The sequence below is a fragment of the Adiantum capillus-veneris genome, chromosome 8, assembly GCF_014529385.1.
Source record: "Adiantum capillus-veneris isolate H3 chromosome 8, ASM1452938v2, whole genome shotgun sequence".
Taxonomy (NCBI): Eukaryota; Viridiplantae; Streptophyta; class Polypodiopsida; order Polypodiales; family Pteridaceae; genus Adiantum; species Adiantum capillus-veneris.
Window position 1 is genome coordinate 77026559 of NC_140938.1, and position 288358 is coordinate 77314916.

Below are 288358 nucleotides of genomic sequence, written 5' to 3' on the forward strand. Positions count from 1 at the left end.
TAATAAACGCAGTACTAATAGCAAAACCAGTCACGTAATATTTTAAACAAAAAAAAACCCCACCCTCCTCTCTCTTGTTTCTCTACTTGAATTTTCACCTTCTCTCTACAAAACGCAGTAAGACAGCATGGTAAACACTTGGCTCTTTTCATAGTGGCGGGAGCACTCTCGCAGTATGCACAACGCAAAATACTGGCTCCACTTGCATCATATATTATATAAGGCTTTACACAGCAGTGGTGGTGACGAGCTCTCTTGCTGTGAAGAGATGTTGAGCAAGCAGTACAACAAAGGAGCTCTTGTTTTATTGAAACACTCTACAATAGGGGGAGAACTCTTGCACTATGCACAACACAAAATACTGACTCCACTTGCAGCCATAACTCTTCGAATAGGGTGAAAGCATGTATTGGTGGTACCACTATTTCACTTTTTGGTGGTTGGCTTAACAAAAAGTAGGACACAGTAAATTTTTTGCAATCTTATCAAAATTTTGTGGACATTGCAATTTTGGATTCTCCTTGTCAAAAGCTTTCCAATGATGTACAACATGGTTGGTATGTTTATACGGGACACATGAAATTGGGATCCTTAAGTTGCTATCAAGTAGTGTCCAAGACACCACTTTTTGGACCAGCAACACATGCTTTAACCCAATAACCACAAAAGAGAATGTGTGAAGGTGGATGTGTGTGTGCATGGGAGGAGAGGTTATAACAGTTGTCATATACCGCTAGCATTATTGTGCAATGCTTTGGATCAAAAATAACAAAATTTGAGTACTTGTTTCTATTTTATCAAAAAATATATAAAAGCATTTGATATTTCTCATTAAAAAATTGGACAAAAATATGATAGATATTTGTTCATTAGATTAATCGCACCCATTTGATTAACATTAGTTTTCATGCTTGATAAAAGTAAAGAGAGAGAGAGAGGGGGGTGATACGGAAGAAACTTTTCAAAGAATAAAATATACAAAATATATATGAGTCATCTTCAGAAAGATCTCTACAAGTAGCTTCATCTAAATCTAAACCCATGGCCACTAAATCAACAAAGAGTGAAACTAAATTGTCATGTGTAGACGTGTTGGCTTCATCGTCTTTGAATTAATCATCTTCCATCTCATCATCATCATCATGACAATCGTCCTCTTTGCTAAGATTGGCGATGATAGGACTTGATTCATCAATGTCTCTCTCCTCGATCTCCTCCTATCAAAAGTAGTAGGTGGAAGAGGGTCGAAGATGGTCTCCACTTCATTAGTAGCAAAAATAGTTCTTCCTCGACGTGCTACTAGAACTACGAGCCAAAGTTTTGGTTGGTGGATTGATGGAATATAGATGACCTCTAGAATAGAATTTCAAAATGAGTGACATTGGTATTAAGGTACAAACAAATAAAGATAAATTTGGTAATCATTCCTCTGCTCCCAATTGCGTAGCAAAACTAAGTTATCATACCTCCCCATGTGATGCATAATAGAGTCCACCATGTAGATTCCATTCTCATACCGTCTAGACACATTTGCAAACCGCTTGCACTTGAAGATGAAGATATGAAAGGTTCAAAAATCGACCTTTAGTATCCTTTCAATAGTCCCACAATACCTGACCTCATTGTTTATGTCAAAGTTGCCCATAATGCCACAATCCATGGTGACTCGACGCTCGTCAATGTGACGTGTAGAAAAGTGTCAGCCCTTTGACTACATAAAAATTAAGGAAAAGACACTATCAAATAGAAAACAATATACAATCAATTACAATAATAAAATCAAGTAAAAACTATACAATATGGTTTAGGCATATGAGTACTCTACCTTTGGCACGCAACCTCGTCCATGCTCCTATTCTTTGTCGGTGATGTCCTCTCTGCGTGCCTTTGCTTTGGTCATTCTCTCATGGATCCACTTGAGACTAATGAGATCTAGAAAATGTGCTATGTGTTAAGAAATCGGGGGTGCTCTCCTGCCTCCATGATCTTGCTTCCATTCTTCCCTCTCTTGCAAAAATTGCTACCTTAGCCATTGTCCACAACTCCACCACTTGGTCATACCTTTGCATTGAGGATACAAAAATTATTGACCACTTGACATATATCCATGTCCTTGTTAATTAATTTTCCCTTTCTACCTAACAAGTGTGAAGTCTTCTTTGCATCCTCTTCATCCAACCACATGTGAGGCATAGAGGGATCAGTAGAATCCAAATACTCTAAAATATATTCAAATGCCTCTTGCACGATCTATCCTTCGGCCATGCATGCCTCTGGTTGGGCCCATAGTCACACGAAATCTTTGAGAGTCTTTAAAAACTCTCGAAAAAAAACATCCATTGTGCATGCACTACTCTACATATGGTTATCTCCTCAACCACATGAATGAGAAGATGGACTTGACTAACAAGAACGGATTGAGAGAATGCATCTTTAATGACACACACTATTCCAGAAAAAACATTTGAGTAGTAGAGATGGCATCTATGTCAATTTATTTGGAGCTTACAAATCTACAAGAGTACACTAAGTGTATGTTGATGATTTAGTGTATATAGAGAAGTTTAGTGGAATAGAGATATGATGTACCTTACTAAGTCACCAAGTTTGAAAATAGCTCTCTCACTTTATTGTCCCCGGATGTGCACATACTGATGGAAAGGATGAACTACAATGTCAAAAGATTAAGAGAAAGATATTGCTTTAGTCATACATAAAATTCAACATCTAAAATAAATGAGGGACAACATAAAATATGAAAAATTATTTGTAACATATTGTGCCAATCATGAGATTTCCACCCATACAATTGAACACTCCCATCTTTCTTTTCCTTTGTTAAAGCTCCCTTCAATGATTCCATGTATCCTATGAGTGTGCAAATAGAGATAATGTAACCCTTTACTCGATCTAGCTCATATTTGGTTAAAATCCAGCTTTAGGAAGCACAATCTTTCCATTGAGACCTCAATGTAGAGTGGTAGATGCAAATAGATATTTTAAGGCCCTCAAATCCTCCCCCACTCCCAATGAGTTCCTTTTGCTTGTAGTGGGGTCCCAAAGGGTGTGAGCAATATTCTTGAATATATGCATTGGGATCCAAGAGGTGTTATATTTTTAAGTCCTTCCAACATGGAAGCCTTAAAAATATGGAGTATCCTGACATACCTTTTGGTGGAATAGATGAGGGTGGATCATTATTTTAGTGCTCTTCCCAAATGCATGCCCAAACTTCCATTGTTCTCTTTAGAGGTGTCTTCCCATTTGTTGGAGCCTTGTATTTTCTCTCGGGGGGGTCCACCTCAAAATATGTATGTGTAGCATGTGAGCTCACCTGAAGGGGTTTTGAATATATTAAAGATCTACAAGATTACATGTACAAGAGGGGTTTAAAATAAAAAAAGTGAAAAAAAATAATAGGTTTATGAAGCAAGAGGGGTCTTTTGATTCAAGTGACGTATGTGTGTGTAGAGGGGTTTTATAAATACCTCTTGAATGCACGTCATATACATATTTTTGAAAGGTGGACCTCCAAATATTGCTATGAGAGACAAGAAACGATGGTTTTTTGGGTAATGGTTTTTTGGGTAGAATACGTTGTGCAAGGCAACTGGCCTCTCCATTACCAATGATGGCCCACAAGTAGGGCACACATTCTGGCCCGATGTGGATAACCAGGCACTCGTATTGTTAGAGAAAAGCTTGAGACTTCAAATGTTAAAGAGTAGGAAGAATGAACACAACATACAAAAAATCTCTCCTAGGCCAGGATACTCGTGCATAGTCCACATAAGGTACCCCTCATAATGGCCTCTCTTTTTTCCTTTGGAATTGAAACATCGACAACGGAGATGCCCTTCCATAACTCCTTGATGAGGGGCTCAAGGTAGACATCAATATTTGTCACTTTGTACTTACCTAGTACAAGTAGAAAAAGAAATATATTGCCCTTCTTGGGTGTCTCCCATGGTGGAATACTATAGTTGATGATTATCACTAGTCAAGCACCCATGATGTAGACTTGGTGCCAAAGAGATTGAGATCGTCACTTGCCAACCCAAGCCTCAAGTGTCAAGGCTCTAGCCAAAACATTGACCACTGAGTCTTGATGTACCTACATACATGTGAATGAGCAGGGACATATATCATTGCATCATTGGAGCGATGGTTGGCATGCCATGTGAGAAGATCAATCATAGACCTACCTTTAAACATGTGTTCAATTTGAGGGATAAGTGAAAAATGCTTAAATACCTTATGGGATAAATGATCCCCGGTCATGTTGATCTTGTAGTGCACTTCTCCACACTCAAGACAAAAGGTGGCATGTGCATATTCATTGTGTAAAATTATTCAATCATTGACACAAGCATGGATGTGCTCATACTCCATGCCAAGTGCAATGACATACAATCTTGCCCATCAAAGATCCAAAGGCATGTGGTGATCTCTAGGAAGCATTTTGTCCATCAATCTATAAATCAACAAATAATCAATACAAATCCACATAAAGACCTTGGAAGACATTGAAAAAAACAAAAAAGTGGAAATAGAACTTACTTGAGGAGTGCATCTACATTGACATTGCTCCAACCAGATCTTGCTTGCAAGTTGAGGACTTCCAACGATGTTGAGGGCACCAAGTATTGTGCACCATTGTAAAGAGGTGTTTGGGTACTTGATAGCAACCTATCTTCTATTGATTCTTTCCATTTATGCATGGATTAAAATACTCTTTGTACATGTTGGCTTCATGTGCCAACAACTCATCAACCATGTCGAACATGTTTTCATCCTCAAACTTAAAGCGTCCTTGAGAGGCCTGTGGGAGGTCTGTGAATTAGAGCTAGTGCCAAAATCACTAGGTGTTGCACCTTTGCTCATACTCTCTTGCTATTTTCTTTCATTCTTGCCTGCTCTCCCACCTCCATCAATAATAGACCAATGGGGAGAATCCTCAAGCGAGGGAAGAATGGTGCCCCTATCCAAATGCACTGGAAGTGAGGAATTACACCTTTTCACTTGGCAAAAGGACAACAGAGTTTGTTCTTGAGCCATTGCTCGCACTCGGGGCCTTTTGGAGGGCCACAATCATCCAATCATCGTATGCATGCATGTATGATAGTTATATTAATTTAGAAATCTCATTCAAGGCTGAAAGTCTTCCCTCTCCTTCTCTCTCCATCAAATTGGAAAATAAATCTCCAAGGGTTATCAAACAAGGTGTGTTTTGATTTGTGATTTTGTTGGTTTCTTGATGTTTCATTTGTAGCCCCACCCTAACCTCTATCTCTATGTTCAAATCTATTCCGTAACCTAGCTATTATCCACTTCTAATTATACACCCACCCTTACCTCTATCTCTACATCTATCTATATCCCTATCTCCATCTCTCTTGTGTCCTAATTACTGAAGGCATTCAAGCTACAACACTCCGCCAAAGCTATGATCAACCTTCTTGGAGAGCTATGCTAATGCACAAGGTGAGTAGCTATATATTTACACTCTCACAAATGTCTCTCACTCTTAGAATCTCATTCTCTCTAAAAACTCTAGGTTCTCCTTGCTACAGGTACATCTCTCCCCGCGGTATCCTTATTGTTTACGGGCAAGAATAGGGTTTGGGAGGCAAATTTCTCTTCTCTTCACTTCTCTCACATCTACATTTTGCACATACTAGAATTATCCTAGATGAATAATCCACATGATGTGAATTTCTATCGCTTTCATTTTGTGTAATCTATTACAATCAACGTATGGATTAGCCATAAAATACACTTCCAACAACGTATAGTGTTTCTCTTTGGCCCAGAAAGGGTGAATGAAATACTTCTTTCACTGGATCCCATCATACTACCCCTTCTAGACTATAACTTTTCTTTTGATATAAGTGTAGTTATTTTTCTATGAACCAAGAGGATTTGTACACACAATTAATCCTAATCACTAAGAAAAACATATATATCATAGTAAGCACAAAACTACAGTTCCAAAGAACAATTTGTAGCATGTTCGGTCGGAAAGGTTTGAATGCCATTAAGTCATCTATTAACCCTTTATTCCTACCCATGATAAGATATAACCAAAGTCTTGAAGTTTTCATTTTTGTGTTGTTTTGATTTTCTTTTTTCTGTTCTTTCTTTGTGTGTGTGAGTGCGAGAGAGAGAGAGAGAGAGAGAGAGAGAGAGAGAGAGTGGGGCTTCTTTGATTGCACTTCATGGCATCTATGACGCATAGCTTCTTCATATAGTTTTTGGAGTTACCTCAAAAATTCTCACAACAAGAAGCCCAGTGCTTTCTTGTGGCAAGACCAAAAACTTCTCGACAACGCATAACATTATCTATGGTAATATCCGTGGTAAAACTTGGCACCCTTATAAAAGAAACCGAGCAAGATATTTGAAATTTTTGGGCATACCTTCCTCTCTTCATCTCCCAGTCATTGCGTCTAGTAGCCAAAACCTCTACCATATCTCTCTCTCTCTCTCTCTCTCTCTCTCTCTCTCTCTCTCTCTCTCTCTCTCTCTCTCTCTCTCTCTCTCTCTCTCTCTCTCCTCTTCACACACCCACACACACACACAAAATTTCTTTGGAGGGAAACTCAATACCCGCGTTCATATGAGCTTAACTGCAAAGAAGCAAGGACTCTACCATAGTGGAAGCTCAATTGCAAGGAAGTTCAAGTGAGAAGAAGCAAAGAGGTAAGTCCCCCCCCCCCCCCCCCCCCGGCCCCACCCACCCTATTGTTTTAAACACATGCACACACACACAAAGTAAAATTAAATCTCACCTCTTGCATGATCCTTCTCTTGGTTGGTTGCGGTTTGTTTGTTCTCTTTGGTTGTGGTTTGTTCGCTTGATTTTCTTGTGGTCCGTGTGTGATTATTATAGATTAGTGTGTGATTAGAGAGAGAGGGGGGGGGGGTGAGATTGCTTGATTTATGTAGGTTAATGTTAAATTGAATGAAAATTTATGTACATTCAAAAATAGCTAGAAGAGTAGAGAAATTAACTAAATGAGTCTAACGAAAAAAATCAAACATTAAAAAGAAACAAATGAAAAATAGATATAATTTAAAGAAAGTTTGAATAAAATAATTGGGGTTTTTAGTAGATTAAAGGAAGAAATGAGAGTAAATGTATAAAAATAGTAGAGAAGGGTAAAGAGAGAATATATATATGTGTGTGTGTGTGTGTGTGTGTGTGTGTGTGTGTGTGTGTGTGTGTAGATATGTATGTATATATATATGTGTATGTATATATATATCTATGTATATATATATATCTATGTATATATATATGTATATATATATATGTGTGTGTGTGTATATATATATATATATATATATATATATGTATGTATATATATATATATATATATATATATATATGTATGTATATATATATATATATATCTGTATATATATGTATGTGTGTGTGTGTGTGTGTGTGTATATATATATATATATATATATATAGAGAGAGAGAGAGAGAGAGAGAGAGAGAGATTAGACAGAAAAATAGAGAGATTAGTGTGATTAGAGAGAGAAGAAGAGACCTCCTTTATTTGGTCCAAAAAGAGGGACGGAGATGTTTCAAGGTAGGGTAGGAAAGACCAAAACCCTCAAGGCTGCAGACTCGTTGGGCAAGAAGGCCCTTGCCATCTCATTCACTTGCCCCTCTATGATGCTTGGCAATGGCGCTCATCTTCCTTTGACCATGCTTTATTTAACGCACTTTATTTAACACATTCTGTTATGTTATGCAAGAGATTGTTTTTAGCTTTGCATTGCGTTAAATATAGTTCGCTACATTTATCAACCTTTCTCACTAGATCTGCTACTATTTTTGTTACTTATCTTGGGCATGAACCGAGTGACTACAACATCTTGCTATAGTGCCTTGCGATTGTAGGACATTTTTTTCTTGTAGATTCTATTGATACTTTGTACACAATTGACCACACCCAGCTTGAGAAGGTATCAAGCACGGCTTGTTGCAGGGTGCATCGTGACGATTTTACCACCCCAAACCGGCAACACGTTGATGTGCTATTTTTACTTTGTCTGTTGTAGTTTAGAATGCTTCTCGTGCTGTTTTCAAAAAATAATTCATGTTATTTTATTTTATTGAGCCCTAAAATCCTAGCTCTTAAAAAGGCGCCACATTCTCGATCTCTTAATGCAATTGAGTACACACCAAGATTTTTGCATCATCAAGACAAATCACCCACCTTTCCAAATCCAGATTGGGAAGTGCCATGTTTTGGTGAGGCATTCTTTCAACTCGTAATGGCTACCACCTCTTCCTACACAATTGTAGGACATGTTTTTCTTGTAGATTCTGTTGATACTTGCCTATATAATTCCCATATGTTGTATTTAGATTTTAGTGGTCAGTTCATAAATTTGATCAAAAGCATCTATAATCTTGCAATGTTGGGTTGAGTTTGATGGCCCAAAGGCGTTGCACATGTTGACAAACTGGACACTTCATCCATGGCCATTGAAATTGACTGTTATAGACTCAATCTTGATTATTTTTTTGTCACTTCTATGTCAACTAATCCTATAATTATCAGTGATTACAGGTCTTTATTTGCTATCAATTATGACCATGGTTCCTAATGATAGTGACGACCTATAGTGATAAAGCTGATGCAAGGTACTTTGAGCTTGCATGGTTACAACATGGATCTATGGTACCTTGAGATGCAATATGGTAACGAAGTGGATCCATATTATCATGGTATGAGTCCATCTTATATTTTTTTTCCAAAAATTTTCTTTTCATTCATTGAGAGCGTCTCTGATGCCATGGTATGTAAAGCCATGATGATGATTACTATTTTATAGTTTTGTTATTTGATTTGAAGAACGCATCTGTGATACCATGGTACATAAAGCCATGGTGATTTCTATTTCAAAGTTTTTCTAAGCATTTCTAATGCCATGGTGAATATCGTGATGCCATGGTACAAAAAACCATGATGATGATAGCTGCCAGTTGAGATCTTGGGGGGGGCGATATGTTCATTACATGTTGGCTTTGTATATATGTGTGCACATGTGATTAGATTGATGTTACATTTTTTTCCGTGTCGTTTTCACATGTGATTACATTGGCATTATTTTTGTTTCTATGTCGCCTCTAGAGTGATGTCCCAAACCGTCTCTAAGGACAATGTGATGTGGTCATTTCTAACCTTCACGTTTTGATATGTTTCTTGAGTTGATGTTGTGTACAGGATTAAAATCACATCAAGAAACATGTACAGGGACTCAAATATGTTGAAGCTACTCTAACAAAGCATTTACAGTAGCTCAATTGTATATATATAGGGTTGTTCAAGACCCTTGAAAGGGCACATTGTAAAACAGGAGTGATGTAGCTCCTTTGAACATCGTAAATGTACATTTAAAATATTTTAATATAGCGGTGGTGGATATAGAACTGTGGGTTTTTCCCTTGAGACCCCAAGGGTTTTTTCATCCACAGGTAGGGACCTTCATTTGAGTGGGGGTGTTTAGCTATATATAGTATCTCTATATATAGCACCTTGGTCCCCTCTATATAAACTCATCTCGTGTGATCACTTGACATACTTTGGGTTTTGCAGACCTGGAGTCGTACTGCTCTCTCTCTTCCTCTCTCATCTCAGTCTTCCTTGTCTCCATTCTTCTCAACAATATAGTCCCTTTTTAATAGTGGTGTTGTGGTCCTTGATCCACTCATGTATGGATTACTGCAATGTACCCTTGGTTCTACCCTAATTGAGCTTGTGATGATATCTAAAGAGGTGCCACTAGATTTTTGTTACTTCAAGCCCCTACTTGTTGAGAAGAGAGAGGAAGATAAGATAAGAGAGACAATACGCAGAGAATGCAATCCCAAGGTGTGTAGAATACGCAGATAGTATGGTATATATCTAGAGGGGACCCAAGCCTATATTAGAGTAGCTTTACTATAAGCTCAACATATTTTGCAAAAATTATTTATAAGGAGCTACATCACTCCTATTGTATACAAAGATAGCCTCAAAGGCTCAATGAAATGATATGATTAACTCTCCAAATGCTTCATAATTTGAATCATCTTTAGCTTTGATGAATGTAAACCATCTCTGAGATACTTCATTTTGTCTCTGAGTTGGTATAATCTGGCAATATCACAAAATCAAAAAGCATAAGATACACATCATATCAATGACGTTAGAGAAATACATGGTATCTTTGTTTAGACAAAATTGATGCACATAAAATATATTTAATCAAGATTAAACCCCATGTATATATCATATACTATCTTCTTAACATAATATACATATAATATGTGCATATATATACAAAGTTTGCACACAAAGTCACCATGCGGATATCTTATTTGTTTGAACTCTATCCAATGTAAAATAAAATAACAAATAATAAATCATCATGACACAATAATCATGTGAAGGATAACAAATAATCATGGAACAACACAAAGGAGTAATAGTCATGTTAGTCATAGTAAATGATAACAAATCATCATGGAATAACATCACAACATCATGGAGCATATCTATCAATGATGAATATCTCAAACACAATATATCATAAAACATGCGATGATATCATGTCGCAAACATTTAAATATTTATGAATCAATATGAAACAGTGTCAAATCATAACAAAGAAACTCCGTAGGATAATAAATCTTTTAATTACAAAAAATCATCATGGAACAATACCATGACATCATAAAATAGCTACATAGAGTAGAGCCCATGACATCACGATAAATAACAAATCACCAAGGAAAAACACCATGAATTCATGAGATAACTCCATAAAATATTAATCTCAATTATGAAGAATTATCATGGAAAAACTCCATGGAATAAAAATAATTTTGATCATAACAAATCATCATGGAACAACACTATGCAACAAAAAACTGTCTCAATCCATAGAACAACTCCATTCAACAAAAATAATTTTAATTACAATAAATTATCATGAAACGAACCCGGGGAGTCCACTATGTAAAAATTTCATATAGCACGTGCAAACAAGAGGTATTTAAATAATCCCTTACCTGTAAATTTTCAAGTATGATATGTACCCCTTATGTATGCATTTTTGTAAAAAATTATCCCTTATGTATGAATATTTTCACTTTCTCAAAATTAAAAAACCCTTTATGTAAGTACATTTTTCTATAAATGTACCTGATTATAAATTCCTTATTTTGTTCTCAAACATAGCACAACACCATATACATTAATCATTTAAATTGTAAGAGATCATAATGAAATTACTATATGGAATAAAACAAGCCATCTGCATCATAACAAATCATCATGGAATAACTTCATGGCATCATAGAATAAATCCATAGAATAATGAATATCTAAAACATAACAAAATATCATGAAATAATATCATGACATTATAAAATAATCATCTCAATCATTACAAATCAGTATGAGCTATATCTAACATAATATACAATATTTACCATGTAACAAAACAATTAAACAAAAACCGTCTTGGTCATAAATGCATCATTATAGAATAATTTCATATCATGAAATAAAGAGTTTTACCAAGCACTAAGTAAACGTTACCGAGCGAACACAAAAACCAAGAGAGAGAGAGAGAGAGAGAGAGGGAGAACCCCATGGAAATAATCTCATGGTTTTAAATTTATAATCCATGCGCTTGTCAACCCGTCTCCCCAAATCCCATATTATATTACCAAGGGTATTTAATTCTCTTTTCCTTAAAAGTGGTCATTATTAACCATGGCAGGCAATTGAGGGACTTACAACACACAATAGTGGTAGGTTGTCCAACTTTGTATTTACTGGCATTGCTGCTAGCAGGGAGTGATATAGGCATGGTGCCTATCAAATGTTGTAAACAATTTTTAGACTTTTTAAAGCTATTTAAAGATGCTGCTTTGTAGTGTTCCTTTGGAGCCATGCCTTTAATAAAAATAGCACGCACATAAAAAAGCTAATTTGTCAAGCACAAAGAGGCAAGAGCAAGGAGTCCAAGGTATGTTGCTACATCTCTCTCTCTCTCTCTCTCTCTCTCTCTCTCTCTCTCTCTCTCTCTCTCTCTCTCTCTCTCTCAATTTATATATAAAAACTGATTTTATTTTTATTAATCAAGGCCAAGTCTTTATTTCCAATTGCATTGAGCGACCACTGCCAAGGGCTGCATAGAAATTTATAGATTAAGCTAGTTGTGTGCAATGGCTGGAGTCCACGTTTCCAAATGATGGAAGACTTGCCAAGGCAGCTTATGAGAATGTATTCTTCACAGGAGAGTTTTCTTAAGCAGAGATCAGTGATCCTCTCTCTCTCTCTCTCTCTCTCTCTCTCTCTCTCTCTCTCTCTCACACACACACACACACACACACACACACACACACAATTTATATATAAAATTGATTTTATTTTTATTAATCAAGGCCAAGTCTTTATTTCGAGCTACATTGTGCGACCACTGCCGCTCTTGACCTTTTCTTACAAGCTCTCTATTTTTTAACTTATTATTGAAAAGAAGGAAGGGAAACTATGTTGATAGGCTGGCTTGTGTCTACGTTGGAAAGCCCACCACCAAAGCCAAGTAACCTCTTTCTCTTCTTCTAAATCTCTATTGCTGCAATCTTGAGGGTAAAGATCACATTGTTGAAGAAGGTCCCCACCATAGAATTCTTGTATATCATGGCATATATCATTGAGGTGGATCCGCTGCAAATTCTGGCAACATCATGCCATTGGCTGTGTTTTTGACCTCTCTCTCTCACTCTCTCTTGGAAGCACAAAAAAACTCCAGACAAAGTAGATGAGAGGGCCCTTTAAGTCTCATTTGGGCTTACTCACCCCCTAGCTGTGGATATGGATACTGATGTGATTTTTTCTCTTGTTTATCAATTAAATTCCACTTTCTTACAAAAACCATAAGTCTCATTACAAAGGGATCAAATATTGCAACGTTTCCCCGCAGAGGGTGGCACAAGCCAAGCGGAATGCACTCTTTCTAGTATGAGAGAAGAGGGACGGAAGAACGGCTCAATGAACCTAGGAGAACTTTTGAGACAAGTGGAAGGCATGCTTTGATCCACAAATGGAAGCAAGCTTGCCAAAAACATTGGTTGTCTTTTGAAGACAGGTGTAGATTTACCAACAGATGTGTTGGGTGGCGGCTATGTCTTCAATTTTCTTCATTCTTGTACAACACACAAATGTGTGAGCCAATGATGTTACCTATAATTTGATTACAAATGGATAGCTCCCTCCTCCTGCCCCTATCCTCTACTATCATTAGCAACCCTACAAGCAACACTCCAACACCTTGTAATCCTCCTTGAGGCTTCTCTCTCTCTCTCTCTCTCTCTCTCTCTCTCTCTCTCTCTCTCTCTCTCTCTCTCTCTCTCTCTCTCTCTCTCTCTCTCTCTCTCTCTCTCTCTCTCTCTCTCTCTCTCTCTCTCTCTCTCTCTCTCTCTCTCTCTCCGCACACGCGTGCACGCACACTCAAATTACCCATAAAAAACCATTCTCAAATAGTTCGTGCCGGTGCAGAGTGTTTTAGATAGATTCTATTGGGTCTAGTTCTACTAGGTCCAATAGGATTGTGAGCCAAGCCAAACATAAAAAATCCTTCACAATCTCCACTCTTGTTGCTTGTGTCTGTCATTCCTCCATGTGCTACATTATCGCTCCCAAGAGAGGCTCAACCAAGACGCGGATGACAATATGTCACCTCAAGCTTACAATCCAACGCAGCTAAAAGACATGACCACATCAAACCACAGTAAGCCTAGAAAGCACCAAAAATGAACAAAGTTCAATATATAGCCATTCAAAAAAAATTATTGATATCTCTCCCAACAGAAGCTCAACCTAGACACAAATGAAAATATGTCAGCTTTGAAAATCTCCAAAACTTGGAACAATCTCCAATTTGGCCCTAGCAACGTGCAAGTCAAATTTGAGCCATGAAATCATAGCTCATGAGCTCTACCTTTACAAATGATGGGATTTTGTTAGCATATATTCAGCAACTTGCATGCCAATATAGCCGCACCACTTACCATCACCATCAACATGAGAACTTGAACCAGGTGGCAAATAACTAATCTTCTCGTGGTGTGTGCGAACAATGATAATAGAGGTAACATGAATTTTCTCTTTGTGAGAGGGAAATTTATATAGTCACACGGGAAAATTGATAAGGCAGGAGAGAGAGAGAGAGAGAGAGAGAGAGAGAGAGAGAGAGAGAGAGAGAGAGAGAGAGAGAGAGAGAGAGAGAGGAGAAGAAGAAGAAGAGGAGAAGTTTCCAACTCGTAGGACATGTCGTCCCAAGAGACCTCAAAGACATTAGGAGAAATATGGACCTTGCATGGGCCTTGTAAGGAATCCTATTTTTTAGGAATTAAGGCTAATGGTGTGTAGGGTTAAGGAGACAAGGACATTCAAGAAGCTAGTTTTGAGTAGGCTTTTCTAGCCTTTTTTTAGACACATGTAGGATGTGGACTTAGGAGGTCACCTTCTCTCTATACCTTTTTGAAAGTGAAGGGAGTAAAGAGGTGTGGCCACATCATCAAAAACGTGGATCACTAAGAGCCAAAATTTGATTTTTTTTTTAGAAAGGTTATTTTTACTTATTTTTGACTTAAAACTCCCCCCCAACATATATCCATATCAAAAAAGTATTTTTGTACCTTTTCTTAAACTTACAAGCACTAAAAGTCCAATTTTTCAAAAAAAAAAACTCCCCCCCAAAAAAAAACCTTTAACTGTCTTCCTGCTCCCTCCTTTCTCCCTCTCCTCTCCCTCCGTGCCCCCTTCTCTCCTCCTCCTCCCCTCTCTCTCCCTCTCCCCCACTGTCCCCTTCTCTCCTTCCATGTTCCTCCGTCTCCCTCCGTGCCTCCTTCTCTCCTTCTTCTCCACTCTCTCTCTCTCTCTCTCTCCCCCACTACCCCCTTGTCTCCTCCCATGTTCCTCTCTCTCCCTCCCCCCTCTCTCTTTTCATCCTTTTCTTCCTCATGCAATAGCTACCATGGTGCTCAAGGACATCACAAATCATATGCATACATATTTGCTTGTTCGCAATGTTTGTACCTAAGGCCGCACGTGAGGGTGAGCAGAGGTCATCCCAGGAACGTGGTACCATCGGTGAGATGAATGTTGATGGTTCTTCAATATCTTGCCAATACCATCACATATTTGAATAAAACACCCCTTTATGCAAGGTAACAATATACTTCTTACTTTTGATTGTGTTCTTCTTATCATAGACTTTGAAGTCCAAGGTGTTGCCTCTACTTGTTTTGTAGTTCTTGGCACAAAGGTTGCTTTTATGCACAAATAGTGAAAGGCCACAGGTTAGAGAGGCCAAGTGTCACCACTTTTCCTCTAAAACAGTCTTCTTTGTTACATCTTGTAGGTAGGTGCTTCAAATCCATGCTTATTAGGGATGGTAATCTCATCCTATAAATGTATATTTCAGGATTGTTTATTTCCAGTTAGATAGAAATACTTGCAAATTTGTACAACATATACTTAACAAGTGTCTTTATTATATAGCTTGCAGATGTTGAATTCATACATGTTTTTGTTACAAGGTGACCTATTGCTATGCTAGTTGAGTGGCGTTGTTTGCAAGAATGGCTCAAGGAACTGGCATAATATGAAGCTTTTACGGTCAAAGCTCTCCTCAGCGGCAATGTGGCTCCCACTACACCAAAAATCATTATACTAACATGGAGAGATCTCTAGTAGGACAATGCAAAAACTTTTCATCAGCAACAACACACCCTTTCCTAACATGAGGGCACTCCTACCAAAGATATTATTATGTGATATGTCACCCCATGAGCATACCATGTCATGGAATGGATGTAAGAACTATGACCGCACTACTCCTTGGAAGTTGTTCACATATGTATGTTTATCAGAGTTAATGAGAAGAAATTTGGACTTTTTTGTTTGTTGATGTGTAAGAGCACTCTAGGTCTACCATATTTTAGATTGTTTGATAAGTTAAATAAGATTTGTAGTCATTTAAAGTGTAAGTTTGTTTTTGTTTGGTAAGATTGTACATGAGAAGACATGATAAAGTATAAGAGATCTTGACGGAATAAACCTCGATTAGATTCCTATCATGCACTTGTGACACCAGACCTCTCCTTGAACCCTTTGATTTCTATTGTTGTGGGAAGTCCAAGGATAGTCTATTTTTAAATTTTTAGCAATAACTTTTTTTAAAAGAAAATTTTGGTTATTTTAAAGTTTGTACACAGTGTAGGAGTTCATTCTGATTGTTTTCCTTCAATTTCAATTTTTGATCAAGGGCACTCCTTGGAAGCCACTTTTGAAGGTGTTAGGGTGAGATTTTGAGAAAGTTTTGTATGTAGGAAATACAGTCCTAAACACAATAAAAAACATTGGCTCTTTGAGTATTTTCAGATTCCATGGTTTTAATGCTCGTTTGAACCCGTAGATTAAGGAAAAAGTAAGAAATGTTTGTTTTACATCATTTTTTAAGAAATTGCCAACTTACACGTTGATTTTTGGAGAATCCGAGTAGGATATGATTTTTTTGCATCACACGATGGTCGACAGCGCGACAAGATGAACAAATTTATGTGAGACAAGAACAGACAAATTCGGAGCCAATTGAACACTAGAAGCTCTTGAAAACAACCTAAAAGTTCAACACTTAAATAATAATAATTAAAAAAAAAAACTAACCACTTGAATTATGGCCATGCATCAAAAAAACTCTTGTACTTGTCATTTTAGGGGCCCAGGGTATAGGCTTTTTTTTATGCATGGCCATGAGATAGAATTGGGCAGTTTAATGTATTCATAGCAAACTACCCCCCCCCCCCCCCAAAGGCAAATAGGTAAACCTTGTATCATGCCATGCATTAACAAAAAGCTTATACTTGCCATTTTAAGGCCTCAGGGACCCTCAGCAAGAGCATGATACCTAAACCTTGTATCATGCTTATCAACCATTTTTTACTTCCTTGTGTCGATCTCCTGTTCTTGGAAATATCTTAGCCCCTATTTGTCCCTGGATGGCCATTCTGCGCGCCGTTGTGGTCCCTCTTGTTGAGGGTCCTTAGGGCTTCAAAATGACAAATAGGGGCTTTGTTTTAATGTATGGCCATGAGATAGAGGTGTAGTGTTTGATGTCCGGAGTATTCACTATGTAAAATTTTCCTATATCATGTGCATTCACCACAATGGATTGAAAGTAGCCCTTATAGGCCTTACCTACACATGTTTCTGTAACTTTACAAGAATATAAATTCCCTTCTGTTGAACACATGTGTTATGTTACATATACTTTAGTGAACTCCCAAGGTCAAAGGCCTCACAAATTTTGTGCACTCAGAACATTTAGCACTAGAAATCAACCAAACAAGGAGCCAATGTTTACTTCCTTGTGTTCACCTCGTGTTCTTGGGAATGTTTTGGTTAAGCCATTTCTTTGGTATTTGAAACCACATGTGACCCCTATTGTTATAGTATCCAACCAAAGGTTTCTTGATTAGCAATTATATAGGTTCAAGTGATACATATCTTCTATGTTAACGATGCATGTATCTATAATTTATGTTTACACTTTCTCTATCCAAATGAGCTACATAGTAAAAATCAAATCCGCAATTCAACAATTAAGTTCACAAGGTGATAGCTATTGGTATGATCTTTAGCAATACCAAATAAATAGCTACCAATAGCGAATGAATAGGGATATTTAAGAAGGTTTGATACCAAAAACTTGTCAACACTACTCAAAAAGGTGGAAACTCAAAGACTTTATAATATATATGATGAAACAAGAATCAATAATAAGTCACCCCTATATATCTACACCTCCATCTCAAGTTGTCATTTCTCTAAGTCAAGCTTGGCATAGGCATAGTATGGAAACAATAACATTTTGGAAAGCAAGAATTTAGCTTTCTCAACTTTTGAAATGTTGCTATTGATATATATTCAACATCCCCAAACGAGGACATCTTGACAAAGATTATGATCCTCTTTAATAAGAATAACCATTAGTGATTAAACTTTCAAATCAGAATATTGCATGAATTTCTTCATGGTGGAATGATTAAGACTTGAGGCTCCAAACATCTTACAGGAAAATCAGAACATCCATAAAAATCAACAATATTTCTCAAATCTGTATGAAACTCCAGTAATCTAAATAAATACTCTCACTCAGTGCGACACCATTTAACAAAAAGAAATATTTATATTGCATTTATAGAGGAATCCAGCCTCATAAAAATAATTACAAACGGAGACAATGTTGTTGCTGTTAGGCTTCTCTTACAAGTATTTGTCTTTCTCATCTAGAGATTCATATACACGAGTATTTGTGTGTCTATGACACTAGGGAAGATAGTAGTACTATAGGGATGGCTTTTCTAAGAGCTCCTAGAGAGTACCTATTGATTCAAGATTCTACAAAAATCCTACTATTCTCACGGAACAAAAATAGAGTGATTTCCATCTCTGCACATGGTTGCTTGCTCATGTCCTCTCAAAACAAGTTGACTCTGTAAGTAAACAACAGATTATGTGAGCACAAAGTTATAAAGTACAAAATTATATCATTCTAATAATCTAATGACAACTATACAAAGAATAAATTATAAGAAAAATCTTTGATGACTCTCCATAGATAACACAACTTACTTACATTGTGAGACGCAATCACATGCTACAAAACTATAGATGGCGCACCAAAGCCATCAACAAAATAGCACCACCCAATGTTATGAGGTGTGAAGCCTAAACATTGAAAGCCATAAAGAGGTTAATTCCCTCCTGCATGATAAACTTAAAGATGGAGATGATCTTAAACTCTAAATGTAAGCTACAAGGGTAGTTTTCTCACCATTCTATCTTTATGTTGGAGATGAATCCTTGCAATGCCCATGCACTATTCACACATCCTGTTCTTGTGGTATGCAAGTCATGTGAGTTGATGCTTTTTCCACCTTCGGGAGTAGAGGTTTTCATGTAGTGCGAGTGAATGAAAGTAGAAGGAGTAGAATCTTGTTTCATGGTGTAATGGAGGTGAGAGAAGGGAGAGGAGCTAGCTTGGTGTGGAACTATGTGGTGGACAAGGGGAAGCTGAGATGGGGGAGAAGCTTGCTTGGTGCTACAATGGAGATGGGAGAAATCTTGTAGAGAGATAATGCTGGACTATAGGGGGTGCATGTGGTTGTTGCAGCCATGGAGAGCTTGGAAGGGTTTGTAGAGAAAGAAAATCACTTTTTAGCTATAGAATAGATTTGGAAAGACTTTGGAGGGTGGAAAATGATGTTTTGAATTTTTTTTGAAAAAATTTAATTTTTTGGAATTTTTTAGTGCACGTTTTTTACTTTTGGAGGTCAAAAATACTTTTTTGACCATGAAATAAGTTAGGGGACCTTTTAAGAAGGGAAAACTTGAAATTTGAAATTTTGAAATTTTTAGTGTATTTTTAAATCCGGGCCAAAAAGTGGGAGAAAAGAGGTCAAAGTGGTCCCCCCCCCCCCCCCCCCCCCCCCCCCCTCCTCCCCCCCTCCCCCTTTCCCCTAGCCACCTCCCTTACCTTCTCACTAGGTAAGAGGCCATTAAGAGGTGTAAGGCTACCTTGTCCCCCTACTTTTTTGAGGGTATAGAGTGTGTCCACCACCCTCTTCCTATTGGCTGGCCTCTAATTAACCTTAATCCCAAAGGGCCCCTAAAGGGTTCATATTTTTCCTAATGGAGCTATCCAACAAACTATGTTGAACTCAAGACCTATTATTAAGGTGGGAATCGATTGATTGAGAGAAGGAGAGAAAGAGACAAAAGGGAGAAAGAAGACAAGCATGAGACTAGATAGAAGATACGTAGTATGTGGTCAGTTAGGTAGCCTACTAGCACATCAACCAACACCACCATCGCATCCTTAAGATCCCCATGAGCCTACACCAATGCTCTAAGCATCTTGCAACCTCCAACCTCTCAATCTTATCCAACATGGGGTGCTTGCACCAAGGCATGATACTAGCCATTAAGTGCACATTCATGCTAAAGTTTCACAATACCAAGGTATGCTTTTTGGCTGGTTGGGTGAGAGAGAGAGAGAGAGAGAGAACCAATATATATGCAATTAAAACTCTATTGTTATTTTGGATGGAAGATCAGTCCATATGAAGTGGATTGAGGTAGGATTGAGGTTGTGTGTGTGTGTGTGTGTGTGTGTGTGTGTGTGTGTGTGAGAGAGAGAGAGAGAGAGAGAGAGAGAACCAATATATGAAGTTAAAATTCTATTGTTATCTTGGATGGAAGATCAGTCCACATGAAGTGGATTGAGGTAGGATTCAAGTTGGTGTGGCCATACCACAATGATATTCTCTACTAGTATGTGTACACGTAGGCCATCAGGGATCGAGGCAATGACAATACCGCCATGATAATCTCCAATCATATGTCATGCATTCTGGTAGGAGAGACATGGGTTGTCAATTGTCTTGCAACAAGGCAAAGGGGACAAGGACTTCATTCCGCATGCCAAAGTGCATGGGACTGGTGTGGCTGGCCGAGGGGGCAATGTATGCCATCTCTAGTGCTAGAATGCATCTAAGGGTCTGGCTTACAAATCACAATAACATGAGGCACTAACGGCATAATAACAAAAGATATGGCAAAGTAATGCATATATATGCATAGAATCCTGAGAACGTTGTCCATGTACATGCAAACATTTCACGCTACAAAAAACTACATCATCTAGGGTGAAGGGGCCGGTACAAGGCCAGCTAAGCCATAGCGCGAACGATATAGCACGCAGGTCGAACGATGCTACACAAAATTTTGTGTGTAACAAAAGAGGCCGCCAGTAGGAAGCCAACGAGCGGGATTACTAGAGCACTCTTGCCAACAAGGCTCGAACCCCAAATCTGACGGTCACGACTCACGCAACCCACGATTCCGGAGCAGCACTCGGGGGATGATGTCTTAAATTTGGAGCTCCCAGGACAGGGACCCGGTTTTTAACCTGTCGCAGGCCACTCCCCTCTGCTCTTTGGCCGGCCTCCTGCCACCCTCTGCTCGATGTAATCTTCTTGACACCATCTCAACTCCACTTTCCTCTCTCTCCCCTTGCTTCCTATTATCTTCCTCAATATATCTCATCCTCCCTCGCCAATCAACAGCTAATAGACTCTGAAGGCGACTGTCATCCCATGATTGAGTGTGTGTCTGTGTGTGTGTGTGTGTGTGTGAGAGAGAGAGAGAGAGAGACAGAGAGAGAGAGAGAGAGAACCCTACGTAATGAGACCCTCACATGATGAGCAGGTGAGAGAGAGAGAGAGAGAGAGAGAGAGCTTGGCAATCTTGAAAGTGAAGACGCAATGATCTGACCTTAACCAAAAACAGCCCAATGAGCCACGTCTCTATTTGACACCCTCAACTTTTAGAGGGGATCTAGGGTCCGGAGAAAAAAAGAAGGGTGTGGTGGGATTCGACCTCACAACCTTCCCCTCCCATTGCCACTACTCTACCACTACACTATTGCAGTTTTGAAAGCCATGAGAATGATAGCATTAAATTGTGTAGTCCTAGCTGCCCGTCACGATCTTAGTTTATGCTAAGTTTACTTCGAGTTTACATGCAAGAGTTTACATCAAGTTCACATCCGAGATGGACGGCTATGATCTTCACCGAAAAGCGACGTTGATTTTCAGCCGTAAATCCCCGAGGGTGCCAATTAGTGACGAGGCCCAATGAGCTCAGGCACTTGCGCAACAACCCACTGACGAGCAACCTACTCATTAAATAGATAAGGTGCGTGGTGCTACTATTAAACCCTACTGCATATCAACTCAATGTCCTGTAAACACCTGAAACTCAATGCCAAGCACAGCCCACTGTCGACATCCAAAACACTTCCAAGGAGAGCAAAGAGCTGCTATCCTAGTGCTATCATGAACATTGTACTAGTATTCATGATTGAGTGGCAATATGATAATTTGTTTGTCTTAGTAATAAGTACCTTCCATATCTTCGCACCAATCAAAAAGCAAACATTTTTAAGTAATAATAAACCTTCCCTTTTCATTGGCAACAAGTGATAAATCACAGGCCTGCAAAAAGTTTTACATATTTGCTCGAAAATACACACAAAGTTTCACATCAAATAAACCAATAATACAATGCTTCTTCAAGACTATGCAAGGAAATAAAGTACATTTAAATTGGACTAGGTAATCAATTAAGGGTGGCAATAATACTCCCCAAAATTAAAACAAAGAGACAAGTCCCACCTTGGATTAGTACTACCATCAACAATGTTTTTCAAGAGTCACTACGGTGTCTTTTGACATTTTGAGGTTACAAGGACATATTCTACATATCTATCAATATCCTTGCGCCCATATCTTGACTCTTCTGTAAGGTGTAAAGAGCGAGAAATAACTTTCTAGACGCAAAAAAAAACTCCAATCTCTTCCTTTGAAAAAGAGCTTACTTCCTGGAAATAAGTATGGTTGTAGTGATGATTACAATTAGAGCATCAAACAAAATGCACAGGGGTGCCTTCTCTCATCAAATCAAATTAAGACTTGGCCCTACGAGCATTAAAAATTAGCAATGTGTTCCTCCAAGTTGTTTAGAATAATAAACATTTACTAGCCCCACCCAAAGCATAGTGAGCATATAATAGTTTCACCAAAATAGAGTGGGGCTATATGCCTTTAAACCCTCAATTTTTTGAAGGTAAGATCTTTAGCATTTTAAAGAGGTAAAATGGACATAAACTTTAGTATGAAATGAGCCATGTAGAAGCTTGATCAATTGGTACAACGAAAACTGGAGACAACATGATCCAAGGACGAGAGCAATACAAAAACATACATTCAAACAAAATGTCCCCTTAGAAAAATGCGAGCCAGTGCAAAAACACAAATTATAGGGATATGAAGCACAAGTCCTTAAAGCTCTCCTTCAAGAAATGGAAATACGTTTGCTTTGCCTTGGCAATCCTTGTACCAATAGCAAGCACAACCACCGTTCTTTGCCTCGGACTTGAAGCATGAGGACCATCTGCACATACGCACATGACCCTAGCATCCACCACTTATATAGTTGAAGGAAGAGGAGCAAGTCGACAACACTCAAAGGCAACTGAATAGCACAACAAGGAAAAAGAGGACACACTTTTATGAGCCTTCTCTTTGTCTCTACTCTTGATTGACCTCTCCAGATGGATCTCACCATTGTCATCGATACTCGAGTGCCATTCTCAAAGTTGTTGTTGATGTGACCACGGATGCCAAGAGTCGGTACACAACTCGCGTTGCAAGATAGCACGCAGAAGATGGCCTTAGTCCAACCATCACAAAAGAGAGCAAAAGCATTCAAGAATCTCGATGCTCCTTGTGGACTTGGGGGACTGGTGGTTGATGCTGAAATCTCCATCCAAACCTTGATGTATAGATCCTCGTTTTGCAGAGCTCATTTTGCAAAACCCCATGGAAGCATAGGTAGTCATGCTTAGTCATCTAGAGACTAGCACTCCTAAACCCTGCCTACTTTATATTGTTTACTTGCTCGGTCCCTTGATTCTACCTCAACATTCCCTCAACTTAGCTTGCATAAAACGTTTTTAAGTTCCTTGCTCCCTATTCTCACGCACAAACAACTCCCTTTCACTTGTACAAACTTGCACACAAAGCAAAGATAGAGAGTGACTGAGAGACAAAATGCGGCTTGCACCCGTGCATCCTCAGCTCTTCGCCGTTCTCTGCAACCTTGGCTACAGTCACCAACACTCACATCCTCATGAACTCAAGTCGTCACCCTACTCAACCTGGGATGGAATGCATGAGGAGACAAATATCTGCCCAGAAATGCATAGAAAGAGAATTTCTTTTTTATTCACCAAAAGGAGATTGTGCCTTCCCCTCTACTTCTTCTACCTCTATCGGATGGCGTGCTATGCAAACTACACCTTCATCATCGTCCTCCCCTGTAACTTACTTAAAGACTCTCATCATCACGTTCAAGCACATCACAACCCTACAGATGACTTTGATCACTTATCACATATTTCTTCTCCCATTTAGATAACTCAATGAACTTCATGTATGAAATTGAACCTTCATATGTTAATTCCAAAAATCCCGAAGGAAAAATCTTTTTTTGCGAGACCTTCCTCTTCTTTGCACCACCATAGTCTCGCCCTATAGGGGCACCCCCAAAAAGTCATGAGAAAACTTGTATATTTTAAACTCTTTATGGATCTTTGGCAATGGTTGATCCCGTACACTATTTTTATTTCTAGGATGATCAACACATACAGTCAAAAAATTTTAGGATGATCAACACATACAGTAAAAAATTGAACATCTCTTTTATCATCTCTGCTTCGAATTCTTGTAGATGCTAAACTATCATCCCTCACCTTTGTTTCCATACCAACATGATCCAATACAAAATGCCCCATTTGGTACAAGCTTTCCTCTCTAGTACAACACTTTTCTCTCTGGTACAAGCTATTTTTCATTAGATTAATCTTTGAACCATGATCCACAAGCACTAGAATAGGCTCATCAACATCACCAAGCTTAATGATAGTCTCCGTTGTAGCTCTCGCCCAATGAGTTCTAGAAAAATTGACTCTTAGACATAATTCTTCACCACCATCTTCATTAAAATGAACATGTCTTACCTCGGATGTGACTTGATTTGAGACCACCGTAGATTGCAAGATTTCTTCAATCTCTGCTTCATAAGCATCCCAGAATTGATTCACTATGTTGAATCGTTTGTCACTTGACCGAACCAGGTTCCTGCTCAATTGATACTTTTTGCTTCCACTTTATAATGTCAATAATTTCTTCACGAAACTCACGCTTCAACATGAGTTTCTTCACCTTGCTACTAGAGATGTTCTCCTCAAAAACCTTCTTTAAATTTGCAGCCAATTCAATGTTGGATTTGAACTTATAAGAAGGTCCTTTAGGCTTATTTTGTTTCTTGTCCTTGGTTCGGCACCTAGATTCATTCCACGAGAAAGACGATGATGATGATAATGATGTTCCTCATCAAAGAGGATCACCCAGTAATAATAAGAAAATTCCAAATCAGCCTAAGGAGCAACCACAACAAGCTTCGAATGACCAAGCAAATCCACAATATCATACTCAAAAGCAAAGCAGAACTAGTTGGAGTTAGCATAGATGGACAATGGTAAAGTTGTTCAAATTGAAAAAGACTCGGATACCCATCCCAAATCATTGAGTTCAGATCAACTTTTGAATTGGAATGCTCAACTGGGGAAGGAAAAATAGCTCTAGACTTGAGCTTATGTGAACAACAATGATTCTTATACTAACCTAGAGAGATTTGTGATGTTATATGTGGGAGCTACGAGGATGGTAGCACAATTGAAGGCTCAAAACTTTCATGATGAGCAAGAATGTCAACTCCTTCCTCATCCCAATGCCATACAAGTTTTGAGTAGAGTGCCAAAATATGTACAGCCCAAAGCAGATGTGGATGGTAGTCTCTAGATCAAAAACTGACCACAAAGATATGCAAAGCCTAGGACTATGCTAGAATTGCTACTAGGGAATAGAGCATCTTACAAATGTATGAGGGTAGTCAAAGGTCAAATGAAGACTACTCTTCAACAAGTGCAGATTGCCATGCAAATTCTTGAGATCCTAAGCCCGCGGATAAAATGATTTACATTACCATTGTTGACCAATTCTACAACACGCATGGATACACAAATGCCTTGTGGGTGGTTTGGAATAGTGTGATCGACACGATTGAGAAGGACAATATTGTTGAATGAAAAGAAGATCTCCCAAACTTCAAAGATTTGATGGACCATTGGAAGGAACAACGGGAAAAGCTAGTACAATACACCAATGATCTTCTTTGTCCATTCAAGCCTCCAAAATCACAAAGAAAGATTTACCATATAAAGCCAATCATGAGCTGTAATTCAAAGAAATTATTAAAATCTTGTTTGAGTCTAGGCTAAAAGTAAATCAACCAAACTCAACTGAATGAATCACCATTGTCTCCATGTGTCACAAGTTGATCAGAGCCAAATTGGCCAAAGGCAAGAAGACTATCTGCGATCAAGACACGAAAAAATACTATCAGCTAACACCCTACGAACAATAGATGCTTACCTCCAAAAAAGAGGAGCTGGAGCAAAAGGCAATCTATAAATTGATCACGAAGGACAATGCAATGGCAAGGCCTCCTCGGAATCACATGGTGGTATGGAACTCTAGATCCACTCAACAAACCTATGAACCACCATCCCTATTTCTTCAAAAACAAGCCCGTGTGGTTCAAAAGGCTGAAGTCAAGAAGGCACCAAGGTACCTAACAAGAAGAGGCAAACAAAAAAGATGGTGCCTTTTCCACTCGAAAGTTTTCCAAAATTTTGAATATACCAAAATTTAACGCAAGGGGAGGAGGAATGTAAATGGTGGGAACAATCTTCTTGTCAACCTCAATTATGTCTATCTCGATAACACTCTTCTTAGGAGCAAAATCCATACACCAACAACAAGAGCCTCCTACTTAACTCCCAACAGACGTCCTATATTTAGGTGTTGCAGTAAATCCAAAGGAGTGGGGTGTTACAGCAATTTTGTGATGTACACCACGTGGAACAATGGAAACCCCATAGGGGACATCTATAAATAGGGACCATTAATCTCATTTTGCGGACTATTGTTGCCAATTATATCACTTTGAGCTAGAGCTTGACCCTAAGCTACTAGTAACTACCATTAGGAGTCTTTTAACCATTGTATTATATTGACCACTCCTCTAGAGAGAGACTTATAAGAGTCTAAGCCAACAGGTGTTCAGATGTTATCAGGTATCATCATGGTTGTATTCTGAATCCTAGTTCTAAGTTACGTTTTCATTCAGCTTCTTTATAATCTAGTTTCTTCATAATCTGAATTCATTCAGTTAGTCTGTTTTAGTATTCCATGTTTCTGATCACGAGTTTCACTAGTCTGATGTCTGACTTACCTGACTCTGCTTACCCAGTAGTTGAATCTATGCCTCATATAATTTCATATAATCTGACCATCTCATAGTTGAGGGTCTCAACCACTATCGGATCTTGCCAGTTCACTAAGTGATTGGATTTCCTGTCCTCTAGACAATTTGTTAAGCTCCAGCTCTTTCCACCACCCGAGAGAGAGAGAGAGAGAGAGAGAGAGAGAGAGAGAGAGAAGAAGAGAATTTTAATGTCGTAGGAAACTATCCCGAGAGAGAGAGAGAGAGAGAGAGAGAGAGAGAGAGAGAGAGCACTACATGTCTCACCAATTTCTTGATATTGACGACCAGCCTGTTTTTCTTTCTATACTTTTCCATTTCCCCACAAGTTATTTACAATTTCCCCAAAGGGGTCGTAAAAGGGCAAGTGTAGCAAGCACAGAGATGGATCATTCCAAGTGAAATAGGGCTCTTGACTCTTGATAAAACTAAAGCCACGTGCCCGGACATGTACGGCCTTGTAAAATTGTACATGACCTGGATTGAGTATCACCATCCTTCATAATTTGCATCATGTACTGCTTGGTATTTGCTCATAATCGGTATCGTCCTCCTCATCTGTCTCATCATGATCCAGGTGATTGGGATTCCGTTCCAAGGGTGGTAAACCATCATCATCATCAACCTCGTCCTCGTCCTCATCTTTGCCTGTGAGATCTACACCAAGAAATCACTTAAAAGAAGATTAAAACATGATAAAAAGCTAAAGCAGATGCTTGTAAAACTTATCCTAACATTATCATGTACGTTTAGTCAAAGGAGGGAATTTGAGGACCTGGCTGAGAGGGCCAAGATGGTCCAGGAAAATATTAGAAGGTTAAATAATGTGAGGACCTGGCCGAGAGGGTCAAGGCCATTATCTGGCCTTGAATAATTTTAAAATTCCTTGCCGGCACATGCTGGATCCTGGACCATCTTGACCCTCTCCTTGAATATATGTTTAAAATTCCTTGCCAGCACATGCCTGCTCCTGGACCATCCGGACCTTCTCAGCCGGGTCCTCACATTATTTAACCTTCTAAAATTTTCCAGGACCATCTTCTTGGCCCTCTCAGCCAATTCCCCAAATTCTCCACCTTCTGACAAAAACTAGGTGAATCCACTATGCCCACCTTCGCTTATATGCATCTTCTTCATTTTGGCAGGTACAAGGTTGTCGTTAAGCAAACCAGTCACACCTGCACAAAGTCACATGAGAGAATTTTGGGCTGCTTATACAGCATTCTATACCTCATCCATGTGGGCAAATGGAAAAGGAGAACAATATATATACCTTCATAAGTTCAAAATAGTCTAAACTCGTGAATTATAAGATGGAATAAAGCACTCGTAAAACTAAAAAAGCAAGGGACACAAGAAAAAGAAGAAAAGAAAAAAAAAAACTAAATCACTTTATTTGCTACGAAACAAAACTAGATAAAACAAAACATTCATAACTTAAAAATGCTTTAGAAAAGGCATGCGCAAAATAAGTTGACGCAACTTACTTGGCTAAAACTTAAAACAAATACTCAACTTTAAACAAAAAAGGATACAACATCTTAAAAAATTAATTCTAGAAATCAAACTTCACACAACTACTTCTAAAGAAACAAATTCTGAAGTCCTAACGTAAGCTAAATACGAAATCGAAAAATGAATACTACTACAAACCTACAAAGAAGAGGCTGCAAATAACCAAAGAAGTACAAAGATCCAAACTTGACAATATGTGACCTCAACTTGCTGCTTGTCCAAACAGGAAGAACAAGTTGACAGTCACAACAATAAGACATGGAGATAGTATGCTTACCAGGAGATTCTAGTGAAACGTGTCTCAAGTTATTTTGCCTTGACAACCAAGTGTTCTGCGCTTCGACCACTTCAGCACCCGTTCTGCACTCTTTGTATGCTTCCAGAAGTTCTCTACAGTGCATGTCCAGAAATTTGTTATTAACACTAACATTATAGCCTTTTCCATATAGTCAATGCTAGGTCATGTTCTCAAGATCAACCAGATAAAAAAACATAGAAGTGTCAATCGTTTTCAAACAAAAGCTATTTGGGTTAAGGGTTTACGGTTTAGGGCCAGCAAAGGGTGTTTTAACCTATGTCAATCCAAAACCATTGAAAAAGACCTTGTCTACCTCTTTCTTGCTGCTTATACAATGCTTGCAGCATCAGAGAATGTATATCATATCATTCTTGATGGTAGACAGCCAAGTAAGAGACCACACTCATAAATGTTAACAAAACTGCAAGAAAGTGCAAGAAGAAAATTTCAGTATGTGTACTTCACTTATACCTTTCCACTTTTGGTACCTATTTCAGATTAGAAGCCACATTGGCCCTAAGGACGCTCTGACAATGTGTAAAGCCAATATACCCTACCTTGCGTAAGAGCAAGGTTGCTAGGTATTAAATATAGGGAAAATTACCAAAATACCCCTCTTATTTGTGGAAATTCCCAAAATACCCCTCAAATTTCAAAAATTCCCAAAATACCCTTGTATCTATTTTGGTTGAATTATTCAAGCTTATCATTCCTTTATTCTTTTCTGACAATCAAGATCCGTTTTTGAGTGCTTAGCATTCACAAATTACCTCGCAAAAAAGGGCAATTATATCTAAAAATAATGAAGCAATTCATCTCCAAAGCCTACATAACCCACTCAAATTCTAGTTTTAGTATCTCGTATTGATAGACAATTAGTCTTCTTATGAAAGTACAAATTTTTTTAATCTTTGGAAAAATTTAATCTCACAACCAGGGTATTTTGGGAATTTTTGAAATTTGAGGGGTATTTTGGGAATTTCCACAAATTAGAGGGGTATTTTGGTAATTTTCCCTTAAATATATTGTACGAGAGACTTGCAAGGGGGCGGTGGGGGTGACTTCAGTATGGTTCGTTTTACCAGTACAAAATTTCAACCGGTGATGACAACCCTCTCCCGAAATGGAGGTGGCCACTGACCTTATATGTGTGGCGGTAGTTGTCGCTCACAACATGCCTGTATCTGTAAACTGAACCTCTCGGCAGAGAGAGACTCCTACACTCTATGATCTCCACCTACAAGGAAGCAAACAGCACATAGAAAGAAAGAAAGAAAGAAAGAAAGATTTTTAACGTCTATGTCAGGCCGAAATCGGCCTATGAGACAAATCAAATGTACATGGCGTGTATGTCATCCGTCTATCGGAAAGACAAATGAAACAAAACTGATACAAAACTGAACTGAATGTAGGTAATGGAGTATCTGAGGAGGGATGGGGCTCTATCTCTAGGGGTATATGCATGTCTATATGCTCAAGGTAGTACAATCATGAGAATGCATCAAGCTCTCTAGCTCCATCCTGTACAAATGGGGGGATGTAAGATGTGGTACATGGGCGGGGCTGGTGCCAAGGCTACCCGGATGAAATCTGTCGGGTCGGCCCTCATCTGAGCTACTCGCTCCTCAGTGGCACGGCGCTCCCGGGCTCGGATCTCCTCGATCTGTCGGTGGTGGGAGCTCACGCCCCTGTAGCCTGTGACTCGTGGTCGTCGTCTAGCTCGGTTCACCTCCGCCTGTGTGAGTGTCACTCCTCTCTGAGTATCTGGTGAGGTAGGGGTGGCAATCCTCTGAAAGAAGTCTGTGAGCTGCGACTGTCTCCCCTCTGTCTGTGTAGCTGTGCGTGGCTGTAGTAGTGTGTCCCGATGGCTCTGTATCTCTAGTAAGAAACGTCCGAGCTGTCTCTGATCTCGAGAGTCCATGATCTCTCGGAGAGTGGGCTGTCCTCTGAATAAGGCCTCATACCTGCCTCTGATCTCAGTGTATGCTCTGCATCTACATACAAAGTGCTCCTCACTCTCCACCTCCTCTGTGCAGGCTCTGCAGACTCGCTCCTCCCTGGGAACCCCCGTATGTCTCCCGATCTCAATCTCTAACCTGTGTGAAGCCACTCTCAGCTGACCAATCGCCACCCGTGAGCTGTGTGGCATATATGTGTCCATATAGCGTGGTCTCTGTATGAACCCCCCAGACAATATGGTGAGAAACTGGTCTCTGTAATCTGACATCCTCGTCCCCAAGCCAGGTGACTCCCAGACTCTCCTAGTGTATAGCTGCCACAGATCCTGTCTCAATACCAAGTTTCTCTCACTGCGAGAGAGGTGAACAGATGGTGAGTGGGGGTCGTACTGGAATGGTGGTAGGCTCTCCATGTCAAGACCGTGTCCCTCAAACCATGCTCTGACCTGTGAGTACCAAGCTCTCGCATGCCCACTCTCTGATAGCTGTATAGCTGCCTCAAATGCTCTACGAGTAAGTCTGTCAGGGGGTAGCTCTCTCATCCTCTGGATGAAGCAGACTGTCTGGAATAATGCCTCTACAACCATAGGTGGTGTGGCGAGCTCGGCTCTAATAATGTCATGTGGCACTGTCTTCTTGCTGCGGAGCAAGCGTGAGATCATACATACCTGTGGCCTCTCAAGCTGTGTCCACTGGTCATCTGTCAATCCTGGTGCCCATACTGCCGTCGAGTACATCAGGGCCGGGGTGACTAAGGTGTCAAAAAGCCAGCCCTTCGTGCGGGGCTCCTGAAAGTGTGCCTGGTGGCATCTCCGCTCTAGCATGGTCAGAGCTGCATAACCTCGGGTGAGCCTGTCAGCAGCAGCCTGCCTCATAGTGAAGGGTCCTGGTAGGCTAGTGAATGTGATGCCAAGATAGACATAGGAGGTGACTACATCAACCTGTCCTCCTGCTGCTGTGAAGGTGGCAGCGCTCCTCACTGCACTGGATGTGTGAAAGATCATGACCTTGGTTTTGCCAAGGTTCACAGTCAACCCCTTGTGTGTGCTGAATTCGTCCAAGGCCTCAAGATGGCGTTGCAAGCCCTCGGGTGACTCTGAAATCAACACAATATCATCAGCATATAACATGATGTGGACCGGAGTACCTGCCAAGTCGCTCCCCTCTCCCCCTGCTCGTAGTATGTAGTCGGAGATCTCGTCGATGTAGAGCCCAAAGAGTGTCGGGGAGAGTGGGCATCCTTGCTTAACACCAATGGTGCTAGCAATGGTCTCTGAAAAGCCGCCTGGGCAACGAACCCGACCCGTCACCCTCTCGTAGAGAGTATATATGGCCCAAATCATCTCTGTCGGTACCCCAATGCTGTGAAGGCGCTGGAAGAGTCTCTCGCGTGGGACTGTGTCAAAGGCCTTGCGGAAATCCACAAAGCAGCAGTAAAGCCTCTTCTTCCGCGCCTTTGCCCCATCAATGAGGCAGCGCAGAACGAAGATGTGGTCAGTGGTGGAGAAAGCTCGTCTGAAACCTGCCTGGCCTGGAGCTCGTAAACCCTCGGTCTCTGCGTAGCAGCTAAGCTGTGCCTCAAGTACTGCTCCATATAGCTTGGCCATCGTGTGGCCAATCATGATAGTCCTGTAGTTCCCTGGGTCCAGGGTGTCGCCAGATTTGTGGATAGGCACTATGGTGTGCTGTGTCCACTCCTCTGGGAAGCCCTCCCCTATAGCCCGGTTGAAGACATGTGCAATCAACGGGGCTATAGTGGAGGCCGCATAAATGATGTGCTCACTCTGTAATCCAGTGTGGTCAGCTGATCGTCTGTGCTGCATGCGGCGTATGGCCCTCTCTACCATCTCTGCTGTAAAGAAGGAGGAGCACGTGGGGCGTGGCTCATGTGGCTGTGGGATAGGAGGCTGCCCTGGCACCTCATAGAGGCGCTCTGCATAATCATGCCATATCTGTGGATCCTCAATAGCTGTGGTCGGACGTGGCTCGCGCAGGGTGCGCCATGCCGTCGCGCTATCTATGCTCATGAATAGGCGGTATAGCTCAAGCTCCTGTGCCTCTTCGAATGCTCGCCGCTTTTGGCGTGTCAGCGTCTTCATATCTCGTCTGGCCTCTCTCTCTGTGATCTCTCCTAAGGCTCGCCGTGCACGGAGGCGTCGGTATAACTCTCTGCACTCATCATCATACCAGCGGTTCTGAGGCATAGTCCCGGGGGGGGGGGGTGCGTCCAGTGTGAGTGGTGTGTGGAAAAGAGCTAATAGCTGAAGTGTGGAGAACGGAAGAGATATGTGATGTGAGAACTGAGAGTGGTGTGGATGGGTGGAGGAGGCATAGGCCATGCTCGACCTCGGCTGAGTAAAGAGAGGCTAGCTCATGTGTGAAATGGATGGTGGTGTGTGGAGTGTGTGCTGTGGAGCTATGTGGGATGGTATCTCCGGTGATGGAGAAAGAGAGGTATGTGTGGTCGGCTCCGATGGGTATGGGTGGAATGGTGAAGGATGTGATAAGGTGTGTAGCCTCCCTGGGTCCCAGAATATAGTCGACTGTACTCCCCCCTCCCTCTGTAACTCCATGTGGCATACAAGTCAGGCCCCCTGAGGTGGGCCACTGGGCCATCCCGTTATAAATAACGAGACGGTGCTGGGAGCCAAGTCGAAGTAGGTGTCGTCCGTAGGCTGTGACTGGAGCTCTGTCTGCTGTGTCTCTCATAGTAGCCTCCTCATCTAGAGTGTGTAGTGCCTCTGGGTCCTCGTGGTCATATGTCTCACACTGCTCACTGCGCGTACGAGCATTGAAGTCTCCCATAAGGAAGACTTCACCCAGTGTGGAGTACTCCATAATCTCCTCCGTGAGGCATGCGTACGGTGACTCCTGCTCAATAGGGGCGAATCTGGAGCCTGTGGGAGCAAAGTAGCAAAGGGCAATGTAGACGATCCTGTCTCGTGAGAGCTCGAGGCGAATCCACATGTATCGGGCCTGTGGGTCCCGGGCAACAATCTGTAGTCTGCTGTGAAGCCCCTGTCTAAAAAGTATAGCCACTCCTCCTGAACCGCGAGTGGTGTGCTGGCGCATACATCCCCGATGTAGAGACTCCCATTGGAAACCATGTATCCGTGGTAACCCTCTCTCTGGGCTCTCGTGTGTCTCTGTAAGTAGAATGATGTCTCGACCTCTCATCACCTCCTCAAGTCTCTCTGGGTGTGTCCATAGGTCTCCATTGCAATTCCAAACCGTGACATGAATCTCCTCGTGTGTCCCACAGGCCGCGAGTCCCTATGCGATGGTCTTGCCATCAATGATAACCCTACCATCTCGATATACTGCCTTCTTCCCTTCTTTGCGGGCCTGGTGGACTCTAGGCATGCACGTGCGGCGGTGATCTTGTTGCATCTTTGTGAGGTCATCATCAAGATAAATCGGGGGGCCTTCTAGCCCTCTCAAGATGACCCTCTTTCGGAGGAAAGAAGTTCGAGACTCCTCGGAGGCGAATTGGAGGATGAGAGCTCTCTTCTTTGGATCTTTGCCGGCTCTCCAAACTTTGGAGAAAGGGATCTCTTCTTCCTTGTATCCCACTTTCTTGCATAAGGCTTTCCCATCGCTCTCGGGTGTGGACCCTTCTTCTTCTTTGATGCCGGTCACTCGCACATTGAGACGGCGAGCTTGTCGCATTTTCTCCTCCTCGATGGTTGTGTGTACGATGAGTACCTCATCTTTTTGGGCTTCCTCTCTTGCTACCTTCTTGATATTCTTTTTGACCACTTCGACCCATCCTTCTTTGGTGGCTTCTAATTTGTCCTCAATGCTTGCGGTGAGGGCTTTGGTGATCTCCTCCTTGAGGGCTTCCTTAGCCTCCTCTTTAATCTCTCCTTCCTCGGGGGTGAGGGATGTGATGGAAGCATGAAGGAGGTCGATTTGTGCCTTCATCTCTTCTTTCTCTTTCCTCCATCTCGCCCTCTCCTTCTCGTTCTCCCGTGCCCTTCTCTCCTTCTCCTCTTTGAGGTTTTGGATTTCCGCTCTCATGTCCTCTTTTTCTTCGTTCCATAGCTTGATGAAGGTGGCTTTCTCCTCCCTCCATATCTCTCTCTCCATCCACCATTCTTTCATGTCCTTCTCCAATTGTGCAAGCCTCTTGTTCGTGAGCATGAAGGTTGTCTTCATTGTCGATTTCGGCGTCTTGATGATGGGGGAAGACATAGTTGTATTCGGAGCTACCCTCTCTTCATATTGTGAAGAAGAGGGGAGAAGGGGAGTACGTGTATGTATGCGTGTATGTGTGTAGGGTGTGTGTGGGTATGTATCCGTGTGTGTGTGTGTGTGTGTGTGTGTGTGAGAGAGAGAGAGAGAGAGAGAGAGAGAGAGAGAGATGGCTGTGTGATCGGGAGAGAGGAGGGGCTGCGTGAAGGGGGAGGCTGGGGGGGGCAGTTCAGCAGCAGGCGGCAACAGCAGGCGGGGGCAATGGCGGGAGCGACGCAACAGGGGGAGTCGGCAGCGAATGGCAGCGGCGGCAGGGGCGGCAGTGGCAGGTGGGGCTGCAGCAGCGGCTGTGCCGCGAACTGCTACAGCTGGGGGTGGGCAGCGCGCGGACACGCAGGGCAGCAAGGGGGGAGAGAGAGAGAGAGAGAGAGAGAGAGAGAGAGAGAGAGAGATGGCTGTGTGATCGGGAGAGAGGAGGGGCTGCGTGAAGGGGGAGGCTGGGGGGGGGCAGTTCAGCAGCAGGCGGCAACAGCAGGCGGGGGCAATGGCGGGAGCGACGCAACAGGGGGAGTCGGCAGCGAATGGCAGCGGCGGCAGGGGCGGCAGTGGCAGGTGGGGCTGCAGCAGCGGCTGTGCCGCGAACTGCTACAGCTGGGGGTGGGCAGCGCGCGGACACGCAGGGCAGCAAGGGGCGGCAGTGGCAGAGAGAGAGAGGGAATGAGAGATTTGGGCACGTAGCCATGAAGAAGTCAGTGATCGTGCTGTGCCTGGAAGGGCCTGGCTAGTATCATCTTGGAGCTCCAAAAGAAAGAACCCCAAACATATCTGGTCCTTAAATTGAATGACCTGCTGTAGTGGCCCAAAACCCTCTCCAAAAAGCAATGATATCTGCTATAGTATACATCTGCAAAAAAATTGCTCACCTCTGTCTCGGTAACTCTCACATAGCTAGCATATCCCATCCTCTTTCTCAATACCCTCTCATCTGCCTATTACTATCCTTAACTGACGTGATGAATTCAATAGCTGTGTGTAGTCCATGTGATAGCTGGGTATCCAGGTAGCTAGGTCGGATGATGACACCAGCTGAATACAGTGCCTCAGTTCAACCCTAATCGTCTGAGCCCGAGTGTACGGCAATCTGAACTATACTCAAAAGGGGGCAATCTATCAATCTGCATTATATGTATGCTCATCCAAGAGAGAATCCTGACCTCAAAATTGACAAATCTCTAATAAATCAGTGATAAAAACACATGTACATACCTATTTAGCGAGAGAAATCCATGGCCCCACTTGAATTTGCTCAATAAAGCTTCAGAAGCCTGCTCTTCACCACTGAATTATCAAACTGGAAAAGCATCAGTATCGCATGCCTAGAATATATAAAATTTGGATATGCTGGAATACCAAGCTATAAATACCATATGTACAAAGCTCCAGCTAACGCTTCCACACAAGATAATTCACAAGGGCGACCATAATTGACGGGATTCGCTGCAACCAACCAAGGCACTGCAAAATTTTGATAATAACAAACTTCATCAATACTTTCCAATTAACACCATCCATTTCTAAGCTTGCACATCAAGATAAACCAATAAAGGTGGAGAAATTACTCAAACGAGGTGCTCCACATTTAAGAGTTGAGAAAGGAACATCGTCTAGCCGAGCCCAAGAGCAGTCTATGACCGCCAAACCTCTCTCCTTCACTAGAGGTTGATCCTCCTTAGAAATGCACTTTTTTCCCATGGGACTGTCACATGTAAGCATAATCATAAAACTCAGATCTACATTTGTTAAAAGATCGGCGGTAATCAAGCACCCTCTTTGAGTCTAATAAATTTACAAATTCAGGAAAAATATATATATATATGAGGAAAGTATTTCGTGATAACCCCTCTTCTTCCAGTTTATTAGCTGGAATCTGCCCAGATTCCATCAAGTGCAGCTTTTGCCTTGCAAGTGTTTCAAATAACCATACTAAATAAGAATTGTGAAGATGAAAAACCATGTCTCAAAAGAAAAGTTGAGAGTTTTAGAGAAATGTTAAAAAACCCAAAAAGAGATTGTGCAAGAGAAAAAGACAAGGAGAAAAAAAGTACAACATACAGAAGAACAAATCTGAACCACGGAAGTCGGTATGTGCGTGCATCTCTGAGAGAGAGAGAGAGAGAGAGAGAGAGAGAGAGAGAGAGAGATTGAATTATTGTCCACGGACGTCAGATATGACCCATGGGACCAAAAACAAAACATTACAATGGCTTCTTCTAAGTGAGTGCATCATATACATATCAGTTTAGGACTGAGAGCTTGATGATTGCTTCTTCTAAACTGTCCTCGTAATTGGTTGAAGAATGTTGTTAAGCTTGATGATTGCTTCTTCTAAACTGTCCTCGTTGGTGCACCATGGTGGGTCAAGCCCCCCAATCCTTACTTTGAGCCCAAAAGACTCTTGAAGTCGGCATTCTTGTATGGCTGCTTGTATCTCAGTGTTAATCTGCTTATGTGCTACCTCGTGGGCTCCTTTCTCGATGGCCATGACAGTCTCGGTGAGGGAAACCTTGGCTTTATCTACTTCAACAAGCATAGCCTGGCTCTCCAATTCCTTCCTATCTTCAAGTTTGCACAAGTGCTCTTTTAGTTTTTCATTCTCCTCGACGAGCTCTTGAACCTTGGCCTCCAAATCTGTAATCCTTGCTTCTTGTCGAGTGCTGGGGTCTTTCCTTGGCACAGCTGCCACCGCAAGAAAACTCTTGCAGGTGTTGGAAGCCGGAGTACCAAAGGAGGACATTGCCCTGTTTTGTAAGGTGTCACGTGACACATCCAACCCTATGTGTCCGTGGACAAGCTACACCATAACAAGGTTCCCGTCAATCCAGTCAGGCTAGATTAGAAGTGATCTAGCACTTTTGTGAGTCTATTCGTAGACCGTGCATGCCCAGTCACTTAGTGTAGATGCATATCCTCTAGTTGCTGTTGGGATTAAAGCCCAAGTGGCCTCTTATGCGGATATGGCCGGCCGCCCGCCTAACTCACTTACCTCTAACTCTTTGTATATACTAACTTATACTTTGTGAATACTAAGATTAATTGGGAGATAACCCTTCTAACAGTTCTCTGCGTACTGTGTACTGTGTAAGCTCACTGTGTATCACTGTGTGTGTGTGAGAGAGTCGACCCACGCTCCGCTCCGCGACTTCAATTGGTATCAGAGCCTTGGTTCAGTGCGGATTTGCGCAATCGCGCGCGCGCACTTTTCCGGCAGATTCTGGATCCGGAGTTCGAAAATTCACACTCGGCGTTCCGAGAGCGTTTCCACCAGGCGACCTAAAGTTTTACCCCCCTTTCGAAGCCGTTTTTGCCCTCAGAATTTCGTTCTGAGCACTACAGCAGAAGATAGATTTCAGCCGCAAAGAAATCCGTCTTGTGTAGATTGGCAAGCAGGAGGTGGTCGACATCAATATCGGCATCGACATAGATCACTCATTAGTCTTCAGAGCATCATCTATAAACCAGGTACACATATATATCATCAGATATATATATTGCAGTCTGCATTGTTAGTTCTTGTGCTTGCCAGGTTCCAGGGGAGGTGTGGCCATACGACGGCTTGACACCATTGGCATGTATTGCAGATTGATGTACTGTGATTGTGGGTCTGCTAGTTGTGAGTCACGCTAGCAGACAGACCGCCGCAGCGGTCATAGGACAGTGATTGGTCTATTATAGGATGTATGCTAGTTCTGGGCAGTTTGCTGAGCCATCTGAGAGGGTCGTGTGTGAGGTTTTTTGAAGCCAAGCACTGGGGGCTGGGTTACCCAGTGTGAGGTGGATTAGGTTGCTGGAGTTCCCCTCTACACGCATCCTCTTCGGCGACTTTTATCCCTTAGGATGTATGACTTTGTGCTTTGTGTGGACACTGGATTGCATCTTATGCGTCAGGCCGTTGAGGCATTGCTCAGGGTTCAGTCTTGAGACAGATACAGGTTCTGTCATCGCCCAGAGAGGAGACAGTGTATGCTTACAGGATTTGTCACTGGTCAGCTATTTATGATTGTTTTTTGAACTATCTTTTGGTTCCCAGAGCTCAGTTTACAGGGGAGACTCTGTCAAAAATTTTCAAAATACTGATAGTTCCTGAGGAGAGGTGTTCAGCTTGTTGATTACAGCTTGTTTACTGTGTACAGAGGCCAGTTTACAGGGGAAACTCTGCCGGATTTTTCTCAGGAGTAAACACTTTGGCAGATATGGCATCTTCTCAAAGTGAGACTCTTTACAACATAAAGAAGCTGGATGGCACAAACTTTCCATTCTGGAAGAAGCAGATTTGGCAGGTTTTGGTGCAGAAAAAACAAGTGAATCCACTGAAGCTCAAAGGGGAGAGACCAGAAGGTATGGCTGAAGATGAGTGGGAAGAGCTTGACGAGTTAGCTTGTTCCACAATCATGCTGACACTGGCAGAAAATGTTTACTTCAACGTAGCAGAAGAGACTACAGCGTATGGCGTATGGCAAAAGCTATGTGGTATGTACGAGAAACAAAGTGCTGCTTCTCAGATTTACTGGCTCAAGAAATTGGTGGATTTGAAGATGAAGGAAGGGACAGCCATGTCAAATCATCTGAATGAATTTCACACAATTTTCAGCCAGTTAACAGCACAGGAGATAGTCTTTCCAGAATCAGTGAAGGCTATGTTTCTCTTAATCACTTTGCCAGACAGTTGGGATACTTTTCGTACAGCGTTAAGTAATTCTGTCGCGCCAGAAGGTCTTATAAGTGCCATTGTAGAAGGCAGCTTGCTCACAGAGGAAGTGAACAGGAAGAACATTGACAAAGGCAAAGGCAATAGTGCTTTGGTCGTTCGAGGGAGACAACAGTTTAAAGAGAAGAAGGGTAAGAAGGCACAAAACCGAAGTAAGTCTCGTGATTCGAAGTCAAAGGATGACATAGAATGCTACCATTGTGGCAAGAAGGGTCACATGAAGCGAGACTGTACGAAGTGGAAACAAGAAAAAGAAAAAACAAAGAGTTCTGAGCAAGATGAAAAGAAGAGTTCAGTGAAGATTGAAGAGGTGAATGTCACAGGATCTGATTCAGACAGTGATTCTGGTATAGCAGCTGGTGACATCTTCCTTACAAGCAATCTTGATTCTGTTTTCTTGACTGCAAAGGATGGACATGCTATGAGTGATTGGATTATCGACTCAGGGGCATCTTTACATGTTTCTCCGCACAAAGAGTGGTTTACATCATATGTGGCTACTAAAGATTATGTCAGACTTGGCAATGAGCAGGTTTGTGACATACTTGGAGTGGGAGATGTGCAGTTGAAGTTTCAGAATGGCTCTTCTTTATGGCTCAAGAATGTCAGACATGTTCCAGCAATACGAAAGAGCTTGATTAGTACAGGAAAGTTGGATGATGCGGGTTATGTGACAGTTTTTGGGAACAGCGCTTGGAAGATCTCCAAAGGTTCGATGACTGTAGCACATGGCAGCAAGTCAGGAACTCTGTACACTTTACATGTTTCAGAGGTTAAAAACCATGTAATTAATGTGATTGAGCAGCCAAGTGTGTCACTGTGGCATCGTAGGTTGGGACATATGTCAAAAAGAGGAATGGAAATACTTTCTCATTATGGTTATTTGCCTGGCTTTTCATTTCAAGATTTCGAGTTTTGTGAGCATTGTGTTTATGGTAAGCAAACACAGGAACCGCACAGATCAAAGAGGAATCGTAGGGACGAACGGTTAGCTCTTGTACACAGTGATCTATGCGGACCAATGCCTAGTTTGTCACTAGGGGGAGCAACGTACTTTTGTACATTCATAGATGACTATTCTCGCAAAGTATGGGTTTACTTCTTGAAGCACAAGGATGAGGTGCTCAAGGTCTTTAAGACATTCTTGCAGCTGGTGGAGAATCAGAGTGGTCAGAAGCTGAAGTGCTTGAGAACTGACAATGGTGGAGAGTACGTTTCCAAAGCTTTTCAAGACTTTTGTGAAGCAAAAGGGATTAAGCGGGAACTTACTGCACCATATAATCCTTCACAGAATGGGGTTGCAGAACGTATGAATAGGACCATACAAGAGAAGGTCAGAAGCATGTTGTCAAATGCTGAGTTGCCTGATGGATTTTGGGCGGAAGCAGTGGCTACAGCAGTCCATTTGATCAACAGGTCTCCTAGTAGGGTTCTGGATAAGAGTGCAGTGGCCGAGATGCTATGGACAGGCAAGGCACCTTCATATAAGCATCTCAGAGTCTTTGGTTGTGAAGCTTATAGCCATATTCCTAAGGAGTTCAAAAATAAGTTAGAACCAAAGAGCAAGAAGTGTATATTTCTTGGCTACGGAGAATCGGGCGAGATGGGTTACCGGCTTTGGGATCCTGAGTCCAGAAAGCTTATTCGTAGCAATGATGTGCATTTCAATGAAGCCAAGTTTCACGCTAAGCCAGAAAAGACAGAGGAGATCAGAAGAGTTGTCTTCAGGGAAGATGGACCTAGTGCTAGCACATCAAGACAGCATGGTCAGGCTCAGGAACAGCCTATAGTGGCTAGAGAGGCAGAATCAGTTGTGGTGAGACGTTCTGAGCGTGTCTCCAAACCACCTGATCGTTATGTGCCATCTCTAAATTATGTCATGCTCACAGATTGCGGAGAACCATCTTGTTACAAGGAAGCATTACAAGTGGTTGACTCGAAAAAATGGCAGTTGGCCATGCAGTCAGAGATGACAGCTCTGCATAAAAACCAGACATGGAAGTTGGTTAAATTACCACAGGGCAAAAAGGCTCTACCTTGTAAATGGGTTTACAGGTATAAGATCACCGCTCATGATAGTCAACCAAAGTACAAAGCAAGGCTTGTTGCCAAGGGCTTTAAGCAAGAACAAGGCATTGACTTTGATGAAGTCTTCTCTCCAGTGGTCAAGATGACTACATTGAGATGCTTTCTTGCATTGGTTGCTATATTGGATTTGGTGTTGCACCAAATGGATGTCAAGACAGCGTTCTTGCATGGTGATTTAGATGTGGAAATTTACATGCAGCAGCCAGAAGGGTTTGTTGAGAAAGGCATGGAACATTTGGTATGCCAGTTGTTAAAGAGTCTTTATGGCTTAAAACAATCACCGAGGACATGGTACCATAAGTTCCACCAGTTTATGCTTTCTCAAGGCTACAAACGTAGTGAGTTCGATCACTGTCTATATACAAAGAAGGCTAAGGATGGCAGTTGGCTGATCCTTATTTTGTATGTGGATGACATGTTGATTGCTGGCAAACACTTGGAAGAAATTTCAGCTTTGAAGTCAAAGATGGCAAAATCGTTTGACATGAAAGACATGGGTGAGGCAAGTCATATACTTGGTATGCGCATTGAGAGAGACAGATCAAAGAAGTTGATTTGGTTATCTCAAACAGAGTATATTGACAAGGTTTTGCAACGTTTCAATATGGAGAAGGGAAAGGCATTGAGTGTTCCATTGCCACCATATGTGAAACTTAGCAAACAAGATTGCCCTGTGTCTGAAGAAGAAAAGGCTGAAATGGATAAGATTCCATATGCGTCTACAGTGGGTAGTTTGATGTATGCAATGATTGCTACACGTCCAGATATTGCATTTGCAGTGGGAGTGGTTAGCAGATATATGTCAAATCCCGACAAGAAACATTGGGAGGCAGTGAAAGGTATCATGAGATACTTAAAACATACAAAGAGTATGCGCATATGCTATGGTAGTCAGGATTTGAGTGTCAGAGGATACACTGACTCAGATTATGCAGGAGACTTGGATAAGAGGAGATCTACATCAGGCTATGTCTTTACATTGGCTGGAGGTGCCATATCATGGCGATCTCGATTACAAGATTGTGTTACGCAGTCTACTACAGAAGCTGAGTATGTTGCAGCAAATGAGGCATGCAAAGAAGCTATTTGGCTTGGTAGATTGGTTGCAGACTTGGGAATCAATGCAGATATGCCAGAGTTATATTGTGATAGTCAAAGTGCTATACAATTGGCAAAGAATCCAGTGTTCCATTCGAAGACTAAGCATATTGATGTGAAGTATCACTTCATTAGGGAAGTACTTGAAGACAAGCAGATACAACTGCTGAAGATCCACACCAAGGACAATCCTGCTGATCTACTCACAAAGGGACTTCCAGGAGAGGGCTTTGTGCATTGTCGTGAGTTATTGGGCATTGGATAGATGGCAGCCATGTAAATCTTTGTACATTTATGTTCATAGATTTACAGTTACTTAAAGTGCCACATTGGACTTTAAGTGGGAGGTTGTTGGGATTAAAGCCCAAGTGGCCTCTTATGCGGATATGGCCGCCCGCCCGCCTAACTCACTTACCTCTAACTCTTTGTATATACTAACTTATACTTTGTGAATACTAAGATTAATTGGGAGATAACCCTTCTAACAGTTCTCTGCGTACTGTGTACTGTGTAAGCTCACTGTGTATCACTGTGTGTGTGTGAGAGAGTCGACCCACGCTCCGCTCCGCGACTTCAGTTGCACACCGCATAAGCATAAGCATTTCCATCAGAGTCAGTTTGGGGATTTTTCAAGTGACTTTATCCTATTTTTCTCTATTTTTAACATTTTTCACTTATTTATTAAGTGACTTAGTTTGGGGATTTTTCAAGTGACTTTATCCTATTTTTCTCTATTTTTAACATTTTTCACTTATTTATTAAGTGACTTTTGTTGGGAACTAAGTAGGGCTAATTGGGTAAGTTAAAATATAAGCAAACCCAAGTTAGCACAATTGGGAAGATGAGCAAGGAGCACAGCAGGCTTTCCAAGCAACAGGTACTCCCTCCCTCTCTCAACAAGAACCTCGTCAAGCATGCCTTGATGAGACCACCACCATCAGCCCCAGTGTTTTGGGATCGCCAGCAAGCCTCCGTCCTTGGCGTTTTTCCCTTCAACAGCCATCGCCAGCAAGTGCTCCCCTCTTGGCGTTTTCCTCCACTACCGGCAGCCCAATTTCAGCGTTTTGCTAACGCTAGCAACACCTGCAAGAGGTAGCGTTTTTCAGCCATAAAACGCAGCCTAAGACCTGCAGCAAGACAGTGTTTTCAGCCCTCGACATCAGCCATAAAAACGCAGCTTGATAGTGCCAGAACCTCAGCGTTTTTCATCACCGTATGAGCCTCGACAAATCAGGGATTTTCAGCCATAAAAACAGCAGCAAACCAGTCATTTTCAGCCCCCCAAAGTGGTCCAGATTCTCAACCATTACCCCGTTTGCAGTCCATGCATCATCATTGTACACCAAATCTGTAATCCTTGCTTCTTGTCGAGTGCTGGGGTCTTTCCTTGGCACAGCTGCCACCGCAAGAAAACTCTTGTGGGTGTTGGAAGCCGGAGTACCAAAGGAGGACATTGCCCTGTTTTGTAAGGTGCAATGGAAGTGAATGTTGAACTTTGCTCAAGATGAGTGCTATGAACTGTGCTGAAGAATCCTTTTACTTATGGAAGGGAGAGCCTTCCGTTCTTTAATGAGAGAGTGCAATGGACACAAACAAAGTGAATGGACTCTGTGCGTGTAGGTGCATGAGACTAAGAGATAGAGAGAGAAGAGAATACGACACCAGAATGTTGTCAAACCCTCCTCCAAAGGCCCCACTCTCTATGGCGAGAGCGGTCTACTATTGATTGCACAAATCTCTACAATGCTTGGACTTGCCAACGATGTCGACGACGATGAGGACGACGACGAGACGGGCTGAAATCTGAAAACGCTAACGGCTGAAATCTGTAAATCTTTCTCTGCTAAATTCTGACTCTATATCAGTGACGATGTCGATGGCGACGATGTGACGACGACACGCTGAAAACTAAAAACGCTAATGCTTCTTGGAGTTCTGTCGCAGTGAAACTGCAAAACGCTATGCTGATGCAAAAATGCTAGGGCTGAAAATGGTCTTGCTACTGCCGGTTGTCCTGCAAATGCAAAACGCTAGGCTTCTTGGTCGGTCTTGCTGCTGCCGGGGCTGATCTGCTATGCACAAAATGCCAGGCTGCCTGTGGATGAAATCGCTAGGTCCTTGCAGATGCAAAATGCTAGGGCTGAAAATGGTCCTGCTGCTGCCGGTTGTCCTGCAAATGCAAAACGCTAGGCTTCTTGGTTGGTCTTACTGCTGCCGGGGCTGATCTGTTGTGCACAAAACACCAGGCTGCCTGTGGATGAAATCGTTAGGTCCTTGCAGATGCAAAAACGGTAGCCTTGCTGGTGTGGGGGGTCTTGCTGAGAAGTTGCTTGTTGAGCAAGGTGCTACTGCTGCCTCTTCTTCCAGAAAGTACTAGCGCTAGGTTTCTATTTATACTAACTTAGCAAAATTGCCCCACCTACTTTCCAACAAAAGTCACTTAAAAATAATAAGTGAAAAATGTCAAAAATAGGGAAAATAGGTCTATGCAATGTGAAAACGCTACTAATGGGATCTGACTGGAATCTGATGGTCATGTTGTGTGCAACCAGAGGATATGCATCTAATCTAAGTGTTTGGACATGCACGGTTTGCGAACAAACTCACAGAAGTGCCAGATCACTTCCTAGAATTCTTGGGACCTAGGCTCGAAAGCCAAGATCGGTTCTTCCTGAGGGGGTTCTTTGGACCTAGGCTCGAGAGCCAAAATCGGTTCTTTCTGAGGGGGTTCTTCGGACCTCGACTCCAAAGCCAAGATCGGTTCTTCGTGATTGATCGAATCTGCAATGAGGTTAGCTTCACTAGAGAAAGTATCAACTAACACATCATCCTTGCGAACAATCACATCATCTTCATGCAAATCATCATGCTTATGAGAAATCACATCTTGATCATCATGCAAATCATCATGCTTGTCAGTGTCATCCAAATCATCATGCTCATCATTATCATGCTTATCATCATGCAAATCCTGTGTGTCATGCTTGGGAGAAGAAGAGACTAAGAGAGTCTCCTTTTCTTGATTCTGTGCAAACTGCACCTGCACAATAGAAAAAAGTCGCCACAACTCTTTCATGTGTTGGTCGCCCTTCTCTTGTCTTGCTTTGTTCTCGCGATCAAATTCTGCTTGTCTTACTTGGCTTCCAAGCGTGCTTGCTCGCGCTCACGCGCTATGGCTGCCATTTTGTCTTGCTACTGACAATCAATTTCTGCCATTCTTTCTGTTGTTCGTGCTTCACATTGTAACTTCCTTTCCATAAACATCTGGTCTAAAGCCTCCATAGGAGTTAGTGCAATCCTTGACGTAGATGGGGAAGGGTCGGAAAAACCTCCTAGTGGGGAAAATTCTTCTTCGCCTCTCTCATGCTCATCACCTCTAAGCGAAGTATCCAATCCGCTTCGAGTGATGACCATCCACTGAAGTCGTGGGTTCTTGTTGGTTCTTGTGGTCTTGGGTTCTTAAGTTCACGAGGAACTTGGGTTCTTGCGGGTCTTTGGTCTTGGGGTTCTTGAGGGTCTTGAGGTTCTTGAGGTTCTTCTTTCGCTTGCAATCTGTGTTAGAGAAGGATCTTCTCTTCACCCGAGTTCTTCTCTTTCCCGAGGGAGCACCCCTTGGCGGCCTTGCGCTCACACCAAGGTTGCCTTTTCCCACGTCGATTGGCCTGCCGCTAAGTACACGGTCCGCTCTCAATGTGTAAGGTGCAACAGAATGAATGTTGTATTTTCTCAAGATTAGTGATCTTTATTGCTCAAGGTTCCTTTTAGTTGATGAGCACGCGGCGATGTGCGCAAGTGATAGAGCACGCGAAGATGTGCAAGCCTTGAGGCTTGAAGCGGAGACACTGTGTTGCAGAAGGGAAGCGCTAGCAGAACGAAGAGGGAGAGAGAGAGAGAGCTCACGTTTTTGGGGATAACTCAATAAGTGAGTTTTGGGTTTTCCCACTTTTATTATAAGTGACCTTTAAAAAATGTGTCCAGGTTCAATATGAACCTGGACATATTGAACCTGGACAAAGTATAAAAATATACAAAAAGGGGTTATTTAGGCCTTTAACCCAACAACTTCCCACTTAAAGGCATAAATGACGCCTTTAAGTTAACCAACTCCCACCAGCTGTATGCAATGCTCATGTTGAGCCTTAGCAAGACTCTTGGTGAGAACATCTACAGGGTTATCCTATGTGTAAATCTTAGTCAAGGTGACTAGACCATCCTCCAATACTTGTTGTATGAAGTGGTATCGCACATCAATGTGCTTTGTCCGTGCATGAAACATGGCATTCTTGGCCAAATAGACAGCACTTTCGCTATCACATCCCAAGACAGGAGTACTAGCAGGCATACCAAGCTCTTTGACAAGTCTGCCCAACCATATGGCCTCTTTAGAAGCCTCAATGGCTGAAATATATTCAGCCTCAGTAGTACTCAATGCCACAATTTTCTGCAGTCGCTCGTGAACACCAAGAGACTGCACCACCAGCAATAGCAAACACATAGCCACTAGTGGACTTCCTGGTATCCAAGTCACCTGCCATATCTGCATCACAATAGCCCTGCAACTTCAAGTCACTTTCGCCATAGCATATACACCTAGATTGTGTACCTGACAAGTATCTCAGAATGCATTTCACAGCTTCCCAATGTGCTTTGCCGGGATTGGACATGTATCTACTAACAACTCCCACCGCATGGGCAATGTCAAGACGAGTGGCAACCATAGCATACATAAGAGAACCACAAGCTGATGCATAAGGGATTCCCTTCATAGCATTCACTGCCACGTCATCCTTTGGGCAATCGGCTTTGCTAAGTTTTGTGTGTGGAGGTAAAGGTACTCCAAGTGACTTAGCTTCAGCCATGTTAAACCTGTCAAGTACTTTAGCAATGTACTTTTCTTGAGATAAGAAGAGCAATTTCAGCTTTCTATCTCTCTTGATTCTCATGCCCAAGATGTGCTCAGCATCACCTAAATCCTTCATTGCAAAAGCAGAATTCAGCTGACGTTTAAGAGCATTAATGGTAGACTTATGCTTCCCAGCAATAAACATATCATCTACATATAGCATAAGGATTATAGGACTTCCATCATTATCCTTCTTTGTATACAAACAATGGTCTGAATGGCTGCGTTTAAAGCCTTGAGACAGCATAAAAGTATCAAACTTTTTGTACCACTGACGTGATGACTGCTTCAAACCATACAGTGCCCTTCTTAGTTTGCATACAAGTTCCTTTCTATCAGGAACTACAAAACCCTTAGGTTGCTTCATGTAGATATCTTCATCAATGTCACCGTGAAGAAAAGCTGTTTTTACATCCATTTGATTCAATTCTAAGTCAAGCACTGCAACGAGAGCAAAAAGGACACGCAATGTCGTAAGCTTTACAACAGGAGAAAAGATCTCTTGAAAGTCAATCCCCTCTTTCTGTGCATACCCTTTGGCAACTAACCTTGCTTTATACTTGGGCTTTCCATCAACACATTTGACCTTGTAAACCCATTTGTTAGGAAGAGCCTTTCTCCCTTTAGGCAATGGCACAAGATCCCAAGTATTGTTTGCATGCAAAGATTTGATTTCCTCTTGCATCGCAGGCTCCCACTTACTGCTTAACTCACATGATTTTGCCTCTTTATATGTAAGAGGCTCCCCCTCATCTGTCAACATAACATGATGCAAAGAGGGATCAAAGCGCTGTATCAACCTTCTGAACCGACTAGACCTGCGTACCCAATGATCTACATTCTCAGGCACAGGTTCTACATCAGGAGGCAACTCATTTTCAGCATGCTCACGCTGCTGAAAATCATTTTCAGCCATGACAGGTGGCTGTCCATCCTCATTTGGAGCATCTAAATCATGTCCTACCTCTTCTGGCTCAAGGTTAACCGGCTGATAATCAATTTCAGCTTGCGGTAATGCATCCTGAGGCTCTTTTTCAACATCAATAGGTGGCAAGAGAGGCTGAAATTTGACCGATTTCTTGTCAATTTCAGAAGATGTAGCATTTTTCAGCAATTTAGCCTCATTGAACACTACATCTCGGCTGTGTACTACCCTCTTAAACTGAGGCAACCATATCCTGTAGCCCATTTCACCCTCTTCCCCATAACCTAAGAAGAGTCCTTGGATGGACTTGGCATCTAGCTTTGTCCTCAAGTCATTACGAACACGGACAAAAGCCTCGCAGCCAAACACTCTCAAATGATCATAAGAGGCAGGTTTGCCAGACCAAACCTCCTCTGGAATGTCATTTTTTAGCATATTGTTAGGAGAGCGATTGCATACATGAACTGCAGTTTTCAAAGCCTCTCCCCAAAACCCATGAGGGAGATTAGCCGTGGACAACATACAACGCACTCTCTCACATAAAGTACGGTTATACCTCTCAGCCACACCATTAGAAGATGGATTATAAGGGGTTGTCAACTCCCTTTTAATCCAATATTCTTCGCAATAACGCTGAAATTCAGCAGACGTGTACTCCCCCCCATTGTCAGATCTCAGACATTTAAGCTTACTACCCTTTTGCGTGGTCACAAAAGCATGAAACCTCTTAAATGCATTAAATGTCTCACTCTTATTCTTTAACAAATATGCCCAGCCTTTCCTAGTGCAATCATCAATGAATGTAACAAAGTATGATGCACCACCAAAAGACTTAACAGGCATTGAACATACATCGGAGTGAATTAAATCAAGAGCATTAGCTTTGCGCGAGACACCAGAATAATAAGAAGACTTCTTTTGTTTACCATACAAACAGTCATTACAAAAATCTAACTTGGTGCCCTTTACATCAACCCTCTTCAAAGAGGAGAGCACATCAAGTCCCTTCTAGCTCATATGGCCAAGTCTTTTGTGCCACAACTCCAAATGAGAAGCATCTTCGGCCACTGCAAGAAACTTGCCAGGCAAAGCTTTGCCATGTAAATAGTACAATGTACCACTCTTGCATCCCTTGACAATGAGCATTGATCCCTTAAGCAACTTCCATGAACCCCCAGCAAAAATGGTCGTATAACCCTGTGCATCCATCTGGCCAACAGACAATAGACTCTTCTTGATGCCTGGTACATACCTTACATCTTTAAGCATAAACTCTTGGCCATTGTTTAATGCCAAGCGCACAGTGCCCATTCCTTCAATGTCACAAGCATGGTTATCCCGAAGGTAAACCTTGCCATACTTGCCTGCATGATAAGAAGCAAAGCACTCCACAGATGGAGTCACATGAAATGAGGCACCCGAGTCTACTATCCAAGACTGTGTAAAGCCATCATTTGCACTTAGCAATGCATCAATGACATCTCTACGTGAGATAAGCATGTCTTCTGCATTTGCTACAACAAAATCTGAGGGGCATGAAGCTGCAACCAAGATCTCCTCACTGTCGGATAACTCTGTGATAACCACACTAGAGGATACATTGACAGTCTCCGAATCCTTGGAGGAGGTACCTGCTGATTTTTCCCCTTTCTTATCCTCTGTCTTCTTCTTCTCCTGTGATTCCTTCTTTCTTTCCTGCTCTTTCTTGAAATACCTGCAATCTGGCTTCTTATGGCCTTTTCTGCCACACTGATAACAAGTCACATCCTTATCCCTAGACTTGCTTTTGCTCTTGTTTTGAGTCTTGGTACCTGTATTTTGCTTCTGACTTCTGTCTCTCGCATTGTAAGCAGAACTGCCACCTTCCCCACCACTAGACTTGCGTCTAATTTCCTCATTTAAGATGGAGCCTCGCACTCCATCATATGTGAGGTTAGGGCTATTACTCAAAGAAACCACAAGCGTTTCCCAAGAGTCTGGCAAAGTCATCAACAAAAATATGGCTTTCAACTTGTCATCAAAAGGTTGAAGCCCAGTATCCTGTAGTAGCTGACTCATAACACTGGTGAAAGCACTTAAGTGCTCAAAAGGTTGAAGCCCAATATCCTGTAGTAGCTGACTCATAACACTGGTGAAAGCACTTAAGTGCTCAGAAGCCGACTTGGCTTTGTCAAGCATCATGTTCACCAGTTTGCACATCAAATGCACCTGATTCACAGGGGTGGCATTCTCATAAGTGGCCTTCAACTTATGCCAAATTGCATGTGCACTGTCCAAGCCCTTTATGTCCACCAGAATGTCATCGGTCACAGCCATTTTGCTGTAGGCCTTTGCCCTCTTGTTGAGCTTGGCCCAATCCTCATCTGGCATATCCTCACGCTTTACAGCCAAAAGGGCGTCCTCACAATCCTTGAGGAACAAATCCCTTGCATCCTGTCCTGCCATAGGTCGAAACCTGTACCGTCAAATCGCTTGATTTTCATCAAGCTCTTGGCATCAGACGACGAGGAAGTAGAGGCCATTCGCGATAAAAATGCAGTAGAAAGTGTCTACACCAAATCTGAAAATTTTCAGTGATCACAATGTACCGCACGTTGCATACAATGTGCTGAAAATTTCAGCAATTAACAAGTATCCCCAATGCGTACTTGCATAAACCCACAAAAGGCGTACATAAACCTCAATTTGTGTACATAAAACAGTCCAATGCTGAATTTTCTGCAAATTTACTCTTTTGGCGCATCAATTTGCATCAAATGGACCTGTTTTGAGTGGGAAAAGCAAGGGGCATTCACGGGAATCGATTTAGAACACCTGCGTTTTGCTGTTTTGACCTGTAATTTTCTGGTTTTTACCTGTTTTGACTTAATTTCAGCCTGTTTTAGGCTGTTTTGGGAACCCTAATCACCCTAGGTGACACCGGAAGCAAGGGGCTTCGCGATGAAAGCGAAAATTTGACGCGAGAGAAGCCTTTTGCCTGTTGTCCAGCCACCTACGCAAAGCTTCTGAAACCCTAATCTAGCTCTGATACCAGTTGATGAGCGCGCGGCGGTGTGCGCAAGTGATAGAGCACGCGAAGATGTGCAGGCCTTGAGGCTTGAAGCAGAGGCACTGTGCTGCAGAAGGGAAGCGCTAGAGAACGAAGAGGGAGAGAGAGAGAGAGAGCTCACGTTTTTGGGAAAAACTCAATAAGTGAGTTTTGGGTTTTCCCACTTTTATTATAAGTGACCTTTAAAAAATGTGTCCAGGTTCAATATGAACCTGGACAAAGTATAAAAATGTACAAAAAGAGGTTATTTAGGCCTTTAACCCAACATTAGTTCTTAGGGAAAGAGAGAGCTTTCCGTCTTATGGAGAGTGTTGTGGTCACGAACAAAGTGAATGGATATTGTGCGTGCAAGTGAATGAGACTGAGAGAAGGAGAGAGAAGAGATACGACACCGAGAGGTTGTAAAACCCTCCTCCGAAGGCCCCACTCTCGTCGGCGAGAGTGGTCTACTTTGATTGCACAAAGGTGTACAATGTGCATGCAATGGACTGATATGGCTGAAATCTGTGAGCTTTTATCTGCTGATTTTCATGGTCTTATTGGTGGCTGAAAATGACTGTTTTGATTGCGTTTTGATGGCTGAAAATGGGGGATCATCTCCAACCAACTTGGGGACTGATTTGCTACTGTGTCTAGGCTGAAACCTGCGTGGATCTGATGTGGTCTAGGGCTGAAAGTCAAAACGCTGGCTGAATCGACATCTGCAATAAAAAGACTCACAAAAGTGCAATATCATTGCTAATCTAAACTTGACTGAACCCTGCTGTGGTGTAGCTTGTCCACGGACACATAGGGTTGGGATGTGTCACGTGACACAATGAGTGAAAAGAGGCACAATGGGAAGCTGGACAAGCCCTTCTTTCTTGGGATTCCTGTCACTCTTCAAAAAAAACGATTAGGAATCAACACGCCCAAGTGAACTTGGGTTCCTGCGACCTCAACAAGCAAAACAAAATTGTGGTTCTTGTGGTTCTTTCCTTGAGTGATACAGAACACTGTCAAAGCTCTAATACCAATGTAAGGTGCAGCGGAAGTGAATGTTGAACTTTGCTCAAGATGAGTGCTCTGAACTGTGCTCAAGGTTCCTTTTACTTATGGAAGGGAGAGCCTTCCGTTCTTTAATGAGAGAATGCAATGGATACAAACAAAGTGAATGGACTCTGTGCGTGTAGGTGCATGTGACTAAGAGATAGAGAGAGAAGAGAATACGACACCAGAATGTTGTCAAGCCCTCCTCTGAAGGCCCCACTCTATATGGCGAGAGCGGTCTACTATTGATTGCACAAATCTCTACAATGCTTGGACTTGTCAACGATGTCGACGACGATGAGGACGACGACGAGACGGGCTGAAATCTGAAAACGCTAACGGCTGAAATCTGCAAATCTTTATCTGCTGAATTCTGACTCTATGTTAGTGACGATGTCGATGGCGACGATGCGACGATGACGCGCTGAAAACTGAAAACGCTGATGCTTCTTGGAGTTCCGTCGCGGTGAAACTGCAAAACGCTATGCTGATGCAAAAACGCTAGGGCTGAAATGGGTCTTGCTACTGCCGGTTGTCCTACAAATGCAAAACGCTAGGCTTCTTGGTTGGTCTTGCTGCTGTCGGGGCTGATCTGCTATGCACAAAACGCCAGGCTGCCTGTGGGTGAAATCGCTAGGTCCTTGCAGATGCAAAACGGTAGGGCTGAAAATGGTCCTCCTGTTGCCGATTGTCCTGCAAATGCAAAACGCTAGGCTTCTTGAGTGGTCTTGCTGCTGTCTGGGCTGATCTGTTGTGCACAAAACGCCAGGCTACCTGTGGATGAAATCGCTAGGTCCTTGCAGATGTAAAAACGCTAGCCTTGCTGATGTGAGGAGTCTTGCTGAGAAGTTGCCTGTTGAGCAAGGTGCTCCTGCTGCCTCTTCTGCCAGAAAGTGCTAGCGCTAGGTTTCTATTTATACAAACTTAGCAAAATTGCCCTACCTACTTTCCAACAAAAGTCACTTAAAAATAATAAGTGAAAAATGTCAAAAATAGAGAAAATAGGTCTATGCAATGTAAAAATGCTGCTAATAGGATCTGACAGGAATCTGATGGTCATGTTGTGTGCAACCAGAGGATATGCATCTAATCTAAGTGTTTGGACATGCACGGTCTGCGAACAGACTCACAAAAGTGCCAGAACACTTGCTATTCTAGACTGACTTGATTGAACTGAACCCTGGTCATGCTGTAGCTTGTCCACGGACACATAGGGTTGGATGTGTCACGTGACATGTTTAGACACGTCCATTGTCGGGGCGTGAACCAGTTGTTAAGCTGGTTGTTAGGCTTAAGGTGAAATTAATGTAAAGATTAAGGTACAGAAGATAAACTGTTGATGATGGGCGACGAGCAAATGAAGCAAACGCGGGGCTCCGGATGATGCCGAGCGTGCTGGCTGCGTATCTGCTCTGCTGTACCTGTCTATGGCTGCTGTGTATCTTTGTACCCGTAGGGCTTCAGATTATGCAGAGCAACGCATGGGCTTTGTGAGAGAGGGGCGAGGCTATGAGGCTTAACGCCCCCCACAAGGCTGCCCTCGCCCAAGGGGGACTGTTGGGGGGGGGGGGGGGGAGAGAGAGAGAGAGAGATAAAATGAAATGAAATGTTATATTAACGTCTACAAAAGGCCAAATTGACCTATGAGACCAACAAGTTACAAACTGGTGAATCTAATACAAAGTTTGTGAGCTAAAAAAAGATTGACATCCTAAACGAAGATGTTGTAATGAAAGTGAAAGTGGGGGAAAGACTAGAGACTCTCTAGTCTATACAAAGGTACAAAATAATGAGGCGTGCAAGAAACTTAAGCTACCAAGAAGGGGATAATCCTTGAGCTTAGAGTAAATCCACCATCGGTCCATGTCGGATCTCTTCGATGTCCTCCATGGTCAAAAACTTGACTAGGCATCGTGCGTGGCGCCAAAATAATCCAAATCCTGCTCTGTAATCTCCGTCTATGCTGGAATGCCCTCCTTTGTAATCGTGGGCGCCGAGATCTCCCTAGGTCTATCGCACGGTCAATTGGTGTGCCTCTAGTGAAGGTGGGATCCGAACTCTGCTGCATAACCTGTCTGTCTGTCTAATGGTAATGGCTGGCCTGAAATAGTCTGTAACCTGCCGCTAAGTCTGTCTCTCTGGTCACCTCAACAAGCACTCTCTATGTCTCCTCAACTTAAGCAAGAACAGACCCAAGCATCTCTCATCCCGATATCCCATAACTCTGGAAAGTGGTCCAAATGGCAAAACACTCTCTGAATAAGCAATGGAATCACCGTGAATCTCATAGTATGCGGAGCAATGACATATGTAATGCAACTCAATCTCTGGCTCCCTATGGCATACACGACATACCCTAGCCTCAGCCGGAACTCCTCTATATCTGACAGTCTCAATCTCAAGCTGGTGTGAGAGTCTCAATCTCAAGCTGGTGTGAGAATGTGCATATCTCGCCAATAGCACACTGCAACCCATATGATAAATGTGTATCTGTATAGCTGGGCCTGACTACAAAGACATCTGCTATGGTTGGAAAAAATGTTCTCTGTAAAAAGCCATCTTCGTGCCCCAACTCCTAAGTAGGCTTTATCCAAGTCCTGGTGTCCATCTAAATCTAGTCCTGGCGGATAAGTCTAGTAATCTCTATCCGTGTCATAGTGAGGGAGGGAGGCTCCAAGAGTACTTGAAGGGAGGCAGTCTATCCATGCTAAAACCATGCATTTTTTGGAACCAAGAAGACATGTCACAAACTACTGACGTGTCAAGCCACTGAAGAAAGGAACCAACCTGCAGATCACGGCCGAGAGGCCTAAACCCTAAGAAGAAATAGCTGAAGAAGTAGAAGCGGCACAAGAAGATTTACCAACTTGCAAAGACTTGCCGAGAGGCCTATTTTGAAAAACGAGTTCCCACCGACTTAAGGGACCCCCTCCAATGGGGCCCAGGGAACCTAAAGCCATTAAACTCAAGCGGGACCTGGCACGGTTGTACACATCCATCCTTGAGAAGCAATCGAGTGGATGAGCACAGAGAGAGGGTGTATGGGCAGTAGGACAGGCAGGTTTCAGGAGAGGTTTCTCTACTCTTGATCATATTCTGACACTCAAAGCCATTATTGAGGAAGGGAGATCAAGTGGGAGATAGCTCTATTGTTGCTTTGTGAATTTCCGCAAAGCCTTCGATACAGTGCCCAGAGCTAGAGTGATGTGCAGACTACATGAGATGGGGGTACCCAAAGAGTTGATTTGGGGGATCATGGCTCTATACAAGTCAGTAGTGGGGCATGTACACACTCTAGAGGGGATTTTTGATTTGGTTCACTCCACTATTGGGGTGAAACAGGGCTGCGTGCTATCTCCTACACTATTTGGCATGTATGTGGATGAGGTTGCTAACTACATTGAGAGGGATGGTGATAGAGGAGCACAGTTGGCAGGGACATGGATCCCACTATTGTTATATGGTGATAAGATTGTGTTGTATTCTGACTCCCCGAAGGGGATGCAGCGTCATTTAGATGCTTTGTACACATTTTCCTACGATAGTGGATTATCGGTTAACCTGGGGAAAACCAAGGTTATGGTGTTTAACACCACACCACAGTGGGTCAGGAGGTCAGCACCCACTTTTACATATGACCAGGAGACCATGTAGTATACACATGCATACACCTATCTTGGGGTAGTCTTCAGTGGACCGGTGTTTTCATTTAGGAGAGCACCAAAGACTAGATTGACGAGGGCTCATGCAGCCTTGGGTGGATTGGAGCAGATGTGTTCGCACGTTCAGTTTCTAGAACCTTAAACAAAGCTGTGGATTTTTGACACTCTCGTGGCTTCAGCTATGCTTTATGGGGTTCAGATTTGGGGACCCTCAGTGGACCACAGTAGACCACTGTCACAAATTGATGACATGGCAGAACCATACAGACAGCAGACTGTACAGATAGGCCTGTAAAAAGAGTTGACATGCTAACCTGGACTGCCGTACGGATTTTCGTAAAAAGCGGTGACATGCTAACGTGGCAAGCTGTACGGATTTCCACGATTCACGATGGCTGCTTTTTGAGGCCCAAAGCTTTTGAGTTTAAATCTTTTCATGTAACTGCTTTTCAATGGCCAAGGGCCTTTAGATAAGAACCCAAGGCCACTTCTCCCCTCTATGAGCTGACGAGCTACTGAGCAGAGATGGCCCGGGGGGGTTGTACTTTGCTCAAACATTACTATAAAAACAAATACTGAAAGGGGCGCTAGACTTTGGGACCAATACCTCTGTGATAAAGTTGTAAAGTATTTTGGGTGACTCTCTCCTGTGTCGTGCCAGATTTCTGACTTGGGGAGTCCAAGTCTGTAACATTGGTATCAAAGCTCAGCCGATTTTCCTTCCATCGGAAAATCCAATCCTTTTACCGTGACACACATGAATTCAAACGACGAATCCTACAACAATCAGACAAACTCACCCGACAATTCCGGATTGGGTGAAAGTACAGGAAATTCAAACAAGAGTACGGGCCTCCACGGCCTATAGAGTATGAACGAAGGGAGATGCAACGTCAACAGCAGGTTGATGCCTGTGCCAAGCAGATGCTACAATATTCGAAGGATCAACAGTACGCGAAATTTTTGACCCAGCAGCCGATTGCTGAGGTGCATTCCTGATGGCGTACGGCCATCGATTCACCATTGAAGTCCGCATTGAAGAAACCACCTGCCCCGCGAATGTATAAGGAAGATGAACTTGATGATGTGATCGAACAACGAGTCAACCAAACATTGAAGACCACAAAGCGTTCGAAAAGACGCAACAAGGGAACAAATTACCCTGTAATTTGGGTCAACGATCTTCGTTTGCAAATACACGAAAAGGCAAGAAGTGTGTACGCTTCGAGGGTGTGTCCGGTTCATCCTCATCCTCTTCTGACAGTTCCGACAGCTCTTTCTCTGCTGATTCCAGTGATGAGGACAGAAAGGGCAAGAAACGACAAAAGAACCAAAGATATGGGAAGAACAAGAAGAAGGCCAAGAAAAGCAGATCCCATCGCAAATCTCAGAAATTTTCTGACAGTTCTGAGGAGGATTCATCCTCTTCTAAGAGTTCGGACTTTGATAACCAGATGTTTTATTTTAAGAGAAAGCACTTTATAAAGCCAATCAATACAATTTTCTCGAAAATCAGAGCAAGAAGACCAAAGAATTCAAGTAGGGTGGACAAGCAATAAAATTTGATACCTTTTCGGGTTTTCGAGATGCACACAAGGACCTCGCTTTTATTCAACAATTTGACATAGTCTTTTTCTGGAGGGTGCTATTCAGAGCATTCCAAGATAAGAAGGGGAGCATCCTACTTGAAAGGAAATGCACGGACATGGTGGTCCACTCTTCTGTTACGAAAAGAAGCACCGACAAAGTGGCTAAAGTTCAAAAGACTTTTTATTTCCTCGTGGCTCACTCGAGTACGAACGTGATGTAATTACCACATGGAATCATCTTAGGATGGTCGAGGCCAGATACTTATTGCGAGAGATTTTGGGATGTTTTTCTCTCTTTTAAAAAGATCAATTTTAAGTAGCAAATTGAACGATTCTGTAGTGGACTTCCCAAAGAGATACGAGATTACTGCCTATTACAGAAATCTGAATCCATATAGCAACTGATGGGACATGCTAAGCAAGGGTTTGCTATGCATTCAGAAAACTTGACTTATCCAACATAACTACTTTCGATGAATGAAGACAGAAAAAGAGTAAAGAAAGATGCACGTCCCCGATTAACACAGGTACAGAAAGATGAATACCTCAAAACCGAGGAGTGTTTTGATTGTGGGAAACAGGGACATATATCTGCAGAGTGCCCAAGAAAGGCACAAGAATGAGAACGGCTGACATACTAAAATAGAACTAGGCGAGGAGATTCTCGCTCCACAACAAATACTGGATAGGAAATTGAAAAAGATATTGATGTGCTAACGGTATTTTCTTTATGAATTTATGAATGAACAATTTTGAAATAGGAATTTATGATGATGACTCTGATTTATGTATGAAATTAACATGTTTGAAAAATCTGGTTATTTCTGAACAAATAACAGGTGAAATACAGAATGAGATCATGATGAATTTGCATATGAATGCAATCGGGAGCAATGATAGCTCCAAATGAACCCGATCAAGATTCAAGATGAGAATCATGAATTTTGAATGATGATGATGACTAATGATGAATGATATGACTGGATACTGTGGTGAGTGCATCAAGAACTCCTAAGGGATGAGATGGCTACACAACGATAAGATGACTAGACTGAAAGATTGGAACACTCTGTTCGATATGAACTCAATGTGTTATTGATGAACTAGAATTCCCATAAATGTACCTGATTTTTTGAAAACTCACTCACGTGATTATTATTGAGTGCAAGATTGAAAGACAATATGACTGCAGCATTTTGATCTTGAGAAATCTATGGACATGAGCGCAATAAGAATTAGTTAAATGTGATGTGAATGTTCAATGACTAATTTATGGGACCTGCCCGGAGATAGATATGCTCGGCTAGCTCTGAGTTATTCCGACAGCTAGCGCTACAGGGGGACACAGCATGCTAGTACGGGCAGATGGCATCATGGTTTCAATCACATGACTTCAGCATGGATAGATTGCCCCCATTCCAGTACTCCTTGGATACACCCTCCCTTTCTCTCACACGGACAGAGATCACTCGACTTATACGTAAGGATTAGATTCAACTAGATACCATAAGCACATGGATACAGCCGGTACAAGAGTTAGGCATGATGATGGCTTTCTACAAAGAGCATCTTCTCCAACTAACAGAGGATGGATATGTGATCAGACCGGCATATATGGACACTCATTGCTATGGGATACAATGTGCTATTGGTCAGATCCGCACATCATCTCATCAGCTAGAGATTGAGCCTGGCACATTTAGGAGAGTACCAGCAGAGGGCAAGATATGCCATTTGTGTCATATAGAGCCAGAGACATAGTTACATCACATTTGTCATTGTCCGGTATACTATGAGATACGAGGCCGCTTTCACTGTCTATTCAGAGAAGGTTTTGGACCGTTGACTAGAGTAATGAGATATCAAGATCAGAGATGCATCAGGTTGTTTTTGCTAGAGCTGTGCAGACACAAGGAGAGTCTCTTGAGGAGACCAGGGAGTGGGAGATATTCACAAAGGGAGATCACTAACTTCTTTAGAGCAGGGACTCAGCAGCCAGATGAGCATGCTTCACAACAAACTTCAGAGCCCACTTATATTAGAGGTATATTAGTGGACAGAGCCACTAAGCTCGGGAGAGCTAGACGCCCACGTCTACGAGGGCGACCACGACATTGACGGAGGCTCCATTAGAGGATCATGACTATTCTAGCACGATAGTGAAAAAACTTTAGAGCCAAAGTTTAATACCTGAGCACAATGCCACCAAAACGTTGATGAACACGCAACTCCTGCAAAGCAAAGAAACTGCTAAGACAAAGTAATTTGAATAATGCTTGATTGTAAATTTTAATTGTAAACATATTGCAGACCTTTAAAAATCCAAGCCGACACAGCTTACGACCAGTACATCGCTTTATGTCACAATGGCCAAAATCCTGCATATGTGTTGCATTAAGATGAGCCTTACATAATAAAATGAAGGGTTGCTTTTACTTCACAAAAAGCTGCATAAATTAGAGAGAGAAGAATCAACTTTCCACAATCGACAAGTTTTCCTCCAATAAATTGCTCATTGATAGGCAAAAACCAAAGTCATTGATTGGAATACATACACCTTAATTTCTAGAACCTTTGAAAATTCTTACTCAACATGGAGCTTATGAACCAACAAGACCGTCTTCTGGAGTTCCCGTGTATCTTGATTCGTGCCAGCACTCGCAGCTAGCATAGAAGAAACTTATTGCAAGCCCACATGTACATGTACTACTAGCATTTATAGCAACCATGACAACTACATGCGGCTTGCATGAAATGTCCTTCTTAGATAAAAGACGTGAAACCAAGCCCAACAATGTTGGATATCCTATATAGCTGTAAGGCCGCAGCACCCAATCAAGTCGAGACATCACTTTGACGTGAGTTTACTATCTGAAATCTGATAAGAACTCGGTAGAGATGTTCAAACAAAAAGTTCTTGCTTACAAAAATACTACACCTGCATTTTACAATTTCTTATATTGTATGCAGCATCTTGATGGAGAGTTGTGCCCGACCAAACATGCCAAGCCCGGTAATTATATTTTTCTGCTATTGCCAAGCCAAGCATAGAACCAGCAATGAACCCCTCTTTGTGTGGGATCCCCATATACTGCTTATAACAATGGTTGGATAGTAAAAGCCTACCACTATTGAAGATGAAAAAATTCGCTATTTCTTCATATATTTTTCTGCTATTGCCAAGCCAAGCATAGAACCAGCAATGAACCCCTCTTTGTGTGGGATCCCCATATACTGGTTATAACAATGGTTGGATAGTAAAAGCCTACCACTATTGAAGATGAAAAAATTCGCATGAAGCACTACCCAGGAAAAGCGCTTAAACGGCAGACTGAGAGGTACCTTAAATTACAAACACTTGATATTCTGAGATCCATTCTGTTGACTAAAACAAAAATGGGAATTCCAGAGGGAGGAAAAAAGTACCCACCCACATTGCCAGTTTGAAGCCCAAATTCTCGGTCGCAGTTTCAACCTTCTCTTCTGAAAACATTTATTTAAGGACAAAATATTATTTGAATGCAAACAGTCTAGTCTGATCACGTTTTGATTATAAATAGCATCAACGGTCTTAGGATTCAAATTTTGAACAAGTCTCCATGCTTTGGGAATGTACCTTCTGTTGTTGATGACGTTAATTCTGAAGGCTCGTTCTGGTCAGAATTCCTGTTGTTGCATGCCAAAAGTAGAGGTAATAAGGACTCCTATGACACTTCCATTAGATTGACAAGAAAATTATGACGAACGTAGCCACAAAGAAAACCATACACATTTTTCCAAGGTTTATCCCTGGCATAGACTTTAAAATCAAGGCCGGTCTCTCCAGCTCATCCACCCATCTCGAACCTGGCGACAAACCTCTCTGTGTATCCAGCCGAATACGCACAAAAGAACGCATCAAAGAGGATGCATGAACATTACATAAAGGAGCATCACCAAAGATAAACTAGAATGCCTCCTCCATGGAGTTTGGACCCTCGGTGTTGAGAGAGCCAGCTCTTGACCACATACCTTAAATGTATGGGATTGGAAATGCTTCCAAGGCTCAGCCCTAGGGATAAGACTCCAAATTTGAGCTTGGAAATCACTACGCTACTCTACATCTCAGGATCAACGATGCTCAATCTTCCATCCTCCCACAGTATAATGATAGAAGGACGGAAGATGATCTCTAGCATGCATTACACCATACAATCACACAATCACATTTCTATTAGCAGATCACGCTGATCTCTCAGAGGCTTCTTCATGCACTAAGACCACATACCCAATTGAAACTATTGAGGCACTAGAATCATATGCTACTATGCAAAAGACATTGATGCACATATGCAATCACAAAACACTAAGGCATAAACTTAGCCCATCTGGACAGAACTCAGACCGCAATTAAATTTCAAATACAACCAAACGATCCCCAGACCGCAGCTTGCACCGTTTAGACGGTTCCATCTACGATGCCGACATCGCAACCTGCCCCGTCTAGAGGTTCCAAGTACAACTAAACGATACCCAGACCGTACTCTGCGTCGCTTATAGGTTCATCAAACAGTATTGAAACCAGCATTGCAACCAAACTCAAACAAGTTCAATCGACACTGTTAGAAGCAAGAAATCAATAGCAACACATGAATCAGAAATTGCAAATAGCTTAACTAAAATTGAATAGAGAGAGAGAGAGAGAGAAGAGGAGAGTCGACATGGACCGCGGAGTTCCAGTCCTAGATGCATGAGCCCCAGAGATTAGCGCACCTTTCCGTATTTCTTTATTGATTGCCAATCACAAAGGTACAACTCCCAAGGATCCAACTCTCCGAGACTCTGCGTCCAAATGATCTTCCAGAGTGGCCCCCAAGAAACTCTTATAAAAGCACAAGGGATGCCCAAAAAGCAGAGCCCCAAAAGCACTTGCTCTGAGAGCTACTAGTTCCAAAAGCATAGCCAGAACTGGCGCCCTCATCCTTGTTGTTCGTACATTACCACATCAGCACGATCCGCCTTTTGCGGACTAGTGTGCCACGTAAGTATCGTCCGAAAAATCCGAAAATCTGTAATTGTCTGTATGCTTTGTCTTTTTACGTTTTAGGCCCTCGCGGCCGATCCTCATCTTTATTGCATAGAAACATGGAATGGCGAACAGAAACAGGGAACGCGGTCAGGGTCGGGATGGCCAAAAGTAAGGGAGCGAGGTCAGGGCCCGCAACAGCAAAAGAAAATCTTTTTTCTCATTTTTTGGAGCTACACGTATGTACTATAGTGCTAAGAACCTTTTGAGCATTAAAATGCACCAAAAAAGACAAGAACCGTGACTTATAATGGCAAAATACGCCAATAAAAGATCGATGGCGTGATGGCAAATACAAGCAGATAAGTACATGTCTCAAGGGCTTAATGTCACGTGACACATCCAACCCTATGTGTCCGTGGACAAGCTACAGCATGACCAAGGTTCAATCAGTCAAGTCAGTCTAGAATAGGAAGTGATCTGGCACTTTTGTGAGTCTGTTTGCAGACCGCGCATGACCAGTCACTTAGATTAGATGCATATCCTCCGGTTGCACACAGTATGATCATAAGTATTCCCATCAGAATCCATCAGGGGAATTTTCCAGTGCATTAAACCTATTTCCCCTATTTTTGACATTTTTCACTTATCTATTAAGTGACTTTTGTTGGGAACTAGGTAGGGCAATTTTGCTAAGATAATATATAAGCAAACTAGAGTTAGCACTTTCTGGCAAAAGAGGCAGCAGGAGCATTGCTCAACAAGCACCTTCTCAAGCAAGACCAACCGCAAGAACCCCTAGCATTTCCAACCTTGAACCTTGGCAGATTTCCCAAGCTATATCAGCCCTGCCCTTGGGCGATTTCAGCCAGCAAGGGGATAGCACTTCCAGCATATTGGAGCCAATTCAAGCTGGTGTTTTTCAGAGCTAGATCATAGCGATTTTCAGCCAGCATATAGAGCGTTTTTCAGCAGTGCAGGGCAGCGTTTTTGCACATGTTGTCCAACGTTTCCAGGCCACAGAAAACAGCCAGTCACTTCAACGTTTTACCAACTTGCATCAGCGTTCTGTACTACCCAACCAGCATTTTCAGCAAGGCAAAGCTCAGCAGATAAAGGAGCAGCACATCCGTGTTTTGCAATAGCATTTTCAGTCAAAGGACCATCGGGCTTAGCGGATAAAGGACAACCCGACCGGAAGCATCCAAAGCATTCAGTTTTCAGCCATAGTCTCGTCCTCGTCGTCACCATCGTTGACCTCGACATAGCAAGCATTAGACATGCATCAACATATTGTACCAGATTGTGCAATCAATAGTAGACCACTCTCGCCATCGAGAGTGAGGCCCTTGGAGGAGAGTTTACAACGTCTCTGGTGTCGTATTCTCTTCTCTCTCTTTCTCTCAGTCTCATGCACTTCCATTCACAGTGTCCATTCACTTTGTTTGTGTCCATTGCACTTTCTCATAAAGGAACGGAAGGCTCACCCTTCCGTAAGTAAAAGGAACCCTTGAGCACAGTTCGGAGCACTCATCTTGAGCAAAGTTCAACATTCACTTCCGCTCCACCTTACATTGGTATTAGAGCTTTGGCAATGTTCTGTATCACTCAAGGAAAGAACCACAAAATTTTTTTGTTTCCTTGTTGCGGTCGCACGTAACCCAAGTCCTCTTGGGCGTGTCGATTCCTAATCGTGTTTTTGAAGAGTGACAGGAAACCCAAGAAAGAAGGGCTTGTCCAACCTCCCCTTGTGCCTCTTTTCACTCATTGAGAGCGGACCGTGCACTTAGTGGCCGGCCAATCGACGTGAGGTGGGGAAAAGCAACCTTGGTGTGAGCGCAAGGCCGCCAAGGGGTGCGCCCGCGGAAAAGAGCAAAACTCGGGTGAAGAGAAGATCCTTCTCTAACACAGATTACAAGCGAAAGAAGAACCTCAAGAACCCAAGAATGAAGACTCCCAAGAACCCAAGTTCCTCGTGACCTTAAGAACCCAAGACCACAAGAACCCACGACTTCAGTGGATGGTCATCACTCGAAGCGGAATGGATACTTCGCTTGGAGGTGATGAGCATGAGAGAGACGAAGAAGAATTTTCCCCACCAGGAGGTTTTTCCGACCCTCCCCCTTCCCCATCTACGCCAAGGATTGCACTAACTCCTATGGAGGAGTTGGAGCCGATGTTTATGGATAACAAGTTAGAACGCGAAGCAAGAAAAGCAGAAATTGATCGTAAGTACGAAGAAAGAATGGCAACCATAGCGCGTGAGCGCAAGCAAGCACGCTTGGAAGCCAAAGTAAGACAAGTCGAATTTGATAGCGAGAACAAAGCAAGAAAAGCAATGAACGACTGACACATGAAAGAGATGTTGCGACTCTTTTCTCAAGTTCAGGCATGATAATGATGAGCATGATGATTTGGATGACAATGATAAGCATAATGATTTGTATGATGATGTGATTTCTCACAAGCATAATGATTTGCATGAAGATGATGTGATTGTTCACATGGATGATGTGTTAGTTGATACTTTCTCTAGTGAAGCTAACCTCATTGCAGATTCGATCAATCACGAAGAACCGACCTTGCATCTCGAGTCGAGGTCCACAAAACCCCCACAGGAAGATTCGATCAAACACGAAGAACCGATCTTGGCTCTTGAGCCTAGGTCCAAAGAACTCTCACATGAAGTACTATGTGTTTGAATGATTCGTCAGCACGCATTGTTTGAGTGTTTCATTCGTGTGATCGTTTCCTGTATTTTAGTCAACGTCTTTATGTGATCCCTTTTCGTAGGCATGACATATTGTACGTTGAGCACGTTTCACTCATGAACGAGCACGGATGTATGCGGATTATTCATGAAAAGCTGAAAAGTATATATTCAAGGAAGTCACATTCCATGTCTCTTCCTTGGCACGACACGGTCGTAGAAAGAGCACAAGAAAGATTGAGCATCAAGCATGGGCATGTCCATTGTGATTTGCCACAATTGATTGATTAAAATCAGAAACACAATATTCCATCTCATTGTTTGCGTGTGTGTGGTGAACGGGTTGGCACTCCATCTACTTGTTCATCTACATTGTATGCAGTCTTTAGAGAAGACGAAATTTTTTCCAGTCACTTTACATGGAATAGGTATGTTCATGTTTTTGTGTTGAAAGTGGTTTCAGGAATTTTCAGCCATGGAGATTCTTGAAGAAGATGACCTACATCCATAGACAAAGTTGAAGCATTGAAGGAGACTCATAGAAGACTTTGTGTCGCTTTCGGCGCGGCCCAAAGAAGCACGCGTTGCAGACCTTTATGAAGTTAAAGTATCGCACGACCCACACCTCAGAGTGGGCTAGCGAAGAGTCCTTTCGAGGATTCCGGATGTTGTTGGCAATCTCCCTCGACGCCATACAGTTCGGTACCAGTACCTCGCTTTGAAAAGGAGGGGATGTCACATGACACATCCAACCCTATGTGTTCGTGGACAAGCTACAGCATGACCAGGGTTCAGTCAGTCAAGTCAGTCTAGAATAGGAAGTGATCTGGCACTTTTGTGAGTCTATTCGCAGACCGTGCATGACCAGTCACTTAGATTAGATGCATATCCTCCAGTTGCACACAGTATAATCATAAGCATTCCCATCAGAATCCATCAGAGGAATTTTCCAGTGCATTAAACCTATTTTTCCTATTTTTTACATTCTTCACTTATTTATTAAGTGACTTTTGTTGGGAACTAGGTAGGGCAATTTTGCTAAGATAATATATAAGCAAAACAGAGTTAGCACTTTCTGGCAGAAGAGGCAACAGGAGCATTGCTCAACAAGCACCTTCTCAAGCAAGACCAACCGCAAGAACCCCTAGCGTTTCCAGCCTTGAACCTTGGTGGATTTCCCAAGCTATATCAGCCCTGCCCTTGGGCAATTTCAGCCAGCAAGGGGATAGCACTTCCAACATATTGGAGCCAATTCAAGCTGGCGTTTTTCAACCCTAGATCATAGCGATTTTCAGCCAGCATACAGAGCGTTTTTCAGCAGTGCAGGGCAGCGTTTTTGCACATGCTGTCCAGGGTTTTCAGGCCACTGAAAACAGCCAGCCACTTCAGCGTTTTAACTTGCATCAGTGTTTTTGTACTGCCCAACCAGCGTTTTCAGCAAGGCAAAATTCAGCAGGTAAAGGAGCAACACATCCGTGTTTTGCAATAGCATTTTCAGTCAAAGGACCATCGGGCTTAGCAGATAAAGGACAACCCGACCGGAAGCATCCAAAGCATTCAGTTTTCAGCCATAGTCTCGTCCTCGTCGTCACCATCGTCGACCTCGACATAGCAAGCATTAGATTTGCATCAGCATCTTGTACCAGATTGTGCAATCAATAGTAGACCACTCTCGCCATCGAGAGTGGGGCCCTTGGAGGAGGGTTTACAACGTCTCTGGTGTCGTATTCTCTTCTCTCTCTTTCTCTCAGTCTCATGCACTTCCATTCACAGTGTCCATTCACTTTGTTTGTGTCCATTGCACTTTCTCATAAAGGAACGGAAGGCTCTCCCTTCCGTAAGTAAAAGGAACCCTTGAGCACAGTTTGGAGCACTCATCTTGAGCAAAGTTCAACATTCATTCCGCTACACCTTACACTTGAATTGGCAAGTGATAAAGAGGCAAAAAAATTCTAAAGCCTAAATAGAGAGGAGGTGAGCCCACAGTGGCACATCAAACCCCAAAAGTGCTCGCCTCATGAGAGTAGATAGACGCTTGCCACTTGATAGGGAGTAGATTGAGGCTTGCTACTTGGGGAAGCTTGAGAGAGATAGAGGCTTGATTATTTACAGAGAGTCCAGACTCGAGAGACTAGAGTAGATAGAACCTAGACTATAGAGGGAGCCTGAGAGAGAGTAGAGGGGGCTTGAGCCTTGAACCTTGGGTGCTTGATGCTTGAGAGAGAAGAGGGAGCTTGCGAGCTTGGCACCAAGGCCCAAGTGAGCTTCCAAGTGAGGCTTGCGCTAAATAGAGCTGGAGGCTTTGAGCATTGCATTGCATTGAGGAGGCCTCCTTTTAAAGGCCTCCAAAACACCTAATAGAGCCCCTAAACAAGGTGTCAAAGGGGTCCCCCCGCCCCCCTTCCCCCCCCCCCCTTTTCCCTTTCTTCCGGAATGCCATTCCGAACAGCCAACCTTCGGGCTGGCCAAGAAGAAGCCATCCCCGTCCGTCCCCATCTTCATCCCTCCATTCCTTGGCCCTAGGGGTCCGTTCCCCATTCCCCTATTTCTATACTTCATTGGGTATGCCACGTCACAAACTTGTGGCATATTCCCCCCTTGAAAGAATTGTAATCACACCCCCAAAACAGACACAAGACAAAAACTACCTTAGTAGACACCGACTCTATGTACCCAAGGTGAAAAGGTACGTAGTGTACGGTATGGTTTAGGTACGTACGGAACGTACTTCCGTACTGAACCAACCTTTAGGTACGTGATAGGTACGTACCATTTGTAAAAAAAGACAATTACACTAAATTTAAGTTCACAGACCTTTCAAAATTCAGCCTCATTAACAATGCAATGCTTAAAATGAACATATTGATCATAAAACTTAATGACTCAAGACTCAATACTCAATGAGAAAACCAATGACCATAAATCATAAAACCAAATAACAACTACAAACATCATGTCCATGGCATCAGCCAGAAGTCCGCATATACTATACAAACTGAATCAAGATCCAAAACAAAGTACTGTGAAATACTACAATGCCATAATAACAATAAAAGTCTGCTCTGCAGCCTGTCCTCCAAAGCATGCAGTCACCAGTGTGCACTAAGACGTGCGGCCTCAAAAGTCTGTGTCAGATGTGGAAGATGAATCGTCGGTAGAGAGCAAGCCCCCATCATCAAGGACATTGCCCTCCTCATCAAACTCAGGGTCAAGCTCAGCATATGTCAACTCTGGTACAAGCACCTCTGCACCACAAGCCTCCTCAGGCATATCAGCAATCTCTGCATGGATGAGCCGGACAGCTTCATTCGCTCGCCTGCGAATGGAGCGAATAGGAAGCTTCCCCCTGCGAATACTCTCTCGTCTCACAGTATCTGGATCTCCTCCCACCGTGCGTAGAGGAAGGCTAAGAGCTCGTGCACGTGATCTAGTCACACGACGATCCACGCTCTCGAGCTCTTTATGCAGCTCTCTGAGAATCTGCTCCTGCTCGTCTCTAATCTGTTGGTCCACCTCCTCTGGTCTAGGATCATCTACCATTTTCAGCTCTGTCGCATCAACCTGTTGAAGAGTAAAATAAAGTTAAAATGACTTATTTATGGCATATGCTTGCAGGTTGAGTTTACAGTGGCCAACATCAAGATAATTACCTGTTGGAATTGCCCCAAAGAATGGTAACTCCGCACGAGCCTCATGTTCGCTCTGCAATACACCAACTTCTCCAACTGAGAAGTGCTAAGGCAATTTCGAATCTTCGTGTGTATGAGAGAGTAAGCACTCCAATTGCGCTCACATGCTCCAACCGAGCAATCCTGCTCAGTGCTCAAGCAAGAGCGCAATCATCAGCAAGAGAGTGACAAGTGTCAAGTAATATAAAGATGAAGTTAAAAGTTTAAAATGATATATACAATGTAATCATGGATGGCAGTTTCCTAACCTGAGAAAGGATACGAAGAGCAATGCGTGAGAGGTTGGGAAGACCAACTCTCCCATACGAGTGCCACCACGTCAAAGGATACTTTGTGGCTTCCTTCCTCAAAGAAACCGCTCTCGTGAAAGAAGCGCCAATGCCATTCATGTAGTTGGTGAATTCCTTGTCTATCCCAAGCTGATCATCCTCTGAAAACATGAGCCCAACATACTCTGATTGTTTTGTGTTGAGCAAGGTATCACTCCATAGCTCTGGCGACCTGTAGAGAGGATGAAGCATGACAGCCATCGCATGTATGGGACGGCTCATGAAAGTCCAGCGGCTCTCAACACATCCCAATAAATCTGATCGGCAGAAATATCAAAACAACTTGTCAATACAAGTTATAACTTAGACTTGATGATTAAAACAGACAACCATTAGAACATGAGAAACCCTTACCGATCAATAGTCAACAGATCGCATTTGGAAACATGGTCTTTCATCTGCATAAACAGATGATAGACTAGTCCCAAGGTCGATCCCTCCATATCCGTCAATCGAAGGAGGACGTAGACTGGCTTGAGTGCCACTGAAAGAGCGTGCACTTCCTGCCAAAAGCTCTCATCAAGGATCTGCCTCTGCAAGTATTTTGTAGATTCATCCTGCGATCTTGACATGCCTCGCCATTTTGGATCCACCACTGTCTGTAGTAGTGGATCTCTAAGTTTGTAGAGCCTCTGTAAAACCAAGTAAATGTAGGCAAACCTGGTTTTTGAAGGTCGAACCATATCCAAAGTGCTATGGCTGCGGAAGATAGCAAGAGCCTGATGTTTCTTGCGAAAGAATGTGGTGACCTTGACTACATCTGCAACTATGGGCTGCACCCATGAAAGTTTGCCAATATCCTCCATGAGCAAATCCAAACAATGTGCAGCACATGGAGTCCACACTATGCCAGGAAACTGTTGCTCCACCATAAATCCCATTGCCTTGCAATTAGCTGCATTATCTGTCACCACCTGCACAACATTCTCCTTGCCAACCTCCTCTATGGCTGTTTTGATGTGACCAAAAATAAACTCAGCTGTGATCTTTTCCCCTGCTTTTCCTGCATCCACAGCACGCAAGAAATAGGTGCCCAAAGCAAAAGACACAAGGATATTGATTATGTGTCGTTTGCGTATGTCTGCCCAACCATCTGAGATAATGGTGCATCCAAACTCCTTCCATCCAGCTTTCACAGGCGTAAGTGCCTTGTCAATTAAGGCCTTCTGTTCATCTAACATAGTGGTGCGCATCTTGGTGTAATCAAGACTTGTCCATGTCTCAGTAGGCCCCACCTGTGCAATGGCTTTTACCATTCTTTTCAACTGATCTGTGCGCAAAACATTGAAAGATATGTTGCACTCAATAAGAGTGCGACATATCTCCATCTCTGCCACCCTCTGGCGCTCTTTCACCCAAGCCTGAGAAGAGATGCGACTAGGCAAAGTGGTTTGCGTTGGTGTTTCAGATGTACCTTTTTCACGTGGCAAGGAATCCTCACCTTCACCACCAACACGTGCTCTCTTCCTGGAAGTAGGGGGTTGCATGGAGGCCGAACCTCCTCCAACCTCTGTCTCCGCACCTAAAGACTCCAGCTCTCCAACAAAAGCATCATGTAAAGCATCCTGTGTGCTAGAAGCACCTCTCAAACCAAAAGCACCAACAAGAAAATACTCTTGAATAAGCTGCTCCCTCAAAGGTGGTGGTATTTTCTCACATGCACCAATCTGATCAGTGCACCCAATGCCCATCAAGTGCTTTTTGACTCGCGTAATAGTGCTGGTGTACTGGTCCCCACAATACTTGCATTGCCATAAGCGTGTGCCGGAACCTTGCTGAGAAGTGGTCGTGATGATGCTCAAAACATTGGTGTGGAGCGACCAGTTGGGGTTGGTTTTACGCGGCATAATGAATCCTGCACATTGCAAATGCAAAAGAGTGCACACACATGAGGAGTACGGAGTGCGAGAAGAGTACGGAGTGCATGGTGGCAGAAGCAGTACCTTTTCACGCGCGTAGCTCGGCTCTGCAAGACTCTGTTCACTGCTCTGCAGACTTTTCTGTAACAGAACAGAGACTCTTTTGCTACAGTGGTCGATTAAAAAGCCTAAGGCTTTCCCCCCTTCACACTAATAAGCCCATCCCCCTAGCGGAATTCGTCCGAGCAGAAAACGCCCAAAAAAAAAAATTATGTCGTACTGTACCGTACCGTACGGTTGTACCATACGGAATGCTACCGTACGTACGTACGGATTCTACCCTGTATGTACCCATGCACCAAACTGCACAGACCCAGCACTTTGAACAAAAATAACATCCACTAAACATTCACATTTATGTTGAGGATCCCAAACACAAATCATGATCATTGTAAAATATTTAGTAATCACATCCAGATCGTGCTAATCTTTTCACGAAGGTCTTGATCCATTAAATCCTGTCACTATTAGATTCATATCCTTTCACATATTTCAAGCAAAACATGCCCCTGACCATCCCCGCAAGATAGTTGATTCACAAAGCATGCATATCACAAATTTAACACTTAGTTCACACTAACACCGAGGTGCAGACTTTCAATCTAGTCATCTCCTCTAGTCTAGAACTCTTGATATACCTAAATTTTTGTGTAGCCATCTCATCCTTCCAGAACTCTTGATGCACTCACAACAATATCCAATCATCTCATCTAGATAGAAATCTCGATGCACTAGAATCACATTCACTTAGCCATCACATCCAAGTCTCACTAATCTCTAATAGATTTCTAGATGCACTAAATTTATCAAATCATTCATCAGACAAAATGCCGAAGACATTTCATCTTTCCAACACATACTCTTAACAATATACACATGAAAGAGCACATGTTATCAAGTTCAATCTAGGAAATTTCCAATTCACTCTACATAGTTCATAAAGTCATTCCGCTCAGACCATCAATATTTCTAAAATCTCAAAGAGAAATTAGTGACTTTATTCAATCTAGGCAACTTGTGAAAAAAGGAGAGGAGCGTGTCTGTGTGCACGCACGCGTGTGCGTGTGTGTGTGCGTGTGTGTGTGTGTGTGTGGGGGGGGGGGGGGGGGGGGGGGGGGGGGGGGGGGGAGAGAGGAAGGAGACCCTCTGACGTTGTCGTCAATAAGAAAGATATACAGAAGGGGCGTCAATCTTTGGGGCCAGCGCATCCGGAAGCGAAACTCCACTGCTCTCTCTCTCTCTCTCTCTCTCTCTCTCTCTCTCTCTCTCTCTCTCTCTCTCTCTCTCCCCTATTTCATTTCAGATGTAGTTTTTCAGTTCTTTGTACTTTCTATACTCAGACATTGTATCAGATTCACCGATTGTAACATTTTGGTCTCATAGGTCATTCTGGCCTTTTGAAGACGTTAATATAACATTTCATTTCTCTCTCTCCAAGTTTTGTTCCATGCAAGTGATCGCGAGACTACGGAGCATAGAGGTCGCTTTTCTGTGCAAAGAGCGACACGTATCAATCGTGGATTCGCCATACGAATTGTTGTCCCATGTTTGTGTGTGTTTGCAGGTACTTCATCGCGAAGGAGAAGCGGGAAGGCCTCAGCCTACGCTTGGGAATTCCAGGAAGGGGATTCGGTGATTGTTTGCGGAGCATCATCTCCAAATGCATACGAAAAAAGGATTGAGAACTCGTCTTTGGATTTCCCTCACGGGAAGGAACGACCTTCCCATCGAGTCTGAGAATAGAATGGAGGGGTTTTCTCTGGTTCTTGTGGTTGTAAAAAGATTCTCCCTAATAAAGATTTTCTTTAAGGGGGGGGACCAGCCCATCTGGTCCCAAATATTGTGTCGAGCTTCTCCCTCAACTCTGTTTAGTTTGAAGATTATTTATTTTCAGCTTGTTGATTAATCGTGTGCGCTCACGTTTGTGACAGTGGTATCAGAGCTCGGATTCCTCCTTCTCTGCAAAGGAGGACGATTCCGAGAAGGAACAGGAAGAACCACGATGAGCCACGGAAGAACCGCTCAAGACAAACTTCAGCAAGTAAGAGCTCAACTCGCGGAATTGCAACAGCTTATTTCGTTGCCAAGTGTCCAAAAGGTTTTGGACGGAATCAAGAAGCCACAAGGAACAGATGTCGATGGGCGTCCAAAAAATCCTACCAATGGAAGCAACCCGCAGGAGGATGGTGCGGAAAGAGGTGCTGAAACGCACAAGGGATCTCCAAATCAGGACAAACGGCCTTCCAAGAGCAAGGGCCAGAAAAAGAACTTTCTCTGCGTAACGAAAGCAAGGATGTCTCTATCTCTTCTCCATCATACTCTTCTCACTATACTACTACATCTACTTCTCATACAATATCTCAATCTTCTCCCAAGAAGAAAACTCCTACTTCTCTACATAATACTAGAGAGAAGCCCCAATTCAAGAGGGATAACTGCAGACGTCATCGTAAGATGCGGATTTTCAAATCCGGTGACAAGGATGTGAAGTTTGATAATTACACAGGACGGAGAGATATCTCCAAGGCACTATCTTTCATCAGGCAGTTTGAAGTTGCTTTTGCCAATGGGAACTTCACCGAAAGATCCAACTTGCGTCATGTTGGGATGCATCTCAAGGAGACAACAAGCAACTGGTGGTTAGCCAAAATTCTGGAAGATACACAAGCCAGAACGTGGACTCAATTCAAAGCTGAATTTTATGAGCAGTTTCTTACACTTGATTTCGAGAAGGACATTCGAAAGGAATGGGATTGGCTCGCCCAGAAGGAACAAGAGAAAGTCACGGCTTATGTTGACAAGTTTTGGTCGGTTCTTTTGAAAGTTACGCCTTTCATGAAGATTTCCAACGAGGAAAAGATACGAAAGTTTGAAGCAGGCCTTTACCCACCGCTTCGGAAGAGCATGAAGGTGTACCCACACGACACCCTTTAGCGGATGATGGAGTCGGCAATCATTGCCAGGATCTACATTCCAGTGGTACCCCCAAACAGATGGAACATAGCACGTACCATGCAAGGCAAAGAGCGGATTATGATGACCATGGCAACCAAGGTAAAAAGTGTCCCCCAGAGGACCCGGGTAGAGTGAGATCGCTAATTCCATAGTATTGGATATGTCGAAATCTTATGTGTCAGAAAGACAGTCTGACTGGGAGAAGTATTTGCCCCTTGTTGCATATAACAATACCGTACATTCGTTTACGGGGAAAGCACCTTTTGAGATTCTCTATGGTAAGCCTTTGCTTCCACCGATCCTTGTCACTAAGGATAAGATTTTTGCAGCAGATGAGTTTGTCCGAGATTTGGACACAGCTTATAAGCAAGTTAAGAGAGCAATTTTTCTTCCTCGCGAAAAATATAAGAAAGTTGCAGACAAGCACAGAAGGAATCTGGACTTAACAGCGGTCAATTAGTCTTACTCAAGTTTGAGTAGGCAAGACTATAGAAACAAGCGACTCATAAAGGGAAAGTGGTAAAACTTTCCAATCGTTATTATGGGCCGTTTAAGATAATTGACCAAGTGAACGATGTGACATTCCAATTAGATTTACCATCTAATTGGAAGATCCACAATGCTTTCCATGTAGTTTACTCTAGCCATATGTGAAACCGCCTCCAAGTCAGCCTAATGCTAAGGAACCTCCGGAGGTTGAGGAAACGGATGAAATACTCCAACCGGAGCAGATCATTCATCATCAAGAGCGGCCACTTAAGTCTACGTAGATTACACGGAAGTATTTGGTAAAGCTTAAGAATTATTCTACTCTAAACGCTCAATGGATGACCAAGCAGGAATTAGCATCCAATCCCGAGATTTTGGAAGGATATGTATATGCACTACAGTTGAGGACAACTGTTTCGAAGCTAGAGGGATGTTGCTAAATGGACTATCTTCTTTTTTTTTTTGAGAAATTTCTTTTTATTAAAATTAGAATATTTAAATAGGTGCAATTGAACCGTAAGGTTAGGAACTGTAGATCTACTGGAATTATTAAAAAGCCATCAGGAACGGACAACTCTAATGTGTCATATGATGGGTGACATTAAGCATCGCGAAGGGGTTGTACCGTTAGTTCGGTAGGAGAGACCGGAAAACGAATATTCCTAATGCCTCACATGATGGGGTGACAGGAGCAACGGAAAAGGAATATTTGATTGGTTTGGCAGGAAACCCGAACTGGAAAGAGGAATACGCGTAAAGACGCAAGCACAAGAATAAAGATGGGTTCTGAGAAGCTTTTCATAAAAAGAGGAATATTTTAACGTGTTTTCCGGAAAAGTTGACGCTTTTCCGTGAAAAATTTGTGTTAGGATTGCATCTGAGCCTAAGAACTGCACTCGGGGACGCCTCGAATGTGCCTGGGTACCATCAATTTTCAGCTCATTGAGTTTTATGGAGTTTTGTCCAAGTTCACATGTTTTTATAAAAAGTGACCGGCCGCCCACTTAATAAGTGGGCAGCCCACTTAACATGAAAAAGGCAAGGCTTAATAAAAAAACTTGTGCTGGCTATCTGGCTGAAAAAAAAATGACCTCCCTCTCTCTCTCTCTCTCTCTCTCTCTCTCTCTCTCTCTCTCTCTCTCTCTCTCTCTCTCTCTCTCTCTCTCTCTCTCTCTCTCTCTCTCTCTCTCTCTCCGTTGGCAAAATTCAGCCGCAAGCTCCCCCTATCTATTGCGCTACCTAGCTACCCTATTCTCGCCGGCTCCGCACCAGTTATTCTTGTCGGGCGGGGAGCCTATAAAAGCAGCACACGCTCTCTCTCTCTCTCTCTCTCTCTCTCTCTCTCTCTCTCTCTCTCTCTCTCTCTCTCTCTCTCTCTCTCAACACGCAAATTTATGTCAGCGCCATATAAATTGTTGTCCCGTGTTTGTGTGTGTTTGCAGGTATTTCATTGCGAAGGAGAAGCAGGAAGGCCTCGGCCTACGCTTGGAAATTCCGAGAACGGGATTCGGTGATTGTCTGCGGAGCCTTGACTCCAAATACAGACAGAAAAAGGATTGAGAGCTCGTCTCTCGGATTTCCCTCACGGGTAGGAACAACCATAGAGTCTGAGAATAGAACGGAGGGGTTTTCTCCGGTTCTTGTGCTTGTAAAAAGATTCTCCTTGATAAAGATTCTCTTTAAGGGGGGGGGGGAGGGGGGACCAGCCCATCTTCGGGTCCCAAATATTGTGTCGAACTTCTCCCTCAACTTTGTTTAGTTGAAGGATTATTTATTTTCAGCTTGTTGATTATTCGTGTGCGCTCCCGTTTGTGACACCAACCTGTTGTGAAGTCAAAAATCTGCTCATCACCTCAGCATAGAGCAGGAAGAGGAAGGGGGCTAGAGGACAACCCTATCTGACCGAATGCGTGAGCATGGTGTGTTCCCCTCTTCCCCCTACCAAGAGCACCTACTGTGCGCACAGCTGTAGAGAGCTGACACACCTCTGATCCAAGCATCTGAGACACCCATCCTGCATAGAGTGCCCTCCAAGAAGTCTCACTTAACTCTGCCATAAGCCTTCTCAAAATTGAGGAGTATCACCAGATCCTCTCCTTGGAGACGCGCAAGGGTATACGCCTCCCAAAAAGTGAAGATGATGTCATGGATACTACACTCCTTGACAAACCCTGTTTAGGTCCCATGTATAATGTTCTCTAGTAGTGGTTGAATCCTCAAGCTCACAGACTTTTCTAGAATTTTGTAGGCTATGTTGAGAATCGTAATAGGTCGCCACAATTGAATCTCATCCAAGGAGCCTCCCTCCTTGGGAATAAGGTAAACCAAGCCTTCACTCATGCTATCAGGCATCTCTCCACTGTGCAAAATGTACCGAAATGCGCTGCAAAGATTTGAACCAAGCAAGTCACAGTACTCCAACAAGAAGAAGATGGGAGTCAAACCATCCTCCCTTGGACAGCTACGTCGGGGGAGTGCTCTGAGGGTCTCATGGAGCTCCTCTAGCTGGAGGGGAAGCTCTAGTCTTTGACGCATCTCCTCGGTAACAAGGCAAGGCATGTGTGCCCAAACTTGCTCTCTGCATGCATCTTGACGCTCTAATTGAGGCTCAGCATATCCTCAGGCTCTGAAGCAACTGGCTTGTCGGGCATAGTCACATGGGGACGGGGACAGGTCTCGAGGACATGACGGGTCTCGGAGACGAGGACGTGGCAAAACAAGGGACACAGGATGGGCCAGGGGACGCGTGTTAAAAAACGCTTGTTCTATACTAGACAACACGAAGAGCACAAGATTGCAAAGAAAAAGTGACCTTTGCACTCATGAATACCAAAATATGACATGCAATAAGAACGTGACGAGCACGCGCCGCACACGTTGACGTGATGATAAATCATCATACTCAATGGAAAAACAGTAATGATGTACAAGTGAAGAGTGGATTGGTAGCGTTTAGTGGGCAACATCAGTATATAGCTCAAGACTCTGAAAAGGCTAGAGAAAAGGTGTGGGGTCCCCTGTTGACGTCCCGCTTGCATGTGTCATCGGGGACCTGTGTCCCGGGACGCGTCCCCTATGATTCCCATATGAGGGACCTGTCTCCCGTCCCACGTCCCCCGTTTCATCCATGCCAAAGAAGGCCGAGTCCCCTGTTTCTATGCCGTCGGGTCTCCTCAACTAGTTGACATTGGTGTGTGCATGGTGGGGCCCCACCGTCTCAAAGAACTCCCCAGTAACTCTATCACCCACCTCAGTCCACTAAGATGCCTGCCAATGGAAGGAAAACTCATGACGTCGCTCCTCAATGATAGCCAGCTCCTGTCGATCCTGCTGCATCTACACCTCCAACCAAGGATTGTTGGGTGATGCTCCTGCATCCTTTGCAAGGAAACAATGCCCCGTCAAAGATGCTTCTCCTCCTCCCTAGCTGCAGCCAGGCTAGCTGCAGACTCCTGGAGGAAGAAGAGACTAAGCTCAGCAAGTCCAAAGGCCACTCTACCAGCAAGGGTGTCTTGCATGTCCAAGCTCTCTGCCTTAAGTGCCACCACTTGCTCTCTAAGCTCTAGAGCCAACAAGATCCTCTCAAGGATGCGCAACATCGTACTCCACCTCTCTCTGTCTGTCACAGTGAGAATCACTGGCGCATGGTCGGAAAAAGTAGTCCCTGCCAGGATGCAAACAAATCCACCCATGTCACAGATGTGGTCACTGACGTAGAAGCGATCTATCCGAGATAGATTCACTCCTCCTACTTTGCGGTCAGAGCGAGAGAAAGACAAGCTGTCGGGGGGCCTCACAAAGCCTAAATGCAACCAGACATCAGAAACCTCAATGTCATACATAGACGCTCCCAAGTTGCCAACTCAGCCCCATGCACAATAACATGGCTACCACCAATCCTGTCAAAGGGGTCCTCCAACATGTTGAAGTCTCCCGCAACACACCACTTCTCTGCATGCACCAGAGACTCTACAATATGAGACCAAAACTCCGCTCATACACTTGTCACATTGAGCGTATATATGTTCAGGAAGCCCATGAGGAAACCCTGAACCTGCATAATAATATATTGAGCCCTGCCTGGCACAATAATACCTCTGCCCACAATGGCTTGTTGCCATGAGTCCGCAATAGTTATACAACCTGGATACCACCAGGTCCAGATGTAGCTGACCAAAATGTCTTATAACGACCACGCAAAATTTGACCACATCGTCTAATGCGGCTCTCACAGAGATGATGCTCCTGAAGCATAAGAATATCAATCTCACCACCCACAAGGCATCGTTGAAGCTCATGACGGAAGTGACCCCGCTAACCCTAAAACTGGAATCCACCTAATCCTTGCACATTCCATGAGACAATCCTCATGGAGTCAGTGAGAGAAAACCGATGCTGCAACTGCAGCCAATCTCGCTAAGTTCGAGGCCGGCTTGGATGGGGAGTAATCAGCATTCGAGCAAAGATAGTCGTGACTGAAGAGACTGTCCAACCCATGCCGAAGAAGAGCGTGCCGTCCGTCGGGCTACCTCCTCTGTCCAAAAGTCCTCATGTACATAGACATAGCATGGTGGACTATACGTGTCAGCAAAAAAGTGTACCACCATGTGTCTACATCCTGCTGTGTCTGGAGGAATCACCAAGAACTTGGCCAACGGAGGTTGCATGGAGGCGTTCCACTTCTGCTGGAAGGCTCGCTCGCTCTGTCGGTGAGAGAGAAAGTCGGATGGTGGGCTTTGTAGGGTAGGGCAAGGGGGGTTCTTGAGAGTCCCTATCACGTGACACATCCAACCCTAGTGACCCGAACATCGCAGATCTCACCTTCCCACAGCAGTTCCTCACCGCACGGTCAGATCCCGCAAAGTTCACAGTTTCAGCCCGGAAAACGCAGATTTCAGCATCTGCGTTTTCAGCGCGTCGTCATCGCATCGTCGCTCATAGAGTCAAAATTCAGCAGATACAAGATTTGCAGATTTCAGCCCTTAGCGTTTTCAAATTTCAGCCCGTCTCATCGTCGTCCTCATCGCCGTCGAGATCATCGGCAAGTCCAAGCATTGTAGAGATTTGTGCAATCATAAGTAGACCGCTCTCGCCATAGAGAGTGGGGCCTTCGGAGGAGGGTTTTGACAACATTCTGGTGTCGTATTCTCTTCTCTCTCTATCTCTCAGTCTCATGCACCTTCATTCACAATGTCCATTCACTTTGTTTGTGTCCATTGCACTCTCTCACTAAAGGAACGGAAGGCTCTCCCTTCCGTAAGTAAAAGGAACCTTGAGCACAGTTCGGAGCACTCATCTTGAGCAAAGTTCAACATTCATTCCGCTGCACCTTACATTGGTATCAGAGCTTTGGCAGTATTCTGTATCACTCAAGGAAAGAACCACAGAATTTTTTTTGCTTGTTGCGGTCGCACGTAACCCAAGACCTCTTGGGCGTGTCGATTCCTAATCGTGTTTTTGAAGAGTGACAGGAAACCCAAGAAAGAAGGGCTTGTCCAGCATCCCCTTGTTTCTCTTTTCACTCATTGAGATCGGACCGTGCACTTAACGGCCGACCAATCGACGTGAATTGGGAAAAAGCAACATTGGTGTGAGCGCAAGGCCGCCAAGGGGTGCGCCCGCAGGAAAAGAGTAGAACTCGGGTGAAGAGAAGATTTTTCCCTAACACAGATTGCAAGCTAAAGACGAACCTCAAGAACCTCAAGAACCAAGACCCCCAAGGACCCAAGTTCCTCTAACTTAAGAACCCAAGACCACAAGAATCCACGACTTCAGTGGATGGTCATCACTCAAAGCGGAATGGATACTTCGCTTGGAGGTGACGAGCATGAGAGAGGCGAAGAAGGATTTTCCACACCAGGAGGAATTTCCGACCCACCCCCTTCCCATCTACAACAAGGATTGGCCTAACTCCTATGGAGGCTTTCGACAAGAGGATGATGGACAAGGAGTTTGCAGAAAGAAGGGCAGCCATAGATCGTGACTACAAAGAAACAGTGGCAGCCATAGAGCGTAAGTACGACTTGGAAGCCAAAGAAAGGCAAGCCAAATTGGATCGCAAGAACAAAGTAAGAAAAGTAAAAAGTGAAGCAGAAAGAAAGGCCGACTTGGAGCGTGAGCGTGAGCAAGCGCGCTTGGCGATCGAACAGAGCGCCCGACACATGAAAGAGATGTGGCGACTCTTTTCTCAAGTGCAAGCACAGATGCAAGAGATTCGGGAAAAAGAGACTCTCTCAGTCTCTTTTTCTCCCAAGCATGACACACATGATTTGCATGATGATGATTTGAATGACAATGATAAGCATGATGATTTGAATGACAATGATAAGCGTGATGATTTGCATCATCAAGATGTGATTTCTCACAAGCATGATGAGTTGCATGAAGATGATGTGTTTGTTCACAAGGATGATGTGTTAGTTGATACTTTCTCTAGTGAAGCTAACCTCATTGCAGATTCAATCAGTCACGAAGAACCGATCTTGGCTCTCGAGCTTAGGTCCAAAGAACCCCCTCAGGAAGAACCGATCTTGGCTCTCGAGCCTGGGTCCAAAGAACCCTTATAGGAAGTATTATGTCTTCGCATTATTAGTCAGCACGCATTGTATGAGTGTTTCATTCGTGATCATTTCCTGTATTTTCGTCAGCATCTACGTGATCCCTTTTTCTAGGCATGACATATTGTACGTTGAGCACATTTCACTCATGAATGAGCACAGTTGTATGCGGATTGTTCATGAAAAGCTGAAAAGTATGCATTCACGGAAGTCACATTCCATGTCTCTTCCTTGGCATGACACATTTGTAGAACGAGCACAAGAAAGTATGAGCACCAAGCATGGGCATTTCCATTGTGCATTGCCAAAGTTGATTGATTTAGATCAGCAAGACAAGAGTCGATCTCATTGTTTGCGTGTGTGTGGTGAACGGTTTGACACTCCGTCTATTTGTTCATCTACATTGCATGCACAGTCTTTGAGGAAGACAAGATTTTGTCCACTCACTTCATGGAATGGGTATGTTCATGTTTTTGTGTTGGAAGTGGTTTCAGGAATTTTCAGCCATGGAGATTCTTGAAAAAGAAAGAAGCATGACTCTAGACGAAGTTGAAGCATTGAAGGAGACTCAAAAGACTTTGTGTCGCTTTCGGCACGGCCCAAAGAAGAAGGCATTGCAGACCTTTATGAAGTTCAAGTATTGCACGACCCACACATCAAAGTGGGCCGGCGAAGAGTCCCTTCTAGGATTCCGGATGTTCTTGGTGATCTCCCTCGACGCCATACAGTTCGGTACCAGTACCTCACTTTGAAAAGGAGGGGATGTCACGTGACACATCCAACCCAATGTGTCCGTGGACAAGCTACACCATGACCAAGGTTCAGTTCAGCCAAGTCAGTCTAGAATAGGAAGTGATCTGGCACTTTTGTGAGTCTGTTCACAGACCGTGCATGTCCAGACACTTAGATTAGATACATATCCTCTGGTTGCACACCGCATGATCATCAGATTCCAGTCAAATCCCATCAATAGCATTTTTACAGTGCATAGACCTATTTTCCCTATTTTTGACATTTTGCACTTATTATTTTTAAGTGACTTTTGTTGGAAAGTAGGTAGGGCAATTTTGCTAAGTTAATATATAAGCAAACCAGAGTTAGCACTTTCTGGCAGAAGAGAGAGAAGGAGCACTCGCTCAACAGGCAACTTCTCAGCAGAACCTGCAAGATCCCTAGCGTTTTTGCATCAATAGATCAGCCCTGGCGATTGTTGCACAGCAGATCAGCCCGAGCTTATAATGCTTTCCAGTTTGCATAGTCTTGGAATCCTCAGGTATCTTCAAATAGAGCCATTGTCCCACCTCTAGAGTCCTTGGAGATCTCTTTTGATTAGCATAAGTGGTAACTCGGTCATGAGCTAATGTCACGATTGTGACTAAGATACATTATACACATACACTTATGGATGCAGATAGGCGAAGTACCATACCAAGGAGGACCCCTGCGCTTGGATGGTCGTGACCCTTCGCCCAAAAGACATGCCTCTTCGCCAAAAGCCACACCCCTTCGCTCTACGGGTGCCACTCTTCGCCCAATGGTTGAAGCTCTTCCCCGAAAGGATGTGTCTTTACGTCTAAAGTCATGTCTCTTCACCAAAAGACATGCCTTTTCACTAGTGACTCTTCAATTCCTATAAAAGGAACCCTTTGTACTCAGTTTTCATTCATTCTAACAAACACAGTCTCTTAAGTCTCTTGTCAGAGTTATCTTTCTAGTTCTAGTCTTGTGCAGAAATATAATAAACACATATGAAGTAATATACACTTCTTCACAGTGGTATCAGAGCAAAAAAAATTCCGGGACCCGAAGGTTGTGAGCCTCTCACCCTCACCGCTACCCTCTCTCGGAGTTGCATGGTAGCAGAAGAAAGGTGGTACACGCATACATATTCGCGCATGAGGTAACTTGAATTTTCCTTACTTTAGTGTAATACACTAAAGGACAGAAGAGTTGTGTGTGTGCGCGCACACGTACCCGTGAATGGTGATGTTGGTGGCCCTGTTGTTGCCCCTTCGTGTTCGCACCCCTTCCCAACGGCGTGCCCCTTCGTGCTCGCACCCCTTGGCCTCTTCGCGATGCCATCTCCACCCCTTGACGCGTGACATGCTGGCGGCCATGCCTCTTCGCGATGCAATTTTCCTGCGCTGCATTCCTTTCACTGGCAGCTTTTCGTAAGTGTTTACATAGGTGACTTATAGCAGGCAACGCATGGTGTAACAAACTGATGACGTGTCAAAGCCTAAAGAATGGAGCCAACTTACAGATGCCGGCCGAGGGGCCTAAACCCTAAGAAGAACAAGTAACAGAAGAAGTCCTCCCAACTTGAGGAGACCCCAATCGATGGGACCCCAAGTGACATAAAGGATTAAAATAAAGCAGGACCCGCACACACGCAAGAACTGATGACGTGGCAGATTTTTGAAAATTGCGCTGGCATGATGACGTGGCAAGCTATACAGATTTCCGTGATTTACGCTGGCAGCTTTTTGGCTTTGCTTTTGGACCAGATGCTTTTAAGTTTGAAGGCTTTTTACTGTAAACTGCTTTTCAGGCCAAGGGCCTTTAAATATGAGGTTAGGGCTCATTCTCTGGCATGCTTCCTGGAGAAGGTGCAGAGTCTGGAGTACCGGCTTGTACTGTGTTGATGCAATATAAAGAAATACCGAAAGGGGCGCCAAGGTTTGGGGCCAATACTCTCTCGGGTGGAATTCCGCCACTCCGTGTCGCGTGTTCTCTCTCTCTCTCTCAGTTCAGTTGTTATTTGAAGTGCTTAAAGTTGTTCAGTCTGTTCTTTTCTATTGGCACATGGTGCCCGTCTTGTGACACATGGTTTTTTATTAAAACCACTGATAAGCCAGCGCAAGTCTTTTTTTATTAAACCCACTGAGGGTGCCCAAATTGGCCGGCCAACCCAATTCATTAACAGGCCATTTGAAAGCACCCCTTCACTAATACCAGCCAGCAATTTTAAAAAAAAATGAAACGCAACTTTTTACGCTCCTCTCTCCTACGCAACCAACGCTCGCAGTTCAGGCCCCTTGCACCTCCATTCCCGCGCAATGTGCACGCACTTGCTATGGTCGAGCACCAGTGGACCGCTTTCCGATACATCTCGTACATAGACGAGATTCATGAAGCAGTCTTGCCGGCATACACTCTCCCGGCACCCGAAATAATTGTTATTCCCAATACTCTGGAGCCAGAACCGGACTCAACACAGGAACCAGAGGTAATCATAATTCCGGATTCCCCAACTCCCAAACCTGCTCCCGTTCGAGAACCCGTTCCAGCGTCCCAAGTCGTGCCAGTCCCGCAAGAGTACTACTATACGTCACCCACTGCCACGTGACACAATTCTAGACTTGAGTGGTGTGGCATATTTTACTCACCTACGACTCTCATCACCTTCAACATTACGAGTATATCCTTGACTAACAGAGTGCAGGGTGGACGTTATAAACAATATTCTTTCCCTCGAGCCCCTGGTGCGTGTTCACAACGAGATACGACTTCCGGATTACACACCTCTGTCACCCGCTCCAGCAGAGACACCTCCTGTCCGACGAGGTCAAGGATATCTCCGATTCTTCATTTGGCTCAAGGTTCTTCACAGAGTTTGACAACGAGTTTGCGTCAACTTCTCTCGACTATTTACCTCACACCTCGCCAACTTCCCCTCGTTATTCCCTTTGAGACCTAGCCATGCCGACATCACAAGATGGAAGTCAAGCAAAGGACACCTTGGTTGTTCTCAAGGAACAGATGAGAGTACTTACGGCCAGCCTCGCGTCCATTTCCACTCGCTTGGACCAGATGTAGATGCAGACCTCTTCTCAGCGTCACCACACTACTTCACGGACTCCACATGCAGCTTCTCAATCACCTTCTTCAGAAGCCTCCGCGGACAACAACGAAGAACCAGATCCGACAGCCGAGGTAGATAATCATGAACTCCAATTACTTTATATAATGCTGCTCAGAAAAAGAAACTTGACGTTAAATTGTCAGAGCCCTATAATGGTCGCCGCGACAAACCCGTGTTGGACCAATGGCTGTTTAAGATGGAAGTTTATCTATCCAATACGGATTTGGCCGAGAACAAAAAGGTTGCACTAGCACGTTCTCTATTGAAGGACACCGCACTGAACAAACTGTTAGCACTTCATTAACAACTGAACTGAAAGAGAAAGAGACGACACGCAACACGGAGTGGCGGAATTCCACCCCAGAGAGTATTGGCCCCAAACCTTGGCAACCCTTTCGGTATTTCTTTATATTGCTTCAACATAGTACAAGCCGGTACTCGAGACTCTGCACCTTCGCCAGGAAGCATGCCAAAGAATGAGCCCTAACCTCATATTTAAAGGCCCTCGGCCCCAAAAGCAGTTTACAGTAAAAAGCCTTTAAAACTCAAAAGCTTCTGGTCCAAAAAGCAATGCCAAAAGCTGCCAACGTAATCTATGGAAATCTGTACAACCTACCACGTCATCAGCCAATGCAAAACGTGGATATCCGTACAGCTTGCCACGTCATCATGCCAATGCAATTTTCGAAAATCTGCCATGTCATCAATTTTGGCGTGTGTCCGGATCCTGCTTTATTTTAATCCTTTATGTCACTTGGGGCCCCATCGAACGGGGTCCCCATAAGTTGGTAGGACTTCTTCTTCTGTTACTTGTTCTTCTTAGGGTTTAGGCCCCTCGGCCGGCTTCTGTAAGTTGACTCCATTCTTTAGGCTTTGACACGTAGCAGTTTGTTACAGAGCATGCCAACGCGGATTTTCATGCGCAGTCCTCTCTTCGCCGCCTGAACCAGACTGGTTCCTTGGCCGCGTATATCACAGAGTTCAAAAGGTTGACTCTGGAGATAGAGACCCTCGGCCCTTCTAATAAACTCCACAATTTTGTCGATGGGCTTGAACCCACCCTGAAGGATGACGTGCACAAATACAACCCGGCCACACTGAATGAAGCCATTGCCTATGTGGAACGCCTTGGTGATAATCAACGTACTCAACAAAATTTTCCTCTTGGAAACCGATTCTCCAATAGTGCTCGTCCTTTCCAACGTGATTGCATAGGACGCTATAATCAACAGCAGCATTCATCTGAAAGCTCTCACCAATCTTTTGGACAGCCCTTCTCAGAAGAGCAAGCCTTTCGACCCCATTTTTCTGGCCAAGCATCAATTTCTCAAGCAGGATCCTCTTCCCATGGTAATCGGAATCGAGGCAGATTTCGGTCAGATCACAATCGAAATGGTTTCCGTGATTTTCGGCCCAATCCTTCCTCCGGACAACAAACCTCTTCATCGGCTCCCTCCACCTCTCAGTCCAATCGCACAGGATTGTGCATAATATGTGGTGGTTCCCGCAGGTGGTATGAATGTCCAAAGCGCCCAAACCCTTCCAACATTCGACAAAATTCAAATATGGAGTCATGCCCAAATGTAGAACACTGTCCACCTCCTGTACTGGACAAAGGTTTACAGGCTATTCATGCGATTCGAGTTTCCAAAGTGGTCAACGCATTGATGTTGAATGCACACAATCGAACCTCGGTTCCTATTGACCTATCCAACCAGGTTCTCAATCTTCTTGGTTTCATTGGTCAACATCCAATCAATGTGCTAGTGGATAGTGGATGTTCTACAAATTTCGTCAACACTTCATTAGTAAGCAAGCTCCCCTTACCAACACAACAGAGTTTGGAAGCTTTTCAAGTAGAACTTGCAAATGGATCGTTTTTAGAGTGCAACAGGAAACTTCAACAGTTACAGTTTCAGATTCAGGATTACCAGGATCAGTTGAATTTCTCAGTAATGCTCTTGTCACACTACGACATGATTCTTGGTCAATCTTGGTTGTACCAGTATGATCTTGTTATCAGCTTCAGAGATGATCACCGGGAAGTGGAACTCCGTGGTCTTTTTAATGCGAAGCCCATCACATTGGTCTCAGCTTTCCAAGTTAAACGTTTGGTCCGTAAGCGTGATTATGCAACGGCCTTGGTTATGTTGCGCGAAAAGGAAGCTGAAAATGAAGAAAAATCAAAATCCTCACCATCACCCACTGCTTACTTGCGACAGCCCTTCTTTCAACCATTCTTGGACTTATTTCCTGATGAGCTCCCAACTACACTACCTCCTCCTCGTCCTGTGGATCACGCCATTGATTTAATCCCAAGACAACGTCCGTCAATTCGAGCTCCTTATCGAGTTTCGTATTCGGAATCTCAAGAAATACAGCGACAGATTTATTGGATAAGGGTCACATTCATCCCAGCAAAAGTTCTTTTGGAGTCCCAGTTTTATTGGTCAAGAAGAAAAATGGTTCTATGCGCCTTTGTATTGATTATCGTGCTCTCAACAAGCTGATGATCAAAAACAAGTTCCCTTTGCCTCGCATCAACGAACTCTTTGATCAGTTATTGGGTTCAAAGGTATTTTCAAAGATTGATCTAAAGTCAGGCTATCGCCAGATTTGCATTCGAATTGGAGATGAGTACAAAACAGTTTCGTACAGAATATGGCCATTATGAATTTCTAGTCATACCTTTTGGGTTAACCAATGCCCCAGCTACCCTCATGAAAGTATGAGAAATACTTGTATTACTTTGCAAAATCAATAATGTAAAGAGAGAGGGAATGTCACGATTGTGACTAAGATACATTATACGCATAAACTCATGGATGCAGATAGGCGAAGTACCATACCAAGGAGGACCCCTACGCTTGGATCGTCGCGACCCTTCGCCCAAAAAACGTGCCTCTTCGCCAAAAGCCACACTCCTTGGACGGCTGGTCACACCCCTTCGCTCTACGGGTGCAACTCTTCATCCAATGGTTGCAGCTCTTCGCCGAAAGGATGTCTTTACGTCTAAAATCGTCTCTCTTCACCAAGAGACGTGCCTTTTTACTAGTGACTCTTCAATTCTTAAAAAAGGAACCCTTTGTACTCAGTTTTCATTCTGTCACAAGACGGGCACCACGTGCCAATAGAAAAGAACAGACTGAACAGACTTTTAGCACTTCAATAACAGTTGACTGAAAGAGAGAGACGACACGCAACACGGAGTGGCAGAATTCCACCCCAGAGTATTGGCCCCAAACCTTGCGCCCCTTTCGGTATTTCTTTATATTACAGCTGATTCGCAAAGTACAACCAAGGAGCACCTCCTCTACAATCTGCACGCTGAAGAGTGCCAGAGAGGGCCCCCAAGGCTCATATTTAAAGTCTCAAAGCCTAAAAGCATCAAATATGAAAAGCTGACCCCAAAAAAACACTTTCCTAAAATTTTGGGATTTCCCTAAAAATCCGCCGCTAATTCCGGAACGTCCGTACAGGTGTCACGTCATCATATTTTGATGTGCAAAGTCTTTTGCGTGTGTTCTACTTTATTTTTAATGCCTTTATGTCACTTGGGGCCCCATCGTACGAGGTCCCCATGTCACGTGACACATCCCAACCCTATGTGTCCGTGGACAAGTTACACCACAGCACGGTTCAGTCAGTCGATCAAGTTTAGATTAGCAGTGATCTGGCACTTGTGTGAGTCTATTCGTAGACCATGCCCAGTCACTTAGCATAGATGCATATCCTCCGATTGCACACAGCATGATCATCGGAATTCCCATCAGAATCCATTAGCATCAGTTAGGGGAATTTTCCAGTGCATTTAGCCTATTTTCCTATTTTTGGTTATTTTCACTTATTATTTTAAAGTGACTTTCCTACAAAAGTAGGCAGGGCAATTTTGCTAAGTTAATATATAAGCAAACCAAAGTTCACACTTTCTGGAAGAAGAGGCAGCAGGAGCACCTTGCTCAACAGGCAACTTCTCAGCAAGACCAACCCCCGCAACTACTCTGGCGTTTTCTCCACAGAAGACCTAGCGTTTTTGCATCAGATCAGCCTTGACGATTTGTGCACAGCAGATCAGCCCGGTGTCATCACGACACAGCAGATCAGCCTAGCGTTTTTGCATTTGCAGAACCCCGGCGACAGAAGGACCAATTTCAGCCCCTGGCGTTTTTGGATTTCAGCAGCAAATTAAGACCGGCATCATTCACCTAAAGTGTAGCAGATTCAGCCCGTAAAGACCATCAGTTTTCAGCCCTAAGAAACCTCATTTTTCAGCCAAGAAAACACAGCCAAAACAATCATTTTCAGCCACCGAAACAGTCCCGAAATTCAGCGATTAGAAGATCTCAGATTTCAGCCATCAAGTCGTCGTCGTCATCGGCATAGTCCCATTGCATCATTGCATTGCATACGCATTGTACACCTTTGTGCAATCAAAGTACACCACTCTCGCCGACGAGAGTGGGGCCTTCGGAGGAGGGTTTTACAACCTCTCGGGTGCCGTATCTCTTCTCTCTCCTTCTCTCAGTCTCATTCACTTACACGCACAATATCCACTCACTTTGTTCGTGACCACAGCACTCCATAAGACGGAAAGCTCTCTCTTTCCCTAAGAACTAAAAGGAACCTTGAGCAATAAAGATCACTAATCTTGAGAAAATACAACATTCATTCCGCTGCACCTAACACCCCATAAGTTGGTAGGACTTCTTCTTCTGTTACTTGTTCTTCTTAGGGTTTCTAGAATTAGGGTTTGCAAGTTTTAGGGTTAGGGTTTTCAGAATTAAGGTTTCAGCAGTTAGGGTTTCTGGCAAAAATTAGGTTAGGTTTCTGCTCTCGGGCAGCCATGTCATCTGTAAGTTGGCTCCATTCTTTAGGCTTTGACACGTCAGCAGTTTGTTACATCTCCCCTTCTTGAAGGAGAGTAATCGTCCGCGATTACAGCATATCTGTAAAACAACTCAAGTTAGCTCAAAAATTTCCGAGAGACAATCAGTTTGCTCTTTTTATTAAGGAGTTAGCTTCTCCTTTCTGCTCTTTTGATCAAGGAGTTAACTTCTCCTTTCGGCTGTTTTGATCAAGGAGTTAGCTTCTCCTTTCGTCCAGATCGAAACTCTTGATATTCTGGCGTAGTAAAATTAGCCATCACACCCAGACCGTACTAATCTTCCACGGGTGTCTTGATGCACTAAAATTACATACCCAAGCAATCTCATCCAATTAGGAATATTCGGTAATTGGCACATCACAATGCAACACAAATGCTTACATATGCATGTTACAAGACAACAACAAACAGCGCCGATGAGCACTCCCCCGAGACAAATGGTCTGCGATATGAAACTACTCAACGACTACCTCGTCACTTCCCCCGCAAATAACCTAAAAAGGTCCGGGCCATGAGCTCAGAGGACTGTACAACCAAACGCTCCCCAGACAGCAGTCTGCGTCGCTTGGAGGTTCAAGCATACAACCAAACGCTCCCCAGGCATCGGCCTACATCGTTCGGAGGTTTTCAAACATACAACGGAACGCTCCCCAGGCATCGGCCTGCGTCGTTCCGAGGTTTTCAAACATACAACGAAACGCTCCCCAGGCATCGGCCTGCGTCGTTCCGAGGTTCAAACAATAGCAAAACAATATTTCTCACTTCTCCACACGGGAGTAAAATCACCAATCATTGAAACCAGTATCAAACCAGAGTCAAACAATTCAAATCGGCACCAAAACACGTTCAAAACAGATACCATCCATTTCAAACAAATTCCAAACAGGATCACCAAACAATATCAAACAGAACTCAAACTTAAAAAAACAATCTCAACATCAGTCAAGCTCGAAAAGTCGACTGACTTTCCATCCTTAAACCTGCACCAAAATTAGGGTTAGGTTCATTCCATAAGGTCGTAGCCGAGCACGGCATGGTCCATCAGCTCTTGGACAGATAGTGTTTCTCTGGCACCGAACCTCCAAGGTTATCAACTCGAGAAGAGACATCTACTGAGAGATGTCGAGAAATTTCAAGATATAATCTGCTAGGGTTTCCATGGCAAGCATTTCAGTATACCCCACTCTGCCAGAAGTTGCACTCCGAAGGAAGATGTCAGAAACCATATAACTTCGGGCCAAAATTTTCTTGAAAGCTTACCAAGTCCTTGGAGTATGCTACTTGGTAGCTGTAGACATCAACATCTGCATGGCACTGCTTCTGAGAAAAACAGTGACTTGAAACAAATCTGGATCCTTCTCTTGCAAGTGATCTTAATTGGCTTATGCCATGTAAGACATGAGTGCTGAAGATGGGAGCACGCCCAATGCGCAATGAAGTAAGGGTGGGAGTGGCTAATAAGTCCGGGTTGGCGTGCGAAGATACCTCCAACAAAATTCCAATAGCTCTGTCTACTCTTTTGTAGGACCGGTACACTTTCAGAAAAGCACACGCTTGATGCTTTGATACCACTGTCACAAGACGGGCACCACGTGCCAATAGAAAAGAACAGACTGAACAAACTTTTAGCACTTCAATAACAGTTGAACTGAAAGAGAGAGACGACACCCGACACGGAGTGGTAGAATTCCACCCCAGAGAGTATTGGCCCCAAACCTTGGCGCCCCTTTTGGTATTTCTTTACATTACTGCTAATTCGCAAAGTACAACACCGGGGAGCACCTCCTCTGCAATCTGCGCGCTGACGAGTGCAAGAGAGGGCCCCAAGGCTCATATTTAAAGTCTCAAAGCCTAAAAGCATCAAATATGAAAAGCTGACCCCAAAAAAACACTTTCCTAAAATTTCGGGATTTCCCTAAAAATCCGCCGCGAATGCCGGATCGTCCGTACAGGTGCCACGTCATCATATTTTGATATGCAAAGTCTTTTGAGTGTGTTCTGCTTTATTTTTAATGCCTTTATGTCACTTGGGGCCCCATCATACGGGGTCCCCATAAGTTGGTAGGACTTCTTCTTCTGTTACTTGTTCTTCTTAGGGTCTCTAGAATTAGGGTTTGCAGGTTTTCGGGTTAGGGTTTCCAGAGTTAGGGTTTCAGCAGTTAAGGTTTCTGGCAGAAATTAGGGTTAAAGTTTCTGCTCTCGGGCAACCACGTCATCTGTAAGTTGGCTCCATTCTTTAGGCTTTGACACGTTAGCAGTTTGTTGCACATTCATTCTAACAAACACAGTCTCTTGTCAAAATTATCTTTCTAGTTCTAGTCTTGTGCAGAAATATAATAAACACATATGAAGTAATATACAATTCTTCATAGTTGTCCTTATACTATGCTTAGCCAACTCGAGCGTTTCTTACATGTCATACAAGAAATCACGGGCTTGGCGATCCTTGACTTTCTCTAAGTCCATACAGCAGCATGAACGGGCTAAATCTAGCAGCAAAATGCTTGCTACTATTGTAGGCAAACTCTAATTGTGGAAGATACCTTTCCCAATCACACTGCCTGTGAGAGACGTAAGCCCTCAACATGTCCTCTAACGTCTCTCGGTTTGTCCATCGGACTCCAGATAATTGGAGGACGACATACTTAACTTCGCCCGAAGATGAGCAAACACATCTTGCCAAAATCGCCCCGTGAACTTAGTATCTCGATCACTCACGTTATTCTCTAGCAGACAACTAAAATTGCCAACTCATGGCTTTTTACTGTCGACTTCATTGGTATAAATTTCGCCATTTTTGTGAATTTATCGACCACAACCCAAAGGGCATCATTGCCACAACTACTATTTGGCAAACCAACAATAAAATCCATAGAAATACTCTGCCACTTGGCATCAGGGATTTCCAATGGATGTAGCAGGCCAGCTTTTCTAAGGCGCTCTGCCTTATTGACCTGACACTGAGTGCATCTCCACATAGCTCTGTATGTAAGAGAGCATCCTTGGCCAATAGAAATATCGCTTGACCAATGCCAAAGTTTTCTGGATACCTGGGTGCCCAGCACCAAGAACATCATGGCATTCGAACAAAATCCTTTGTCGAAGCTCATAGATTTCCGGCACGCAGACCTTTCCATTTCTGAACAATAGTCCACCTCCAATGGAATATTGTCGATGTCTCGTCTCTCCAGCACGACTCACTTCGGTCTCCTGATCACCCAAGCCTGTACGCAATCATGCCTTGCTTCCACCTCCTTCCATATCTTGCCAAAATAGCTATCGGAGCGACATAGCCCTCGAAGAAAGAGATGAAAATCTGTCGAGATTTCAGATAGACAAGGCATTAACTTCAGGAATCCAGGCAGCTGTTTAATTATATCTCATTAATTTAAGCCTCCCGCGCTCACTACTGCTGCTGCCCCCCCCTCGCTGCGCCATCGCTGACACCCCCCGCTGCCTCCACTCCCGCCTGCCCCAACGCGTTGCCCCCCCGTTCCCGCCGCTCCTGTGCGCTGCCCCCCTCTTGGTATCGTGCTGCCCTGCGGGCTGCCTGCGCGTTGCCATACCCCCCCCCCCCCCCCCCTTTTTTTTCCTGCATATTGGCTCGTGTAGCATTTGTCCTTTTGGGCAAGTGCTCGACGCTCGTCTGCAGAGTCTCTCCACCGCTCCTTCGTTTCGCCAAGCAGTAGACACAGATGGAGGCTCCAGCTCCGCCCCAGAGGGACTCGCCCGAAGCCCCCTCGCCCGACCCCGCTGAGCCCACCATCCAACTTGCTCTTTCGCCGACAGAGCAAGCGAGCCTTGCCGTAGAGGTAGAGCGATTGCAGGCGACTTCTGTCATCTGCAAGATTCTCGGCACCCGACCTAGCAGAGGAGAGCTGCGTGACCTTCTCCAAGCCCGCCTTCTCGCAGAGGTGGGCAAGATCCTGGACGAGCAGATACTCGGACGAGGCTACTACCAGATCGAGTTTGAGACCTCCGAGATGGCGTCCAAGGTCATCGCCATGAGTCCACTGACCATCCGAGCAGCACGTGCCCACTTTCGACAGTGGAGACATGGTTTCGACCCTGCTTCGGATGTTCTAGTAGAGGAGGCAGACATCCCCATCTCTATTTGCTTTCCGGGTTTGCGGAGAGAGCACTTACCACTCTTGTCCAGGATCGGCTCAGCCATTGGGCCTGTCCTAGAGACACCTCGCATGGCAACCTCAGTAGCTGCCAAGGCGGCTGGCATTCCCTCAGTTCGCGTTTTGGTCAGAGACACTCACACGCTCCCGAAGGTTATTCTTCTGCCTCGGGTGAGTGGGGGTTGGTTTAGACAGAGTGTGGAGTATTCGGGCCTCCCGAACCAGTGCTTCATTTGTCGACAAATGGGCCATCTAGCGAAGGCCTGTCCACGCAGGAGGCCTCGACCTACACCACAGCCTCAGCCCCAGCCTGCAAGGGCTGGCCAACAGACACAGACAGAGACAGCGCACAGATGCAGAGCCACCCTCTGAGCCTGGGGCTCCAGCGAAGGAGGGACGGCAGCAGGCCCGTGGTAGACGACGTCAGGGGCCACAGCGTCAACCTCGCACTCAGAGTGGTCCTCAGGCGCCTACTCAGCAGCAGTGGGTTCCCACGGGGAACCGGTTTGGTCCTCTTGCGCAGGATGAGGTCCCTGTCGAGGTCCCCGCCTCAACCTCACCTTCGACAGCCCCTCCCCCCCGAGAGTTCCCCCCCTCTTCCTCACCCTCCCCCCCGGCTTCTGCTCCCGCCGCCTCTTTCCCCCGCCCCTTACCTCTGCCGTTCCCTCCCGCCCCTCTTCTCCACCGCTCCCCCCAACTTCTTCTCCCCCCCCCCCCCCCCCCCCCCTCCTGCTTCAGTTCCACAGTCGACCCATGGGGCAGGGCCTTCTCCGGCGGCTAGGAGATCTCTTGGCAGCGCCTTTGCCACGAGTCGCTTCGCGAGAGAGGGACAGCCCTTCTTGCAACCCCCTCTCCACGTACAGACATCTTCCCTTGCAGCTATCCCTCGGGGTCTGACGAGCATTGACATCCGGCACCGATGGGACTTCTTCGACTACGGCTTCACTCGTTTTCTCGACGATCCCTCAGCAAACCATGAGGCAGCCTGCTTCAGGGTCCATGTTTTGTTCCTTGTCGCTCGGGGGACAGAGGCCTTGGACTCGGCAGTTAGCTTCTCCTTCCCCCTTTGCGGCAGAGACCAGACAAAGTGGACTCTCACTCAGTGTTGGCATGGTTGCACACTCAGGTTCTCGAGTTCTCTCACCACATGGGAGAACTAGGAGTTACAGACATGCTCCAAACTTTGTGGCCATTGGCCAAGTTTGCGGTGACACCTCCAGATTCAGCAGGATGTAGACACATTGTGGTTTACTTCTTTGCCGATACACAGTGCTTGCCATGCTATGTATACATTCATGAGGACTCCTCGACAAAGGAGGTTGCTTTACGTACGGCTCGCTCTACTTGGGCTTGGGCCAGGCACTCGATGCAGTCACGCCTATCTAGAGGACACTCGGATGCGGATTACTCCCCATCCAAGCCACCCTCGAAGATAGCCCGTCTAGCTGCGGCGGCAGCGGCATCTGTTCTCTCTCGCTCCCCATGAGGATCGTCTCATGGAACGTGCAGGGACTAGGTGGGCCCCAGTTTCAGCGTCAACGGGACCGACTACGTCAGAAGCTTCAGAGCTGCCTTGTGGGAGGAGAGATTGATCTCCTTATGCTTCAAGAGCACCATCTATGTGAGAGCCGCATTAGACGTTGTGGTCAGCCTCTTGCATGGACGATATGATACTTTTTGGTCAGCTGCTTTTGGACCTGGAGGCATCCAGGGTAGGGTATGTATGACTATTGCGGACTCTTTGCAGCAGGCCATTGTGGACAGAGGGATTATTGTGCCAGGTAGGGCTCAGTGGATTACTATGCAGGTTCAGGGTGGCCTAGTGGGTTTCCTGAACATCTATGTGCCCAATGTGGCGAGTGCTCGTGTAGAGTTTTGGTCTCAGATAGTTGAGTCTCTGCACCGCAGGCAGAACATTGGTGCATAGGAGGGGACTTCCACATGTTGGATTCTGACAGGATTGGTGGCAGTCATGCTACAGTACATGGAGTTGAGCTGGCAGCTTGGGAGAGGTTTTGTATGACTCTGAGGGTTTCGGATGCTTGGCAGCACACTGGTTTTGTGAGGCCCCCAGACAGCCTTGCCTTCTCTCGGTCGGACCGCAGAGTGGGAGGAGTGAATCTATCGCGGATAGATCGCTTCTACACTAGTGACCATTTCAGTGACTTGGGAGGGACAGTGGGCATTCTGGCAGGAACCTCCTTCTCGGACCATGCACCAGTGATCCTCACAGTGGCAGACAGGCAAAGGAGTGGGAGCACGATGCTTCGCATCCCAGAGAGAGTCTTGTTGGACTCCGCACTCAGAGAGCGGGTAGAGGCTCTTTGGACAGAGAGCTTGGACAGGCAGGAGTCTCCTGCTGACAGAGTGGCCTCACGCCTAGCCCAGATTAGCCGCTTTTTTCTCCAGGAGTCTCTGGCTCGCCGGGCTGCCATGAGAGAGGAGGAGCAGCGTCTTATACGGGGCATTGCTTCGCTACAGAGGATGCAGGAGCAGCATCCAGACAGCAGTTACAGCAGGCTCAACGGGAGCTTGCTAGCACAAAGGAGAGGCGTCATGAGTTTGCTTTTCACCGACAGGCATCTCAGTGGACCCAGGTGGGTGAAAGAGTGACTGGTGCTTTCTTTGAGGCAGTGGGACCTCGGCACTCGCATGCCAAGGTCAGTCAGTTGAGGCCGCCTGACGGGTCAGTTGCTTTTGAGCCCAAGGATATGCATGCAGTTGCTACTGACTTTTACCGTGAGTTACTGTCAGCAGAGTCCCAGTCAGCGCGTCAGGATGCATGCAGGGAGCAGGTTTGGGCACAGATGCCTTGTCTTGTGACTGAGGAGATGCGTCAGAGGCTTGAGCTGCCACTTCAGCTTGAGGAGCTGCACACAGCTCTTAGGGCCCTCGCCCGAGGTAGTTGTCCAGGTGAGGATGGGTTGACTCCCAGTTTTTTCTTGGAGTACTGGGACCTACTTGGCCCAGATCTCTGTAGTGCTTTTCAGTACATTTTGCACACAGGAGTGATGCCTGGCAGCATGAGTGAGGGCATGATCTACCTCATTCCCAAGGAGGGTGGCTCCTTGGATGAGATTCGACAGTGGCGCCCCATCACCATCCTCAACTCAGCCTACAAAATTCTTGCCAAAGCTCTGAGTTTGAGGATTCAGCCACTTCTAGAGAGCCTTATACATGGGACTCAGACAGGTTTTGTCAAGGAACGCAGTATTCTTGACAACATCTTTACTTTTTGGGAGGCTTCAGCCCTGGCACGACTCCGTGGTGAGGACCTTGTGATTCTTCTTCTCGACTTTGAGAAGGCATACGATAGAGTTGACTGGGACTTTCTAGACGGCACTCTACGCAGGATGGGCTTCTCAGATGCTTGGATCAGAGGGGCGTCAGCTTTGTACAGACAGGCTCATAGTCAAGTACTGTTGGCAGGAGGTAGAGGTGATCGCTTCATGCTTACACGCTCGGTCAGACAGGGCTGTCCTCTTGCTCCCTTCCTCTTTCTGTTCTATGCGGAGGCGATGAGCAGGTTTTTGGTGTCACAAGAGGTTGGTCTACAGGGCTTAGCACTCCCTATTCGGGGAGATGAGCTATTGGACGCTGAGTTTGCCGACGACTCAGCCTTGTACTTAGATGGCCAGGAGGCCAACCTTCACAGGTGTGAGCAGGCTCTGGAGACATTCTGTTGTGCATCGGGCACACTGATCAACTGGAGAAAGACAGTGGCTTTCTCGATTGGTAGCGCTCCTGTGCCCGATTGGATGCTAGGAGAGGGTTTTAGGTGGATTCCCCCAGGGACTGCAATTCGCTACTTGGGCTGTCAGGTGGGTTTGGACTTGTCTCCCGAGCAGCAGATTGCTCCCCTTCTCCTGTCTATCAGGAGAAAGTTGTTAAACTGGAGCTCAGCACGACTTTCTTTGGCTAGCAGAGTAGTAGTTGCCAACCAGGTGTTGTTGGCGACTATGTGGTACATCACTTCTTACTGGATCTTCTCGAGTTCTTGTATCAGCCAGGTAGAGAGGCTGATCAGGAACTTCCTTTGGTCAAGACGTGACACTCGGATAGCCCGAGCCAAGGTGGCTTGGCAAGTCATCACTCTTCCTTGTTCACAAGGAGGGCTTGGGATCATTGATCCAGCACAACAGAGCAGAGCCCTTCTTGGAAAGTTTATCGTCAGAGGACTTCTTCCAAGTGAGGAGCCCTGGAAGGAGTTCTTGCTACAGCGGCTTCGTGCTAGGGTGGCTTAGGCAAGAGGCCCTGGCAACCTTCGACCAGATGGATCTTCACAGAGATGCACAAAGTTGGTTTGAGCAGGAGACTGGAGGACCGTTTCGCTGTGAGCTTGCTTCGATCTTGGGAGCTCTTACGGCGTGGCTTGGAGCAGAGACAGCCTACGTGCACGGAGGAGCGCCTACGGTAGCCCCTCGTCTGGAACCCCATGATTAGCACTCAAAGAGGCCACTTGGTTGGCAGTCGGCCTCATGTTTCCTGGGGTCCCATGGCAACGGATCCAGCGCGCTCTTTAGGTGACTGGCTAGAGTTAACAGGTTTGTCAGAGGAGGTGGGTCTTCAGCTACAGGGCATGAGAGGGGTGCAGAGCATGTGTCAGGACATCTCAGAGTCAGTTCCAGCTGGACATCTCAGAGTCAGTTCCAGCTGAGTGGCTCACGCCTCTCGAGCCAGTAGCACCTCGGTGGATGGGAGCCTTCACACGACTGGAGGTTCTCATCTCAGTCAGGGCCTGCTCAGAGACTGTTCCATCCCTTTTCTTTGAGCTACAGGGTGGGGGACGACTTCAGCGAGCTTCAGTAGAGGCCCCGCAGGTGGCAGAGTGCTGTTTTCAGAGGATCCGAGTAGTGGGCATCTGTGGGGGGACTTGTGTCATAGATCTTGACCCAGCAGCTCTTGAGACTGGACAATGGAGGTTGTGGGCTTGGGAGAGTTGTCCACTGGCATGAGTATAGTGGGATCCTGGTGAGTGGCTATGGAGGGATCCCTTCTCTTCTGCAGACCATCCAGGAGTCCCGTTCTTTCAATACACCGTTCGTCTGGGGCGTCATATACTAGCAGCACAGAGAGAGGCCCGGCCCGCGCAGCAGCACCTCATTGGCAGGAGGAGGGTCTCACAGCTGAGTTCTTGACAGCATTTTGGGAGAGGTTGTGGGACTCCAGACAGCCGAGGCGAGTCACCTTGTTTCAGTGGCTGGTCGCACACAGAGCTACAGCAGTTGGGAGTTGACTAGTGCATAGTGGTCTCTCAACCGCATGTGCAGCTTGTGACCATCTTGTGGAGAGTCAGCGTCATTGTCTTTGGGACTGTCCCTCGGCCCAACAGGTGTGGCTACGAGTTCTTCGGCTCATGCCTGCTCTCTCCACGGCTCGGCAGTACACTTGGGGAGCAGCAGCTTGGTCCACCCTCACGGGCCCGGCACTTCAGTTTGAGCTATCCTCCACCAGCAGGATGATAGTGATGCAGGAGGGGCGACCTACACTTCAGCCTGCTACAGAGCTTACTCCACACGAGTGGTGCAGCGAGAGAGGAGTGCTGGGAGCTTATCAGTGGCCTGACACTCTGGTTCATCTAGCGGGCCCGTTGTTTCCGCATCTTTGAGGCTCGCCATGTGCCACCAACAGAGACGATACGCGATTTTTGGCTAGAGCTGATCCACACTCTCAGAGGACAGCTCGAGGGACTACAGGGCAGCTCCGACCGCATGCGGGAGCGCAGAGAGGCTTTCCTACGACTCTGGCGTCCTGGGCCCTTCTACACCATGGTCCACGGTGTACTACGATGGCACTACTGACCACCTGTGTGGCTTTTCCCTCCCCCCATTTCTTGATCTAGCCCCATTGTACATTTGTTGGTCTTTTCATTGGGAGAGTCTCCCACCATGGTTGTTGTAGCCCTCTCTTGAAGAGGTGGTTGTACCCTATGGGCAGTTTCAGTAACTAATAGAAGGATCTTTTTCTCAAAAAAAAAAAAAAAAACTTCAGGAATCCGAATATGTGCGTCAGCAACTCCATTGTTGGATCCTTTTTGTTAGACTTACACCACTAAGCTGCTTCACAGGTCTAGGGCATACAAGTACAGCTAGTGTGCCTCCGGGGTCTCCACCCTTTGAAGTTTGCACATGCATTTAGACTGCACTGTCCAGCCGCCCACTTCTGGGCCGGACACCCACCTTGTCCGGGCGCCCTATATATGGGGCCATGGGGGACACTCACAGTCATAGTCTGACACATTGTATTGGGTCTCTTGCTTTGGTAGTCAATGGGGAGCTGATCGCCCCCTCTTCACCACTCATAGCGTTTGTGTCTTCTGTCTCCTGTCTCTCTCTCTCTCCCCCCCCCTCTCTCACGCTTCCGCACACGCGCACTCTCACATTGTATCAGTCGCCAGCGTTGAGGGCGCATCGTCACCTCATGAGGTTCTCCTCCCTAGGACTGGATCAGCCAACGTTGTCACAAACTCGTGACGTGGCTGCCCAACACACACACACCCGCCCTGCTGGTGCTGGAAAATGCTGATGTGGCAGCTGCAGTGTACGGAAACCCGCAGAACCCAGCGGATTTCACGAGAAAGATGATGTGGCACCAGCTGTACGGAAGTCCGCTTTTTGCGGCACTATTTACGGCAGCAGCGGCAGCTTCTTGACTTGCTTTATTCTACGCAAATTGCAAGAGAGAGGGAGAGAGCTTTATTGGAATTTCTTTATTCCCAAGAGGTCTTGTGAGAGGATATGCACAAATAAAGCTTTTGATTTTCAGCTTTTGGGGCTCTGCTTTTGGCATCCCTTGTAAAAACCTATAAATTAGTGGCTTGGGCTCCTACTTCTCAAAGCATCTGGACGTAGAGTCTGAGAGTGAGACCCAACCATGCAAGGAAGAAGAATTTTTTTATAAAGACAACCACTATGACTTTCTGGAAGATAAAAGCAAGAAAGTCCGAGAGTTTAAAGAAGGTGGACAGTCAATTAAATTTGACACATTTTCTGGATTTCGAGATGTTTGGCATAGCTTTCTATGGAGGGCGTTACTCAGAGCACTCGAAGATTCGGAGGGCTACCTCTTACTTCAAGGGAAATGCTCGAACTTGGTGGTCCACGCTTCTATTGAACAAGAAAGCTCCAGTTAAATGGCTGAAATTTAAAAGGCCTTTTATTTCTTCCTGGTTGACTCGGGAGTACGAACGCGACATACGAACTGCTTGGAACCATCTTCCGATGACCAAGAAAGATTCATTGGACGCATATTGCGAGAGATTCTGGAGCTCTTTTCTACCAACCTCTTCATTTAAGAAGATCTCGTTCAAAGAACAGATTGAGCGGTTTACCTTGGGACTTCCTACAGAGACCCGAGATCACTGCTTAGAGAAAAAGTCAGATTCCATTCAGGAGCTGATGAGTCATGCAAACGGGGTTTTGCCATTCATTCAGGCAGTTTGACCTACCCCACAGATGAAATCATGACGCAAAGGACCGAACAGACTTCGAACAATGAAAGTAGAAAGAAGAAGAGCAACCCATAATAGAAAGAAAAGGATGCACGACCCAAGCTCACTCTGCGAGAGAGAGCTCTCTACATCAAAGAGGGGAAGTGCTTTGGATGCGGGAAAATTCGGCATATCTCCGCGAAGTGCCCTAAAAAGGCACCAAAAGAACAGAACGACAAGGATGAAGAAGGCCTGAGGGTTCGAAAGCAGCTGAGGAACGTGGACGAAAAGGCAAGATGCAAGCAGGACTGGTTCCAGATTGCATGGGTATTGACCCAAGCACGATTGACGAGAGTACAAAACTTTGCCGAGCATGGGGCAAAGTGAAAGACCAAGAAGCCCCGAGTTTCTTTGATGGCGGAGCCAAGGCCAACTTCATTTCACCTGAATTGGCGGCGCAGCTAGAGATCACACCTGATCGGATGGGACCACTAGCAGAGGCAGTTCTAGCGGCACCCAGTAGGGGCGTAGCCATTACACTTGTCATTGGCAAACTTCGGTTGCATTGTCAGGGGTATATGGGGCACGAGGACTTCTACATAATGCCCTTGGAAGGTTGTGATGTCCTCTTGGGAATTCCCTGGTACCACAAGAACAACGCCGTGGTTGATTATCCGGCGAGAAAAGAGACTTTGACTACAGAGAAGGGCCGAACTATTGTACTTGATGTAAAACTTAAGGGCGAGTCTGTCCCTATTGTATCGGCTTCGGCCGTTTCAAAATTAATGAAATCCAGTCTGTTTGTTTACTCGATCTTTTTGAAAGAGTTGAATGATGAGAATAGGACAAATATGTCTGAACTTGATAAAGAACGCCAAGATTTTCTCCACACTCATGCCGATTGCTTTTCAGAGGGCCTGCAAGGCAAGTTACCATCCGGGTGCTTGTCCTGAGGATCATACCATTGATCTGATACCTGGAAGCACACCACCGAACCAGCCACCTTATCGTGTGAGCCGAGCCCAGAACAAAGAAATTATGAACCAAGTGAAAGACCTCTTGGAAAAGGGTCTTGTCCAGCCTAATACTTCATCGCACTGCTCTCCTGTGTTGTTGGTTTTGAAGAAAGACGGATCTTGGAGAATGTGCATCAATTATAGAGCTCTCAACAAAATCACCATCAAGATCAGATTTCCGATTCCTAGGATCAATGATGTTCTTGATGGTGATGGTGATGGTGATTCTGTCCCTATTGTATCGGCTTCGGCCGTTTCAAAATTAATGAAATCCAGTCTGTTTGTTTACTCGATCTTTTTGAAAGAGTTGAATGATGAGAATAGGACAAATATGTCTGAACTTGTTAAAGAAGCCAAGATTTTCTCCACACTCATGCCGATTAGTTTTCAGAGGGCTTGCCAGGCGAGTTACCACCCGGGTGCTCGTCCTGAGGATCATACCATTGATCTGATACCTGGAAGCACACCACCGAACCGGCCACCTTATCGTGTGAGCCGAGCCCAGAACGAAGAAATTATGAACCAAGTGAAAGACCTCTTGGAAAAGGGTCTTGTCCAGCCTAGTACTTCATCGTACTGCTCTCCTGTGTTGTTGGTTTAGAAGAAAGACGAATCGTGGAGAATGTGCATCAATTATAGAGCTCTCAACAAAATCACCATCAAGGACAGATTTCCGATTCCTAGGATCAATGATATTCTTGACCGACTATAGTAAACCTCGTGTTTTAGCAAGATCGATTTGAAGAGCGGATATCATCAAATCTGAATTGCGCCGGGAGATGTCTGCAAGAAAGCTTTTCGAAGGACTTTTGGGTTATTTGAGTTTTTGGTGATGCCTTTTGGCCTAACCAATGCTCCTGCGACATTTAATCGGATGATGGACAGGATTTTTCAAGAACAGACTATTTGTTGGCACTTTCTTTCACGACATCATTGTTTTCTCCAAGGATGAGGCAGAACATAGAGAACATCTACTACAGGTCTTTCAGGCATTACGAGATCACAAGTTGGTGATTAATGCGAAGAAAAGTGAATTTTTCCTACCCGAGATACACTTTTTGGGACACTGTCTCAGCAGCAAGAGTGCAGATGGACACGGCCAAGATAGAGACTTTCCGTGATTGGCCCGATTTGAAGAATGTCCAGGAAGTTAGAAGCTTTTTGGGCTTGTGTTCGTACTTGAGGCGGTTCATCAGAAAAAATGCAGCGGTTGCTTCCCCTTTGCATATCTTGACACAGAAAGGAGTCCCTTTCTCGTGGGGACCCACAGAGGTGATTGCCTTTCAGACATTGAAAGAGAAATTGACTCCTGGACCAGTTTTGACTTTGCCGGACTTGCAGAAGTCATTTGAAGTATATTGTGATGCTTGTGGTCGTAGTCTGGGTGCGGTCTTAATGCAAGAAGGCCATGTCATTGCCTACGAAAGCCGATTGTTTTCAAGGCCGGAATTGACAACACAGATTTATGAGAAAGAGCTTTTGGCGGTTATGCTCTTACTCAGTGGCGACATTACCTACTCGGAGCGGATTTTACTTTCTTCACAAACCATCAGAGTTTACGCTACTTCTTGTCACAAAAGCAGCTATCGGAAAAGCAGATGCGGTGGGCAAACATCTTGTCACAGTTTCACTTCCAGATTGTCCACGTGCAAGGACAAAAGAACTCGGTGGCAGATGCTTTGTCTCGGAAGCTGTTGGTTCTGGCTATTTCCACGATACATCATAGGAGCTTTGAGGATATGGTCGATCAAAATGCCACACATATAGATTTTGCAGATATTTTCACTTGAATACGGAATGGGGAGATAGTAGCGGGATATTCCATTCGGGATGGCTACTTGATGAGGAAAACCATGTTGTGCGTTACACAGCCGTTGAGGGAAAAGGTTATGACCGAATGCCACTGTCCACCTTTTACAGGTCACCGCAGCATTGCTACCACCTTGAAAGGTGTGGAGAGATACTTCTTTTGGCCGAGACTGAAGAAGGACGTGGACGATTTTGTACGCAGTTGCTTGGTATGCCAGAAGGTCAAGTTTGACAGGCATAAAGCACAGGGATTGTTACAGCCTTTGCCCATACCCACCCGCACCTGGGAAAGTATCGCAATGAATTTCATTTTTTTATCTCCCGAGAACACAGAGTGGTCACAATGGTATCTGGACTGTTATTGACAGATTTAGCAAGCAAGCTCATTTCATTCCAGTGAAGAAAACAGTCAAGTCGAATCACTTAGCAAGACTGTTTGTGGCCAAGATCTTCAGACTACATGGCATGCCCGAGACGATTGTCTCCGACATAGACCCTAGATTCACGAGTTTGTTTTGGAAGGCTATTTGGGAAAACATTGGCACGAGGTTGCAGTTCTCATCATCATTCCACCCGCAGACTGACGAGCAATCAGAGATTGCCAATTCAGTGGTACTAGATTTGTTGAAGTCTTACATCTCGGATCAGAAGACTCAATGGGAAAAGTATTTACCTTTGGTGGAATTTGCCTACAATAACACGATATACTCTTCGACGGGGAAGGTGCCATTTGAGATTATTGAAGGTGCTACAAAGGTTCCACCCTTGCTAAGCACGAAAGATAAGATTTTTGAAGCCGACGAGTACATGCGTGACTTGGACACGGCTATTGCCAAGGTCCGCTAGGCTTTGCAGAAATCTCAAGAAAGACAAAAAAAAGGCAGCAGATCGCCATCGTCGTGATTTGAAATTGAAGGAGAACAATTGGGTGCTCTTACGTTTTGAGAAGGCACGCCTGAGAAAGAAAAAGGGAAATGAGAGGCTTTTTCCAAAGCTTAGTATGCGATACTACGGACCTTTCCAGATTTCCAAAAAGATAAATGATGTCTCCTTTAGACTTAAGCTGCCCAGTACTTGGAGGATTCACAATGCTTTTCACGTGAGTCTCCTGAAGCCTTTTAAAGGCGATGTGCCCAGAAGTGGAAGAAAAAGAGGAGATCTTTGTTCCAAAATAGATATTGGCACATATAGACAGAAAGATTAAGGGTAAAGTGATAAGGCGGTTCTTGGTTAAATTCAAGAACTATCCTGCATTGGATGCGAAGTGGATGGAGGAGGACCTAGCAGATACTCCTCAGATTGTGAATCTTTACCTTGAAGCATTTGGATTAGCATAAATGGAACCTGGAACTCAGCTTGGGTGGAATATGGTGCAACGGGTATGCACAAGAGAGGAGTTGCTCCGCTCCTTTGTCAACAAATTGCCTCGATTTTTGATATTAAAGTCACCGATGTCTCTTTGAGTTTCAGGGATATTGTGGGCTGACAGTATTCTGCTGTATGACTTTTTGAACTGGAATTCCTAATAATATGATACTGATTTGTTCTTGACTTGTTTAAGTGCAGGAACTAATAAACGAAATGACTGCAGCATTTTGGTCTGAAAGATCTCGATAGACATGTTGCAATAGGAATTAGTCAATCGGGCATCTATGAGGTCCCAATTGGATCTAGATACGATTGCTAAATACCTTGCTAATAAATCATGGTCTAATACGAATGAATGTTGAATGTGATTTATCATGTGATGTCAAGTGATTTCCTGTGATGTCTTGTGATGTGATTGTCGATGGGTACATGTGCTAGATGTGTGTGACTAGTGTGTCGGTACTAACAGCCAGTGTTTGCTAAGACAGTTTATGGCCTCTCTCTGTTTTGCAGGCGTAATCGAGGGCGATTACAATGCTTTCAAGAGGGGGGTATGTCACAAACTGGTGACGTGGCTGCCTAGTACACACACCCGCCCTGCTGGTGCTGGAAAATGCTGACGTGGCAGCTGCAGTGTACGGAAACTCGCAAAACCTGACACATTTCACGGGAAAGCTGACATGGCATTAGCTGTACGGAAGTCCGCTTTTTGCGGCACAATTTACGGCAGCAGCGGCAGCTTTTTGACTTGCTTTATTCTACACAAATTGCAAGAGAGAAGGAGAGAGCTTTATTGAAATTGCTTTATTCCCAAGAGGTCTTGTGAGAGGATATGCTTTATTTGTGAAAGCTTTTGATTTTCAGCTTTTGGGGCTCCGCTTTTGGCATCCCTTGTAAAACCTATAAATTAGTGGCTCGGGCTCCCACTTCTCAGAGCATCTGGACACAGAGTCTGAGAGTGAGACCCAACCACTCCCTTGTACTTTGGCAGCAGATTTAATACAAAAAGAAATACCGAAAGGGGCGCCAGTCTTTGGGGCCAATATCTCTAGGCACGGAACTTCATCGGGCCGTGTCGAATCATTTGTGAACTGTGAACTGTTTTGAAGTGAATTCCTGTCGTGTCGCGGTAGAATCTTGACTTGGAGTGTCCAAGTCTGTTACAAGCGTTTTCTATAGATCTGCCAACGTTTTGCAAAAGTCACGCAAGCGATGGAACTTGGAGAGTTTTCATCGCAAAGGACCTTCTCCACCTGCGTTTTTGCTCCTACAACTGGCGATCACTTCCTGGTTGCCAATGCTACACTTCTGGGACATTTCCGTTGCTGGAAAACTCTCTGCTCCACTTGCGTTTTCAGCAAGATCTGTGAGTGCACATGTGCGGAGAGAGAGAGAGAGAGAGAGAGAGAGAGAGAGAGAGAGAGAGAGAGAGAGAGAGAGAGAGAGAGTGTTATGTCCCACTCATAGGAGAGGGGATCTAGCCCAGATGCCGTCGGGATGGGCGTCCACTGTCCGGGCGAACGTAGTGTGAACAAGGCCAGTGTGGCCGGCCATTATTATAAAAGGGAGGCCAAGGCCTCATTTGCAATCATCGACCCCCATTGGCAGAGTGCCAGTGGTTAGCCCGCGAGGCTAGGAGTGCGCGAGGTCACCTCGAGGAGGTGAGGCCGGGTGGTATGGGACGCTCGGTCTTACAGGTGCACGCCTACGTCCTCGGATGCTGGCCCCAGCACGAGGGAGCTGTCGGATGGTGGCTATGGTCGGGTGGTTCGTCCGACACGTATCTGTAGGTGGTCTGTGTAGCCGGGAGATCCTCTCTCCTCGTTCGTTTCATGGTATCAGAGCTGGCTTGGCTACGGAATGGACCTTGTGCACACCTGCGGATCCGTCTGAATCGGGGAACCTCAATTTCATGTGTGTTAGTAATTAATTTGCTGAAATTACTTACTTTTCTTCTTGAAAGCATGTTTGCAGGTAAGAAAATAATGTTCGGGTGCTGATTTTTGACAAAAATCAGCAAATTGGCAGGTGAAAGTGCTGAAAAATGGAATTTTTCAGTGGATTACTTATTACATCGGAGGAATACTTATTGAATTGCTGGTTTTAGATTAAAATTCAGCAGAGAGAGAGAGAGAGTACCTCTCTCTTGCAAACAAGGGGCTGCTCGTTCCTCTTTTGTGAAGGGGAGAGACAGAGAAGCCAGCGTTGCAGCCCTACAGGAGAGAGAAGCCAGTGTTTTCCAGTGTGGAAGTCCAGCATGGACCCTTCGTGTGTAATCCACAAGCAAGCACATGTCTGGAGTTATTTCTCCACGCGTCTACAGGCGGATTGCCGTGGCTCGCTCAGTAATCTCTCCTTGTGTTGATTTTTTTTAACGCTGCCCCTTTTGATAAGTGACCACTTTGATTAATTTAAAGTGGGCAGGCCCTTTTAAGTTTGGACTTTTTTAATAATAAGTCTGAAACCTGAGTTTTATTAAAACTCACTTATAGAGACTTGTAAGTTACAGAGAACTTCATTTTTTAGGCTCTCCTTCTCCTCTCTCGAGTCTGCTCTCTCTCATCTGCTCGCGCTCTCGCGTCCCCGCCATCACCTACTCGCCTTCAGACGCTCACGCCGACGCATGGAGCTCTTCGAACTTCAACTTTTCGCGACCGAAAAGTGCAGAAAAGGCCCAGTTTCGCGTGAAATTTCCAGTTTTTCACGCACTTTGTGTCACGTGATACATCCCAACCCTATGTGTCCGTGGACAAGCTACACCACAGCAGGGTTCAGTCAGTCCGATCAAGTTAGATTAGCAATGATCTGGCACTTTTGTGAGTCTATTCGTAGACCGTGCATGCCCAGTCACTTAGCATAGATGCATATCCTCCGGTTGCACACAGCATGATCATCGGAATTCCCATCAGAATCCATTAGCATCAGTTAGGGGAATTTTTCATTGCATTTAGCCTATTTTCCTATTTATTGGGATTTTCACTTATTATTTTTAAGTGACTTTCCTACAAAAGTAGGTAGGGCAATTTTGCTAAGTAAATATATAAGCAAACCAAAGTTAATATATAAGCAAACCAAAGTTCACAATTTTGCTAAGTTAATATATAAGCAAACCAAAGTTCACACTTTCTGGCAGAAGAGGCAGCAGGAGCACCTTGCTCAACAGGCAACTTCTCAGCAAGACCAACCCCCACGACTACTCTAGCGTTTTCTCCACAGAAGACCTAGCGTTTTTGCATCAGATCAGACTTGGAGATTTGTGCACAACAGATCAGCCCCGGCGTCATCACGACACAGCAGATCAGCCTAGCGTTTTTGCATTTGCAGCCCCTGGCGTTTTTGGATTTCAGCAGCAAATTAAGACCGGCATTATTCACCTAAAGTGTAGCAGATTCAGCCCGTAAAGACCATCAGTTTTCAGCCCTAAGAAATCTCATTTTTCAGCCAAGAAAACACAGCCAAAACAGTCATTTTCAGCCACCAAAACAGTCCCGAAATTCAGCAATTAGAAGATCTCAGATTTCAGCCATCGTCGTCGTCGTCACTGTCGTCGTCATCGGCATAGACCAAGTTGCTTAGTCCATTGCATACGCATTGTACACCTTTGTGCAATCAAAGTAGACCACTCTCGCCGACGAGAGTGGGGCCTTCGGAGGAGGGTTTTACAACCTCTCGGGTGTCGTATCTCTTCTCTCTCCTTCTCTCAGTCTCATTCACTTGCACGCACAATATCCACTCACTTTGTTCGTGATCATAGCACTCTCCATAAGACGGAAGGCTCTCTCCTTCCCTAAGAACTAAAAGGAACCTTGAGCAATAAAGATCACTAATCTTGAGAAATACAACATTCATTCCGCTGCACCTTACATTGGTATCAGAGCTTTGGAAGTGTTCTGCATTACTCAAGGGAAGAACCACAAGATTTTTTATTTTTATTTTTGCTTCTTGTGATCGCACGAACCCAAGTTTACTTGGGCGTGGCGATTTCTAATCGTGTTTTGTTGAAGAGTTACAGGAATCCCAAGAAAGAAGGGCTTGTCCAACCTCCCCTTGTGTCTCTTTTCACTCATTGAGAGCGGACAGTGCACTTAGCGGCCGGCCAATCGAAGTGAGGTGGGAAAAAGCAACCTTGGTGTGAGCGCAAGGCCGCCAAGGGGTGCGCCCGCAGAAAAGGGTAGAACTCAGGTGAAGAGAAGATCCTTCTCCAACGCGATTTGCAAGCGAAAGAAAACCTCAAGAACCTCAAGATCCTCAAGACCCCAAGATTCTCACGAATCAAGGACCCCCAAGAACCCAAGTTCCTCGTGAACTTAAGAACCCAAGACCCCAAGACCCACAAGAACCCACGATTGCAAAATGATCATCACTCGAAGCGGATTGGATACTTCGCTTGGAAGTGATGAGCATGAGAGAGGCGAAGAAGAATTTTCCCCACCAAGAGGTTTTTCCGACCCTTCCTCATCTACGTCAAGGATTGCAGTGAATGCAAAGAAAGAAAAGCAGAAATGGATCGCAGGCAATACAAGAACAAAGCGACCGACAAAACAAAGAGTTTTGGCGACTCTATTCTCAAGTTGAGGCACAGATGCAAGAGATTTGGGGAAAGGAGACTGTCTCAGTCTCTTCTTCTCCAAAGCATGAAACACAAGATTTGCATGATTGTGAAGCAAGATGATGATTTGATTGACAATGATTTGCATGATGATTTGAATGACAATGATAAGCATGATGATTTGGATGCCAATGACAAGCATGATGATTTGCATGATCAAGATGTGATTGCTTACAAGCATGATGAGTTGCATGAAGATGATGTGATTGTTCACAAGGATGATGTGTTAGTTGATGCTTTTTCTAGCGAAGCTAACCTCGTTGTAGATTCGATCACTCACGAAAAAGCGATCTTGGCTTTCGAGTCGAGGTCCAAAGAACCCCCACAGGACGAACCGATCTTGGCTCTCGAGCCTTGGTCCAAAGAACCATCACAGGAAGTATTGTGTGTTCGCATGATTGATACGCACGCATTGTTCAAGTGTTTCATTCGTGAAGGTTTCCTGTATTTTAGTCAGCATAGTTATGTGATCCCTTTTCCTAGGCATGACATATTGTATGTTGAGCACGTTTCTATCATGAATGAGCACGAATGTATGCGGATTGTTTATGAAAAGCTGAAAAGTTTGTATGTAAGGAAGTCGCATTCCATGTCTCTTCCTTGGCATGACACAGTTTCCGAAAGATCGCATGATAGTATGAGCACCAAGCATGCGCATTTCCATTGTGATTTTCCACAGTTGATTGATTTCGATCAAACAAAAAAGATTCGACCTCATTGTTTGCAGGTGTTTGATGAACGGGTTGTCACTCCGTCTCTATGTTCATCTACATTGCATACACAGTCTTTAGAGAAGACAAGATTTTTTTCCTTCACTTTCCATGGAATAGGTATATTCATGGTTTTGTGTTGGAGATGGTTTCAGGAATTTTCAGCCATGGAGATTCTTGAAGACGAAAGAAGCAGGACTCTAGACGAAGTTGAAGAATCGAAGGAGCCACAGAAGACTTTGAGTCGCTTTCGGCGCGGCCCAAAGAAGCACGCGTTGCAGACCTTTATGAAGTTCAAGTACCGTACGACCCACACATCAGAGTGGATCGACGAAGAGTCCCTTCCAAGATTCCGGATGCTGTTGGCGATATCCCTCAACACCATGCAGTTCGGTACCAGTACCTCACTTTGAAAAGGAGGGGATGTCACGTGACACATCCCAACCCTATGTGTCCGTGGACAAGCTACACCACAGCAGGGTTCAGTCAGTCCGATCAAGTTAGATTAGCAGTGATCTGGCACTTTTATGAGTCTATTCGTAGACCGTGCATGCCCAATCACTTAGCATAGATGCATATCCTCCGGTTGCACACAGCATGATCATCGGAATTTCCATCAGAATCCATTAGCATCAATTAGGGGAATTTTTCAGTGCATTTAGCCTATTTTCCTATTTATTGGGATTTTCACTTATTATTTTTAAGTGGCTTTCCTACAAAAGTAGGTAGGGCAATTTCGCAAGTTAATATATAAGCAAACCAAAGTTCACACTTTCTGGCAGAAGAGGCAGCAGGAGCACCTTGCTCAACAGGCAACTTCTCAGGAAGACCAACCCCCGCGACTACTCTGGCGTTTTCTCCACAGAAGACCCAGCGTTTTTGCATCAGATCAGCCTTGGCGATTTGTGCACAGCAGATCAGCCCCGACGTCATCATGACACAGCAGATCAGCCTAGCATTTTTGCATTTGCAAAACCCCGGCGACAGAAGGCATAGTTACCCGGAATGGGAAATCGGAACGGGGAACGGGGAACGACAACATGCATGAAATGCCTTTCCCTATTTCGGATACTCACGTTTGAAACACGGAACAGGGATCCGGAACGGGAAATTGGGATGGGAACAGGGAACGGGGACCTGAAAATGGCCATTTCCTGTTACTATGACAGAAGGACCAATTTCAGCCCCTGGCGTTTTTGGATTTCAGCAGCAAATTAAGACCGGAATTATTCACCTAAAGTGTAGCAGATTCAGCCCGTAAAGACCATCAGTTTTCAGCCCTAAGAAACCTCATTTTTCAGCCAAGAAAACGCAGCCAAAACAGTCATTTTCAGCCACCGAAACAGTCCCGAAATTCAGCGATTAGAAGATCTCAGATTTCAGCCATCGTCGTCGTCGTCGTCGTCGTCGTCGTCGTCATCGTCGTCGTCGTCGGCATAGACCAAGTTGCATAGTCCATTGCATACGCATTGTACACCTTTGTGCAATCAAAGTAGACCACTCTCGCCGACGAGAGTGGGGCCTTCGGAGGAGGGTTTTACAACCTCTCGGGTGTCGTATCTCTTCTCTCTCCTTCCCTCAGTCTCATTCACTTGCATGCACAATATCCACTCACTTTGTTCGTGATCATAGCACTCTCCATAATGGAAGGCTCTCTCCTTCCCTAAGAACTAAAAGGAACCTTGAGCAATAAAGATCACTAATCTTGAGAAATACAACATTCATTCCGCTGCACCTTATACTTTGCCATGGATTCCTCCAGCTCAGATGTGCAGCGTGATGACGGGCCAGGTAATATTCAAATTTCATTCACGCATGCTCTCTACACATGGATTACAAGTACTTTTCGAGTTTCGACCAGCGTGTTACCGCTCTAGAAAACGCGAACGTTCAGACGAACCTTCGCTTGGCCTCTCTCGAAGGGGTCGTGCACGGGCTTAGTTCCCGGCTTACTGCTTTAGAAAATACGGCTCAGTCGACGACTGCGCGTATTTTCGAGGGCGAAACCCATCTCGAGCAATTACGGACGCAGATTGCTGCTTTTGGGCGTTCACAAGGTGGTGCAACTGCCACAATTCCGTACAAAATTACAAATTTCTCCGGTGAAGAAAAGGAGTGTACAGAACTAGCCGTAAATAACTGGCTGCACCAGTGGACCACATACTTTGATCTCCATGGGGAGCATGATGAACGGAGGATTCAGACGATTCCTCTTTATCTGCGCAGTAAGGCGCTTACCTGGTGGTGCAACATGACCTACGACGTGGGCTGACTTTTGTGTGAAATTCAAGAGGGATTTCGCCAAAATGGATCCTTTGAAAGCCTATGCCAAACTGCAGAGTCTTTCGATGAAAACTCTGTCTTTTGATAAGTATACGACAGCTTTCAAGGAAGCGCTCACCTTCTGCAAGGTGGATTCTACGCACGCTGTGCACATGTACCTGCTAGGATTGCATGAGGATTACCGTTGGGCCTTAATCAAGGACAAAGCCCCAACTGATGTCGAGGATGTAGTGGCAAAGGCCAGGACGTTCCATTTGATAAGCACAATCTTCTCCGTTTCCCTGGGAAGATCAATGGTCACGACGTGACCGTACTCCTTGATAATGGAAGCTCACACAATTTTGTGGATGCAAAATTGGTGCAGAAACTAAGCCTGCGGCGGACGCGGTACAGTGACCATGAGTATCGCGTGAAAATGGCTCATGGCGTGGATACGGATGTATGGAATTGGATGGTTCCAGACTTGTCGCTCGAGCTAGCTGATTACAAAAAAACCCGGATTTCCACATCATGCGCCTGGATAGAGCAGATGTTATTTTAGAAATTCCATGGTTTTATGATAAACAAGACTCATTGTATATAGACTATGTACATCACTCTCTTGTTTTTGTTAAGCAAAACATGCATCATGTATCTGTGTCGCTTTGTGATCAGAAGTCTGTAAATAATGGTTTTGCAATACCAATTGTTACTGCTTTGGAAATGTATAAAGAAACAAAGTCTTCTAATGTTGACTTTTATCAATGTGTACCATCTGCTTGGTTTGATTCGTTAGTGCTTGGTACTTCTGTCACTGAATTTCGTAAAAATGTTTCATATTCTTCTGTTGAACTTGGGGATTCCGACGAATCCAACCTTATCCGAGAAATCATGACTGATTTCAAGGATGTTTTTCCTTATGATCTACCTCCTGGCTTGCCGCCTTCGAGAGGAGTCGATCATGGCATTGAGTTGGTGGCTGGTAGTTAGCCCTTCTCAAAGCAAAACTATCGGTTTAGTAAAACCGAAGAGAACGAGATTCAACGGCAGCTGAAAGATTATCTCGACAGGGGTTTTGTTCGACCAAGTCCGTCCCCATGGGGAGCGCCAGCGTTACTTTCTCGAAAGAAGGATAACACTATGCGCTTCTGCGTCGATTACAAGGGGTTGAATAAGCTCACTGTCAAGAACAAGTATCCGCTCCCGCGCATGGACGATCTGATAGATCGGCTCCATGGAGCGTTGTATTTTACGAAGATAGACCTGCGATCAGGCTATCATCAGATACGGATCAAACTGGAAGATATTCCTAAGACACGCTTCCATACGCGTTATGGTCACTATGAGTTCTTTGTCTTGCCTTTTGGTTTGACCAATGCTCCAGCTACGTTTCAGCAGATGATGAATGATCTGCTGAGACCGTTCCTAGGCAATTTCATTGTTGTATTTCTCGATGACATCTTGATCTACAGCCGAAGTTTGCCGGGGCACCTAGCGCATATACGCATTGTTCTCGAAGTACTGAGGACTAAGAAGCTTTACGCTAAGGCTGTCACAAACGGGAGCGCATAACAATATAAAATATACTCAGATAAATAAAATTTATCACTTAATATGAAGCCAGAGGATATAGAGAGAAATAAATAGAGAGAGAGATAGAGAGTGAGAAGATCAACACAGTACTGGGGACCAGAAGATGGGCTGGTCCCCCCCCCCGTAATAGTATCTTTATTACTGAGGAGAAGTCTATACAAGCACCTGAACCGAACGTATTACCACGTTCGTTCTAGAATAAGACTTGATGGTTCCCGGAAGCCTCAGCTTCCGATTCTTAGGGCAAAACCCTATTCCAAGGAACTTCCGTTCCTTATTCCAATTCCTCGAGAATCAAGGTTCTCGCCTCTGGATCTCACCTTCCAAACTCAGGGCATGGCATCCCTGCAACTCTTTTCCAACTCTCTTTCCAGAGTCCTCTTCCCGCAGAACAACTGTGCTTTCCCAGACACGAAGTCCTTACTTGGGAATCCCAACTTCCGGATCACAACTTGAGAGACTACCTCTCTCCGATCCGTGGATCTACTTCCCAAACTCGGGTACGAAACCCTTGGGCTGATCTGGCTCTAGTTACTCAGAGCGCTTTTCTCTTGCAGAGGCTCATGCCTTTCTCTGCTCCTACTCCCTCACGAAGAGGAAGTACACCTGCAATCAAATACTCAAAGATCAGAACATGAAAATCGTTACCTTCAAAGTCTCGACGCTCGAAACGCAACTCCGTTCTCGAAAAAGCAATTCCTCGGAAGAGATCTCTCCATAGAAAATCCTCTCTTCCAATCCTACACACAAAAGAGGTGTGTTCTCGGGTTCCTTCTCGTAAATCAGCCCCGTCTACGACGTTTATGGGCTGAAAACAGAGAAATCAGCAACTTGTCGCGATGGAAACACGCTTCGTAGGCACTTCTTCGCGAGGGAACTCGAGCACTGGGTCTTGGCGACATTTGGTACACTTGGGGTAGCCATGGACATCACCGGCAACGTCTTCTTTACAGCTAAAATCTGCAGTAGCATCTCCTCCTTGCAAAGATTGGTCCTCCTCTATGAGTAAGGGCATGTGATGCATTTATAGCTCCTAGCCACGGGCACGAATAGCTGCTCGCGTAGAGATCGTGGCCGTTTTTTTTATTATTATTATTATTATTATTAAATTTTTTTCCTTTTTTTTTCTGTTCTGCCAGAAAAAGAGAGAGAGAAAACGTTGGCTGATCTGTTGCCTTATTTATCAGATGGCTGCCCACTTATTAAGTGGGCGGCCGGCGTATTTTAAAAATAGTCTGAACCTGCCCAAAAACTCAATAAAACCTTATAAGTTAAAAACAATGCTTTCGCAACACTTCCCAGGCGTCCCTGGATGCAATCACATGCACAGTTGCAATGCAGACATAGACTTCCTCGCGAGAAAGCATCTACTTTCCCGAAAGGCAATCCCGCTTTCTCAAAAAGCATCTGTTTTTCCTCAAAGTTTCCTCTGAGCCCATCTTCATTCAAGTGCTTGCTTTTTCCTTGTGCACAATTCTAACACAGTTCGGAATTTTCTCCCGACTATGGATATTCCCTTTCCGATGCACCCGTCACCCACCTTGTGACGCATCAGGAATACCCATCACCTAGTCCTTTCCTACCGAACTTACGGTACAATCTCCTTCACGATGCTCTATGTCACCCATCCTATGACGCATCAGAGATGTCCGTTCCCGGATGGTCGGATACTTCTTTTCGATGCTCCCTGTCACCCATCCGATGTGACGCATCAGAAGTACCCGTTCTTGGTGGCCTTACAGATATTCCCGTTCTTAGTGTTCCCGTCATTACCTTAAATGACGCACTAGGAATACTCTGTACTCGAAAGTCTCCAGTGAGAAAAACCCTCACTTATAATTCATTTAGAATTATTTTTTCCTTGGTGTTCCAAGCGAGAAAACCCTATCACTTATAAATCCAATAATTCATTTAGAATTATTTTTCTGTAAGATAAAGCCAATTTAGCAACATCCCTCTCACTTATAAACAGTTGTCCTCAACTGTAGAGGTCCAACTGAACTACCAGGGAGAAACCGGAAAGATTCCAAATCTTGCTCGATGGTGAGTTGAGCTAGTCCTTCTCAAAAGAGAACTTAAAAATTAAATTAAACAAAAATTCAAAAAATTAATAATTCAATACTTAGCTTACCAATTCATGTCCTCCCTCTAGTACCTTGCGGATATCCTTCACCAATCATCAAACTTACGAGCTGTGGAAGAACTCGTCATTCGTGTCTTTCCAACAGATCAAACGTTTTCTCATTCGAGAGTGTTAACTCAATTCCACCTTCTCAATCCGAGAAGAATAATCCTCCTAGAATCAATCTAGGTATCTGTCCTTGCGCAGAATCCTGCGCTGTTAGTCCAGAGGGTATTAAACCTCTTGTGTCCTCCCACATAGGGAATGCTCAAGTCATAGAGCATTAAGCTCGATGTCTTTCTTTCACAAACAAAGTTTGCGATCACCTTAAAGAAGGTTCTTGTTTCGGGCCGTCGCTCAACGTAGGCAGACGGTTCCAATCCGAAGATTCTTTGTGCACCGCGGCACTTCCTTCCAATCTTTTCCTCCTGCGAGTTATTACCACCAGCAGTGATTTCCCGATGCCCATTAGCGTCTCTTCCTTACAAAATCATAAAAAATGATTCACCTTGCGAGCATCAATGACGATGTGCAAAATCTAAGGCAGATAGGATTCTAGCCATAACATTTTCTGAACGTACGTTCAAACCCGGTTCACAATAGAGCGAACCTTCTTTGATTCTCAGGGATGTTCTCCCATATGTAATTCTTACCATTTTGAAACGGTTGGCGAGCTATATTCTTACGAACATAATAGTTCGAATTTATTCCAGCAGCATGTAAATGCTACTTGACCTTCTCATGGAGAAACATATCCCGCAACCAAAAGTTGCTACTGTAATGGTAAAGGCACATAGCGTACTCAATGATCAACGACCATCGGAAAACCTCTTCTCCGTAGAGAAACTCAAATTCCTTCTACCAAACACATCTCAAATAGAGATTCTCGTGTCGGAATATTCTTGCGCGCAAAAAGGCCCTCAAGAGAGTATAACAAACTCTCGTCCAGTTCCTTGGCATAGGTCTGCATCTTCGTGTGTTATCCATGTACTCAAAAGTGTACATAATTCTTAAGCTGTGTTAGAGTTTCGGTGAACCTGGGAAATTACCTTTCCTTCGTAAGATCCTTAGAGCGAAGACGCTCAACTTGACGATCACTTGGCTCGATCTTAGAGCAAAACCCGCTCATCAAATAATCTAGGATTTTAATGCTTGGATTCCTCAAGCACAGGCCGTAGTCGTCGCTTGTTCCTTTCCTCGTAAAGAGAGTGTTCATTCACTTGTGCAAAAAGCACTACCATATCTTCCCTTACCGGGTAGGGGGTGTGGGCTTAAAGAGTACTCAAGCTTCATGAAAGCTTTTCTTTGCTTGAAAACTCAGAATGGTTCCTTCATAATTTCCTACCCGCAATAGCAGGTAATTTGTTGGAGAACTACCGGATACCAAATCAATCATATGGACCTTCCGGATGGTTAAGCAAAGCAGTTCATCGTATAAACAATGTTCTGACTCAACCTTACTCTCATAAACACTCGAGAGTGATTGTCTTGGTTAGACACAACCATACCTCGTGCAAAAGAGCAAACAAGCATAATGCACTTTATGATTTCCTCAAAGATGTAACTTTGATTAAAAACCTGCCCTCTCACTTAAAGTTCAAGCGTCTTCTATTCAAGAAGTCAGGAGTTAGATTTAATTCCCTTACTCCAAACTTTCTGTGTTAAATGTTTCCCGTCCCACCATGGGGATTGGATTCTATGTACACTAAGGTGTACACTTTCAGCTTTGTATTGCTGACTCCACCATCTGCTGCAAAGTATCTTGCAGATGGGTTTACAAATTCGGGCAAAAGTCCTTCGTTAAATTTGTTCATCTTTCCTTCCTCAGAGAGGATCAAGAATGGAGCTACCTTGGCAAGAGTGAACCACTACTTGCTTTGACTCACTCGTGTTCCTATTGGGCAAACCGATCCCAATCTTCTTGGATGCCTTCCTCAAAGTGTAGAGGAAAAAAATTTGTCGAAAAATTCAGCCTTGAATTGAATCCAAGTCTTGTTGTAAGTTCCTTGCAGAGCTTTGGTATACCACCAAGTACTTGCAATCCCCTTGAGGTGTTTAATCACATGCCTCATCTTCGACGCTTTTTCAGAAATTGTCGTTTGCAAAGGCAACTTCAAACTTCTCGAATCAATGCGGTAGCTTTCGGGGCATCTTCCCTTCCGTCAAAAGTATGAAACTTGACTAGAAGTGTTCCTAGGTCTAGAGACCTTCTTCATATCCTTCCCGGAATGACTGGATTTCATGGCTATAGTTCTGGATTGACGTTCATGGATATTTTCTGGATTCTGAAGAATCTCGAGCATTCCACTCCTTGGATTCTCTAGGTTCTTGAGCATCATGCTCTTGTCGCCTTCTCAAAGAATCCCAAGCCTTGTGTCGACTTCTTGAAGAGAGAAAAAAAATTTCCAACTCTGCGAGCTTTTCCTTGCAGGACTTAGGGTTCCGCCTGCTTACTTCTCTCTTGGCTTGTCATGGCTTCTTCCCGTATCTTCCCAGAGTCGTCCTCCTTTACAGAGAAAGAAAGGAGACCATGCTCTGATACCACTGTCACAAACGGGAGCGCATAACAATATAAAATATACTCGGATAAATAAAATTTATCACTTAATATGAAGCCAGAGGATATAGAGAGAAATAAATAGAGAGAGATAGAGAGGGAGAAGATCCACACAGTACTGGGGACCAGCCGATGGGCTGGTCCCCAGTACTGTGTGGATCTTCTCTCTCTCTATTTATTTCTCTCTATATCCTCTGGCTTCATATTAAGTGATAAATTTTATTTATCCGAGTATATTTTATATTGTTATGCGCTCCCGTTTGTGACAAAGGCTTCTAAGTGTGAATTCTTTAGGAAAGAGCTTCTGTACTTGGGTCATATCATTTAGGCTTTACTGGATTCTTTCGCAAGTTTATCAAGGATTACTCTAAAGTTGTTGCTCCGCTTACGCAACTTTTAAAAGGAGGGGTGAAAGGGCCAAGGACTTCGGGTCCTCATCGTAAAGATAATCCCCATATTGTCTGGAATGAGCGTCTCGACGAGAGCTTTCGGACACTAAAGCACTTGGTGACTACTGCGCCAATATTGCACATTGTGGATCATAGCAAACCGTTTGTGGTTGAAATGGATGCTAGTGATTATGCTATTGGTACGGCATTATACTAGGATGAACGTCCTGTTGCGTTTGAAAGTAAGAAACTTTCTGACGCTCAGATGCGTTATCCAACGTATGAGAAGGAGCTTTACTCCGTAGTCCACGCCCTGAGGAAATGGAGGCACTACTTGTATGGCTCTACGTTTGTTGCATGGACAGATCATCACTCCTTGCGCTATATCTGTGATCAGGGTGATCTCAGAGGCCGGAAGGCTAGATGGGTTGAGCTTATGCAAGAGGTTGACTTTGAGATCCGTTATAAATAAGGATCCAGCAATCGAGTTGCCGATGCACTCAGCAGGATTCATGAGGTCAATGCCTTGTCTATGACAGAAATCTCGACGGATTTCTCTCTCTCTCTGAGGGCTATGTCGTTTTGATAGCCATTTTGGCAAGATATGGAACGAGGTCAAAGCGGGGCATGACTCGCCTACAGGCTTCGATGGTCTGGAGACCCAAGTGACTCGTGCTGGAGAGACGAGATAGCGACAATATTCCATTAGAGGTGGACTATTGTTCAGAAATGGTAACGTCTGCGTGCCGAAATCGATGACGTTTGACAAAGGATTTTGTGCGAATGCCACAATGTTCCTAGCGTTGGGCACCCAGGCATCCCGAGAACTTTGGCTTTGGTCAAGCGATATTTCTATTGGCCAAGGATGCGCTCTTACATAGAGAGCTATGTGAAGAGATGCGCTCAGTGTCACGTCAATGAGGCAGAGCGCCTTAGGAAAGCTGGCTTGCTACATCCATTGGAAATCCCAGATGCCAAGTGGCAAAGTATTTCCACACAGGTGCACGCCAACGTCCTCGGACGCTGGCCCCAGCACGTGGGAGCTGCCGGATGGTGGCTATGGTCGGGTGGTTCGTCCGACGCGTATCTGTAGGTGGTCTGTGTAACCGGGAGATCCTCTCTCCTCGTTCATTTCACAGAGAGAGAGAGAGAGAGAGAGAGAGAGAGAGAGAGAGAGAGAGAGAGAGAGACAAACGCAAGGTATGGTGGAAGAGGACCATGGGCAGAAGACCCAATATAACAACCAGATGATGGAAGTGGGTACCCTCTTGCCCCATAAATAGGTGCCCAAGGGGAGGTAGGGCAAATGCTTGGAAAATACCCCACAACCCAGCATAAATAAATATGAGGATATATGTAAGGCGCCCATGCAAGGTGGACAGTCGGCCCAAAAGTGGGCGGCCGGACAGTGCAATGGGTGGCCAACCCGGAGACATACTAGTCGTACATGTATGCCCTAGACTTGAGTGAAGCAACAATGGTGTAAATCCAACACCCCCTCTCAACACCAAATGCTGAACGAACGGCATGAAGCCGAAGGTGAGGCGAAGGATGAAGATGTCTGCTGCGATGTCTGCAGCAGTCTGGGGTGTCCGAACCGCTGAGAGATCTGCATGGTAAAGTGCCGTCACGAGCAGTGTAGCAAACTATTGTACTCCGCAAATGTTGTGTGAAGATACTGCGTGAAGGTCCCGAACTAAGTGTGAAAAACAACTCCATGTCGTGAGAGATGTGCCAATAGACCTGTAGGTGTCCTGCCCAATAGGATGTGTGGTGTTTGTAGTCAAACCGTTTGGATAAAATGGGGAAGCCCAGGAACCGTCATGAGAGTGACCGGAAGCCTGTCAATGCATGAACCTAGAACCCAGTCTGGCTAGGTGGCTAAGCTGTGTAAAACTCCAGGAAGGTCAGATGTAGCAATCTGTGCCGTAAACGTCCTCCGAAACAAGGAAAGCCACACTAAACAGTCTGCACTCTAGAAGCTGCAGCAGTCACCGAGAGACCGCACGCACCACCACCGGATGGTGTCCTATCAGTAGGTAGGGTAATCCAAGATGAGAGGAAAGCTAGACTCAACAGTCGGCGTTGTGAAAGGCCTCTAAGAAGAGGTGTGGTCAGACCAAGCTGTCTGCACCGTGATCGTCCTGTATGAAGAAGGGAAGCCATACTGATCAGTTTGCGCTGTGAATAATCTCTAAGAAGAGTGGCCAGACCAAGATGTCTGCGCCGTCTTGCCTATGTCTCTTGTCAACGAAAACATAATCCGCGCCAACAACGCCAACAAACCGCAACTCGGTGTGGCTCTCAAGGTAAATGAGCTGGGAATGGCCTAGTGCCCAAGTCGGGGGATAAGTCTGTTGTAAGGTTACCGAGGGTGAGTGTAAGCAACTATGAAGGTAGCAATCCAAATGATTAGGAGTGTAGAAGAGCAGCTGCACTACCATCCAAGCCAAGCTCCGGGTGACTCCGCATGTAGTCAAGGGATGCCTGATCTCCCGCATCTCACGGGTAAACTCTCCAAGAGAGTCCAAAGCACTGAAGTCCAACTCCAGTCTATAGTGTGAAGCTTCGGCTAAGCAAGGCTCAGGAGTCTTCCTCACAGCAAACCAATAAGCATCGTCAGGATGTTTCGATCAAGGAAGGGGATTGGGTGTATTTAAGTCATGAAGCAACGTCTTAAGCAAGTTGGAAAGAAGTGTCCAAAATTGTCTTTCAGAATGTATGGCCCATTTCCTCTCATTAAAAAGATAAATGAGGTTTCAATGAAATTGCAATTGCCTAACTCATGGTCAATGCACAACGTTTCCATGTTTCTTGGTTGAAAGTGTTTCAGGGAACACCTCCACAGGACATTTCAGAAGAAGAAGAACCGGCGATCATCGATGAAGCTGAAGTCATGGAGCCGGAGCAAGTGTTGTTGCATCGGTTTCGCCATGGTCAAAGAAACAAGTGAGACAATACTTTTTGAAGTTCAAGGATCGAGGAACCCACGAGGCAGTGTGGGTTGCTGAAGAGTTTTTCAAAGATAATCCCGAGTTGTTGGCAACCTACAAGGACGCCATGCAGATCGCTACCAGTAACTCACTTTAAATGGAGGGGATGTTAAGTGCACATCTAACCCTATGTGCATGTGGACAAGCTACTTCATGACAAGGGTTCAGTTAGCTTAGCTTAGAAAGTGTTCTGGCACTTTTGTGAGTCTGTTCGCAGACCGTGCATGTCCAGGCACTTAGAGTAGATGCATATCCTCCGGTTGCACGCAGCATGATCCTCAGCATTACCATCAGATTCCATCAGGAGCATTTTACAGTGCACAGAACCTATTTTCCCTATTTTCGCCATTTTTCACTTATTATTAATAAGTGACTTTGTTGGGAAACTGGGTAGGGCAATTCTGGTAAGTCACTATATAAGAAACCTAGCGCTAGCACTTTCAGGCAGAAGAGGCAGCAGATACCACCTGAAGTGCACCTTCTCAGCAAGACGGCAAGAGGAGCTAGCGTTTTCAGCCACCAAAGACCAGCCAGCGTTTTTTATCAAGTGTAGATCAGCCCCAATGTTTTGCAGTTACAGATCAACATGGCGACAGCAGAATCCTTAGCGTTTTTGCAACAGATGTACCATCAGCCGTAGCGTTTTTGGAGTTGCAGATCAACCCTAGCGTTTGCAGTTCCTTGACGACAGATCCCAGATTTGCATCAGCGTTTTCAGTTAGCCTCCACACCGCAAGCCCCAAACCTCGCAGATCTCACCTTCCCGCAACAGATCCTCGCCGCACGGTCAGATCAGCCAGCGTTTGCAGATTCAGCCCACTATTCGCAGATTTCAACATCTGCGTTTTCAGCGCGTCGTCGTCATTCCCATCGTCACCGACACAGTCAGAACTCACCAAATACAAGATTTGCAGATTTCAACCCTTAGCGTTTTCAGTTTTCAGCTCGTCCTCATCGTCGGCAAGTCCATTGCATTGTAGAGATTTGTGCAATCAATAGTAGACCGCTCTCGCCATAGAGAGTGGGGCCTTCGGAGGAGGGTTTGACAACATTCTAGTGTCATATTCTTCTCTCTCTTATCTCTCAGTCTCAGCACCTACAAAAGACTCTCCCTTCCATAATTGAGAGGAACCCTTGAGCACAATTCGGAGCACTCATCTTGAGCAAAGTTCAACATTCACACCCGCTGCACCTTACATTTCTAGACCTGGAAAGCTATAAGGCACCGCTAGATTATGTAAGAGAAAGCTCACCTTGAATTCCAAAAGTCACCACTAAGTTGTGTGTGAGACGAGCAGACCTTGACTTCCATTGGTCGACCATGACGTTCCATTTATCCTAGGCTACGTGTTGATGTTGCCAGATGCCTACCAATGTGTAACAACACCGCTCACCGGTCAAACACGGCTAGAAATCATTTATGCAAGAGGGTTCCAAAATGGAAAAACCTAATATAATGGATTGACCTGACATGCAGACCCTGTGAAAAGGATCACAAAATTGCCGATACCAAATCCCAATAGACAAGCCTTGGCTTTGACGATGTAGTAATAGCGTGCTCACATGGCGCATAGAGCCATGTGCACATGACAAGGTGTTAAAGCCCTGAGGGTCATCTCCGAGGGTCATCTCCTAGGTATTTTGACTAGATCTAGGGAGAATGCTTCTCTGCGACCATGCCCGGCCTTGTGAGGCTAGTCTCTTGCATGTAAGTCTTGGCCTTGGGTGGTGCGCAAAGTTTGCCCGGCCTCTTTAGATTGTGCCCACCCTATTTTTGAATGTGACTCCATTTACATAGATACTCAATGGATATGGCGAGTCGGACAACCTAGGTATCATTAAAGATAGGGGAGGGAGGTCACTACCCCGTAGTGGAATCATCGTGAGCAGACCTTGTATTCTCTTGTAATAACAGTTGCCTGCACATTTTGTGCTACTCTCTCTCTCTCTCTCTCTCCTCTTTTGCAGTTCACTCTTTCCCACCTGCTCCTCCCCTTGTCCTTTCATGTCTTCATCCTTTCCGCTCCAATTTGACAGAAAGTACATGCTGGTTTAACTTGTAAGACATCAGCTGCAATGACATCCTTCTGCTCTGTGCCTTTAAGACAATAGCCTTTTGAAAAAGTGTTGTAGCTGAAAAAGATCATCTTCTAGGAGCTCAAATCAAACGTGCCCCTCTACTTCTTTGTAACAAGGACATAGACATCACTTCCAAAAATCCAAAAATGCAGAAGTTCAAGTTTCTATCAAAATACACCTCAAACGGAGTCTGACAAAGAACCGAAATTGTAGAATGGTTGACTAACAGTGTCTATAATGGATACCCAAACGGGGGGTTATATGACCAAAGTTGAGGGTACATTTAAGGACACACTCTGTCTTGAAGTAACCCATCTGTCTAACTAGCTCTTCTCCATCTCCTCCTCTTTTCTGCTCAGCAATGGACCTTTGAGCCACCTACAAACTCCTCCCAGGTCTTTGGACTCCTCCAAGGAACTAAAATATTGATGTCAGGCAGCTCAGCACAGAATTGAACAAACAAGAGCTGGCAAAGGAATCAAGGAAAATGGGCGTATACAGCATGGTTTGAGCCTCCCCTGGACCCCCCCCCCTCTCTCTCTCTCAAGCAGAAAGACACGAGAGTTTACCACAAAAGACTGTGTTTGGCAATAAGGCGAGAGGCGGGTGCTTTGCCTTTCCTTCTGCTGCTGCTGCTGTGATGGCCCATCACTTCCGCTTGCAATATTTCGGAGCAGTGTTACAGATTGAACGCCTACATAGCATGGCGTGGCGGCTGGTTACTCATCTATATGTACGAGACGGCCATCACAGCAATATATAAATACATATCAATTCTAGTCTTATGTCCAGTCTTGCCTTCGCTTTGCATCTCCATTTCAGTCTTTATCTGGTTCTTGTAACTATCTTCTGAACCTGGCTTCACGTGTAATCTCATCTAGTTAATTCCTAGTCTCTAGCCTAGAATAGCTATCAAAAGTCACCAGCTCGCTCATACCATTTTGGCAATAACGATGGTGAGCTCAAAGCACTTGATAAGGATCCTATCTCCTAGTTGGAATTTGAAGTTAGCTAAAGTCCACAATGCCGCCCAAAAGATCACGAAGAGGAACAAGACCAACCACAGTGTTCACGGAGGAGCAAGATCACATTAGCAGAGTGGCTAAGAAGTTAGAGCGAGCCTTGAACGATAGACTTGACCTCGAGAATGATGAAATGGATGCTAACCTCAACCAGAGAGAGATTGAGGGACTTGGGGGCTCCTAGCACTTAGCTCAGGCGAGGAGAAGGCATTCCGAGAGAGTTGAGAGACGTTTTCGCTCGCACCGTTCTCAAAAAGATCACAAGATAGGAGTGATGGGAGCAAACAGAGTTGGAGAACATCACATAGGAAGTTTGAGAGAAAGAATAAGACGGAGATAGTCATGGAAACACATGATCAGTACAAGGATATGTGGATGTAAACATTGATCATTACAACAAGCATCGTACTAGAGAGCGAAAATTGAGCCAGAAGGAGAAATCTGCATACATGGATCATGAATCACACCATCACACGACTAGACATGATGAGTGCTCTAATGACCTGAAATTGCTTTTCTTACATTCAAGGGTGGAAAGAAGGATGATCCTGACATCCACATACAAGCATTTGAATAATATGTTGAACTCAAGAACATCGATGAGTATGAGTGCGGAGAATACTTTCAACAGAACTTGAAGGATCCAACAAGGAAGTGATATTACCACTACACAGCCTGCAAGCTCAAAACGTAGAGCAAAGCTAATCAAGGCATTTTGTCTTGAGTATATTGAAAGTAAAGGTAATATAGATATCTTATGTGAACTAAATAAGATCAAGCAGGGTAAGCTCTCTGCCAAAAGCTATAATGAGAAAATAAAAGAGCTTATTAGGAAACTAAACGAGCCTCCTCCTAGAAAAAAGGACGCGAGCTTGGGTTTCTCAATGGCTTTAGAAGCAAAAAAGCTCAGGGAAGTACCAACACTAACAAAGAAGCTCAATGATAGGGTGCAAAGGGCATTGAAACTAGAGCAACATGCTAAGAAAGCGAAGGGCCACAAGGGACGGAGAGACTCAAGTGACAATGAGATGTAAATTGAGGAGTCGGAGTCCAGCTCCAGCTCAAGTTCATCTAATAGTGAGTCTGATGATCATGTCAAAACCAAGAAGAAAGGATCGTGGTGGACGAAGAAGATTGAGGCAATGTCAAAACACATTGCAAGACCGTAAATCAACAAGGTTGAGACCTAGTGTTAGAAATGCAAATCAAAAGAACACAGGGCTAATAAGTGCTATCGATGTGCTTACTCTAAGGTATTTGACCATGTAAGGAATATTTGTAAAATCCACATGCATCATTTTAAGAAGGAAAAGGATGTGTCAATGATTGCACTAACAAGCCCGGAGGTTCCAAAGTAAGATGGAACGTCTAGTACCAACGATAAGAAGGCCAGTACTCATAAGGGACCTGGGAGAGGAAGGTACCAAGTCACCAATGGCAAGGGTGAGGTAGAGCTAATTTCGGAAGGAAGAATTTCAGATGCTACACTTGCGGAAAGTATGGACACTTTGCAGCAATCCAATGTCCAGAGTGTGCAAAACCAAAAGGATCTGAAGCAAAACCAGTAGAACAAGTTCCAATGAGAGAAATTACCAAAAGTATTGAGTGGTAATAGAGGATTTAATAGATGGGCATGTGCAGGAAATGAAATGAACTAAAGAGGCTCAAAGATGTGAAAAGCAGCAAGCTACATGGAAAGCTAAGGGTAAGGCTAAGGAGGTTGATGAGTGGCAAGAGCAGAGAACTCTAGCAGCAAAGATCACAAAGGATCTAGATAAGAAGATGCCGAAGCAACCACATTGCTCTGAGGCCAGAAACATCCAGAGACTGATGTTGCAACTTTTAGTAACTCAGGAGAGCAAGCCACCGAAGGTGTATCTGGTAAGGAAAAAGCTGTAAGGAAAGTCTAGGAGTTAGTGAAGGCCTCAAAGGCATGCCTGGAGGAGAAATTAAATCAAGTCATACCATACTTGGCCAAGGCTGACAAAACAGACCTAAGGACAAAAAATGCTTAGGGACAATCTGAATCATCACCAAAGGGTCAATCAACCACTAGACACAAGAGGCCATCCTGAGGCATGGCACTGTGAGGATAGCAAGTCAGAAAGACGGTCTTCCAGTCCAAATAGCAGCTCTAGCAATGAACAAAATGAGATTTATTTCAAGGTCTACGAGCAAATTCTAAAGATAACTATAGAGCTAGATGATATCAGACGAGCCCTATTGGAGGCTATGAAGTTCATGAGAATGAAGAGAAAGAAAGCGGCTAAAGCAATGGCCATGGACATGTCTACCATAAAGGATGATGATGTGTCAGTCATCTAGATAGACTATAACAATGGGAATGGTTATCAGATGTCATATTGGATGGTGGGGTAGGGGTAAATATATTGGGAGAACATGTCAAGCAGAAACTAGGCATTCAAAAAATGAAACGATCAACATTCAAAAAAATGATGGTTGACGAGAGAGTTGTCTAGGCCACTAGGCTCGTGGAGAATCTACAAATTAGAGTCGGGAAAGAAAAGCTCAAAACCAGTTCTCTAGTGCTGGATGTGCAGTAACATATAGTATATTATTGGATCCACTGTGGCTCAGGAGTGCGGTAGCCATTCATCACTATGCGGGTCAAACATTGACCATTCAAGGACCCTATAGGCACTAGAAGTTGGAAGAAATCTATGAGATCAAAAGAGATTTGTAGGAAGTATGGGACAAAGAAGATCAAGTGGATGCTCGCATCTACAAACGTATTTTCCATATCAAAATTTGATTAGAATGTGATGCTAATGGATAGGGATTGAGTAGAAAGACATACAAAAATATCCAAAAAAAATCATTGAGTCCAATCCAGGTGAGAGACTAGGAACTCTAGATGGAAGGACACCAACAGAATTAACACAAAGAATGAAAGATTCCAGACCATAGGGGGGTCAAAAGCAGACCAATGCACAGAATTCTGATCAAAGCAGTGAACGGATGGACATGGAAGTAGGATCAAATGAACTAGGGAATCCGTTTAATGAATACAGAGTAGGAATTAAGATAGATAAGGAGGCAGAGTCACTGGCAAAAAGAAAAGAAGGTGGACCAAATTGGTTGTTGCTACATGACCAAGAAATCGAAGAATGGATTTTCGGTTCAGAGGAGAATCCCAAAATGGTGAAAATCAATAAGCATATGAAATCAGAGATCAAAAGAAAGGCCAAGAAAATTTTTCAGAAGTACAAGGATGTGTTTGCTAGGGAACATACACATCTTAAAGGGGTAGATCCAAAGGTCTATCAGAATAGGATACCATTGAAACCAGATTCAAGACAAGTAAGGGTCTAGAGATATAATCCTGATTATGCCTAGAAGGTCAAAAAGGAGATTGATAACTTATTGAAAACAAGATTCATAGCACTTTGGTAGCGATTAGTGACTGGTTATTTCCAGTAGTGGTTATGCTGAAGAAGAATGAGAAGGTGGACTATGTGTTGAAAATTGGAAGTTGAATGCTCAGACAATTAAAGACCCATTTCCGCTTCCATTCATTGACATGATGTTGGATGATAGTTGTTGGCCAGGAAATGTATATTTTCATGGATGGATATAGTGGTTACAATCACTTCAAAATCTCACAAGAAAGAACGTCATTGAATGGGGAGAATTCATATACCTAGTCATGCCATTCGTATTGTGTAATGCCCCAACTGCAGTTTAGCGATGCATGATGGAGATATTTTGTGAGTTCTAACATAACTTTTTGGCTATATTTGTGGAAGATTTCACCGTCTTCTCAATAGAAGATATGCATCTCCTATTTCTAAATATGGTGTTTGAGAGATGTAGAAAGAAATGGATTTGTGTGAACCCCTTTCAACTGATCTTTATGGTCTGGATGGGTCAACTTCTAGGTCATATTTTATCTAGAAATGGCATTGAGATGGCCGAAGACAAAGTTCAATGTGTGCAGATTGCAAGAACACCAAAGAATGTGTTTAAATCAAGCTTATTCTAGGGTTGCATTTTTCTAATGTAGATTCAGTCATCTGTTTGCAACGAAGGCTCTTCCATCGTATGAACTGACCCAAAAGGGAGTGAAGTCCCGAAATGTGCGGCTAGTTTCTAGTGCTTAAAGGAAGTGATCAATAGGAAGCCAATACTCCCACAACTAGACTAGAATGTAATATTTCATGTTCGTGTAGATGCATCTGGAATGGCTATGGTAGCAATATTCACCCAACCTGATGTAAAGATAGACTAACCAGTCTACTTTGCTAGTCTCACGTTCATTAGAACTGATTAGGGATACTCAACATCGGAAAGAGAAGCACTAGGAATGGTGTTCAATGAAAGTAAGTTTAGACACTACCTATCAGGGAATCTATTCCACTTCTACATTGATCATCAGACACTCCTCTTTTTTATTAACAACGTGATAATTCAGAGAAGATTGATGAGATACATGATGTTCCTCATGGAGTTTGATTTCAAAATATGCCACAGGCCAAGAAAGACTCACTGCTGTGTGTATTTCTTATCTAGAAGTACAAAGGGAATCTTAGCAACATCTATGAGAGATGAAACAGTGGATACTTAGAATATGGCATGGGTAAGGCAAGATCAAGAGTGGCATGATGCATATGACTTCCTCCAGTTTGGGGGATTTCCAGAGGACTGGTCCAAGTCCATTAAGAGGGCACTGAATTAAAAAGAGTCTGAAGTTCACAATCATAGGAGGATCATTATACACACTTGGAATTGATGGGGTGTCTAGATTATGTGTATATATGCAAGGAATCCACAAGATGTATAGGACAAGAAGGAAATAACTATTTTGATTGCAAGCAAACTAGCATATTCAATCCATGTGAAGTGCTCATTTTCTAGCCTCTCTATAATTATATGCTATCATACTCCATCTTTTGACTCCATGTTTGTAGTTTTATGCTAACTACCATACTCCATTCTCTCTCTCTCTCTCTCTCTCTCTCTCTCTCTCTCTATATATATATATATATATATATATATATATATATATATATATATATATATATATATATATATATATATATATATATATATATATATATATATATATGTATGTATGTATGTATATATATCAAATATAACTCTCCCTCCTATGGTGTGTGGAGAAGAAATCTTAAAAAGCTAGGTCATCCACGCGCATTGTAAGAGAAAAGTTATATCGAGCTTCTTACTTTTCTCCTACGGCATGCATAGATGCATTCATCTAAAGCACACATGCCCTCGTCCACCATTAGCCAAAAAATCCAATAGCTTTTCCTGAGCTTGGCATGGCTTAATCATTTCTCTGTGAGATCTAGGTGCCACTGTGAGAGATGTGGGTGACTTCTGCCAATGAAAAGAGCAAGGTTCTCTCTCTCTCTCTCTCTCTCTCTCTCTCTCTCTCTCTCTCTCTCTCTCTCTCTCTCTCTCTCTCTCTCTCTCGTGCGCGTGTGCACACACATTTGACTCTCTCACAACACTTGGTCCCCCCCCCCCCCCTTCTCTCCCACTCTCGCACTTTTGCTTGCATAGTGGGATGATTGTGAATGAATCCAAAACAAAGGTTATTCTTGTGAAAATCAACCATAAGGAGAAGCCATGCATTTTGCTTCTAGCTGTCCTTGAGAACTTTTGCTTGCATAGTGGGCTGATTGCGAATGAATCCTAAACAAAGGTTATGCTTGTGAAAACCAACCATAAGGAGAAGCCATGCATTGTGTACAACCATGAGACACTTGGAGCCGTTGAGAGATGTAAGTACCTTGGCCTTGAGTTCCGGCCAATCACAAGTGGCATGAATGTGCTATGCGTCGTTTGGAAGCCGGAAAGAGAGCATATTACGCATTTGAGAACATGTGTAATGTGGGAAACATCAAGTGTTGGGATCTCAAGAAGTACCTTTTTGACACATTGGTAACACCGGTTCTTCTTTATGGAGTTGAAGTGTGGGGCAGGAGCATCTCAGAGTCTACTTGGAAAGAGTTTGAGAATGCCCAATATCATTTTTTTACAAAATTTCTCCAAGTTAATACACAAACACCATATATGAGTCGGGATCTCTTCCGATTGACGTTATGGGGGGCATGGAAAGGGTTGTAGAGTACTGATAAAGATTCGTCAAAACCCCTCACATTGACTTCCTACAATTGCATGGTAATCAAACAAAAAAGTTCAAAAGACGAATAAAAGCAAGATCTTAAGCACGCAATGGATGCAAGATATAAAGAAGTCGTTTGGAAGATGGGATCCATTACACTTGCTACATGATGCCTCAATAGACTTTCAAGATTTTCTACAACGCCAATGTATTACGGCTTGAGAGAAATCTCGTGAGTCACGCTTCATACATTACTCCACCCATATTGCCCCCAACTACAAAACCATGTTCTTTGCTAAAAGAGGAAACTGTACTCACCCTTACATGCTTGAGCATATCCCCTTGTCAATGATATGCACTATGGAATCCATTCAGCTTAGCTCCCACTCCCTTTGATGTGAGACAGGGCATTGGGGCAACGAAGAAGAGTCAAATTGATTGTGCACATTATGCTCACTCCAAGTTCGAGAGTCTGATTACCACACACTACTAGAGTGCTCAGCTGTTGGTCACATCCAAACTTGCTTCCCTCACATTTTCAGCCATGACTTAGACCTACACACTTTCCTCTTCGAGCCGTAGTGTGGGCTCTCCATTGCGACTCTCATCACCATAATTTTTGGAGCATCGAGAATTGCTCATTAGCCACACACATACTACATCACATCTAGCTTTGGTCCCATAGGTCATACTTGACCTTCGAGGACGATAATTAAATCCATCTATCTATCTCTCTCCTGCACGTGTACGTTTGACTCTCTCACAACTCCTAATGCCCCCCCCCCCTCCTCTCTCTCTCTCTCTCTCTCTCTCTCTCTCTCTCTCTCTCTCTCTCTCTCTCTCTCTCTCTCTCTCTCTCTCTCTCTCTCCCCCCCCCTCCCCCCCCAACTATAATTAATTATTGGACCGTTGGCCTCATGCACGATCGTGTACCAAATTTACGCTTTACACAGTGAAATTCAAGTTGGCCGATGCTATGAATAGTGCAAGGCAAGGCTATGGGTGCTTACAGGTACATGCTAAAGTGGTAAGACAAATATGAAGGTCATCAAGGGTAGGTAAATGGTAGCAGATGTGTCTGCTTTATGTGGTTTTTTGGGTCAAGGTACTTGCTATGGTGCCCATCAAAGGTGGCTGGTCAAAGGGTGAAAAGTGTAGAAATGGAAGTGATAGAGGTGGTTCTTGAGGTGTTCTCCGAGTCGGTCTAGATGGCTCCTCAATCGGAACTACGATGTGCACGTTATGGCAGTTTGAAGGTACAAGTGGTTTGCAGATCCCCGCTGGATTGGATAGTTGTAAGTGGATGTGAGTGGATAGACATAAAGTGCTTGATTTATGGAACGTGTTGTTTTGTTTGGATTGGCAATGGAACTCCAAACGGACAAGTTATGAGGAGTCAAAGTTTTGCCTAGGGCTAGTTATGTGCCATTCTGGTCACCTTTGTAAGTGTACCATCAGGGATTTTCTTAAGCTCTCTAGGGTTTGCAAAGGTGATGTACAACATATGAAACCCACAAGAAGTGGCAGTTTTCCAATTGGAGTTATGAGTGTGACTTTTGCCAGTGAAAAGAGCAAGGCTCTCTCTCTCTCTCTCTCTCTCTCTCTCTCTCTCTCTCTCTCTCTCTCTCTCTCTCTCTCTCTCTCTCTCTCTCTCTCTCTCTCTCTCTCTCTCTCTCTCTCTCTCTCTCTCTCTCTCGTGTGCACATAACAGGGTCCAGTTCTTGTGGTGACTGTACCTCACACTCCTGGCATGTTCACCTCTCTCCATTTTTCTCTTTGTGTATTCTCTTCTCTATTGTACAATGTATGTATTGCAATCATAATATATCGTCGTTGGCTATAAATTAAGTCAAATTGTGTATGAATTTGGATTAACAAACAGGATACAAATTTGATAATTTTTTCTTCTTTTCTGAGATAAATGTTATAAAATTATATCTTGCAAATATGGCGGATATTAAGGTGTTGAAACATCACCAAAAATTTGTCTTCGAAGTGATAATACGTCACTTTCATCGCATGTCAGAGCTTGAGCTTCGTCATTGCCTAAATCCCTCGGCTCCGGAACAATATTACCAATTCATAGAGGCTTTATCGAAGTCTGTCTTTGAGCAGCTTTAACACGCATTTACGCCCCAGAATGCATTTGACATATCTTTAATGACATCAGGTACATTATCAAACATGGTGAAGCAGTCTATTGGATATATTGCGAAGATTTTCAGGATCTAAAAAACCCTGAAATAATTACTTTGCCAAGGGTAACTACTCGTATACAACTTGTGCAACAGTTTTTTACTGAGTTCAAGAGCAAGGGAAAGCTGGAAAGAGAAGCAAAGGGCACGAGAGTGGAAGTCAACTCTTTTGATGCTACTGCAGAGCCAAAGACTACGGTTAGAGTAGAGACTCTGCTAGTGCCACTCTTGCACTCGATCAGTCTCAGCTCCCCCCTGTGTTATATCTTTTGCCAGAAACTGCAGTCCTCAACATACAGGCTCCGCAACTGGGAGAAGGGAGATGGCCAAACATTTAGCGTGTAGGTGGTACACACCCTGCCTTTAAATAGTAGAGAGACTACGGTTAGAGTAGGGACTTTTCTAGTGCCACTCTCGCACTCGATCAGTCTCAGCTCCCCCCTGTGTTATATCTTTTCCCAGAAACTGTAGTCTTCAACATACAGGCTCCGCAACTGGGAGAAGGGAGATGGGCAAACGTTTAACATGTAGGTGTCACACACCCTGCCTTTAAAGAGCCAATATATGCAGCGCAAATCTTCAAAGTCCACTTGCATGGACCCACAGTGGATCAGCAGGTCAAGGACGAAGCCACAACTTTGGATATCGCTCATCGCGGCATCATTTATCTACTTGCCATGGTCCGCCATGTAGAGATTCCGATGCTCATTTCACGTTTTTGGAATGGCGGCCATGTAGAGATGTCGGTGACTTCTGCCAATGAAAAGAGCAAGGCTCTCTTTCTCTCTCTCTCTCTCTCTCTCTCTCTCTCTCTCTCTCTCTCTCTCTCGTGCGCGTGTGCACACACATTTGACTTTCTCACAACACTTGGTCCCCCCCCCCCTTCTCTATCACTCTCACACTTTTGCTTGCATAGTGGGTGGATTGTAAAAGAATCCAAAACAAAGGTTATGCTGATGAAGCAGGATCTGTGAAGGAGAAGCTGTGGGCAGGGAGAAAGAGCACACAGACACACGTATGGAAGGGGGTGAGCCAAAGATTAAGGCCCCCAATTATAATGTACACATATATTGAAGAGTGGCTCAAGTGTACTATACACTTGGGTTAGTAGCAGTTAGATGGGCAGCCAGACATGGCCAGCATAAACCCAACAATCTCCCACTTGATGGCCAATGTGAGAGGCCAAAAGAGAGAATGAATGAGTAAGTCTCTATCTTACCCAATGCCCATCAACTCATGACAATGTTGAAACTGATGGTTGGAGAGACTCTTGGTGAGTGCATCCGCTGTGTTTTCTGACGTAGGAATTTTCACTAAGTCAAGGCTTTTGTTTGCCAGGCATTCACGACTGAAGTGATAACGCACATCAATGTGTTTCGTTCTGGAATGAAACGCTGGATTTTTAGCCAAGGCAATAGCACTTTGACTATCACAGTGAAGAACTGGTAAGCACTGCTTCAATCCAAGATCCTGCACTAGGCGAGCAAGCCAAATAGCTTCTTTGCATGCTTCACTCAATGCAACATACTCTGCCTCTGTAGTGGAAATGGATGTACAATCTTGAAGAACTGATCTCCAAGAAATGGCAGAACCAGCCAATGTGTAAATCCAACCTGTAGTTGATTTACGACTGTCAACATAGCCTGCATAAATCTACATATCCCTTAATGGATAACTCTCCATGACCATAGCATAACTGTCTATCTGCAGTGCCACTCAAGTATTTGAGAATTGACTTGACAGCATCCCAATGCTTTTTACCAGGGTTAGACATAAATCTGTTGACAACTCCCACTACATGTGCAATGTCAGGTCTTGTAGCCACCATGGCATACATAAGACTACCACAAGCTAAAGCATAAGGAACCTTAGCCATCGCAGCTTTTTCCTCAGCAAATTTGGGACAATCGTTCTTGCTAAGTTTCAAATATGCAGGCAATGGAGTACTCAAGGCCTTCCCCTTCTGCATGTTGAAATGATCAAGAACCTTGTGCACATACTCTTTTTGAGAAAGGTACAACAACCTCTTCTTACGATCACGAGTAATGCACATACCCAAAATGTGATTGGCTTTACCCAAATCTTTCATGTCGAATTGACTTTTCAGCTTGGTTTTCAAGTCAACAATGTCCTTCTTAGAATGACCAGCAATAAGCATGTCATCTACATAAAGGATAAGCATAATAAGCTGTCCATTTGGTTGTCTTTTCATGTAAAGACATGGATCCTCATTACTGCGCTTATAGCCTAGGGAATGCATAAATGCATCAAACTTTTGATACCATTGTCTGGATGATTGCTTCAAGCCATAGAGACTTTTCAGAAGCTTACAGACCAAATGTTCCTTGCCCTTTAGCACAAACCCTTCAGGTTGCTGCATATAAATCTCTTCCTCGAGATCACCATGTAAGAAAGCTGTAATGACATCCATTTGATCAAGCTCCATATCTTCAGTGGCAACCAAAGCAAGCAACATTCTTAGTGTCGTCATCTTGACCACTGGAGAAAAGATTTCCTGGAAATCTACACCATATTCTTGCTTGAAACCTTTGGCCACTAAACGAGCTTTGTAATTATCAACATTGGATGCAATCTTCTTCTTGTAAACCCATTTACAAGGCAAAGCTTTCCTACCTTTTGGCAATGGAACAAGTTCCCATGTTTTGTTCTTTGCAATACTGGATAGCTCCCTCTTCATAGCATGTTCCCACTGAACCTTATCATTGGCTAGCATGGCCTCTTTGTAACAAGAAGGCTCACCACTATCTGTCAGCAACACAAAGTCCACGCCTGGAACAAACCGTTGTGGCGGATGTGAGACTCTTTGAGATCTCCTCGGCTGATCAGAACTTGTACTAGCCTGTGTAGTAATTGGCTCTGGAGCTATCTGTACAGGAGGTGATACATCGGAAAACGTCACTTTCCGGAATTCAACCTCTTTCGTTGGCTGCCTATGCATCTTGGTCTCATTGAAGACAACATCACTGCTACGGATTACTGATCGACTTTCCGGATCCCATAAACGATAGCCAAATTGACCATCTACACCATAGCCAATAAAAATGCATTTCCTGGACTTAGGGTCAAGCTTAGCACGCAACTCCTTGGGTACATGTGCATAAGCTTCGCAGCCAAATGTACGGAGTTTTTCATAAGACAACTTATGTCCTGACCATAACTCCAAAGGTACACGAAACTGTAATGAATCATGTGGTGATCTATTGATCAAATACACAGCAGTGTATAATGCTTCAGCCCAAAACGCTTGCGATAAATTAGCCTGTGATAGCATAGACATAATCCTCTCTTGGATGGTCCTATTCATTCGTTCGACAACACCATTTTGTGCAGGGGTATAAGGAGCTGTAAACTTGCGCTTAATTCCCCTACTTGAACAGAAGTCTGCAAACTCTTTGGAGACATATTCTCCACCATTGTCTGAGCGTAAAGCTTTCAACTTATGTTCAGACTGAGTTTCCACACTAGATAAGAACTTTTTGAAACAAGAAAAAGTCTAATCTTTAGACTTCATGGCATAAACCCAAACATGTCGTGTTGCATCGTCAATGAATGTAACATAATAAGACGCACCACCATGGGATTTAGAAGGAATAGGCCCACATAAATCACTATGCACAAGCTCTAAGGGCTTTCTTTCTTTGTCAAAAGACTGTGTACGATGTGCTCGTGTTTGCTTACCATATTGACAGTGTTCACAAAAGGGAAAATCAGAAAATGATAAAGACGGTAAGTAGCCCAAACGAGAAAGAGTTTCCATTCCCTTCTTTGACATATAACCTAACCGGCTATGCCACAAAGCAACAGTTGGCAGCTCGGTTACAGAAAGAACATTGTTCTTGTCAGATACATAAAGAGGATAAAGTGTACCAACTTTAGAACCATGGGCTAAAATAAGATGACCTTTTGCAATACGCCAAGACTGCTGATGAAAAGTGACTTTGTAATCCAAGTCATCAAGACGTCCAACCGAAATCAAATTTCGTGTCAAAGCTGGAACATGACGCACATTATGTATGGTAAACCTCAGCCCATTTGCCATAACCATAGCAATATCACCTATGCCCACAATGTCACAAGAGTAGCTGTCACCTAGCGTAACAGTGCCAATGGTTTCCTCATATGTAGTAAACCAATGCCTATGAGGTGTGACATGCAACGAAGCGCCCGAATCAAGAATCCATGTATGGAACACTTCACCACTAACAAGTAGCTCTGCTGGCATAGAACTCTGCAAAGATAGAGTTTCTTGTGCATCATAAAATACATCATTATTTTCAGTCAACATATTGATGTCTTGTGCATCACAATCATCTTGCACTATGTTCAGTTCTTCAATCTTAACCGAACTCTTTGGTTTCTCCTCTTTATCATCATTGTCTTTGCCTTTGCCTTTACCTTTGTCACGCTTCCAAGCATAACAATCCTTCTTTATGTGACCAAACTTATCACAATAATGGCATTGAACATTGCGACGACCAGGAGACTTTGATCTACCCTTTGAAGCATCTCTATTGCCCTCTTTCTTGGATTCACGATTCCAAGAACGACGTTTACGCTGTTTTCCATCTTTTTGCACATAATGAGCTTCGCCATGATGTGAGCTATCCATAGCATTGCGGCGCATTTCCTCTGACAAAAGAGAACTAGTGACATCAATGTACACTAGCGTACCATTAGGAGCAGAGTTACTGACAGCTGTGCAAAAGATATCCCATGAGGGTGGCAACAAACAAAGTAAGAAGATTGCTTTCATCTCGTCATCAATATTGATCCGTTGTGCACGAATCTGGGCAAATAGAGAATCAAAGTCATTAATATGACTGGCAACACTGGCTGACTCCTTCATGCGAAGGTTAAACAGTTTTCGCATCATGAAAACCTTATTACTTGCCGTATCCTTTTCATAAGTGTTGCATAACTTTTTTCATAAAGCATAGGCAGATTCACATTCTAGCACTGAAAAGTACAATGACTCAGCAAGGTGCAATCTAATAGTAGATCTGCATAGCTCATCAAGCTCCTGCCACTGAAACTGAGTCAAATTCATCTCTTCAGTCCGTGTCGCATAAATAATAGGCAATTTCTGTTTCTTTTGGACAAGCACATCTTGCATCTGATTCTTCCAAAGCTGAAAATTAGTGCCATCAAACTTCTTTATGTCATAAATGTCACGGTCTTTGCTAGTAGACATGGTGACAAAACTACCAAAAGATTCTGCGAAAATTTGGCAGAGTCTCCTTTGTATTTGGGACTATGTCAACCAAAATACGAGACAAAATGACTAAGTATGTCACTCACAAAGCATAGAAGAGAGCAATGCCTCTCAAAAGCACATTGTATAGAGACCAAATGTGGCGCATAAACAGTCAAACTGACCATCACTACAACAAAACAAGGTGTCATCGATGCATATATCGACGCACCGCGTCGATATCTGCGTCGATATAGACGTCCCTGTGAACCTGTCGCTATTTGCGTCGATATCTGCGTGGAAAGGCTTCATTTGTGACGCAGATATCGACGTATATAGCGATGCAGATATCGACGACCATAACAGAAAAAAAATTTCTTGGACAGAGGGCAGGTAGCTTGGCCTGTGCCTAGTGAAAAGATGGACACAGCCACCACAGCCAGACTTCCTGCCCTCTGCCCAAGAAAGCGAGCAACACCAAAATCAACCGTGCTCCCGCAGAAATTTCGGCAGAGTTATCTTCGTTTTTACATAAACTTTTCAAAAAAAATATATCATGTATACGTCTCCTACATGCTATCCATGTAGGATCTCACATGAGATTTAAGGCCAATGACCATAACGAACCATAACCATAACTTAAAAGCATAACCATAACGAACCATAACCATAACTTAAAACCATAACCGACCAATATAACCACTTTGATCATAACCAGAAACAAAATTAGCAATAACCATAAGCATAACCAGAAAGTTAAACATAACCATAAACAAAACCTGAACCATAACTATATATGTTTATACAAGAAGAGGAGAAATAACCATGTCTATACAATGACAATGACAATAACCATGAGGGTCAGGAAAACAATAACTGTCTAAAAAATAATCATAACCATATATATATGTCTATACAAAAGGAGACATAGAAGCGTGTCTGTGTCTCACAAAGCATATATATGAAATCCGGTCCACTGATGACTACGCGTCACAACCTGCACATAGGACAACTCACAAAATTAGTATTGATATTACTTCGCATATACTTACTTGATTAAATCAACTCACACATATTAACATCTCACCTCAAGCGATCTGCGAGATTGTAAGGCCGCCCAGTCTACGGGCTCTCCTGCAGCATCAAGATCATTCAATACTTCGTAGATACCTCTGCGATATCCATCTGACTTCTCTTGACGTGTCGGGGCTCGATGCATAGCAAGATTCTGCGTTTATACAAAAATCAGAGTAATAAGAATACATGATTCATTGCATTTTAAAAAACGCCATAGTTAAGATTGGATTAGAAACTCACAAACTCATAGCGAAAGGTGTCGAAGCCTCCGCTACCAAGATGAGATGTCCCCCTGGTCGTCTGTCGTATCTGCGCGGCGTCACGCTGCTGTCTGAACCGCGTGGCCGCTCATCCTCCCTGATCTGCAGCCACGTCTCGTGTGGGATGCCCGAAGGCTTCAGCGAGCCGGTCCTGAAAGCCTTCCGAGCTGCATCTCGTCGATGTTTCACGGTGTCCCGTGCAACACCCTTGATCCACCTCCTCGGAACAACGTCAGAACCCGGAGCAGGCTGGTACTCTCTCAGGATGGTCTCCACGATGTAAGTGACTTTGTCCTTTTCATGCTGATCCGAAGACGCCAGAATGCTGGTCGAAAACTGTAGCTCCGCGAGCTGGCAAATCCGATGTCTCATCTCAACCCCGACTCTATCAATGTAAACAGAACCATCTGTCCGTACAGTATAGAGCTTGGAGGCACTAGGATCGTGTGCCCCCCAAGGTGTCCGAGGTGTGCCAAGAGGTGTATAGAGAGGTGTGCCTGGGTAGGACGGGGGTCATGAGCGAGGAGGGGTCGAAGCATCTGTGGACCCTCCTCCACAGCAACCACCACCTCCACCTGACGATCGCTGAGATCGGCGAGTGCGCCTATGCTGCGGAGATGAGGACGTACCCGCCTCTGCCCCACCCCTAGGTGTCGAAGCGGCCGTGATGGGAGAAGCAGGTGTCGTACCCATAGGCGTCCTCCCCCCCATAGGCTTCCCCTCCCCCCATAGGTGTCCCTCCCTAGGCGTCGGACCCTCGGGTGTGAAGCCTGGAGGCGTAGTACCTGTGTCTCTGGCTACCCAGTACTGAGAAGCCTCTGCCATTTGAGGAGGCGTCATCTGTGTAACGAAGCCTATGAATGCATCTGCACTCATAGAAGCGGGATATGGAAACTGGCTTGCCATACTAAAGTCCTGCACAAAGAAGCGGGATATGGAAACTGGCTTGCCATACTAAAGTCGTGCACAAAGAAAGTAAAATAAAGTGTCAGAACACATTTGTTTAAATTAACTTTAAGCTTAATTTTAAATCAACGTCTTCACACAAACACTTTACAGGCCTAGGCCTCGACGAGTGAGGCATCATCGATAAGATCTTGCACCGTTTCATCGTCTATCTCTAATTGCAAACATAACTCTGCCCCAACTCGTTCTGGCAGATTGTCTTCATCCATTGCATCTTCATCTACAAGTGTCAATTATGGCTCGTCTGTGTCTCCCTCGTATATCTGTCAGCTTCCTCTGCCGTACCTTCGTCCATCTCATCTAATGTCACAGTAGTATGGACGTCGTCTCACTGACTTTCCTCCAGGAGATCTTGCCCTTCAAATACTTGTTTATTTCTTGGAGCAACCTGAACCACAAACCACCACTGTCGCTCTCGAGGGTCCGGTACAAAGACCACTTGCTCGCAATGTTCGGGGAGAGCAAATGTGTCGCTCGCATCTGTCCAAACCTTTGTAGAATCTATTTGCACAAGTTTGTTTCCATCTCTACGTACCATTGCATTGCGACCATAAGTAATCACCTTGAACCACTTCACATTCAACAAAAACATCTCAAACCGCCTGAAGCTTACTTTCAGGATATCTGACACCATACCACAATAATCTAGGTTGCTAGTGCTCTCATTCGTGTCTCTGGCACTAGCCCTGCTCTTTTGCATGAAACTAACCATTACCCCACTGTCAAACGTGTTCTGAAATGCTTTCCATGCGACCAATGTCAGGACACGGGTCCTACGGGCAGGGACCTACCCTAAAGGGGGGTCACGAACCCCGCCCACGGGCCAGCTAGCAGTGTGGACAGGGGATCCTAGGGCTAAGAGCTTATAAGTATGGGCGGTTGGGTGGAGGATCCAGGTCTCTAGCTCCTAGGGTTCTTATATCGGTATCAGAGCTCAGGGGGAGAGCTATGGAGGAAGGGGGCCTTGCATGGCTTCTCTCTCTCTCTCTCTCTCTCTCTCTCTCTCTCTCTCTCTCTCTCTCTCTCTCTCTCTCTCTCTCTCTCTCTCTCTCTCTCTCTCTCTCTCTCTCTCTCTCTCGATCACAGCATGCGGTTTGCTCTCCTTCTCTCTCTCGTTTTCATGAGAGTTTCCATGGCGGGCAAGAGGCCGATCCAGGCCATGGGTGGGATCCCTTAGCAGTCGAGGTCGGGAAAAGAAGAACACGCAGAGCCGCGGGAAGCACCGCTTGCACACACACAGTGGGCGGAATTGCCCAGCGCGAAAAAGGCCCGTGATTGGCTTGATGGAGTCGCCTTGGCGGCGCCAGGACATCTCGTCACAGGCGCGCCCACAACTGATACGCATGGAGGGAGCCATGAATGGTTTACAGCAGCTCGTTGACGGCTCTGTGCAACGCGCCATGGCCAGGTAAATTTATATGTTAACTTTTATTTTTGTTTGGAATCCAAGGTTGGGCGCCCTATTTTGGGCACCCACTTTTGCTAAGGGCTGTAGCCCATGCTATGCGAGGCCGCACCCCATGGATGAACCACACAACCATGCTTGTTGCATGGCATCTTGCGGGTCGAGGGCCACCGTCTTGGGCTCTCAGCGTTTCTGGCAGAATCTGAGAATGCAACCATGTTGGCATGCTACACCTGTTGACTGCGTCTCATCAATCACGGGCCGTTTTCGCGCTGGGCAATTCCGCCCATTGTGTGTGTGCAAGCGGTGCTTCCCGCGGCCCTGCATGTTCTTCTTTTCCGGCCTCGACTGCTAAGGGATCCCACCCATGGCCTGGATCGGCCTCTTGCCCGCCATGGAAACTCTTTTGCTAAGGGCTGCAGCCCATGCTATGCGAGGCCGCACCCCATGGATGAACCACACAACCATGCTTATTGCATGGCATCTTGCGGGTCGAGGGCCACCGTCTTGGGCTCTCAGCGTTTCTTGCAGAATCTGAGAATGCATCCATGTTGGCATGCTACACCTGTTGACTGCGTCTCATCGATTGTGGGCACATTACATAAAGTATGGAACATCCGGGCCAGTAGCAGACATGGTTCCGCGCGGTGATTATCCCAGGTATGGTAGCGGATATGGTTCTCCGCTACGGTGCTCACAGCTCATGTCGTGGACCACGAGCGAGGACTTGAGGATGAGGTAACTTCTTTTAATTTCTCTTCTTTTAATCCCTCACATTATAGCTAACGCTTGTAGACAAGGTTGCCGGGAAACAAAGGCAAGCAATGCAAGGCCTGTGACTTGTCCGATTAAGTTGTGCGACAAGGACATTGTTCTCCAAAATGCATGGCAATGGGTGCACATCGCAAACGGCAGCTACATGCAATCAAGAAGGGAAAGACATGCCAGGGCTACGAGCTGAAATCCAGATGGGAAAGTCCCCATCTTGAATTTCTCACAAATGCCAAAGCTACGAGCCGCATTCGAGACGGGAAAGGTCCTCGTTCTAGCTTGAGAAGTCGACTGGGGTTTCTCTCTGTCGCATTCTAGATCTTCATTGTTTCTCAGATATGGTTCCTCGACAAATCTATCAGGTCAAGGACAACCGAAATAATGCCAAGCAGGCAGGGTCAAGGGCCGGTTTTTCAGTATCTCAAGGTGAGACGCATGGCCTATTATTGGATCTGTTGAGGGCAGCAAGTTGGTCGGCATGGCCGACTCCTTGTCACTGTTTCTACAAGCCGACATAGGATGCTTACCACACAATACTGGTTAATTTTACTTGAAATTTCTCGACAAGGTTGATTATTTTTGTCATGCTATTGGCAGTCACATCATTTGGCTATTAGCACTACCCGATTTAGGTGAAGCAAGGCTTCTATTTATGCATCTTGCATAGTGACTCACCACGTTTGGCATATGCTATGAGCATACAAACTTGGGAAGGCTTTAGCAAACTGTTTACAGATTATTTCATTTCGTATACGACGGATGTATATGATACAAGAGGGCGTATATCCATATGAGACAAGTTTCTCTCGCACGACAGATTTGGCTATGAGCCATCTTTACGCGAGCTTTCCCTTTGGACTCTCATGACAACTGGTTGCAACAACAACTACCAGGTTAGCCAAGTTTAAGTTTTTCTTATTTTTTTCATGTTTACACTTTGCTTGACAATGACTGTCATTGTGCAAAGCAAAGTGCTTGGGCAATTTTACATGAAGCACGGCTTCTCCCTTGTGCCAAGGTACTGCCCAATGACTTGGAGTCATGGGCCTTGGCACACAAGTTTGGGAAACTAGAAAATTAGGGAATATTCGCTCACACAATCCCTACCAGTTTGGGCTGCTGTCAACATACAACAACATTATTTCACAGGCAACGTGCCAATGCTAAGTCATTTTCATACAATCACGACCCCTACAAGGAAGGTAGGTCAAGATGTGATACCTCTCTCAATGAGCGAGTCATACCGGATAATTGTGGAATGCTTATACGATAAGTTGCAAGTCAGGCATAAGATGTGTAAGAGCATACAACTTGGGTGCACACTCTAAAAACTTAAGGAAAGTTCCTCAGCCCAGCATGCTCTTCTTTTCTCTCTTTTTCTTATTTCTTCCAGAATAACGAAACTCTTCTAAGAAGCTTTTGCTACATATTCTGCTCGTGAGTCAGCTTGAGCCAAGGTGCTCTAACTCACAGATGGCACGTGGCTAAGATGCTACTCAAATTAGTCTTCATCGGTTCGTTGATTGAACACTATTTTTCATAAGGGCTATGAGCCAAACAGGCTAAGAGCCAATGACAGGAGAAGGGTAAGACCCAACTATTCTTGTCATTACGGATGTTTATAGTGTCAATTTTTCCCCTACATGTTTTCAGTGCGACACTCAAGTTGAGTTTTTGATAAATCTTAAACTCACACCAGCTGCTCTCTGCCACGGAGTATAGACGCAGCAAGCATTTGTGACAGCATGGCTGTCCATAAGAGATTGGTAGTTCACTTGTGTGGGTCTCCTGCTCTCTCTATAGCACTACGAAGTGTCTATGGACAGACTATTTTGGGGTAAGACCCGACAGGTGAGTGCTACATCACAACTTCGGCATTAAGGATCATAGGTTAGGATCACAGTTTGATCTGCATTGAGGATCACAGTTTGATCTCTCCCAGTTAGACTTTCATGGAAAGAATTCTGCAATCTACCATGCGGTAGCAGACAACTTCAACTTTCAAGTTGATTTCAGTCATTACGTATACGGTTAACTCTGTTGGTTACTGTTACCTGCTAGTTGAGCAGTTTCTACAAAGGGTCTTACCAAAGGGTTTGACTATGTAGATTTTAACCAAAGGGGTTGGATTGCGAGGGCAATATCCATGGTTCCCAGTGCACTGCTGTTTGTTTTTTCAGGTTGGAGACGTGCTCCTCCCCATTTGCATACGAGTAAGTGGACATTACGTTCAAATCTACAGGTATGCATCTATTGATTTGGTGTTATTCCATTTTTTGTATGCTTTGCTTGGTTTTTTTTTTTCAAGACATATCAGCACGCATGAATGTTACAGAGCCATGCCAAGGGCATGTCGGCACAAAGTATTTTGGACCAAGTGTTCAATCTACCTTCCTGCCTTATGATGTTACGAACCTACTTGTAGGGTTCGATTTGGCACATGTTGTCACATGGGATACAACATGGTCTAGGAACTCAAGGAGTTCGGTTTAGCCAGTGTGGAGCATGATAATGAGGGTCCCTCTCACTCTTGTCGCAGAGTGTTATCAGCTACCTCCACGCACAAGTACAACTCGTACTTGATGGATGTCAGTTTTCTTGACATCCTTACTTGAGACATATTCCACATGTGGAGAATATGAGTCTCTTGGACTGACACTGGCACCCAATTCTTAATAATGTGTCACGACAAAGTCCCTAGGTGCTGGTTGCATCCGTTCATTAGACCATTTGAAGCACACAGTATCAGGTACAATTTTAGTGGCCAAAAATTGTCGGGTACTGAGTATAGACTTGTTGTGATTACAAGTGCTGTGAAACCACCTTAACGGAGGGTTGTTTCTACATATAGAAAAGTCTGCTACGTTCATGAGAATGTCTCATGGTTGGTACCTAGGTGTGACCGGGTTGTCACATTCTATTAGGGTCCAACTTTCGCTGCAAAGTATGCTACGTTCATGAGAGGGTCTCATGGTTGGTTCCTCGGTGTGACCGGGTTGTCACATTCTATTATGGTCCAACTTTTGTTGCAAGATTTTCACGTAAGTATAGTGGAAAGTCTTGTCATGGAATTGCGGTTCGAATATGTTTGTGTTAAATACATGCACACTAGGTGTTATGGGCCCTAGTGTTTAACACAAATTTATTCAGAGCGGCATGCAAATTCATGGACTTTATTGTTTCTGTAATTTTTTGCACTGTCAGTGCAATTTCTCTTGCAGATTTAGTACGAGTTTACACCCTGCCATACAAGGTGATGGCTAAGTATCGGTGTTTGTGATTGGATGCTTGAAACTCGAATCTGCTTTCAACCTAGTTGGTTGTCTCCATTCCATATCGAGTATATGGCTGGCTACTCAATGTTTGAGTCATGGTTTATCGTTAGTCGTGGAAGACTATCTGTAAGTGGTTGGGGGCAGTACCTCACCCTTACTGCTGTTATTCATCCCGCGTAGGATGGGCAGCTTACAAGCATTCTATTTAGTGCTAAAGGATATGCAAAGTGCATACGTTAGTAAACCATTCTAAAGGATATGCAAAGTGCATACGTTAGTAAACCATGCTAAAGGATATGCTAAGTGCATACATTAGCAAGAAGCGAAACAACTGGATCGGTTACCTTTCTGGTTTGGAGTTTGCTTCATATGATGAAAGGCATGTTACGGCTAGTTTTAGTCTCTGACTGTTATTCTCAAGTTATCAACCTTAATCATCAGTTTTGATGGGGTTGGCTACTGGCAAGAAACATAGCAAGTCAAGGACTTGGTTACTGTTGCTGAGTATGTCAGCATAGTACTTTCATGGAAAGATGATCCGAGGTTATATTGCACATTCAAGTACCTTCAGAAAGTCTGAAACCTAGGTATGCATTTAGACACCTCTTAGTTAGGATAACTCATTTAACATACTCAAGTGAGTTTTAAATGGAGTCTTCACATTATGTTGGTTACGGGTCGGTTAACCAAGACGATTGTAGAGGGACAACAATGTGGAAAATCCAGATGTTATTTTTGATTTCATTGAACCTCCCAATGAACCGGGTTCCGATTCAACAAACCGTTGGATCCATGAGGGATGCCACAATGGAAAACATTAGTGTTCTTATGAAGATACCACCACTTGTGTTTTCGAGGATGAAAACTCTTCCAAAGGGGAGAGTAATGTCAGGACACGGGTCCTACGGGCAGGGCCCTACCCTAAAGGGGGGTCACGGACCCCGGCCACGGTCCAGCTAGCAGTGTGGACAGGGGATCCTAGGGCTAAGAGCTTATAAGTATGGGCGGTTGGGTGGAGGATCCAGGTCTCTAGCTCCTAGGGTTCTTATAGCCACAGTGCCATGTATGTATGATACTTCCAGTCACATCCAATAGCCAGCTCTTCCTCTTCTAGAGATATGGGTTCTCCGATCTGTCGAGCTGCTCTCACTGTCTTGTCCAACCATGCCATTGTAGGGAATTCAGGTAGAGGAGCGAGATAGTCTGGCAAGGGTAAACCTCTAGTCGTTCGGCTTCGCCTAAAATCCTGACGCTCCCTATTGCGTCTCTCTTTCTCTTCTTCGTATCTTTCAAGCCATTTTTGCATCGGCGCTAAATTTAGTATACAGAACTTCATGATCTTTTCTCGCATGGCGTCGTTCATTTTCTTCGGCACCCCTTGCCCTTGCGGCTCCTCTCCCACCAGTCTTGCATCCTCCTCATTGCTCGACAGTCGAGGCATTTCTGGGTCAGAAACGGATAGAAATTCTATCGTCAATACAAGAGACTCTTGCACCAGCCATCCTTCTGCCATGCTCCCCTCTGGACGCGCTTTTTGGCGAACAAAACCCTTAAGTGTTTTCATGAACTGCTGTAGAAAGAACATCCAATGGCTGTGGACTGTACCTGCCACTGCAACCTCATCTACTACATGGACGAGCAAGTGCATTTGGATAGTTAGGCAGCTCGTGGGTAGATACTTCTCAATCATGCAAACTGCCTTAATGGAGTTAGCCCTTGCGACTGCAATAGATTCCTCCTGTATCTCCTTGGAAGAGATCCACCGCACTAGCTCTGAAATCTTGTATATGCAGGTCTGCACTTCCCCGTTAAACACTCCTTGATCGCAATTGGAAGAATGAATTGCAAGAACTTATGCCAGTCGTGTGATTTCAGTCCTGACAGTTGATCGTCACGGGTGAATGCTGTCTTGAGACATCGCATATATCCTGTTGGCATCCTGAACTCTGAAATCACCCTTTTAACTTGTCGCTCTTCGTTTTTTAGCAATACCCATGGCGCTCTTGGAAGTTTTGTTTGGCCAGCTGCATTGGTGAAAGGCCACAGCTCTGGCATCTTTCCAGCTGACTGCAAATCATCTCGTGAAGCTCAATTGTCTTTCATTCCCATGATTGTCTTCCAGAGGAGCTCTCCCACATTCTTGAATATATGCATTGGATCCAGCAAATGGTTAATTAGTAGATCACCCCAGTACGGCAACGAATGGAGAATGGACAAACGTTTCATTCCTGGAACAGGTTGCCCCTCATGTTGCTCCCATCGACGACGCCACTCTTGTACATGCATAGGACGACATTCGATGCGACCAAGCTGACCTTCGCGCAAGTGATGGCGTTCTGGAAGATAACGGTGGTGGCCTTGATAAATTGTCTTTCGAAGAGAGGCAGAATAGCGCACATCCAAAGACTGCCTGTAAATTGGACATGCATTGTATCCCGAAGTTGTTAGCCCTGCATATATTAAAGCATGAATCAGGCCAAGGCAAAGTGCTTGCAAATAGCAAGAATTTTGTAAATCAAGAACCATTACTAGAAGCTTCTCCGTATCTTGGCCAATCATGCATAGTCCACATAAGAAGTCCATGGATCCTTGCATGTTGTTGTCCTACTGGTTCAACCGTATCTGCTATGTCAATCCCATGCCATAACTCCTGGAGCTTGTCAACTAGTGGAGCTAGATAAACATCCATGTTTTTTGCCTTGAACTTACCAGGTACAATCAAGCTTAATATCAAATGACCCTTCTTGATAGCAAGCCGTGGCGGGAGGTTGTAATTGATGAGGCACACATGCCAAGTGCTCCATGACGAGCTTCTCAAGCCAAATGGATTGACTCCATCCATTGCCATGCCCAAACGCAAATTGCGTGGTTCACTCTTAAAATGTGGCCAGGTATCTTCAATGTGCCTCCAGGCCTTTGAATCAGCAGGCACCCTAAATGTTGCGTTAGTGGATCTATTCGTAGAATGACACCGCATCAACTTTGCAATGGAACCACTACGAAACATGCTTTCTATCCTAGGAATAATAGGAAAATGCCACAACACTGCAGCTGGCACTGTCTCGCCAACTGCATCTTGTTTGTAGCGCATTGCTCCGCACTTAGGACACGACAGACAATCTGCGAATTCATTGTGAAAAAGAATGTAATCATTTGGATATGCATGAATCTTGTTGTAGTCCAAGCCAACTCAGGTCAATAGTTGCTTTGCGTCTGGCCTGGAGGGGGGCATTTCATTGCTAGCCGGGAGAAGTTTCTCCCGCAACAACCTGTTTAAGCCACATTAAATTAAAAAGCTCTCCAAGCACGTCACCGTTGTAATCGAAAAATCTCTTTTGTAAATTACATACCTAAACAAAGAAGTGACGCTTGCATCTGACCACCTGTACACACTGACTGAAGATTCAAAAACGCCAGACAAGTATGAAGCGTTGATATTTTGGTGCCTTCATAAATTGGTTGACATGCCAACTTCCTCAACATGTCTTCAGGAGATAGGCGTACGGCTTCTGGTGCTGCTTAGTTAGCGTTCTCCTCGCTTGTCCGGAAGAAGGCATCCAACATCTCCTCCATGCCGTCATCTTTTGTCTGTAAGTCCTTTTCTACTTCCATCCTTGGATCTATATTGGTCGGACCTTCACGCATAATCCTTTTTCTCTCTCTCTTAGATGTAGGTGCTATGTCCCGAAAATCAATGCCCGTTATGTAGGAGTCGTATCGTAGATTCTGTACGGTTTCTTTAGCAAACTCTCCGTACTTGTGCACATGCTCATTACATAGCCTATGCTTTGCGCAGGATTTGATACTTACAGAGTGTGCACGAGCATGCAATCTTTTCCTCCATGTTAGTTGATGACGTTGCCATCTACGTTGTTTTAATATATATACTCCTCACAATGTAAACTACCTCGCATTCTCTAGTCTTGCCCAATCTCCGTACACCTCGGTCCAGAGGTGTACAGAGATCAGGACCACCGGATCAAAATCTTGTCTTTATTGGTCAAATCCTATATGGGTAGACACATACGTGCACTCCCAGGTGTACATGGCAATGCATGTAGCGGGCAAAACCCCTTTGTCTCTTTTAGTTCCATAGTTTCTTCAACATCCAACGGCTATCCGTTTTTTCTATCCGTTTGACCTATAGCTTGCCATACGCGCTCTTGACATTTCTTTAAGACTACCTAATGGACTACGGATGGTTTCGGTAGGCATGGAAGCCATTTTCGAAGTCCGTTTACGTTTTTTCGTAGAAAAATGCAACCGGATTTGACCTACGGCTTGTGTATTTGGCGTTTTTTCTATCCGTTTGACCTACGGCTTGCCATACGCACTCTTGACAATGCTTTAAGACTACTAAATGAACTACGGATGGTTTCAGTAGGCATAGAAGCCATTTTCGAAGTCCGTTTGCGTTTTTCCGTAGAAAAACGCAACCGGATTTGACCTACGGCTTGTGTATTTGGCGTTTCTTCTATCTGTTTGACCTACGGCGTGCCATACACGCTCTTGAAATTGCCTAAAGACTACCTAATCGTCTACGGATGATTTCAGTAGGCATAGAAGCCATTTCCGAAGTCCGTTTGCGTTTTTTCGTAGAAAAACGCAACCGGATTTAACCTACGGCTTGTGTATTTGGCGTTTCTTCTATCCGTTTGACCTACGACTTGCCATACGCGCTCTTGACATTGCTTTAAGACTACCTAATGGACTACGGGTGGTTTCGGTAGGCGTAGAATCAGTTTCCGAAGTCCGTCTGCGTTTTTCCGTAGAAAAACGCAATCGGATTTGACATACGGCTTGTGTATTTGGCGTTTCTTCTATCCGTTTGACCTACGGCTTGCCATACGCGCTCTTGACATTGCTTTAAGACTACTAAATGAACTACGGATGGTTTCGGTAGGCATAGAAGCCATTTCCGAAGTCCGTTTGAGTTTTTCCATAGAAAAATGCAACCGGATTTGACCTACGGCTTGTGTATTTGGCGTTTCTTCTATCCGTTTGACCTACGGTTTGCCATATGCGCTCTTGACATTGCTTTAAGACTACTAAATGAACTACGGATGGTTTCGGTAGGCATAGAAGCCATTTTCGAAGTTCGTTTGCGTTTCGTAGAAAAACGCAACCGGATTTGACCTACGGCTTGTGTATTTGACGTTTCTTCTGTCCGTTTAACCTACGGCTTGCCATACACGGTCTTGACATTGCCTTAAGACTACTTAATGGACTACGGATGGTTTCGGTAGGCGTAGAATCAGTTTTCGAAGTCCGTCCGCGTTTTTCCGTAGAAAAACGCAATCGGATTTGACTTATGGCTTGTGTATTTGGCGTTTCTTCTATCCGTTTGACCTACGGCTTGCTATACGCGCTCTTGACATTGCTTACAGACTACCTAATGGACTACGGATGGTTTCGGTAAGCATAGAATCAGTTTTCGAAGACCGTTTGTGTTTTTTCGTAGAAAAAACGCAACCGGATTTGACCTACGGCTTGTGTATTTGACGTTTCTTCTGTCCGTTTGACCTACGGCTTGCCATACATGCTCTTGACATTGCCTTAAGACTACCTAATGGACTACGGATGGTTTCGATAGGCATAGAAGCCATTTCCGAAGTCCGTTTGCGTTTTTCCATAGAAAAACGCAACCGGATTTGACCTACGACGTAGAAGCCGTTTGTGAAGTTCGTTTGCGTTTTTTCGTAAAAAAACTCAATCGGACTTCAAAAACGGCTTTTATTTTGGGCGTTTCTTCTATCCGTTTGACCTACGGCTTGTTATATGCCCCCGCCCAACCTTTTTTGAGGAGGAAGCTTGTCTCTAAGAGCAACGACGGCGCTGTTGTTTCTCCCTAGAGGACTTTCATGTGTAAAGGTGAGAGTTGAGCTTCGAATGTATTTTGAGCTGGTCAAATGAAGTCATAGGCTGTATCAGACGATCCAGGTTACTTTGGCTCGATTGATGAGATCCGCCAACGACAGATGCTGGATCTCCTATGATCTACCTATCCCAGCTAGCTGTTTTAGCCGTTTAGTCCACACACAACAGTTTAGGATTCCATACGATTTTATTTTGTTATTTTGTCATCTTTTTACTCTGACTTTGTATCAGATCCACCACATTGTAACTTTCTTGTCTCATAGGTCACTTTGGTCTTTCGAAGACGTTAATATAACATTTCATTTCATTTCTCTCTTTAATTTTTCTGTCTTTAATTTTAATTTCCTACGCGCATACATTAATTCTCTCTCTCTCTCTCTCTCTCTTTGATTACCTACACACACATTTCTCTCTCTCTCTCTCTCTCTCTCTCTCTCTCTCTCTCTCTCTCTCTTTCCTACACACACACACACACACACTTCTCTCTCTCTCTCTCTTTCCTACACACACACACACACACCTCTCTCTCTCTCTCTCTCTCTCTCTCTCTCTCTCTCTCTCTCTCTCTCTCTCCTACACACACACACACACCGCTCTCTCTCTCTCTCTCTCTCTCTTTCCTACACACACACACACCGCTCTCTCTCTCTCTCTCTCTCTCTCTCTCTCTCTCTCTCTCTCTCTCTTTCCTACACACACACACACGATGTAGAGAGAGAGAGAGAGAGAGAGAGAGAGAGAGAGAGAGAGAGAGAGGGGTTGGGGGGGGAGAGTGACATAATACCTGCGCAGCAGGTTTCGGACACGATTTGAGCAGGCGAAAATGGCCCCTGCGCGCGCGGGTTTCCCTTTTTTCCCCTAATTTTTTTTGGCATCGCAATGAGCGTCGATATACCCGTGGGTGACTGCGTCGATATAAACGTGGCAAATAAAGCCTTCCCACGCGTATAGTGACGTTCTTTGCGACGCGGATATCGACGCCTATATCGACGTGCTCTAATTTCGTCGATATATGCGTGGAAAGGCATGGCCATCGATATATGATGCGTTGATATCTTCATGTTATGTTGTAGTGCATAGACCGCCAACTCGGCGTCAAAAGCACCTATACCACTCTATACATATCCTATGGCGAGGCCTCGTAAGGGATGCTCCAGCTACCTGTATCACCGAAGGTATCTCCACATTTGAGAATACCCCAGCTCAATGAAAACCTCACGCTATCGACCCTCAACAACGTAGGTTATGCAGCAAAAAACATATAGCCAAGTCTAAGAAATGGCTATCTTCCGGACCAAGTCTCAGAAATGGCCGGGACTGCCATACTAGCCAAAAGACGGCTCCACAAAAGACGTACACTGGAAGTATCCACAAAGATGTACAAGGCTGTCACTACGCACAAACAGGCGCCAAAAGCATATGCATGCCAAAAAGTATCCCTGCAGGGAGGCAAGTTGCTCTCAAAAGAGCTCAAACACTGTAAAAAGTGTCAAAATATGCATGTACGCATATAAGCTGCTCCCACTGGAACCAAAACTGACATAAATGCTGCAACCTGTACTCTGTGTGCCGATGCCGTTGTCGAAACGCAATCCGATGCCGAAAACCTGTGTAGAGTAGGGATCTAGGAGTTGAAATGAAAGAGCTATGGAAGCCCTCACACAAGAGGCAAAACACCTGTAGAATGCAGATCTGCAAGAAACATGCTGTTGTCTGCATACAATCTCCTGATCAAACGTATCTTCCAAACGGTGAGGAATTAGCAGATGTGCGTGAGTGGCAAAAAGTTGCGAAACGTTGTTTTCGGTAGCCTTGGAGAACAGAATTTGGAAAAACGGCTTCTGTCAGAAATCCTCTTAATGAACACTAAAACGGGCTAAAAATTGCAGCACACACACTCTAGTACACAACCATCTGCAAGCACATTACTCTCTTGGAATGTCTCACATCTGATGTGCAGCCCTCTCTCTTCTCCTCCTCTAAGCTTGAGCTTCAACTCCACTCAAGCTCCGAGCTCAAGCTATGGCTGAACTCTCTGCTCCCACCTGTCGCTCTGATACCAATTGATGAAGTAGGATCTGTGAAGGAGAAGCTGTGGACAGGGCGAAAGAGCACATAGACACACGTATGGAAGGGGGTGAGCCAAAGATTAAGGCCCCCAATTATAATGTACACATATATTGAAGAGTGGCTCAAGTGTACTATACACTTGGGTTAGTAGTAGTTAGATGGGCGGCCGGACATGGCCAGCATAAACCCAACATATGCTTGTGAAAACCAACCATAAGGAGAAGCCATGCATTGTGTACAACAATGAGACACTTAGAGTCGTTGAGAGTTGTATGTACCTTGGCCTTGAGTTCCGGACAATCACAAGTGCTTGAATGTGCTATGCGTCATTTGGAAGCCGGAAAGAGAGCATATTATGCATTTTAGAACATGTGTAATGTGGGAAACATCAAGTGTTAAGTTCTCAAGAAGTACCTTCTTGACACATTGGTAACACTGGTTCTTCTTTATGGAGTTGAAGTGTGGGGCAGGAGTTTACTTGGAAAGAGTTTGAGAATGCCCAATATCGTTTTTTTACAAACTTTCTCCAAGTTAATACACAAACACCATATATGAGTCGGGATCTCTTCCAATTGACGTTATGGGGGGCATGGAAAGGGTTGTAGAGCACTAATAAAGATGTGTCAAAACCCCTCACATCGACTTCCTACAATTGCATGGTAATCAAACAAAAAAGTTCAAAAGACGCATAAACGCAAGATCTTAAGCACGCAATGGATGCAAGATATAAAGACGTCGTTTGGAAGATGGGATCCATTACACTTGCTACATGATGCCTCAATAGACTTTCAAGATTTTCTACAACGCCACTCTATTACGACTTGGGAGAAATCTAGTGAGTCATGCTTCATACACTACTCCACCCATATTGCCTTCAACTACAAAACCATGTTCTTTGCTAAAAGAGGAAACTGTACTTACCCTTACATGCTTGAGCATATCCCCTTGTCAACGATATGCACTATGGAATCCATTCAGCTTAGCTCCCACTCCCTTTGCTGCGAGACAGGGCATTGGGGCAACGAAGAAGAGTCAAATTGACTATGCACATTATGCTCACTCCAAGTTCGAGAGTCTGATTACCACACACTACTAGAGTGCCTCAGCTTTTGGTCACATCCAAACTTGCTTCCCTCACATTTTCAGCCATGACTTAGACCTACACACTTTCCTCTCCAAGCCATAGTGTGGGCTCTCCATTGCGACTCTCATCACCATAATTTTTGGAGCATCGAGAATCGCTCATTAGCTACACACATACTACATCACATCTAGCTTTGGTCCCATAGGTCATAATGGATGCAAGATATAAAGACGTCGTTTGGAAGATGGGATCCATTACACTTGCTACATGATGCCTCAATAGACTTTCAAGATTTTCTACAACGCCACTGTATTACGACTTGGGAGAAATCTAGTGAGTCATGCTTCATACACTACTCCACCCATATTGCCCTCAACTACAAAACCATGTTCTTTGCTAAAAGAGGAAACTGTACTCACCCTTACATGCTTGAGCACATCCCCTTGTCAACGATATGCACTATGGAATCCATTCAGCTTAGCTCCCACTCCCTTTGATGCGAGACAGGGCATTGGGGCAACGAAGAAGAGTCAAATTGACTATGCACATTATGCTCACTCCAAGTTCGAGAGTCTGATTACCACACACTACTAGAGTGCCTCAGCTTTTGGTCACATCCAAACTTGTTTCCTCACATTTTCAGCCATGACTTAGACCTACACACTTTCCTCTCCAAGCCATAGTGTGGGCTATCCATTGCGACTCTCATCACCATAATTTTTGGAGCATCGAGAATTGCTCATTAGCTACACACATACTACATCACATCTAGCTTTGGTCCCATAGGTCATACTTGACCTCCGAGGAAGATAATTAAATCTATCTATCTATATCTCTCCTGCACGTGTACGTTTGACTCCCCCCCCCCCCCCCCCCCCCCCCCCCCCCCCCCCCCCCCCAACTATAATTAATTATTGGACCGTTGGCCTCATGCACGATCGGGTACCAAATTTACGCTTTACACAGTGAAATTAAAGTTGGCCGATGCTATGAATAGTGCAAGGCAAGGCTATGGGTGCTTACAGGTACATGCTAAAGTGGTAAGACAAATATGAAGGTCATCAAGGGTAGGTAAATGGTAGCAGGTGTGTCTGCTTTATGTGGTTTTTTGGGCCAAGGTACTTGCTATGGTGCCCATCAAAGGTGGCTGGTAAAAGGGTGAAAAGTGTAGAAATGGAAGTGATAGAGGTGGTTCTTGAGGTGTTCTCCGAGCCGTCTAGATGGCTCCTCAATCGGAGCTACGAAGTGCACGTTATGGCAGTTTGAAGGTACAAGAGGTTTGCAGATCCCCGATGGATTGGATAGTTGTAAGTGGATGTGAGTGGATAGACCTAAAGTGCTTTATTAATGGAGCGTGTTGGTTTGTTTGGATTGGCAATCAAACTCCAAATGGACAAGTTATGAGGAGTCAAAGTTTTGCCTAGGGCTAGTTATGTGCCATTCTGGTCACCTCCATAAGTGCACCATCATGGATTCTCTTGAGCTTTTTAGGGTTTGCAAAGGTGATGTACAACATATGAAACCCACAAGAAGTGGTAGTGTGCCAATTGGAGTTATGAGTGCAAAGATTTGCCCCGATGAAGTCGGTGGGTAAGTGTGACCGTGGGGAGACGAATGATTTTTTGTAATGTTTGGGCTTGTTGTTCAAAGCCGCGAAGAAGTGAAAAAGTGGCAAGGTTCTTGGTGTTTGATAGTGGTGTTGTGAAGATTTTCCATAGCCTTACAAATTGGGGATCCGATTTTGGAGCAGAGAATAAAGGTGGTTGCAAAGGTACAGTATAGGGAAAAAATTCCCCTTCAATTTTATGAAAGTTTTGAATGCTTTGAGGGAGAAGTCGTATGCAACTTCGACATGGAGAGAGGTAAAAACCCATATGCAAGGGAACACCTGAGACCATAGGGTATATACATAATATTGAGACTTGGTATATGGCATCAAAGAAGGAGAGAGGGGACTCGGGGGACAACCAACTATGTCAGCACCACCTCGCCCCTCACACTTGGCGGTGCTGGCACTGTTCGCGGGCATACGCTATGACTGTGGGTGGTCCCGTGGTGGTTGGTGGTTTTGAGTGGAATTTTGCGGGGCCGATTGTCGATAAGTCGAGAGCCCAAATTGAGGGTGTTCCCATGGAGGCCCTTGGGGCCCCCTTTTTGTATCGGAAGAAACCCTATACTCAAGCTTGAGGCTCACTAGAATTGGGCGCTACTGCTCAAAGTGGAGAGCCTTCCCAAGGTGCAATGGAACTTGGAACATCGGCCTAAAGTAGTGGTTCACATGCAAACATGCAATTAAAGTTGGACAAGTGTCCAAAGGAGAAGGAAAGTTGCTAAAATAGGAAGAAGCCCCCCTATAAGCGCCTCCCCTTTTGCCATATTTGGTAGGGCAGCTATCTCAAGGACTACAGAGGATAGAGAAGGCCTTGTACACATTTTTGCTTCGTGAATCAAGATCTTAGCATTGCTCCTTGGTATCAATCCCCCCATCCCACCTCTCCTTTCTATTTTTTTCCCTCTTTTGTGTGGGTGTTGGCGTGTGTGTGTTTCCCCTTGTCGGGTTCTTGTGTGATGAAAAAAAGAGGGAGGGCAAGAGAAGTGCTGCATGTGGGTGGTGTGTGGGATCAAAGTAGTGTGAGTATTGTACAAGTGTTGATTCTTGAAGGGGTGTGTACGCTTGTTATTGTGCATGTGTTTGTTGTGGAAATTGTGTCGTTCTGAAGGTGTTTCTAAGAGGAGTTGGGTGTATGAGTACCTTTGGCTATAGAGAGGCAATCTGTGTGTGTTTTTGGATGTGTTCCCATTCCTCGTCTCCATCTTCTGGTGCCCCCAGAGAGGTGCATTTGATTGTTCCTATTTGAAGGTGAAAAGGTGGCTTTGGCGATGTCTTGTGTTGCATTTATACGCCCGTACCAAAATAATTATACGTATACAACTCTATTTAAGCCGAAATCTCGTATATTCAACGTATTGCCATTTTATTTATTTTTAATCGAAAGCTTTTTCGATCGAAAAATCTTTTGATCGAAAAACTTTCGATTGAAAAATATTTTATATAAGAAATTGTCGCCAATTTCAATTGAAAGCAGTTCTAGAGCTTCAGGAAATTGTTGAGGTAGAGATTGCCAGAGTTTGAGGAGGATATTGGAACAACCAGAGCTTGAGGTAAAATTTTCAACTTGTACTGATCTTTTCTAACGTGTTTTTGTGTGTTGTGCCAGACTCGTGTGGTGTAGTTGTTTTACTCTCACCACATAGTTGGCTTGCAAGTCATAGGCCACTTCGTGGTGTGTAGCCATCCGGCTCACTCCAGAAGTGTGTAGAAATTAGTCACTTTTCTCGTGCTGTGTAGCCACTTGGCTCACTATAGAGAAGGGTTTTATGACAGACTTAATTTCTCACTCGTGTGGTGCAATTTTCTATCTCTCACAACAAGGCTGAGTATAGGGTTTAGTGGTCGACTCGTGGTGTGTAGTAGGCTTGACACTACACCTATCACTCTAGAGTGGCCTTTAGGTTACTCAATTTTAGATCAGCTTAAATAATCATTTGTTTCACGTACACACAAGAGTTTTATTTGTCAAACAGAGAGTGGAGAGATGCATAGTTTATACCCTCTTCAACTTTGTGTGACCCATTGGTTGTGTTTCGAACTTCAAAGACACGTCATTGTTCATCACTAGATGACTTGGTGTTGTCTTGGATGTAAATACATACGATATTTGACGTGCATCTGAGATTGTTAAGTTGTCCACTGATGTTTGTGTTGTGAGTTCCACACACTTCATCAGGGATTGGATTAAGTCACATGATCGTTCTTACTACATAGAAATATGAGGGATACATTTGTCTACCTAAGAGTGAAGAGATGCACACCCATGCCCTCTTCATCTTAGCATGACACACCTTGTATTTTCTGATCCGTAGATATGCCACGTATCAGTAGATGAATTGGTGTCGTCTTGGATGTAAATATGTATGATGTTTGACCACAATATGAGATTTTTAAATTATCCGCTGATGGTTGTGTTGTGTGTGTCACACACACTTCATCAGGGATTATATTGATTAAACTATCAATCAACATTACAAGAACGTCCAGGACTTGTGTTGAGTGTACCTCACACGATCTGGGTTGTTCACATTCACGCTCCAATTGTTTACGTGTATTATGTTTTGCTCATATAACAGGGTCTAGTCCTTGTGATGAGTGTACCTCACACTCCTGGCCTGTTTACCTCTCTCCATTTCTCTCTTTGTGTATTCTCTCTATTGTACAATGCATGTATTGCAATCATAATATATCCTCATTTTCTATGAATTAAGTCAGATTGTGTATAAAATATAGATTAACAAACATGACACAAATTTAGTATTTTTTCTTCTTCTCTGAGTACATTTATGTTATAAAATTATATCTTGTAGATATGGTGGATATTAAGGTGTCAAAACATCACCAAAAATTCGTCTTCGAAGTGATAATATGTCACTTTCATCGCATGTCAGAGCTTGAGCTTCATCGTTGCCTAAATCCCTCGGCTCCGGAATAGTATTACCAATTCACAGAGGCTTTATCGAAGTCTGTCTTTGAGCAGCTTCACCATGCATTTACGCCCCATAATGCATTTGACATATCTTTAATGATACCAGGTTCATTATCGAACATGGTCAAGCAGTCTATTGGACAGATTGCAAATATTTTTTAGGATCTAAAAAACCTTGAAATAATTACTTTGCCAGGGGTAGCGACTCGTACAATATGTGCAACAGTTGTATATTGAGTTCAAGAGCAAGGGAAAGCTGGAAAGAGCAGCAAAGCGCATGAGAGTGGAAGTCAGCTCTTCCGATGCTACTGCTGAGCCAGAGACTACGGTTAGAGTAGAGACTGTGCTAGTGCCACTCTCGCACTCGATCAGTCTCAGCTCCCCCCTGTGTTATATCTTTTGCCAGCAACTGTAGTCTTCAACATACATGCTCTGCACAGCTGGGAGAAGGGAGATGGGAAAATGTTTAACGTGTACGTGTCACACACCCTGCCTTTAAAGATCCAATTTATGCGGCACAAATCTTCAAAGTCCACTTGCATGGACCCATAGTGGATCAGCAGGTCAAGGACGAAGCCACAGCTTTGGACATCGCTCATCACGGCATCATTTATCCACTTGCCATGGTCCGCCATATAGAGCGTCCAATGCTCATTTCACATTTTTGGAATGGCGGCCATGTAGAGCAGTGGATAAGAGAGTGCACTGTAGATGGCAGTCAACCTACCATTCGTGATTATGTAACCACAGAAGGAATAGTAGAGTTGTTCCAAAATAACATTTTGTAGATAATAAACGCTCTTCTTTAGACCCTGAAGTATCTACATGCGCATGACTATCTCCAAAATGACCTTCACTCTCGCAACATGATGCTTCACTTTGGATAGAAGGGGGTCTATGCATGCATTGTGGATTGGGGGTCATGTAGAAAGACCCCCAAAACGGCATGCGTTCCTCCTCTCTGCAACTTGCAAATAGAAACTAGAAAGTAGAGCAAGAGAGATTTTCCATGGGCTGTCCCATAATGCATATCTACTAGTCCCCCTCCCTGGAATAAAGCCATGGATATTTACTCCATGTGCCATACTTGTAAACGGCTCTTGAAGTGCATGGAAGTGCCACAAGAGCAAAAGAAAAGGGATTTTTTAGGCAATGTACTTACCCACCTTGAGAGTGGCAAGCGAAACAATCCCTTAGCTCGACCTAATGCTTTTGATCTTCCCTTGTGTCTAAACGGTGCCCATAGAGTGGGCTATGACATTGTAACGATTTTTGGTCTACGACCAAGTGATGAATTGTTTATGGTCCTCTTTAGTGTTAGGAAATAAGACGTAGCTAAATAGATAATTGAGTAGATTACTTAATGGAGAGAGACAAATTTACATAAACAAGATTATAGAGTAGAGAAGAGAGAGAGAGAGAGAGAGAGAGAGAGAGAGAGAGAGAGAGAGAGAGAGAGAGTACACACGATATACATGGTTCACCCAATGTGGGCTACGTCCATGGGAAAGCAGCCACTCAATGGCTTTAGTACTTCAAAACAAGAAGTAGTTTACAAAGGGATTATACCCTTAATGGAGCTCCCGCCTTGCTTCACTCTCACCACCTCACACTCACCTCGTTGCATCAACTTCACACTATAAAATGTGTGTAGAAATGGCCTCCTTTTATTGGCCAAAAGGGTTGCCTTCTCTTATGAGAGGCAGCCATGTGTAGCCGCCCTTGTGTGAATAAGTCCAAATCGGACCCTCCGATCCGCCCATGTGTGGCCGCCCTTGAGAAGACAAGTCCACTTTTGAATTCGGCCATCGGCCACCGGCCATTGACTACCGGCCACCGGCCAACCGACGGTTGTTTTCCGACCACTTTCCGGTCGCTGTCCGGCCATAATATTCCGACGAAAAGGAATATTTCAGTGAGGGAAAAAAAAGTCTCGTTTTTGTTTCCGGTGAGTGATTTACCTTCACGCACGATGGCTTCTCCTCATAATGGGGGCCTTACAAATGTGCGCTTTTACCACAGAAAATTACAAGGGTAAATCAGGCTCCATACTTAACATTTAGTTGCGCTTCTAAATTATATAATTGATCAATAATCTTGTCTCTTTCTAACGACATGGTGATAAATATTATATCTCTTTACTATTGCAAGATTGAGATATCTTGTCTATTTCTTTGAAGACTTGAAAGTGATAACATGTTAACTTTACGACAAATCTTTCTCATGATGACATGTTCGCTTGATTGATAGATATGGAAGAAGAACCATGCCGAAGCATAGACCATCTACAAAGAGGAGAGAGAGCGTTATAGTCAGGAGAAAGATCTTGAGGCTATTGCACGAACCGAAGAGGATGAGTCCGGGTTGCAAGTTGAATCTCTCAGCCTTAAGGAGTGCAGGAAACTATGTCCAAGCCACTTTGTGCGTCAACATTTATTTTGAATCAGCGACAATCCCAAGGAGTTGGCGCATGTAAAGCTATCAAATTTGCATCACAAAGGACTCACACGAGTGTTGCTACGAAGATTCATACGTCGAGAGAGAGTTATGTCAAACAACAATCAAATGGAACTCTATTTTATACATCAATGTTATGTTCATGACATCCTTGGGAGATGCGTGGATTGGTTAGACCGCCCCAAGAACTCTGGCGTTGTGCATGGTCGGATTGCAGAGAAAGTGGCTACAAGTCATGCCAATAATCCAATGCCTCCATGCACACGTCCCATAGTTCTACTTCCCAAAGAATCAGACACACTCGTTGCATAGGCAAGCCAAGGGCAAGATCTTGCAAGTCAAGGAGAGACACCTGATATTTTGCATGGCAAAATCCTTGAGCTTGAGATAGAGCTATCAGAGGCCCAAGCCAAGCTGCAATAGTGTGCAGAACTCTATGGTCCATTGCCAGATCAAACTGGTTCTTCGCAGCAAGGGCCTCTAGGCCCATCTCCTACGCCTGAAAATGCTGAGTTTGACATAGATAAACTACTCAATGAGCTGACTCAATCTTTGAGTTGAGCACTTCACTTACTTTACCTCTATCTATTGGGGCGAAGGGCTACAATTTTTTGTAATCACGGCTCGTCATTTATCCCCTCAATTGACCATTTTTGTATTCTCGATCTGCAAAAATTGTATTGTATTGTATCAAAATTGTAATTATGACTCTTATTGCAAAAGTAATGTGTGTGTGTGTGTGTGTGTGTGTGTGTGAGAGAGAGAGAGAGAGAGAGAGAGAGAGAGAGAGAGAGAGAGAGAGAGAGAGAGGTAGAGAGGTGAACATGTTGTAGTGTCACAATTTTCACACTCACAACAAGCAAAACTTATAGACCTTAAGTCATACATCTTCGTCTCCATCAAACACATCAACCATATCATCTATTTCATTCATATCAGAGCATTCTGAAGCTATCTCCCATTCCATTTCATCGTCATTGTCTACTTCCACAGCTATAGCTTCATGGGTTTGAAAAACACCATAGTGCTTTTGTGCTGCTCTTGTCTCAATGTTCACCGGCTTGTGAATGAGTCTCATGTTGTAGAAAACATAAACCAAATCAGCAACACGTTGAGGATGAAGCCGGTTTTGTTTCTTAGTATGCATAAAGTCCAAAGCCGACCAGTTCCTCTCATAGCTTTCACTTGATGCTGCAATAGATAGAACCCTGATAACAATGTGTTGCAGCTCCACTTTCTCCCCACCATACTCCTTCCACCATAGATGTCATAATAATCAATATCTAATTCTCCTAAATGATTTTCTCATATTAAACTGATCATTTAATGTGGGGAAGTGCCAGGGGAGAAAAGGCTAGAATATTGGTTAAGCTAGCAGACCGGCCACAGTAGGGATCCAAAGGAGGGAAAATAGGGATCCAAAGGGGGGGGCCATCTGCAAAAGAGCCATGTGCAACAATGGGCTAAAAAGACCCTAAGGTCCAGCCCATTAAGACTTCCAAAATGCTAAGGTTCCAAAATTCAAAGGTTGTGTCCAAAGGGTTAAAGCTTAGGGGGAATTGGATGCTTTGTGTGCTCTCCAAAGTCAACACATATCCCTACATGGGAGGGGGCGAGCCCTTCTTCTAGGGGATGAGAGAGAAAGCCACACACACACACACAGGCTCCCTTTACACAAAGGGAATGAGGGACACATGTCAGCTCCCTAGGCCAGATGCCCACAAGGTGTGCTCAGTTTCTATTGGATGACCCTTGAAGTGGACCAATGAGAATTAAGCTAGAGTAAATCTACTTTAACTAATTTAAAAACATTTAATAAAAGAAACCAATGATAATTAAGTCTCTTAGAAGACTATTGGGCAGTCTCACAAGGGGTCCAATGAGCATTTAGGAGCCCAATGGCTTGCCTGATTCCTATTGGCAAGGAGGCAAAGGGGTCCAATGAGCATTCAGGAGCCCAATGGCTTGCCCGATTCCTATTGGCCAGGAGGCAAAGGGGTCCAATGAGAGTTTAGTTTAATTATTTAATTACCTAAAGCTCTCACAAAAGGGGAAAGGGGGACACATGTCAGAAGGCTATCACTTATGCTGCTTAATAGTCATTGGCTTGACTTGGGGAGAGCCAATGAGGGCTCAGCAAGAGAAAATAGCAAGAGGGCTCGCCCAAGAGAGAGAGGGGGCTGATTTTTGCAAGGCATTATCACACACTCACTCACACAATCTCATGTGTGAAGAAAGAGAAGACTATCTCTTCCCAAGCTTTAATGGAGAGCTCATCATCTACTCCAAGCTTGTGAGATAGAAGCCTACATCAACACACTCTTGGCATGTGGATGCAAATACAACCAAGAGCCAAGCTTCAATGCATGCTCATCTCCTCTACCAAGCTAATTACTAAGCTAAGCTATGCTAATATGAGTGATTATGTGAGGAGATGTACATATTTATCGTAAGATACTCCTTCTTCCTCTGAATCTACTCTCATACCCTGCTAGCTCTCACCATCTTCGAAGGTGTGTGAGGTCTTGGGTTAGAGAACGGGGATAATTCAAGTTGTGTTTGCTAAGTGTTTTGCTTAGTGCATGAAGCTTTCATCTTCATTGCACTCGCTAGTCTTGAAGGAACACAAAGAATTGTATTGTACAATGTCTCTCTTGATGGGAGAAACCCTAATACAAAGCCTGTTGGAGGGGGGACCGGCTCCATGCAAATCCGGTCCTCAACTGTTGTCATTAGCTTAATTTCTCTCTCTTTTGAAAGTATTGTCGATGCTATCTAACTAGGTGTTATGCTTTTTGTTGCTCTCTCCACCCAAGCACTCTTGTAATTCTCATTAGGAATCTATTCTAATGAAATGCCCACTATGTTCATGCTCATTTCCGCTACACACAAGTTATTAGGCCATTAAATGTTACATTGGTATCAGAGCACAAGGTTTCTCTTTTCTTGCTCAAGAAGGGAGGTCCTCAAGCTAGCTACAAATGGTTGGTATTATTAATTGCCTGTGAGTAAGTAGAATAGGGATTTTTCAGCCTTGCACTGCGCATGCCTTTGTGCAGTTAACGGGGCATCACCGTCGAGAGCTATGGTCTTAATAGTGGAGTCCTACGGGGCTTGCCTACGGCTTAACCACTATTGAGCTATTAGAAGCTTGACAGGAGCCGGTGCTGTTTTGGTGTCGAAAGACCCTCTCTTCTATTCCTTGCAATTAATGGTATTCGAGCCGCGGGTATAGTAGCTTGAGTGCGTTTTCTAAAGGGGTAAAGAGGAGTAGCAACTAGGGTTTGAAGTGCCAAAGTACACCTAAAAAGTTTACACCTAAAAGTTGTTAGAATGGCTGACAATAGTAAAGAGAGTGAAATTAATGTTGATAACTTTGATTTTGCTCATGAGCAAGCTACTAATGATGCTTCAATGCTTGTTAACTATCTTGTTTCTAGGCTTCAACAAGCCATGGGCAATCCATCTCTCCAAAGTGAAGTACAACGGCAGCTCCGTTCTCACGGGATTCTCCAAGCTCATCACCATGATGAGAGAACACCTAGGAAGCCTCCTTGTCAGACTACCAAAAGAGGTCTCTCTCCGATTCGGGAAGAAGAAGAGAATCCATATGAAGGGCTCAAGAATTTACTTCTTGATGATGCATCTCCTTCCCAAAGGAGAACTCAAGAGCCTCCACCGAAGGAACGAGAAAGAAGCGAGTCTCCGCCACCTCGGCGGAGATGGCTCCACGAAGACGGCGGGCTAAACGCTCTCCATCACCATCAAAGCGGAGAAGACCATCGTATTCTTCTCTTCACCACAATTCCAAGAGGGATGATAAAAAGCAAGAGAAGAAAAAGGCGAGAAAGAGGACACCCTCTTCTCTATCTTCTTCATCGTCTTCCTCTTATGAAAGTGATGGTGAAGACGACAAAGATCAAGACAAGAAAAAGGCGAGAAAGAGGTCACCCTCTTCTCCACCTTCTTCAAATTCTTCACCTTCTGAAGAAAGTGATGGTGCAACCTTTGAACCATCAAAAAGAAGAGGCCATAGGAAATATTATGCCGCATTGTCCAAGCTGAAGAAATTCAAAGAGTGAGGGAAGAGCATCTCTTTCCTTACTTATGATGGCACCTTTGGTGCTACGGACAAAGTCTTGGCCTTTATCCAGCAATTCGATGCGACGTTTGGAGATGAGGGCTTCACGGAGTCCTCTAAGCTACGCCATGTAGCTATGCACTTTCAAAAGTCTGCCAGACAATGGTGGTTTAGCCTACGAGCCAACGGTGAAGCTCCACGAACATGGAAAGCTTTAAGAGCTTCCATTATGAAGCAGTTTTTGGCCACCGATGCAAAAGACAAAGTACTCACCGAATGGCGAAGCTTAAAGCTCTCCCCCAATGAGTCCATCCACAAATATGTAGACAAGTTTTGGGACCTACAACTCAAAGCCACTGTCTTCAAAAAGTTGGATTTTGGAGAGCAAAAGCAACAATTTTGTGCGGGCTTAACCGAAGAAATGGCGGAGTATGTCAACTCCCAAAGGCCACGTACCATATCGGCGATAATACACCATACTATGGTGGCCTCTAGAATCAATTTCCAAACGGGGGCTAAAAGAAATAATAAGCCCCCGGAAAACAAGGGTTCCAATGAGCCTAAGGGGAAGGACAATGTCCAAAAGTCTTCTAAGGGCAACTCCAACAAAGCTAAAGAGAAGGGAGTTTACAAAGGTAAGAATAAACTCTCTCCTGAAGAGCTTGAGCGTTATCGTAAGGATAACCGGTGTTTCAAGTGCGACGAACAAGGGCATGCGTACCGCGCTTGTCCCCAAAAGAACAACCGCCAAGATCCTCCTAGAGCTTCCTTGGTTGAAATCCAAGAGGAGGAGACTCACCAAACTCACCACAAAGGATCTCCTCTATGCCATGCTTGGGGAAAGGTAAGAGAACATGATGCTTTTATTCTCTTTGATCCTGGTTCTACTCACAATTTTATATCTATGGAGTTAGCCACCAAGCTAGGCATACAATCCTACAAGATGGGAGATGTCCTACCCGCAGACACTGCCTTCAAGGGGCAAGAAGCTTCAGTCACTTCCTTAATTGGGAAATTGAGGCTTCATGTCCAAGGCTATGTGGACAAAGAGAACTTCTTTATCTCTCCTCTTAAGCATGAGGATGTAATCCTAGGGGCACCATGGTTTGACCGCCTGGCTGCCGATGTTAAATTTCCTGAAAGGAGAATCTCCTTTAAGTTCAGGGAAAAAGACATGTATATAGATGCTAAGGAAATGGGTAACACTATCCCCATTGTACATACACCAGCTTTCAACAAGTCAATAAAGAGCTCTATTTTCGTGTACATGATTTTTGTTAAAGACTCTCAAAATGAACCTAATGCTTTAGCAAAAGAAAATAAAAGCAACCAAAAGGAATTAGAGTTATCCAATTTTCTCAAGGGGTTTCAAGATGTTTTTATTGACGACATCCCTTGTGAGCTACCTCCTAAACGAGGTAATGATGACCATGCAATTGAACTTCTTCCAGGAAGTTCACCGCCTAACAAACCTCCTTATAGAGTTTCTCAAGCTCAACAAGAGGAGATTATGTGGCAAGTGCATGAGTTAGTTGAGAAGGGTATGGTTAGGCCAAGCTCATCTCCATTTTGCTCACCTGTGCTATTAGTGCAAAAGAAAGACGGCACATATCGTATGTGTGTCGACTATAGAGCACTAAATAGGATCACTATCAAGAATAGGTTTCCCGTTCCACGGGTAGAAGACCTATTTGATAAGCTACAAGGATCGACCTACTTCAATAGGATTGACCTAAAAAGTGGCTATCATCAAATAAGGATAGTTGATCAATACATTGTAAAGACCACATTTCACACCACATTTGGTCTTTACGAATACATTGTCATGCCTTTTGGCTTGACCAATGTACCAGCCACATTCAACCGCTTGATGGAGAAGCTGTTCAGGCCTCATTGAACCTTCACTGGAGTGTTCTTTGATGATATTATCATCTACTCTAATTCATTGGAGGAACACATGCAACACCTCCAGGTAATATTTCAAGTTTTAAGAGAGAATAAACTTTATGTTAATCGAAAGAAAAGTGAATTTTTCTTGCAAGAGATTCAATATTTAGGTCATATTATCTCTCAAGATGGCATCCAAATGGATCCATCTAAGTTAGAGGTAATAAAAGGATGGCCTAAACCAAGGAATCTTCATGAACTAAGAAGCTTTATAGGTATGTGTGCATACTATAGACGCTTCATAGAAAAGTTCTCACAAATTGCGGGACCATTACATGACCTAACAAAGAAAAGTGTTAGGTATACATGGTCTGGTAAGGAGAACAATGCTTTCAAAAAGCTTATCTCTCAACCTGTGCTTACACTACCGGAGCTCTCAAAACCATTTGAGGTCCAATGTGATGCTTGTGGTGATTGCCTTGGAGCTGTTTTACTCCAAGAAGGGCATGCCATAGGCTATGACTGTCGAAGGCTCGACCCTGTTGAGCAAGCTCTAGGCATATATGAAAAGGAACTCCTTGCAGTTCTACATGCCTTAGACTCATGGAAGCACTATTTATTGGGGACTCCTTTCATTCTGCGAACGGATCACCAAAGTCTTAAGTACTTCATGACGCAGACCAAGCTCTCCGACAAACAAATGAGGTGGGAAAATTTCCTTTCGCAATTTCATTTTCATATTGCTCACATTGCTGGCAAGCATAATCAAGTAGCTGATGCACTCTCAAGACGGCCGAGAGTGAATGCGGTTTCCATAGTAACTCACAATGATCTATCTTCAATGATAGATGAGTACGCTATTGATCATGATTTTAGAGATGCAATTTCAGCCCTTGCATTAGGGAAGAAAGAAGAACCATTTACCTTACAAGATGGTTATCTTGTCTATGGCAATAGACTATGCGTTACTAACTCACTACGTGAGAAAGTAATGTATGAATCTCATGCTCCACCTTATGCGGGGCATAGAGGGATTCGGTCTACCTTAAAGGGAATTGAAACATATTTCTATTGGCCTACCATGAAAGTGAACATACAAGAGTATGTTTCTAAATGTGTGGTATGCCAAAAGACAAAATTTGATAGAGGGAAGCAACTTGGATTGCTTCAAACCTTGCCAATCCCTAATTCACCATGGGAGAGCATATCCATGGATTTTATCTTTAGATTGCCTAAGTCTATCCATGGGAATACGGGAATATGGACGATAGTAGATAGGTTCAGTAAATAAGCTCATTTTATACCTGTCAAAAAGACTATCAAAGCCCATCAAATGGCAACCCTCTTCATTTCACAAATTTTCAAGTACCATGGCTTGCCAATGTCCATAGTGTCGGATAGAGATCCTAGAATGACCTGTAATTTTTGGAAGGGTCTCTTTGAGAATTTAGGGACAAGGCTAAACTTCTCTTCGGCCTATCATCCACAAACGGACGGCCAAAGTGAAATAGCTAACCTAACCATTCTCGATCTACTAAAAGCCTATGTAACGGAAGTAGATCAAAGATTCCAATGGGAGAAGTACTTACCCTTAGTGGAGTATGCTTACAATAACACTATACATACTTCCACGGAAAAATCACCTTTCGAGGTAATTGAGGGAAGATAAAAAAGTCCCTTGCTACTTAAGGTACATGGGAAGATCTTCGCTGCAGATGAGTATAGCCGAGACCTACAAGAATCTTTCTAAAAGATTAAGGATGCTATCTCTATCTCACAGCAAAGGCAAAAGACTGTTGCTGACAAGCACAGAAGAGCCCAAGCCTTTAAAGAAAACGATTGGGTCTTGTTAAAGTTTCCCAAGGCTCGATTAAGGCACACGACGGGCAAGAATCCTACGGGCCACCAAAAGTACTATGCTAAACTAGCAAAAAGGTACTATGGTCCCTTTCAGATTCTTAGGCCAATCAATGAGATGGCCTATCAACTCAAGTTGCCCAATCATTGGCTCATATACAATGCTTTCCATGTGAGCCTATTCAAGCCTTACAAAGGAGAGACACCTCAAGAACCAACTATTGAAGACCTGCCGGAGATCGAGGACCAAGAGGAGGTGCTGCAATCCGAGTCCATTCTCCGACATGAAGACAAGGTGCTAAGAGGCGGTAAGACTATCCGACGATATCTTATTAAGTTTAAGAATTATCCTTTTGAAGATGCTAGATGGATGCAAGGCATACAATTAAAGGAAAACCTAAACCTTGTCAATGCTTACAATGCTTCCCAATGAGTAAGCAAATGTACAAAATGTTAAAAATGAACAAAGTTTTTGTCTTATAAGACTTTCTTTTTCTTTATTGTGCACAAAAATGAAGTAGTATGCATGCTTAGATCAAGTTTGCGGAGACGACGTCTCCCAAACACCAAGTAGAGCTTGTCACTCTATTATGGAAGACTGATAGAACTAATGTGCAGACATGCTTGCGGGAGCCTAACGCTCTCAAGCGCCAAATGGACTAGTCATCCATTGTGGAATGATGTCGTAGGGTAACATTGGGATCCTCTACCCGCTAAGAAAAGGACTCATGAATATGCTTTATCTTCTCTACACCATAGTCGAGGACGACTATGATTTCAAGAGAGAGGTAATGTCATAATAATCAATATCTAATTCTCCTAAATGATTTTCTCATATTAAACTGATCATTTAATGTGGGGAACTGCCAGGGGAGAAAAGGCTAGAATATTGATTAAGCTAGCAGACCGGCCACAGTAGGGATCCAAAGGAGGGAAAATAGGGATCCAAAGGGGGGGGCCATCTGCAAAAGAGCCATGTGCAACAATGGGCTAAAAAGACCCTAAGGTTCAGCCCATTAAGACTTCCAAAATGCTAAGGTTCCAAAATTCAAAGGTTGTGTCCAAAGGGTTAAAGCTTAGGGGGAATTGGATGCTTTGTGTGCTCTCCAAAGTCAACACATATCCCTACATGGGAGGGGGCGAGTCCTTCTTCTAGGGGATGAGAGAGAAAGCCACACACACACACACAGGCTCCCTTTACACAAAGGGAATGAGGGACACATGTCAGCTCCCTAGGCCAGATGCCCACAAGGTGTGCCCAGTTTCTATTGGATGACCCTTGAAGTGGACCAATGAGAATTAAGCTAGAGTAAATCTAATTTAATTAATTTAAAAACATTTAATAAAATAAACCAATGAGAATTAAGTCTCCTAGAAGACTATTGGGCAATCTCACAAGGGGTCCAATGAGCATTCAGGAGCCCAATGGCTTGCCTGATTCCTATTGGCCAGGAGGAAAAGGGGTCCAATGAGAGTTTGGTTTAATTATTTAATTACCTAAAGCTCTCACAAAAGGGGAAAGGGGGACACATGTCAGAAGGCTATCACTTATGCTGCTTAATAGTCATTGGCTTGACTTGGGAAGAGCCAATGAGGGCTCAGCAAGAGAAAATAGCAAGAGGGCTCGCCCAAGAGAGAGAGGGGGCTGATTTTTGCAAGGCATTATCACACACACACTCACACAATCTCATGTGTGAAGAAAGAGAAGACTATCTCTTCCCAAGCTTTAATGGAGAGCTCATCATCTACTCCAAGCTTGTGAGATAGAAACCTACATCAACACACTCTTGGCATGTGGATGCAAATCCAACCAAGAGCCAAGCTTCAATGCATGCTCATCTCCTCTACCAAGCTAATTACTAAGCTAAGCTATGCTAATATGAGTGATTATGTGAGGAGATGTACATCCTTATCGTAAGATACTCCTTCTTCCTCTCAATCTACTCTCATACCTTGCTAGCTCTCACCATCTTCGAAGGTGTGTGAGGTCTTGGGTTAGAGAACGGGGATAATTCAAGTTGTGTTTGCTAAGTGTTTTGCGTAGTGCATGAAGCTTTCATCTTCATTGCACTAGCTAGTCTTGAAGGAACACAAAGAATTGTATTGTACAATGTCTCTCTTGATGGGAGAAACCATAATACAAAGCCTGTTGGAGGGGGGACCGGCTCCATGCAAATCCGGTCCTCAACTATTGTCATTAGCTTAATTTCTCTCTCTTTTGAAAGTATTGTCGATGCTATCTAACTAGGTGTTATGATTTTTGTTGCTCTCTCCACCCAAGCACTCTTGTAATTCTCATTAGGAATCTATTCTAATGAAATGCCCACTATGTTCATGCTCATTTCCGCTACACACAAGTTATTAGGCCATTAAATGTTACAATAGAGGTGCACTTGTGTGTGCAATGGCATCTATATGCCATGTATCCTGGAACATGCCAGTTCTATTAGCATAATCAACTCGTTGATGAAAAGCAATCTTTCCCTCTGCTTGTCCTAATAGTTGTGATCACATTGTTTTGAAGTTACTCATGACTTCTTTATTGGCCGGTTGTTGGTGCATTTGAAATTTAGGATCTAATACAAATGCAACACCATTCAACGACGTATGCAATTGCAGCCATCGCTTATTGGCAGCTGTGATCATGGAAGCTTTGTCCTTTGTACCAATGCCATCATGCTCTCTTACTTTGTGCAATGCCTCTGACATATACCAATAGACTCGACCAAAGCCAAAATATTATTTTTCAACTATTTGTAAAAGATCTACAAATGGTTTGACCCGGGTGATAATTCTCTCTACATTGCGCCAAAAAACTTGTGAGTTCACAAGCTGTACACATCTTGTAGCTACCTCTTGGTAGCTAGGATCCTTACTGAGCCATGCATCCCAACATCTATCAGCTACTATTTCAATCAATGCAGGCTTCACTTCTTGCAAGGTGGCAAGAACATAATATGTGGTTGCAAACCTTGTCGCACAAAATATGTGCAAAGTTTTGTTGGGTGATTTTGATAAAAAAAGAGCATACAAAAATTGATGCTCTCTGATAAATTATACCACATGATTAGCATCTAGCAGCATTTTCTTTATGACGGCCATTTTTTCAATATCTTTTAATAGCAAATTAAGAGTATGCATGACACATGGCACCCAAGTAATTTTTGGGTACTTAACTTGGATAGCCCTTCATGCAGCCTTGTAATTGGACGCATTATCTATGACAATTGTAGTCACATTCTTTGGTCCACCTGCCTTTGCTATAGCGTGCTTATATATCCTTGCTAGATAATCACTGGTCTTCTCTTTTAAAGAGGTGTCAATGGCTTCCACAAACATAGACCCTTTAGGATTGATAAGAATCACATTGATGAGTGGCTTCTTCTGACAGTTGGTCCATCCATCCAGCACTATAGTGCAACCATATGCAGGAACAAAGTCCACCACCGTGCGTTCGAGGATGGCTTCAGTACTGTCTTTCACTTTATCTAGAGAATATATGCGCATCTTATTATAATCAGGAAGCACAAACGACCGTGCTCATTAAAACATCTTGAAATATGGGGTTGCGCATAGCATTGAATGGTACACCACACGCCACAAAAGCTTGCGTCCATTTCAAGTGCAACTCAAGCAACTTTTGCTTATCTATTGCTTCATACAGCGTTTGGCCATTGGATGATGCTTTACTGGATGTAGTTGAGCTAGGATTTGCTACTACTGACATCGAAGCACGTTCGTGAACAGGAGTTGATTGGGGAGTCTGAACATTTGCTTCCGTAGTAGGCACATGCTCTGTCCTCTCATTGACAAATGACATTTCAACATCCATTGCAACTTGTTTGGCATTCACAGTTTTCTTTTTAGCTGCAAGAATTTGCTCTGCAATGCGAGTGTACTTTGGAAATCTAGCATGGATATCTCTTGGTGGCGCCGTACACTCGGACACATTACCAGGGACTTTAAACAAATGCTCTTTGATTCTGATCGCATTACTACTGAACTCATGGCTGCATATCTTGCATTTCAATCGAGATGTATTCTTTCCAGCATGCAACTCGTGGATGTAATTCCACTCATGTCCTTTCACCATGCTGACAGATAAATTTAAACTGCCAGATCAATAAATCCACTTGTTAATTTTGAAGTCAAAATTAATTCAAAGCAACAAACTGCACAAGCAATGATCTATCGATGAATATAGTGATCAAAATCTGTCCACATTATCAATTAGTATAGCATTACATTATCAATTAACAATAGACAATAATAGTCTTTGCATTCTTCAATAAACTCATGTCAATCAAATTATATGTTGATGCACTAAATAACTTCATCACTTCAAACAAAACATTTCAATCACATTGTACTATATCGATTTGTCTAAAGTGCAAGATTTTGGCTTTCACACATTACGATAATCAATTTTATAATCCATTGCACTATATCCATTTATCTAAAGTGCAAGCTTAAAGATTTCACACATTACGATAATCGATAATATTGATCAAATCTTGCAATTGATTTCCATTGAAAATGGGATTAATTGCAATCTTTGACAATTGTCATATCTATCTGGAGTGTGAACATGAAGTTCTCACACTCCACGGTAGATGTTTGAAAGTTTATCTATCTGCATTTGATACATGTGTACGATCACACAGTATGATAGACGTAGCAATCGAAATAAAGATAATATAATATCAATGTGTTTAGACATGAGATTCCTAAATTTTGATTCCAGTGAGAGCATAGCATGATGGCTCTACACAGGACAACAAAATTTCTATCTATGTTCACTTTGAGGTGAGAAAGTATCTGCACGTCAAAATTGAACTTACCTAAATAAAATTGACCTCATCCTATTATATTTTGCTGAATAATAACTCATGTGAGAGTACACTCTACACACAATGGTAATCTCTAAACTATATCCTAATTCACTTCCACGTATCAGTAAACTGAGTACATAGCAAAAGTGATTCTTAAAAAACAAAAACCTTGTATGAGTGAGAGTTTGAGCTCTACACAACTAGCTAATTTGACTTTTAAAATAAATAAAATAATCTAAGCAAAACGTAAAAATGATTTTGTAAAAAAATTAAAACATTTGGATTTTTATAAAAAAAATATCATAAAATTAAGTTTTTTTGTCTTCTGTTGACAAGAAATACCTTTTGAGAGTAACACTAGTCTCAATAGGCGCGTTGCCGGTATATATAGTTTTTTTTTTGAACAATAGATCTTTTGATCGAAAGAAAATTTGTACTAAACATATTTCGATCGAAAATCTGGGAAAAAAATACGTTGCCCGTTTTTGGTGATGTGTCACCAAATAAAACGCCCGTATAATATGGGGTCAGGGAAAATACATTCATATATGGCGTATTATACATTTTTCGTATAATGTATAATGAAACTTAGGCGATGTCAGATGTGCGATTTTTGAAGAGCAAGTGCTATTGAAAAGATGTGGTCAAGTTTTCCAATTTTCACTAGGATTGAAGACGCAGAAACAAGGCTATTGGATTATGGATTGGTAAAGCAAAAGTTGAACGGTTGAAGCAAAGCTTGTAGGGTGATTTTTGAGAGTTTGAGTGGGAGTTGGAGGCTCATTGGGGATAGCTTATCAAGGTAACTGCTACAGAAAATGCTGATTTTTAAAAGTTGAGCAAGTTTATGGATTTCTTGCATGAGGATATTCGAAATAAGGTTGAAGTGGATGGACCTATGTCGTATGTGGAAGTGGTGGCTTTTCCACAAGGTCAAACTAAAAAGATTTTTGAAGAAGTGTCAAATGAGGTAGGGATTGTCAAATCTGATTGTCTATGCTAGCCGAGGTGGTGTAAAGAAGGGCGAAGATGGTGCAAGAGGTTCTACATGTGCGAGAGGAGCCGAGGGTTCTCGATTGCAGTAGGATGGTCTATGCCCAAGATGCCGATTAAAGAGGTTCCATCTATTGAAGAGGTGCCAAAGATGCCAACTGAGGCGAAGGACTGAGAAGAGGCAACAGGGAATAAAACTTTGTACATATGGTAGCATTTTTTTAATTGGCTCACAATGTTTCGTAGTTTTGAAGTTTTTAAAGTTCAAGAAACAAGTTTTTGGTCGAACATAAATGTTCAACAAGGAGGTTGAGTAGTAATGGTGCAGTTAAAGTTGTCTGCTGCTATGAATAGTTAAAGGCAAGGCTATGGGTGCTTATAGGTACATGCTAAAGTGGTAAGACATATATGAAGGTCAAGGGGCAGGCAAATGGTAGCAGATGTATATGCTTTATGTGGTTTTTTGGGCCAAGGTACTTTGCTATGGTGCCTATAAACGGTGATTGGTCAAAGGGTTCAAAGTGCAGAAATGGAAGTGCTAGAGGTGGTCCTCAACGTGTTCCCTGAGCCGGTATAGACAACTCCTCAATCGGAGTTGCAGAGTGAAAGTTATGGAAGTTTGAGTGTAAAAGTGATTTACAAATCCCCGCCGGATTAGATACTTTCAAGTGGATGGTCAGAGTTAATGTGAGTGGATAGACCTGAAGTGCTTGATTTATGGAGCATGTTGGTCTTTTTGGAACAGCAATTGGAGTCCAAATGGCCAAGTTAGGAGCATTCAAAGTTTTCCCAGTGGCCAATTATGTTTCATTCTAGTTGCCTCCGTAAGTTGCCATGAGGGTTTTTCTTGAGCTTGCGAGGGTTTGAAGAGGTGATGTATAGCATATGAAACCCATTAGAAGTGACAACGTGCCAAACAAAGTTATGAGCACAAAGGTATGCTCCGTTGAAGGTGGTGGATAAGTGCAATGATGAGGAGACATATGATTTTTTGCAATTTTTGGGCTCGTCATTTGAGGCCGCGAAGAACTCAAAAAGGAAAAAGGTTCTCGGGTTTGAAGGTGGTGTGAAGATTTTCCATGGCCTTATAGACTGGGGATCCGATTCCAAAGCAGAGAATCAAGGTGGTTGCTACAAAAGGGGCACTAAAGAAAAAAAAATTCCTTCAATTTTATGAAAGGTTTGAAAGTTTTTGAGGGAGACGTCGTATACAACTGCCACATGGATAGAGGGAAAAAACCATATGCAAAGTTTTTGAGGGAGAAGTCATATGCAGCTGCCAAATGGACAGAGGGAAAAACCCATATATGAAGGGAACACATGAGAACATAGGGTTTATATATAGTATTGAGACTTGGTATATGGCATCAGAGAAAGAGAGAGGGAGCTCGTGGGCAGCTGGCCATGGAGGCACCACCTCCCCCCTTGCTCTTGACGGTGTTGGCATTTTTTATTGGCATACACTGCGATGGTGGGTCACCCCCTGGTGGTTGGTGGTTTTGAGTCGCACTTGGCAGTGCCGGCCCAGTGCCGGTTGGCAACAGGGTTAGAGCCCAAATTGAGGGTGCTCACATGGAGGACCTTGGGGCCCCCTTTTTATATTGGAAGCAACCCTATACTCAAGCTTGAGGCTCCATAGCGCCAAGCGCTACTGCTCAAAGTGGAGAGCCTTCCCACGGTGCAAATGAACTTTGAACATCGGCCTAAAGTAGTGGTTCACAAGCAAACATGCAAGTAAAATCGGACAGAAAGGTGAAGGAAAATGGCTAAAATAGGAAGAATCCCCTCTATAAGCCCCCCCCCTATTGCCATATTTGGTAGGGCAGCTGTCTTGACAATTGCAAAGGATAGAAAAGGCCGTGTACACGTTTTTGCTTCTTGAGTCAAGATCCTTCCATTGCTCCTTATGTCAATCCCCCCAACCCCCTTCTCATCCTTTCTTTTTTTTTTGCTCTTTGATGTCGGCGTCGACGTGTGCGTGTTTCTCTGGACCGGGTTCTTATGTGGTGCAAAGAGGGAGGGAGAGAGAAGTGTTGCACATGGGTGGTGGGTGTGATCGAAGCATTGTGAGCATTGGACGTGTGTTGATTCTCCGAGGTGTGTGTACGCTTGTTACTCTGCAGTGGAAGGTATATGTTGTGGAAATTGTGTCGTTTTGAAGGTGTTTCTGAGAGGAGTGGGATGCTATGAGTACCTTGGGCTATAGAGAGGCAATCTGCGTATGTTTTTGGGTGTGTTCTTATTCCCCTCTCCAACGTGTGAACTTTCTATTGATAAGTAGCAGTCAATATATATATATCATACATTTCCAAATACTTTTGGCCATTGGAGTTCACATACCACATTTGGGGGGGGGAGAGAGAGAGAGAGAGAGAGAGAGAGAGAGAGAGAGAGAGAGAGAGAGAGAGAGAGAGAGAGAGAGAGAGAGAGAGAGAGAGAGAGAGATTTTATTATCGTCCTCGGAGGTCAAATATGACCTATGGGACCAAAGTTACATGTGATGTAGTATGTGTATGGCTGATGAGTGACTCTCGATGCTCTAAAATTGTGGTGATGAGAGTCGCAATGGAGAGCCCACACTTTGGTTGGGAGAGGAAAGTGTATAGGTCTAAGTTATGGCTGAAAATGTGAGAGAAGCAAGCTCGGATGTGACCAAAAGCTGAGCACTCTAGTAGTGTGTGGTACTCAGACTCTCGAACTTGCAGTGAGCATAATGTGCATAGTCGATTTGACTCTTCTCCATTGCCCCAATGCCGTGCTTGCATCGAAGGAAATGGGAGCTAATCCGAATGGCTGCGATAGTGTGTATCATCGACAAGGGGATAGGCTCAAGCATGTAAGTGTGAGTACGGTTTCCTCTTTCAACGAAGAACAGGGTTTTGTAGTTGGGGGCAATATGGGTGGTATAATGTATGAAGCGTGACCCACCGGATTTCTCCCAAGCCGTAATACATTGGCGTTGTAGAAAAGTTTCATTCACGTGGGAGTCAATTGAAGCATCATGTAGCAAGTGTAATGCATCCCATCTCCCAAACCACTTCTTTATGTCATGCATCCATCCCGTGCTCAAGATCTTGCTTTTATGCGTCTTTTGAACTTTTTTGTTTGCTTCCCATGCAATTGTAGGAAGTCGATGTGAGGGGTTTTGATGCATCTTTATCATGCACTCCACAACCCTTTCAATGCCCATAACCTCAATTGGGAGACATATCGACTCAAGAAGTAGGAGCATATATTGTGTTTTTGTCTTAACTTGGAGAAAGTTTTTCAGAAAACGCCTTTGGACATTCTCAAAATCTTTCCAAGTAGACTTTGAGATGCTCCCGCCCCACACTTCAACTCCATAAAAAAGAACCGATGTCGCCAATGCATCAAAAAGATACTTCTTGAGAACCCAACACTTGATGTTTCCCGCATTACACATGTTCTCAAATGCATAATATGCTCTCTTTCCCGCTTCCAAACGACGCATAGCACATTCATGCCACTTGTGATTGGACGGAACCTGAAGGCCAAGGTACTTAAAGCTCTCAATAACTTAAAGTGTCTCCTTGTTGTACACAATGCATGGCTTCTCCTTATGGTTGGTTTTCACAAGCATAACCTTTGTTTTGGATTCATTCACAATCAGCCGACTATGCAAGCAAAAGTTCTCAAGGACAACCATAAGCTTTTGTGCATCTTCTAAAGTGTGTGCTAGAAGCACTACATCATCCGCATACAACAAAAGCATGATTACCGCATTGCAAATAGTGACCTCTTGAATGCCTTTTTCTTGCATAAAGTCAAGTACCATTTGTTCCAATTGATCGATGCATAGACCAAAGAGAGTTGGTGACAACGGACATCCTTGTCTAACCCCAATAGTGCTTACGAAAATTTCTGAAATTTCTCTTCCCATGTGCAATTGACAAATCTCCTTCTCATAGATTTGAAAAAAAACAAGCATAAACTCATTTGGCACTTGGAGTTCTTCTATCCTTCTCTACAAATTGTTACGTGGAATCATATCAAAGGCTTTCTTGAAGTCCACAAAACAACAATACAATCGCTTGCCTTTCAACCGACTTTCCTCCATGAGAACACGAAGAGTGACAAGATGATCAATGGTGCTATGGCATCGACGAAAACCTGCTTGTCCCTTTGCACGCTTGTCATTATCTTCAGCCCAATCACTCAATTTCATCTCCATTGTGCACCCAAACAACTTTGCCATAAGAGACCCAATCATTAGAGTCCGGTAGTTGTTTCCCTCTTTACATCCCCTCCTTTATGCAAAGGCTTAACCCAATTAGTAATCCAATCATAAGCAATACCATGTTGAAGTGCAAGGTTTAACATATCACACATCAACTCATGGGTAAAATCTCCCATCCATTTGATCATCTCCGGCTTGATACCTTGAAGATCTCCCGCTTTGCGAGTGGCCAACTTTTCAAGCCCACCACATACATCCTCAATAGTAAAAAAAGAGGACATGCATGGGAGTGAACCATAAAATGGCATTTTTAAAGCATTTTCTTGCTCATATCATTGCCTACAATGTGTGTACATATGTAAAAAACTCAAGTCACTAAAATTCCCAACCCGCTTGCCCCTCAAGTTTCTCCAAAATCTTCCACATGCATGTGCCTTTTCTTAGACTTGAAAAAGTTGTTGCTTTACTTCCCATCTTCTTCTCTTCTTTTGGATCAATGCCTTGTATGTATGCAAATGACTTTGATAGTTATCTTTGTCGATAGTTGCATCAAGCTTTATCAAGGACTTTCTAGCATCTTGATATTCTTTATCAAATCACCTTTTGCGTGGTCTATCTTTGTTGATACCATGGAGATGCTTTATAGCAAAGCAATCTTCGGCACAAGATTAAATAACTTTCTTGAAAGCTTCCCAAATAGTTTCCAATGGTGCATCATATTGAAGCTTCTTCATCCATAATTTTTTCTTAACCATTTCAATGTACATTGGTGCCCGTTTGAAATCCATACATAGTGATAATTTCTCTTTCCTTTGGCTGAGATTATCATGATTAGTAGCTTCTGCACATGAAAGGTCAATACATAAGGTACGATGGTCGGATTCCGGGGACCATTGGCCAAACATAAAACTCTTTATGTGATACATGAACTCAAAAAGTAGAAAGGTTCTCGGGTTTGAAGGTGGTGTAAAGATTTTCCATGGCCTTACAGATTGGGGATCCGATTCCGAAGGAGAGAATCAAGGTGGTTGCTGCAAAAGGGGCACTAAAGAAAAAAAAATTCCTACAATTTTATGAAAGTTTTGAAAGTTTTTGAGGGAGACGTCGTATACAACTGCCACGTGGATAGAGGGAAAAAACCATATGCAAATTTTTTGAGGGAGAAGTCATATGCAGCTGCCACATGGATAGAGGGAAAAACCCATTTATGAAGGGAACACATGAGAACATAGGATTTATATATAGTATTGAGACTTGGTATATGGCATCAGAGGAAGAGAGAGGGAGCTCGTGGGTTGCTGGCTATCGAGGCACCACCTCCCCCCTTGCTCTTGACGGTGTTGGCATTTTTTGTTGGCATACATTGCGATGGTGGGTGGCCCCTTGGTGGTTGGTGGTTTTGAGTGGCACGTGGCAGTACTGGCCCATTGCCGGTTGGTGACAGGGTTAGAGCCCAAATTGAGGGTTATCACATGGAGGACCTTGGGGCCCCTTTTTTTATATTGAAAGCAACCCTATACTCAAGCTTGAGGCTCACTAGCGCCAAGCGCTACTCCTCAAAGTGGAGAGCCTTCCCACGGTGAAAATGAACTTGGAACGTCGGCCTTAAGTAGCGCTTCACAAGCAAACATGCAAGTAAAATCGGGCAGAAAGAAGGAAAATGGCTAAAAATAGGAAGAATTCCCTCTATAAGGGCCCCCCTTTTGCCATATTTGGTAGGGCAACTGTCTTGACAATTGCAGAGGATAAAGAAAGCCTTGTACACGTTTTTGCTTCTTGAATCAAGCTCCTTCCATTGCTCCTTATGTCAATCCCCCCAACCCCCTTCTCCTTTCTGTTTTTTTTGCTCTTTGATGTCAGTGTCGATGTGTGCGTGTTTCTCCGGGCCGGGTTCTTGTGTGGTGAAAAGAGGGAGGGAGAGAGAAGTGTTGCACATGGGTGGTGTGTGTGATTGAAGCATTGTGAGCATTGTATGTGTGTTGATTCTCCGAGGTGTGTGTACGCTTGTTAGTGTGCAGTGGAAGGGGTTTTGAACTTTTTTGCGTGCTTCCCATGCAATTGTAGGAAGTCGATGTGAGGGGTTTTGATGCATCTGTATCATGTACTCCACAACCCTTTGCATGGCCATAACCTCAATTAGAAGACACCTCCACTCAAGAAGGAGGAGCATATATGGTGTTTGTGTCTTCACTTAGAGAAAGTTTTTCAGAAAACGATTTTGGACATTCTCAATCTCTTTCCAAGTAGACTTTGAGATGCTACCGCCCCACACTTCAACTCCATAAAGAAGAATCGGTGTCGCCAATGCATCAAAAAGATTCTTCTTGAGATCCCAACACTTGATGTTTCCCGCATTACACATGTTCTCAAATGCATAATATGCTCTCTTTCCCGCTTCCAAACGACACATAGCACATTCGTACCACTTGTGATTGGACGGAACCTCAAGGTCAAGGTACTTAAAGCTCTCAACAACTTCAAGTGTCTCCTTGTTGTACACAATGCATGGCTTCTCCTTATGGTTGGTTTTCACAAGCATAACCTTTGTTTTGGATTCATTCACAATCAGCCCACTATGCAAGAAAAAGTTCTCAAGGACACCATAAGCTTTTGTGCATCTTCTAAAGTGTGTGCTAGAAGCACTACACCATCCGTATACAACAAAAGCATGATTACCGCATTGCAAATAGTGACCTCTTCAATGCCTTTTTCTTGCATAAAGTCAAGTACTATTTGTTCAAATTGATCGATGCATAGACCAAAGAGAGTTGGTGACAACGGACATCCTTATTTAACCCCAATAGTGCTTACAAAAATTTCTGAAATTTCTCTTCCCATGCGCAATTGACAAATCACCTTCTCATAGATTCGAGAAACTGCAAGCATAAACTCATTTGGCACTTGGAGTTCTTCCATACTTCTCCACAAATTGTTAAGTGGAATCATATGAAAGGCTTTCTTAAAGTCCACAAAACAACAATACAATCGCTTGCCTTTAAACCGACTTTGCTCCATGAGAACACGAAGAGTGACAAGATGATCAATGGTGCTATGGCATCGATGAAAACCCGCTTGTCCGTTTGCACGCTTGTCATTATCTTCAGCCCAATCACTCAATTTCATCTCCATTATGCACCCAAACAACTTTTCCATAAGAGACCCAATCATTATAGTCCGGTAGTTGTTTCATTCTTTACATCTCCTGCTTTATGCAAATGCTTAACCCAATTAGTACTCCAATCATAAGGCATACCATGTTGAAGTGCAAGGTTGAACAAATCACACATCAACTCATGGGTAAAATCTCCTGTCCATTTGATCATCTCCGGCTTGATACCTTAAAGATCTCCCGCTTTGCGAGTGGCCAACTTTTCAAGGCCACCGCATACATCCTCAATAGTAAAAAAAGAGGGCATGCATGGGAGTGAACCATAAAATGGCATTTTTTTTAGCATTTGCTTGCTCATTTTATTGCCTACTATGTGTGTACATATGCAAAAGACTCAAGTTACTAAAATTCTCAACCCTCTTGCCCCTCAAGTTTCTCAAATCTTCCACATGTATGTGCCTTTTCTTGGACTTGAAAAAGTTGTTGCTTTACTTCCCATCTTTTTCTCTTCTGTTGAATCAATGCCTTGTATGTATGCAAATGACTTTGATAGTTATCTTTGTCGATAGTTGCATTAAGCTTTATCAAGGACTTTTGAGCATCTTGAAATTCTTTATCAAACCACCTTTTGCATGATCTATCTTTGTTGATACCATGGAGATGCTTTATAGCAAAGCATTCTTCGGCACAAGAACAAATAACTTTCTTGAAAGCTTCCCATATATTCCAATGGTGCATCATATTGAAGCTTCTTCATCCATAATTTTTGCTCAACCATTTCAATGTACATTGGTGCCCGTTTGAATCCATACATAGTGATAATTTCTCTTTCCTTTGGCTGAGATTATCATGCTTAGTTGCTTCTCCACATGAAAGGTCAATACATAAGGTGCGATGGGATTCCAGGGTCCATTGGCCAAACATAAAACTCTTTATGCGATACATGAACTAAAAAAGCAGAAAGGTTCTCGGGTTTGAAGGTGGTGTGAAGATTTTCCATGGCCTTACAGATTGGGGATCCGATTCCGAAGCAGAGAATCAAGGTGGTTGCTGCAAAAGGGGCACTAAAAAAAAAAAAATCCTTCCATTTTATGAAAGTTTTGAAAGTTTTTAAGGGAGAAGTCGTATACAACTACCACGTGGATAGAGGTAAAAAACCATATGAAAAGTTTTTGAGGGAGAAGTCATATGTAGGCCACATGGACAGAGGGAAAAACCCATTTATGAAGGGAACACATGAGAACATAGGGTTTATATATAGTATTGAGACTTGGTATATGGCATCAGAGGAAGAGAGAGGGAGCTCGTGTGGACAGCTAGCTATGGAGGCACCACCTCCCCCCTTGCTCTTGACGGTGTTGGCATTTTTCGTTGGCATACACTGCGATGGTGGGTGGCCCCGTGGTGGTTGGTGGTTTTGAGTGGCACTTGGCAATGCCGGCCCAGTGCTGGTTGGTGACAGGGCTAGAGCCCAAATTGAGGGTGGTCAAATGGAGGACCTTGGGGCCCCCTTTTTATATTGGAAGCAACCCTATACTCAAGCTTGAGGCTCACTAGCGCCAAGCGCTACTCCTCAAAGTGGAGAGCCTTCCCACGGTGCAAATGAACTTGGAATGTCGGCCTAAAGTAGTGGTTCACAAGCAAACATGCAAGTAAAATCGGACAGAAAGGAGAAGGAAAATGGCTAAAAATAGGAAGAATCCCCTCTATAAGGCCCCCCCCTTTTGCCATAAATGGTAGCACAGCTGTCTTGACAATTACAAAGGATAGAGAAGGCCTTGTACACGTTTTTTCTTCTTGAATCAAGCTCCTTTCATTGCTCCTTATGTCAATCCCCCCAACCCCCTTCTCCTTTCTGTTTTTTTTTCTCTTTGATGTCGGTGTCGATGTGTGCGTGTTTCTCCAGGCCGTGTTCTTGTGTGGTGCAAAGAGGGAGGGAGAGATAAGTGTTGCACATGGGTGATGTGTGTGATCGAAGCATTGTGAGCATTGTACGTGTGTTGATTCTCCGAGGTGTGTGTATGCTTGTTAGTGTGCAGGGGAAGGTGTATGTTGTGGAAATTGTGTTGTTTTGAAGGTGTTCCTGAGAGGAGTGGGATGCTATGAGTACCTTGGGCTATAGAGAGGCAATCTGTGTATGTTTTTGGGTGTGTTCTTATTCCCCTCTCCAACGTGTGATCTTTCCAATGATAAGTAGCAGTTAATATATATATATATATATATATATCATATATATCATACGCTTCCAACTACTTCTGGCCATTGGAGTTCACATACCACATTTGGGGGGGAGAGAGAGAGAGAGAGAGAGAGAGAGAGAGAGAGAGAGAGAGAGAGAGAGAGAGAGAGAGAGAGAGAGAGAGAGAGAGAGAGAGAGAGAGAGAGAGAGAGAGAGATTTTATTATCATCCTTGGAGGTCTAATATGACCTATGGGACCAAAGTTACATGTGATGTAGTATGTGTATGGCTGATGAGTGACTCTTGATGCTCCAAAATTGTGGTGATGAGAGTCGCAATGGAGAGCCCACACTTTGGCTGGGAGAGTAAAGTGTATAGTTCTAAGTTATGGCTGAAAATGTGAGAGAAGCAAGTTCGGATGTGACCAAAAGCTAAGCACTCTAGTACTGTGTGGTACTCAGACTCTCGAACCTGCACAATGAGCATAATGTGCATAGTTGATTTGACTCTTCTCCATTGCCCCAACGCCCTGTCTCGCATCGAAGGAAATGGGAGCTAGTCTGAATGGTTGTGATAGTGTGTATCACCGACAAGGGGATAGGCTCAAGCATGTAAGTGTGAGTACGGTTTCCTCTTTCAGCGAAGAACATGGTTTTGTAGTTGGGGGCAACATGGGTGGTGTAATGTATGAAGCGTGACCCATCGGATTTCTCCCAAGCCGTAATACATTGGCGTTGTACGAAATCTTCATTCACGTGGGAGTCAATTGAAGCATCATGTAGCAAGTGTAATGCATCCCATCTCCCAAACCACTTGTTTATGTTTTGCATCCATCCCGTGCTCAAGATATTGCTTTTATGCGTCTTTTGAACTTTTTTTCTTGCTTCCCATGCAATTGTAGGAAGTCGATGTGAGGGGTTTTGACGCATCCTTATCATGTACTCCACAACCCTTTCCATGCCCATGAACTCAATTGGAAGACATCTCGACTCAAGAAGTAGGATCATATATGGTGTTTGTGTCTTCACTTGGAGAAAGTTTTTCAGAAAAACTTTTGGACATTCTCAAACTCTTTCCAAGTAGACTTTGAGATGCTCCCGCCCCACACTTCAACTCCGTAAAGAAGAACTGGTGTCGCCAATGCAACAAAAAAATACTTCTTGAGAACCCAACACTTGATGTTTCCCGCATTACACCCTGGGGCGGTCACTTTTTAGAATGTGTATGCGATCACGTGAGTTAACCGGAGAGGATTATTAAAAGATCAAAATGTATCAGAATGTATACTTCTATGTATACATTAGAGGGGGGTGGGGGTTTTTTAAATAGGCACGTAGTGTAAATATATTATGTATATCGAGGTATTATTAATAACCTCTTGAACGCACGTGATATAGGAAGCTTTTGATAAGTGACCGCCCCGGGCATTACACATGTTCTCAAATGCATAATATGCTCTCTTTCCCGCTTCCAAATGATGCATAGCACATTCATGACACTTGTGATTGGACGGAACCTCAAGGTCAAGGTACTTAAAGCTCTCAATAACTTCAAGTGTCTCCTTGTTGTACACAATGCATGGCTTCTCCTTATGGTTGCTTTTCACAAGCATAACCTTTGTTTTTGATTCATTCACAATCAGCCCACTATGCAAGCAAAAGTTCTCAAGGACAACCATAAGCTTTTGTGCATCTTCTAAAGTGTGTGCTAGAAGCACTACATCATCCGCATACAACAAAAGCATGATTACCGCATTGCAAATAGTGACCTCTTGAATGCCTTTTTCTTGCATAAAGTCAAGTACTATTTGTTCCAATTGATCGATGCATAGACAAAGAGAGTTGGTGACAATGGACATCCTTGTTTAACCCCAATAATGCTTACAAAAATTTCTGAAATTTCTCTTCCCATGCGCAATTGACAAATCACCTTCTCATAGATTCGAGAAACCGCAAGCATAAACTCATTTGGCACTTGGAGTTCTTCCATCCTTATCCAGAAATTGTTATGTGGAATCATATCAAAGGCTTTCTTAAAGTCCACAAAACAACAATACAATGGCTTCCTTTCAACCGACTTTCCTCCATGAGAACATGAAGAGTGGCAAGATGATCAATGGTGCTATGGCATCGATGAAAACCCACTTGTCCCTTTGCACGCTTGTCATTATCTTTAGCCCAATCACTCAATTTCATCTCCATTATGCACCCAGACAGCTTTGCCATAAGAGACCCAATCATTATAGTCTGGTAGTTGTTTCATTCTTTACATCTCCTCCTTTATGCAAAGGCTTAACCCAATTAGTACTCCAATCATAAGGCATACCATGTTGAAGTGCAAGGTTGAACATATCACACATCAAATCATGGGTAAAATCTCCTGTCCAATTGATAATCTCCGTCTTGATACCTTGAAGATCTCTCGCTTTGCGAGTGGCCAACTTTTCAAGGCCACCGCATACATCCTCAATAGTAAGAAAAGAGGGCAGAACCATAAAATGGCATTTTTTTAGCATTTTCTTGCTCATATAATTGCCTACAATGTGTGTACCTATGTAAAAGACTCAAGTTACTAAAATTCTCAACCCGCTTGCCTCTCAAGTTTCTCCAAAATCTTCCACATGTATGTGCCTTTTCTTGGACTTGAAAAAGTTGTTGCTTTACTTCCCATCTTCTTCTCTTCTTTTGAATCAATGCCTTGTATGTATGCAAATGACTTTGATAGTTATCTTTATCGATAGTTGCATCAAGCTTTATCAAGGACTTTTGAGCATCTTGACATTCTTATCAAACCACCTTTTGCATGATCTATCTTTGTTGATACCATGGAGATGCTTTATAGCAAAGCATTCTTGGGCACAAGAACAAATAACTTTCTTGAAAGCTTCCCATATAGTTTCCAATGGTGCATCATATTGAAGCTTCTTCATCCATAATTTTTGCTCAACCATTTCAATGGACATTGGTGCCCGTTTGAAATCCATACATAGTGATAATTTCTCTTTCCTTTGGCTGAGATTATCATGCTTAGTTGCTTTTCCACATGAAAGGTCAATACATAAGGTGCGATGGTCGGATTCCGGGTCCATTGGCCAAACATAAAACTCTTTATGCGATACATGATGGCTTCGGAGAGTAGCACATAGTCAATCACACTGTCTCCATTATGTCTTCTACATGTAAATCCATTGGTTCCACTCCACAAAGATACACCATTGGCAATGAGCATACCCGTGCTATTACACACGTGTAAAAGTAACTTTCCATAGTGATCCAAATCTTTCTCATCCATTGAAGAACGATCATACAAGTGAACTTCCTCCAACTCCCTTGAATTGTATGGCATATCAAATTGTTGAGTATCATGTTGCAATGTTTTTGTGCGAGCATTCATATCCCCAAATACAATAATATCACCTTCACCTTTGAAATAAGCAATTTTCTTTTCTAAATAAAAAAATGGCTGATCTCTATCTATGCAAGCATAAAAGGGGGAATCATGATGAGGAATGTAGCAACCGGCTACAAAAATGGGTGCTCTTTTTGGTGTCATAATTTTCAGCCATACATAACGTTTGTACTTGTCATCTTTCACAATTGATACAAAATATTCCAATCCTTTCTTAACCATACATGCTACCCCTCCTTGTCCTCTTCGTTGCTTAAGATTCTTTGACTACATCAATGAATGTACATTGTAATTCTCCAAGCCATTAATCCTTTGTGTATCATGCTCCCAAGTTTCAACAAGAAGTACAATATCGGCTTTACTTGTTAGTTCATCAATGCCAACCCCCACATTCCATGGGTATCCATTACAATTCCAAAAGCATATTTTCAATTTTAACTCAGTCTCATAGGTCCCGCACCCCTATTTGCTCGAGGGACTTGCCTCCTCCTTGGGCACATTTTCTTCATGAGAGATCTCTTTGTTTTTCTTATTCTTTTCCTCATATGGCTTGGGACGCATATTTTGTTGCTTAATAGTGCGATCTTCACATACAAAATATTTTGTATCCCTCAAATAGATCCAACTATTATCAAGGATAATATTTCGCTTGGTCTCATCCGGCCTGGTACATACAATTGGCCGTTCTCTCAAGCGAGGAGCTCCTTGCTTCCCCACTCTATGTGCTCCATAGACCATAACTCCGGACATGCCAATGTGGGTTTTGAAGAAATCTTTGATAACAATGGCAAGAGAAGGAGGTGTCTCTAACTTCTCTTTGGGAATCCCACGAATAACAATATTCTTGGAACGTCGCTCCCGTTCCTTCAACTCCTCCACATCCACATTCTCAACATTCTTTGTTTGAATCATATCTTGCATGAGTGAGTAATTAGAAACCACATTGCTTCCACATACATCAGCCCAAGACTTGTTTGTGCATACATTTTTCATGTTGCATACATCCCGGCTCATGGTGTCAAATTTCTCCTCTTTCAATACATGGTCATGCTCTACTTTGCTCATCCGCTCCTTCAAAGCATTCAAGTCCACAAGAGAGCGTTTACATTCCTTGACTTCCTCTTCAAGTTGCATCAAACGAGTTGTTTGCATCTCAAGTGTCCTCTTGAGATTCTCATTCTCAACAAGTACCCTTAGTGTTCCATTCTCCATTGCAAGTGCTCGTAAGTCTTCGCCTTGTTTGTTTACGATCTCTTGCAATGATACCAAGTATGCCATGATCATGGTTTTCGATGTTGTTGGTTGGGTGGTTGTGTTGCTATCTCCACACTTAGGAGATTTTGGATCATTTTCCACAATGGTTGTGGACCTTGTTGAAGAAGAAGAACCCTTGCAAGTGCCAAAAGACATTGTATGTAAAATAAGAGATGAAAGCCAATTTTCTTGAACCTGTTCACTTAGAAAATTTTGTTACAAAATTTCCTTCCATAACTCTGAATTTTTTTGTCTTTACATCAATGCATAGAGGGCTTCGTGTTCTTTGCTTGAGGCTATAGATCACCCAAATCGGAGCTCGGATGAAGAAGTTATGATCAAAAAAGTGAACTGCCATCTACTAGGTCAAAAAATGCTTGAGAGAGAGAGAGAGAGAGAGAGAGAGAGAGAGAGAGAGAGAGAGAGAGAGAGAAGGGGGGGGAGAAAGAGGCAGCATGCAATATACTTTCCAAATCCAATATACTTTCCAAATCCAATGTTTACTTTATATTTATTTTAATGGAGTAGTTTCTTACTCATAATACACACAATTTCTTCATATTCTAAGTAGTGAATATATATTGAATGTATTAATCGTTTTGCCTTCTAATGGCATGCGGTAGATAAACAATTCATTTTTAAAGCATCCTTGTGTGCTGTAATGTCATTATATGTAGAGGTTCGATGGATAAAGTGGGAAGAGAGAGAGAGAGAGAGAGAGAGAGAGAGAGAGAGAGAGAGAGAGAGAGAGAGAGAGAGAGAGAGAGAGAGAGAGAGAGAGAGAGAGAGAGAATGGTGCATGGGTGACCACATGCGTCATAAGAGACAGGGGATATCCAGCTTCTTAGTTGCTTTTGCTTTCTTCTATGGTGTGCGTAGACACGTTCATCTAAAGCAAACACCCTCGTGCACCATTGGGAGAGAAACCAACAAAAAAATTAAACATAAGAGAATAACAACATCTATGAAATAATACCTTTTCCTGGGGCTTGGCATGGCTTAATCCTTTATCTGTGAGATCTGGGTGACTCTCTGAGAGATGTGGGTGACTTCTACCAATGACAAGACCAAGGCTCTCTCTCTCTCTCTCTCTTTCTCTGTCTCTCTCTCTCTCTCTCTCTTTCTCTCTCTCTCTCTCTCTCTCTCTCTCTCTCTCTCTGTATGTGTTTAGCAAGTGGAAAAAACCCTAAAACCTCCTTCTGATCCAACATGTGTGTGTGTGTGACGAGTGGACAAAACCCTGAACCCTCCCTTAGATCCAATCTGTGTGTGTGCGCGTGCATGCGCATGTGTGTGTGTGTGCGAGAGAGAGAGAGAGAGAGAGAGAGAGAGAGAGAGAGAGAGAGAGAGAGAGAGAGAGAGAGAGAGAGAGAGAGAGAGAGAGAGAGAGAGAGAGAGAGAGAGAGAGAGAGAGAGAGAGAGAGAGAGAGAGAGAGAGAGAGAGAGAGAGAGAGAGAGAGAATGGTGCATGGGTGACCACATGCGTCATAAGAGAAAGGGGATATCCAGCTTCTTAGTTGCTTTTGATTTCTCCTATGGTGTGCATAGACACGTTCATCTTAAGCAAACACCCTCGTGCACCATTGGGAGAGAAACCAACAAAAAAATTAAACATAAGAGAATAACAACATCTATGAAATAATACCTTTTCCTGGGGCTTGGCATGGCTTAATCCTTTATCTGTGAGATCTGGGTGACTTCTACCAATGACAAGACCAAGGCTCTCTCTCTCTCTCTCTCTCTCTCTCTCTCTCTCTCTCTCTCTCTCTCTTTCTCTCTCTCTCAGTATGTGTTTAGCAAGTGGACAAAACCCTAAAACCTCCTTCTGATCCAACATGTGTGTGTGTGTAACGAGTGGACAAAACCCTAAACCCTTCCTTAGATCCAATCTGTGTGTGTGCGCGTGCATGCGCATGTGTGTGTGTGTGCGTGAGAGAGAGAGAGAGAGAGAGAGAGAGAGAGAGAGAGAGAGAGAGAGAGAGAGAGAGAGAGAGAGAGAGAGAGAGAGAGAGAGAGAGAGAGAGAGAGAGAGAGAGAGAGAGAGAGAGAGAGAGAGAGAGAGAGAGAGAGAGAGAGAGAGAGAGAGAGAAGGAAGAAAAGAGTATTCCATCCCAAGAGCGACACACAAATAGAGTATAGTGATCTATCACAACAACAAAAGAGAGAGTTGAGTGCTCCATCACAATGCTAAGAAACAATGTGCTCCATGTCTAAAAGGGAGAAACCCAAAGAGAGAGAGAGAGAGAGAGAGAGAGAGAGAGAGAGAGAGAGAGAGAGAGAGAGAGAGAGAGAGGATAAATAGAGAGAGTTCTATCACTGCACCAAAGTAGCTAAGTTATCACCTGTAGAAGATATTGCATTTGACTTTCTCTTTAAGCAAGGCCAGATAGCATGTACTCTACTTTCCAAATCTAATATTTACTTTACATTTATTGTAGTGGAGTAGTTTCTTACTCCGAACACATGGAATTTCTTCACATTCTAAGTATTGAGTATATATTGCATGTAATGATCAATTTGTCTTCTAAAGGCATGCGAGATATATGCAAGTCATTTTGAAAGTGTCCTTGTGGGCTGTAATACCACTATATGTAGAGGTTCATGAAGTGAGGGGGGGGGGGGGGGGAGAGAGAGAGAGAGAGAGAGAGAGAGAGAGAGAGAGAGAGAGAGAGAGAGAGAGAGAGAGAGAGAGAGAGAGAGAGAGAGGATGGTGTCATGGCACACGGGTGACAATTTACACATTTAAAATCCTCTTTAGTGCACCATATTACAATTCTTTCGAGAGGAGACTATATATATATATATATCTATATATATATATATATATATATATATATATATATATATATATATATATATATATATATATATATATATATATATATATATATATATATATATATATATATATATATATATATATATATATATATATATAGAGAGAGAGAGAGAGAGAGAGAGAGAGAGAGAGAGAGATGTGTAAAGGAAGAATGATAAAAGAGGGGTGTATAGGAAAAAATGATATCAAAGCGTGCGTATGATATTCCACTCATTCTAGAACCTCCCCTATGCCTAAGTGCATAGGATGAAGAAGAAAGAAAGGGGACACATAGTGTGTGTTGGCTCTCCCCCTCAAAACTGTGTGTGTGTGTGGCTATGGTGGTGTGTGTGTGTGTGTGTGCGTGCCCATTCATATTCCTCTTCCACTGCGCTCCCACCTCCTCTCCTTCATGATGTATGTCCTAGTTCTGAAGATGTAGGCGATGTTGAGGATGTTGCAGGTCTTACTGCAAGGATTGCTGCTGTTAGAGTTGTTTTGCCTATGGCAGAACAAGCTCATTGGGATGTAAAGGATGCGTAGGCTCATGTGTTGATTGCGTTGTCTGTGAAGCGCACCATTACTCCTCACATTTGTTTAGTGAGATCTGCAAAACAGGTTGAGATATTCTCGCTGGTCTTATGCAAGCCACAATGAGGCAAAAATTGCATTATTGCGTACAGAACTGGAGTCAAAGATTATGCATGAGGAAGATGATATGGACACTTTCCTTGCTGGTGTCAAGGATATCAATGAGAAACTTATTTCTGTAGGTGAAGTCATTTTAGATACTTTCTTAGTGCATACTGTTCTTGATGCCTTGCTAGACTCTTACCAGGCTTTTGCTAGTACTTGGAGACTTGTGACCCAAGGAAAGCTTGAAGTTGTCAAGTTTGATGCATTGTGCACATTTCTTTTGCAAGAGTCACTTTTCAGAAAAAAGGACTAGATAGCGTGTAGCTGAACATGCTTTTATTGCTGCTCAAAGAAAGGGTGGTAACAGCAATGCAACCACTTCTTATGGTTCTCTGCGAGTGGAAAACCACATGTTCCTAATGCTTCTGCTAGCAACAATTTGTTTAGAAATTTTGGTGATAAGAAGATGCGTTGCCATTATTGTAAAGCTAATGATCACTTGATCAAGCAGTTTCCTAAGTTGAAGGCCAAAGAGGCTAAGAAGAAAGAGGGTGGTTCCATGCAAATGCTGGCTCCACTACAAATGCAGCTATTGCTGAGTCTTCTGTGAAAGGAGACTGTGATGCTGATGTTGATGCAGAATGGGCTTTTAGTGCAGAGTGTACCTATAATCTTGCTGTCCATGATGCATGCATGTCAGTTGCTCTGCAGATTCACATGTGTGGTATTTTGATAGTGGTGCTACAAAGCACATTACCTCACATCGTGATTTTTCACCTCTCTCGAGTCTGTCCCTCATGGGAATTCAGTTACTTGTGCCAACAGTGCCTCTTGTCCGGTTCACGGAGTTGGAAAGATTGTGCTTACTATTGCAAATGTCAGTTCTTTCACACTTGTTGATGCACTTTATGTACCTGGGATCAAGAAGAATCTTTTGTTTGTATCTGCACTTTCTAGACTTGGTCTTGTAGTCAAATTTGTGGATGACAGATGTACAATACATGATCTCAGCTTTGGTGATGAAATTGTTTCATCTGGCATTTTATGCCGTAAAGTGTATAAGCTCACTTTGTATGACAAGTGTGGGAAGAATTTTGTAGATGCAGTTGTGGATTCAAAGGCTATTTCAGATGCAAAACTTTGGCATACACGTTTTGGTCATCTAAATTTTGCCAATTTGCTGCGTTTGCAAAAATTGATATGGTTGCTTCTTTGCCACCTCTTGAAGCATCTGTCAAACATGTTTGTGAAGGCTGTATTTTGGGTAAGATGCAGTGTTCTAAGTTTCCAAAGGATGGCTTAGTTAGGGCTACATGCAAGTTTCAACTTGTGCATAGTGATGTTTGTGGGTCCATGCAAACTCCGTCCTTGGGCAATTACCTTTAATTTGTAACTTTCATTGATGATTACGCCAAGCATGCATGGGTATTTCCACTGAAAGCGAAGTCCAAAGTATTTATGTGCTTCAAACAATTTCTGGCTATGGCTAAAAATGTCTCAAAATGTACTATGTGCACCCTCCATTCCGATTGAGGAGGGAAGTATATGTCTCATGAATTTAATTCATTTCTGGCTAGTCATGGAATAAAACATCAATGTACAGTGCATTATACGCCTTAGCAAAATGGTGTTGCTGAGAGGGAAAACATGTCACTCAGCTAATAATAATTTTTAGTAATTTTCTTACCTTATTAACCTAATAAAAATAAAAAAATAATAAATAGAGATAAGGAATTTGGATTCAAGTTTTGAAAGCAAACACCAAATCTACAAAGCAAGATCTTCAAGCATGTCAAATATGGAAGGATTTGGCACATGACAAAATTTGGGCTTACCTAAAACGGACCAAAATTGCAGAATCATGACCAATTAACAGCTAGGTGTCCAAATGACAAGCCGTCTGAGCCGCAGGTGATATGACATGCAGAAGGTGGGCAAGTAAGCTAAGTATGCACGATATGCACTTGTGACAAGCTAGGAACATATAGGCAAATTGGGCAAATCAAGCCTCATTTGTAGATAACCATCTTTAAAACAAGTGAAAGGGTCACGGTGGCTTTCTAAAACTATAGGAAAGTGAAATGGGACTGATTTTTTTTTGGAAAATAGAGTCTTAAAATGGCTTGATAGATGTTGCCTGCCGACTTGCGAGTCTAGTGTGTGGTGCCAAAAGGAGGCGCGGCCCCGGGGGATTCACTATTAGTAATGGGGGGATGTCACTTGCGTGCATCAAAATTAGAGAAACCCCCCTATATATGGTATCTTACTTGCTAACCTACCCCCTACATACGGACAAGATACGGACATTCTCGCAATGAGCCAACCCCTCTCAACGGATTTTTTACAGAATGTAATGACCCACTATTTTATGTATACTAGTAACATAACAATTTTAGAAGCACATTCGTTTGCAAAAATACATGTTGAACTGCAAATGAACAAAAGTGTACATTGTAGTGTTCTCTCTATGAGAAGAAGAGGAGAGAGAGATGTCCGGGCGTTTAAGAGAGAGAGTGGGGATAAAGAGACAAAAGAGTTCACCCTATGCATTTTCATTGGAAGGTCGTCCTGTGCAAGTGCCACTGCACGTATACTAATGGCAAGCAAAGGGCTACCAAATAGTCCAAACACTTTAGTAGTCACGGGCCTCACCATCAAAGAGGGTGCAACTCTGCACATATAAAAACCTGTAAAATACTCCATAGAGTAGGTGTGAAAACGCTTGCCCACATCATAACTTTGGGGTTCCCACTATAGTCGCCAACATGTGCAAAGTGCACTACTTTGCACACTAGAATGTTGTACAATGCACGAGAATGCTAACTGCATTTATATGGCCAAGTAGTGGGGGTATGTGAAGGCCGTGTTAAAAAATATCATGGTCAGAGAAAGTGGTGGATTTATTTGGTGTATGTTAAGCCATCTTAAAAGTGTGAGGTCATGTAACCAACAAATGCACCGAGCCAATCAGGTAATTACATAAACAAGCACTGCGTGACACGACATTCCAATCAATACAACACCGCTTTCCATCTACAAATAGTTGTTCCCACCTACTGCACCCCATCCTCCAAAAACATGGCACCATCTTTTACATCTGTCACATTAATACAGTGGTAAAACCCTACATGAAAAAATCTTCCATCACAAAGAATCTTTTGTGACCAAGCATTGCAATATAGCATCCCCAACCAATGCAAGCAGTGTACTACAAGCATCAAACAAATGGCACAAATTATCAAAATCAATATGTCGCATCTGTCATATTGATTATAAAAAACCCATATGATAAAAAACTCTTATATCACAAAGAATCCACAGACTCCTAACCACTCTAAAGTTTGCACCCAAGATTTGGCAATCTAACTTTAGCTACGCAACCAAATTCCATAAATTCAAAGCAAAAGTGACAAATGAGAGCTAACATACCAAAGGGTCTTCAAAATAAGCAAACCTGGAGCAAGATGCAAAGCTGACAGAGATCAAAATCAAGATTTTCCCTTAGGGAACAAAATGCTAACTGCTCAAACGGAGAGATGCCCTTGATAGTTCCTTTCGTTGCAGCGCCTCCTTCAACTCTAGCTCTGTACAGCGGTAGCGTAGAGAAGAGGCCCTCCGGCGAGGTGGGCAAGATGAACAAAGTAGAGAGTTTCCATACTTACTGTGCGGCTCCCATGGATCCACCGGAAAGGTGAAGGAAATGGGGAGAGTAAAGGGGTGCAGGTGGGGGGAAATGGGGGCTATGGCAGGTCAGTGAGGGAGGAAGGGACAGGGCACCGCCGCCCAAATGCCTTCTTCTTCTTCTTCGTCGCTGGGTTGCAGGTGAAAATGGGGCATAGTAAAAACTTAAAAGGGGGAGAGGCAGAGAACTAGCAAAAATTTCAACACAGGTGAAGTGAAAACACTCCGCATGCCTAATTTCCAATTTGTTCTTTGACGGCTGCCGTTTGCCCCCTCCATTAACCCTAATGCCTCCTCCTCCCCATTACATTACCATTTCTCACTCTAGATAACAACCAAATCAAGGCAAGAATCTTACATGGAGCAAGAGCTAGATAAGCTTCACACATGCATAAGGCAATGCCCTCAATTCTCTACACTATAGTGCAGATTCCCAACTAAAATGAAAATCATGGTTCTAAATTCATTGGATATTAATTTTGAAGGTCAAAAGTTGGGTATTTAAGATATAAATCCGTACATCTACTTTAGATTCTGACATAATTGCAGTTGTTTCATTTATCTCTAGTGCATGCATAAGCGGGCGAAGAGGAGAGTGGAGATTGCTTGTATTTAATTTTTAAAAATCAAAGAGGCCAATCTTTCCCTTCTCATATTTGGCAAGCTCGTTGCTTACAATGGTATTTTTATAAACATTATTTCAAACATTACCTTTATTGATCCACTTGTTCTATCTAAGCATGTGCGCACGAGAGAGAGAGAGAGAGAGAGAGAGAGAGAGAGAGAGAGAGAGAGAGAGAGAGAGAGAGAGAGAGAGAGAGAGAGAGAGAGAGAGAGAGAGAGACTGGCAAGAAAGTGAGCAAGCTTTTGGACCTATCAAATTTCATCAGTTGATGAAGCATTAGGTGGGTACACCATTGGAAGTGGTTTCATACGCAGGTGTCTAAGGAGATGCCCTATGAAAAAAAAGGCAAGGGTTGCCTGGAGATGGTGGAAAGGCAATCAACACACGAAGGGGGAAGAGGACATGTGCATATTAGTGGTTGCATGGCCTGAAGAGAGGAGGTCAACAGGTGCCAGGGAGAGAAGGGGAGATACAAACGGACAATTGGCAAAACATAGACGAGCAATAGGGAGGGGAGAGCAGAGTTATTTTTTTAATAGAGAGGGTGTCGTCCAATGTGCAGGCAGCATTTAGTGGTACATTGGCTAGGACATTGGCATTTCCTAAGACTCAAGGTCACGAGGTCAATTCCAAGGTATTCCTTAGTGACTTGACTCCACGTTGGAAGGAGCGCATCTTGTAGAGGAATCTAGCAAGATTCCAACTAGAGGAAATTAGAGGGGTTTGAGGTTGGCTTTAAGAAACGAGGAAATTTACATAAGTATTAGTGTAATTACCGACAAAAGCTTCTAATTTTGACAAAAACGAAAGAATTTCAAGTTTTCCCTTACTTTCACCACACCATGAAAGTATTCATCGATGCGTGTGTGTGCGCGCCGCGCGCGCGCGCGTGCACACACACACACACACACACACACACACACACACAACACACACACACACACACACACACACATAGAGGCTTACTAATGTATTTAAGGTGGCTTAGGTAGTTGAATGTAGCCCCAATGTAACCACCCTCCTCCCCTACCCCTCCCCCCCCCTCCCTTATGTGTACGGTATGAATATGAAATAATGAGGGGCTACCCCTATTGTATACGCTTATGTAAAAAATCTAAAACCCCCCCTATTGTACACTCACATGATACCGTACGAAAAAACACAGTGAATCCCCCGGGGCGCGGTGGCTTACTTCACGCGCGCGAGTTGGTGGCGGCAATAATAATACAAAAAAAAAGTTTTTTTTTGTTGTTTTCACCTCCGGCTCCCCGAATGGGGTTGATTCCTACGTCCTTGGTTTTCCAAACCAGCCAACTTCAGTTTATTTGGCGACGGGCTAGAGGGCGGTGCGGCTAATCTGGTATCATTAGCCCTCTTCCTAAGGTTGGGGCATTTACACCTCTAACTCATTTGTTTGATCATTATCATCGGAGGTGGAGGTTGATGGTGTATCCTCATCAGGAATGTCGATAGGTGGAGTTTGATCAAATCGTACAATATAAGGTTTGAGCTGCCAACCACTTACTCTGGTCTTATGAAGCTTACCATTAGCTTCCATAAGTTGGTAACTCCCATTGGCATACTTCTTTTTGATGATGAAAGGGCCCTCCCATCGGAGTAGGAGCTTCTTATCTTTGCGTGTGTCAAAGCGATTGTCATAGCGGAGCACCAACATGCCCTTCTTTAAATCTTTGCACCGAAGATGTTGATTGAAACTAAGGCATCTATGTTCTGCCTGTGCCGCATAATAATTGATTGCTTCTTCTCTGTCCAGTTGTAGTCGTTCCAAGTCAAGGATGTAATCTCTCAAATGCATGTTGGGTCGTTGAAGCTGGCTTGCCATCACTCTGAGACTTGCTAGTTGCACGCCAATAGGTAAGATTTCCTCCTTGCCAAATACCAAATGATATGGGGTGAACCCCAAAGATGTGCGGAATGAGGTTTGGTAGGCCCACAATGCTGGGAGTAGATAATTATCCCAATCCCCAGGATGATTTTTAACCTGCTTGGTGATAATTTTACAAACCATTCCATTCACTTTTTCAACTAGGTCATTACACTGAGGATAATATGGTGAGGAGTGCCTCCTTGTAATTCCTAGTTTTTGCATTAAATCTCCTATCAAGTCTGCTCTAAAACCTGGCCCTCTATCAGAGATGATTTCTAATGATGTGCCAAACCAACATATGTGCTCATAGACAAATTTAGCTACCTCCATGGCTGTGATCCTAGTTGTAGCTGTGGCTTCCACCCATCTAGTCATATAGTTGACTCCCATGATGATGTAGAACTTCCCTGATTTGGCCCTAGGTAATGGTCCTATGGCATCTTTACCCCATTTTTCAAATGGCCCATATGAAAGGATAGGTGTTTGTGGTTCAAGCATGAGTGACCTAGTGCCGGCCTTTTGACACAACTTACATGTCTTACACTAGTGATGTACATCCCAATTGAGACTAGACCATACAAAACCAGCCTACAAGATTTTCCTACTTGTTATATCTTGGGCAAAGTGACCACCACAAACACCATCATGACAACTGGCAATTACCCCTGTAATTTCATTAGAGAGAAGGACCTTCTTGAGTACTTGGTCCTTACCGTTACTGTACAAATGGTCATTGATAACCCGATACCTTGTGGCCTTCTTGGGAAGCCATTGCTTCTTCCCTTTTGTTAAATCCTGTGGACATTCCCCTGTTTCCAAAAAATGCATGATGTCGGGTAAGGTGCCACTACCTTGAAATAGAGGGAGCTTTAGCTTTATAGCCCCAACCATCACTTCCTGTAGTCTTTCGCTTGCTAATGCATCGGCTTCATGGTTTTGAGCCCTTGGGATGTGGTGTAGTTGAACTACTTCAAACTTACCCAAAAAAGTTTTTACACAGCTTAAGTGAGTCCTCAAGCTAGGATTCTTACATGTCCATACTCCATTTACTTGCCTTACCAAAAGTAGAGCATCCCCAAATACATTAAGGCGCTTTACCCCTTGCGAGACGCACCATCGCAACCCCTTGGTCAGTGCTGCATACTCAGCTTCATTATCATAATGTGATTCCAACAAGTGGCCAAGCGAAAATACCTTGATACCTTTGTCATCAAAAACCACTATGCCTGTACAACTGCTTTGTCAGATGCTTGCTTGTAGGCTCCATCAAAGTAGAGAGAGTGTGCTCTTTCTACCATCAGTGGCTCTGGAAGTGATTGAATTCCTTCCCCTTTAGATTGATTTACCTTCTTCTCAAAGTTTTGGTAGGTCATGAGTCCCAACAAGCTTGCCCTCGTCGTGCTTTCCACCTGTATAGTGTAGTCAAAATCTTGCAGACGAACTAGCCATTTAGTAATTCTAGTAGAAACATCCCTGTGTTGTACAACATAGGGAAACATTTCATCCATGGTTAAAATTACAAATTGCCTAGGCAATAAATATGACCTAAACTTTGTAGTTGCAAATCTAAGAGCTAGGACTAGGCGTTCCACATGGGTGAAACCTTTCTCTACTGCTGTCATCATTCGAGTGGAGAAGTAGATTGGCCTCATGAAAGATGTTGTTGTATCCTTCTGGAGTAGCACACCCCCAAGGAATCATCACCCACACTTGAGGTGACAGAGAATTTTTCATCCCACTTAGGCGGTCAGATAGTTGGTAGGGTGGATAAGACCTCCTTTACCTTGTTGTAGTGATGTTCGCTCTCCTCGTCCCATGTGAAAGTTGATCGTTGTGTGAGTTATTGTAGTGGTAGAACAAGTTGTGATAGTAGACGTATGAATCTACTCAAGTACCTCACTCTTTGTAGAAAAGAGACCAGTTGATGTGTGGTTGTTGGTGAAGGTAGGGCTATGAGTACGGACACCTTACTTGGATCGGCGTTGATACATTTCCATGAAATTTTATGGCTAAAAGAATGACTCTACTTTCCCCGATGTGGCACTTGTCTACATTTGATTGACCACCTAGGCTTTGCAACCTTGCCAAACCCTCAGTTACCTTTTCTAAGTGTGAAATGCGAGGGCTAAATATACAAAAATCATCAATGAACACTCTTATGGATGTTTCAAAGAACAGTTGAAAGACATATGTGACATATCTTTGGAATGTGGCAGGTGCGTTTGTGAGACCAAATGGCATAACTTTGTACGCAAGACAACCCCTGTTGGAATTAGGGTTGCAGAGAAACACACACAACTTGGAGAAGATGAAGGAAGCTCAAGGCACACAATGGAGAGTGTATTACTTAGTGTGCAATGGAAAGATAGATAGCCCTAGAGTGATGGACATATATACAATGCTCGGGGAAAAAAACCTCCTAAAGAGGGAAAAAATGCCCCGGCGGTCCTAGTGTGTTCACACACATCACTATCACATGTATGTGGTAACAAATCCCCCCTGGAGTGATGCGGTGAACGAGAGCTGGCACATGAGTAAAGGGAAGTGCCATGCCCTGAGGAAATGATCAGTCCACAAAGGGGAGTAAGCCCAAAGATTTGCGGAAAGCTTCAAGCTTCTCACGAGCCTCTCTTGCTGAGAGCCTCTCCCTGACATAATGGTAATGCACCTCAATGTGCTTTGTGCGAGCATGAAAAACTGGGTTCCACGCAATTGCCAGTGCGCTCTAACTGTCAGTGTAGATAGTGTTGGCAATGTCCTGTCCAACACCCAAATCAACCATAAGGCGTCTGAGCGATACACACTCAACCGTAGCTGTGAAGACTCCCCTGTACTCAGCCTCACAGCTCGAAGTGGCCACAGTAGGTTGCTTCTTGCTCAACCATGATATACATGAACTGCCAAGCATGAAACAAAAACCACTTGTGGACACTCTCGTGTCAAAACAACCAACCCAATCTGAGTCCGAAAAAGCATGTAAGTCTAGTGGCAATGATCCCCCCTTGGGATAAAACAAGCCAAGATGTAAAGTGCCACTAAGCTAGCGGAAAATCCTCTTGACAGCCTGCCAATGATTAGACCTTGGGCTATGCATAAATCTTCTGACCTATGAGACTACAAACTGAATATCCGGCCTCGTGTTGCATACATAAATGAGGCAACCAACAACAGTTTGGTAAAGAGTGACATCACAGCAAGATCGCCAGCATCAGGTAGAATCAACTTCAAACCTGTTTCCATGGGAGTGGCAATAGGTTTGCAATTGTCAAGTCCAAACTTACATAGCAATGTCTCTATGTAACTTTTCTGACACAAGGCAATACCACCATCACACTGCTTAAACTGTATACCTAAGTAATGATGCAACAACCCCAAATCTTTCATCTTGAAAGTAGCATTCAAATTTAGCCTTAAATTCAGCAATATGTCTCTCATTTGGTCCAGTGATCAACAAATCATCAACAGAAAGAACCACAATGAGAAGTACATCACCCTCACGCTTTACATACAATGTGCTTTCTGTTGGACTGTTACGAAAGCCTTGTTTGACCAAATGAGTGTCAGCTTTCTCATACCAAGCACGAGGAGATTGCTTCAACCCATACAAAGCCTTGTTACATTTGCACACTTTGTCCTCTTGTCCTTTTATGACAAAACCACGAGGCTGCGTTACATAAACTTCCTCAAATATGTCACCATTCAAGAAAGCAGTAACAATGTCTGATTGATGTACATCCCAACCAAAATGAGCTGCCAATGCACATAGAAAACACACAGTAGTCATACGACAAGTGGGAGCAAAAGTCTCTTCATAATCTATGCCTTTTTGCTGTGCATAACCCTTTGCAACAAGTCGAGCCTTATGGCGATCCATCTCACCATCTTGCTTGCGTTTCAACTTGTAAACCCACTTCGTACCAATGGCCTTTTTGCCAGGAGGCAAATCACATAAAGTCCATGTGTCATTTTCTATGAGTGCATCATATTCTGATTGCATGGCAGTCATCCAATTTTCTGAATTCTGTGCTTCATCAAAAGACAAAGGCTCCTCAACATCATGTAACCTAGACACAGCCAAAGCATAACAATCTAATGCATAGGATGCATGGCAAGAGCATGAACGAGTACGGCTAGACAAAGGTGCATCCAATTTACTGTCACGCAAAGTGTGCACCAACCATTTTGGCATTTCTCTAGCCTTCTCATTTTCAGCCCTTTCCTCATTAAGTACATCATGTACATCTGCATCAGTAATAGGCTGATCTAAAATATTTTCAAAAACCCCCATAGGCTGTACATTTTCCTCATTGGAACTTACATTCGTATTTCCACCACTGAAAAGAGGCAACAAAGTGTCATAAATGTCCTGTGAGCTTACATTACTGTCTCTAGTACATGACAGCAAGGGCTGAATAGAATCTTCCACAAACACTACATCCCGTGAAACCAGAATACATTTTGTTTGCGGATGATACAACCTGTAACCTTTGCTTTCAGCACTATAACCAACAAAAATACATTTGACAGCCTTATCATCCAATTTTTTGCACTGCACTTGTGGCACCAAAGCATATGCCAAACAGCCAAAAACACGCATGTGCTCAATAGAAGGCTTTCTATCATGCCATGCTTCATATGGAGTAATAGACTGCAAAGCTTTCGTAGGACACCTGTTAAGTATATAAGTGGCACACATGATGGCCTCAAGCCAAAAAGAATGCGGCAAAGCTTGACTTTTGACCATACATCGTGCCATTTCCGTGAGTGACCTGTTTTTCCTCTCAGCAACACCATTTTGTTGAGGTGTATAAGACACTGTACATTGGTGTTTGATCCCACGACTAGCCAGAAATGCATTACATTCATGAGACATATACTCCCCCCCTCGATCGGAATGGAGGGTGCCCATAGTACATTTCGAGACATTTTCAGCCATAGCCAGAAATTGTTTGAAGCACATAAAAACTTCGGACTTCGCTTTAAGCAGAAATACCCATGCATGCCTGGAGTAATCATCAATGAAATTCATAAAGTACAGGTAATTGCCCAAGGACGGAGGTTGCATGGGCCCACAAACATCACTATGCACAAGCTGCAACCTGCATGTGGCCCTAACTGAACCATCCTTTGGAAACTTGGAACGCTGCATTTTACCCAGAATACAGCCTTCACAAACATGTTTGACAGGTGCTTCAAGAGGCGGCAAAGAAGCAACCATATCAGATTTCTGCAAACGCAGCAAACTGGCAAAATTCAGATGACCAAAATGTGCATGCCAAAGTTTTGCATCTGAAATAGCCCTTGAATTTGCAACAGCATTTGCAAAATTTTGTCCACACTTGTCATACAAAGTGAGATTATATAGCCCACGACACAAAAGCCCAGATGCAACAATTTCATCACCAAAACTGAGATCATGAACTGTACATCTGTCATCCACAAATTGGACTACAAGTCCAAGTCTAGCAAGTGTGGATACAGACAAGAGATTCTTCTTGATCCCAAGTACATAAAGTGCATCAACAAGTGTGAAGGAGCTGCCATTAGCAGTAGTGAGCACAATCTTTCCAACTCCCTGAACTGGATAAGAGGCGTTGTTGGCACAAGTAACTGAATTCCCATGAGGGACAGACTCGAGAGAGGTAAACAATTCACGATGTGAGGTAATGTGCTTTGTAGCACCACTGTCGAAATACCACACATGTAAATCTGCAGCAACTGACAAACATGCATCATGGACAGCAGGATTGTAAGTGCACTCTGCGCTAAAAGCCCATTCTGCATCAACATCAGCATTACAGTCTCCTTTCACAGAAGACTCAGCAATGGCTCCATTTGTAGTGGAACCAGTATTTGCAGTGGAACCACCCTCTTTCTTCTTAGCCTCTTTGGCCTTCAACTTAGGACACGACTTGATCAAGTGATCATTAGCTTTACAATAATGGCAACGCATCTTCTTTTGCCCTTGTCACCAGAATTTCCAGACGAATTGCTGCCAGCAAAAGCATTAGGAACATAATTTTTGCCACTCGCAGCAGAACCATAAGAAGTGGCTGCATTATTGTTACCACCCTTTCTTTGAGAAGCAATAAAAGCCTGTTCAACTGCACACTGCCTAGTCCTGTTTTTTTTGGAAAGTGACTCTTGCAAGAGCAATGTGCATAATGCATGAAATTTGACAACTTCTAGATTTCCTTGGGTCATAAGTCTCCAAGTACTAGCAAAAGTCTGGTAAGAATCTGGTAAGGCATCAAGAACAGTCTGCAAAAGGGAACTCTCTGAAATTTGAAACAAGATGGCAAGGGCCATACATAGTCAAGAAGGCTTTCAATTCAAGTTACTATCAGCTTATGGACTTGAATGGTAAAGAGCACTCCAGGAAAGTAAACGGGTATCGCTTGAAGCCCTATTTGAGTCGCCTTCTACCAAAGGATCTACCAAAGATCTGTCAAAAGGCCACTGTCTCATGTAAGTATTGTTACATGAAGCATGAGTGTAACTCTAGCCAAAATTCCGAGGGGCCAAACAATGAAGATCTTGTCAAGGACTCTGAAGCACTCTCTTTGGAAAAGATGCTCTATGATGGTACATGAATATACCATCATCCAGGGGGAGGGCTAATGATAGCCGTTTTTCGGCTCTTTGTAATTGCCACAGTGAGTTACCTCACCCTACCAAAATCACCCAAACACTGTGGCTATCCCTACCATTTCACTGTACATAGGCGTGCGTGAGTCACGGGACTTTTCCCATATCTTCTTAAAAAACCCTCAATTAGCTAGTCATTGGGCTAGTTGAGCCAAAAAAATAAAAAATATTAAAAAATATAAGTATATTATGGCCCATGCGTATGTAAATATTTCTTTGTATATAGGGCCTAAATAAAAGATTTTTTCATAATTATTTTGGTATTTATTTAAATATTTCTACCTAGGTGTGTGTTATTTATGCTCCGTACATTGCCTCACCATTACTACAATTTTTCTTACCATTTTGCATACTCTTGATTCCATATAAAAATAATTTCATGCAAGCTTCTCTTATTTTTGGTGTAACTCCATCCCAACAAAAATCCAAAAAAACTAGTTTTTTTCACTATTTTGATTTTTCCCTTCCTACATCTATTTTGTTTTTTTCTAGAAAATTAGAACACCAAAAATATTTATCTTTTTATGGTAGCCTCATAATGAGAGAGATTTCTTTTGACCCCTTTATATTTTTTCCACTTATATTATTTATATTTGACATGTACATATTTTTTAGACCCCTCAATATTTGATTTTCTTAGTTGTACTATCCACTTATATCCTAATCTCAACAATATCTTCAATTATAGACCTACCAAATAAGGTCAAGGGTAGGTGGCATGCATACATGCACTATGGAGGGCTCACTCTTGGAGGTATTCAAAAGAATCATCCAAAGAAGGACCCCACAAGGACTTTGCAGTGGAAAAAAACGGTCGGTTTTGCTGAATTTTTAAAGTTTACTTGCTCTCCGAATTTGAAAAGGTGATACAAACAAAAGTTGTAGCTCGTGGGCTGAACTTTTGCCTCAAATTTTTTCATATTTTTTTGAGCTACGAGCTGTGAGCTATGATGTTTTTAGTGGACCCCAGTTTTTCCATGCTATGCAGCCACACTCTCTCTTCCACTTTATCATTTTCCTCTTTCACACACACTTCTCCACTCATCATCCCCATCTCTCTCACCACTCCTCTCTGCACACTACTCACCTTCTCCTCAACCTTGAAGAATAAGAGAAACCATGGTGAACTCATACCTCCCACACACAATTCCATTCCAAAATTGACCACCTAGTCCCATTTTTCCTCCTCCAATTTACCCATATCTATCAAAAAAACCACAAAATTCAGCCTCTTCTCTTAAAAGACAGCATCATGGTGGTTGATTACTCAGCTTCAATTATCTTGTCTCTCAAGGAAGATCAAGAGTGGAGAAAAAATGTACCGTCAAAGCTAGTGGACCGTCAACAGGCGTCAAAATCGGCCCTACTCAAGACACTTGGAGCATCAACCTTGTAAGAAAGCCACCTTTTCTTACCTCTTAAGAGTTTTTTTCTTCCTTATTTGTATCCTACATGGATACTCCCATTGTAAATATCCAATTCCATTTGTAAATTAATACTAACTCTACTAACACTAACCCACTATGAAAAGTCCTATCACCTCCATTTCTCTCCTCTCTCTTTCCTCACCAACTTCTTGATAATTCCAAGCAAAAGAAATTAGATAAATTGCTGAAAATCTAACCCAACCATGGTTAGAGGAGTAACCCTAGCCTTCAAAATTGCTATAAAAGGAGGGTGTAGCTAGCACAAAAGGGGGAGCCATAAGCAAGAGCACTATGCTATAGCTTGAGAAGCCAAGCTCAACCTCTCTAGAAGGAGCTCTTGAGTGGAAGCTCATTGTCTTATGCATGTGCATGTGTTGTAATAGGGGATTAGCAAGGGAACTCTATGCCATTGTAAGAGAGAGAGTGATCATTCAATTGAGAGTAGGAAATCTATCATTTCTCCTACTAGTGTAAGCCCAACATTTGCTGAATCAAGGAGGGTGGATTTGGACTAAGCTTGGATACTTTGTCTCCCTTCCAACGTGAAGTAATGGACAACAATGATGCGTAAGTGTCTTGGTGTTTTTTGTTAAGTTCTTGATAGCTTGTCTCTAGTGTTGTCATCAATCTAGCCATAAATCCCACATACTGTAAGAGGGCGACAGGGTGGAGAGGACTCCCCTGGCTTTAAGACAGTGATTGGGGTGGCTTTTCTTATGATGTGTTGTGGTGAAATTTACGCAAGCTATGTTGAACACATACTAATCTCACTTTGATTTGTCATGACAGATTTGTAAGAAGGTATTAATGCAACAAGCACCCCCTCCCCCTTTCTCTCTCTTTCTTAAATATATAGTTGTGTTTGCTTGATCATTGCCGATACGTTTCAAAGCAGCCCGAGCACTATCTCTCTCTCTCTCTCTCTCTCTCTCTCGTGTTTTAGTGTGTGAGAGTGTTCCATTGGTGTTAGGGTTAGTGTAAATTCATTGCTTGTTTGTGGGTTGCTCTAACGATTCTCCTCTTTTGCGTCCTAGTTCGCTCTTAAACTAGGTGGTGCCCCTTGTGTAGTTGGGATTTGGCTGTGGGTTTGTTGTTTTGGTTTGTGTTGTGTTGTGCCCCAGCCCCATTGAGCAGCACGGGAGCCTTGAAGGGTGTCTAGAGGTTGCTCTTCTTGTTGCCCGCCCCGGACCGCCTCAAATTGGTGCCCCCACTGAGGACATGCTTGTGTATGTTTTGTGAAGGCTAGGCATGCACATCCATGAGACACCTGAAATCAAAGTGAAAATGGCAAACAATAGCAAGGCTAGGTGCGTAGGCATTTGTAAAAATGTTTTTGTGGACGCCTTTGGCATTAAGAAGGCAGTGGATTTCTATGTCATGTCTACCAAGGGAAATTGTTACCCATTTATCCTAGGAAGACCATGGCTAATGAAAATGCGAGCTTTGCAGGATTGGGAGAGTGGGAAATTAATTTGCAGGAATGACAATCATAAGAAGGTTGTCTTTGACATGAAGGAGCAACGCCAAGAGGAGCTCCATGAAGAATCATCTCGAAGTGAGACGGAAGAAGATTGGACTGAAAACACTTCAGAAGAAGAAAGTAGCGGCAGCATTACTGAAGAGGAGTCCTCCATTGAAGTCATGGGGGTAAGGTTTAAGCCAAACAACCAGGAGACCTCTTCTCGAGGTTTAAAAGAGGTAGGTTCCCAAGAGAACCAAAAGGTGGAAGATGAAGGAATGTTAGAAGGTATGTTGTCTACAACACTTACAAAGGATGAAAGAGAGGAGTTCAAATGTGTGCTAAGGAAATTTCTGAGGATTTTTGCTAAAGACTACACCGATGTGCGTGGAGTAGAGGTTGTTCAACACAAGATTGAGTTGAAGCCAGAGGCCATACCTAAGGCTCAGAAGCTACGAAGGCTAGGAGTCATCAAGGAGCAGGCTTTACTCAAGGAGGTAAGAAAGCTTCTAGCAGCAGGTTTCATTTATCCAGTGGAGAATTCAGAGTGGGTCTCTCCCGTTGTTGTCACTCCTAAGAAAAACGGAAAGTGGAGGGTGTGTGTGGATTACCGTCCACTCAATGAGGCAACAAAAAGAGATCACTTTCCCCTCTCATTTCAGGATGAGATACTAAATGAAGTAGCTGGTCATGAGAAGTACACTGTGTGTGATGGCTACTCAGGCTACTTTCGAATAGGTATCGCATTGGAAGATCAGTTGAAAACAACCTTTATCACTCCTTGGGGTTGTTATGCTTTTAGAGTCATGCCATTTGGTCTGACAAATGCTCGTGCAACATTCCAACGTTTCATGAACATGGTGTTTCAAGCATTCTTTGGAAAGTCCATTAGGGTTTTTATTGATGATTTTTGCATTTATAGCTCAAAATCATTGCATCTACAAAGGGTAGAAGAAGGTTTAAAGAAGCTCTATGACATGGGAGGTCAACTCAACCCCGACAAGTGTCACATAGCTGAGGATGAAGTGATCTTGCTTGGTCACAAGGTTTCCTGTAAAGGCATTGAGGTGGATCCTTCAAAGGCAAAGGCTCTTATTGAGCTCCCCTCACCCAAGAATCTCAAAGAGGTCATATCATTCATTCAAAAAGTGAAGTATATGTCACGCTTCATTCACTTAGCCTCGGAGTTACTTCACCCTTTGCAAAAGTTGACACAACAAGTAGAATTTGCATGGTCTGATGAGCTTGAAGAGTACTTTTGTAACATTAAAGTCATTTTGTCAGAGCTACCAACACTCATGCCTCCTTGTTGGGAGTACACATTCTTTGTTAGCTCTAGTGCTGGGAAAGAAACAATTGGTGCTTTGTTGCTACAACAAGATCCCCATAGTACAAGGATGCGACCCATCTACTTTGCTAGTAGGGTCATGAATGCTTTGGAGAGAGACTACACAGAAGCAGAACTCATGATGCTTTCTCTCATGTTTGCGGTGAGAAAGTTTAGATCCTACCTGCTACCAAAACCTTTTGTAATTCTCACTACAGAAAATTTGTTCCCTTGGGTGTCATCTCAAATGAATCTTAGTACTAGGATCTCAAAGTGGATTATGGAGTTGCAAGAGTTTCAATACTCTTTCAAGGTAGAAGATAGTGTGCGTGCACAATTAGCAGGGATTCTCACTTATAGGGTGCACGAAAAGGAGATTAAGGTGCCTGAAGTAAAGACCCTACCCTTGCCACCACCAAAAAGTATTCCTAATGCTTTTACCTTGTTCTTTGATGGAGCTTTTCGTCGAGCCACAGGAAAAGCAGAGGGAGGGCTAGTGTTGCTCAACCCAAGTGGAGAGGTGGTCATGAAAGAGAAGTTCAATCTACCAGGTTCAACTAGCAACAATGAAGCAGAATATGACACACTACTTCATGGTTTAAAAATATGCATTGGCCATGGTGTACAACGTCTCATGGTAAAAAGGGATGCACTTCTCATTGTGAAGTAGATTTTAGGCATTTGGGCATGCAAAAATGAAAGACTAAGGGCTAAAGTTCATACCACCCGTAGGCTATTTAATCAATTTGAGGAGGTGCAATTATATCATATTCCTAGGAAACAAAATGAAGATGCTGATTTACTTGCACAACAAGCCGTTGCATGTGTAAAGAAAGAAGTGCAGGTCATCATGGTGGCGGCTGCTGTGAAGCAACCGAGGTACCAGGGATTGGAGTCATTGGCTCCCATCATTGGCTACATTTTGGAGGGTGAGTTTCCACCAGACTTCACAAAAGCTCAGAAGAGGGGACTCATGAAGAAGGCAAGCGCATATCTCTTCCTAGAAGGCTCCCTCTATCAAAGAGGGAGGGATCAAGTATGCAGAAGAGTACCAACTATTGAGGAAATTCCAGCCATTCTAAAAGGTTTGCATGAAGAAGCATGTGGTGGTCATTTTGCCCAAGAATTAACTGTGAAGAAGATTTTGCTTGCGGGGTATGTTTGGCCAAGTCTGCATGTGGATGTCCAACATTGGTGTAAAAGTTGTCACAATTGTCAGATAAATGGAAATAGAAGGTTGGTGCATGGCCCGAGGCAAATAGTGATTGCAAATGGACCCTTTGAAAAGTGGGGCATTGATGCCATGGGTCCTCTGCCTAGGACAAAAAATGGTAAACTCTACATTCTAGTGGCTGTAGACTATATGACTAGGTGGGTGGAAGCTCAAAGTGTGGCAAGAGTGAATGAGAGGACAGTTAGCAAGTTTGTGTACAAACACATTTGTTGCAGATTTGGCACACCTTTGGAGATTGTTTCTGATAATGGTCCAGGGTTTAGGAAGGGCTTGCTCACAGAAGTCTGTGAAGAACTTCACATTCTACATCGTCACAGTACACCCTACTATCCCCAATCAAATGGTTTGGTAGAAAAAGCTAATGGTGTCATTGCAGGCATCATTAGAAAGATGGTGAAAAACAAGACAAAGTTGTGGGATGACTTCTTGGATGGTGCCTTGTGGGCGTATCGAACCACATATAGGGAAGCCACGAAGTTCACACCATTTCACTTGGTCTATGGTCAAGAGGCTTTACAGCCAATTGAGCTAAACATTCCAACAATGCGACTTCATGGAAAATCAGCACAAGATGATCAAGAAGCATGGATGGATCGACTTTTTACCTTAGCTGAGCTTGAGTGGAAAAGAGAAGCAGCATACGAGTGCTATAAGAGGAAAGCCACATAGACAAAGGAGAAGCTTGACAAGAAACTGAAGGACAAAGGCATCAATGAAGGAGATCTTGTGCTAAGGTATGACAATCGACTCGATAATCGTTTTGATGCCAAATTTGAAATAAGATGGCAAGGGCCATACATAGTCAAGAAGGCTTTCAATTCAAGTTACTATCAGCTTATGGACTTGAATGGTAAAGAGCACTCCAGGAAAGTAAACGGGTATCGCTTGAAGCCCTATTTGAGTCGCCTTCTACCAAAGGATCTACCAAAGATCTGTCAAAAGGCCACTGTCTCATGTAAGTATTGTTACATGAAGCATGAGTGTAACTCTAGCCAAAATTCCGAGGGGCCAAACAATGAAGATCTTGTTAAGGACTCTGAAGCACTCTCTTTGGAAAAGATGCTCTATGATGGTACATGAATATACCATCATCCAGGGGGAGGGCTAATGATAGCCGTTTTTCGGCTCTTTGTAATTGCCACAGTGAGTTACCTCACCCTATCAAAATCACCCAAACACTGTGGCTATCCCTACCATTTCACTGTACATAGGCGTGCGTGAGTCACGGGACTTTTCCCATATCTTCTTAAAAAACCCTCAATTAGCTAGTCATTGGGCTAGTTGAGCCAAAAAAATAAAAAATATTAAAAAATATAAGTATATTATGGCCCATGCGTATGTAAATATTTCTTTGTATATAGGGCCTAAATAAAAGATTTTTTCATAATTATTTTGGTATTTATTTAAATATTTCTACCTAGGTGTGTGTTATTTATGCTCCGTACATTGCCTCACCATTACCACAATTTTTCTTACCATTTTGCATACTCTTGATTCCATATAAAAATAATTTCATGCAAGCTTCTCTTATTTTTGGTGTAACTCCATCCCAAAAAAAATCCAAAAAAACTAGTTTTATTTATGTGTATATTTTTTCACTATTTTGATTTTTCCCTTCCTACATCTATTTTGTTTTTTTCTAAAAAATTAGAACACCAAAAATATTTATCTTTTTATGGTAGCCTCATAATGAGAGAGATTTCTTTTGACCCCTTTATATTTTTTCCACTTATATTATTTATATTTGACATGTACATATTTTTTAGACCCCTCAATATTTGATTTTCTTAGTTGTACTATTCACTTATATCCTAATCTCAACAATATCTTCAATTATAGACCTACCAAATAAGGTCAAGGGTAGGTGGCATGCATACATGCACTATGGAGGGCTCACTCTTGGAGGTATTCAAAAGAATCATCCAAAGAAGGACCCCACAAGGACTTTGCAGTGGAAAAAAACGGTCGGTTTTGCTGAATTTTTAAAGTTTACTTGCTCTCCGAATTTGAAAAGGTGATACAAACAAAAGTTGTAGCTCGTGGGCTGAACTTTTGCCTCAAATTTTTTCATATTTTTTTGAGCTACGAGCTGTGAGCTATGATTTTTTTAGTGGACCCCAGTTTTCCCATGCTATGCAGCCACACTCTCTCTTCCACTTTATCATTTTCCTCTTTCACACACACTTCTCCACTCATCATCCCCATCTCTCTCACCACTCCTCTCTGCACACTACTCACCTTCTCCTCAACCTTGAAGAATAAGAGAAACCATGGTGAACTCATACCTCCCACACACAATTCCATTCCAAAATTGACCACCTAGTCTCATTTTTCCTCCTCCAATTTACCCATATCTATCAAAAAAACCACAAAATTCAGCCTCTTCTCTTAAAAGACAGCATCATGGTGGTTGATTACTCAGCTTCAATTATCTTGTCTCTCAAGGAAGGTCAAGAGTGGAGAAAAAATGTACCGTCAAAGCTAGTGGACCGTCAACAGGCGTCAAAATCGGCCCTACTCAAGACACTTGGAGCATCAACCTTGTAAGAAAGCCACCTTTTCTTACCTCTTAAGAGTTTTTTTCTTCCTTATTTGTATCCTACATGGATACTCCCATTGTAAATATCCAATTCCATTTGTAAATTAATACTAACTCTACTAACACTAACCCACTATGAAAAGTCCTATCACCTCCATTTCTCTCCTCTCTCTTTCCTCACCAACTTCTTGATAATTCCAAGCAAAAGAAATTAGACAAATTGCTGAAAATCTAACCCAACCATGGTTAGAGGAGTAACCCTAGCCTTCAAAATTGCTATAAAAGGAGGGTGTAGCTAGCACAAAAGGGGGAGCCATAAGCAAGAGCACTATGCTATAGCTTGAGAAGCCAAGCTCAACCTCTCTAGAAGGAGCTCTTGAGTGGAAGCTCATTGTCTTATGCATGTGCATGTGTTGTAATAGGGGATTAGCAAGGGAACTCTATGCCATTGTAAGAGAGAGAGTGATCATTCAATTGAGAGTAGGAAATCTATCATTTCTCCTACTAGTGTAAGCCCAACATTTGCTGAATCAAGGAGGGTGGATTTGGACTAAGCTTGGATACTTTGTCTCCCTTCCAACGTGAAGTAATGGACAACAATGATGCGTAAGTGTCTTGGTGTTTTTTGTTAAGTTCTTGATAGCTTGTCTCTGGTGTTGTCATCAATCTAGCCATAAATCCCACATACTGTAAGAGGGCGACAAGGTGGAGAGGACTCCCCTGGCTTTAAGACAGTGATTGGGGTGGCTTTTCTTATGATGTGTTGTGGTGAAATTTACGCAAGCTATGTTGAACACATACTAATCTCACTTTGATTTGTCATGACAGATTTGTAAGAAGGTATTAATGCAACAAGCACCCCCTCCCCCTTTCTCTCTCTTTCTTAAATATATAGTTGTGTTTGCTTGATCATTGCCGATACGTTTCACAGCAGCCCGAGCACTATCTCTCTCTCTCTCTCTCTCTCTCTCTCTCTCTCTCTCTCTCTCTCTCTCTTGTGTTTTAGTGTGTGAGAGTGTTCCATTGGTGTTAGGGTTAGTGTAAATTCATTGCTTGTTTGTGGGTTGCTCTAACGATTCTCCTCTTTTGCGTCCTAGTTCGCTCTTAAACTAGGTGGTGCCCCTTGTGTAGTTGGGATTTGGCTGTGGGTTTGTTGTTTTGGTTTGTGTTGTGTTGTGCCCCAGCCCCATTGAGCAGCACGGGAGCCTTGAAGGGTGTCTAGAGGTTGCTCTTCTTGTTGCCCGCCCCGGACCGCCTCAGCATCATGAGATGCTTAAAGATTCTAACCCGGGATTCATTTGTATCTTTGTTGCTTACTACACATGCTACTTCAAAGTCATCTAAAAAATCTGTTACCAAATCCTTTGCCATCTTTCCTTTAAATGTTGGAAATGCAACACTTGCCATGATTAATACGGACTTTGATTGGAAAACTTTTTTTTAATCAAAATGTATCTTGCAAGTGACGAATCTTAAGGTAACCTAAAGGTATATCTACAACAACTCTTTAGTTTAAGGGTTTGAAAAGTCGTTTGAGGCCTCAAATTTGCATTTTAATTCAAGGGGGTCTGAAACTAGCTTTTTGGTAGTTTTGGGAGAAAACAGACAAAGTTTTGATTATTTTTTTGATTTGACCACTTGGACTGTCTGAGATAAGACCTTAGGAACAAAGAAAAGTTGGCATCACCAACATAACACTACCTAAAAACATATCATTCAATAGCTGACAACTACAACTTGAAAGAAGAGTCGATTTTGCGGGTTGGCTTAACATTGTTTATTGTTTGAGAGTATATGCAGATTTCACACAGGTTATAGATAAGAGCACAAGATTCAAAGGAGTTCAACAGCTTCTGGACAAGCAAAAAAAGCATTTTTGTGATTTTTGGAGAGAGCATAAACAGGTAACAAGTTGGGTTTGTGCAAACACTCAATTTGTTTTTGGTTTCATGCTTTTAAGATCTGGTAGCTTTTATAATTCAAGGGCTAGGTCAGAGAGAGAGAGAGAGAGAGAGAGAGAGAGAGAGAGAGAGAGAGAGAGAGAGAGAGAGAGAGAGAGAGAGAGAGAGAGAGAGTGTAAGGTCCCCAACCCGCCTATACCGAGATCGGGATGGAATCTTTGACAGGTCTCTAGGTCTAATAAAAATTAGAGTCTTGAACAAGAAAAATCCAAGGAATAGACCTTTACCATTGACAATGGCTTGGGTCTATAGCCTTAGAAGAAGACCTAGTCCTGTCTCGCAGCAGAAACGGGACAACGTATTAAAAGTCCAAAAAACTATTTCGGCCCTATAACTGCCACAGTTGGGCTAAGGTATCCTCAACCAACGCTTTTTTCCCCCTAACAGATGTAAGGGCACAGCTGTTGGTGGACTTCTCTTCCAAGTGAAGAAGTTTTCTAAACGTTTTAGTGCGCAGGGATGGATAGTTACCTGACTAATCAGGTCCACCCGTCCATGATTGACAACCTTAGTCAATCCCCACTTACCACCCCGCACTCACACAAGATTTGTTTATCTTATTATCACATTGTTTTAACATTTAATATAATGGTTTCTTATAACGTTCCATCACGGTAATTCCTTGAAAACAGAATTGAAAGCATTCTTTTAGCAAACAGACATCTTTAAACTTAAGACAGGGTACTGTCAATCAAAACATTATCCATAATAACCATGACCGGTACTCGTCTTGTCTCAAGACCACCTAAGGGTGAAAAACAGCACCCATTCCTTATTCAAATCCGGAGTGGATAAACCCCCACCCAAGGTTCCGGGTGCCCATACACCAAACCAGTTGCCCATACAACCGGGCAGCTCCCCTAGGATAAAAACGGTATCCTAACTTATGTAGAAACATCAAGACATGACACGGAGTAGAAACTCATCGTTCATGGGGGTAACCGACTTAACCGTGGCTAGAAAGCCAATTATTATCATGAATTTATATCAAGGAGTCGGAGGTGTCTTGAGACAAGCTGTCTTAAGGATGATCAAACATATCTTTCCTAATTCAACCAGTTTTAACCCAAACAATTCTTTCCTACATTATAAACAAATGCACATTGGAAGTTACCTTTCGATTTCAGCCAGTTTATCCTTGTTACGTATGCAATGCTAACTTATAAAAGAACTTAAACTAATTAAAGACTTAATTGAATAATGGGACACCCACCTGGGATTGATTGGCCATCTGCTGCTGCACTGGCGCCTGAAGACTCTCCTCCGTAGGCCTACTACTAGGCCCGGCTTCGTCATCGTGCGACGCTCTAGTTTGTTTTGAAGCTACTTCCTCATCATCATATGTAGGATTTTCTCGGGTTCTTTTTGGTGCCATAACTTCTTATCCGTTTAAAAAGGACGTATAATCATTAGGTAAATAATTCAAAATCTAGACTTAACCTTTATATTCAACCGTAACCCATCCAAGGTTAAATTTATAGTCTTATTTGATAAATTCTTGACCTAGTAATTTCTTATTTGTCTATATAAGCATGATAACTTGTTCCACCGCTTCCATAAGGGTTTTCTAAGCTCTCCGAACTTTCTTATAATTTTCTATATCTTTTTCCTAATTTTCCTATCAACTTTTAAGCTAATAATTTACTTGTTTTGGGCTTAATATGTATTTAATTTATCTTAAAGATTTCATTTCCTTAACTTGATATCATAGGTTTACACTTACTATAATTTTCCTAAAAACTTTTGACCACAAAGTCTATTTATTTTAATTAATCATTCGCTAAAAATAGGACTTTTGGTCAATTATAATTTTTTAAACCTCACCAATTAACTATGGTATAATTACCACTAGTAGATAATGATACTTTTGACCTCTGGTAATTATCTTATTATTTTTCAACTTAGTGATATAATTTCCATCTTCAATTTTCAGCTAAGTTTAGGATAATTTGACTTAAATAAATACTTATACTAATTTTTTAACCTTGAAATATTCATCACGGCCTCTTTATTATGTAAACTAGCTTTGATAAATAGAATGTAATCATATAGCATGATTTACTAATTTCCCCCTTGAAATTTCCACCAAAATTAGTATATTTTGACTTAGATAAATATTTATACTACTTTTCTAACCTTGGAATAATTATCACGGCCTCTTTACCCTATAATACAGCTCTGATAAATAGCATGTAATCATATAGCATGATTTACTAATTTCCCTCTTTAATTTTTATCTAAAAATGGTGTAATTTGACTTAGATAAATATCTATACTACTTTTCTAACCTTGGCATAATTATCACGGCATCTTTACCCTATAATATAGCTCTGATAAATAGCATGTAATCATATATCATGATTTACTAAATTCCCTCTTTAGTTTTTAGCTAGAAATAGTGTAATTTGACTTAGATAAATATCTATACTACTTTTCTAACCTTGACATAATTATCACGGCCTCTTGACCCTATAATACAGCTTTGATAAATAGCATGTAATTATAGCACATGATTTACTAATTTTCCCCTTTACTTTTTAGCTAGAAATGGTATATTTTGACTTAAATAAATATCTATACTACTTTCCTAACCTTGGAATAATTATCACGACCTCTTTACCCTATAATACAGATCTTAAAAAAAGCATGTAATTAAAGCACATGATTTACTAATTTCCCCCTTTAATTTACCCCTAAAAACAACGTAATTCCACTAAGATAATTAGTTAAACTAATTTTATGAGCTTCTTCTAATTATCACAGGTTTTGACACCCCTAATTAACCACTGGTAAATATATCACAGCATTTGAATTCCATTTACTAGTTTTCCCTATTTAATTATCTAAATTACTTTTCTGAGCTTTTCCTAATTATCACAGGATGTCACACACGTATTTAACCACTGATAAATATAATACAGCAATTGAAATCAATTTACTAATTTCCCCTATTTAAATAGCTCAAAAAACAGAGTAATTCTGCATAATTAATTAGCTAGATTCATTATCTGAGCTTTTCCTTATTATCACAGGGTACTTAACACCCAATTAACCACTGATAAATATATTATATCAATTGAAATCAATTTACTAATTTCCCCTATTTAAATAGCTCAAAAAACAGAGTAATTCTACCTAATTAATTAGCTAGATTCATTATCTAAGCTTTTCCTAATTATCACGGGTTCCTTAACACCAAATTAACCACTGATAAATATATTATAGCAATTGAAATCAATTTACTAATTTCCCCTATTTAAATAGCTCAAAAAACAGAGTAATTATGCATAATTAATTAGGAAAATTACTCAGAAAATTAGAGGATAATTTTCCTAGCTTAATGACTGTCTAATGCAACTCTGATAATTACCTCATCTTAATCTAAGCTTAATTAATATATTTATCATTAATTCATGGTTAATTTGGCTAGTTTCAACCATAATATGATAGGATAATTAATTAGCTTAATATTACTAAGCTTAATTACAATAATCAGCAGAGATTAATTAATTTAAAGAGGTTTAAGGAGCATGCATAGGCCTAATCTTTGATTTATTAACAATTTATCTTAATCTAACCTTGCTAATTAAGAAGGATTAAGTTAATTACAGTTAGGGTTAATCAATTAGAGATTAATCTCTAATGATTTCTGCGTAGTGTTCTCTCTAAATGAGAGAGAGAGTAGCAAGGCTCCGAGTCTGTGTAAAATGTGAAGCTAGGGGTCCTATTTATAGTTTTCTGGCACTCATAAGCTCTCACCGGCTGAAAAAGGCAGTTGCTTGAAGTTCAAGCAGCCCCCAGCAAGTCAAAAAACGACCCCTGCTGCTAAATGAGTCCCTGGCAGGTCAGTGATGACCCTCCCATTACCTGCCAGCTTTTAAAATGTCAATTTTGTTATAATTTGACCTTTTTTTGCATAATTGGTAAATATCTTGTAAATATCTGGGAGACCTTTAATAAAGTCTATGCTTAAATGATTACAGTAACCCTTCAATTTTTCTATTTTATTCAATTCACAGTGTAAACTTTCAGGGGTCATAACTATGTCATTTTTTATCGGAATTCAATTCTGAAAATTTCTAGCCCGGGGTTTGCTGTGCTTAAGATTCCAAAAATACCAATATTTGCCATGGTCGGACAATTCTACATTGATTTTTTCAATAATCATATCAGTTTGATTAAGCTTTATACAACCTTTAAGGTTTCAGAAACTGGAAACCTTACACACACACACACACACACACACACACACACACACACACACACACACACACACACACACACACACACACACACACACACAGAGAGAGAGAGAGAGAGAGAGAGAGAGAGAGAGAGAGAGAGAGAGAGAGAGAGAGAGAGAGAGAGAGAGAGAGAGTAGAGTTTCATTAAATAAGAGGATCAATTAAGAACTTATAGGAGAGCCTATGAAAGTCTTAGAACCTATCATTGAGAACTACATGTCTAAATACGACTTTAGAGTCTTCCGAATTCTACAAAATTACAATTGATCTACATGAGAAAGGACCTGAGATAGCTAGTTGTAGCAGAGTGTCACTAAAGGCAATGGATAACAACATGAACTTAGTACCAATTTGACAAAAACCAGTTTGGGACAAGGATCTATGCAGATCCCTATAATCACTTTGTTTGTCGAATTGATGATCATATGCCTATGGAATTCATGAAAGAGCCAATTGTGAAGTATCTAAATGATAGATATGTGGATATCACTGATGTCACTTGCAAAGTGGTAGAAGATCTAGACCTAGTAGAAAACCTTGGACGAGTGGTATCTGAAAACCAAAGAGATGTATGCTTAAATCATGGCTATTTCCATCATTAAAACATCTCAGGCAAGTCCAATACTTGAAAACAAAACATGCCTTGATAGATGATACATCCATAGCTCTCTATTGTACATCCACAAGAGAAGTATCAACATGTATAGAGAGAAGTCCATTGGATATGAGGTGGTCATGAAAGAGAAGATCCTATATGTTTTTGCTTCAACAACTATATATACTATCTTGATCTTAGACAAGTTTGGATACAAACTTGAAGCAATATCAAGAAAATTCATGGGATCCCAATGATTGACCAATTGACCCTGCTTAGAGCCAAGAACCTTAAAACCCAGAGTTGGAGTTGATGAAATACCAACAAAGCTGAGAGAAGAAGCGAGCATTAGAAGAGTAGATTCTACCACAAGAACAACCGGAGTGGAGGATACTCATCCAGATAAAATTGTAGATAAAGGTGACTTTTTGAAAGCTATAGGGTCATCTATGCCACACCATACCGAGCAAGTAGTGCTAGATGTGACTACGAGATAATTATCGAGAGTTGTACCTAGCGCACTAGCACCTATAGTGTACGAGGATACTTTCTTACGAGCTCTGAGAGTGATGAGATATGTCCCTGAGCCAAGGCACATGCGTCCTTCTCAAGTCACAAAATGCACGGCATCAAAGTATAACGGATCAAGGGATTCCCATGCACATTCTACATCGTTTAAGCTGGTTTTTAGAGGTGAATACATCACAAATTTCCACATTCACTTTGAAGGTTTTGGATTAACTTTGGAATGCCCCACCCTTACATGGTTCTAGTCTTTGAAAAAGGAAGACTATGAGAGCATAGAAGCCCTATTGCAAGACTTCATGGAGGAGTTTTCCATGTGAGGGATTAAGCACAACATAGTGTCACACATCCATTCCTTCAAGCAAAAAGACAATGATAGAGTACGAGAGGCTGCATTGTGATTCAAGCAGTATATTAAGAAATATCCACCACGAGAGAAACCCCAAGAAGATAGGAAAGTATTGTTGTTAAGGATTAAGCACGAGAACCTCAAGAAGGACCTGTACCTGAAAATGTGTGCAATAGTAGATGATGCCATGAGAGAAGTCGTCTATTGAGTAGACAGCTGCACGATTTATAAAGAGGTACATAGGAGATGGATAGAGCTTCAGATGACTCATGATCTATAGCTAGTCATGCAAATACATGGATGACGACATCGATACATCAGACACCAATGAATATGGATCATCCTGTAGATGAGCTTATGAAAAGAATGGATCATACCTTGAGAGTCCAACACCAAAGAATACCACCTTTGAGATGTTGCTTGACATGTGGAGAAGACCATCCAACGACACATCATGTCCCATGTTGCCACAACAATATCCTAGACATAAGTGGTATACCACTGAGCATAAGTGGACTAACCATCCACCACTGAGGAATGTTACTACAATAGAGGTCAAGTGAAGGAAAGGCCTTATCAACCTAACCTACCAGTGAATCCTTAGTATCATCATAATCGGTTAGCACCACCACTCGCAAGATATGATTCTAGACCAATGAATCCACAACTAGGAGTTGAAAGAGTGAGACCATTGTTAGGACACCAACGACTAGTGCTAGGTGAAGACCAACTAGGTAGCTGTGAGGTATGTGTATCCAGATCAATACCCAAAAAAGAACACCATAGTGCCCATACACATGTATTACAAAGAGGAAAGGTATGGGTATCACCCCGCACACAATTCTAAACCACCAGTGGTTATGGAGTGATATGACCATGGGAATATTGCTTCATCCTCTATTAATCCTCAGTCAAGAATAGCTGTCGTATTTACAAGCAAGGGACTAACATTGAGCCAGGGAACATTAAAGTTCATAGCCAATCAAGAAGAGACTAATCAAAATGCAAATCCTCATGCAACTGAGACAATAGGGAACCCTAGGACTTGGGTTAAAATGTCAAGGAGACCATTTGGCTAGGAATTGCCCAATTGATCAAACTGATGGTGCAAACAAAGTTCCTAATGTGACTGACTGCAAATGCTTTGCAAGTAGCAGTCAGTGCTTCACATGGACATTGTGATGAATGTGGAACTATTCTTAGTACCCACACAAGGAAGGAAAAACGACCTTGCTCTCTTCAAGTGGTTCTAATGCAGACGCAAAAGTGCCATTGAAGGTGGTAACGATAGTGCAAGCCAAGCGAAAAGTGACAGATGAGAAAAGTAGTGATAACTTTAACAAGTCCATAAGCGTCAAATCAACAAATAAAACTAAGAGAGATAAAGCTAGAGCTCAATACCGTAGGAAACTAAAGGCTATTATAGCTGAGATGTCACAAGCTTGAGAGAAATTACATCAATCAACAAAGTCTTCATCTAATATGATACTAGAAGAAATACCAAAAGCAGTACCAAAGCCAAGCTGAGTAGAGCCAAAGGATGTTGTTCAAGACATTCAGTCCTAGTGTTAATAAGAATTTCGATCCATTGGAAGCCATTCTAAAGGCGTAGTATGAAGTGAGATTAGGTAGCCAACATATGATGGAGCATCGTTGGATGACTTCTCCTAATGTGGAGATAGAAAATCTGAGGTTGGAGATGTGCAAAAGCATGATAAAGACTGCTCAAGTGCTTATGTAACCTCCACCAGAGATGCCATATCAGGCTAGGATAATATTCTAAAGAAACAAACGAGAGAAACGAAGAGAGCTTAAACGACACGAGATATGGGAAAGAGAACAAAATGGAGATCTAACATCCTCAAGGGATTGGGAATGCTACTACTTGTGGAGAAGGAGTGGTTGAACAAGTGGTAGCAAAGACAACATATGAATCTCTATATCATATACCTCCTACCGTGCCATAAGCCAAAGGTGATTGCCATGAAGAACTTTGGGACATAGTTAGGAAGGATAGAGATGATAGTCATCAATGGGAATCGGGACCTATTGTAGAAGTTGGTCTTGACAAGGGCAGCATGAGGGATGTAAAGATGCAATCCATGTATGGTGACCAAGGAATGGAGAGATCAGAGGATAGTAGAGAGGACACCCTTAAGGAATTTCCTTCCTACTTAGGACCATATGAGGAAAGATTTGATGTTATGGTTTTGCCATCTCAAAGAAGAACTCATAAGCCAATCATAGATTCTCAAGGGATGCACGAATTTATGTCAACGCTAGTGACATGCATAGTAACTGTAGTTGAGCTACTAAAAGTTAGACCTCAAATGTGGAGGGATGTCCATAGATGTCTTGAGAAAATGGGAATCAAAAATCCTGTTGAGACAATAAGTCAAGAAATAGAGGATTGGAGCCAACCCAAAAAGAATGCAAAGCCAGACAAAGTCGGTGATTATTGTAAAGGTGAAGAAGGCAACACCACATTGCCCATAGAGCATCAAGCAGTAGAAACAATTGCTATTCTAGAAAGTGGTCCAAGAGTTGCCATTGCCACTAAAGTGATTTGGGAGAAATGGGGAAAACCTATCCTTAGAAAAACATAGATAAAATTACAGTTTGTTGATGGATATACTGCAAAGCCTATTGGAGTTTTGGAGCAGGTGGTGATGAATTCTTGTGGAATTGAGTATGAGCATATATTTCAAGTCATAGATTTTGATACCAAGAATAACTATGATGTTATTTTAGGAAAACCATTTATTCACCAACTAAAGATGGTTCAAGACTGGGGCTATGATTACATCTACTTGCACCACATGAAAACCACTACTCGCATCAATTTAAGAGACCATAGCTACAGAGACATACGGAGGACTCCTGTAGAGTATTTTGATTCGGCAATTGCTACAAAGTCTGAAGTACCTACATGGTTGAGCTCTAAAGCTCACATTTGGATGGGAGGAGCTTCAGACTGTGACAGTCTAGTAAAAAATGAGCGTAAGCGAGACAAACCATTTGAAGATCCCGATTACATACCTGAATCTTTCTTGGAAGAAAGTATGGAACCCCTAGAGTGGACTCAAATTTTGGCCACCTTAGATGTGTGTGTCAATGAGATCACCCCTACAAAATTTTGTGACAAGAATGGTTTGGGCTTGATTCCATTTTGCATGATAATTAGGATTCAAGAACAAGATGATCATGAAAGGACATCAAAACAGACAACTCAAGTCAACCATCCCAAACAAATTTGGGTGCCAAAGAAGAGATAGTCCAAGGTCACACCAACACAGCACTAAACACACCAACACAACACCAAACACCTTCAAGGCAAAAAATATGGATACCGAAGGATACCCCAAGAATTGATGGAATCTTCATTTGGATGCCAAAAGCCCAATTACAAACTTTATCTCACCAAAGTCGAAGTCAAGCACAATATTCACCCAAAGCTACAAAGGCAAAACAAGTAACCAAGCATGATCCACCACCACACATCCATACTCCAAAGGTCAAGAAAACACAAATAGTCAAATACAAACAAGTAAGGATACTTAAGAAACTCGTTACAACTCAAAAATTGATACTCAAGATGTGGATTCCAAAGCAAAAAGTCATGTTCATCCCATGGTGGCCACAATACCTAGAAGTGCTTCAAAGACACCAGAACACTTCCCAAAGTCAGAACCCACTATAATGGTGAGAGAGAGCTAGAAAGAAACACTGCTTAGCTTGCAATCAAAATATTTTTTCTCTTTAGAAAGAGGTGTGTATACCTTTTTTTAATACTAGAACATAGATTAAAATCTGAAACGGTACATTGCCTTGTATCAAAGGTAAGACAAGTGGCTGATCTGATGCCAGAACCTCAAAGAAGCACTCCCCACCCAGCATGGTGTCGATGACGTGCTGGTAGTGAGCCTTCTAGTCCATTATACCTTGATTGAGCGTACTCATATCAGAATTTGTGATTTGCCTTGAGATAGGTTGTGCTGATTCATGTGAAACTTAGAGGTGCTTAGTCACTATCCAAGCCTGTGGGAGAGGGTGGTGTTCTTTCCTGAAACAGGCTTAGTAGATCTTTAGTCTATCTAGTGAGAGCATGAGCATGTGCTTCCATTATCTATGCTGCAGCATCAGGTGCGGCTTGAAAACTGACGTGATAATTACCTCGGTGACTTGAGTTACCCAATTCTTGAAGTAGAATAGTGTTGATTCTCTATTGTGCAGAGCTCCCTCCATCTTGTTGTTGCAAGTTGGTCGTAGGTTGTGGACATGGTATTGACTTCCTCCTTCTTCTCCTCGGCACACGGCCTATGTATATCCTCTGAGTCTGACGTGTTGGTTGACTTTTCCATTGTAAATGGATTACCGTTACGCCTGGCACTCAAGCTTCGATGGAGATGCGAAGCTCGTCTAGTTGTGCTTGGAGCTCTTCTTCTCTTGTTGTCCGGTTAGTGAACCCTACTAACCATTCATCCATCCACAAAAGTTTAGGGGTTTGAGTCTTGTAAACTGGAGGGTTTAATTTTCTTGTAAACTGACTGACTAGAGAGGCCACACATGATAAAGCACAAGCAGAGTGATATACAAGAGATGAAACATCCCACGAATGTAAGGAAACAAAGCTAAGGAGAACAGAGAATGGACTCAAAGATGAAGAAAACACTGCACATTTTTATTGATGATGATGATACTTACAAACGGTGGTCTTGAGTGTTACCAACCTTGCTCTTGGCACACTAGGGATGCATGAAGGAATGCGAGCTCCATATGGTGCACGGTGAAGTTTGGAGTTAGCAGGAGGTTAGCACATTAGTGGGAGGTTAGTGGGGGGAAACATCAAGAAGATGCAACCAATGATGTCATCACCAACATAGAGACTCCATCGAGAGTGGCCCGGGGTAGCATGGTGTCGGTGCATTCAATCCTAGCATGCTCATGTTGCTTTATGGGGATGATAGTGAGTTCCTTATATGCATGGGGTGGTCATGACTAGTAACTCAACCATGGTGTGGTGGAGAACGGGGTGATGGTGATGTTGCCAATGCTTAAATGCCCATGCTTGCGACAAAACATGATGCCAATGGCTCCTTAGATTGGGAGGTGCATTATGTGCTTAGTGGTCCATGAAATGTAAAGTGCATGGAGCTAGTGTGTTCCTCCTTCACTTGTGTCCCCTTTGTGCTTAGCGGAGGCCTCTTTATATAGGCTTGAGAGGTGGTCCTTACCTAATGGTCCTTGCAAATATCCACTATTTGCTGTAGAGAGTCTAGATGCCTCTCTAGTAAGAGAGATAGAGAGGGAGAGAAGGTAGAGATAGAGAGAGAGAGAGAGAGAGAGAGAGAGAGAGAGAGAGAGAGAGAGAGAGAGAGGAGGTAAGAGTGGGGTGGGGAGAGTTTTTTTTTACAATTCACTAGCCACTGGCTAGGTTACTAGGGAAGAGTGGAGTTCGGGGCATTTACAAGGGGTTTTGTTGATGGTTCGGGTGGCCGGTGTGAGGTTTAATGCTACTAAAATTGGTATTTTGTTGCGTGATGCTGTTGGAGGCTTGCCATAGCATAGGCAATCTCCCACAAAAATCTATCAATCCGGAGAGAGAGAGCATGACCCGGCTAGGGCTTGGAGGCATCACACAAAGAATGTGCGAGAGCGTCATCGGATGCAAAGATTGAGAGGATTCAAGAGCGTGCATCCTCCAATGCAAATAGAAATCATCCCAAATCAACTAATGCTAATCGCACATCAAACATCAATACAAGCAATCATCTACACACATCAAGCAACGAAGTGAAACACACTAATCGTGGAGTCTCTCAAGCACAAATCTAATTACATGCATTGACGATTAAGCACACAAGATCGCATTCAAGTCAGCCACCCCAACCATGCCAATCATGGTGTCCAAATCAAGTCACACATAATCAAATTAAGCTCAAAGCTTCTTAAACCTACACACACAAGCACACCATTAGAGGACAACTCTAATCCCTCAATCACGAGTACGTCCACTCCACTTAATCGAGAGAGTTAGATAAGGACTCCACTAATTGGAGTAGATTAATATAAGTAAGAGTTAGATTAGAAAAGATCAACACTTCAAAACAATGAAGGAAAGTAGAGAAACATGATTGACAACATAATGAAGACTAGATTAATTAAGAGAGAATTACACTAATTACATGTGATTAGCACTAGCCTTCTAAGCATGGGCATTAAACTCAAAGGCTAGGCCATCAAGACCTACTCTAGGGAGAGAGTTCTCAAAAGGACCACTCCAGAATGACCTCTCATTAAGCATAGGGCTCTTTTATAGCTTTGGGCCTCAAACCCTTCAACTATGGGATAAAGTGAGCTCTCTAGCTTATACTCATACAACTTTGGAACTCCTAAATGAGCCCAAGCCCTATACAATGAAAAGTTAATATTGTTCACTATGGCACAGCCACAACTTGATGCATAATTGGTGCAATTGTTAGGCCACTGCTAACACTCCCCCCTTCCTAATTTGGCGCACGTCCTCATGTGCCGGTGAAGCAAGACACGGTGACATAGTAAAAAGCAAGTCCATGGAAGAAATGTTAAGCTGCAAAACATAAGAACAAGTAATGAGCCTCAAAAGGCCACCAAGAATGAATAAAACATAAAGCACAAATGAACAATCATGCAAAGTGATTTTTTGCATCTAAAAGATGGGTCAAACATACTAAAAAACTAGACAACATAAAGCAAAAAAAACACCTATACTATTGTGAAGATTAAACCACTTGAAATTTCAGTTTTATGCATGAACACAAGCAATCAATTAAGACCCTAAGCTAATGCAAGTTCATAAACCTACTAGCCTAAAAACTATGTGAACAATCTTAATAACTCATTCAAGTCTATCATGTCTATGGGCTATAAAAAAGCTCTTAATCTATTAGTACATTGTCAAATCTTTTGAAGCTCATGGAAGTTTTGATTTAGTCATTCATTATACAATAAAAGCACAACCACAAGGCTACCACCCCAAGGCAAGTCTAGGTGCTACTCTCAGCTCCTTGAACCCTCAAGAAGGTGTTCCAAAAGCCTACTAGCTTACCAAGGCGACGGCTAACCCCTATCAACCCAGGGCATTGGTTTAGGGCCTTGACCAAGCGAGCCAAGGTGATTTCCCTCGCCTGGCAAGTGCCAATAAGGTGCTAGGCCTTACATAGACACAACATAACATAGAATTTTTATTTTCATGTGCCTTAGTAGCATTTTTGCTACTTTTTTGGACACTTCTTTGCTTCATGGTTCATTTTTTAGCACATTTTTATTGCTTCCTTTATGAGATACTAATGGCAATTGGACTAAAAAAGACTAAAGCCGAATCATAGCCCTAGGTCATGACAAAAATGAGTAGAGTATTAAGACTATCACTAAGAATCTAGGACTAGCAAGAAATAATCCTACATTAACCTAAGGTCAAGGACAATTATCTATGATTAGCACACATAAAACCTAATTTTTTGATGAGTTAATTTTCACAAAGCAAAGTGTTGAAACTTTAAAATTCCTAGCTTTCGAACATGAAAAAACCATAGCTTAGAAGCAGATTCACTTAAGCCAAGCAAGAGAATGAAGAGATAAAAGAGCAAAATCATGGAAGGATTACACCTATTCATGCTCTTTGTAAATTGTGCATCCTTGAGCAAGCATCCTTTGTGTAGAGAAGTCTCTTGATCCTTTTTATTTGCAAAAAGAAGCCTTTTGAAGCTAAGTGTAAACACAAGCTACAAAATCCAATTATTGAAATCCAAAAGCACACCAAAAAACATTAATGAATACCTAAATCTAGGGTCTTGCATACCCGAATTTGCCAAAGGGAAAAAACCCAAGGAAAAAAGTGCCTTTGGTTATGCACATAATGCTCTAAAGTAGCAAATTTATGCATACATATCAACCATGAGAGATAAAATGAGCTTCTACATAAGCAAATAGTGCAATTTTTATCATCTCTCATGTATGATTCAAAGTTGACTATTTTCTAGCTCAATGAAATATGGAATTTAAAACAAGCCAAGAGCTGAAAATAATGCAACTTTATGAAGTGAAGTGGCTCTTCAAAGCCACTTCACTTCAAAGCCAAATTTACATTTCAAAGCTTTCCAAAAAGTTGGCTACTAACAACTAGCTCACATGAAATTTTCAATTTTTTAGTGTGATCTTTGAGCTAGAGATGACTGCAACTTAATGAAATGGAAATGAATGGCTCTTACTAGACAAATTTGTCTTGAAAGCTCAAATAAGTTGGCTAAACACTAGCTCAAATAAAAAAATTTGCATTTTTAGACCAAGCTATGAGCTAGCATATATACAACTCTTAGTCCAAAGAAATGGAATGGCTCTAAGTAGACAAATTTTGCAATAGTTTGCAATGATGACCCGTCCTTGGATCAGTGAAATCACACACCTGCCACACCCTTTCAAACAACTCAAATCATTAGTGCTTCTTAAGCATTTGGAAATTCAACACAAGCACTAAAAATGCATGATCATCCACAAGCTCAAAATGATACTTCTTACCCATGGTCACTCAAAAAATCTCAATGGTCACTGCTATGCAAACATGTTGACATTCAAGTCAAGCACTAAGTTCACACTCAATACCAAACTCAAGTTTTAATGTACAAGACTTCTTGATCAAGCACGAAAAGCAATGTCAATGGTACTTTCAACAAGGTAAGCACTCAGGCATATCATCAAGAAGAATTTTTTTTTAGCGCATCCAAGTTTATCATCGAAAGTGGCACTAATCCAATGCATAAGACAAAAAATGGTGCAATAAAATTTCATTCATACATAAAAGTGCTCACACAATCAAAGCACATACTTGATGCTCATGCTTTTTCTCATTATAGCACATATGGCATATATGGCAAATGGGGGAGAAAGAATATAGTAATGTAGCTTTTTAGATCTCGCAAGTCAATCGCAACCAATCAAATGGGTTTTTGATAGCACCAAAGTGCACCATTGGGAAACATCATTTGTAAAGAGCTAACGTGTTAGCGTAATGCAAGAAGTTTCAAGTATCATGACCCTCATCAACCATGCAATTTTTGGACAAATCCTTGAAAAGATTGTTTGATCATTCAATGGGATGCACCAAATTAGAATGCATATGCTCTCCATGCCCTCATGCACAACAAGGGTAATACAAAAGTGATCAATTGAATTTTTAACTTGAGCTCTCTCACCGTTTTTTGAGGGAAGGGGTGGGAACAAGCCCAAAAGGTCTTTTTATTTTTTAATTTTTTAATTTTTATTTCGTTTACTGCTGGCGACATCCTGTGGGGGAGATGACTTGCAAGCAGAGCCAGAAGGCGGCACGCAGGAGACGATCAAGTCGTGTGTGTGTGTTGGATTGAGTGTAGCTGCCAAACCAAAAATGGCGGGCCACGGCCTTTTGTGTGTGTGTGTGTGATCGACTCGGCGATCAAGGGTAGCCGAGGCGGGCCAGGGACAGCAAGCAAGGTGCGGTGGGGTATGCACGTGATGGACCAGCGTGTGTGTGTGTGAGTTGTGTGTGTGTAAAATTGCAATTTGGTGAGCCAGGTATCCGGTGGTGCAGCCCCGCAGTTACTGTGTGTGTGTGTGTGTATGAAGATTCGCGAGCTAGGGCTGTGGGCCTTGAAAGCCTCAGTAGGCAGCGCGGAGAGTGTGGATGATTATATGCTGCGCCATAATAGGCTTTGGCATTTGCGCAAGGCACAACGGGTGGGTAGGTTTGCATTAGCGTGTCGGCCTCATAAAGGCATCACGCCGTCAAGAGAAGGTGGGCTCGACCCAATTTAGCGTGTGTGTGTGTGCGAGGTTGTGTACTATGGCCAGCGCTATAGAGGTGAGACTTAGCGAAAGCCGCGGCTCCGTGTGTGTGTTTGTGTGAGTAGCTCCAAGCCAAGGCACGTGGGCATCCAACGACCATGTAGGGCTGACTTGTCAAAAAGCTGCCAGCATTGCAAGGTTAGTGGCGGCAGGCAACTTGCAGTGTAGGTCCCGAGTGTGTATTTGTGTGTGTTGACATGTAGCGCAACACCAAAATTGGCATAGGCAGCGTGTGTGGGTCTCTGCGCGCCAAGCCCTGTGTGTCGTGTTGCGAAGCCGAGAGCCTCTACAAGCTTGACAAGGTGAGGAAAGGCTCCCTTAAAAATTCAATTTTTTTTCCTTGGGGCTTGTTCCCACAGAGTAAGCTCGGGAGTTAGCATCAAACTTTCATTCTTGATTGTGTGGGATTGTGTTTGGATTGGCGAGGAGCATAAAATCAAAATTCATACATGAACTCCACATTATTGCTCATTTCATCTTCGAAAATTCCCAAATTCAATACCACATTGCCATGTTCATACAAATTTTCAATCATAACAATGGCATCCAAACAATTTGTCCACAATTGTGCATCGATTGAGCAATCAACTTCAACCGTTTTGTCAAAATGTGGTGCATCTATTAACCTTTAGCCAATTTAATCATCATAATTGGTGAAATACCAATTAATCATTCACAATTTAGGCATAATTGGCCATTAATTAGGCACACACACCTAAATTTAGGCCGTTGATTTGTACAAAAATTTCAATAAAACACTCATTGCATTTCATCAATTGCACACTTGATCACACATACATGCTAAATTAACTCAATTTTAATAAAAAATTGATCAAATTTTAACTCAATTTAGCATTGCACACACACAAAAATTAGGCGCACAAATCCAATTTTTTGCTCAATTAGCAACGAAATTAGGCCAATTCCTAATGTTTGCACACACATTTCTTGCAAAATCATCAATCTACAAGCATTTAGGTGTTCAATTTGACCATAAATCTTCTCTCATCAAAGCTATTTAAAAAGGGCACACACATTCAAATCTTGCCCTAATTTTGGCAATTAGGCCTACTCCATGACCGGAATAGCCTCACATACACATCAATTTAGTGATTTGCACACACAATTTATGCAAAACTACCATTCTCAAGCATCTAGGCATCCAATTTCATTCCAATTTCATCAAATTAGGCATAAATTCCATCAATTAGGCACACACACCTGATTTTAGCAATGATTTAGCAACTCAATGGGATCAACTTAATCAATCAAAAATTGAACGGAGTACGTCAATCCACTTACAATTGATTGCTTGCTCGCTTAGTCCTTGCTCCTCGTGTAGACACTCCATTGCACACACATGTGTGCAACTCCGATTCGGTCCAAAATTGATCAAAAAATTGACCAAAATCAACACTCAATGACATGATTAGGCATAGTTTAGAGCAACTAAGAGTGATGATCCTCCTCAATTAAGGGGATTTAACATACATTCCAAATCAAAATTAGTGGTTAAGTTAGCACAATTAGCATGAAATTAGCATGAAATTAGTACAATTAGCACGAAATTAGCATGAATGGGATGCAAAATTAGTGAAGGTTAGTGAAAAATTAGCAAAATAAAAAGAGAATTTAGGGGTGAAAAGACTCTATACACATCTAATTAAACCTAATTACACTACACACAAATCAAATCCTACCTAATTTCAAGAAATCGGTAATCTTTTGCAACCTCAACTCCACTAGCTTAGGCAACCCGTTCCCCGGCAGCGGCGCCAATGTTGGAGGCTCGCCATAGCATAAGCAATCTTCCACAAAATCTATCAATCCAGAGAGAGAGAGCATGACCCGGCTAGGGCTTGGAGGCATCACACAAAGAATGTGCGAGAGCGTCATTGGATGCAAAGATTGAGAGGATTCAAGAGCGTGCATCCTCCAATGCAAATAGAAATAATCCCAAATCAACTAATGCTAATCGCACATCAAGCATCAATACAAGCAATCATCTACACACATCAAGCAACGAAGTCAAACACACTAATCTTGGAGTCTCTCAAGCACAACTCTAATTACATGCATTGATGATTAAGCACACAAGATCGCATTCAAGTCGGCCACCCCAACCATGTCAGTCATGGTGTCCAAATCAAGTCACACATAATCAAATTAAGCTCAAGGATTCTTAAACCTACACACATACACACACACAAGCACACCATTAGAGGACAACTCTAATCCCTCAATCACGAGTACGTCCACTCTACTTAATCGAGAGAGTTAGATAAGGACTCCACTAATTGGAGTAGCTTAGCATAAGTAAGAGTTAGATTATAAAAGATCAACACTTCAAAACAATGAAGCAAAGTAGAGAAACATGATTGAAAACATAATGAAGACTAGATTAATTAAGAGAGGATTACACTAATTACATGTGATTAGTACTAGCCTTTTAAGCATGGGCATTAAGCTCAAAGGCTAGGCCATCAAGACCTACTCTAGGGAGAGAGCTCTCAAAAGGACCACTCCAGAATGACCTCTCATTAAGCATAGGGATCTTTTATAGATTTGGGCCTCAAACCCTTCAACTATGGGATAAAGTGAGCTCTCTAGTCTAGACTCATACAACTTTGGAACTCCTAAATGAGCCCAAGCCCTATACAATGAAAAGTAAATATTGTGCACTATGGCACATCCACAGCTTGGTGCATAATTGGTGCAATTGTTAGCCGCTGCTAACAGATGCCGAGATGCTACGGGTCACTTCCTTTCAGTGCCGGCCGGGGCATGCCTTCGGCGTCCTTCCTTGATTGGGTGTCTCCATCGCGCGACTCGACCGTCTTTATTCTTTGGGCGTCGATGTCGATTCCTTCGTTTTTTTTTAATTTTCTTGTGTGTGCGTACATGCATGCATGTACTGTGTGTATATGTGAGTGCGTGTAGGCGTGCTCGTGTATGTATGTGTTTATATTCGTGTTCGCTCATAAGTATGTATGTGTGCACATGTGTGGGTGTGTGTGTGTTTGTATCGAGGGTGTGTGCGGGTGGGAACAAGGGAGAGAGTGATTATATTATACATGTGTATGTGTGCATATATATATATATATATATATAATATTTTATCACTACGCAAGCTAGGGGGGGGGGGGGGGGCAATGGCGTGAGTGAGCTCGTGAGGGGGGGGGGTGAGAGGACGGGGAGTGTGTGTGTGTGTGTGTGTCGAGCTGGGGGTGTGTGTGTGTATTATGAGAGAGAGAGAGAGTGTTTATTCACTGTGCCTTCGGGCCTGACGAGGGAGAGAGAGATAGAGAGGGCGGGCTCGGGATGGGGAGAGCCTGTGGTTGAGGGGTTGAGGTGTGTGTGTGAAGGGTATGGGGAGTGTGTGTGTGTGTGTGTGTGTGTGTGTGTGTGTGTGTGTGTGTGTGTGAGAGAGAGAGAGAGAGAGAGAGAGAGAGAGAGAGAGAGAGAGAGAGAGAGAGAGAGAGAGAGAGAGAGAGAGAGAGACCTTATGGCTGCTGCGCCTGCGGGCTTAATGAGAGCGCGACAGAGAGACAAAGAGGGCGCGCTCGGGCTATACGTGGACGATAGAGACGAGGGGGGGTTGGTCAACAAGATGGGGAAGGTGAGGGAGTAGCGGGCCAAGGGGGGGGGGAGGGGGGATGAGGGGTGAGAGAACGGTTATGGGGTGAGTGTGTGTTTATGAGAGAGAGAGATACAATGCGCCTTCGGGTTGCCTGGCCGACAGAGAGCGAGAGAAAGAGTTAATATGAGGGAGGGAGAGAGAGAGACTAGGGAAAGAGAGAGGGAGTGAGTGTGGGTGCGAGGGAGTAGTGTGAGGGGGGATTAGAGGAGAGAGAGAGAGAGAGAGAGAGAGAGAGAGAGAGAGAGAGAGAGAGAGAGAGGAGAGTGTGTGTGAGAGAAAGGGTCGGCCCGCCGGGGGGGGGGGGGGGGGGGAGTATGGACGAGCGAGGAGGGGTGAGAGAGAGAGAGAGAGAGAGAGAGAGAGAGAGAGAGAGAGAGAGAGAGAGAGAGAGAGAGAGAGAGAGAGAGAGAGAGTTAATATGGATAATGGAAGAGAGAGAGGGAGGCTTTTGTAAAAGCATGGCGGCTTGCCAGTGGAAGAAAGAGGGTGGCAGCTTGTTTTATGCGCCCATTGGGCTTGGTGGAAGAGAGAGAGGGAAAATAAAAGATGAGAGGGAGTGTGTGGTGCCAAAAGGAGGGGCAACAGCCTACTTCACGCGCACGAGTTGGCGGCGGCAATAATAATACAATTTTTTGTTGTTGTTGTTGTTGTTGTTGTTTTTACCTCCGGCTCCCCGAATGGTGGGGGTTGATTCCTGCGGCCTTGGTTTGGAAAACCAGCCAACTTCAGTTTATTTGGCCGGGCTAGAGGGAGATGCGGCTAATCCGGTATCAACACTACACATACTACACACACACACACACACACACACACACACACACACACACACACACACACACCACACTACATACACACTACACATACTACACACACACTACACACACACACACACACACACACACATGCACTACCCCATATGCACACTATTCCATACCCACACACCTACACATACACACCCTTGTGCTATATGATAGTAGCATGAACCCTAATCACATAATCACAACACCATCACCATCACCATGGACAAAATGAGCGCCATATCTCCACAACACACCACACACACACACACACACACACACTACACACTACATACACTCTACACATACTACACACACACACACACACACACACACACACACACACACACACACACACACACACACACACACACACACACACACACACACACACACATGCACTACGCCATATGCACACTATCCCATACCCACACACCTACACATACACACCCTTGTGCTATATGATAGTAGCATGAACCCTAATCACATAATCACAACACCATCACCATCACCATGCACAAAATGAGCGCCATATCTCCACACACTTGTAATGAAGGATTGAAGACACGATTTCAAGAAGAATAATGATGTCCACATTTATGATATTCCTCGCCATCAACTCCCATCCCTCCATTATGCATCCTACGGTCTTGTCCCCTTCTCATCTTCTTGCCCTATGCTACCTATTGTATTCATCTTTTGCAAGAAATCCACACACTCTATCTTGGTGCCATACCTTGTGTCGTTTGGGATACACTTCATTGTGAGGATGGTTTATGCTTGTTCTTTTCAGTTTGCTTATGCTGAGGTGTGCAGATTCGCCACCATACACACATGCTCTCTCTCTCTCTCTCCATCTCATATTCTTATCATTTTGCTACTTGTACCTTAAGGTGTGCGGATTTGCCACCTATGGTATGACAAGTGAGCATACTTGCATGCTTCCCTTACCTCATTATCTTCCTTACTACATGCACAAGTAGCAAGCCCATTCTCACTCACTCACCATTCCTCTCATCTTGTTTTCTGACCACCCCATCCCACACTTGGGCGTGGATCTTGAAATTGTTTTCCATGGCATGTTTGATTTTGTATATGTATGCATCCTAGCCGCATATCTTGCTAGGTGGTGCCCCTATTGTGTACCTCCCATGATGAGGCCATTGTGCATAGTATTGGTGTAGAGGCCACCTGGTCTGTCTTGCACTTCCACCTCTCACTGTGATATAGATGACCTATAGAAGAGAAGCTCAAAGTGAATAACATTGTTATAATTAATTCTACAAGCAAATAAGAATAAAAAAGGTAGTCACTCACTTGCTCACAATTGCATGGAAAAACTAAATTGTCATACCTCCTTGTGTGATGCACACTAGAGCCCACCATGTATAGGTCATTTTCATGTCCTCTAGACACATTTCCAAACCACTTGCACTCAAAGATGAAGGTATGAAAGGTTCTAAAATTAACCTTTAGTATCCTTTCAATAGTTCCACAGTATGTGGCTTCATCATCATCTGTGTCAAAGTTGCCCATGATGCCACAATCCATGGTGGTTCTATGCTCCTCAATGTGGCATGTACGAAAGTGATGACACTTTGACCACATAGAGTTAAAGGAAAGGCACTACAAAATAGAAAAATATCTTTTATCAATTACAAAGATAAAATCAAGAAAAAACTTTACAATATGGTTTAGGTATATGAGTACTCTACATTTGGTATGCAGCCTCGTGCATATCCCATTCTTTGTTGGTGATGTCTTCTCCATGCGCTTTTGTTTTGGTCATTTTCTCATGAATCCACTCCGCACTAATGAGATCTAGGAAACATGCAAGGTGTCTAGGCACTGGGGGTGCCCTCCTTCCTCCATGTACTTGTTTCCATGCCTATCTCTCTTGCAAACACCTTGCCTTTGCCATTTTATACAAGTTCATCCATTTGTTCATAACCTTTTCATTGAGAATACAAATGTTATTGACCACTCAAGATAGATTCATATCCATGTCAAATAGTTTTTCCTTTCCACTTGACAAGTGTGAAGTCATCCGTGCATCTTCCTCATCTGACCACATGCGAGGCATTGAAGGATCAACTTGTGTCAAATACTCTAAGATGTAAACAACTGCCTCTTGTACGATCCACTCGTTAGCCATACATGCCTCTGGTTGAGACAGTAGCCGCACAAAATCTTTGAGAGTCTTTAAAAACCTCTCTAAGAAGAACATCCACGTGCGTGCACTACTCCACATATAGCGATCTCCTCCATCTCGTGAACCAAGAGGTGGATTTGACTAAGAAGGAGCGATCAAGGAAATGCATCCTCAATGGCACACACAATTTCTATTGCAAGTGTTTGAGCAGCAAGGATATCATCTATTTCAATTTCCTTGGATTTCATAAATCTGCAAGAAAACACACAAAGATACACTAAGTGCTAATTGAGATTATTGTGTACATAAAGAAAGTGTACTTGAGTGGAGTCTTGTGGTGTACCTTAATAGATCTCCAAGTTTGAAATAGCATCCCTGACTTTCTTGTCCCGACATATACACATACTCACTCGCAGAATGAACTACAATGTAAATTAGGGGAATGTAAAGTGAGAGAAAGCCATACACACAACAATAAATAGAATAGGGAGAGGACATTACCGGAAGCATCTTGTGTCAATCATGGGACTTCAACCCATACAATTGAACGCTTCCACCCTTATTCACTTTTGTGAAATCTCCCTTTAGCGACCTCATGTATCCTGTTGGTGTGCAAATAGACACAATGGTACCCTTCACTTTGTCTAGCTCTTCTTTGGCTAGCATCCATGGCGCTTTAGGAAGAAATCTTCTCATTGGCGACACGGTGTGGAGTAGCATAGGTGGGAGACATTTCAAGACCCTCAAATCCTCTCTCACGCCCAGTGAGTCCTGCTTGCCAATAATGTGGTCCCACAGGGTTTGGGCTACATTCTTGAATATGTGCATGGGATCCAAGAGGTGTTGTATTTTTAAGTCCTTCCAATATGGAAGCCTTAAAAATATGGAATACCTTGACATACATTTTGGTGGAGGACACGAAGCCAGATTGTTGTTGTAGTGCTCTTCCCAAATGGTTGCCCAATTTTCCATCGTGAGCTTCATAGGCGTCTTCCTATTTGTTGGAGCCTTGTGCTTGCTATGACCTTGGGGTAAGAAACAATGGTTTTTTGGATAAATTATCTTGCGCAAGGCATCAAGCCTCTCTATCACCAATGGTGGCCCACAAGTAGGACATGCATTGTGACCCGATGTGGACAACCGTGCATATATATCATATCCTTAGAGAGAAAGAAAACTAAAGGGAGAGAGAATAGAGAGAGAAGGAGAAGGGAGATACCAAAAATCTCTCCAAGCCCAGGATAGTCGTGCATTGTCCACATAAGGATTCCCCTCACAATGGCTTCTCTCCCCCCTTTGCAAGTGAGACATCTACAACAGGAATGCCTCTCCATAACTCCTCCAACTTCTCGATGAGGGGCTCGAGGTAGACGTCAATATTTGACACTTTGTACTTCCCTGGAACAAGTAAGGAAAGAAGTATATTTCCCTTGTTGGTTGTGATGGCGGCGGGAATCAACCCCAATCGGGGGGAGCTTAACAATGAGTTAAATAATAATAATTTTTTCTCCTCTCTTCCTTGCATGCGCCACCAAACCCCTATGCTCGTTTGTCAACAAAGGGGACCGCCCCCCCCCTTGGCACCACCCTCCCCTCTCTCCTCCATTATCCACCTTTTCCCTCTCTCTCCTCCATTATCACTGCAAGCATACGCTCTCTCTCTCTCTCTCTCTCTCTCTCTCCTTTCCTCTTCGTCACCAGCCCAAGAAGGTGCAAGTGAAACCTCTCTCTCTCTCTCTTAACACACACCACACACCCACTCTCACCATCTCTCTCACAACACACCCTCACACCTTCCCCCCCCCCCCCCCCCCCCCTCTCTCTCTCTCTCTCTCTCACGTCTCTTCTCCCTCTCTCTCTCTCATCTCTCTCTCTCTCTCTCTCTCTCTCTCTCTCTCTCTCTCTCTCTCTCTCTCTCTCTCTCTCTCTCTCTCTCTCTCTCTCCCCTTTTCCATGTGTCAGCAGCCCGTGCAGCCCGTGCAAGGTGCATGGCGAAAGGCGCTCTCTCTCTCATTGTTTACACACACACACACACACACACACACACACACACACACACACACACACACACACACACACACACACACACGCTCTCACCCTCCCCCTCCCTCATTGTCTCTCTCGTTCACTCATGCCCTCTCTCTCTTCCTCGTTCCTTGATCAACAGAGCATGTAGAAAATCTCTCTCTCTCTCTCTCTCTCTCTCTCTCTCTCTTCTCTATCTCTCTCTTTTTCCCACACACACTCACTTGCCGACACACTCACACACTTACACACACACACACACAAATCCATACACACACCCACACACACTCCCTCACCCATATCTCCCTCTCTCTCTCTCTCTCTCTCTCTCCCTGTCTTTCAGTTAAAAACATCTCTCTCGCTCTCTTTCCATACACACATACACACACACACACACACACACACACACACTTATACCGCACGCATACATGCATGCACACATTCAAACAAGCACACACATGTCATACGAAGGTGCAAGAAGAAAGACCGAAGAAACTCGACGGCGACGCCCAAAGCAACGAAGACAAAAAAAACCAAAAATACGCGATGGCGACCATCATTCAAAGAAAGACGCCAAAGGCATTCCCCGACCGGCCCCGAAAGTGACGAACGCGCTACACCGATGCACCAGCAAAGCCCGCCATTCACTGACATCTCGTCCACGACATATCTCCGCAGTTAACATCCATAGGGTAATCCATTTTTTTCGTTCTCAAGACAAAACCGTGTATAAAAAACCAACTGTATATTGCCACCTCTCTCTAGGTGATGGTCAGAAAGGCCCACCTAGGAGATATTATTTTAAAGTTCTCCTAAAGGCTGAAAGCAAGGGATGGTGGTACAAAAAAAGGACCAATTTTTTTTCCACCTTATTGGTACCACTGAAAAAGTGGGGACCGGTAAAATTTTTGTAGTTTGTGTCAAAACTTGTCTGACATTCTATTTTGATGTTCCTCTTTTAAATATGTATCCAATGATATATAATATGATAACTAATTTCTTTTATGACTTGGATAAATCACATTGCAAAGATTTGTCAAAGTACCATCAAAAGGTACTGTCAAGGACAACGAATTTATTACCACCATCCCTTGCTTTTAGCCTAAAACAAAGCAAGGGTCAACCATCTGGGACCCGGCTCCTTGCTTTGTCTCTCCTGATTAGGGCCCTAACCTAATCAAACTATCCTAAACTAATGCAGCCTGCACCTATAAAAGAACATTGAGAGGTCACTATCAGCGGGGGGGGGGGGGGGGGGGCAGCAGTTGGGAGTCATCACTCGAGAAGGAAGCCATGCGCGCACACTGACTCCAAGGGTCGCCACACACAAGAGTAGGATCTCGGTGCATATGGAATTTCTCCTAGAGAACACACTATAGTCTCTCTCTCTCTCTCTCTCTCTCTCTCTCTCTCTCTCTCTCTCTCTCTCTCTCTCTCTCTCTCCACAGGCTCCATCTTGCCGAATTGAGTTCTTTGTAAATACCACTTTGAATCAAGATTGCCCTCACATCTCGAGGGGCTTTCATCATATACATCTACGTCTCTCTCTCTCTCTCTCTCTCTCTCTCTCTCTCTCTCTTTCCGATGTGCAGTATTACTGTTATTTTAATCACTATTATTTGCGTCCTAGTTGCTCAAAGCTAGGTGGTGCCCCTTGTTCAATTCCCGTGATGAGTTTCACGTGCACGGTCCTGGAGTTGAGGCCATTGGGGTCCATTTTGCGCTTGTGCTTGTCATTTGGTGCCCCCACTAAGGAGGGCTTCTCAAAAACCTTCAGTTTGCAACGTTGAAATGATGCACATCTGTCATGCCAAGGGTAGGACTAGATGGGCACGGCCCGGGCAATGTGCCGGACACACATGCAGTAAAGGGGTCTATATATGGAAGAGGGCCAGGGGCCTAAATATAGGATGGTTGGGAGGTTATTCGTGTGTTTGTCTACCCGCTGGTCTTACATTGGTATCAGAGCAAGGTGGAGAGGAGGGGGCAACAGGGAGCTATGGAGGAGGGAAGCATGGCGTTCTCTCTGGAAGCATGGCGATCTCTCTCTCTCTCTCTCTCTCTCTCTCTCTCTCTCTCTCTCTCTCTCTCATTCTTGTGATCGGAGATCTACACAGAGCTCGGGGCCGAACTCCACGTGGGACAGACCGCTTCTATGCACAAAGTCGCGATGTTCGACATGCATGAAATTGTACCTGCATGCTTTCTGCAGCTTTGCCTTGGCCTGAGGGGGGTTTTTCGTCACATGATGGAGGTGGCTGGAGCAGCGCATGGATCGGCATGTTGGAGTTTTTCCCTGCACAGTTTACAGAGCCGCCATCGCTGAAGGTTATTTCTTTAAGTTTATTTTTTACTTCGTTAAGGGGTTGGCCATGGTGTGGGCGCCTAGGGTGCCCATGGGGCACTCCTAGGGCCTTGTCCCACACATGGGGTGCCCAAGGGGTCCTGGAGAATCCGGGCCACCCAAGGTTGCATGCAACAATTGAAGGAGCCATGGCTGCACGCATTCACGAGCTAACTGACCATTTTGCTACGATGCATGAGCGTCTCAAAGAGAGGCAACGGTGGTTTTTCCAAGGCATGCATGCAGAAGTGCTAGGGAAGCAAGGCTTGCAGTTCACCATGAGGCTATGGAAACACAGTTTCTACCTTCGCCATGGATTTCCAATCGAATACCCGACATCACTAGCGGACGCCAATTCGAGGCTCTTTAGTGCTTTGATGGAAGCTATACACCATCATGATATGAAAAGCATGGCATGCGTGCTCATCCATCATGCAGGAATTTGACAACATAGCAAGTGGATTCATGTGATTCAGCAGGTATGCACTAAATTTTGTGGCATATTTTGTTTGCACGACATTAATGTTTCGGTTGAAGATCAAAATAAAGCATGGCTTGAGTACACAATTCCTACCCCACACGCGTGTCAGAGGTTTATTGTTGCTACAAAGGCAATTTAGGCAGGGCTTGTAACATATTCGATTATGGTATTTGGCAAGGCCGACCGATAATTATACTTTTTGATCCCTCCTACATTCAAGAAGCTGCAACGATGACGACATGAATAATATTCATTGCCGACGTTCAAAAGACAAGGTATGACGATTTGTTGCACTTTTCTTGTTTGATTCATTCTCAGTGTGCAACTGTTACTTGTATGCTTGAGCACGGCTCACTTGGTCTTCAACATGTTGTTCTGATCATTGAGCAAGGCTCATTACGTGCATACACCACTGTGGTGTTGAGTGCACCACTCCAGAGTTAACCCTTGCGACTTTTTATCATGCATGGCATGCATATACTTACAAGGCTTTCATTTTTGTCCTGCTAGCATTTGGAGTATGCTAGGAGCATATTCATTGGGGACATTTTTACAACTGTATGGTATAACCATTTTATTGATGTGCATAGGATGATTTCTAGTTACAGTGTGGCAAGTATAGGCAAGGCCTATAGTTTGTCATGCAAATTTCTTTCTCGCCTATCTTTCATTGGCACAGCAGGCAAAAGTGCTCGGCATGGCCGACCATTTATCACAGCCTGCAACACAGATAGGAGTCTCTTTGCTTTCAATAATCCAGTTCCGCCGGTATGCATATAAGTATTTTTCTACTCTTCAATAAAAAGTACAACTGGACAAGGTCCATTGTCTGTGCATGATCGACACAATTGACTCTCTTCACGATGACATCTGTCGTCAATAGCATGTGTTGGAAATGAGGCCAGACATACTTATCTAAAGCATGGCTTCTCCTGAGTACCTTAAGGCAGGGCCAAGGGCTGGTTTTTCAGTATCTCAAGGTGACACGCTTACTGGATTTGTTGAGGGCAGCAAGTTGCTCGGCATGGCCGACTCCTTGTCACTGTTTCTACAAGCCGACATAGGATGCTTCCCACACAATACTGGTTAATTTCACTTGAAATTTCCCGACAAGGTCGATTATTTTTGTCATGCTATTGGCAGCCACATCAGTTGGCCATTAGCACTACCCGATTTAGGTGAAGCAAGGCTTCTCTTTATGCATCTTGCATAGAGACTCCCCACGTTTGACATATGCTATGAGCATACAAACTTGGGACGGATTTGGCAAAATGTTTGCAGCTTCTTTCATTCCGTATACGACGGATGTATATGATACAAGAGGGCGAATATACATATGCGACAACTCTCTCTCGCACGTCACGGCCTCTCCCTTGTGCCGAGATACTGCCATTGATTTGGAATCAAGGGCTTTGGCACCCAAGTTTGGGGAACTGGAAAAATAGGGAATGTCAGCTCACAGAATCCCTACCAATGTAATACCAGTGGGTAGAAAGACACGCGAATAACCTCCCAACCATCCTATATATAGGCCCCTGGCCCTCTTCCATATATAGACCCCTTTACTGCATGTGTGTCCGGCACATTGCGCGGGCCGTGCCCGTCTAGTCCTACCCTTGGCATGACATTACAATGTAAGACCAACGGGTAGATAGACACGCGAATAACCTCCCAAACATCCTATATATAGGCCCCTGGCCCTCTTCCATATATAGACCCCTTTATCGCATGTGTGTCCGGCACATTGCCCGGGCCGTGCCCGTCTAGTCCTACCCTTGGCATGACATTACTCCCCCCTTGGAGAGGTGTTTTCGTCCTCGAAAACACAAGTGGTGGTATCTTCATAAGAACACTAATGTTTTCCATCGTGGCATCCCGCATGGATCCAATGGTTCATTGAATCGGAACCCGGTTCATTGGGAGGTTCAATGAAATCAAGAGTAACATCTTGATTTTCTACATTTGTTGTCCCTGTGCAACCGTCTTGGTTAACTGACTCATAATCAAAAGAGCGTGAAGGCTCCATTTAGAACTCACTTGAGAATGCTAAACGAGTTATCACAACTAAGAGGTGTTTAAATGCATACCCAGGGTTCAGACTTTCTAAAGGTACTGGAATGTGCAATATAACCTCGGCTCATCTTTCCATGAAAGTACTGTGCTGACATACTCATCAGCAGCAACCAAGTCCTTGACTTGCGGTGGTTTCTTGCCAATAGTCAACCTCATCTAAACTGATGATTAAGGTTGATAACTTGAGAATAACAGGCAGAGACTAGAACTAGCCGTAACATGCCGTTCATCATATGAAGCAAAATCCAAACCAGAAAGGTAACCGATCTAGTTGTTTCACTTCTTGCTAACGTATGCACTTAGCATATCCTTTAGCGTGCTTTACTAACGTATGCACTTTGCATATCCTTTAGAACTAAATAGAATGCTTGTAAGCAACAGTAAGAGTGAGGTGATTTCCCCCAACCACTTACAGACAGTCGCCCATGACTGACGACAAACTATGACTCAATCATTGAGTATCCAGCCATATACTCGATATGGAATGGAGACAACCAACTAGGTGAAAGCAGATTGGAGTTTCAAGCAGCCAATCACGAACACCCTTACTTAGCCATCACCTTGTATGGCAGGGTGTAAACTCATAGTAAATCTACAAGAGTGATTGTACTGGCAGTGCAAAAAATTGCAGAAACAATAATGTCCATGAATTTGCATGCCGCTCCGAATAAATTTGTGTTAAACACTAGGGCCCATAACACCTAGTGTGCATGCATTTAACACAAACATATCCGAACCGCAATTCCATGACAAGACTTTCCACGGTATGTACGTGAAAGTCTTGCAACAAATTTGGACCATAATAGAATGTGACAACCCAGTCACACCTAGGTACCAACCATGAGACATTCTCATGTACATAGCATACTTAGCTATATGTAGAAATGACCCTCCATTAAGGTGGTTTCACAGCACTTGTAATCGTAACAAGTTTGTACTTAGTACCCAATAATTTCTGGCCAAATGAAATTGCTCCTGATACTGTGTGCTTAAAATAGTCGAACCAATGGATGCGACCAGCACCTAGGGACTTCGTTGCGACACATTGGTAAAAAATTGGCACTAGTGTCAGTCCAAGAGACTCATATTCTCCACATGTGGAATATGTCTCAAACAAGGATATCAAGAAAAGCGACATCCATCAAGTACGAGCTGGTACTTGTGTGTGGAGGTAATTGCAAACACTCCGCGACAAGAGTGAGAGGGACCCTCATTAGCATGCTCCACACTGGCTAAACTGAACTCCTTGAGTTCCTAGACCATGTTGTATCCCATGTGACAACATGTGCCAAATCGAACCCTACAACTAGCAGCATAAGGTATAGCGGACGCTACGGTCCAAAATACTCTGTTCCAACATGCCCTTGGCATGGCTTTGAAACATTCAAGCGTATTTATACAACTTGCACTGGAAATCGTGGGTGTTGCCTGCGCAATCCAACCCCTTTGGTTAACATCTACGTAGTCAAACCCCTTGGTAAGACCCTTTGTAGAAACTGCTCAACTAGCAGGCAACGGTAACCAACATAGTTAACCGTGTACATAATGATTGGAATCAACTCGAAAAGTTGATTGTGGAATTCTTTCCTTGAAAGTTTAACTGGGAGAGATCAAACTGTGATCCTCAATGCCTATGGGGTGATTTAGCAGTCACCCCCCGGGTCGTACCCCAAACAATATGTCCATAGACACTCCGTAGTGCTATAGAGAGAGCAAGAAATCCACACAAGTGAACTGCCTAACTCTGGTGGATAGCCATGCTGTCTCAACTGATTGTTGCATCTATACTTCCTTGTAGAGATCAGCTGCTGTGAGTTGAAGATTTATCAAAACTCAACTTGAGTGTCGCACTGAAAACATGTAGTGCAAAAATGACACTGTAAACATCCTGAATGAAAAGACCCTTGCTTGTCCATTAACGTCGATGTATACTTCCCTGGGTAGATCTGTTCACGCTTGAACCAAAGAATGCCAATAGTTGGGTCTTACCCTTGGCCTGACAATGGCTCTTAGCCTGTGTGGCTCATAGCCCTTGTGCAAATTAGTGTTCAATGGACGAACCGATGAAGACTAATTTGAGTAGCATCTTAGCCACGTGCTAGCTGAGAGTTAGAGCACCTTGGCTCATGCTGACTCACGAGCAAAACACGTATCAAAAGCTTCTTAGAAGATTTTCATGATTCCCTTAAAGAGAGAGAACGAGAGAGAAGAAGAGCATGCATACCTGCGGAACTTTCCTTGAACAACTATGACGTGTATAGTTGAACGCCATGCTCGTGTGCATCTTATGCCTAACGTGCAGCGTATCCTATAAGCATGCAACAAGTTTCTGCTATGACTCTCTCATTGAGAGAGGTAACAGAAAAACACAACCACATCTTGATCTACTTGCCTTGCAGGGTCGTGATTGTATGAAAATGACTTAGCATTGGCACTTTGCTTGTGAAATATGTCCTTGATTTAGGTTCCTTTTAGTGATGTTGGGTGTTGATAGCAACAGCCATCAGGTTCAACAATCCATTACTTAGTCTGTTCCAGAGTTGCGAGTGTGATAGCGGAAGCATAATGCATAAAGTGGTGGAATCCATGCCACCTGCTTAGCATGCCTTGCATGCAAAAACGTAAGCCCTTGGCTACTATAACGGTCTCAAGCGTGAGAACAAAAACCATAAGTGCCTTGCACAAAATAAACTAGTAGGGATTCTGTGAGGTGACATTCCCTATTTTCCAGCTCCCCAAACTCGGGTGCCAAAGACCTTGATTCCAAATCAATGGCAGTATCTCGGCACAAGGGAGAAGCCGTGCCGTGCGAGAGAGAGGCAATGGTGGTTTTTCCAAGGCATGCATGCAGAAGTGCTAGGGAAGCAAAGCTTCCAATTCACCATGAGGCTATGGAAACATGGTTTCTACCTTCGCCATGGATTTCCAATCGAATACCTGACATCACTAGCGGACGCCGATTCGAGGCTCTTTAGCACTTGATGGAAGCTATACACCACCATGATACGAAAAGCATGGCATGCGTGCTCATGCATCATGCAGGAATTTGACAACATAGCAAGTCGATTCATGTGATTCAGCAGGTACACACTAAATTTTGTGGCATATTTTGTTTGCACGACATTAATGTTTCGGTTGAAGATCAAAATCAAGCATGGCTTGAGTACACAATTCCTTGACCCCACACGCGCGTCAGAGGTTCATTGTTGCTACAAAGGCAATTTAGGCAAGGCTTGTAACATATTCGATTATGGTATTTGGCAAGGCCGACCGATAATTATACTTTTTGATCCCTCCTACATTCAAGAAGCTGCAACGATGACGACATGAATAATATTCATCGCTCACGTTCAAAAGACAAGGTATGACGATTTGTTGCACTTTTCTTGTTTGATTCATTCTCAGTGTGCAGCTGTTACTTGTATGCTTGAGCACGGCTCACTTGGTCTTCAACATGTTGTTCTGATCATTGAGTAAGGCTCATTATGTGCATACACCACTGTGGTGTTGAGTACACCACTCCAGAGTTAACCCTTGCGACTTTTTATCATGCCAAGGGTAGGACTAGACGAGCACGGCCCGGGCAATGTGCCGGACACACATGCAGTAAAGGGGTCTATATATGGAAGAGGGCCAGGGACCTATATATAGGATGGTTTGGAGGTTATTCACTTGTCTATCTACCCGCTGGTCTTAGATTGTAATGTCATGCCAAGGGTAGGACTAGACGGGCACGGCCCGGGCAATGTGCCCGACAAACATGCAGTAAAGGGGTCTATATATGGAAGAGGGCCAGGGACCTATATATAGGATGGTTGGGAGGTTATTCGCGTGTCTATCTACCCGCTGGTCTTACATTGTAATGTCATGCCAAGGGTAGGACTAGACGGGCACGGCCCGGGCAATGTGCCGGACACACATGCAGTAAAGGGGTCTATATATGGAAGAGGCCAAGGACCTATATATAGGATGGTTGGGAGGTTATTCGCGTGTCTATCTACCCGCTGGTCTTACATTGTAATGTCATGCCAAGGATAGGACTAGACGGGCACGGCCCGGGCAATGTGCCGGATACACATGCAGTAAAGGGGTCTATATATGGAAGAGGGCCAGGGGCCTATATATAGAATGGTTGGGAGGTTATTCGCGTGTCTGTCTACCCGCTGGTCTTACAACATCATCCGACCATGGATGAATGGCTGTAAGAATTCTCAATTGGAGAACGGAGGAGGAAGAAATTGAAGAAGCACTTACTGCCTTCATCAAAGTGCTACTGCTAGGTTGTAGCGTTGTCAATATCCAAGAGGTAAGCTCTCCATCTTGCATTGCTCGTGCTAATTGCAAATCAAGAGTATTAAGAGGCAGGGCTTTGAAATGTCATCACTGTTGTCAACCAAAGAATTCTATCAATGAGTGCCGATAGAGGAAGTGAAGATAGAACGGTGAGTTTTGCTTTTGAAAACCATGTCAACACTCTCACATCAGTCAGATTTTGTGTAGCACCAAGTGTTTTCTCTCCAGCAGTCAGAAAAGAGTTGTCAGCTACATCAACCACTAATTCCAAGCCACAAAGCCTAAAGCATTTGGTGGAAGAAAGCGGGCCTACGCTCTCTCTAGGCCTAGAGAGTTCAAGTGAAGTACGACCATCCAAGCGTCGTCGCCGCATGCAAAATGGAAAGCCAATTGAGGTAGACTCTTCTTGCCCAGTCTATTTTGAACCCAACATGGAGGATTATGTGGATTTCAGCAAGAGGTAGAGGCATGTGGTGAAGGTGTCACCTTGTCAACACTTAAGGTATGCAACTCTAGTGGTCAGAGCCTTTCCCTACACCTGACATGGATAATAACAATAGGCCAGAAGTCTTTCTGTTTAGGTTTGTACAACACATGCATGTAAATATGTACATTAATAGTAAGATATTCTACCAGCAAAGATTGTGTTTCTATTCAGAGCAGAGATGCTGGATGAAATCCTTAGATCCCCACGTCCCATCATCTTGCCCCTTCTTGATTACTACCACTCTTCTGATGTAAGCATATTTATTATATTCTAGCTGCGCGCTCTTCATAGCTCTTGCTCAATTCTTCCACCCATGTAAGAAAGCCGCTAAGTTGTTTGTGTTTAAAGGAAAAAAAAAGAGTTTGAAAAAATCTTGTTTTTTGCAATGGAAAACATTTCGTTCCCAACCTTCACTGGTAAGGTGGCGGAAGATGCTTCAGATTTTGTGGATAATTTGGATATAGCATGTGTCATCTCTCGAAGGGATGATGATGCTTCACATCTATGTATTTTTTTGCTGCTATTGAAAGTGGAAGCAAGATCATGATACAATGCCTTGGTGCAAGCCACCAAGGAGAGGTGGGATCTGCTAAGAACAACAATCCTAAGGCGTTTTGGAGAAGGCACCACATTTGTATGCTGCATACTTAGCCATACTTCCATACTATGGCACCCGATTTCTTAAATAAAGACCAGTTTGTGGCTTGATTATGGCCACTTCTTAAAGAGAAGGTGAAGGGAAGGGAAGGTTTCCTGTTACATATGAGGTAGTAGTTGAAGTAGCCCGCCTGAAAGATAAGAAGTTGCATCTACAAGCTAGAACTATTGAGGAAAAGGAACCGGGAAGGGCTCGCCCACCACACCTAGACGCACCTGCAACAGTTGTCCATAGGAATCAGCCATAGGAACCGACTGAAGTCAACAAGAATTTCTCAACCGAATCACCAACCAGCTAGAGAATCTTTCAGTACATCTGGGTGCAGCAAGTGCATGCACCTGCCAAAAATCTAGAGCAAGGAAGAGGGCAGCAAAGACAGAATCAGGACTACCATTGTTACAATTTTGGGGAGGATGGCCATGGCATGTATTATTGCCCACACTGAAGGAGGCAAAATTTCAAAAGAGGAGCCAGCCAAAACCAAGTTTCACCACCGAGAGCAAGACCACCACCACCGAGGACACCACAACAAGCACCACCCGTAATAATATTACAATGACCTGTGATACGACAGTCACCACCACATACCCTCATTCCACCTTTACCACTACCACTAGCTGGCAACTAGGTAGTGAGATCATCAGTCTTGACAAGATGAAAGTGGAGAAACACATCAAGGGAGAAGAGGAAGGTAAGACCAATGCTAAAGACGTAGACAAAATGGGAGTTAAGCACTCTAAGCTTGAGGAAGCTTCAAAAAAGGAGGAAAAGATAAAGGCCAAGGGGGAGTCAACCAAGAGAAAGTCTAAGCCACGATGGAAGACTGGCATTTTAGATTTTGCAATTGGTGAGTTTATAAAATCTTGTGATCTTGTGAGTGATGTTTCTATGCAGAGCATGAGCATCCCTACAAGGAAGGGCTACCCAATTATGTTAGAGAGACCATGGCTCATTGCCATGAGAGCTAATCAATATTTGGACACATGAATTCTCAAGATGCAAGGTAGAAAGGACAAGGAGATCCCATACAATACAAGGGCCAGTAAGAAACAAGGGATGGACCTAGAGACTAGTGCACTCTCTAGTGATTCTACTAGAACATCAGAGGAGGAGGAATCTACAACAACGAATGATAGTGATAGCACTCTTGAAATCATGGGTCTCATTCTTAGTGATCACAACAAGGTGGATCCACCAGATATACCATTGCAAGAAGAAAGCATGAACTATTTGGTACTACACCAATCAAAGGAAGCAATGCAGCAAAAACTGGAATGGTTATTACCAAGCAGTAGGATTGTGAAGTCCACCCTAAGGAGATTCTTAAGCAAGTGGATGTAGTGGCAACCTATTAGCAATCTAGGTTTGTCAACCTAGATGTAGAGATTGTGTTTGATCGTACTGTGTTTGATGCATTTAAGAAAATGTTTAAAGAACCCTTAGCACAAGGGGTGGTCATAAGGGTCACATAAAATGGATCTCAATGTGAGAAAGATGGTAGTATGGTCCTGCATGCATATAGTCGATATGAAGTGTTTTTCAACAGGTGGATTCCAGCGTACCTTTTGTATATGCTATGCACTTTGGTACAACATGTATCAAGCTTGTGTTTGAGCTGCAAGGTCAATGACTTATTACCAATGCTACGAAAGGAAATGGACCTTTTTGACAGCAGTCAAGACGATGATCCGAGCCTATCACAAATTTTTGTTTATCATATTTTGTTGGTTTTCCTTGCTTCTAGAGGTTTACAATAAAAGAAAGAGTGAGAACAACCTCTTGGAAAAATTTAAAAAAAAATGATTTGATAGGAATTTTTTCTTGACTAGTTCACCGGAGGTGAAAGGTAGAGGGAGAACCTAGTGGTAAAGGGAAGGGAAAATATGTAAATGTGAAAAGAAAAGATATGATGTGGTTGTGGAGCCATGCACCCATGATTCAAGGGTCATGAGTGGCTCATATCATCATGGCTTTGGAGCTATATGATGATTCAAACAAATGGGACCCAAGTGGAAGACTTGGTAAAGGAAGGAACCAGAAACATGATTTTGCTGAATTTTTAAAAAATACTTCCACTCCGATCCAAGAAAAGTTGTCTTCATCAAAGTTGTAGCTGATGAGCTGGAGATTCTGGCCATATTTTTTTTTATAATTTTTTCATCTACGGTCTAGGAGATATGGCCAAAATGGCGGACGCCAGTTTTTTCAACTGTGGTGGAGACCACCCCCTCTACCTTTACACACACACACCCTTCCTTTTCCACATTGAGACCTTCTCTAAAAATCAGCCATTAGTCTTCTCACCCTCCTCTCCTTCCTCCTCTCTCTCAAGCTCAAAAACCCATCAAAATTCCTCTTCTAATCACCTCTCAAGTCATGCTTAATCTTGTTGTAATTCATAAGTTCTCATTCAACCCCTTTCTACTATTACTAGATATGTATTGATTTTATGTAGATTCTTTACATTTTAAAATAAGGAAGCTCTTGGACTCAAGCTATGGAGGAAGGAGTGAAGACAACACAAGTGATGATGGAGCCAATTGGTCAACAAATCACTTGGAAGGAGCTTCTTCATTGGTTGAATGTCCCTAATCAAGCTTCATTTGTACAAATTACACTTGGATCTTAACCTCACTCCTAATCACTCTCTTTCCTATATAAAGAGGCCTTCCCCTTTGTAATTTCAAGCCTCCCTCAGCCCCATTGAGTCTTTGTATCACTCACCATGAGCCCCTAAGCTCATTCATTCACTCTATTCTTGCACATTCTAGAGTGCAAATTGTTTCATGCTAGTAACCTCTCCTCCTCTTACTTATGTTAATTAAGAGAAATATTTTATATGTGTGTGAGAGTGCTTGATGTGATCTTGGCTAATCCTTGAGTGGTTGTTTGGTAATCTACATGACTATTTGTGTTGGGAGTGTTCGAAGTCATCCATTCCTTGTACACACACTAAGGTTAATGCTTCATTCATAGTGATCTCTCTCTCTCTCTCTCTCTCTCTCTCTCTCTCTCTCTCTCTCTCTCTCTCTCTCTTTGTGTAGCGGTCCTAGCCCACGCTTCCAAGACTAGGTGGTGCCCTTATCTCATTTCCCTTGTGGCGCAATGGAGTTTGTTTTGGTGTAGAGGCCGCCATTCCAAATTTCCTTCGTCATAAATTGGTGCCCCCAATGAGGAGTTCTCAAGCAGCGCTCTATCAATCCTATGAAGGAAGATCCATCAAATTCTCCGAGACTTCCACTATGGTCTCCCCAAGAAGCTCGAGAAAAGAAGCGTCTTTATCGACAAACGGCACGTATGCGGGTAAAGAGAGTTAACTACACACACCCTTCTTTGCTTCAAGGAAAATCTTGTAGTCATCAAGTCCCTAGGTCAAAAAATTGTGTTGAGTGCTTTGTGGCTAGTGTGAAGACACTTCCTTTGAAGCCTCGACTTCAGGTGGTGAAAGCACTCTCAAACTCGGGTATTAACAAGTTTTTGGAGGGGGAGCTACACATCAATGGGGTGCGGTATTGGCAAGAGGCTACATATGGTGATGCAGTCCAACTACTACTAGCAAGAAGGCTCAAGGTGGTTGAGAGGGTAGCCATCGAACCCTATGAACTCTACAAAGCTGAAGATGGTCACACCAAAGCTAGGCTAATCACTGGTGAGCAAATTCTTTGCATCTCTCAAATGGTGGGATCCAAGAGAGCTCAACTTCAATGAAGTGCTTCATGGAAGTTTGTAATTAATGCACCAATGAATAATCCCATTTTCTACAACTTTCAATCAGTTCAGAATATTAGGGTGAATGTGCGCATTGTTAGAAAGATTTTTTTCCAACAAAGATTGGTCTTCTATTTTGGAGCTGAGAGGTTGAGAGAGATATTGTTGTCCCCTGACCCTATAATATTTCCTATTTTGGAGTATAATGTATCTTTTGATGTTCACATCTTCATCTTGCTTTAAGCATACTCCATGAATCATAGGGATTTATATGGACCTTTCCAACCTCTTGCTAGACAAACTATGCATATAATAGCTAGCACAAAGCTTAGGTTCCAAAACATCATAAGGAACTTACTAGGCCCTCGTCGTCTGGCTGAGATTAATGCATCTATCAATCCATTTATTCTACCCTTAATAAGATATGATTTGGGCCTAGAAGTTTTCATCTTTGTGCTGTATTGAGAGGAAGGCAACCCACTTTTATGATGGCTTTCCCAATTTTTTTTGGGCGTAGTGGGGAAAATGCTGCGGATTTTTTGGATAACTTGGAGATGGCTTTCCTTGTCTCTGGGAGGGATGACGAAGCATTGAAATTGAGAGCTTTTCCTTTGGTGCTCAAAGAAGAAGCTAGGGTATGGTTCTAGGCTCTAGATCCAACCCAAAGAATTGATTGGGAGGGGTTGAAGGCGGCTTTCCTACGAAGATTTCAACGAGCCAATTCGGCAGAAGAACTATGGCAACGGCTTCTGGCCCTTCATCAAGTTGACCCTCATGGTTATGCAACCTATGAGGAAGGTTTTCTGAAACTTTGGGGGCAATGGTCAGACTCACTAAACCCTGGTGAGCGAGCTCCCAATTGCCTCCAAAAGGATCGATTTATCTCAGGTTTGTACCCCTTGCTAAGGGAGAAGGTAAAGAGCAAATTTCCAAATGCTTTTGAAGATGCCTTAAGAATTGCTAGGGAAAAGAATAGAGAGATTCTCTATCAAGACCAAGCTGGCCAGCTAGCTTTGGGAGGCAATATCACAACTATGGAAGCTTCTCACATACCTCCAAATGTGCCTAATGCACCAGACCTCAATAGAGGTCAACAAGAAGATATGCTCCAACAAATAAACAATCTCACAAACCAGCTAGAGGGGTTGAGAGTAAATCTTGTGCAGGGTGCAAGAAGGCCTATTGAGGGAAATGGTGGGACTCGGCCACCAATGCGACGTCAAGCAAGGGAAATGTTGTGTTACAATTGTGGGGAAATTGGCCACGGTATGTATAATTGCCCTCATCCCAGAAGATATGACTACCCTGTCAGAGGTCCTCGACAACAAGTACGTCCTCCCCATGCTAGGGCTCAAGCACAAGAGCAACCGCAACCTCAAATTTTGCAGCCACCTCGTGCTCAAGCTCAAGCCCCGGCTACTCAACCAAATGTGAGCATCATAAGGATGGAGGAGGTCCTCAAGGGCAGAAGCAACCAGGAAGAAATAGCTAAAGGGAAGATGAAGATAGATGAAGTGGCTACAATGCCTATCAAGCGTGTGCGTGTCCAAGATAAAGTAAGTAAAGAAACAAGCAAGGATGCAAGCAATGAAGCAAGTACATCTCGGGCAACTAAAGATGAAGCCAAGAAGAGAAAGACCCGTACTAGGTCTCAAATTGACATCTCTGATTTCCCTATGGGATCTCGGACACAACCTTATGACTTGACAGCTGATGTGAGTTCTCAAGGACCAAAGATTACGTGGCCACAACTACTTCATATCTCCCCAAAGCTTCGACGACAATGGTCAAAAATGGTGAGCACGAGGGCAAAGCGAAGTAAGCTAGTAAGTGTAATCAAAGCATATGGTCTCAAGGATATAGTGCCTTTGGTGGAGGCTCAAATCAAGGGACAACGGATTCCAAAAACTTACATTGACAGTGGAGCAGAGGTTTGTGTCATGACAGAAAAGCTAATGCATCAATTGGGTTTAGAGGTAATGGAATCATCAAACTTTAGGGCAAAAATGGCCAATAATGTCTCTGTCACTTGTGTGGGTGTAGTGAAAGCTTTGATAGTTTCTGTTTTTGGAATCACTACAGAGGTTGATGCTTATGTGATGCCAGTAAAAGGAGAAGGATACCCCCTTATTTTAGGACGACCTTGGCTCATGGGTATAGGAGCTAGGCAAGATTGGGCAACAGGAGACTTGGAGTTGAGGCCTCGCATGGGTGGCCATAGTCGGAAGGTGGTTTGTAACCTAAAGAATGGGCGACAAAAGAACCTTGAACTAGAGACGTCAGCTGATGAGTGGAGCTCAAGTGGATGCTCCTCATCCATGGACGAGGAAGAGAGTTCAAGTGAAGAGAGTGATAGCACTCTCGAAGTCATGGGCGTCACCATAAAGGAAACTATCTCATCAGAAGACAACCCAAGGATCCAAATGGAGAATGTGTGGGATGCCAGCCTAGAGGAGATGTTATCCAAGGATATAAAGGAAGAAGAAAAGGAGCGTTATGTAAATGTTCTCAAGAAGCATGCATCATTGTTTATTTCTGATTACACTCACATTACAGGTGTCACTGCAGTGAAGCATCATATCCATCTAAAAGAATGGAGCAAGCCAGTAGTACAAAAACTAAGAAGATTAGGAGTTGTGCAACAAAATGCACTGTTGTCTGAGGTGAAGAGACTCTTAGAAGCAGGATTCATATACCCAGTAGAAGATTCAGAATGGGTCTCCCCAGTAGTGGTGAGGCCAAAGAAGAATGGTAAATGGCGAGTGTGCGTGGATTACAAGCCACTAAATGCTGCAACAAAGAGGGACCACTTCCCTCTCCCATTTCAAGATGAGATTCTAAATGAAGTAGCAAGCCATGAGAGATACACAGTGTGTGATGGCTACTCTGGCTACTTTCAAATACGCATTGCAGAGGAGGACCAGAAAAAGACTACTTTCATCACACCATGGGGATGTTTTGCATTTCGAGTCATGCCTTTTGGTCTCACCAACGCTCCAGCCACCTTTCAACGATTCATGAACATGGTCTTACAACCTTACTTTGGTAAGTCCATAAGGGTTTTCATAGATGACTTTTGTATTTATAGCTCCAAAAGTATGCATCTCGGCAAGATTGATGAAGGATTTACTCGTTTAGCTAAGCTGGGTGGAGTACTAAACAAGGACAAATGTCACATTGGGGAAATCAAGGTTACACTATTAGGGCATGTAGTGTCCATTGATGGAATCGAGGTAGATCCTGAAAAGATAGAAACATTGCTAAATCTACCTTCCCCAACTTCCATCAAAAAATTAATCTCTTTCTTGCAAAAGCTACGATATTTGAGTAGATTCATACACTTACTCTCCCAAGTGATATTTCCTCTACAACAGCTGACTCGTCAAGAGACGCTTGTTTGGAGTGAAGAAAGTGATGGGCATTTTAGAGAGATTAAAAAAATGTTAGGGTCACTCCCTGTAATCCTCCAACCTTGTTGGGAAGAAACATTCTTTGTAAACCCTAGTGTGGGAGAAGAAGCCATTGGTGCTGCCCTCCTACAAAAAGATCCAAAAACATCCTTTATGAGGCCTGTGTATTTTGCTAGCCGCCTCATGGAAAACACAGAGAAGGCCTACACCCTGATGGAATAGCTAGTGTTAGCTCTCATGTTTGCGGTAACCAAATTTCGGCCATACTTGCTGCCGAAGAGGTTTGTAATTATCACTGTGGAGGATATGTTTCCCTATGCACTACAACATATGGAAATCTCTGACAAAATAGCAAAGTGGGTGGTGCGACTTCAAGAGTTTGATTATACAATACAGGTTGAAAGAACAACTCGAGCATGCTTAGCCGACATTTTAACAAACAAGTGCTATGAAAAAGTTTTCCATTTGAAGAGAAAGGAACTTCCACCACCTCCAGCTCCAGAGGCTTTGGTCAATGCTTATAGCCTCTACTTTGATGGAGCATACAAGAGAACCAAGGATAAGGCAGCTGCAGGCATCGTGGTCTTATCTCCATTGGGAGAGAGGATCCATGGTGAAGGGATCACTCTAGAAGATGTCCACTCCAACAATGAAGCAGAATATCATGCTCTAATTCATGGCCTTTGTTGGTGCCTCGATAATTCAATTAAGAGATTAAACGCTTTTGGTGACTCCATGCTTTTGGTAAGGCAAATGCAAGGTACATGGGCTTGCAAAAATGCCCATCTCTCTACTAAAATGAGAGAAGCAAAAGCTCTTATGAGGAGATTTAGGGAGGCACAAGTACATCATGTGCCAAGAGACCAGAACAAGGATGCAGACCACCTAGCATCATCAAAGTTAAATGAGTCAATAGTGGGAGCAGTGGCCATGAAACTTCCACTTCAGCAAGGCAAGGAGGACTTGGAAGATATTATGCACATTCTGGAGCAAGGAGAGGCTCCTAAACACTTGAATGCAGGGGAAAGGCGATGGTTAGCTAGGAAGGCTACCAGGTATCGCATAGTAAATGATGACTTGTATTGTCTTGGTAAGGATGGTGTGCTTAGGAGAGTGCCTTTGAAGAGTGAAATTGAAGAGATTTTAAAATCTTGTCACGATGATATGTGCGGGGGACACTTTGCACACGACGTCACTAGTAGAAAGGTTCTACAAGCTGGGTTTACTTGGCCAAGTCTTCATCGTGATGTCAAATACTGGTGTCAAACATGTGATGAATGTCAGAAAGCAGGACCACGACGGTCATAGCTGAACCTCAGAACCCAATAAAGGTATATGGGCCCTTTGAGAAGTGGGGAATTGATGCCATAGGGCCTCTACCACGCACTCAGTCAGGTAAAGAGTACATCATCATGGGAGTAGACTACATGACTAGATGGGATGAGGCTATGCCGACCAATAGAATTACTGCTAAGGATGTGAGTATGTTCATCTTTGACCACATCTGTTGCCGGTTTGGCACCCCTCTTGAAATACTATCTGATAGAGGACCAGGGTTTAGAGCAGACTTGGTAGGAGAACTCATGAAGAAGCTAAATATTCAGCATCAACACTCTACTCCTTACTACCCTCAGTGCAATGGTTTGGTGGAAAAAGTAAATGGAATCATTTGCAAAATTCTCACCAAACAGGTACATGCCAGGCGCCAAGATTGGGGCAAACACCTGAATGGAGCTCTATGGGCCTATAGAACCTCCTTCAAAACCACATTAGGGTACACACCCTTTCATTTGGTTTATGGAAAGGAGGCGCTTTTGCCCATTGAAGTGAAGTTAACAAGTCTTCGAATATTGGGTAGCCAGGTAGGCTCTCAAAAGGAGAAAGTACATCAAAGGATCATGGATCTAGAGAGGCTGCAATTGGATCGTGAAGAAGCCATCAACCACTATTCTCAAGAAGCAGAGAAGCGCAAAGAAAAGTTCAACAAAAAGCTAGCATCCAAAGACATCAAAAAGGGATCTCTGGTGCTTCGATATGACAATCGCTTCGACACTCGTAAGGATGGAAAGTTTCTTTTCCGATGGGAAGGCCCGTTCTTGGTCACCAAAAAGTTCAAAAATGGCTCTTACAGACTTCAAGACATTGATGGTAAAGTGCACAAGACCAGGATAAATGGATGGCGTCTAAAGCCTTATCACATCAGGATAAGGCTCTTATTTATATGCAATCAACCGTAAGAAATTGCTATTTTGGGCAAAATGCACTGGTCTATGAACTTTGGAGGCTTGTAGTGACCAAGGAATGAGAAAAATTACAAGTTTCTCATTTTTTCCATATGTAGTAGTTATTGAACTATAAGCTCATGAAAGGATTTTTCAAAATGAGTGGATCTACTATGGTTTTGGAATTTTTTCCCAAAACCCTAAAAGGACACTTTTATGTCCTGTTAGGTTACCATTCTAGTGTTAAATAAAGCATCCAATATGATCCGAGCCTATCACAAATTTTTGTTTATCATATTTTGTTGGTTTTCCTTACTTCTAGAGGTTTACAATAAAAGAAAGAGTGAGAAAAACCTCTTGGAAAAATTTAAAAAAAAATGATTTGATATGAATTTTTTCTTGACTAGTTCACCGGAGGTGAAAGGTAGAGGGAGAACCTAGTGGTAAAGGGAAGGGAAAATATGTAAATGTGAAAAGAAAAGATATGATGTGGTTGTGGAGCCATGCACCCATGATTCAAGGGTCATGAGTGGCTCATATCATCATGGATTTGGAGCTATGGCCAAATTTTTTTTTATAATTTTTTCATCTACGGTCTAGGAGATATGGCCAAAATGGCGGACGCCAGTTTTTTCAACTGTGGTGGAGACCACCCCCTCTACCTTTACACACACACACCCTTCCTTTTCCACATTGAGACCTTCTCTAAAAATCAGCCATTAGTCTTCTCACCCTCCTCTCCTTCCTCCTCTCTCTCAAGCTCAAAAACCCATCAAAATTCCTCTTCTAATCACCTCTCAAGTCATGCTTAATCTTGTTGTAATTCATAAGTTCTCATTCAACCCCTTTCTATTATTACTAGATATGTATTGATTTTATGTAGATTCTTTACATTTTAAAATAAGGAAGCTCTTGGACTCAAGCTATGGAGGAAGGAGTGAAGACAACACAAGTGATGATGGAGCCAATTGGTCAACAAATCACTTGGAAGGAGCTTCTTCATTGGTTGAATGTCCCTAATCAAGCTTCATTTGTACAAATTACACTTGGATCTTAACCTCACTCCTAATCACTCTCTTTCCTATATAAAGAGGCCTTCCCCTTTGTAATTTCAAGCCTCCCTCAGCCCCATTGAGTCTTTGTATCACTCACCATGAGCCCCTAAGATCATTCATTCACTCTATTCTTGCACATTCTAGAGTGCAAATTGTTTCATGCTAGTAACCTCTCCTCCTCTTACTTATGTTAATTAAGAGAAATATTTTATATGTGTGTGAGAGTGCTTGATGTGATCTTGGCTAATCCTTGAGTGGTTGTTTGGTAATCTACATGACTATTTGTGTTGGGAGTGTTCGAAGTCATCCATTCCTTGTACACACACTAAGGTTAATGCTTCATTCATAGTGATCTCTCTCTCTCTCTCTCTCTCTCTCTCTCTCTCTCTCTCTCTCTCTCTCTCTCTCTCTCTTTGTGTAGCGGTCCTAGCCCACGCTTCCAAGACTAGGTGGTGCCCTTATCTCATTTCCCTTGTGGCGCAATGGAGTTTGTTTTGGTGTAGAGGCCGCCATTCCAAATTTCCTTCGTCAACGACAGTGACTCTTTTGCTAGCTTCATCAATAGTGGTGAGCTAGGTTCTGAAGAAAATTGGGACTTGACACATCAAGCCATAGATGGAGGACTCTTGGTACAACCTTGGGTATCATGGTTCTAAGTATTTTCTTGGAAGGAGATAAAATGATTATCCTATTCTTCACTTGGGATCTTGGAGGATTTTGGCACAAAATTTTGGAAGCTGTAGGCTTCCCATTTTCTCAAAGGCAGTTTGAGTTGTTGATCATTGATGCTCTAGCCAGGGAGCCTTGTCAGGACGCATTGTTGTTCTTGAAATTAGGTGAATGTCCTAGAGATCTCATTAATGGCCAAAAAAATGGCTTGTCTGAAAGGCAACAAGATACCACCTTATAAACAACACCTTGTACTGCAAGGGGAAAGACCACATTCTCAATCGAGTGCCAATCTCCAGTGAAATCACAGAGGTGATTTCAAGTTGCCATGATGGTGTTTGCGGTGGCCACTTTGCCCTAGATATTACTAGTAGGAAGATTCTACAGGCAGGATTCTCTTGGCCTAGTCTGAACAGGGGTGTGCATCATTGGCATAAAACATGCAGATCTTGTCAAGTATCCAATGATCGAACACTAACCTATGAGCCACATACTCCTATCATCTCAAATAACCCATTTGTGAAATGGGGAATAGATGCAACTGGTACTTTACTAAGGGCCCAATTAGGTAAATTGCACATTCTAGCTGGTGTAGAATACATGATCCGATGGGCGGAAGTAGCAACCACCACACACATTACAACCCAAGAAGTGGTGAAGTTCATATTTGAGCACATTTGTTGCCGTTTTGGAACATCTTTGGAGATAATATTTGATAGAGGGACAGGTTTTAAAGGTGACTTGGTGCGAGAAGTTAGGCATCACACACCGACACTCAACACCATACTATCCACAATGCAATGGTCTAATGGAAAAGGTAAACGGCATGATTTGTAAGATCATCAAAAAATAGGTGAATAACCACACAAGTGATTGGGATAAGTATCTCATGGCCGCTCTTTGGGCACACCGCACGACATTCCGAACATCACTAGGATTCACCTCTTTCCATCTGGTATATGGGAAGGAGGCCATTCTACCCATTGAGGTATATATAGCTAGCTTGCGAGTCATTGCTAGCCAGTTACATCACCCAATTACCCATCTCCGCAACCACACCTTGGACCTAGAAAGGCTTCAGCTAGACAGGGAAGATGCGATCAACTACTATGCAACCCAAGTAGAACGACACCGACTCACATTCAATCAAGGGCTTAAGGAAAAGGGTATGAAGAAAGGCATGTTAGTATTAAGATACGAAAACATATTTGACACTAGGAGAGATAAGAAGTTTCAGCCTGGATGGAAAGGGCCATTCATCAAAAAGCAATAGGCCAATGGTAGCTACAAATTGATGGAAGCAAATGGTGGAATTCACAAGACCAGAGTCAATGGATGGAGGCTAAAAAGGTACTTCTTAAGGTTTGATCTAGAGTTCATGCTAGATATTCCAGAGGAGGGAGAGCCCTCCAACTTTGTTGCTAGAGAATCAGAAGCAGAGCTAAAGGCATGAATGCCTCTAGCCAGAAGTGGAGGGCTAATGACGACCGGCTTTCAAAGCCTAGCCATGAGAATCAACCCCAATCGGGGGAGCTTAATAATAAGTTAAATAAAAAAAATTGTTTTTTTTCTTCTCTTTCCTACATGCGCCACCAACCCCCCATGCTCGTTCCTCAACAAAGCGGGCCACCCCCCGTTGGCACCACCCTCCCCCCTCTCCTCCATTATCCACCTTCTCTCTCTCTTCCTCTCTCTCTCCCCCCTCCATTATCACTGCAAGCATACACACTCTCTCTCTCTCCTTTCGTGTTCATCACCAGCCTAAGAAGGTGCAAGTCAAACCTCTCTCTCTCTTAACACACACCACACACCCACTCTCACCATCTCTCTCACACACACTCCCTCACCTCTCTCTCTCTCTCTCTCTCTCTCTCTCTCCCCTCTGTGTTGGCAGCCCATGCAGGGCGCATGGCGATAGGCACTCTCTCTCTCTCTCTCTCATTATTTACACACACACACACACACACACACACACACACACACACACACACACACACACACACACTCATACTCTCCCTCCATCACTGTCTCTCTCGTTCACTCACGCCCTCTCTCTCTTCCTTGTTCATGTATTAATAGGGCATGTAAAAAATCTCTCTTTCTCTCTCTTATTCCCACCCACCCACATACTTGCCAACACACTCACACACACACACACACACACACACACACACACACACACACACACACACACACACACACACACACACACACACACACACACAAAAACCCATACACACACCCACACATACTCCCTCACCCATCTCTCTCTCTCTCTCACACACACACACACACACAAACACACACACACACACACACACACACACACACACACACTCTTTCAGTTAAAAATATCTGTCGCTCGATTTCCATACACACATACACACACACACATGTACATCGCACGCATAGGCGTACACACACATTCAAACAAGCGCACACACGTCGCACGCACGTACAAGAAGAAAGACCGTAGAAACTCGACGGCGATGCCCAAAGCAACGAAGACGAACATATGAAAAACACACGATGGTGACCATCATTCAAAGAAAGACGCCGAAGCCATGCCCTTGCCGAGGCTCCGAATGTGATGAACTCGCTAACTAACGGATCAGCGAAGCCCGCCATTCATCGGCATCTCATCCACGACGCATCTTTGCAATAAACATCTGTAGGGTAATCCATATTTTTTTGTTTTCAAGCCAAAACTTGTATAAAAAACCACTCGTATATTGCCATCGGTCTCTAGGTGACGGTCACAAAGGCCCACCTAGGAGATATCATTTTAAAGTTCTCCTCAAACAAAGAAAGGGTCAACCATCTGGGACTTGGCTCCTTGCTTTCTCTCTCATAATTAAGGCCCTAACCTAATCAGATTATCCTAAACTAATACAGCGTGCACCTATAAAAGAACATTGAGAGGTCACTATCACGGGGGGGAAGCACTTGGGCATCAGCACTTGAGAAGGAATCCATGCACACAAGGGTCGCCACACACAAGAGTAGGATCTTCGAGCATATAGAACTTCTCCTAGTGAACATCCTAAAGGCTCTCTCTCTCTCTCTCTCACTATCTCTCTCTCTCTCTCTCTCTCTCTCTCTCTCTCTCTCTCTCTCTCTCTCTCTCTCTCTCTCTCTCTCTCTCTCTCTCTCTCTCTCTCTCTCTGTGTCACCACTGTCTCCATCTCGTCGAAACTGAGTTTTTTGTAAATACCACTTTGAATCAAGATTGCCCTCACATCCTAAGGGGCTTTCATCATCTACCTCTACATCTTTCTCTCTCTCTCTCTCTCTCTCTACGATGTGCAATATTAGTGCTATTTTAATCACTATACTGTTTGCGTCCTAGCTACTCAAAGCTAGGTGGTGCCCCCTGTTCACTTCCCGTGACAAGTTCGGCGTGCACGGTCCTGGCGTTGAGGCCGTCGGGGTCTGTTTTGTGCTTGCGCTTGTCAGTTGTCTCCCATGGTGGAATATTGTAGTTGACAATCACCACAGGCCAAGTGCTCCATGAAGTAGACTTAGTGCCGAAGGGGTTGAAACAATCACTTACTAGTCCAAGCCTCAAGTGTTGAGGCTCCAACACAAACTCTGGCCATTGAGTTTTGATGTGCCTCCATGTAGGTGAATCAACAGGGATATGCACCATTCCATCATTTGAGCAGTGGTTGGCGTGCCATGCGAGAAGCTCCATGGTAGACTTTCTTTTATGCGAGGGATTAATGAAAAATGCCTCAATACCTTGTGGGGTAGGTGCACCCCGCTCATTCCGGTCTTGTATCGTGATTCCTCGCACACTGGACATGATGTAGCATGTGCGTGCTCATTGCGGTATAGCATGCAATTGTTAGGCACACATGGATGCGCTTATACTCCATTCCAAGTGCAGTGACATATGATCTAGCTGATTGAAGATCTGGAGGCATGTGGTGATCTTTTGGCAACATTTCTCCCATCAAATTACAAAAAACAGGTGAATTAATACAATTGCAAGGAGGCACCATAAAGCGAGAGAGATGTATAAAAAGCCATATTTCAAGCTTACCCAAGGAGTGCATCGGCACTTGCATTGCTCCAATAGAATTTTTCTTGTAAGTTGAGGACTTCCAACGGTGCCCGAAGCACTGAGTACCATGCACCGTCGTAAAGAGGTGTTTGGGCACTTGCGAGCACTCTGTCCTCTTTTGCCGCTGTCCGTTGAGTGCATGGTTGGCAATCCTGCTCGCACACGCCGCGTTCATGAACCAGTAACTCATCACACATGTCGAACATGTGCTCATCCTCTACCTCAAAGTGTGACTGAGACGCCAGATGAGCTGTCAAAGTAGAGCTAGTGGGAGGATCACCATGCGGTGCACCCAATTCGTCCAATAGCTCTTGTCTTTGTGTCATTCAGCCTTGCACGCCGATGCACCACCAATGAACACAGACCAATGGGGCACCTCCTCAAGCGAGGGGTGAGTGGTGCTCTCATCTCTCCGAGTGCTTTTTCGAGGATACCAAAGCCCTTCGTTCTCCATGTGCTCCAATGCAATGCACCTCAAGTGAGGGATTGCCCTTTTGCACTTGGTGCAAGGACAAGGGAGTTTGCCCGTGAGCCACCGATCACGTTTAGGGCCTTTTGGGGAGCTCTAATCATCCCAGTCACCTGCATACACAAAAAATAGAGAGGATGTTTAATTCAAAACATTTATATTTAGTCATATGCGCCCTAAAAAATAAACAATTAATTAGAGAAAATTACATATTTTAATAAAAAGAGAAATGGCTAAAAATTCAAAGAGAATAAAGTGCAATAAGTGCTACAATTTTTTAAAGATAAAGTACAATCGGTACTTTCACTAAATGGGTTAATTTTTTAATCACAAATACCTAAAAGCACTTTAAAAATGCACTCAAAAAACATCTAAAAGTACTACAAAAATAAGTACTCATATAAAAATTAAAAGTCCTCATAAAAAAAATCAAAAGGCTAAAAATGACATTCTTGATATCTAAGGGTAGAGGGGTGCTTTGTACCCCCCCACTATCGTGGATACGTTTGTATCCGTTTGAAATGACGTTGCACAATAATATCCTTGTAATGGATGCGGTAATAGTCGCGGTAATGATTGGCGCCTAAAAAGGGAAGAAGGACAGAGTATGCCGCATTTTTGCGGCATGCTGTGTCCTCGTTCTCTTTGCCATCGCTCTGCTCCAAGCTCCCTCCTTTGTTCTCCCTACTCCACCTCCTACAACCTCACCCTCGCTCTCTCTCTCTCTCTTGTCCATCTCTCTCCACCTTCTCCATCACACACACACACACACACACACACACACACACACACACACACACACACACACACACACACACACACACACACACACACACACACACACACACACACACACACTGTGGTAAATGCTATGGAGCTAATGTTGTCCTCCTCATATGGGTTTTTTCCATTAAAAGAACCCCCCCCCCCCCCCCACCTATTGGCGAAATAGGGTCCTCATTACTACACCGTGCCACCGACTTTGGTATGGGACAAAACAATAAGGACGCTTTTATAAAAGAGCAAGAGGAAATCCTCAGCTATCATTACAATGGTAAGGAGGCTCCTTCCACCCTCGGACCATGTACTGGCGCTCTCTCCCTAGGCAATAATATCTTCTGATGCCTGAGGGGCTCTCAGAGCAAGGGGCGGCTCTCCTCTTTCACTTCGGGCGCTTAGGAGGCGTGCAAACCAACCTATAAATACTAAGGTGAGGGCACTCCTTAGCCCTCACTTAGCTTGAGATTCAGTTTTTGGTTGTGGTTATCCCGCTCTGTGTCATTACTACTTGAACTTCCTGAAGCTATGGAGCTTGCAGCTCAAACTCCTCAGGTACTATGGTTTACCTAAACTCTCTTTTGCCTCCTTTATGACTTACTGTCAGAGACCAACTGGTTTTTTTGGGATTGACTGGCTCCTCTTGAGCCGGGCAATGAAAAGGAATAGAGGTAATACCATGGCATATATTGATGATTAATGGGTGTTCTGCTGCTTTGTGGAAGAAAGTAACTAGGAACTGTCGAACTCATTAACTACATATAAACATAGGAAAGGATGTTTTTTTAATTCATGTGCAGGAGAATACCATATACAGGTTCTTTCCGCAGCGTTTTTTTTCCTGCATAAATAGCCGGGTCTCGCCACAGGCTTTTGTAAATGGCTCTATAAAAAGCAGCCGAATGCTTAAATGAATAAGTATGTGGATGGAAGCATGATGGGTGGTTTGGCTTATTGGCTATTCTTAAACATCAACTACAGCATGTTATTTGCATAAGAGTTGGTTGCTAAAAGGAATTGATATCCACTGTTGGATTACAGTCGAGGTGTTTCTTCCTACTGGTTTTCTGAAAAGAGACTGCATGCAACACATACATCTCTCTGCTATGTATTTTTTTTTGGGTAAAATAGTGATGCTGATTAATTTGGTAAACTGTCGGGGCCTATTGGCTCTTCATACTATGTATAGTTGGCACATAATAGGCCAGTAAAAGTGGAATTGGTTGGAAGGATTTGGCATACATTGATAGATAGGCCTTTTTTGCTATTCTTTTGGAAAGGAACTATGAGCAGCAGGGCTGAAAAGCTGCGATATGATATGGGTCTCCTATTAAAACACTGTAGGGCATCACCATCTGCATGCTCTACCTTATTTCGGCATAACTGGTTTTTTTCGCAGAAAAATGGGGTTTTAAGGCACTGTTCAAAACTGCTTTACTGTGGGTTCTCACATTCCCTAGTATCGGCATAACTGTTTTTTTTAATTTTATAAATGATGTGATTCCTAGATTATATAAAAACCGAGGCACTAAGTACTCTTTATCTCGGTGCTTGCTCACATTCTGAGGAAAGGATCATCATCTATATTTGAAAATAAAGATTGGATATAACCCAACGTTTTGGGTTTGCTTATGGTTTATGAAGTGGTTCTCTGTTCATACGGTTGATGAAGGTAAGTATATGGCAGTTTTTTGGCTTCAACAGAAACTCGAAAAAGAGTATACCTAGCAGTCATGCTAACAGGTTATGCTAGCACCTTATTGATAGCTTGTTAAAAAAAAGTGAGGTAGGTATCACCCTCATTTGGTACCATTGATAGACAAAAAGTCGGAGTTCACATCTCCTTAGCTAAAGGAGTACCTTTGATACTATTTGTTTTAAATCTGAAGGTAAGTATATGGCTACTGAGATATGGATCTCGAAATAGTTTTGACTCTTAATGGACTTCACCATGTAAGAAAGTACATTAAAAAAGAATAAGAAAAGATTGCTAAAAATACCCATAACCTAGCTTGTCTAAAGTAACTAAAACCGATAAGATGGACATGGATAACAACTGATATGGTCCATTAATACCTGTAAAACACATCCAAGGCTAACTGAATTGTTGTCTTGTTTGGATGGATGCAGGTAAGGACTCTATCTTATCTTGGAGGGTTTCTTTTCTTTGGCAAGCAACATTACTGTTGGCAAGCAACATTACTGTTACTCTATCTTATCTTGGAGGGTTTCTTTTCTTTGGCAAGCAACATTACTGTTTTATGAAATATCCACTGAAGAACGGGGAAGTGTTTTTACTACCAACCCCACTTAAAGAGGATCTCTTTCTTACAATCATTGTACTTAGATAATTCTGATACTGAGTTATTTTTGTACAAATCAGTGCATTGTTCCTTGGCCAGTTGTCTTTTGGATGTAAAAGTTCAATTATGTCTTATTAAGTAAGATTTAAAACAGCTACACACACACACACACACACACACACACACACACACACACACACACACACACACACACACACACACACACACACACACACACACACACACACACACACACACACACACACACACACTGTCAGGACCAGGGTGTCATGGCCGGGCCAAGGGCCGGATTAGGCAATGTGGAAAGGGAATCCAGCTAGGGCAAAGGGCTAGGAGCTTGGCCTATATAGTGGGAGGTTGGGAGGTGGATTCCAGGCACTAGTCTCCCCTAGACTTTACACTGGTATCAAGACCCAAGTTGCCTTTTTTGGGAAAGGAGGGCGTGGTGTTTCTAAGCCACAAAAAGATTTTGCATGTTGCATGCCATGGAGACTTTCTGTTGCTAAGGGAGGAAGGCGATGTCGAAAAGCGTGTGCATGGGGGGCTTGGGAAGGAGGAGCTGTCGGGTGAAGGTGCAGAAAATCGGCTGCGAGCCGGCTCAACATGAGCGTTACGGCATGCTGAGTAACTTCAACACGGGGGCGGCGCTCAGTTTTCATCACCTCGCTCCTCCTCAACTCCGCTTGCCTTGTGCGCTGTCTGCTCAACGGCCATGGCTCTGTGAGCTTTGTGTTCATATACAAAATGCCTAAGGCTTTTGGCCTTAGGACTTAAAGTAACCTAAGGGCAAGTACCCACATCGCATCAAGAAAGTCCCATTGCAGCTTCATAGCCAGGATAATCGCACACTGTGACCACATACTCAGTTACGATCGGTGAAGGGGCCGGCAATTAGATACTACCCTACGTGTTGTGTGCAGAAAATCAGGAAGTCGATGAATTTTTCAAAGGGATTCATTGGCAACCGTATTCATAGAATCAATTACATTAAAGCAATAACAATTGCAACCGATTCAGCTACAATGTGTCCAAGCACGGTACCTGCATGGTTGGATTTGTGGATTGATTACAACTTAGACAACCAACGTAATTAGCACGGCTAATTATCATTTGTGGTGCCAATTATGACTAGGGGATTATTTTTCCTCAACTCAAGGTATTTTTCCTTCTGTTCCTTCCATTGCAGGTGTTGCCATGGATTCAAATATCAATATGACTTTTGATTTCGAGCATCATACACCTGATCCTGCCCGTGATGGCTCGCGGGCTGGATGCTCTCACGGAAAGTGCCCGCGACGCTACGATGGGTGACGGCGCTTATGAACTGCTTGATATTCAGGAATTTCGTGCACTTCAGACACACATATTAGTCATGGAACTAAATTTTGCAGCTTTAAATGAAAACGTCGCTAAATTATCTACATTAGTGATGCAACTTATGCAGCAGCACAGCAGGCCAAGGGGACTATTGCCACACACATGCTTGAGCACATTGCTACACAGGGGCAAGGGCCTTTCTGATCATGGACAGGGTCCATCTCCAGATTCTTTGCACACTCTCACTGCAAAGGAGGTGGACGAGTTGTTGAAAAACACCAAACTACCGACTTTTAAGGGAGAAGATAGAGATCGCAATAAGGATGTAGTGGATATCTTTCTCAGCAAGGGGGATGGAATTCACACCTTACGGCGTATTCAGACGCAGTTAGAGCCCTACAGACCAACTTAACTCTGGAAGGCAAGGCCTACAAGTGGTGGATGTCTCTCAAGGAGAAGAATATCATACCACAGAGTTGGGCAACCTTTGAGACTATGTTTCGCAAAGAATTCTTGCCTACAAATGAGGCAGACTAGAATTGGATGGCTTGAGACATGCGTTCCATGCGCCAATACCCATCATTACTTGAATATATATCTCACTATCAGGATGTTATCCTCAAGTTGGAAGGACTAGATACCTTTCAGCAAGTACGTGGGTTTATCCGCGGTCTGACGCCAGAGCTTAAGAAGCACGTCAAGACGCAAGCCCTAAAACACTTGAGTAAGCCATAGTGAAAACACACAATCATGATGATCTAGATGAAAAGAAATCACATAATAATCACATGCCTGCTAATACACATGGTAATACACGCACATCGTATGGGCACAATAAAAGGAAATTTATAGTAGCCAATTCCGAAGCAGCTAAAAAACCCAAGGGGTCCAGAGGTCCTCTCTCTCCTGAGGACTTTGATAAGACTAAGAAAGAGAAATTAAGTTTTCAATGCTTGGGAAGCGGTCATGGCAAAAAGGATTGTCCCAAGGAGAAATCTACCCGAAATCTGCTACTCATGGCAAGGAGAAAGCAGTGCACACAGTGCAACTGCTACCTCTTGAGTCTTCCTCACGATTCTCTACAGTGGAAGTAACACACACCGAGGTGGTGCATGAATGCTGTCTCACAGCTTCCATGTGGCAACAGACCTTCGGACCACATGAGTTAGTACGTATGCATGGATCTCTGCAAGGGCACAAGGTGCACATCTTGGTAGATGACGGTGCTACTCACAATTTCATTAATTATGGATTGGTGAAAAAACTCAAATTGCCTCTCCGAGTACCCACTGCTACAAGGTAGCAATGATGAATGGACATGATGCCGAAGTGATCTGGGATACTCAAGTCTGAGATGTATCGTTGGAAGTACAAGGCTACTCCACATCCTTGGATTTTCAGGTTATGAACATGGAGAGGGCAGACGTTGTCCTTGGTAGGGAATGGTTGCATAGCCTAGGACCATCACTGAAGCGTAGCTATGAGCACAACAGCTTGATGTTTGAATCCCATGGCGCACATGTGTTGTTAGGAGAGAAGGATGCACCACTGATATGTAAAACTGAGCTTATGCAGCTCGTTTTTGATAATGAAATAGATCAAGTTTTATTGTGTTACTCCTTGTCTCATTTTATCTCTAACATTGAATCTGTTGAACATTACTCAACGCCACATGCTTCTCTCTCATCTCTTCCACCAATGGCTACTTCCCAACAAGCAAAGGTTGCTAGTGATTTAAAAAAATTGTAAAAGGAATTTCACGATGCTTTTCCCTAATGATTTGCCACCAGGACTACTGTCGACACGATCGATGCAACATAGCATCGATGTGGTTGCAGGCAGTAAACCTGTCAGTAAACCACCCTACCGCATGAGTTACTCTGAAGCTGCTAAGGTGGAACGTCAGCTTGCTGACTATCTTAGCAGAGGGTTTATTCAACCTTGTTCTTCACCATGGGCTTCTCCTATCCTATCAGTGAAGAAAAAAGACGGTAGTATGCGCATGTGCGTAGAATACCGTGGCTTAAATGCGATTATTGTTAAGAACAAGTACCCATTGCCATGTGTGGATGAGTTGTTCGACAAGCTCACTCATGCTCGTATTTTTATAAAAATAGACTTGCGGTCAAGTTATCACCAAGTACGTATTCAACTTGTTGATATACCCAAAACTACATTCCGAATAAGGTTTGGACACTACGTGTTTTTTGTTATGCCTTTTTGGGTTAACCAATGCGCCCACAACATTCATGACACTTATGGATAGCGTCTTGAGACCGTACTTGGGCAAATTTGTCATCGTTTTTCTCGATGACATTCTAGTATATAGTGTTTCTGAAGAAGAACACTTACAACATCTGAGACAGGTGTTCGAATTGTTACGAAAAAATCAATTATATGCCAAAGAATCTAAATGTGATTTTCTCAAGGAAGAAAGTCACTATTTTGGGCATGCTATTTCAGCTACTAGGCTACATATGGATCAATCCAAAGTGGATACAATTTGGCAGTGGCCTTCTCCTAAAAATCTGTAAGAGTTACAAATTTTTTAAGGATTTACAGGTTTTTATCAAAGGTTCGTTAAAAACTACGCTAATATTGATGTTCCCATGACGAACTAACTGAAAGGAAAAGGCAAAGCTTTTCACTGGGGACCCACTCAACAACATAGTTTTGATACGCTCAAGGATGCATTAGCTACAACTCCATTACTAGCTATTGTAGATCCTTTGAAACCATTCAATTTGGAAACGGATGCCAGCTAATCGTGCTATTGGAGAAGTCCTGTTACAAGACGGGCGGCCAATTGCATTTGAAAGCAAGAAGCTTGATGCAGCACAGCAGAACTAATCTGCTTATGAACGTGAACTCTTTGCAGTAGTGTCTGCCTTGAAAACATGGAGACATTATTTGTATGGTGCTCAGTTTGAGATTGTGTTTGACCATGAAATCATCAAATGGTTTACACAACAAACCAATTTGAAGGGTCGAAAAGCCAGGTGGGCTGAGATTCTTTAGGAATATGACACCAAGCTCCGGTATTGTAAAAGACGATACAATGTGGTGGCTGACGCTCTTAGTCGTATGCCAGAGATCAATTCTCTCTTGTTCATGGAACTTCGTAGTGAATTTTTGGATTCATCAAAGGGCAAATATGAGCAAGATGATGAATATTCCAAAGTGTGGAGCCATGTACAGATGAGGGATCCTTCTCACTCCAATGATGGTAGTGTAACGTTAACCTCCCCACGCAGTTATCCTCTATCGAGTGATGAACTACAGCAATGGAAGCATTTCACCATCGACAATGGGTACCTACTCCATAAGGGGAGTGTTTGTGTACTGATGGACACAGACATTCAGCGCCAAATTCTTTATGAATGTCATAATAGTCCAAGTGCAAGGCACCCGGGTATTAGAAAGACTTATGCTCTCGTATGACGTCAGTTTTATTTACATGGCTTTGTTCAAGATTATGTCTTGCATTGCCAAAAATGTCAGGTTAAAAAAGCAGAGCGCCTAAAAGCAGGAGGACTCTTACATCCTTTGGAGATTCCCAATGGTAAATGGGAAAGTATCTTTATGGATTTTATTGTGGATTTACCAACCATTGTACGAGGTCATGACTTGGTATGGGTGGTCGTAGACCGTTTGACTAAACTATGTAAGTTTACTCCAACCAAATCAAAAATTAAGATTCCAGAATTAACCAAGTTATTTGTGGACAACCTATACAAGTTGTATGGTTTGCCAAGTAACATTGTCAGTGATCATGATCCCAAGTTTAACAGTCATTTTTGGAGGGCTGTGTTTAAACGATTGGGTACACAACTAAACCTCAGTACAGCCGATCATCCAGAAACGGATGGTCAAACTGAACGAGTTAACCAAGTGCTAGAGGATATGCTATGCACATACATTAGCAAGAAACAGTCAGACTGGGAAGAATATTAACCTCTTCTTGAGTTTGCCTACAATAATGCTAATCATGCCATGACTAGATTTAGTCCTTTCATGCTTATGTATGGTTTTCAACCTAGGTCACCTATCACGGTCGGGTTGGCAACCGAAAAACTCCAACAGGTCAAGGATTTTCTCTAAGACCACATGGATATGCTGAAACTTTCTCGTCAGAACGTCCGACAAGCGCAGGATCGGTATAAGAAGTACGCTGATGAGAAACGTTGGCAAGTTACCTTTGAGGAAGGGGAGGAAGTATTTTTACGTGTGCTAGAGCATTTAGAAAGTCTGAAAACTGGGCCAACACCTAAATTATCTCCACGATATTTTGGGCCTTTCAAAATACTCAAGCGAGTGGGTGATCGTGCCTACAAACTATTGCTACCTACACATTCTCGTATTCATCCGATGTTTCATGTAAGCCATTTACGTAAGCGGTTACATGGGGACAACAATGTCATTGGCCAACAGGTTCTAGTCGAAATCCCTAGATATTTACATATATTTTCAAAAATAATCATGAAAAGGGATAGAAAAATAGCAGGGTCAATTTGGTGCATTTGGGGGCTGCGTGGAGCAGTGATGCTTGCCCATGCCAGATAAAGCAGCAGGTGATGGTAGGGGGAGGTTTGGGGTTCTTGAACCTCCTACCTTACCGCATGAACCTGAACAAATTCTCGACTATCATGATTTACGTACACGTCATCATGTACGTCGACAAGCTTTAATCAAGTGGAAAGATCGACCTGAGGAAGGTGCCACTTGGGAAAACATTAGTGTTCTTAAGAAGAAGTTTCCCACTTTTGTTTTCGAGGAAGAAAACTCTTCCTTAAGGGGGGAGTAATGTCAGGACAAGGGCAAGGCCAAGGAGTCATGGACGGGCCAAGGGCCGGACTAGGCAATGTGGAAAGGGAATCCAACTAGGGCAAAGGGCTAGGAGCTTGGCCTATATAGTGGGAGGTTGGGAGGTGGATTCCAGGAACTAGTCTCCCCTAGACTTTACACCGTACACACACACACACACACACACACACACACACACACACACACACACACACATTTTGTTTTGTTTGCGAGTCTTCAAAGGCGGTTTACCACAATTGTCATAGGATGCTCAAACTAACGGCCAACCATTTTACAACTTAAGGTAATCACAAAACATCCCGTCCCCTCTTTCCCTATTGTATTCTACTCCACACACACACACACACACACACACACACACACACACACACACACACACACACACACACACACACACACATTTACATGCATAAATATAGAAACAAGGAGAAAACGAGATGTGTACATACCTCATTCATTTGACGTAGGTTTCTTAGTGAAGTAGATGCAATCTTCTTGCATTGTAGATTTGTTAGGAAATGGATTATGTGTGTGTGTGTGTGTGTGTGTGTGTGAGAGAGAGAGAGAGAGAGAGAGAGAGAGAGAGAGAGAATGAATCCGATATATCTATCTATCTCTCTCTCTCTCTCTCTCTCTCTCTCTCTCTATATATATATATATATATATATATATATATATATATATAGAGAGAGAGAGAGAGAGAGAGAGAGAGAGAGAGAGAGAGAGAGAGAGAGAGAGAGAGAGAGAGAGAGAGAGAGATTTTATTATCATCCTTGAAGGTCAAATATGACCTATGGGACCAAAGTTACATGTGATGTAGTATGTGTGTGGCTACTGAGTGACTCTCGATGCTCCAAAATTGTGGTGATAAGAGCCGCAATGGAGAGCCCACACTATGGCTCAGAGAGGAAAGCATATAGGTCTAAGTTATGGCTGAAAATGTGAGAGAAGAAAGTTCGGATGTGACCAAAAGCTGAGCACTCTATGAAAGGCCCCTGGACTGCCTAGAAATGAACCTCCCAACCTCACATTAAATAGCCCCTTGGGCCTCATTCCCTATCCACACTTGCAGCCGGCCGCTTGAGCCTGATCCTTGACCACTGGGCATTGCCCTTGGCATGATATTACTCCCCCCTTGGAGAAGCATTTTCTTCCTAAAAAATAAGTGATGATACGCTAATGTTTTCCATAGTGGCATCCTTCATGGATCCAGCTGTTTGGTTGATCAAAACACGGTTCCACAAGATGTTCAATGAAAACAAGAGCAACATATTGATTTTCCACATTGTTGTCCATTTGCAACCATCATATGTTGCCGATTCCTATTCATTCATAGTGTGTAGACTCCATTTAGAACACACATGAGTATGCTTAACGAGTCATCACATGAAGATGTACCTTAAAGAGTACCTCTTTTCACTTTCCATGAAAGTAACTTGCTAATATAACTTATCAGCCGATTTTAACTCCTTGACGTGTTTTCCAATTTTAGCTATAAACAACTCCACCATAACTAGTGTTCAAGGTTGAGAACCTAACTTATACATGAAGAGACTACACCTAGTCGCAAACATGCTTTAACTTACGGTAAGCCAACTTCAAGTAGAGCAATAAATGCTTACTAATAGGATCGCTTGGTGCTAACATACGCACTTTGCATATCCTTTAACACAAGATTACCCTTTGTAATGTGCCTATCCCCTTGAATAACTGACAGCACTGAGGTGTTTTTCCCCACGGTTACCAGACACTCTTCCAAGATGACCCGTAAATGGGGATCACAATATCATACAACATTGCTGCACAAACAACAATGTCCTGATGAATAACCATCTTGGTTAACGTGAAAAATCCACAAGCACCTAAAACAAGGCATGACATCTATTGGTGTTTGGTATCCAAAAGTAAGCTCACAGAGATACTGCACATAGACTGCAAAATGCTTCATAAGCAACTAATGTGATGAATATGCATGTTGTTCCAAATCAGCCTTTACTAAACACTAGGGCCCATAACACCTAGTGTGCATGCATTTAGCAAAAAATATATCCGAACCTGTATATCCATGATCATCCTTGCAAAAACTGATGGAGAATGTGATGCTCCTAGCACACATTAAAGAGGAATGTAAATAGTTCTGAAAAGAAACTAAATACTTTTGCTGCAATCATTTGCAAACCTTGCTAAAACATTTGAACCATAATAGAAGGTGAAACAAAAGTCACTTCTAGGTACAAACAATGAAACTTTTTCATCAACAACTCATAGCCTTGCTATATGTATAAACAACCAGCTGTAATGTTGTTTAACAGCACTTGTACCGTAACAAGTCATTCTAAGTATTGGACAATTTGTGGCCACTGAAAGTGCTCCTGATACATCGTGCTAAAAATGGTCTAGAAAACAAATTTGACCAGAACCTAGGGACTTTGTCATGACACATATTTGAAATAGTGTGCACCAGTGTCAGTCCCAAAGACTCATATTAGCCATATGTGGAATATGTCTCAACTAAGGATGTTTGAAAAAAGAACATCCTACAAGTACAAGATGTAATTGTGTGTGGAGGTAACTGCAAACACTCTACGACACGAGTGAAAGGGACCCTCATTACCTTGCTCCACACTGGCTAAACCAAACTCCGTGAGTTCCTAGACCATGTTGCATCCCATGTGACAACATGTGCCAAATAAACCCTACAAGTGGGTCTATAACTGCATAATGCAGAAAATTATTTTGGACACTATAGCCAAATGTCTTTGGCTCTCACATGACCTTGTCATCTCTTTAAAGAGCAAAAATGGATATGCATCCTATGTAGAAAAAGCAAACCAAAAGAAACAAAACCAAAACAGATGCATACCTGTAGCGGAGTGACAAACACCTACCCAAATTTCCCGCCGAAAAAAGCCTAGGAACACTAATTGAAAATTAGTGAAAGGCAAGTAGTATTGCACATGGAATCCTAGGTGTTGCCTTTGCAAACCAGATCCCTTGGTTAAAATCAGCATTGTCAAACCTCTTGGTTAAACGTTGCAGGAAAATTGCTCAACTAACAGCCGATAGTATCTTAACTCAACTCAAGAAGCTAAAATTATCCACGACCTCTTGGCAGCTTATGGATTTCTATCCTTGGAAGTGTAGGTGTAAAGATTCCAATAATTGACCATCACACTTAAGAAGTGATTTAATAATCACGAGTTGGGTCTTACCCCAAAATTGGAGTCGTACAAACACTCTAAGTAGTGCTATAGATAAAATAGAAGATCCACTCAAGTTGGAATTGCATTCACAACCGGATCTTGTCTAGACTTAAAATCCATAATCAAGGAGTTTTGTGAACAGCCCCGCTGTCTGAATTGCTTGCTTCATCGATACACCTTGGTAGAGAGACGCATTTTTGAGTTCATTAGCTGAAATTTGGACTCACAAAGGGGCCCTTTAAGGAGTTTGACTTTACCTCTCTCTACCAAAATGGGCGCATGGATAAATTTTTATAAACAAACTTCAAATTTGGCGGAGGTTTGACAATTAGAATGTCCTCTTCAAGCTCTATCTGCTGATATATAGCACGCCATGAGATTCCTCATATTTTAGAAGATTCTTTTTTTGGTTCACTTAGATTTTGACAGAGTTGTCACATCATAGGTGAATAAAAAAAAGAATCTTTTAAATTATGAGGAATCTCATGGCGTGCTATATATCAGCAGATAGAGCTTGAAGAGGACATTCTAATTGTCAAACCTCCGCCAAATTTGAAGTTTGTTTGCAAAAATTTATCCATGTGCCCGTTTTGGTAGAGAGAGGTAAAGTCAAACTTCTTAAAGGGCCCCTTTGTGAGTCCAAATTTCACCTAATGTGAGACTTTCAAAAGCTCAGCTTGATCTTTACACTTAAAGTGTCCAGGCTAAAATAACACCCAAAAAATTAGTAATGGCATGATGCTTTCTATATCAAAAAATGAAATGATAAGCCCTTGGCTTCAATAACAGTCTCAACCATGTGAGTTGCTAGTATAGATGTAGCCTTGCACAATTACACTGGCATGGACACATCACAGTGCACCATTGCATAAACTATGAGCTTATATCCACATAGTGTCAAAGGTGTGTGACATTATCATTCATCAAAAGTCGATCGTCGATAAGACTATGGCACATAAGAGAAGCTGTGATTCACATGAAGAGAGGGAAAGCACTTTGCTTGTACAATTGCTTTGTATGGAGTCTACCCAAGCACTTTGCTTTGCACAGTAGAAAGATCTGTTAAAAAATAAAACATAGACAAGAACAAACATAGCTTGAAATGTACTAACCTTGTCGCCCACTTATGGCGTGGTTTTTGGTAGTTTGCTCAAAGGTGGCTCATAGCCATATGTACTCCTTGAGTGAGGTAGCACATGTAACAGATACACACCCTCATGTAATTTAAAAGAGAAAACTACAGACGTTGTCATGCATTTTTTATATAAGCATGAAGTCACTAAGTCATGCCAAAAAGCTTGCTCACTATCCTCGAGTATATAGATGTACATAATGCTTTGAGTTTTCAGAGTGCTCTTGTAAAAATTATGTATAAAGGCTTGGTTCTGCTTGACCATTTGCAAGAGTTTTGGGTTGGTCAAACTCTTTAAAGGTGGTTTTCAATGAGTACTCTCAATTGTGGTTGATGGCCGGTGAATCGGACTCATATATCATAAGTTACATGCATTGGAAGTGGGCAGTTCCTTACTTAGAAAGTGGGTGCGAATGCATGCGAAGAACGGCAAGTGGGCTGATTTGATGGATTTAATTAGAGAAGGTGTGGCCGAGGATTTTTGGAAATAGCCGAAGTGATAAGCTCCGAGCCAGGCTTTACAGCATCGCATTTGGTGCTCGGAGTCACCCGCCACGCCTCCGCCAAGATTGCTCGATGTGGGGAGCAAAACAAAAAAATTGTAGGCTTAAGTGGGGAGGTGGGACGATGGTGCCAAGTGGCAATGGAGTAATGCCACATGGGGGGGAGCAAGTGGAAATTGGAGGGTATAAGGGGGAGAGTGGGTACCCCCAAAGGGTGTATCAAAGGAGCTAATGGAGCTTCTTTGCCTTGCTTGTGAGGATTTATGGGTGTTGGGGGAGAGAGGGGGAGCCATTTTCAGTCCACACCAGCTGCCAAGCGCCTGGCCACCTTTTTGGTCCATTGGACATCCCCTTTCCCCACTTGCCTTGGTCAAAAAGTGGTCGACATCTCATTTTTGACCCAAAAAAGGCCAAAATTGGACCAATTAAAAGGTGCCCAAGGAAAGAACCATGTCAGCTAAGAGGAGAGAGAAAATACCTTGGGATAATAGCAAAAAAAATCCCCCTTTTAATAGCTGCAATTCGCTGCACACCCTTTTTCCTAACAGAGACTAGTTTTTTTGGAGCTTTTGAGAGATACCCCAACTTCGAAAGCTTGTAACTCTCTCGTCTGGTGTCGGAATCAAGCATATGGATACTCTATGGAGGGCTACACGAAATGAGATTCATTTATATGGTCTTGATATTCATCAATTTTAATCATGGTTTGGGTTAGGGCTGGTTTCCGTCAGACTCTACAGGTGTTCGACATAGGTGTTTTCCGCAGCTTTGTGGTGTTTCTTTTCGACGGTGTGGTGTGTGCACGGCTATAGGGGTTCTCATTTTTCTTCTTGTTTCCACGCTAACATTGTTTTGGTGCCCCCACTGAGGAGCAAGTGCTCCTATGCTCCAATTACTATGAAATATGTCTATTCTGCAGGCAGTGAATGTAAATGGGATGTGGGTCCTTATCGACAACCGCCTATGTATGTGCGATTTATGACGAATGAAATTTGGAATGGCGGCCTTTACACCAAAACAAACTCCATTGCGCCACAAGGGAAATGAGATGAGGGCACCACCTAGTCTTGGAAGTGTGGACTAGGACCGCTACACACACACACACACACACACACACACACACACACACACACACACACACACACACACACACACACACACACACACAGATAGAGAGAGAGAGAGAGAGAGAGCTATCACTATGAATGAAGCATTAACCTTAGTGTGTGTACAAGGAATGGATAACTTCAAGCACTCCCAACACAAATAGCATGTAGATTACTAAACAACAACTCAAGAATTAGCCAAAATCACATCAAGCACTCTCACACACACATAAAAGATCTCTCTTAATTAACATAAGTAAGAGGAGGGGAGGTTACTAGCATAAAACAATTTGCACTCTAGAATGTGCACGAATAGAGTGAATGAATGAGCTTTATGGGCTCATGATGAGTGATACAAAGACTCAATGGGGCTGAGGGAGACTTGAAATTACAAAGGGGGGGGCCTCTTTATATAGGCAAGAGAGTGATTAGGAGTGAGATTAAGATCCAAGTGCAATTTGTACAAATGAAGCTTGATTAGGGACATTCCACCAATGAAGAAGCTCCTTCCAAGGGATTTGTTGACCAATTTGCAACTAATTGGCTCCATCATCACTTGTGTTGTCTTCACTCCTTCCTCCATAGCTTGAGTCCAAGAGCTTCCTTATTTTAAAATGTAAAGAATCTACATAAAATCAATACATATCTAGTAATAATAGAAAGGGGTTGAATGAGAACTTATGAATTACAACAAGATTAAGCATGATTTGAGAGGTGATTAGAAGAGGAATTTGTGATGGTTTTTTGAGCTTGAGAGAGATGAGGAAGGAGGGGAGGTGAGAAGACTAATGGCTGATTTTTAGAGAAGGACTCAATGTGGAAAAGGAAGGGTGTGTGTGTAAAGGTAGAGGGGGTGGTCTCCACCATAGTTGAAAAACATAGCGGCCGCCATTTTGGCCATATCTCCTATACCATAGATGCAAAAATTATAAAAAAAATATGGTCAAAATCTCTAGCTCATCAGCTACAACTTTGATGAAGGCAACTTTTCTTGGATCGGAGTGGAAGTATTTTTAAAAAATCCATCAAAATCATGTGTCTGTTTTCTTCCTTTACCAAGTCTTCCACCTGGGTCCCATCTGTTTGAATCATCATATGGCTCCAAAGCCATGATGATATGAGCCACTCATGACCCTTGAATCATGGGTGCATGGCTCCACAACCACATCATATCTTTTCTTTTCACATTTACATATTTTCCCTTCCCTTTACCACTAGGTTCTCCCTTTCACCTCCGGTGAACTAGTCAAGGAAAAATTCCCATCAAATCATTTTTTGAATTTTTCCAAGAGGTTGTTCTCACTCTTTCTTTTATTGTAAACCTCTAGAAACAAGGAAAACCAACAAAATATAGTAAACAAAAATTTGTGATAGGCTCGGATCATAGCCCCCCCAAACCTGGCTAGGGGTATTTATGCCTCTAGCCTACTGTCTTTGATCTTGGGCTGACGTTATCCTGATGTGATAAGGCTTTAGACGCCATCCATTTGTCCTGGTCTTGTGCACTTTACCATCAATGTTTTGAAGTCTGTAAGGGCCATTTTTGAACTTTTTGGTGACCGAGAACGGGCCTTCCCATCGAAAAAGAAACTTTCCATCCCTACGAGTGTCGAAGCGATTGTCATATCGAAGCACCAGAGATCCCTTTTTGATGTCTTTGGATGCTAGCTTTTTGTTGAACTTTTCTCTGCGCTTCTCTGCTTCTTGAGAATAGTGGTTGATGGCTTCTTCACGATCCAATTGCAGCCTCTCTAGATCCATGATCCTTTGATGTACTTTCTCCTTTTGAGAGCCTACCTGGCTACCCAATATTCGAAGACTTGTTAACTTCACTTCAATGGGCAAAAGCGCCTCCTTTCCATAAACCAAATGAAAGGGTGTGTACCCTAATGTGGTTTTGAAGGAGGTTCTATAGGCCCATAGAGCTCCATTCAGGTGTTTGCCCCAATCTTGGCGCCTGGCATGTACTTGTTTGGTGAGAATTTTGCAAATGATTCCATTTACTTTTTCCACCAAGCCATTGCACTGAGGGTAGTAAGGAGTAGAGTGTTGATGCTGAATATTTAGCTTCTGCATGAGTTCTCCTACCAAATCTTCTCTAAACCCTGGTCCTCTATCAGATAGTATTTCAAGAGGGGTACCAAACCGGCAATAGATGTGGTCAAAGATGAACTGACTCACATCCTTAGCAGTAATTCTATTGGTCGGCATAGCCTCAGCCCATCTAGTCATGTAGTCTACTCCCATAATGATGTACTCTTTACCTGACTGAGTGCGTGGTAGAGTCCCTATGGCATCAATTCCCCACTTCTCAAAGGGCCCATATACCTTTATTGGGTTCTGAGGTTCAGCTATGAGCCGTCGTGGTCCTGCTTTCTGACATTCATCACATGTTTGACACCAGTATTTGACATCACGATGAAGACTTGGCCAAGTAAACCCAGCTTGTAGAACCTTTCTACTAGTGATGTCGTGTGCAAAGTGTCCTCTGCACACATCATCGTGACAAGCTTTTAAAATCTCTTCAATTTCACTCTTCAAAGGCACTCTCCTAAGCACACCATCCTTACCCAGACAATACAAATTATCATTTACTATGCGATACCTGGTAGCCTTCCTAGCTAACCATCGCCTTTCCCCTGCATTCAAGTGTTTAGGAGCCTCTCCTTGCTCCAAAATGTGCATAATATCTTCTAAGTCCTCCTTGCCTTGCTGAAGTGGAAGTTTGATGGCCACTGCTCCCACTATTGACTCATTTAACTTCGATGATGCTAGGTGGTTTGCATCCTTGTTGTGGTCTCTTGGCACATGATGTACTTGTGCCTCCCTAAATCTCCTCATAAGAGCTTTGGCTTCTCTCATTTTATTAGAGAGACTAGAATTTTTGCAAGCCCATGTACCTTGCATTTGCCTTACCAAAAGCATGGAGTCACCAAAAGCATTTAATCTCTCAATTGAGTTATCCAGGCACCAACAAAGGCCATGAATTAGAGCTTGATATTCTGCTTCATTGTTGGAGTGGACATCTTCTAGAGTGATCCCTTCACCATGGATCCTCTCTCCCAATGGAGATAAGACCACGATGCCTGCAACTGCCTTATCCTTGGTTCTCTTGTATGCTCCATCAAAGTAGAGGCTATAAGCATTGACCAGAGCCTCTAGAGCTGGAGGTGGTGGAAGTTCCTTTCTCTTCAAATGGAAAACTTTTTCATAGCACTTGTTTGTTAAAATGTCGGCTAAGCATGCTCGAGTTGTTCTTTCAACCTGTATTGTATAATCAAACTCTTGAAGTCGCACCACCCACTTTGCTATTTTGTCAGAGATTTCCATATGTTGTAGTGCATAGGGAAACATATCCTCCACACTGATAATTACAAACCTCTTCGGCAGCAAGTACGGCCAAAATTTGGTTACCGCAAACATGAGAGCTAACACTAGCTGTTCCATCAGGGTGTAGGCCTTCTCTGTGTTTTCCATGAGGCGGCTAGCAAAATACATAGGCCTCATAAAGGATGTTTTTGGATCTTTTTGTAGGAGGGCAGCACCAATGGCCTCTTCTCCCACACTAGGGTTTACAAAGAATGTTTCTTCCCAACAAGGTTGGAGGATTACAACGAGTGACCCTAACATTTTTTTTATCTCTCTAAAATGCCCATCACTTTCTTCACTCCAAACAAGCGTCTCTTGACGAGTCAGCTGTTGTAGAGGAAATATCACTTGGGAGATTAAGTGTATGAATCTACTCAAATATCTTAGCTTTTGCAAGAAATAGATTAATTGTTTGGTGGAAGTTGGGGAAGGTAGATTTAGCAATGTTTCTATCTTTTTAGGATCTACCTCGATTCCATCAATGGACACTACATGCCCCAATAGTGTAACCTTGCTTTCCTCAATGTGACATTTGTCCTTGTTTACTTGTCCACCCAGCTTAGATAAACGAGTAAATCCTTCATCAATCTTGCCGAGATGCATACTTTTGGAGCTGTAAATACAAAAGTCATCTATGAAAACCCTTATGGACTTACCAAAGTAAGGTTGGAAGACCATGTTCATGAATCGTTGAAAGGTGGCTGGAGCGTTGGTGAGACCAAAAGGCATGATTCGAAATGAAAAAAAACCCCATGGTGTGATGAAAGTAGTCTTTTTCTGTTCCTCCTCTGCAATGCGTATTTGAAAGTAGCCGGAGTAGCCATCACACACTGTGTATCGCTCATGGCCTGCTACTTCATTTAGAATCTCATCTTGAAATGGGAGAGGGAAGTGGTCCCTCTTTGTTGCAGCATTTAGTGGCTTGTAATCCACGCACACTCGCCATTTACCATTCTTCTTTGGCCTCACCACTACTGGGGAGACCCATTCTAAATCTTCTACTGGGTATATGAATCCTGCTTCTAAGAGTCTCTTCACCTCGGACAATAGTGCATTTTGTTGCACAACTCCTAATCTTCTTAGTTTTTGTACTACTGGCTTGCTCCCTTCTTTTAGATGGATATGATGCTTCACTGCAGTGACACCTGTAATGTGAGTGTAATCAGAAATAAACAATGATGCATGCTTCTTGAGAACATTTACATAACCCTCCCTTTCTTCTTCCTTTATATCCTTGGATAACATCTTCTCTAGGCTGGCATCCCACACATTCTCCATTTGGATCCTTGGGTTGTCTTCTGATGAGGTAGTTTCCTTTATGGTGACGCCCATGACTTTGAGAGTGCTATCCCTCTCTTCACTTGAACTCTCTTCCTCGTCCATGGATGAGGATCATCCACTTGAGCTCCACTCATCATCTGACGTCTCTAGTTCAAGGTTCTCTTGTCGCCCATTCTTCAAGTTATAAACCACCTTCTGACTATGGCCACCCACGCGAGGCCTCAACTCCAAGTCTCCTATTGCCCAATCTTGCCTAGCTCCTATACCCATGAGCCAAGGTCGTCCTAAAATAAGGGGGTATCCTTCTCCCTTTACTGGCATCACATAAGCATCAACCTCTGTAGTGATTCCAAAAACAGAAACTCTCAAAGCTTTCACTACACCCACACAAGTGACAGAGACA

General features: G+C 43.2%; 2 protein-coding genes across 5 annotated transcripts; one reads left to right on the forward strand and one right to left on the reverse strand.

The window, feature by feature from the left end:
- Positions 1-27356: 27356 nt before the first annotated feature.
- Positions 27357-126412, reverse strand: LOC147452400 (uncharacterized). 4 transcript variants are annotated; one of them, XM_086518112.1, is made up of 11 exons: positions 126204-126412; positions 61785-61834; positions 61599-61651; positions 60481-60546; positions 60359-60399; positions 36680-36816; positions 36485-36575; positions 36327-36398; positions 28888-29000; positions 28208-28273; positions 27357-27752 (listed from the first exon to the last, which is right to left on the reverse strand). In XM_086518112.1, the coding sequence occupies exons 1-11, from the start codon at positions 126281-126283 to the stop codon at positions 27607-27609; spliced, it is 915 nt and encodes a 304-aa protein (XP_086374238.1). In that variant the 5' UTR covers positions 126284-126412; the 3' UTR covers positions 27357-27606. The 4 variants fall into 4 exon arrangements, with proteins under 4 accessions (XP_086374238.1, XP_086374239.1, XP_086374240.1 ...); XM_086518113.1 differs by lacking the exons at positions 27357-27752; positions 28208-28273; positions 28888-29000; ... (5 more) ...; positions 61599-61651; positions 61785-61834 and adding exons at positions 68794-69444; positions 69534-69695; positions 69821-70158 and having other exon boundaries at positions 126204-126342; XM_086518114.1 differs by lacking the exons at positions 27357-27752; positions 28208-28273; positions 28888-29000; ... (6 more) ...; positions 61785-61834; positions 126204-126412 and adding exons at positions 68794-69444; positions 69534-69695; positions 69821-70158; positions 70256-70368.
- Positions 126413-244383: 117971 nt separating this feature from the next.
- On the forward strand, positions 244384-244974 carry LOC147452401 (uncharacterized). The gene has a single exon (XM_086519246.1). The coding sequence runs from the start codon at positions 244384-244386 to the stop codon at positions 244972-244974; it is 591 nt and encodes a 196-aa protein (XP_086375372.1).
- Positions 244975-288358: the final 43384 nt, after the last annotated feature.

What these genes read in the sequence shown, in the direction of transcription:
- LOC147452400 (XM_086518111.1), bottom strand. Translation starts at nt 71,748, where the DNA reads ATGCCGCGTAAAACCAACCCCAACTGGTCGCTCCACACCAATGTTTTG.
- LOC147452401 (XM_086519246.1), top strand. Translation starts at nt 244,384, where the DNA reads ATGCTTTCTGCAGCTTTGCCTTGGCCTGAGGGGGGTTTTTCGTCACAT.